This window comes from Oreochromis niloticus, linkage group LG15 (genome assembly GCF_001858045.2).
Source record: "Oreochromis niloticus isolate F11D_XX linkage group LG15, O_niloticus_UMD_NMBU, whole genome shotgun sequence".
NCBI classification, from domain to species: Eukaryota; Metazoa; Chordata; class Actinopteri; order Cichliformes; family Cichlidae; genus Oreochromis; species Oreochromis niloticus.
In genome coordinates, this window is record NC_031980.2 from 12,832,682 (window position 1) to 13,107,529 (window position 274,848).

Consider the following 274,848-nt stretch of genomic DNA (forward strand, 5'->3'; position numbering starts at 1 on the left):
AACAAACCAACAGTAGACTAACATATTTTGAACATGTATGCTTTTCTTTGAATTTACTTAATTTTTAGGAGTCAAAATACTTAAAGTAAAAAAAAAAAAAAGCCACACAGGACACACTGCTGTACTTCCACGTGATGATGGGAAGATCTATGAAAACAAGCCTGCAAATCTGTAGGTTAATCAGCTACACCCATTAGGGGTCTAACTTCATCATTTGCTTTTGATTGTAATTGGTTGATTCATTATTTCCTTGTTTTTTTGTGTGTGTTTTTGCTGTTGTCATGGCCACCCTATTATTCCACAGAGTTCATTAAAATGTAATTTAATCCCATCCAATCATCTAATCTAATCTCAGTGCGTAATAGCCTTATGTAGCTACACCAACCCCTTTTGATACAGGACCTCAACAAAACACATTGCAAGCAGTGCACTGTAGCGCATAGCATATCATATAGCACACGTTACAGCTTGCAGCTTCCCACAGTGGACGTGGGTTGTTTTATGATCTACACAACTACTGGGCGCGTGCTGTTGATGGTTCCGAGTCCAGTTTCTTTCCCCCACTCACACCCATTTTCCTCTTTGAATCTTGGGACAGAAATGAGAAGCAAGAAAGCATGTAATTGACAAAGTCACGTGTTCTCACTACGGGAACGGGCACAGCCAGCTCGAGAGCGAATGAGAGCGAAGACGAGAGCGAGAGAGGGAGTAAGAGAGGCAGCGACCGAGAGAGAGAGAGAGAGAGAGAGGGGTAGAGCAGTAGGCTACAGAGGTGGTGTGAGTGAGAAAGGGATTGAAGGGAAGAGAGAAAGACATGACAAAAATATCAAAAGGCAGAAAGCACGCCGTACCATGCGAGCTAAACTGGTGACCGATGGGATCGAGGATGTCGGATTAATGGTGACTACCGCAGCCCGTTTTCGCAGAGGAAGCTTCTCTATTGCAACTTGGGCGCAGAGGGTCCGCGGGGAAACATGGCCGAAGGTTATTCTGCAATTATTTTTCTATTTTCTGCTCTTAGTTTTTTTGTTGTTGTTATATATATATTTTTGCTCCACGTGAGCTCGCGCGAGAAGGGAGAAGGAGGCAAGGTGCAGCGTGATTATTGTTCCAAACCTCAAAAAAAAAAAAAAAAAAAAAAAAAAAAAAGCCTGAACCGCCACACTGCCGAGCACCACATCTAACCACGTCTGGCAGCATTAAGATAGATCCACTGTTAGAGCGTATATGCTTTTCAAGCCACTAGTAAAGCTCGAGGAACCATGTGTACACCTGCCCTTTTTTTTCCTCCCCTTATAGCATGCAACTCCACATCAGGAGCGGGCTGTAGATGCACGAGAAAAACCCTCCACAAGTTACACCACTGAGCATGCCTGTGCACGAATCAGAGGCATTCATCTGTCATGGAGTAACAACTTTTTTTCCCTTTTTTTTGGTTGAGGGAATGTCTAGTTGATGCACATCGGCTCACAGCACCACGCGTCCCTCTTCGCTTATGTGACATGTGAAAAATAGTATAGGAAATTTCTACCGGCCCTGAACTTCGCATAGCCTGTACTTGAAGTGGAGGGGATTCCCCTCACGCTTCTTGGAGAAGTTTTCTTTATTTCTTTTCTTTTTACGCAACAGAGCTCATTAAACTTATATAAACGTGTATGCACGCAGGGCGGTGAGTGTTGAGCGGCGTGTCTGCGAGCACAAACAAAATGTTCTAACTCGCCTCTTGTACTGCCCGCTCGTTTTACAGGAGGGTCGGGTAAAGGTGGCGGAGAAGACCCCGCCAAGTCCGCCGAGCAGGAGGAGGACCGCACTCGACCTCAGGTCCTGTCGGGATCGGGCTTCTGCAAATGGTTCAACGTCCGGATGGGATTTGGATTTATCTCAATGACCAACAGCGAAGGCAGCCCCGTTGACCCCCCTCTGGATGTTTTCGTCCACCAAGTAAGTTGATGAAAACGTACACACAAGCACCGAGGAATACGCGTCTGCGTCGTGGTGATGTGGTGGGCATTGTCCTCATCCGGATTTTCCTTTCTTTGAAAAAAAGAAGCGTGGAATAGCGACGAATGATTGAGTACTTTTTATTTCCTCTGCCAGAAAATGCTACTGTTACCTCAGATCCCATCTTGCTGTCGGGCCCCTTTTTAATTCTTCTTCACAGCGATAGTTACACTGTATCATCCGGATGTTTTGCCTTGCCCGACACGTTACTGTGTAACAACACGTTGTCCACATGCTTAAGGGACAGGAAAAACCAAACCAAAACAAACAAACGACACACACACACGCAAACATACACACAAAGTTTTCCTCTGAGGCACATGCGTTTAGCTCTCCCTTTGCTTCCCTCTGTGAAGGGAAAGGGAAGAAATGTCGTGTGGATATGACACGGTTAGTTTCACACTTGGCCCTGTAATGGACAGCAGAGCTTGCTTGATATCCAGCCAGCTAACATGTCGGAGAGCGTGTTTTTTTTTTTTGTTTTTTTTTTTAAACTCACTGCTGGGTTCTGTTCTGGGAAGGTGGGTTTTGCCCAGTGCTGTTGTTTGCTTGATGTACTTGAACCGTATGTGCAGTTTATAGAAACATCCTTTTACTTTCATACCGAATGGTGACGTGAAGCCCGGCCTGTGTGTCCCCCTCCCACTCCCTCTGCGTGTACTGCTGATTTATTGTGCATGGAGTTCATTTCAGAGGCCTTGTTTTTGACTGCTACAGCAAACAAAGAGCAGTGAAGTCCTCCCTTGTTTTAGCTCCCCTTTCCCTCCGTTAAATCGCCCTTTTTTACGGTCCTATAAAGTGCCTTTAAAATTCTCGAGGAACGACAGATGACGAAGGGAGGCATTTTTTTTTTTGCCATTTCATTTGACACACTCTCTCACTTCATTGTAGAATAGTGGGATGTTGTGCTGAACTAGGGGTCAAATGTTAGCAGTGAAAAAAAAAGAGGACACCACTGATTACTAAAAAGCAAATTAGTAGCACTGGGAAATATGGATTATAGTTGCATAAAGGCATTAGTTTATTTAGGTAAAAAAAAATATATATATATATAATGGAACTCAAACACTTACAGTATGTTTTTTTTTCAAGCTGCATGCCAGTCTAAAAATAGAAAGTGGGACCACAGTTTCACATGGTTTGCTATCCAATGTCTTTTTGAATGGCATTTGAGTGTGTTCTGCACCAGCAGGGTAGTTTCCATCTCTCTGAGCTATGCTGCATTCAGCTCAGTTTATATGAAATAATGAATAAATAAATAAATAAATACAAATAAAAAAATATATATACATATGTACATTTCAAATTGTCTGCAGTATTTGATTGACCAAATGTGCTCACTGCCACTGAATTCTGACAGTGGTAAAGCTGGTTGTTTAGTGCATTTAGAGAGTTATAAAAATATCTGGATTAAAATCCTGGAGTAAAGTGCAAAAAATATTCAGTGAATAATAACAATATGTTGAGTTTTGCTTCATGCGCATCTTCATATGCACGTAATAATATAGCCTGACGTATATTTTTAAATTTTTTTGTTAACATTTATATGTATGTGGATGTTTTCATGCGCTCTTACTGTGCCTGCATGAAACAAGCCGAGGCTTGGGAAAGTGGATGACTACAGCACTATGTTATCAGATTTTGATTGATACGTTCACATTGTGGCTTCATCGACTGAAAGCACTGCATCTGTCCATACACTCCAGACTCCTGTCTTCCCTGCTGCTCAGAGATGTTTTAGGAGTGGATCAGGCCAACGAGGGTGAATAAAGGTGTGCTTTGGGAAACAGTCTTAAGAGCTGAGCAGGAGTCTAACAAAACACTGTGTGTCTCAGTAGTTTGTAGCCTATAAGGCAGAAAAGGCTTGTGCGGTATATTGTTGCTTTACATAGGAAAAATATTTTGATCCACAATGCAAGAAAGGCTCACTAGGTACTGTGATGATGGCGGTGTATAGATGAAAATGTTTGCAGAGCTCCTGTGTAACAATTCATTTGTCTTTTTCATATTTTGGGAGGGTGGTGGGGAGCAAATTGTTCCTAATATAGCTTTTTGTTAAATTATAGCATTCTGTGAATCATATGTTTACACTCGATCATTTGTGTCCCAGTGTTTCTGGCAGCTGTACGCGCTCACAGTGACACGACTGTCATTTAGCACAAAGGGGAAGACATCGTGCATTCATAAACACGCTGTCATAATAAATGCAAACAACCCCGTGATTTCTTTGGAAGGATTCACACTCGTACATTCGTATTAAATTGGTCACTCATTCTCTCTGATTGTTCCACCCTCTCTGTCTCTCTGCTAGCAGCCTGGAGCCATTTGAATATACTGATGTTATTTCCAGGTTTAAAAGAAATGTTTAGATTTGGAAATATTGAATACAGATCTGGCTTGTTATGTCTGAAGTATAAAATTATTTAAAAGTCTTGAAGCCATAATAATTCTTTTAGGATGCATTTTGTCATTTTTAATCAGTGGCAAGCTCACAATCAAACCAACTTAAAACAAAGGTTATGCATTATTTTACACATTTGTGGTAAAAGGGTCGATGTTGAAATAAAACTATCAGAAAGAATGCAGATTTATTCTTGCACAACACTGACCCTATCCGCATGAGAAAAGCTGAGGTAAGAAAGATAGGGAGGGGAAGAGGGAGCATGAGGACAGGAGGAAGGGGGGAAGAGAGGAGGAGTTTCCTTAAGAGAGGGAAAGAGGAGGGATGTGGGAAAAAAAAAAGTGTGGGTGAGGGGTGGGGGTGCTGGGCTGGGGACGGCGGTAGTCCAAGAGGAAAACATGAGTGAGAGGTTGGAAAAAGACGAGCGAGTGGTGGAGCGGGAGGTAAAGGAGGGAGGGTGTGATTGCGCTTGTGTGTGTGTGTGTGAGAGAGTTAGTGTGAGCCCCCCAACCCCCAGAGCACGAGGCCTCTTCCTGGGAGGCCTCTTCATCACGGCTCCTATCTGATCGCTTCCTTTCGGAAGGTGTGAGAGAGTAATTAAGCATCTTCACTCTCTCCTTAGTGATTCCACTATTACATTATCTCTGTGTGTCAACCACTTCTCTACCTGGGCTGAGTGTTTTTTAATATGTGTGTGTGTGTCTGTGTGTGTGTTGGGGGGGGTCTCTCCTTGGGCATTCTTTAAAAAGAGGAATTTCTTAAAGACAAAAAGGCAAGAGGGTAGGCGAGGGGTTTAGTGGGTTGGGGGTGCTGCCTGCCCTTTGTCGGTAATCAGTTTGTAATGTTGAACAGTTTGCTGTTGCTATTCTCCTGAAACCCGAAGAGTGTGTGTGCAGTTTATGAATCCCTTACGAATGTGTGTGTGTGAGCACTTCTTACTTTCTGCCTTCAGCCACCAGGTTGTCGATGCCTACGTGTGAACCGTTGTAAGATGTTCTAGGTTTTTGATTGTGCATGTGTGCACACTCGAGAGAGAGAGAGAGAGAGTGTGTGTGTTTTGTGTAGTGAGGTTAAAGTGGGCCCCTAGTGAGATTAACCTCTGGTCCGTGTCACCGTTTGGCATGCAGGCCCCACCCATCTCTGCCTGCAGATAGCCAGTATCAGGCTTTGTGTCTCCTGCAGCCACACTACTCCACTCACCCGCACCACCACCACCACCCTTCCCGTCTTTACATCAAATAAAGCAAAAGAAGAAGAAAGACAAGTCATGTGACTTCCTTTTGAGGAGCTGGCCGCATATAGCGGATGTTTGATTGGTAATTGGAAGGGTGATGGAGTAGACACAGAAGGGCTACAATAAAAAAAAGAGCAGCAGTTCCGCTGGTCATGTCAGTATGAGCTGATTAAGGATTTAAGCATTTAATTAATCTATTTTTTTTAATTACCAGGAATGAAAAATTCCAGGAGGCTCTTTCTAGTTCTTTCTTTAATATTTAATGTTCTTGGCTGCTCAGTTCTTCTATGCAATGTTTGATAGATTTTAAGAAAAAAAAAAAAACAACAACACTGCAGGACTACAATCTGCAATTTGTTTGAATTTATTAGGACTTTGTTTCTCCATTGATCGTTTTGTCCTAAAAATGTCAGAAATGAGTTAAACGTGTCCAAACTTATGACTGTTTTTATTAAATCTCTAAAGCAAATTTAGATATCAAATCTAATGTCCATGACAATGAAAAGCATCAAAAATGAAAAAAATAATCATCATCAAAGACCTAATTAATTAATAAAACAACCGTTTCATTTCCAAAGGATAGAGAAAAGTTAGATTTAGACACAACATGTGTAGACAGAAGTTTAAAAGCTTTTCTTTTGGAGAGATTTGTCTCAAACAGTGTGTGGCATGAGTTTTAATTTGCGATAATCTATAATCAAATTTCTATTAAAAATTGCTAGAGAGACAGATGAAAGCAATTTATATCTAAAAACGCAGTTGTTGCAAAGGCTCAAATAAAAAATAAAGATAATGATTAGATAAAGACTAGAGTTATTATAGTAAATAAAATGTATAAAATCCCTCAATTAAACATCTGACCACATTTATCTCATGTTCATCTCTTTGTATTCATGTTATAATTCATCAGATCCGAGCTAATATTCAGCGCTCGTTTTTGTGTCATGTTTGTCACGCATTACATCATAATCTGTCTACTTTGTTAGATTGGGTGAGTTCAGTGCCAAAGCATACAAAGAAAAAAAAGACAGCTGCTGTTTTTTTGCCTCTGTAAATAGATTCAACTGTAAAATCGATTAAATAATGATTGTAACTCAAGTTGTATGCACTACCAATGTACACGTGTAAGGTTTGAAAGGTTTGCATTGATCCATCATTTTTCCTAAAAGAAAACGTGAAAACTTAAAACCTTTTAAAAATGATTTCTGTCATATGAAATTTATGATATATTCCATCATTTGTTCTTTTGTGAAAGTGACACCTCTTTAAATGGCTGGCAGTGAATCTTTGGAGTGACACTGGACTGTTTCTGTTTTGAATGGGTGCAGTTATTAGCAGGCTGTGTGTTTTATCACCAGTCACCTCAGTGAGGTTCATTTCCCCCTCTCATGCTGATAAATGTACCAGGATGATCTAGTGCTTCCTTCCCCAGATCAAATATTTGGCCCAGTCATAATCGGGGGTGTTGGATGTTGTTAATTTGAAGCAGGGGAAACATGAAGGTTTTTAACTGTTTGATGGGGGCTGGGCGAGGTTCAAAGGTCAGAGCCACTAATGACAACGTGTTGAGGAGGGCTGCGGTGTCACCGACATAAGAGCGGCTCTGTTGGTGGTTTTCACTGGCATGCTTGTGTATGTGTGTGTGTGTGTGTGTGTTTCCTCTCCCTTTCTTCTTTGGTTTATATATATCCTGTTGGGTTATGTCCATCTGAGCTGATCTAGCCCAGCTTTGTCCACTTAGCATTTCCTGTGTATTAAAAGCTACTCAGTGACACCAAGCCACATGTTGACCACCATCTCCCTCTACACACTCACCTCTGCACACTCCCGTTCCTCTTAGAAACGAGCACAATACCCTTCTCCACCTCTGATTTAAGGCATCCCATAATTAGCCATTCCATAGCTGGTGGTCGCCTCGGAGAGAGGCTGGTGGAGGATGGTGGCTCTCCTCTCTCTTGCTTCCCCATCCCCTCACATTACAGCTTCCTGTATTGATTGCTGGGTCTGGTGATGACGAGGGCCGGCTGATGAAAAGGAGGGCTATTTCTATCTAGGATGTCAGTGTCGATATTGATCTCTGGCTCTTTCCTACACACAGACACACAGACACATACACATACACATATATATATATACGGTCACATGCATGAAGAGCTAAAGATATTTATTACACATAAGGAACCTTGTAAGCATAATCAAGCCCTTTTAGAGTATCTTTCGATCCTTTTGTTGGATAGGTTTCTTCCGTTTAAGGCATGGTGCTGGCTGCTGGTGACTCTTAAGTTTAAGCACAGAGTGCTGGTGTGGTCTTCCCAGCAGGCTGGGGGTGGTGCTACGACAGTTATACCACTGACCTCAGGATTTCTCCTGCTGACCTGTGGGGTTCCTGATCAAATGGTGGTTTTGTTCCTGGCCTCCCCCAATTCCAGCCACTGATCAGGAGTTGCTCCTCCATTGGAGCTGAACAGAATGCGGTGGAGGTAGTTCCATGAACCCCACCCCCCACCCTTGTCCTCCTCTTCCTCCAGATTCCCACCCATATCCACCTCCCTGTGCTAAGCCACTCCCCCATTTTGTGTTAGAGTCTCTCTTGCTCTCCTTCTTTCTTTTTCATTCTGCTTGGCATTCTTTCATTCCCTCACCTTAGCCGTGCCCTTTCCTGACCTCTTTGCGTAAACTGAAACGGGTCAGGACACCCGCCAGGTCACTTGAGAGGAGGGGACTCAGGTTGCAGGTTCTGATTTGCGAAGTTTTCTCACACACACACGCTTACACATGCATGGAGCAGCTCGGTGGCACACATGTATATACAGATCCATATGCTGCAGTTTATTACGTAATTGCAGAGACTGAGCTGTTGCAAGTGAACGCGTCAGAACTTATCTGACACAAACATGAAGCCATAACCTATATGGAGGAGATTTTAGTGTGTGTGTGTCTATGTGTGTTTTCCTGCATTTCTACAGAACAAAAGGGGATGTGTGGTTTCCTCACTGGTGCATTGTGGGAACTGAGTGAGTTGGAGCGGGGGGGTAGAGTGCTGAGACAAACCACTCAACTTTGACCTGGAGAGACAAGCTGCTTCTGGACTGAAGACAGGAGAGGAAGAGGAAGGGCTCGTGTGCCATAGTCTAGAGACCAGCTGATGTTTATTTATCATTATTCTGAATATATTGTGTTTCATGGGGGATGGGCACAACCCTTTGTTGCCTTTTTACTGATATCTGCTGAACAAATGCCTTTTAGCCATTCAGATGGTCTAATGATGGTAATTATAAAATCAATTGGTGTTTTCATTTGAATGACCAGGACGTAGCTCGGTCGTAGCTTTGCGTTTGGTTGATTATTTTGCTGGTATGAGCAGTTTACTTTGATAAAAGAATAGGTTAATGAATATGGAATCTTAACATTATTACTATTATTATTTTGTAACATAATGTTTTGAGATTGATCATGAAGCTGCTTGCTCAGTTTGTGACTCTCCTCACCGTCCCTTCTGCGTTATTCCCTTTTTTGCATCTGTGGGGCATATTCTTTCCTCTTGTTCATTTCCATTCCCCGATTCTCATCTATTCCTCAAAGCCAAATCCAATAGCTGAATACCCAAAATGGATGAGTCTTCCATCAGCAATCGACTAGAAGCAAAGTGGCCTTGGCTGTAAGTCTCACTTACTGCAGTGGGGGAATCGAGAAGGACATCAGAGGGAGAATGAATGAGTGAATTTTGGACATTTTGCTTTTACATTTGCTTTTTGCTAACAAAGGCAATTTTCTCTTTTGAATAAATTGATACAAATGTTAGAATGTGGGAAAAAAAGAAGGAATTGTTTAAAAGAGGTTAAATATGAAGTCACAACTCTTCCGTGTATATATCTATATTTTCTGAGGACTAAACTGAAAACCTACTTATTGTTTTATTATATAAAAAAAGTAAAGCAAAAAACTGTGTATTAATACTCATTGTGAGAGAGGCCTTTGGATCTGGATTAATAGCTATTTGGTAAAAGTTTATGTTTTATATGTACTAATTTGTGTTTAAAATATATGAAAAAAATCAAAATCCAAAAATCTCTAATGGAAAGAAATTTAAAACGCAGGGAAATAACATAATTATATATCAACATTGTTCAAGTTTAAGAAATTTGATGGCTTTCTAAAACTTTTCTTGTACTGAACTATAAGTTGTAAAAACACCAATTCTAAAAAAACCCAAAACAACAACTAATAACCTTTTTTATTTGAAATTGAAGTTAGAGTTTTTTTCATGATATCAAAGTTTGTCTTTGATATAATTCTTTTAAGGAATAAAGTTCAAGTAAAGAGAAGTAAAGAGAAGAAAAGGGAAAATGTTTAAAAAAAACCCATCAATGCAACTTACTTAAATTGTCTAAATTATATATATATAAAAAAGTTTTAAAAATGCATAAAAATTACTTTAAAAACATAAAACAGAACATAAACTGATTTATTTAATGTAGGGTGGATATTTTATTTTTTCTTATTTATTTGAAAGTTTTTCTTTAATCTTAAGAAAGTCTTGGCCTGACCCTCATTCATCGAGTGCTGTGATATGTTGAATGTCTTTAGAATAAATTTTAAGAAGATTTTTTTTTTTAAAGATTTTTGAATAACTGGGTGTTGTAATAACGACAGTTTGTGTCGACCTAACAGATCCCAAGAAAATGTATTTGATTGCATATTCTTACATTTAGATATTCTTTGTGTTTGCAGTAGGTTTTGAAGTTTGTCCGCTGTGTGAAACAAGGTTAAATGTTTTTGTTTTTTTCATACTTGTTTTCCTGAAGGAAGCAGAAACATATTAAATGTATTTCATTTCACTTCCATTTAATCCACGTGGTATCCCAGTGGTCATTTATTGTACAGTGGTTTTCACATGGACAATTATCCGAGTGCAGTGAGTTCAAACACTATTCTTAGTTTGTAATTAATTCCCACATCCTCTGTACGTCTTTCCTCTCTCATAGGTTTTCATCTCTATCTACAAACCACCTATAGAGCGCCTTTAGCTTCCTGTAACCTCAGTCGTTGCAGAAAAATGCAGCTGTGCACAATTTCTCTCCTTCTTCTATAGTTTCACATCTATATCATCCGATCATTTGTGCCTTTCTCTTCCTTTGTCTCCTACATATCTGGCTCTACAGCATGCACTGCTTTTACAGATAGCCTGTGTGTTATTTATAGGTCTTGATGTATAGTAGGTAGTAGGTTTGCTCTGCACACTGCATGCCCATGTGGGCGTGTGTTTACCTATAAGAGCCGCAGGGCTTGCTGCGATTCATGAAGGTCACGGATTCTGTGCCTATCAGCCGTCCGCTCTGTGCGATCACCAAGACATAAATCATTGTCCAGTGGTTATGTAGTAACGAAATCAATATTTCCGATCATGTAGATAAGATGGATGGTGGATGCTTTAAAAAAAAAAAGATTGTATAGGTGTAACATTCTTGTCTTTTAAGCCTGCAGAAAGGAAGTGGTGTCTCTGCGAAAAAGTAGATGAAGACAGTAAACCAAGGACATATGTGAGATAAGTCGCTCTGTGCAGCAACCTTCATGGCAGTTGGTACAAACCACATATAGTCAATCCACCATGTTTGAAGTAATGTATTTGCCTCTCGATGTTCATTGTCTGCTAATACTTGTTGTGTTCGCTGCATGTGGCAGTGTATAAAAGCCCACCTCACGAACTTGCCCGTGTTAATAAAGTAAATGTTGATTCTTGAGCTATGTGGAAATAAAAGGAGTTGATTGGAGAGCTTTTTGTGTGCAGACATAATAATATATCTGGCAACTGCTCAATGTGTAGATTTAACCTAATGGGTGTGGGCTTGCGTAACATTAACGCTTTATCTTATGCAGACAGAAAGAGGAACTAATCCATTTTCACTGAAAGACTGCATTTTCTGCCTAAGAAGGGGGCTGTCTTTATGTCTAGCTGCATACTGAAGGCTATTAAAGTGTAATAGCCTTTGTCAGTTTCCATGAATCATATGGGGTTAAAAAAAATATTCAATATAACCAACAAAGGTAAAACGCACCCTGATACTGCTGTATAAAAAGCCTTTAGAGCTAACATAATAGAGATCTTTCAGTTGCCTTTAATGAGCTACCTTATTCAGTGACGTGGCTTACTATTATAAAAGAATCAGATTTACATTTTCCTTGAACAGTTTTGCTCTTACAAAATCTAACGCCCAATAAATGAACCTTTAAAGATTTATTTTTGTATATGCTTGAAATTATAATATTTTAACCTAAGGGAAACAAATGCTTTGACATTAAAATTAAAGAAATTTGAACAAACATGAGCCCTAACGTGTCGGATACTCTAGCTTATAACACACTGCGTGTTATCCTACTTAGATACACACTCTTGTGTCTTGCATTCAGCAATAAGCATCTGCCTCTTTCAAAGGGATAATTGCCCTTTTTTATTCTTCCAACAGAGCAAACTAGTGATGGAGGGCTTCCGCAGCTTAAAGGAGGGTGAGCAGGTGGAGTTCACCTATAAGAAGTCCTCTAAGGGCCTGGAGTCCCTGCGGGTGACCGGACCTGGTGGGGGACCCTGTGCAGGCAGCGAGAGGAGACCCAAAGGGAAGGTCCCATTGCAGAAACGCAAACCAAAGGGAGACCGGTAGGTTTTATTCATTTTTGAAACAAAAAAAAATGTATGTGTATGTTTTGTGTCTGCATGAATGTAATCACACGTATGCATGGTTTTCCTGAAAATGTGAAATACGTGAATGCGTATAGATGCCTGTGGCTAGCTCTGAGAAAGCAGGACTACGCTGTAGCGATAGGAAACATATTCTATATGTACGTCTACCCGCAGTGAGCGGCTTCTGAGTGGGCTGAGATTATAGATTAAATCTATTCAATCTGCCTCGGTACATGCCTGTTGCTATGGTTATTGTGCACCATAATAAGGAATTGAATAGGGCACTTCGCCTGCCATTGCCGCTATTTTAAATCAATTTGCCAGCTTTTACATTAGAGACTGTATTAGCATGGGGGTAGATTGGACCTATATGCATCTCAATGCAGCAGTAGCCAAATCAATTGTTTTGTCCTCAGTTGAATCCTGAAGGGAGCTTTGCTAAAATCTGCAGAGGGAGCCATAGGGAGCGCCTTGAAAACGCTAAGCAGAGTCCTCCTGTCCTCCTACTGAAAGAAAGTGCCCTCATTTGATGTGCGGCAAATCCTGCCAGGTAGAGTCTAAGTACTGTATCTGTTGTGGGAAGGTATCACATGATTTCAAGGCTACATTTACATGAGAAAGTGTAGCGCTGGTGCCCTTTATGTTGCTGCATCACTGTTGCTTCAGTGCTCCAATGCAGCACTATCGAGTTTTTTTTTTTTTTTTTTTTAATAGTGGTAAAGAAAAGCATTTGTTAGAAAGGAAGAAACTGTATCTGACAGAGAAGGCTCCCTGATTGGTTTACACAGCTGAATAATTCAGCTTATTTCAGATAATTGATCCAGTGTTAGGTCAAGTGTCTGTCTTCTGCTAAGGTGGTAGCAAGGTGGTTTTGGATTCAGTGATGGCAGGTAGATGTGTGTTTCTGTCTTTGTTAGTGCTGGTCAGTGGGAACAGCTAATCGTGGGTTATGCTGCAGGTTATTCTGCTATGCAATAGATCAGTTCTTTCTTTGCTCCAGAGCTGCTCAGGTCACGTTCTTTTAAACTGTTCAGTTTAAAAATTGTGTAAAGAATTCATTGGTTGTGGAAATAGTGGCTGAAAACTTTAGTGATGACAGCATTGATTTTAGCAAACAGAAATGAGCCAAGAAGTCGATGTTTAACAGTAATTGTTGAAAAATGTTCATCAGCTGTTGCAGGATTTTCTTTAAACTAATTAAGCACTCATCTGTAACCACTTTCCTGAAAAAAAAGAAGATTAGCATTTAAAGCTCATTAGTCTTAATCTGTGATAAAAAACATTCTTCAATATTAAACTTAAAGGACATCCAAATATTTTGAGCTGTTTTGTCTTCATCCAGGTTTTTCCCAGTTTGACATGAAATTTAGTCTATCAATAAAACATGAAATTTGTATATTTGTAAAGAAAGGTTTGAGCAAAAAATGTATTAAAAAGCTACAGTTAGAGAAGCTTTTATTGCATAAAGCTGAAAAGCAAAAATGTACGTGTATGTGTCGATGATTCTTCACTGCACAAGTTTTGTTCCCAAGAAAATTGAAATTGCACTTCTGACCTGGTATTGTTTTCTCCTTGTGTTGCACGCATTTGAATCAAATTAGCTCAGATTAAACTGTGCTTTTATTACACTAAATGAATGCATGACCGGAGACATACAAGAAATCTGAATTACATGAGTGATTATTTTAAACTTTAAAACCTACATTCTCCAATAAATTGATGGATTTTCATGCTACCTTGGGATTTGAACTATAATTAGTATATAAATATAATTATTTAATTGCACGAATTAATTTATCAGATCACTGTACTTGTATGAATCCAGGTTTTGAGGACACTTACTAATTACCTTTTAAAACCTACCTTTAAGTCTTTCTTAATTAATGTCACAGCTTTTAGTGAGGTAGCACTCTTATCTGTAGTCTCTATTATATTCTTTATGGTTTATTTATTGTAGAAAAATAATACTTTTTCTTTACAAAGAACAATTAAACATTGCATTAAATTTTTCTCATTTAATTCAAACAGCCAGTTGTTATTTTATTGGATGCAAAGCACACAGGTTAAGTAAAGATAATTTATCTGTTCAGAAGCACAGAAGGCAGAAACATGGTTCCATAGAAAAGGCTGTCATGGTTCAATTTCTTATTTAGTAGCAGCAATTTGCAGTCGGGTCTACTTGTCGATTCTTATTTTGTTAATTAGTAATCAAATCAGATGCACCTTAAAATGTGTGCAGTAAGCAGTTATTTCATGATGATAAGCGGTTGAGTTTTGCACTGCTGCAGTAGAAATTTAACACAAACTGATGAATCCATCTAGACTTCATTGCCCAAGAGATATTAAGCTTTTTACAGCAGGACATTATTAAAAACCTGAACGGTGACTTGTATGTGACATAAAGCCTTAAAAAAACAAAAAGAGAGAATATGACAAAAAATAATTATTTAATGCAGTGCAAAGAGAACTGATGGCATCATGACGGGCTAACATTTTGGTCCAATTTCTCTTGATGCTTTTATTGTTGCTATTTCATTGCTGGTATTCTTTTCAGAGCTAATAATATAATGCAGTTTGACATGCCACAGCGGCCACACCAGACCAAAATCATATACAACACTCCCATCTAGTGGGGAATTTTAGTTGGAGCTGACATTTCTACTCCGTAGTGCCGATGATGAACAAGAATGAAATAAAATCTTTATTCTTCTTTTTTAAAAATTCTTCTTCTTCTTCTTCTTCTTGTTATTAATATTATAATTACCACGTTAGAAATGATAGTTATAGCTAGGGCCATAATTTGTTGTAGTTTTGCCTTTTTAAATCAATCAAGGTGTGCCGATTTTCAGCTTTAATTCAAGGGGTTCAAAAAAAGTTTGCATTAACTGCTTAGGAATTTCAGTATTTTAAAAATACTCCCATTTGTTATTTAAATTATTATATATAACACTGTATTAATTGTTTAGAAATAAAGCATTTTAATAGCCAGGTCCAATCTGTTGCTTCATTATTTCATGACCAATAAAGCAGACATATCTTAAGTTGGTTCCATGTGTTGATTTTGTATTTTTCACTGGGATTTTAAATGTGAGGCACAGAGAAATGTCAGTGCAAGTGAGGGACGACATATTAGGTTTAAAAACCAAAATAAATCATAAGTCCCAAATATTCTAAAAACAAGTGAATGCACCGGGCAATTCAGCAACATCAAAAGATCCGAAAAACCAAAGGAGACAACTAATGTGCACAACGACAGAATTACTTTCATAGTGAAGGAAAACAACCTCACAACATTTAACACCCTGTCAAAGTCTACAATCAAGAGACGCCTTCATGAGGGTAATTACAGAGGCCAGATTAGACATTACAAGAAAACACCTTAACGAGCCTGCACAGTTCTAAAAGAAAAAAAAAAAAGATTCTTGAAAACAAGATTAGCTTGTGTCATAATGATGGAAAGAGAAACATATGGAGAAAGGAGAGAACAGCTCATGATATGAAGCATACCATGATCCTTGCCAGACATCAGGAAGGAAATATTATGGCATGAGCATGTATGGCTACCAACCACTATTGTTTACTGATGATGTGACCTCTGATAGAAGTAGCAAGATGAATTATGACATGAACAGAGCTATAATCTTTGTTTAAAATTAGCCAGATGTTGCTAAACTGATTGGAGAGCGCTTCAAAGTGCAAAGCAAGACTTTCCCAAAGCTAAGAAATGGCATATTCTTCAGTGGCCAAGTTAGTCACCTAATCTCAACCTAACTGAACATGCTTTTCAGTTACTGAAAACAAAAATGAATGCAGAAAGAGCCACGAACAAACCTAGCAGAGCATCTCAAGGGAAGCCACACAGCCTTCGGTGATGTCATTGAGTTCTAGGCTTCAGCACTGCCATCTGCAAAGGATTGTCAAAAACAGTCCTTCAATTTAAAATTATTATAGTTTCTCTTATTATCTTTGGGCCTTTGCAAATGGAAGGCTGTAACAACTGCTATAACTCCTATACAGTTGTGTCTTTGTCCAACAAATTATGGATCTAACTGTATTTTAGCCACAAAGTGCTTGCAGATTCCAAACTACAGAGTCTGTTTTCCGTTTTATGAAAAGGAAGAGGTAAAAACAAAGATCCTGTTCATGCTTTCTGTTCTTTTCTCCTCTGTCCCCTGCAGCTGTTATAACTGTGGAGGTCTGGATCACCATGCCAAGGAGTGTGGCCTGCCCCCCCAGCCAAAGAAATGCCACTACTGCCAGAGCATCACGCACATGGTGGCTCAGTGTCCCCACAAGGCGCTGGCGCCCGCCACAGGCTCTCAGGACCAACATGCGTCTACCTCGGCCTCTAGCCCAGGGACCGGGCCTTACCTCTCTCTCCCAGAGGAAGAGGAGCGCTCTGCCTCGTCTCCTCTGGAGGGCTCCTCCTCTTCCCCTGAGGAGCCCCATACACAACGTGGCTCTCGGACCCAGAGGTGGAGGAAATCCTGAAAATAGTCCATAGAGGTGAATCTTTCACCGCTAGCCTCTGACACCTCATGTCTCCTCTCAATCAAGGTTACCTGAAGCTCCCCTCATCTACCTCACACCTGTGAAAAATGGGAGGTCTTTATTTCTTTACTTTTATTGTTTTTCTTTTGTTTCTTTTGGTTTTTTTTACAATTTCTAACCAGCGCAGCTATGGCAACGATCAATGGGGTACGTGATGGGCAAGAATGTGTGTGACTGACTTGCAGTCATTTGGTGCAGCTATGGCAACCACAGCTGGAATGGTGACTGCAGGGGATTACTCTTGTTTCAGTCTCTGCAGCACGAGAGTGAGAAAAAAAACAAAAAACACTGTATAAGTCTAGTCTTGATGATTGTTTTTGCCTTTGTACCCTTGGACCTCAGTGTTGGCCGTTATGAATGCTTTTTCTCTACACGACTATGTTGCAGATTTAAAGCCACAAAATATCCTGTAGGCCTAATCATTCTGAAAAATCATGATGCATCCTTTTAGCACACACGGTAGCTCATCTTAAGAAGGATTAGAAGAAGACTTCAAGACCTCAAGACCCTCTAAGCGATAATCCAGACCCGCAGGACCGTTAGCTTGGCTTCTAAAGATCTGTAGGGAAACTTTATGGATCCCAGAGGGAATTTTTTTAAAAAGACAGCCAGCTGCTAGATCACACTCTATACTTCTTAAACACTCACATACATACATACCTCTTACATGATATAGACCGGACCAACTGATTGTCAGACGTCAAACATGTGCAAGACTGAGAGAAAGCGTGTGTCCTGTGCGTGTTACGCATGCTCGAACAGAAAACTGTCAGACTGAAGCACCTCTTCCTCAGGTGTGAGTCAACACTATTAACCCTTATGTTTCCTATTATCATAGATAGACACAGTCTATATAAGACATCATATAATCCATCTAGATCATAGTTTAGATTCAAAATAATGAACTGATCATTAGATTTCCATTTTGGTTGTGGCATAATTAGTTGAAAATAACATTACACTTTATAAATTATAGTATAAGTCATTAATATATACATATATGTAAAGTCACAAGATATAATTAAAATTCTATTAACTTTAAGTAATGCATTTATAAGGAATTAGCTCTGATCTATAGGTGTATATTGCATGGGATGCTTTGTTGGTGTGTGAAAACTCTCTCTCTATTTAACCATTTTCATTCATGACAAATCAAACTGACTTAAAAAAACCCAAACTCCATATTTTCCCTTATTTGCTAAATCAGATACTCAGAAATCGCCTTTGATACAGCACAAAAGCTCACCGTTTTGTTACAGGTGTAGTACCAGACCATTATACTATCTTTGTATCTTATTTATTTAATACCTCACAAACTATCCTTCTTGAAAAATGAATGTCAAGCTGTTTGCTCTCCCAGCCGTGTTACAGTAAGATCGAACCACCTGTTCCTCTTCCATCTGTGCCTACCATTTGTTAGCCAGCACCAGCCAGGTTAATGCGCAGTCCTCTTTGGGATGAGGTGACATCACTGCTGCTGCTTCAAACTCACTGAACAAAAAAAAGGAGAGAGAGAGAGAGAATAAGAGTGCTGCTTTTGGTATAACTTGAATCCCAAGCATGGCTTTAGTGGCACTTATTTGTGACCCAACAACTCTTCTCTGACCATACTGAATGTGAAAAGAGCTTATCTGAAGTCGACTCCTCACACAATTCAAGTCGAGTCGCTTTGGAGTTGTATCTTAATGTTCTGACAAATCAAATAACTTTGTATGATTATATCAAACTAGCGTGTGTGTTTTTAAAAGCTCTAAGTAGACAAGCAACTTTTTTTGGTATATTTCCATACCAAAGAGTGTGGCTTTATTTTGTTTTTGAAGGCATTTAATGTTAAGACTTGCTGAAGTGCTTGTTACCCTCGCTCTTTCAAATAAGAGGAACTTATTGCTGAAAGCGCATTAGAGCAGTTGTTGTTGTTGTTGTTGTTATTTTTTTTTAATTTAATGTACAGTTTATTTGAATGTGTGCGTGCGTTAAAGATCAAATCTCAACAATGCAGCATGACAGAGATTAAAAAAAGAAGAAGAAGAAGTGAATGACCAAACCACAGAAGGAGCACAGCCCATGCTCGAAACTCTATGGAAACATCTTTTTATATGATGTATTTTTACATTTTTACACACAATTTCTCTCAGGATGATGAACTGTTCTCAGGGAATTAACCAAAAAAGTGTATTTTATTCTTTTGGGAATCATCCACTGACTTTCTCAACAAACTCTGTTAAGCAATGACGAAGAAACATATGTAACCGATTGATGTACTATTAGCAACTACCTCTTGAGTTATACATAGCTGTGCATTTCTTTTTGTTTGTATATACATAATTTTATTTTATTTCTTTTTTTTTTAATTTTTTTGATGACCTCAACTTTAGATCTCTGTTATACTGAGGTGTTGTGCAAGACGTTCCCTAATGTTGCCACAGACTTCCTGGTCTTCCTTCCCAGTTTTAATGAGTTTTTCTATTACTGCAAAACTTTTTTTTTTGTTTACAGCAAAAGGCTACCTCATAAACGCTGTTCCTCCACAAACTCCTTACCTCCTCCCAAGCCCTCTACCTCCTCCATGCAGTTCTTTTTCTTAGTTAAAATGCCACTTGTCGCACTAGAGTCACACAGCATTTTCAGCAAATCAGCCCTAGCGGCACATCACTTGTGACTCCAAATATATTATCCTACAATCAAAGCCCTTTTCTTGACGCCTTTACACATATCGTCAGATTGGGCATTTTGTCTCACGCATCCAGGGTGAAGTTTTTCTGCCAGATCTGTGTTATAGATTCATGATCAATTAGCTGCAGTCAGCCAGAGAGTTTACCTCAGTTTGTTGGACTGGCTATAGAGGTGTTTAATAGCAAAATATATTTCATTGTCTCTGTAAAAACCCCATCAACTGTTGTTTTTTTTGTTTCTTTGTATTTCATCATAACCATTTTGGAAACCACTTGATGATTGGTTTAAGAAGGAAAAGGATTGTACTCAAACAAGGAGTGCCTAGTTTTCTTTTTGTGTACGCTTGACCTAAAACCAAATAGATAACATGTTATTTTGGGGCTTCATGGCAATGAGGTCATGGCTTTGGTTAGCCATTTTTACAGCCCAGTCAGAAGTTGTGTGTTATCATGTCCTTTTTGCAAATTGCTTTTGTGGTATAGAGCGGCGGCTAACAGTTAAGATAAAAATTTGTAGATTTTTTTTTGGTAATGGTGAAATTTCATTAATGACAAGGAAAAAAAATGTTTGTTTTCTGTACCTAACCCTTGAGGTTTAAGACTGATGTTTCAAATAACTGCAGTATTATAGTTCATACTCATCTGAGGGAATCACGATGTTGCAGTGGGCCTACATAGTTATGATCAAAATACATAACCCTGGGATAATATAGTGATATTATTGTTGTTATTAGCTTTGTGTTTTCTTCCAATCAATGTAACTACTGATTATTCTCTTGTGTACTGTTCAGTATTTGACACAGCCAACAAACCCTTTTATATGAGAGGCAAATCTTGCTGCGGTAGTAATAATCAAATGGCTGTTTGAAGGTTTGTCAAGGCTGCATCGAGAAAAACAATTTGTTAAGTGGTATAATAAACCCTCTTCCATTTTAAATCATGTGAACATTTAAACAAAAGCAAGAAAGGCTTCCATGCAATCATCAAAAACACTAGACAGTTAGTACCTGGAAGGTGCTTAGTTTGAGTAACATGGTTTTATCAGATGCAGTTTTATACCACAGAGGAAAGTGAAAGCCAAAATAAAGAAAATTTGTAATAAATCTGACAGATCCCATTATGATTTGAATGTAATCCCATCTTGAAGTTGCCCAAGTGTGCCCCACAGTGGCGGAAGTAAATAACACAAATGTCACATGAGCAGCATGTGGCCTCAATGGCTTGTAGAGAAGGCTAATATGATGATAACAAAGATTGACATGTTAAATAAGGATTCTGGGAGCTAAAGGAAAAATTGTTGCCTTAAATCTTTCTGGCTACATTTTTTTTTTTGCCTTAAGTCAAAACAGCTCTGTGGAGACTTCAGTTCAAGTAGCCTATAGTAAAAATTGGACTGCTTTACTGTGAAAACTATGTATCTCAAAGTTTTGTTTAGCATTCTTGAAAATCCCTAATTTGCTGAGAGCTGTCTAGCTTGCTCAATGAAAGAATAACAAGATCATGTTTGTCCCTTCAATATCTAGCTGTAGCTAGCAAAAAACCCCCAATCCTCCTAGCCCAGGGTTAGAGCCAAAGGCTAACTGGGGGTGGCCATGCACAGACTAAAATGTGCCTACCCCTCTGTCCACTTTGCAAAATGAATAGTGAAACCAGTTAGGTTAACACTATTTTGTGTGTGGAGCTGGCCTAGAAAAGCCTATTTCTTAAAATGCCTAACATCTGCTTTCAGCTTTAAGGTACTATACTTTCGAACTAACCCAAATGACTTTTACGGGGGTTTATTAGCTTTTTCCCTTCTTTATTGGAATGTGAAGTTAAGAATTACACAGTTTGGAGATTTAATGGCACCTTGCTGCTAATTCAGAACAGAATAGGCCAAGCTAATTCAGTATAAGTGAAGAAAAAGTAAAGAGTGATGATATGATAAAATGACTTAAAAGAGACCTCCTTTTACTCACGTGGCTCTAAAATCGATCTGAAAACCAAGAACTTTATAGCCTAAACTGCTCCATTAAATCCATACAGCCTAGGCTGCGAGGTGAATTATTCTTAATAATGCATCAGAAGTCACTGAAGAAATATTGGATGTATGCCATGATCCTAGGCAGGGAAACCTCAGCAGATAACCTCGGTTCTCATATGGTTGTTCTCGTATGGAGGTTACTGATGACAGAATGAAGTTCACATACCTCATGCTGCCTTTGAAGGCTGCTCTGTGCTTTGCCTTGACAGGAGAAACAATGTGCTGTAGGGGAAGATATCATTAATAATGATTTTTTTTTTTTTTACTGAACTGTATCATGTCATACTGACAGATTGAACCACTCAAGGACCTATGAATTCAACCAAGACAGTTTAATGTAGTTGTACTGATAGTTAATGTAACATTACACATATCTGTTTGTGTTTTTTCATTTTACATCGTGGCCAGGGGAGTCTTCTGTGCTCTTTTCTCTGGAGTACCTAGAGAGCCAAGCACTGATAGCTTTTGAATGGGGAAAAAAAAAGTTTTATGCGCATATCACTCATTATTGTAGCCCCAATATACTGTAAGTGTACTGCCTTTTTTTTTATTTCTGTGAATCTTGGATTGGATTTTTAAATATGTCTTAAATGTTTCACTTGATTGGAAAATAAACTTATTATATTGGCATTAAAATATGTATAATTTTTAATTGATACTGTGGTGATTTAATGTTTGAATATTCTTATATGTAAAATCCAAACTTACACACACAGTGAATGAGCTGTGGCTTAGCAAAAAGTCAGCTGTACATCTCCGTGTCTCCTGATGACACCAGACCAATGGATGCCCTTTTTAACTGTATTTTAGATATAAGATCTTGGATGGCAGAAAACTTTTTACAGCTTAACCAGGACAAAACTGAAGTTTTAATCATCGGCCCTGAGGCTCAGAGAGAGAAACTCTTGTCTAAATTACAGGCATTTTCACTATGTCCCTCACTACAAGCAAAAAACCTGGGTGTTATTTTTGACTCTGAGCTTGGTTTTATCCCACATATTAAACATGTAACCAAAATTGGATTTTATCATCTAAAAAATATAGCCAGAGTCCGCCCTATTCTCTCTCGGGCCAACACAGAGATGTTGATGCATGCTTTTATTACCAGTCGCATTGATTACTGTAATGCCCTGCTCTCTGGTCTCCCCAAAAAGAATATTTTACCCTTACAACTTTTACAAAACTCTGCAGCTCGTGTGCTGACGTGTGTATTCATGATCGTTTATGTTAATGTGAGTGTGGGGGAGTGAGTTGGAGGGTGGGCTGCTTTTAACCATGTAAAGCACTTTGTGCTACATTTTTTGTATGAAAAGTGCTTTATAAATAAAGATTGATTGATTGAAATAGAGATTGAAAAAGGTAAGTTTAACAAAATAATTGACAAAAACTTCCATTACAAACTAGATAAAATTATAATATAACCCATTAAATTTCATACAGAACACTTGTGTTTGTCATAAACATACTTTAAAAATATATAAAATATTTTAAATATTCTAATGTAATTCTGTTTTCAATTATTTTATGCAAAAAGCAGGCTTTGCCTCACAGCTCCACCACATCTTTACAAAATCCAGCTGTTTTTCACCCACAGAGAGCTCAGCACCAGGGATATACTAATTGGGTAACTGAGCTACAAACATGGAAAACACAGCCATTTCATTATGTACACCTGTTTAACTGCTCAGTAATGCAAACATCCAATCAGCCAGTCACATGGCAGCGCTTCAGTGCTTTTAGGCTTGTAGACATGGTCAAGATGACCTGCTGAAGTTCAAACTTTTGAATGGCATCACATCAGAATGGAGATGAATGTTGATTTAAGTATTTCAGAAAGTGTTGATTCTACTGAAGGTTTTCCACACAACCATCCCCAGGGCTTACAGAGAATGGTCTGACAAAGAGAAAATATCCAGTGAATGTCAGTTCTCTGGGTGAAAATGTCATGTTGATGCCCGATTATGACACAGTAGCTCAAAAATCACTCATTACAACATGTTGAACCTTGAAGCAGATGGGCTACAGCAGTAGAGGAGCACACCAGGTGCCTCTCCTGTCAGTTAGAAACAGGAAACTGACGCTCACCAAAATTAGACAATAGAAGATTAGAAAAACATTTCCTGCACTGATGGGCCTCAATTTCCACTGCGATAATTAGATGATAGGCCAAAATTTAGGTGTAGACAACATGAAAGTAGTGATACATCCTATCTTGTAAACCAACCAGTGGTGTAATGGTGTGAGGGATACTTTTTGGGGCCCTTAGTACAACCTGAATATTGTTTAAACACCATAACCTACATACATACATACGTAAACCTGACATCTTCTGATGGCTACTACCAGTTGGATAACGTGCCATTTCAGAAAGCTCAAACGACCGCAGACTAGTTTCTGGAACATGATATTAAGAACTTAAATGTCCTCCACAGTCACCAGTTAGTCCAGTAGAGCTGCTGATGTGGGGGATTCACAACATGAATATTCAGCCAACAAATCTGTAGCAACTGTGTGATGCTGTCATGTCAATATGGATAAAAGAAATTTAAGGAGTGTTTTCAGCACGTTGTTGGACCTATGGTATGAAGATTTAAGATTTAATACCTAATGGTGTACCTAATGAAGTGGTTGATGATAGTATATTTGGCTAGGGTGATAAGTAAACCCACGTGAAGGTAACAGCTGTAAGTGTTCATCAGAAAAAACAAGAACAGAACAGAATCAGTACTTTTTAAATTAAGTATCGCACATCAGGATACCTCTGATTGTACTTTCCTTATTTTTGATCTTTGTATGTTAAAGGAAAAGTTTCAACCGGATATTTATTAAACAGCAAATGTAATATTATTACGATCTAGTCAACCGTCAGCTAGCTTACTGAGTGAACTGGTAACTTCTCAATCCCAACTAGTAGTTAATGCTTCGGGAAAATCTCTGTAGACTTTAAACATTGGTTCTAAAATAATTACAAGAAAAATTTATTTAATTTTGAAAGCTTTATGACATTTCCACTGCTTGCCTTTGCCACGGTCCCTCAGACCTCTCCACGCTGTCTCACTTTTTTCTTTCTCTCTCTCCTCCTTATTGTTCTATCTTTCTTCTTCGCTGTCTGCGTGCGGTTGGATTTTACCTGTGTTCAGGGGCGGGACTCATTCAGGCTTCACGCGCCCGGAAGTGATCCGCGCACTTGTTCCTAATAAGCTCGTTACCACCTCTTCTTAAGGTAGTGCGTCAGTCTTTTTTGAAATGTTGAATTAACTTGGTTAGTAAAGTCTGGCTGCTTGATTTCATGTAAATTACTTACCCAGTGTTTCCATCTGCACAGTATTCCCAAGTGTACTGTTCGTTTGGTGTGTGGTGAGCTGAAACTTGAGTTTTTTCAAGAATATTTTGTTTCTGTGGAGTTCCCTGCCTTCTGGAACTTCCTTAACAGCGGCTCTGTGTTTGGATTCTGACTGTCTGCAAATACACCTGTTGAACTTTGTAAGCCAGAGTCCTGCATTGTTTTCTACAGTCATGCAGGATTTGATGGCTGTTGTCTACATCGGCCCACTCTCATACCCGATACCCCCCACGTTGCAAGTCACGTGTTTTTATCTTGTATGGTGTGACGATTCATGTGCTTTTGTGTTGAGGTGTTTTTTTTTCTTCTCTGTTCAAACTGCTCTTCTCTCAGGAGCTCAGTCTGGGTAGAGTTTTTTCTTCTTCTCCTCTCCCCTCATGTATTGTGTATTTCATTGTTTTTCTTACCATCCTACCTCTCTCTGACCTGTCTTCCCAATCTGATCTTTGTGTAATTTATGTATGGTCGGAAGGGGTCCCATTTCACTGCAGGTGACATGTACGTGTAACATTGCAAGTGAAAATTAAAGGCATAATCAATCAATCATTGGTTTGTGTCCATCCTGCCTGAGGGGCCCTGACAATTTTAAACCAGACCAAATACATTAGTTTAACTTTAGATGACATGGGTGAATGCTAGAGAAAATGAGTGACAACATAAAAGATACAAGCAGCCACACTGCTGAATACTATGTAGCTAAACATAATCCAGGGTAAGCTGGTCTCCAGTAAGGTTATAGAGAAATAAAAATGGTTATGAGGTCAAAGCATTTTAAAAGTAAATGATCTTTCTATATCTCCATAAGTAAATTAATGAAATACAGTGTAGTGTGTAATAATCTGTGTGTCTCCAACAATTCTGAAAACCACTTAGGTCTTTTTTAATGTAGGATGATGAAATGAATAAATGCCCACAATCTACAAATCAAAGGTTGGCTGCTTTTGGATTGTTTTGTAAATTGAAAATCTTAGGTTTTGAATTAAAAAACTGGATGGATGACAGTATGTCATGGCTATTTTGTCTTAGGTTTTCACAATAGAATAGAATAGAGACAGCAGTAATGTGTTGTTGTGTTTAAAGGGGCCTCAAATGTATGCCACAAGAATAACAAGAAGCTAGCCTTTATTGGCTGCTGGCAAAAATATCATAGGATGAACTGAGTCCAAAAATAAAACACAAAACCAAATTCTAATTAACACAATTGACACAGAGCACACAATGGAAGCATAATACATTTCTTGACAATGGACAATGGGAAGATGAGACCATATAAACGCTGAGAGCTGACTGAGGAATAGAAACAGAAAGGGTGCGGTATACAAAGCCACAAAACAGACAGAGACAATTACAAAGGCAGGAAGTAAAAACTGAAACAAGACACACCATCAAAGTAAAACGTGAAACAGCCAACAGAAACGTGTCAAGCACAGAGACAAGAAGATACGATAACTGATGGAGGGGAACCGGCATTAAGAGAAAAATGGCAAAGGAGAAGAAAAATACAAGAAGATATGATCATAGCTCAGGAACCAAAACCTCAAATAAAAGCCAAGAATCAAAAACCTAAACACAGGGATAGTAAAGCAGTCCAAACAGGCAACAAAGTTTCAATAAAAACCGTACAGTAACCAAATAATACCACAAGAACTAAAGTTTAACATTACTGGAGTGAGCATAAAATCAAAATAGGGATCTAAACCTGAGATGCAAACCAAAGATTTCAAGTGTTAGATCCAATAGAAACCAAAGGGAACCCTGGGGACTGTGACCATTAATGTACAATAGATAGACTGGCTATCCATTTAGAGGAGGGGAATAGAAAATAAGATGACATGCTCAATAACTAGCTCGATATTCTGCATTTATAGCACATGATACAGTAAAGAGGAGAAATTTACTGATGCACAACAAGGTTTGGGGTGGACCAGAGGTTAACACTGTTATCTCACAGCAAGAAGATCCTGGGGTTGAATCCACAGGGCTGCAACCAAGCATTTGCAGCAATGAGTCTTTCACATCACTGTAGAGGAATTTTGGTACACTCTTCTTTGCAGAATTGTTTTAAGTCAGCCACATTACAGGGTTTCTCAACATGAATGGCCTGTTCAAGGTCATGTGAAAGCAACAGGATTCAGAGGTCGCCTTTCGTGTTTTGGATCATTGTCCTGCTGCATAACCTGAGTCTGCTTGAGCTTCAGGATACAAACATTTTCTCTCAGGATTTTCTGGTAGAGGACAGAATTCATGGTTCCATCAATTACTGCAAGTCGTCCAGGGTCCCGATGCAGCAAAGCAGCTCCAGACCATCACATTACATAGTGTGATACTTTTACATAAATGTAATGAGACTCAAACCTTCCAAAAAGTTAAACTTTTGTCTCCTCAGTCCTCAGAATATTTTCCCCCAAATCTTGTGGATCATCAAGATGCTTTTTGGCAGTTGTGAAATGAGCCTTTGTGTTGGTTTTGGTCAGCATGGTTTTCTCCTTAGAGATCTCCCTTCGATGCTATTTTTGCCTAGTCTTCCTTATTGTTGACTCACGAACATGGTCCTTCGCTAAGGCATGGGAGGTCTGCAGTTCTTTAGATGTTGTTCTGAGTTCTTTTGTGACCATCTGGCTGAGTCGTTGATGTGCTCTTGGAGCGATTTTAGGTGTGGCTAATGAAATTGAAATAAGCTTTTCTAAAGAATTTGCTTGATCAGTTTACTCATGATATAACAAATAAACAAAATTTTAATTTCAAAACTGCATTATATATTTAATTTGGTTATAATGATTTTAAACGTTTAACTGTGTCAAATATTCAAACAACTAAGAAATCAGGAAAAGGGGAAATGCCTTTTCACAGCACTCTAGGTTAGTCTAACTGATGGGTTTGAATGATTGTCTATGTGTTAGCCTGGTGACCTGTCCAGAGTATACTGTGCATCTCACCTTATAATCGCTGGGATAGGCTCCAGCCCTAGCGTGATCCTGAACTGTATATATGGACAATGGATGGTCTGGAAAAAATTAATAATAATAATAATAATATTAAATATAATAATGATAATAAAAGTCAACAGGAGTTGAGAATAATTAATTGGTAGTGAAAGAACTTATTATATGCACCTCTTAAAAGTGAGTTCCTGGACTGCTTGTGTGCTCTTACAAGCTTTTTTTCCCCATCCACTTTCTTACTTCCTAAAATTTTTGACCTTGAATAAAGTCACTCGTTTATAGTTCTTCCGTTATCTGACAGGAGAAACATTTAAGAGCCATAAATCACAGATTGCACAAGGCACTGAAAGTGAGGGTCAGTGATGACAAAGTTTTATGTGAAAGAAAATGAGTTTCTTTATTCTACCAGTTCACCTAGGTCTCCACAAGGGGGCAACCTAGCGCTGCTGTATCCTTGTTCCCCCTCAGGCCTGAAGGACAGCCAAAGCAGATTAATCACCTCAACACATCTGACTCACCAAAGAGACTGGTGTTTCTTCACAGCCCTCTCTCTATTCTGCTGCTCTTCTTTAATGGTCTCGCGCCTTGCTTTTTTATAACCATCCGTCTCATTCGCTTTCTCTCTACTAAGCACATCCAGGCTTGAGGGGGTCCATTAAATGAATTGTCTTTGTTTACAGTTTCTCTTTGTTACCACCATCATTTTCCTACACAGCTCCCCTTTTTCAAACACTATCTCTAGAGATGGCTTTGTCAAGGTCAGCTATTTTTATGGCGTGCGATACTGGAGGTATCACGGCAAGGCGATGATAAGACGAAGAAGAAGCCAGGGGAGCAAGGATAGAGCGAACCAAAGGATAAATACTGCTGGGCCTTTGCTGCAGACACTATAGCGAATGTTTTCAGGATGTCAGATGCAGTATGCAGGTCGAAGAGAGGAGAAGAGTACATATCTTGTCTGTCTTTCTCTCTATTCCTCATTCTTAAACTGCATGTTGACCTTTGTAGTACTGCCTCCAGGCTGTATGCTTTAACCTTTCCAGTTAGATAGAGGGGGCTACTACACTGGGAATACAAGATAAATCACAACTGCTGTCTGTTAATGCAACAGACAACAATACACACTTGCATGCAGGCACTGTTGAAACCTTTGTCCCTTCTCACAAAGTCCTCCTTGTCCCTACACACACACACACACACACACACACCCACACACACACACGCACCACACACACAGCTGGTAATTCCTCCATGAAGATGTTCACAGCATCAGTGCTCTGGACTATTACATCTACAAGCACACCCTAAATTATTCATCCTTTATTAAAATGCACTATGAGTAATGATAGCTATGAGTGTGTTTTTTGGGTATTCTTTTTACTGAGTAAAACACAGGGGTCATTAGAAGTCATTTCTGGTCAATTTTGTATGATCAACCATGCTCCAGAGAAAGACAAAAAAAAGAAGAAAAAAAAATCCCATTTACTTTCTGTGCATTGGGAATTCATGTTGAAAGAGATCAAAGGGGACAGACAAAGAGATGAGAGAATCGACATCTTCTCGTCTCCATTTGGCTCCCTATGAGAGGAGGAAAATTACTTTAAAGCCGCTGCCTTGATGAAAGAAAAAGACGTTATGCCTGATGTATTCCTCCAGAGGTGGAATCAACAGTATGAATTACTCAAAGGCAGAGAAAAAGAGGGGGGAGTTGGGGGGACATTTGTCTGAGAGAACCTAATGGGGGATTTTGGAGAGGAATGAAAGTACTATTTGACAGCAGCGAACAAAACATGATTCCCCCGTCAGGAGATGTGACTGGTTCAACACTCGACACTGTTATTTCCGGGTGCGTGCATAAAAATGCAGCAGATGTCATCAGATAGAGAGCTCATTTGCAGTATCAATCTAGGGATTTTATCAGACCGAGCGCCATCAACGCATCCGTCTCAAAATGTGATTTGGTGGTACATTCAGCCACAGCTCCCCTCTGCCCCCACACCACATCCCCCAACCCCACTTTTTCCCCCTTTTTTTCTGTAGAAGAGGTCACGAAGAGGAAGTAACCTCCAAACGTCCCATTAGTTTCTCTCACCCTTTCTCGAGCAGGCAACCAGCGCTGTCATTTTTCTGACAGAGCTGTCAAAGCATCTAGCCCACCATCCCAGTTACAGATAAAGCAAATAGAAATGAAAACATTGTCAGGGAAAAGACTCATGGGGTAACAGAGATGCCAGGAGCAGGGTGAATCACTTAGCAAGCTGTGCTCCTCCATTCTGCAGCTGCCACCCACCGCAACACATCTGCCACTGGGAAAAAAACACTCAGATAGAAAACCGCATCCAAACGAATTGCTACATGACACAAAAGATCACTTCTTTAAATTGAAATTCATTTGGAGTCAAAACGGGGTTCATCCCCCCAGGGCGCACGTGTGTGACTGCAGAAACCCACACACAGGTGGCAAAAGTGGAGGCTACATACAAACACACACTTTTTCTCACAAAGAAAATACACTTTTTTTTTTTTTTAAGGCAAGAGCATTCTTTGTGTGAGGCTAGTGGGTCTTCCAGCTCGCTGCCCAGGTGCTGTCTCTGGGCAGACACATGCCACTGGCTGGTCTTAATGCACATCAGATATCACTTTTCTACCAACAACGCCTGCCCAACTCTAGCTGCTGCAATTCCCCTTTTATTGCGTTCCCCAGGATTTCATATTGTACATGCTGAACTCCACAGAAAGGAGTCAAAGCTCATTTCTAGACCTGAAATGGAATCATTCACTGCAGACCAAATATTGCACCAAAAATTGCCACTAGCTTTGTTGATATGAGTCACATGGTAACAAATCATTAAATTACTTACACAGATGGAGAATGAGGGATGATTTGACATCGGAGGAAAGGGAAATAAAACGATGTGAAATGATTGAGTTTTTTTTTTGGTATTTTTTCACATGAGAGCAGCATTAGAGCACGTTGATTCATTTTTACTTTAAACATTCGCACAAAGACCCTATTGTTGGAGCTTTGTGAGGCAGACGCAGCGGCACTTGGAGCTCAGTGCAAACATGTTTAGCACTTTCACCAACATTTTATCTTCACTCATAAGCACTCAACACAAAGTACAGCCAAGACCCATGAGGATGCTTTCAGTTTTGCAGGTATTTGGTCTTTTAAGTAGGTCAGAGATTTACCCAATAGTGTGGAGAAATGAAAAGTAAAGTATATACAAAAGTCTGGAGTGAAGCATAAATGTGGTGTAAAATATTATGGAAATCCATGGAACATACACTCACCAGACACTTGATTAGTTAACCCAACTAGTACCAAGTTGATTCGCCTTTTGTTTTCAGAACTGCCTTAATGCTTTGTGCAGATTCTACAAGGTGCTGGAAATATTCCTCAGAGATTTTGGGCAGTATTGATGTGTTAGCATCACACAGTTGCAGCAGATTTGTCGGCTGCACATCAATGATGCAAATCTCCTGTTCCACCGCATCCCAAAGGTGCTTTGCTGGCTTGAGATCTGGTGACTGTCGATGGCATTTGAGTACAGCGAACTGATTGTCAAACCAGTTTAAGATTATTTGAGCTCTGGGACATGGTGCATTATATTCCTGGAAGCAATCATGAGAAAATGGGCACACTGTGGTCATAAAGGGATGGACATGGTCAGCAACAATGCTCAAGTAGACTGTGGTGTTTAAACAATGTTCGGGATATACTAAAGGGACCAAAGTCTGTCAAGAAAATATCTCCCATTAGACCAACAGCAGCCTGAACAATTGATACAAGGCAGGATGGATCGATGCTTTAAGGTCGTTTACTCATCAGACGAGGCAACATTTTTCCAGTCTTCTATTGTCCAATTCTGGTGAATTGTAGCCTCAGTTTCCTGTTCTTAGCTGACAGGATTGGCCCCCAGTGTGGTCTTCGACATTCAGAGATGCATACCTTGATTATAATGAGTGGTTGCCTTCCTATGAGGTCGAAGCAGTCTGGCCATTCCTCTCTGACCAACAAAGCATTTTACACCCACAGAAGTGCCACTCGCTATTTTCTCTTTTTCAGACTATTCTCCGTAAAACCTAGAGGTGGTTTTGTGGGAAAATCCCAGTAGATCAGCAGTTTCGGAAATACTCAGCTCATCTGGTACCAACAGCCATGTCACAGTCAGAGTTACTAAAATCTCATTTCTTCCCTATTCTAATGGTTGATTTGAACTTTAGCAGGTCATCATGAGTATGTGTACATGCCTAAATGTATTAAATTGCTGCCATATGATGGGCTGGTTAGCAAGCAGTGACTGGTGAGTGTATATCAGAACCACAAATGTTAAACCTGTGTTGGGACTCGAGGAAAAAAAATCATCTGGGAACCATGATGAGAAGTCCATATTTACAGACGAACCACGTAACAGTTGATGAGATATTTAAATCTGGACCGACTGGGCTGACTGACAACACTACCACCCCTGGAGCCGCTCTCTAATTAGCTAATAAAACTGTGAATGCATTACTACTGCATTACCCTAGTGAAAACTTCTTTATAAAAATCTCATTTTAACATGATGCAATGCTATTTTTGGCTCATACCATTGCTCACAGTTGCCTAATGCACCCATGCTCAGTGTAAACAATCTATTTAATTATCTCTCTGACAGAGGGCATATACCGAACTTCTTGTTGCCCCACGCCCACCATATGTAATAACTTTACAGGTACATGTGCTGCTAGTTTAAAAAAAAAAAATCAATGTAGATTTTTAATGATTCCTAATCTGGGATCCTGAATTGTTAAAAATCACTTGGAAATGAGGTGAAGAATATTCCCTACCTTAAAAAACCTTCCTTGGCAGGCTCTATTAGCTCATAATATCTGCACGACAAACCAAAGTCACATTCAGAAAGCAATTTTCTGTTCACAATGCAATCTTGGCCATTAATTGGCTAATGAACAAGATGTTATTCAAGGATACCTTTCCAATGAGCACTTAGGAAAAGGAGGAAGAGGACTTAATATGATGGAATAAGTGTGACAGACTAAATGGTTCGTGCTGAACGCATTGATGCATGCTCTGACCTTCCCTGTCAATCTGGAGGGCAGACAGGGTGGCCATTTATGTTGTTATGGTAGAGCTCAGGCTGCAGAAACAGTTTTCATCATTACCCCCCCGCCCCCCCAAAAAACCCTTGTCTGAAATCCAGAGCGGCCTCACTGTCCACTGCTGCCTGTGGGAAGGAAATAACAATAAACAATGAAAAACCAGAGTGTGTGCAGTGGAACATTCCTGGGCTATTTTGTTAGACTGCGCAGCCTCCTCATAAGCTGGAGATATTTTAGAAACTAGTAGTCAGAGAAAATCGTAAACAGACAGGCGGATGCAGTAATAGCTGGTGAGCAAGCTGGAAAAATAATTGGTTAAACCTTCCTACAGTCCTCGCTTTGATTTGATTTGATTACATAAATCAACCCTTTTCGCATTTTAGATTCAGATGTTTTATAACAATACAAGACATGGCTAGATACACACTGTGCTAGATGGCATCTGGTTCAATTAGCATATCCTGTTGCTTCCTCATTTGTGTGGAAAAGAACCCCAAAGTCTGGAGTAAAGCTAAGAGGCAAATCTACAATTATGACCATTTTTAATGACATTATTTGTAAAACCTTGCATGGATGTCAAATTCCACGAGCACACATCAGTTTCCCACAGTAATGTTCCCAAACTATTCAACCACTTGAGCTCACACTGCTAGATTTAGCCGTGTGTAGAAAAAAAAAAGAAAAAAAAATGACAAGCCACACTGGTAGATAGCTGACAAGTTAAAGGAGCATGTCTTCCCTGTCATTTTTCATAAAAGCGTAGATGCGGTTGTTTTAAAGAAGTCATTAAATATAGGGGAGCCACTCGTGTACAACACAGGTGTGGGCGTATTTGATTTTTTAAAATTTTTTTGTCTTTGAAATCATCCCTGGAATATCAGATCAGATGATTAACCGAATAGTGTAGGAAGACAGGGGCACTGGTGGAGTAACCTATCAGATATGCTTGTCATTTCACAACACGGAACAGAGTTAACAGACACAGAAGTGTTGTGGGGCCAAATGTGATGTGTCGCTTGGCGAAGAGAACACGCATCTGGAGACAATTAGTGGATAAATGATTCGCTCGGCCCACGAGTTATCCTCGAAAATTGCGCCCCAAGGTTGATCAAGTCCCTTTTAGGCACCGTGAGTGAAGCAACACCTGGCATTTGAGCAGAGGTGAGAGATTTACTATGTAGCACACGAGTGTCTCAAAGCTCCTAATTACGCCAACATCAGAATTACTGCAAATGCACAGTTTTATACATTCAAAAGCTGCCCATCAGTGAGGTTCCCCTTTGACTGAGGTCATTTTTGTCTGTTAGTGAGTCCTAAAAGTAATATTTTCTGAAAGCACTGAAAAATATCCAACAGTGCCGTGAGATTATTTCAACCAGTTTCAAAATGCAAATTGACTCATTTCAATATTTTTTTCACCTTCTGGTGCAGGAATGTGCATTAATAAATCAAACTTACTGATACCAACACGAAATATTAACAAACCCTTGGAACGAATCGGAAACATGGCCATACTGAGACTGAGCGTGATGTCATTCACGCAGTGTCAGATTATTTATAGAGCAATCAATCAATCAACCAATCAGGCCAACCCAATCAGGCTTGTAGCAGATTTACCAGTATGGATCCATACTGATAAGCTGCAAGGATATGCAGGGAGGGGAAAAAAGCTATAGTCAGTGTGAGGTAATTTAGAAGCAGTCATTCCACATTATATTGCTTGTCTACCAGACAGCAAAGAAAAGTGGAATTTTCAACTGTAAAATGCCTCGGTTAGTGTACACATCCAAGAGATCAATATCAAGCTTGTTTGTTTATGTTAAAGAAATTACTGCAGGGTATTTTTTCCTTTGGCTCTTCAAGATCAATATCTGTGTTACTTTTGGCTGTAAATATTTCCCCTAGTTTTGAAATAATACTTTTAGGACTTGATTCTGGTAAAAAACAAACAAACCCCAAAACAAACAAAAATAAAACAACTCATAATAAAAATAACAATTTTGCTGTATATTGGTGCTACATAACCACAGTTATGAACACCTTCTAGACGTAGAGCATTTGCATGTTTTACTACGTCTTTCATGGTGACTCATCATGGTGACTACCCAACTCTCACTGACAGCAGAACGGTTGCATTTTCTGGTTTTATTGTTTCTTACCTGCCAAAATCCACTACATCGTCTCCAGATAGTATATACAGCTGGCCCCGTGAGACTGGCAAGACAAAAGACTGAATCTCTGAAAGATGAGAATGATGAACCCTACACAGCAGAGTTTGAAGCCCCATAACCGCCAGTTGTCAGAGTTTGAGGGCTGAGTTGGTATCTGCTACATATTTTGTCCACAGAAGGGGCTACCATGATACAAAGTACTACAAAACTTTTTGTTCTTGTACAAAAACAAACATTTTTGTAGAAATCCTGCATTTTAAACAACAACTGATACAGAGTGAAAACTGCAGACTGTGCGCAAGGACCGACATGGATAAGGACTCTGACAGTATACATTTCTTGTAGAGGCTTTGAACATAATAATAGGCATGGCAGAAAGTTCTTTACAATGGCAGAACTTTGGCACGAGAAAGGCATTATAGAAGAAAATGATGGATATTTGACAAAGTCGGCATAGATGGTTCTCAAAACTAAATATCACTTTTATACATCAGTTCATAACAAACCATTTGGCACTGACTACTGTTCCCTTTGTTGGTGTAAGATTAGTGTTTGTTCAAATTATCTGAGAGAAACTCAAGCCACCGAGGAGAGGGGACCGATTGGGTCACACACACATGGAGGTAAGACGAAAGGGTATTGACATCAACAGAAAAACTACATCTGGTGTAAGTGTCACAATAGTTTTCCCTTCTGCACAGTTGTCAAGTGTGTCAGATGAGAGAGTGTGTGTGTCAGTGTGTGTGTGTGTGTGCATACATTTTTTTTCATTAGTTTTTTTTCGTGTGTATGTGTATGTTTAAGTCCACTTCTACTGTGGACTAGTCAAATGTTGTGTCACAAAACTGCTCGGCTCTTCTGTCATTTTACATATATTACCAACCAAACCCGTAAGTCCTTCGATTACAGCTCCCTTCAAAAAGTGAATGTCACAGTGAGGTGACACTGCTCAGGTATCTATATTTCCACAGGAAACATCTGTCTACATAAGCAAGTGGGTTCGAAAGGAATCCTGTTTGTTTCTTTGTATTTTTTTTTTATTTTATTTTTGTTTTTTCCCCCCCTGCTAAACTCAGTCTGTAACTAAGCCAGCATTAATTCAACCCTGTCTCCCCACTCGTGGTTTTTACTGAGGGGTGTAGTCCAGGTGTATTCAGTGTTCATGCCATGGTTTCCTTTCCTGGGAGTCTCCTGTCGTTAAACGTGTGCATGTTAATAACCTCCTCTGTCTTAACGATGACAGGTGGCTGAGGCTTTTGTTTGAGACGGCGTTGGCACTTTAGAGACACGCGCAGCTCGTCCATCATGGCACTGCAGAACGATCGCTGCAAGAAGGAAATAGAAAAGAAGAAGGGGGAAAAAAAGTTCAACACATTCTTGAGATATACAGTCATAGTGGACCATTTGTTCTTACTGTCTAAAAGAGAGTGAAAAGTATTTGCATTAGGAGGCGGGCAGAGTGGTTTTGGCACAATGAAACCGCTGGCTTTTAGCCAGGAGACTTGAGCGTAAGCCTGGCGTGGCAAAACGCTGATGACACCAGCGCACGTTTTACATGCATTTATTTACATGGCCGATAGAGGTTAGTTAACTTTAAAGTGCAGCTGCAGGTCATTTTAACAGCTTGCACAAATGACCTACAGGGTTGTTTAATGAGGGAGGGCTGGTGATGGTCTTTGTGCTGCATATTCTCTTTTAACCAGTGTCTTCTTAATGGTGGCATGAGGTCCTTTCTGAGTATCTCCAAGTTGTTTTTTATTTTCCACTCATGTTTTTGTAATGGACCTGTCCATATCATTTCAGTATTCTTGGGTAATTGCCACAGTGTCCTTTTTTCACCACCAGGTGGCACCATCACTGGGATATTCTAAATTTAGTGACTTTAATTCTACCAGAATCAGTCGATTTCTACATAAATTCAATTTCACTGCTTTACCATGCGTATCCTCTCGCCTTAATATGTTGTGTAACATGAAAATGCTTTTTTATATGCTGTACAATATGTTTCCTTTTCTGCCTTTTTCTTACTTGTGGTTCCAAAAGTACAGCAGGAGGTCTGACCTTCAGATGTAAAACCGGCTTTCAGTTTGAGTTCAAAGTCACACAGCCTTTTTACACGATTAAAAAAACAGGTCCTCCTTGATAAAGCTTATAGTTGGGGTTGGGTCAGGTGACCCTGGCTTAGTTATGCTGCTACAGACCCCAGGCTGCTCTTCCATCATCTACTGAACTCCTCCTTTCACTTTAACTCCCCATGCATATAGATGACAACTGCGTGTGATCAACTGTGTGTCTTTTTGCCCTGGTAGTTTCCCCGCTCTCCTCTCTGTCTCTATATCCTTCGCCATCTGTCTCTGGCATTCAGATTTTGGATCTGGGGTTACTAAACCCACCAAGCAGCAATTGTTATTATTGGTTGTTTCTCAGTGTTCATCTTTTCTCTTTTTTTCCTTCCCACTGTCACCACATACATTCAAAGGGGAATTGCTGGGCTTCCCTGCATTATTTTAAGCTTGAAAAAATGAGCCAAACTGAACTGTTTCTCCTCCTTCTTTTGTATTTATTGGCTTTATGTTGCTTTTATGACAAGCATATGTATGTACAGTACGGCGCAAAAGTCTCAAGCTGCCCCTCATTTCTTCAAAGTTCGCTATGAAAATGGGAAATAGGTGCGGTGATTTATTGAAACGTGCAAACACACATGGAAATATAATACGCAAGGCAAAAACGGTGTTTGTACAGTTCTAACAAGGTTGAAAGTCAATATTTGGTATGATCACTGTTATTCTTCACACAGTCTGAACTCTCTTAGGCAAGCTGTTTTGTAATTTCTTTATGCAGTCTTCATGTATAGCCTGTTGAAGGACATTCTTTTTCACCGTGTTTTACAGATGGCTGTAGACAGTTACTGTTCTCTCTGTACCTACTGATGACAGTCTGAACTAAAAATGTCAAATTTGTATTCATCACCCTGTAAGACCTGTTGCCACTGATTTTCAGTCGCATTCCTGTGTAATTCGGCAAACCTCAACCTTTTCTCCTTGTCTTTAAGAACGGCTTCTTGACACCTGCCCATTTACTGCGACCATTTCTGATGAGGGTTCAGTGAACATTAGATGGAACAACTGAAGTGCCACATACATCTCTTAGGTCCTGGTCTGGATTTTGTCCTGTTTCCTTTGGACCTTCCTTTGATATGCCAAGTTTTCAGCTAATAGTTCTTTGGGAAAAATCTTGTTGGTGCAAAAATACTATTTTATGCCAGTCAGACTGTGTTACGTTTTGTATTTTTCATAAATTCAACTATAGAGATGCCAAAGTGCCTAAAGATGCAATTTAAATTTGGTTCTTTGCTAAGTTATCTGTTATATGTAGACACAACACTGGTTAGGTGCCTCTTTTCTGCTTGAATGATTCATAAGTCAGTGTTAAGTGAAAAAGCAACCACTGTTGAAAGAAAAACTTTGAAAGACCTTCAGAAAGCCCAGAGTGCTATTGTTCAAGATTACTTGGAAACCACATGAAAGTCTGGCTTCTTAGAAGCAAAATATAAAAAATAAGGGGTGACTCATGACTTTTGCACAGTACTGTAACATAATTTGTAAGGATATAAATAAATAACAAAAAAGGATCTTGTGGTACTATTCTGGGAAAACAAAGGTCAACATGTTCAGTTTTATTTTATGTGTACATGCAATAAAATAAACCACTGAGTCAGTTTATATCGTGTAAGTGTGCAACAGCTACAGAACATGAAGCATCTATTCATTTGCTTTCGACAGAATATTTTGGGAAAACAAGCCTTCATTTAAAGGGTCTGATATGTCCTAGATTTCCCCTTTAAATCGTCACTGTCACACAAATGTCTAAATAGCGTTTCACAGCCATTTGCACCCTGCCAAGAACGGGATTCTGGGAGAAACATTAAACACTTGTAATTTGGCATGAAAGTGAAAAACCTAAAGAGACAGCATAAAGGACAAAGCATCCACTTCGGCAGATTAAATCCAAATATACTGCTACCCACTTTAAAACATCACAGTCTTATGCAACTTGTGTAATGTGAGCTTCTGTTGTCCCTGCATTATGTATGTGGTGTAAAATCCTATAAAATGTCAATATGCCCGGGCACCAACTTTGCCAAGTCAAATTCCCATACATTCCTTTTCTGATTATGCAAATGTAATTCAAATTCAAAGAGTGTAGGAGGAGAGAAGATAAAAAGAGGAGGGGGAGCATTAAAGTATGAAGCTATTATTTTTCTGTTTGTGTATGTGCGTAGGTGTGCGAGATGGATATCTGTAGGTGGCTTAGGGTGTGTTTTTTTGCAACATTTTTTTACATATATTTGTCTGCCATATGAATGAAATATTTTCTAGAGTCTGAAGGAAGACTGATTACAAAAGCAGACAGGCAAGAAGGATAACAGAAAATAAATTTTGAAAAACAATGAGAAGGAGGGTTTAAAAAAAAGAGAGAAAAAGCTGGTGATGTTAGGGTGGAGGACTCTGGCAGGGAGTAAAAAAGGAGAGGCTTGCTGTCAGCATGCAAATTACTAGCACCTTGTCAGCCTAGAGACTCTGGCATTTGCAAATTATCTGAATATTGTGACCCAGTCTTGCAGCTCTTGATTAATGATAGCTAAGATGTGCTGTGAAACTTTTGCAGCCCTTAAAAAAAGCAAGAAACTAATTACTGTTGCAATAAAGTAACACGCTGCTGCGCTGTGCTAATTCTGTAGAGGTAAATAATTAACAGACGCTATCAAAAGGACTCTCACAATTATCGGGAAACATCACTGCACGAGTTAAAGTGCACTAAAATACATACTCCACACTGTGTGATGAATCATGTGCGCTCAGTACGAAAATAGAGCACAAACAGAACAGCCTGAAAAATATTCAGAAACGTAACCGGGGGGATAAAGAAGCTGTGGATACAGTGCACTCTATGTATACATGGTGAATTAAAATAGATGTCGTCTTGTGCGACTATTTGTATAATACTGTTATGCTGGTGTTTGTGATGAAGGAGTTGCTGTAATTGTTAATTTATTGAAAGGATGATTCAATATGATATATGACTAAAAAACAAACAAAAAAACACCAACAAACATGTAAAACATTTTTTCCCCATTTAAAATCAGAAAGAAAATTATCCATGCATAGAGAGAAGTTAGTTTCAGAAAATGCCTGCTTGGTTTAGCAAATATTGACTGCTAAAAACTCACACAGGTTAAAGCACTGGGGGATTTCTGTCTCCACACCACAGGTCTATACCCATTATGAAGAGTGAGAGCAATTTAAGTAGCCAGTTGTTAAAATAAAAACAAGCTTGGTCTGTAAAAATGCACTTAAGAGCTATAAGACAAATTTTCATTTCACTTTCATTTCATGTCTCTTGGGTTTAGTGTCTTGTTTTTACAGTTTGATTCCTAAAATGGCAGAGTAAGAGAGGTGGACCCCTTTTGAGTTTTGGTTTTGTATTTTTCTTCATTTTTTCTTTATATTTAGATTCTCAGGTTTTAGTTTCCTATCTACTTCTGTTCATGGTTATTGTTTGGGTCGTATTTAATTCTGTGAGTTCTTGGATGGATTGTCTCATGTGCTCTATTTTTCAGTTTTACTTCCTTTTAAGTGTTAGTCATGTTAGTTGTCCTGAGCTCTGTTTCCACCCGTTCCCCATTTCTATTCTTCTGGTGTATGTTGATATTGTCTGAGCCTCCCTCTGTTCGTTTTTGCGTCACCCCTCATGCTTGTGCGTTTCCTTGCCTCTGTGTTCCATGAGATTTGGATCTTCTTCTCTTTCTTTGTGAATTACCAGCATTAAGACTGTGTTTTGAGATCACTTATGACTCCCTGAGTCCTTCATTTAGATCCCCATCCTGCCTGCCACACAGCCATACCTTGACACAAACACGCTACAGCAGAAGCCTAAAATCTCTTCTCTAATAGTGCCTGTACCTTTTCCAGCTGGGCGTTCTGCTTAGACTTGTAAAGGACCTCCCCCACAGCCACAAACACTGACAGCACAAGTCCCGCAGCCAGCACGATGAAGATCCCACCGATGTTCTGTACTCCCAGAGCGCTGGCCTCTTTGCTCTCCTCCTCGGGACACCCGTTGCCTCTCCACCACTTCTCCTTCATCATGTGCAGCTTGCCTTCCTCTTGCAGCTGCAGAATAGCTATCGTGATCTTGTCTCTGTATGGAGATCCTGCGAATACAAAAAGCGCATCGTGAAACTGGGAAACACAGATAATACTCATGTGCCTAGTATCGTCATTGTTGTGTTAGTGGGTGTAAGAAACACATTCAGGCTTGCATGTGATCATATAACCTGTCATGTTATTGTTAGCCGCTTAGAGAGAGTTTTTTTGTAAGTCCTTCTTCAAATCCCACTAATCCCCCATATTCACAGAGCTATTCCAAAATTCTCACTCCTCTCTGCAGTGTGTTTATTATAATGCACAGGGAGTTGGCAACAATAACTTGGCTTGGGGGAGCAGAGCTGCTGTCGATTCTCACAATTTAGCTGCTGTTTGCACAGGCTTTCATATGACAGAAATAGTCCCTATAAACAGAGGAGCCCAGTGAGGGGTACATTATATGGATGCATATATGTTTGGGATTATACATGTGCATTGATGATAGGGTTTCTGCATTGCTGTTTTTTGATGCATGTTGAGCAAACTCAAATCCACAGAAAGTGGGAAGGCGCCAGAATTAGCGACGAGGCATTAACGCGCAGCGGGCGCTGACCTGATCAAAGCGGGAATAATCGTTGCAGAGTAGCCGAGTGGGGTCATGTTCCTCTCCCATCCACAGCGTGTGCGACACAACACACGGCTGGGTTGATCCAGGAGCAGCGCATACACACTTTGCTTCAACCGGGCCAAGAAAGATTAATTCTTACTGTGAGCGTTCATGTTTCATGTTTTCACTGCTTTAAGAGCTTGTTAGTGTATTTATGCGATTATGGGACTCATGCATAATGAAGCCTGGGTGCACATATTCATTTCAGGCATTTGGCTCGTGTGCAAATTCAGAGTGACTTAAAAGAAACAAAGAATGTTAAAATAAATAAATAATAATAATTCAAGGATAATAGAAATGGTTTTAAAAGGGAAGAGAACATTTCGTGCCAGAACTCCAAAGGAAATGAACTGAGTCAGGCTCCAGGTAACAAGTACCATCATGCTGTTTGTTGATCTCATACAGTTTTGCCTGTCAGCCCCGTTAGTTGAGTCTTCCTCTGTCTCATCTATCATTAATCTAATGCCATCCATCATCCTTTCATCTCCAAATCTCTGTGTTTAGACTAACAAAAGAGACATTACTAGAAAACTGAAAATTACACAATGCCACTGACTTTGGAGCAGCATCTGTTTTTCTTCTTCTCTTATTTTGTAACCTTGTGTTTTTCTCCTCGTGCTGAGCTTATGAGTACACTGACATGATAAACCAGAGCAGACTTGCAACACACGGTATATTTCGTGCATTTCATACAGTCGATATGCAAAGCGCGTAAAGCACAGCCCCTTAGATGCAATTGACTATGTATGTGGGAAACATATGCCTGCTTCATTTGAAAAATCAGAGATCTCTCTAGTATCTGGGTCCCCTGATTCTGGCTCCTCTCATATTTCAAATGATTAATGATGGCTTAACAAAACAGGCCTTGGATAAATGCTAATAGGATGGGTCCTTAGAGAGGAGGATATGGAGAGCGGGGCCTGGGCGAATGGGAAAAGCGCCGTGCTTGACACACTGTGCATACACAACTACCTGACAGATGTTCAACACCAGAGATCATCCATCACTCCTACACTGTCTGGCCTCAAGTATTAATGCGATCACAGTTTAAGTCGATAGCAGTGGATGAAGCATTTGCGATTTGGGAAACCATCAAGCACTAAAAGGTTAAAATGTTATTATGTCTTGCTCTGCTTTATTGCTGTAAAAGCCCCATAGGGAATAAGCTGCTAAACATTGTTCAGGAGGCCAAAAGGTATGAGCCGGTGGCTAACGTGATAGCTGAAGTGCTCACATGGTTTTGAAAAAAGACACAAGGAGACCATCAAAAATAATAATAAAAAAACAATACAAATTTTTATATTCTGCCAAAATTACTGCTGAACTAATAAAGTAATCAAGATTCTGATCTCAAGATCTTTTTGCAGGCCATAATCGGCTTTATTTCTTTAATACTGAGCAAATAATATAAGGATTAGACAGAAAGAAGAAAGTGGGAAGTAATATTCTTCAGAGTGAATATTTATCTCTATATAAATGAAGAACCATTTATTGCTGAATTAACGTGTTGTGTTCCTATTTTATATATAGATATATATATATCTATCTGATATATAAATTATAAAGTATACTACTGCGTGAATAAAAAATAAAAAAGAAGTGATCCATGCTCCAGTCTCTATGTGTCCATTTCAAGGACATCAGTCTAAGTACTTCAGCACTTAGGGAGCCACAGTGGGCCTATATTTCACAGCAGCCCCTCAGCTTTGTTATAGCCACGGCAATCACGGCATCCCTGCAGATTCATAACCGCCCCATACTCATCAGCGGCAGCCCGGTCCAGATGCGGATGGCCAAAATTAATCCTCCGTATTTTGATGGCCTTCATATCACTCATGATAGATGTGACCATTACAGCTGGTAGCAGTGTTCTCTGTGGCCTCGTCAGGACCACTCTAACCTCTGTGACACTTGAATGGGAACCATCAACAGCTTTCAGTCAGGGTCCTTGGGAACGCCAGAGCTGTGAGCTGTGCATTGATTAACCCTGACAAACAGTGCTTTTAATGCACCAAACCTCTTATGATTGTACTTGTTTTTATGATACTTTTAGCTCATCTGCCTCATTCCTGGATAATGATGGTTTAAAATGTCAGAATACAACATTTTTGATGGGAGCTGGGTCAAAGCGGCTTCTGAAAACAAGCTCCTAGAGTTTGTTTTATACTCTCTGAAGTGCTTTTTAGTTGTGTTTTAGTGCTGAAATTAATGCCGGTGTCAAGTAAGTCAAAGGGAATTGCACTGAACTGACACTCACAGTGTTGCCTTACGTGAACATAAAATAAAATGAAAACAGACCATTAAAAGTATTTGTGAAGAGAGTTTGATACACGATTCCTGCCTCTGAAACAATCTTGTGAGAAAATCACCATGAATAGAAAGATCTTGCCGAAGCAGTGAGTCATTTTAACCTCATCCATAAACTCAACCTTCTAGGCATTTCACTTTTCATTAAGCTACACCTTTTACACCTCACTGTGTCTAACCATTATACCAGTGACCTCACTGATAAAGATCAACCTTTCCCTTTTCAAAGCTTTCCATCATTCCCACAACACACCTTAATGCGTCTCACAGTATCTGCAGTATCTGCAGACTTAATCCGAGTGGCTTCTAGCACAGAGGCATGCAGAGGTCGTTTACCCATAGGTGTTCCCACGCCGTAGGCTCTGGAATCTATGAGGCCTCCAATCTGCGTGAGGTTGCAGTTGCGCTGGGTGACAAACTCAATGGTGGTGGACTCCATAAGGAAGGCATAATCTGAGGTAAGGACACGCTGGATGCCTTCCTCCACGTTCTTAACCATCACAGATTGCCTCCTGCTGTTCATAAACTCCCACATCTTGTCATAGGTAGAGATTTTTGTCTTCTGCAAGTAACCAGAGAGTAGGATCTGAATGAGACTCCAAGAAGTATTAGGAGAAAATATCATATCATCATTTGCAGCGTGTTTGGGACCTATTATGTTCATTTCCAGCTGCACATTTTTTCTTATTCATAGACTATAATAGCTTTGCATGACTCACAGTTCAAAAATAAACCCTATTTATTTTCTTCTGAGGCTTTGAGGAGCTGCTAAGTTCTTACGGTCCTCCCCCTTTACGGCCACCTTCTGTTTAAGGTTTTTATTGGCTTCCCGTCACAAACAGAAGACTGCAAATTGATGAGGCTGCTGTGCTCGAAGCCGGGTGCCTGAAATGACCATCAAGTGTATCTCTTCTCTGAGACATCACGCATGTCCAAGATAGAAAAACCTGTCTGTAGCAAAGCATGAACCTTGAGCTTTTTAGCTGTTTGTGTACAATTTTGGCCATGTTACAATGATCATCCAACATTGTCACAGAAACTCAGGAAAAGCATCATAGGTCCATTTTAATGTCTGAAAAACGATATGATGAAATGATGATATTAATATTTCTATGATGAAAAGAACTCAAAGTTTTAATCCTGGCGATTTAGATGAGCCATAAATACGACTTTTCTTTTGTTATAAATCAAGCTCTGCTTTTATAGCTTGTATTTTTCATTCTCACATTATATAAGTACCTTTCAGAGTGTTTTTTTTTTTTTTAATGGTGGAGGCTCTTCATGCTAAATTGAAATTGCCTAGCTTTGCACAAATGATTCACTGGAGGCAATTCATATAATCTGGTTTATGTTTAATTTATTGTTACCAGACACTTCCTAATGCTGCTGCATCAGGCGCTTTCAACCAGGGAATTACTGTACGTTTTTCACTGTGAAACAGTCACATGAAATGCACTGTCTTTTTGATGAATATTGCATTTATAATTTAAAACAAATATATATACGATATGGGCACAAGGACCGGGCCAAATACATGTTACCTACTGCAGTGGCTGAGCCTTGGAAACCCATGCCAAGAAGCTCCCGGCACACAGTTTTTGTGCTGATGTTATTGCCACAGGAGGTTTGTATGGCGTTATTTCAGTGCCACTATTCTGAGCGCACGTAAAAAAATATTGCAAGTGCAAGTGTTGCATTTTGAGGAGAAATTTATTTTGAGCGTACAAAAGCTGAATTTGAGTGAACAAAATTCATTGCTGCGTGCAAAAAATGTATTTCAGTGTTTGCGCTTATCCATATACACACACACAATAGCACCCCCTCTCGCTCAGTTTTTTCATTTGCGCTTGCTCGCAATGTGTTGCTTGCGCTCACAACATTCTCTGCTGCAAGCGCTCAACTCTCTGTACACCGTTATAAGTGTGCCACAAAACCAACCAATCACAGACTTGGTTTCAAAAATTCTGATTGGCTCTTACAGTCTCCAATCAGCTCGCTAGCTGCTGCATTCCGGAAACAGTCCGAAATGTAGCTAAATCCAGCTAAACTCAATTTAACCCCAATTTGCGGATAATATCTTTAATTATTTTATTTTAAAATATATTATTTGTTAAGACTATCGTTGGTGTAGTATAATGTAGTTGCATTATACAACCATGCCAACTGACTCTCCAAATTATATTTGAGTAGCTCTCTTTTATGTCGTCGAATACTGAACAGCAGCACGAAAACAACATGTCCCGGCCACATGTAAGTAATATAAAATCATTTTGTACATTATTATTCGCTTGATAACTGACGTTAGCTAATTTGCAAACTATGCAAACTTGAAAAATGATGTACCTCATGTAGTTCGTTTTATGGGTTGTTTATTTTTGTCTGAGATACGTCATTTCATTGTATTTTTCTAACTACTTGTCCATGTTTGCTGCTTTTAACAGGACATACTGAGACAGCAAATGATGCATAGACTCCTCTCTAAACTGGAAGCTGCTTTAAACCAACAACCACTAAATCTGGATTATTTGGAGTTCTTGACTCGTCATGAGCTTGTTCTGTTTGAATCTTTCTCTCAGCAAATAGGTGGTCTGTCAGAGATTACAGAGGCTCTACAAAATGTTCATCATCTGGTTCAGTGTGAAATTAACATCACCTCTGTGGGAATTATTGAACTGGAAACAGAAGTTGGTCTGGGACCTGGCCACCCCAAAATCGTACTAGAGAGAGAAAAACTGAAGAACTTGTTGGACACTCGGCTGCCAGTCAGCTGCATCGCTAAATGTCTTGGTGTTTCAAGAAGAACAATCTTCAGGAGGATGCAAGAATTTGACTTGTCTGTGAGAGGAACATACAGCACAATGAATGACCAAGAGCTGGACAACATCATATCGACTATCAAAAATCAGATGCCAAATGCTGGCTATCGAATGGTTCAAGGACATTTGGTTTCTATGGGTCTCCGTGTTCAGTGGTGGAGAATGATGGCCTCCATGCATCGAGTTGATGCTGTTGGGATCTTCACACGGATTACAGAACTAGGCTGTGTTGTGCGAAGAAGCTACTCGGTGCGAAGCCCTCTCTCCCTTGTCCACATAGACACAAATCACAAGCTAATAAGGTAAAATACCCACTTATATAGCTCTAATAAAAGTTGGGCAGAAAGATGCACGTTATACTTTAAATCTGTTTTAATCAACCTTATCTGATAGGTCTTTCAGTGTGTTTATAATATTTTAAAAAGCACTTCATATTGTAATATTAAGTAAAAGGATTACAGGATGTGTAACAAAAGCAGTAATATTGTTAATTGTAAATTTTCTTGAGCAATTATTTACACTTTGTATATCGATATTTTCCATGATAACAAGCCTATCAACACATAATATGGTAAGTGCTACTGAAAACTTAAAAAAAAATCATGACAAGGGAACTAAAATATTTAGTCTCATTGAACTTATCCACTTTCACATATAAAAATGTTGGTATTATTTTCAGCACACCTGACAAGTGTCCAGTTTAAATCAGTGGCAAGTTTGGTTACTGAAAAATGTATTTTCAATGTCTTACATGTTCTGCAAATCAAGCCTTAGTGAGATTGTTTTCCCTCTGAAACAGGTACAATGTTGTGATCTTTGGTGGAGTGGATGGCTACTCAAGGAAGGTAAATTTAAACTGTTATGTAGAATATTTGGTAGTTTTGAAATGAGAGCTGTATTAGGTTATTTTTTTATGAACATCAATTATTCAGCAAGCCAACATAGTGGACGATTTGCAATTTAAAAAAAAAAATTATAATCAGTTCTTTACAAAAAAAAGGTTCAACTAAAAGGCCATTTTTATTTTTTGATAAGTACTACCAATATTGATATATAGACTACTCAAGCTTTGAATTATGGTTTTGAACATAGAACCGTACAATGTTCCTTGAACACTTATTATGGAACTGCATTATTAACTGAAAAACTATACATGATCTGAAACCAGATCTTTAATTTTCCATTTGTTTTTACTGCAGGTCCTGTACTTGGATGCAGCAACTAACAACAGGGCAAAAACTGCATTCTCATTTTTCCTGAGATCAGCCCAGCTTCACGGCTTGCCATCAAGGTTTAATGCCCTGATCAAATTTATATGCTAGCAACAAGTTTCATTAAAGACAACTTCCTTAAAAATGTATTTTTATCATAGGGTTAGGGCAGATCAAGGAGTAGAAAACCTGGACATTGCACATTTCATGTTTGCCACAAGAGGAACAGGGAGAGCGAGTTTCATATCTGGAAAGAGTGTCCACAATCAGAGGTTAGTCTTTTGATGTTTTTTTTATATTATTATTGACTGCATGGGTAGATTGTTGTAGCAGTTCTGATATTGATTTAAAGCATATAATACCATAAATCCAAATTCAAATGTATTTACAGAGTAGAACGACTTTGGCGTGATGTCTGGATTGCAGTCACTAGCAAGTACCATGATGTTCTTCACTCACTTGAGGAGGATGGCCTGCTTGACATTTCAGATGTCATTCATCTCTTTGGTGTCCACTACATCTTTGTCCCTCGACTCCGAGCAGATCTTGTCACCTTTGTTGGAGGATGGAATAATCATCCCCTCAGGACAGAAGGTGGTCTCACTCCTGAACAGCTCTGGTGTATGGGACATCTACAAGAGCTGGACGACGGCGAGAGACTTGAGGTACCAGATCATAGTTTTTTGCTCTTCTGAAACTCTGCTCTTCTGAAATTAACATATTAAACACTTGTGGCACATCTGCGAGATGCTTCTGGTGATTTTATACATTCTTGCCTATCAATTACCACTAATGTAAATCACAGTAAGAAGAACATGAAACAAAGGCATTCTTTTTAAATTGTTGTATTTATTGGAAAAAACGCTTACACAAAATAACATTACTCCCAAAAGTACCTATTCTGGAATAATGACTATTATATATGTTTGTGGATTTGAAGGAGCTTCAGGATCCAGGTATTGACTGGGAGAGTGCTGTACTGCAAGAAGAATCTAACAGCACAGTTGTGGTTCCTGAAATTGAATGCCCACTGGATGAGGAAACCCTGGAGGGACTTCAGAGAACAATTAATCCCTTGGAACATTCAGAATCTTACGGTCGTGACCTGTATATACAATTCTTGCTACTGGTGTCAAACCAACAGTGACACTTAAGATGGACGTGAAAGTCAACGCTCTTTTGTTCTCAAATACTGGATTTCTTTGTTTCTTTGTTGAAAGATTACAGATTACAATTCAGATTACAAGTAGACAATCAAACAAAGCACTTGCTTATTATCTATCAACGTAGGACCCTACACAAGTTTTGAAGTCTTATCATTTTCATGAAACAGCTACGAACATCTTAACAGCTAATGTTTAGAAACATTTTTACTCATTTAGTTTCCAAATTACAAGACAACAATGTGTTAAACTCTGTGGAATCCACCACCATATCTAACTGCTGCACTCATTATGGTTTTAAACATTGTGTAAGTGTCCAGATGCTGCACTGGAAAAGTCACAGTACAAGTGCATGCACTCACAACTGGGTAACAAATTGAGTGATCTCCCAGCCGCTCCTTACATTCGTGGTCAAACTTGCATGTTATTTTGAAATGTCTCTTTTCATCAGGAAGGATGGGAACATGGGACTGGCCGGTCATCCACTGGAGCACATGCTGGACAGCAAGAGACTCTGATTTTTCACCACCTGCACCGCCTGTGTTTCCATCTGTGATGTTTGAAAATGTTTCTGAAGTCTTTTCTAAATAAAAGCAATCTGGATTACAATGTTTTAAATTAACAACTAAGAATACTTCCTAGTGCCCTGTATGTTAAAGCAAAATATTTAACAGATGCATACGGTATATATACACAATACTATAGGTATATACAGCTAATACTATATAGTACCTGATGCTTCAATCTCCTGCAAGAAATCTTGCAAAAAATTTATGATCTTCCTCTCAGTTCTCTCCCTAGATGTCCCCTTTTCACTGAAATGTGGTTGGCAGCTCATCATAATGAAATCAGCGTCTGGCTGTAAATAAGGAAATAAAGTAGATTATATTATAGATATATTGTTCATTCAAAACTAATAAATAAATACAGGATAACTACAGTACAGATAAGTGGACTGTCTTCGGATCAGACTGAAGCTGCTATGTTAATACTTACTTTGAGGATTTTCCCAGGCACAAACAAACTGTGGCAAGCTTCAGGATTTACAGCCATCAGGTTCACAAGACCATACAGTTCCATGCCCTTTCTGAGCTGCTGTAGCATTGGAATCAGTCTTGTTGTAGAGTGTAAGACAATGGCACTTAAAGAAAACAAAACAAAATGAAAAACTAGTTGGGGATGGGTTAATGATCTCTCTGACTTTTTCTCGCTTACCGTATCATGCTTTCCTTACTATCCATCTTTATCTGGTTTGTGTATCCACAGGTGACAATTTCATCAGCCCACAACATCAGAGACTGTATGTCTGCTGCATCTTCAACCTGGAAATGTATAATGTGAAAGAGGAAATACAGAAGGTTAAAAGTGTTTAAAAACACCATACTCATAATATATCATGTGCCAGAGCTAAACCAGGTGCTCACTTTGCTGATGAGCAGGGAAGATTCCACATCTGCAACATCCTCCTTAGACAGACAGCTGAAATCAACCTCTCCTGAGCAGAGGAAATTGTAGCACCATTCTTTGAAAAAGGCAGGAGATGGGCCTCCTTGGGCGAGGCTGACTGCAATTATTTCACCAACAGTTCTGTGTAGACAAATGATTATAATTCATTTTCAGGTAACATTTACAAAAATATCGGATGCGTATTAAATGTAATACACAAAGCTCGTATGTAACCAACCTGAAGTTTTCATTATCAAGATCGGTCAGAGAATACTTGGGGTTTTTGCCCTTGTTCTCAGGTCCTTCAAAGAATCTGCTTTCAATACCTGAAATCATGTCTTTCATACAAAAAATATCCGCATTTTTAAGTTATCCATTATTTTTTGACACTAGGACAAAACAGGTAATAGGCAACTCACCACTCAAAAACTCTTTCCTAAGTGCTCCTGTATCCACGCCTGCCTCTCCAATGAAAACCACCCTAAGAACACTGGTGGGAGATGCAGATTTTTTTCTCTGCCACTGGAGAATGCCTCTGTCTGGAAGGTCTTCTCTGTCCACACACAACTTAAATTCTGTTGTGGTGTCGACTTGTTGTTCAAGGCAACGCAATACATCTTCCACGCTTAACAAAACAGGGTAGAAAACATCCTAAGTTCTCAAAGAAAAATAATCATCTTTAGATTAAAAGAGGCTACCACATTAAACTTGATTAGAACTTATCGCAGCATGTTCTGTGCAACAATCTTTAACCATAATTTAAAGTAGTGTGATCATAAAATGTTTTATATGAAATTAAAACCCAGCTATTGTTTAAAAGATCTTACACATAATTTTAACAAATGGTTCTGCATAATAGTGTGTATATGAACTATAATAGAGCAAAGATTACCTGTCTGTTGTGCATACTGAAGTTTGAGTTGGTGTGCATGTAGTTTGGTCATTTTCTTCAGGCACCATGCATTGAAAGCTGTTGACGAAACAAAGTAAAAAAAAAAAAAAAATACATATGCTTGCGTGGACTGTTACTGATTAACATTTTTTCATAAACGGCTGAAAAAAGATTACCTATCCCCACACAGACTTGCGTGGACTGTGATCTCATCTTCAGGAAAGTCCTTAGTGCATATTGGACAAATAACCTACAATTTCAAAAAGGGGGTACATGTTATGCATAGTGGGAAAAAGATCATTACCGATACAAAATTTATTGTAGTTACTATGGTTTTTAGTAATTTGCTAGGTTTACCTTGCATTTGCGTTTCACAATGCATAACTCAGATTCCTGCAGAATTAAAAAACAGTAATTGTGATACTATATTATTTAATTAAAATTGCTCATTTTGACTTCATCAAAATTGTCTCACCTCATCATCAGTCTCATCAGGAGAGAATTTTCCTTTGCACGTATTGATGTGTACTGCAAGCATCTGCAGAGGCATAACTTCATTACACTGGTAACATAACTTCTTTGGCATCTTTGAAAAGTGCTGTGAGTCGGGAGGTAGAGGAGATGTGTCTAATGTTTCCTGAAGAGGTACAATGTAAAAAGTGGATTTGCCACCTCCTGACACAGCTTTCAGTGTTTTGACAGAATATCCTTCTGTTTCAGGTGGAATTACAGTGAGCTTTCGTCGACCACTCCCACCTTTATTGACAGAAAGATAGCACAAACAATCAAGCAGCAAAAGTATCAACTACATAATTCTAATGCAGTATGAGCACGCAAGAATGCCCAAAACACACATAAAAACTGAATTAACAACAAACCTGTTGCCTTATGCAAGAGCCATCCTCCACAAAGATATTCCATTTTTGGAAAGGTTTCTTCCAGAAGTCTTGAAATCTTAGTTAAAAACACAGTTAAGCAGAATGAAACACTAAATGGACTGTGGCATATGATTCAGGCTAAATGCGTCTGCCAATGACTTATTTTAATACTGACTATACCTTACCTCTGCATGGTCACCATCTTCTGGAAGAGACACGGTTTGTCTCCCCATGCCAGCTTGTAGGAGTTCAAGCTCCTCAGCTGGCAAAGGAGTGTAGGATGTGTTTTTTGACAGCAAATAAAAACTGAGGCCTGTGGTCTTACTGCCTGCCTTGACAAGCTGTTTAGTAGATGTTAAACATCTCTTTTTACCACGGCTCAAGTTTGATTTGAAATGTCCTGGAAATGATCTGTGGGATGAAAATGCATGAGTTTAAAAAAATGCAGTGTTGCATAACATAAGGGTTATTGTTTAATAAAGTTATTAAATATGACACCAGTCCTTAATAGCACATTTTAATTTAGAAATCAATGTTGATAAATCGATAAACCAAATAACTGTAACAGAAAAGATTGCAAAACGTTTAGAAAAAAAAAACACACACACAAAAAAAGCTAACACCTTGTCATCTCTTGCTGGATAGTCAGAGTTCTAGGCTCCGGCTGCCCACTCTCTGTTGGCCTCCCTGAAGGATTTGTGGATATGTTGTTAAGCAGCAAAGACACCAGATTTCTTACTGCTGACTCAACTGCACCATTACCCTAAAAAGCATGATTGGGATACACTGCCTCAGTAAGACAACTACGCTGGTAATTACCCATTAGGCTAGCTTAAACTCTACAGCTGCATCTGTAACTACAATTTCACGGCATATTAAACAGAAAGGACAGCAAATTACTAAATTCACACAAAAAAAATTAAACTCACCTGATACTGTGGTGTAGTATTATTGGAGCCATTATTTGATTCTGCCATCTCTTCTTTGGCTGCAGAGTAAATCAAAACTCCCTCTATCTGCAAGAAGCGAGGCTGAGTGGACAGTGTTTCCGGTGTCCGGAATGCAGCAGCTAGCGAGCTGATTGGAGACCGTAAGAGCCAATCAGAATTTTTGAAACCAAGTCTGTGATTGGTTGGTTTTGTGGCACACTTATAACGGTGTACAGAGAGTTGAGCGCTCGCAGCAGAGAATGTTGTGAGCGCAAGCAACACATTGCGAGCAAGCGCAAATGAAAAAACTGAGCGAGAGGGGGTGCTATTGTGTGTGTGTATATGGATAAGCGCAAACACTGAAATACATTTTTTGCACGCAGCAATGAATTTTGTTCACTCAAATTCAGCTTTTGTACGCTCAAAATAAATTTCTCTTCAAAATGCAACACTTGCACTTGCAATCTTTTTTTACGTGCGCTCAATATTTTTTTACGTGCGCTCAGAATAGTGGCACTGAAATAACGCCATAGGTTTGGAGCTCTTACTGAGTCAGCAGGGTGTTGGCGACTTTTAAGCACTATGCTTCTTAGCACTCTGCGAGTTGTAACTTTATGTGGTCTAACACTTTGTGGCTGAGTTGCTGTGATTCCAAAGTGCTTCCACTTTGCAATAATGCCACTTACAGTTGAATGCTGAATGTCTTGGAGAAAAGAAATTTCACAAAAGCTTCTAAAGGTGACATCCTGTTACACTACCACAGTCGAATTCAGTGACCTCTTCAGAACGGACCATTCTTTCACAAATGTTTGCAACAGCAAACTGCATGGCTAGGAAAGGAATTTTCCTGCATTTTTACCAGCAAATCAGTTATAAATATGGCACTACTTTAACTTCTTAGGCAGATAATAAACTCTACTGTTCCTTGCAGTTGCAACCCATGCATGATGTTTGCAGGTGCAATATTCATTGGATTACTTTGACTACTTAAAAAAAAAAAAAAATTGGCTGCACTTTCAACACCAGTTGCTCTTCTGCATTTTTCTGACAAATTAACTGCACATGGAGTGTTTGCTATTTGCACAGCAAACACAGGTGTTGGAAAATCAACCAGGAGAGAAATCTTAAAAGGATTATAAATTTGATGTGTGAGAAAATAAGATTATTCACAGAGCCACTGCACAAACATCGTCGTAGATCCAGCTACCTTGAAGAATGTCATTGTGGCACCGTCCTCCACCACCCCATATGGGATTTTAGTTTGTTTGGCCAGGTCATCGGCTGAATCTATGGGCGATTCCATCCTCTCCACTGTGAGAAAAGCAGCCAAATTGGCTGTATAGGAGGAAATGATGATGAGGGTGAAGAACCACCAGATGCCTCCCACTATTCGAGTCGACAGGGCCTTGGGCATGAGCTCTGACCCTGGGGTGAAGGAGGCAGCAAGAATGAAAGTTAAACAGCAAGATGCAATCATTTCAACAAGTCATTATCATTCCAATCTTCTCATTACGTTTATTTTTAACATGCAAAAACCAGAGAGGACTGACGCCTTTAGAAACAGGCTTGTTTCGAGAACTCATCAAGTTCTCAGCGCAGGCAGATGTGCCACTCGCATCAAGATTAAATCACTCGAGAGAGCTCTCAAAACAAGCAGATTGTTGGATCTCAAACAAGTGAAATTATCTCGTCTCAGTCACAGGGGAGTGCTTTAAATAATGCAAGAGTTACCGGAAAGTGCCATTCAAAGAGAACAAGGTGTTTGCATAAATCTCATATATCAAATTAAACACATCAACATCGATGGTGCAGTACTGTGTGGAGAGGTAACAGGCTGGTTAGGCCAGAGAGTCATGTACCCAAGGTAACCTCACATCCTGACTCCACACCCCACTGATCTCTAGGTGCTGATAGGCCAGAAGCAAGAGAAGAGGTCGCTCGTATATTAGTGGCATTGCTACAGTAACAAACAGCATATTTACAGAATGCATAGTTTAAGCGAATGTTATATATAATTCTTTTTCAGCTACTCAAAAAGTAGCTCAACAACACGTCTGTTCGCAAACAGAATCGTTTTATGAATTTTATACAAGAATCACTTGGAAAATTAATTTAACTTAAGTGGACTAAAGGCTGTAAAACTGTTGTTTTTAGAAACATGTTCCTAGTTTACATATTCGGGTTTAGCCCATGCTCCCATGAGCCTAAGTCTGTTACATTTATTTTAAAATATATGCACATTTATTCTAATTTCTGTGTGGTCTTTTAGAGGTCTCTCTCTATTGCCTCTGGCTTAGTTTTAAAAAAAACCCAACCCTTAGGGACAGTGGGGTGTAGAGAGCTCCAGCTCCACAAAGCAACTGTAGCCACAGGCTGAGGCAACTACCTTGCTGCATGAGCGCCCCAACTCCAAACCAGAAACTATTGAGCAGCGTAAAATTGTTTTCCACTACATCTGAGTCAGGGTTGCATGGATGCGGGTTGTACCACTCATAAGGACTAAACCTATAAAGGAAAGAGCAGAAAGACACACATGTCAGCACAAAAGGACAAAACAGTCTTTTCAGTGGTACAGATTAAATGGCTGATAAGACATGAATCTCAAAACATTATCAGCAGGAAGAAAGAGAGTGTGAATGTGTAGAAAACCTGTTTTGTGGATCAGCGCTTCTGCGGAGACGAAAGCAAATCGTTTCAGCTTTTGCTGAGATTTTGCCGAGACTTATTGGCATATTCAAGTGGTATCAGTTTATTGTAAGAATGGATCAATAGACTGGAATAACGCTGTCACTGGTGATAATGTCCCTGTGTGTAATGATCTTTGGAGCTCATTTCAATTCACTTAGTCAGGAGCCTTTAAGTGTTTCCCCCAGCAGCTACAATTATCGTTACTCTGCGGATACCATTTTATTTTAACACCCCAACATGGGACTTGTGCTCTCCTTTTTTTCTTCTAGTTTCCCAACAGCAATCTCTGTTCTTCTCCTTTTCCCTTTTTCTTGCAATCCCCCACATCACATCCCCCTCTCATCCTCCTATACCATTCTCTACCAACCCACGCTTCATTTTTTTTTCCAGATTGTTTTGCTTCCCCCATGAACCTCCTCCTGCTGAACACGCTGCCCGCCTTGGCTGATTGTCAGTGTCTTCGGGTCACTTGTGGACATTTCTCATTTATTATCCTAAGCAAAAGTGGCATGGCATTAGCACAAGGTGATTGGGTTAGTGTTAAGCATCAGGAACTGATTGAGTTTGTGCTGAAGTGGCTGATAGAGGGAACATTGCTTATGCAGAGTTGAGGGGCCTGACAGGTAATGGTGTTGAGAAGCCTTTCGCCGATATACTGCATGCTAATAAGCCTGTAGGCAGAGTCTTAAGGTTTTATACTCTGTGAACATGTGATGCCATTTGTCAGCTGTGCCTCTTAGACACAGAAAGGGAATAAATGTGTTTATATAGCATGTATCGTATATGTGTCAGAACAGATTTGTATAGATTTAAAGTGACCATATGCTCTTAGGGGACCCAAGCTGTGCCAAAAAAATATCCCACTGTAACAGCCAAAGACTTTGGTTTTCCTACAATTTGCTTTCCGTCTGTACATATGAGTGCCATTTGGAGGACGCTAATTACTGTTCTTATTTTACAAGCACTGGGAACATGGCAACATTTTTGTCACAATGCCCTTCCTTTACAGCTATTTTCTGTTCAGTGAAAATCATCTGTGTGGACATGGCTGTGATGGCACACTATAATTCTTCATGTCAACACCATCAGGATGCCTGATTTATTGGAATGTCAACGAGCTCTGTCTCCTTGGTATCACAGGCAAGTGAAACAACACAATGGCCTTGCAGAGCTGTTCAGAATGCAGTGAGCGCGCTCGCATGTTTTTATGTGGTCGCATGCACTTATGCCTGTGTGCACCAAGCGTCTGGCGCATAAATATGCCTTTACATCTGTGTGGGTGAGTTTTTCATGTGGTAGCAACTGGGTATTTGCATTGGCTGCACCGATTGCATCTCAAAGTCAAACATGTTTTCGGATTATTTCGTTATGTTTTTGTACACAGACAATGCACATAATTGCTGTAGCCCGCAGCCGATCGTAGAACACAACAGATGTATGTAGGTTGCTGGTGCAGATTTGATTGGACAGTGTTTGTTTCTCCCAGTGTCTACATGTGTATTCTGTATGTACCAGGTTTGATGGCTCCTCTGTATGACCTTTGTCTGCAGCTGGCCCGTATTCCTGCAGGCCGTGTTCTGCACACCGATCAGCAGGAGGAAGAGGATGTGGAACACGAGGACGTAAGGTCACCTCCTCACATCGAGCACAGGGGACATGTCGAATTGCACACGGAATTCTAAAAAGACTCTCTCCCTCTCTCTCCCTCTCCGTTCCCCTACTCCTGTCCCTCTTCCCCTTCGCTTGTCCCCGGCCACAATAACACAAAACACGCGCCCTCCATTAGCTGTCTGTTCAATTCAATTACTTTGCCCGGCTTTATAGATCTGTTGCCTTTCTTGTCTCAGGCCAAGTGAAGAGGTTGTGTTTGGTGTCTTAAAAAATCACAGACATCTGGAAGTTGGAATGTAAAATTACAAGAGCCTGCAATTCATGTAAACATGTTCTAATACAATTTATATAATCTATTCTTGTTTGCAAGTGGACATTTTCTACCATGGAAAAGGTTTTTGCGAGCTGAAATAATACCATTTGTTTTGTTAATAAAGGGAGAAATCAATTCAACCGCAAACAGAGCTGGGAGGATGCACTGAGTGAAATGTATTTCTCTGGAGCCTGAAATACGATAGCTTATTTAGGGGGGAAAAAAGTGTGTTAACGTGTGGGATGCAGTTCAAAGATGTACTGTTTAGTGTTTTATTGTGCAAACTTGGACTTCATAAGCTCACAACTCCTGCTATATTTGAGAAAGAAAATAATATACTCTGCATTTGGAGGATCGGCCAATCATCCGGTGGCCGCGCAATCAATACTGTAATTATGAGGGAACCAGATCAGCAAGCTGTAGAGAACACCGTGCTTAAGATTTAAACTTTGCTGGATATTTTTGTCACATAGAGTGATGCAAAGGACACTGTATTGCTATTGTGTGCAAAAATGGCATGATGCAGATATACGCATTATAATTTAATAGAAGCAAAATTAGAAGTATCAGATCTCAAGGTCATTTTTATCGCAACCAGAAGAATATCAATAGGATTGCATGCTTTTTACTTACCATGGATAAACGTGGGAGCAAATAACTATGGGTTTAATTTGCATATTCTGAACTAACTTAGGTGACAGTTGCTGCTTTCCTCTCATGTGATCATTTTGCCAGTAACATTTGATGAAATGTGTGTTAAACCAAAACCTCTCAGGATCAAAGAAGAAGAAGAAAAGCCCATGGGTTAACACACACACATCATAATGCGTTGGTCATGCATCTGGGTTTTTTTTTCGGGGGATAGGTCGATTAAAATATTGTAAGAAATGTACTTGTACAGTATCAGCAGTGTACCTTAGATTACTGCACATTTCTTACAATAAATATCAGTTTGCCGGTTTTACAGTTGCTGATGCTTGTGCAAATATGCCTGAAATATTGCTCTATACTTATCAGGACCATAGTAGGATGTGGACCATGTTTAAATCCATTATTGCAATTATATTTTGGTAAAATATGAACTTTTCCAAAACATTCTATTGTCGGCAAAAATGCTGCCATGGTCCTTCCTTATATGTTTACTGCAGATTTCATATCCGTTTGTTTCAGCACACATCTTCATATCACAGAAGTCATCAACTGCTGCATGTTAGTCAAAGGAGGCAAGCAGGAGGGGGAGAGTGAAGTCAAGCAAAGGAAGCAAACAGGGGGGTTGACATGTTACCTGGCTATGACAAACAGCACACAACTGACACCCAAGCAAGCCAGCAGAATATACATCCAGATATCAGGCGAGAGGGGGTTGAGGAAGGAGAAGACCCCAGGATTGGTGCCGTTGGGCTTGCGGTACAGGATACTTATCCCCAGCGTCATGAAGGGCTTGGAGAAGTCGATGACCTTCTCTCTGACGTAAGTGATGGCCAGAGGAGCAACTGCAAGGTCTGCTTTCTGCAATGAGAAAACAGCGGCGACATCAAGTAGGGGGATGGGTGTTTGTTCACCAATAGAAAAAAAAAAAATCCCAGCCAATTCAATTAACATCTGATTCCTGTCAGCAGCTGCTCTGCTCAATATGTACAGGAGGAAGAGACATGACATGAGGGAAAAAAATAGCTAGGATCATTACTTCGACTAGATTATTAGGTGGGAGGCTGAGTTGGTCTGGAAATTACAGGTTATATGTCTGATCCTTTTTTATAAGGGGCAACGATCTTAGGATTAGATTAATTTTCAACAAATCAACCTCAAGTTGCCTCAGAATAGAAAATTAGCCTTCTGCACAGTTCAGCACTCGCTCTGTAGTATTTTTGCATAATTGCTAGAAGCTGTAACTTGATGTAAAAATGTTTTTTTTTTTTACACTTTCTAGATTTTTTGAAGATTCTGTTTCAAGCAGCCACAGTCGCTTTTGCAAACTAGCAAGCGACCAATCTTAGCAGGGGGAAAGATTTGAGGGCTTTTTGCTACAAATTTTCATCTTAAGAAGTCATCTATACATCTGAGGCTTAGAAAAGCTTCCTATACAGCACCAAATGTCATAATTGTCAAATAGCTTTCTATGCTAATACACAGTATGGAAGCAGAACTGTAATAAATAATACAAACTGTCACAATAAATAAATAAACCGTAATAAACAATGAAAAATCAAGCAAGTCAATTAAACTCCAGCAACTGCTAAATTGCTTCTCTGTAAATACAGATATATTTGCATATGAATATAAAGAATCTATAAGTGAGAGACACAATTTTTGGCGCTAAAAGGCTTCTGGTTTCCATTTGTAGTTCATTTGTAGTTCAATTAGCGCTGACCAATCACAGCTTTGGCTGCAGCCAGCATGCTTTGGCTGCATGAAGGCAAACAAAAGGACTTGCCTGATAAAATGTTAAACTCACTGGTGATAATGACATAGTCTATTGCTGGATTTTAAAAATACATTAAAATGCACATTCCCTTGGTATCGGTTATCCCTTTTCCTAATTCTTGCTGGCTGCAGTGGAAGCCGGGAAACATTGATCACTGGACCCAGAAGTTTATTCATCAAACAGTAGCTGTTAACTTGTGAATATGACCTAAGGGTAGCCACTGTAGGCTACTGGTCATATCAGGCCAAGTAAAACTTTATCTTTTTATACTCCCACTGTCTAGCCTACACAAAGAGCAGACAGCATTGGAAGCATACTTATGTGCTGGTGCGTCTACGCTTCTCTGACATTTCTTTTTACTGTGCTGAGTTACTTTGTGTGCTTAAACAGAGCTAAGTATGTTTAAGTTAGAGCTAATAAATATTGATAGTTACTGAAAGGCAGGAAGGAAAGAAGATATACGAACTGAGTCTATAAAAGGATTGGCAGCACTCCGAAAACGAGAAAACGGCACATAGCTACATTGGCAGGTTACTTGCTTTTACAGCCTATTACATTTTGTTTCACAGAGGCTTTATCTGATCAATATCCTGTCTTTCCACTAAGCAGACCAAGCACGGTTGTCGAGGTCTGTGTCGACGCAACACGTAGTTGCATTTCTGGGGAGAAGCATTTTAAGCTGTGCTGTAGATTTGATGCAAAAGTATAAATCAATCTTAAGGCTGCAGCACCAGCAGAACCCAGGAGTTAACCTTTTTTTTACCCTTATATTTGAAACTGAAAGACTACAAAATTTGGTCTCTCAAAGTTTCAGATGCCACAAAGAAATTCAACACAGTAAGAGGTCCTTTTTTGTTAACACTGTAATCTCATATTAAAGACATATGCTTGTTCAGTAGCAATATTTCAGCCTGTTTCCATTTCAAATCAGTATTGAAGAATTTCAAAGATTTATTCATTCAGACAAAGAAGGACAAGAAGGAATATGGCAGACTGCTGTGCCTAAGTGGAAAATAAATTTTGGCTTTTAGAAATAAAATATTCCCACTGTACCAGCAGATGAAGACACAAATGACTTAATAATGAGAAGATTTTTTTTTAAAAAGGTCCCATTTGAGCATTTAGAGATTCAATTCTTGTTGAATCTCTGAATGATTGTTTTGAATCAGCTTGCAATGTGGAGTAGCTTTATTAAAATACATGAAGAAAAATTAGTGGACCATTATAAAATATGATTAATAGAAAGCAGAAAGTCTTTCGCTTTAATTATTATAATAGTTTTTATTCTAATGACTGAATGTTGTCTTCTCCCTGGTGAGTGCCGACTCACGTGGTCCATGAGCTCCCGCACCATGCCGTTCCACTGGCCTGTGCTCTCATCCAGCGCACCGTACTTCCCATCTTCTACTAATCGAAGCTCATAGCGGAAGCCTAGGATGGAGGAGAGTTCCCTCAGCAGGTCGATACAGTAGCCCTCAAAGCGATCGTTCCCATATAGAGGCTTGTCTGACTTCTTAAACATCACATATGGCTCCTCCTGTACAGGGAAAACAAACTGCTGTAGGAGTGCAGAAGTCTGTGAGATTTGTATTATATATTTTACGGGTGCAGTTGAGACTGTGAGTGTCTGCTGTTTGTGTTTTCATTCGGCCGTGTCTACCAGTATGGTGGATACACGCAGGGATTTGTTAGCCAGAGAATCAGTGATGTTGGACGTCTTGCTTTTGTGAGTCTCTGTCATATTTAAACCGCTGGGAGGATCCCATGTTCCAATCTGTTGAAACAATTCAGAGTCAAGTTTATATCCTCTTGTCTACAGATGGGAAATGAAACACTTCACATCACCCCCACTTACATTTGGTACTTATGGTCATACTGAAAAGAAAGTACACCCTCTTTCAGTTCTAACTTTTTATATATATATATATATATACACATATAAAAAAAGGACTGAGCTATTGCAAAACCTCGATTCTTCTCTTTTTCAGCCATTCTGGTGTAGATCTGCAGCTGTGCTTGGGATCACTGGCCTGTTGGATGACCCAATTTCAACCAAGCTTTAGCTGTTGGACAGATGGCCTCACATTTGACTCTAGAATAATTTGATACACAAGGGAACTCATGGTAGACTAAGTGACTGCAAAGTGCCCAGGTCCCGTGGCTGCAAAACAAGCCCAAATCATCACCCCTCCACTACTGGACTCGGCAGCTGGTGTGAGGTGTTTGTGCTGATATGCTGTGTTTGGTTTTCAACAAACGTGGAGATCTACATTATGGCCAGACAGCTCCACTTTTAGCTTATCCATAAATCTTGCAGTTTGTTCAGATGAAACTTAAACCTAAACCTAAGCTGTGCTGCCATGTTAATTTTAGAAAGAGGAGACTTTCCCCTGAAATCCCTTTAAACCAAGCCATTTAGTCTGTTTAGTCTTTCTCTAATTGTAACGTCATGAACTTTAGGATTTAACATGGTAACTGTGGTGTGTAGAGTCTGAGATGTAGCTCTTGGGTTTTTCTATTTTCTCTGAGCATTGCATGGCGCGATGTCTCTGTGTGAATTTGTTGGAACGTTCACTCCTGGGAAGATTGGCAACTGTTTTGAATGTTTTCCACTTGCGAATAATCTCTCTCATTCAAGAATGATGGACTCCAAATCGTTTGGAAATGGCCCAGATTGATGGGCAGCACCAACTGCTTCGTTAGGATTATTCCTAATGTCTTTTCTTCACGGCGAAAGCTCCAGAACAGCAAACAGCCAAAACTTCTTCTTTTATAGAGGTGCTCACACTTACTGATGATCAATTAATCAAGTCCATTTGATTATCAGCACTTGGCTGCTCCTTACCCTCTTAATCCCTGTGGAAGCAGTAACAGTGTACTTAGTTTTTCACACACTACTTCTGCATTTTCTCTTCATTTTAAAAATAAATAATAACACTGTGTAATATTTAATGTTTTGTAGATCATCTGATGTTGTATCATGTTAAGACTATTTTTTAACTTTGTTAATTTTTTATAATGCGATTCCTTAGAATCGAAAGAGGGTTTACTTTATTTTTGCCATGACTGTAAGCATGAGCTACACCAACGAGTGACACACCTTTTCCAGCCCCTCCTCCTTCAGACTGATGACATCTAGGTCAAAATCGGTTCTCAGTCCATTGGTCTTGTTAAAAAGGACACGTCCTGTCAAACCATCCCAGTGTGCCTAAAGATAGAAATACACAGCACGATGAACTGAAATCCTCAGCTCTGAGCACAGTCATTCCATTAACCTTAAGACATTGCCTTTCTCAGCAATATCAATCCAACCCCTAACCATAAAAGTTTTTCTTTCCCAATTATGAATTCCATCTGGCTCTCCCCTTACTGTCTATCTCAACAACATAACAAGAAACAATAAAGCAGCGAGAACAGAAGCAGGTTTGACAGGTAAGAGTTCATTATGCATGTGGTTCATTGTGCTTGAAGTTTCACTTCAAAGCCATTGGAGGAACAGACGGGCATGGGGAGTGATAGCAGACACAGGAGGGGGAGGAAGCACCAGCTACTACAATGGCTCATTCTGAAAATTACCTGCAATGATACCATCCAGAGAATGAAAGAGCTTTGTAGAACAAAGCAAATGGCTGACCCTGACTAGAGTTAAGGAGGCATGCAGAGCCTTTGATATAAACACGGGTGGAGATATGCACTGAGAAAGTGTGGTTGAAAGACAATGGCACAAACAACAAAAAATGTAGTTACTGTGGATAATGCTGCGGATTCATTTTTTTAATAAAGATTATTCAGACTTAATGATTAGATAATAAACTTATTTAAGATGCTTATATGGTTTCTGTGATAAATGACCACAGCTTTCTGGACCAATAAAGGCTGATTGGAAAGCTGCACTGAAACTGTATCACATGTATTAACTAAATAATTATAGAGATGCACACATAAAATGCTTGCAAACATGACTGCACTAATCCATATAACACAATAAAAAAGGTACAATGTTCAGTAGATTCCACAGGTCAAAGGTCAAGCTGGAGTGCACACTGAAAACAGTGACCTTATACCTCTTTGATAAGGTTGATGAAACGCCCTCCAAAGCGCCACGGCTTGTGGCGATTACACTGCAGAGAGCTCACAGTGATCTGCTGCGACTGCTGCACTGCCACCGCCACCACATGCACGGCATCATACATCAGGGCTGCATCGGTCTGCAAACAGGAGGGTAATACTATTAGACATTTTATAAGACCACTTGATACTTCTGTCCACACAACCTTTCATCTCCCCATTAATTCACCTGTGCAGGGACATAAGAAACTGTGTGAAGTCTCAGATGACTTGCTTTAGTCATAAGTCACTACAACATGAATTAGGAGTAGAGCCAGCAGTAAATGCCCCACACAAATGGCACAGTGTCTCAGCTTGTTAGTAAAAATATCCAACCACTGTCTGAGGCAATCAGAAAGCTCTGCCAGGGAAAGTCTCTCAGTGGAAGGGCGCCACGTCAGTGTGAAGACTAATGGTTCCTGATGGGTGTGCCTGTTCCCCCAGAGAGAGGGAGCGCAAAACGGGCACCAGTGCAGACAGGACGACTCTCTCTCTGGCACACTCAGTGTAACATGCTAAGTACAAAGGACAAAGGGTTGCACTGAAAAACACCTAAGACAGCTATGCATATAACCCCTATAATAAGTCATCAAAGGGAGTAAACGCTAGAGCTGAAATTTCTCACACACTGACAAGCTGTGATTTATCTCCACCGCTCCAGTTGGCACACATGAATTCTTTTCATGCCGTCAGTCCACACAGTTTGACACACTCCACGCTCAGCTCATCGCAGATCCACTTTCCACGGTCCCACACAGGCTGAAATACACTATGGTGATCTTATTTGACAAGTCGTGGCTGACCAAACTGCGAGGAAGTGAGAGGAGTTACTCTGAGACCGCAAAGTATTTGCAGCTATAGAATCTTTGTGAATGTGCTTGCTGCCAGAGAAAATGAGCTGGTCTTCGGTGCAGCTCGACACGTAGCAGGAGGCTGCCGAGCTGCTGGTTCCCTATATTTGCTCTATAGGCGCTGTGAAGCATCCACTTCATACATGAGGGCAAGAAGAAGGGGAAAAGCGTGTGCTCTCTGTGCACTTTATACCAAGCCTTATAAATGGTGAGAGGTCAGGTAAAGGAATGCATCTTACTTCTAACAGCAAAAAAAAAAAGAAGATTTTCCTGGTAGCAGAAACGGAATGAAAAATAGACAGAGTTGATGGAGTTCATGTGTGGTTGCAGTGAAGGGAAGATTGATGATTTTTTTCTTTCCCCCCTTTTCTCCTCTTCTTTTGGAGTTGATGACTGCTGATGTCAAAGGCAGCAGTAGATCAGAGAATGGGAGACCCATCTCTGCGCTCTTTCATCCCCAATGCTTTCCTGGGAAAGGGAACAGCTAGGGCCATATCTGCTCTCCCAGTGACAGCAGTGTGCGAGTGTGTGTGTGTGTGTGGTGTTCGTGACAAATACTCACTAGGAAAAGACTCTGTCACTGCACTACTCTATTTCTTGAATAGCGAGGAGGAGTTTTAAACACAGTCAGTATGCGGCACTATTTTCTTTCCTTTGAACGGAAAGTTTGTCACGTCCAATCATTCGTTTGCTGGCCGACTAAGACTTGCTGTTGGACTGAATCAAGTTATTTTAGCAATTTATTTAAAAAAAAAAAAAGTTATATAAGTGTTATTCACATTCAATCCTCGTCCACTGCACTGAATTTCAAAAGTATGTAACACATTCTGAATGCATTTATTCCATGGATAATATTCTTTGATTGATTTTAGTTTGGCTGTGGCATTGCAGAATTTATGAAATTCAAATTAAATCTCCGAGCCTGCTATTTCTTTTTTAAATACCTTTTCATTTAAATTTTGCCACTGACCTTTTAACTTTCCTCTAAACTACTTGATTTTTTTCCCCGACTCCAAAATCAGTCAATATCACATTCCAACTCCTCCATTGACAAACTCTTTATTCTTTTGGGTCAAACTACAGTCTTTTCAGTTAATCGTCTTGGCTACAAAGATGTTCTGTGAAAAACACTTCTGGGAATAACAGCCTTACATCTTGTTTTCTAAAATCTATCAAAATTCTCTACTTGGAAGTCTATTTTTAGTTTACTTTTCATAGCTTTGCATGTGAAGTGAAACTGGAGTGCTTAAGCACAACCTTGATGTGTGACAGGAGAGTGATGATTCATTTTTAGAAAAGCTTAACAGATGAACTTGTGCCTTTACCTTCAAGAAATGCCAGATTTTGAGCTGTTTGTTTATTCCTAAGCTATTTGCAGCATAAAGAGGAAGACTTTTCTATTACAGCTTGGAAATAATGTGGTAATATTGAGTTAAGGACACAAGAAGGTAATATAAGGAAACAAGACTATAACACTAAATTTTGAAGTAATATCTAAATAATTACCAAATGACATCTTGTATCAACAATGGTTATATCTAAGTAACATTGGATTTAACTATATTTAACTGTTAAATATATAAGGGCCAGAAAGTAGGCTTAATAATGATCAATACAATTCAGTTTAATTAAATTTTATTTAAATAGCACCAAATCACAACAGCAATTACCTTATAGTGCTTTATATTGTAAGGTAAGGATCCTACAATTATACAAAGAACACTTCAACAATTTAACTTTGCGGAAGCACTTGGGCAGCACGGTGGCACGGTGGTTAGCACTGTTGCCGCACAGCAAGAAGGTCCTGAGTTCAATTCCACCATCAGGACGGGGTCTTTCTGTGTGGAGTTTGCATGTTCTCCCTGTGTTTGCGTGGGTTCTCTCCGGGTACTCCGGCTTCCTCCCACTGTCCAAAGACATGCAGCTTGTGGGGATAGGTTAATTGGATAATCCAAATTGCCACTAGGTGTAAATGTGCGAGTGAATGTGAGTGCGAATGGTTGTCTGTCCCTGTGTGTTAGCCCTGCGACAGACTGGCGACCTGTCCAGGGCGTATCCCGCCTCTCGCCCTATGACAGCTGGGATAGGTTCCGGCGCCCCCCCCCGCGCCCCTGAAAAGGATAAGCGGAAGTGAATGGATGGATGGTAAGGATCCTACAATCATACAAAGAACACTTCAACAATTTAACTCGGCGGAAGCACTTGGTGACAATAGGAAGAAAAAAAAGGCTCATTTAACAGGAGGAAAACCTCTGGCAGACGCAGCCATCTGCCGTGACTGGTTGGGGGTGACGGAAAGAAGGCAAACAGGCCAAAAAACAACAACAAAAAAACCCCCCACTCTGGAAGAGAGCCAGAGATTAATAGTAACTAATGATTAAATGCAGACTGGTGTGTAAGCACACAGTGATTACAAAAGGTGAGTGAAGAAGAAACACTCAGTGCATCATGGGAAGGCCCTCAGCAGCCTAGACCTATCGCAGCATATCAGGTTACGACCACTTGAAAGTCAGTATATTGAAAAACAAGCCAACAAAAAAACCCAGCTAGACATATATAACCACAATAGCCACTGTCAATACAAGCTATTACAGTACTTAGTTATTAGTACTTTGTAACTAAGTGGTAATAACACATTATTTCATTATTATTACCTTCTGTCCATCTGATTACCAAGCTGTCTTAGAAAGTGCTACCCATAAAGATTTTATTCTCATCAAAATTATTTATTTCCTTTTTTTAAAAAAAAAGAGGATAGTTTCTTAAACACAAATACATAAATATGCACTGGAGACAAGCAGGGTATCTTCCTCAGTGGCAAATATTTTCTAAGCTTTGAAATATGAAAGGTTTTAAACCTGCATAAACAGTAAAAGACTCTTTGCTGACTTACGGGGCAGCTGAAATGAGCTGTGAAATTGTGCCCCATTTCCAGTTGATATCATAAACCTTTAGTAAACAGTTGCATTTTATACCTCCAGCTGATACAGAGCAGCAGTGTCAGTCAATGCTGCGACGAGGGTGGTGAGACTGAATCAAAAGAGTACAGTTGCTCTGTTTTGCTGTTTTACTGAGCTGAAACTCTCTATAAAGCTCCACACAGCCACGCGGAGTCGCACATTAACATGATAATTACTATGACTGACCTCTGAATTTACACCAGGTTTTTGATTGTTATTTGTGATGTTATTATGTCTGTTTTACAAGTAAATGTGATAATAGAGTGGCAAGGAGGACATGTTACGGTGAAATCCATGTAGTATGAGTACAATTGACAAACAGCAGCTAAGATAGTAGTATAAATGCCAGACTACTTTAGGATGAGCTGTCTGTACACATCCATGGCAAAATTAGATTAAAAAAAACATTATCGGCAACAGGTATTTATTTGTGGTCACAAAAGACAGGTTTGTCTACATGAGGTATTAAGTAACAATGGGATATTTCATGTATTATAGTATAAACACAGTTCTGCATGCTGCTGTGTTTGCACTTTTGACTTCTCCATCCACCCCTTTATTTGAGCCACTTTATTAGGTAGATTTTTTCTAGTACCAGTTGGATCCCCTTTGCTTTCAGAACTCCCTTAATTCTTTGTGGCAACAGAATGCTTGAAACAGTCAGTGCCATGATAGCATCACACAGTTGCTGCAGATTTGTCCCCTGCACACCCGTGATGTGAATCTCTTGTTCCACTTCCCTGTTGGATTTAGGTCTGGTGACTGTGGAGGCTATTTGAGTACAGTGAAGTCATTGTCATGTTCAAGAAACCAGTTTGAGATGATTAGAGTTTTGTGCCATGGTACATTATCCTGCTGCAAGCAGCCATCAGAAGATAGATACACTGTGGTTATAAAGGGGTGGACACAGTAAGCAACAACACTCATGTAGGCTGTGGTGTTTAAACAATGCTCAGTTGGCCTGAGCCAAGGAAATATTCAACACACCATTACACCACCTCCAGCAGCCTGAAGTGTTGATTCAAGATGAATTGATGATTTCATGTTGCTTATACCAAATTCTGACCCTACTCTCCGAATACTGCAGCAGAAACTGAGACCAGGCAACATTTCTTTTCCCATGTTATCTAGTTTTGGTCTGTGTGAAGCCTCAGTTTAAAGCTCCTAAACGACCATAGTGGCACCTAGTGCGATCTTCTGCTGCTGTAGCCCATTAATGCTTCAGTGCTTCAATTCTTCTGCATACCTTGGTTGTAATGAGTGGTTATCTGAGTTGCTGTTGCCTTCAAGCAGTGAGAACTGCTGCTTCCAGGATATTTTCTATTTTTTAGACCATTCTCTGTTAACCCTGGAGATAGTTGTGTGGGAAAAAATCCACTAGATCAGTAGTTCCGCAGATACTCAGATAAGCCCATCTGGCACCATCAACTATGCCATGTTCAAAGTCACTTTAATCGCCTCCTCTTCTTTTTTATTTTAGCTTGGACTTTAACAGGTCATTTTGACCATGTCTACATTCCTCAATGTATTTAGTTGCTGCCAGGTGATTGGCTAATTAGGTATTTGCATTAATGAGCAGTTGAATAGGTGTACCTAATGAAGTGGCCCCTGAATGTATGTTTAGCATTCTTGGAATCATTCATGGAGATATTTCCCACATCTCTTAACTTTTGATCTCTGTGATATATCAGATATTTCCTGGCTCAAATGATTTATAAGTCAAAGATCTTTTTCTGACTCTGGAACAGAACTATTCCTGAAAATCCCTTTATGATGGAAGCAAAACGAGGCTGGCATCAAGTGGAAGCAAAGATCAAGGAGGAAAAAATATGAAATGATGGCTCATAGTTCTGGCAGATTGCATTCAATTTAAAAACAATCCAAGAGCGATCTTGATATTTATTACAGAGCCAAGCACAGGTCCTGTGGGGTGTTTTAAGTGCTTTAAGTGGAACCAATCTCAAACCCCTGGGACACTCAGATACAGCAGAGAAAGGGTTTCAAAGAAGATGCCCAAAACCTTTGTTTCCTTGTCCTTCTCTTTTCTCTCCCCACTCCTCTCTCTCTCGCTCTCTTTCACTCAAACACCCACATAACCATCTGAAATCAAACACTGCTCATTACCATCACTAAATGTACCAGTCCAGAAACGATTGCCTTTCAATTTACAACTTGCATTTTAGCCCTGCACAGTACATCTTCCTTTCCAGTCCTTTATATCTTAGTTCATCTCTGCATATCCCTCCTCTCATAAACTTGATACGTGAGTAACATGCAAATATATTAAGATGCATGCGAGAACCAATTAGTGAGACGTGCGGACACCAAATACACACACATGAAGGAGATCGCTCTCAGACAGTGACCGACCTCGATGTGCAAGCTTCCTACAGGCAAGCCTGGTTTGCCGTAGTTTCATGCAGTTTCCTCATTTCAATCAGGTGGACTGCAAACTCCACTGAGCAAGCTGCTGAGTGCATGTCTGTCTCTGTGTGTGTGTTTATACAAATATATTCATTTTCGCTGCATCAGTATTCACACCGGCTCTCCACCTGTGCATAATGCCATAATTCCTCTGATAATGTAGCGCCATGAAAAACGACATCTCTCTTTCTCTTCTCACCTCAGCTATCAGCTATCCTCTTTACAGCATTCCTATAAACAAAACACACATAAACACACACACTCACAACCACCACGGCTGCTTATGGACGGTGAAACTCCACTATTTATATATATATCATATACATCTGATTAGGCTTAATGAGATTTGCAATGACCTGTTATTTATCATGCATCACTGCACTGCAGATGCCAGGTACAGATCAACAGCACACACGCACACAACATGTAAAAATATGCACCCCAACAAACACACATCCCCACAGCATTGCCGTCAGCATCAGAGTCACAATGTCAGCAGGAGAGAGGGAAGCTCTTTGTTTTCTTGGAGCTGAAGTCACTCTGCCCTCGGATCACACGCGGACCCATGGGGTTTGATGATTTGATAGAAGAAGGAGGTAATTATTCATTTCTTTCATTTTTTTTATATGTATTTGTGCTGCTTGACTGCACCGTCTGTGGAAGCATTAGAGTCTCAGATTCTGCTGTCAGATAAATGGCGGCATTTCTAAACTTTTTAACAATTACGTCTCCACATCTTCTCTTGATTTTTCTTTTGTTATTAAAAAATCCCCAGAATGGTTTATAATTTAAACTTCAATCAAGGCATGCAATCTCACTCACAGGCCCGCTCACTGAGATATTGCATTTATTTTTAATCTGCCGAGATTTAAATTCTCGTGTGAAGTATGGACACTGATGGGAAATGTCTGTACATAATTGTTCGTTGAATTCCAACCAGTGTGGAAAACAAAAGTGAGCTGCCTGCTCAGACAAATATGAGCTCACTGACAATGGCTGAGCATCTCTGTCACTTCCAACTCCATTACTTAGAATAACAATTTAGAAAAATATACTTAATTGCTCGATGCTTAATTACTTGATGAGACTCAGAAGATCAATACCACTTTCCACCGTTTGTTGATTGAAACACTGGAGCAAGCGCTTTTCCTTTTCGAAAACAAGACACAAAAGGAGACTCCTCTAAGCATGTTAACTCAGAACCACACAGTTAAACCCAGTAGCCACAATCTTTCAACATGTTCACACTTAGTGGCTTAAACATACAAGACGCTTTTTTAAGGTACACTTTGTACAGGATTGATCCCTCTTATGCCTTCAGAGCAGATTAATTCTTCATGGCATAAATTCAGCAAGGTGCTGGAAATACTACTAAGAAATCTTGTCCATATTGATATGACAGCATCACAGAGTTGTTGCAGATTTGTCAGCTGCACATCCATGAATTGAATTGTGGTTCCACCACATCCTAAAGGTGCCCTACTGGATTGAAATCTGGTGACTGTGGAGGCCATTTGAGTACAGTGAACTCACTGCCACAGTTTGAGATGATCTGAGCTTTGTCACATGCCGTTTTATCCTTCTGGTAGCGGTCATCTGAAGATGGGTACACTGTGGTTGTAAAGGGATGCACGTGGTCAGCAACAATACCCAGGTAGGCTGTGGCATTTAACCACTGTGCAGTTGGTATTAAAGGGCCCAAACTCTGCCAAGAAAATACCCCCCACCATCAGCAGCAGCAGACTGAAGCACTGATGCAAGGCAGAATGGATCCATGTTTCATGAGAGAACTGGCACTTACTGGATTTTTTCTTTTTCAGACTACTCTCTATCATTCCTAGAAATAGTTGTATGAGAAAATCCCAGTAGATCATCAGTTTCTAAAATAGTCAGACCAGCCCGTCTGGCACCAGCACCTATGATGCATTCAGCTAGCAGATAGAAGAGGTAATAAAAACTGTGGTTTTGCACAAAAATAACCAACTGGTCATATTTTGACGTGCTGGTATGAAGATAATGCTACCTTGGGTTGGAGACGGGCTAACTAGATCCCCCTGTTAAAGCCAAAGTGGTTCCAGTTTCATATTATAAACTTTTTGTTTTTAAAAAGTCTTTTTCTGGGTTCTTGCACAAAAGCAGAGACGCATTAGCCAGATTTTGGAGTTAAAATAATGCAAATGTATTCCAACAAGTGACAAATAACAGACAATTCCAACATTTCCAAGAAGAAAACAGTTTACAGATGTTTCTGATGCCTAAGAAAATCTGTCTACATTGTCATGTTTTTGCTAGTTTTAGTACACTGACAAATAAATTGCAATATAGCATGTGCTACAGTTCTGCTCTCATTCATCATGCGCTACCATTAGGTAGACGCCTGATATTAATTTAATATGATAACACTAAACATGCAGCCAGACTTGATGGGAGTATTTTCAGCAATAAGAATAACAAGGAATCCCAGAGCAGATGGTATGAGTCCCACAGAGCCCAGATTTCAGCATCTTTGAGTCAGCGTGAGACTGCATGAAGTGAGGAAAAAAGACACTAATGCTGCCTAAATCCACAAGAAACTGTGGTAAGTTGCTATTAACAACCTAAATGCCAAGTTCAGTGAGAAATTCTCAGCAAGTGTACTCGAGAAAGGTGATCCTGTGAAACAGTGGCCACTAAAATACTGAGTAAGTGTTTAGTATTTTTGAATATGAAAAAATCCCAGTAGCATTTGAAACCATCTTTTCTAAAGTTGGTGCCAAAAACTTTTGCACTGTGCTGTATTTCTTGCAGTGGCGTCTTACATGAGACCCTGGGTGATGAAAGTCACTGCACTGAGAATTGTGCAAATGTTCGGCTCTTGAAAGAAAAAGACTAGAGTGGAAAAAACACAGAAATGTGACATATGTGATTTATGGGGCATATTATGGCTTTTCTGGGTTTCCTAGCAGAGAGGGAAGAGCAGGCATTCACATCATTTTGGGGAGGAAAAAAAAACCCTTGGGTGACTGCGACTCAGTGTACTGCCGTCTCTCTCTCTGTCCGTAACTTTTCCACTCCGTGTCTCTTCCTCGCCTTCTGACTGCCTGTGCTCTGCCCCGATCCCTCCCCCCTTCAGCCTGGCTCTTCCTCCCTTTCATCCCCTTTGTCGTCCCTCTGCCTTCGCCAGTTGCTCTCTTAAGTATTTCACAGAGCCGTGTGTGAGTATTGCTCAGAGTGTGAATGTATGAGGGCTTTGCCAGTGCCGTCACTGCTATTTTTTTCCCTTTTTCTTTTGTGCATTAGAGGTTTAATCCCTTTCTCACATTGCATTTCCACATGCTGAAGCAACAGAGCAGCAGCCGTGTGGAATTTTTTTTTTTTTAAATGAGATTTTTGTCACAGGGAAGTAAAACTCGCTTCTTCCAACAAGGACCCCTGGGTAACTGATTCATTGATGGTGGCTGGATTTATGTGAAAGCACATTCATGGTTTTATTGTAGATTTAAGCACACTTTAAAGGGGAATAAAGGACTACACTGCAGAGGTTTTTGGTTTGAAAGAGAGGGTCCACTGGGAATCATGAGAATGTGAGCAGAACTCTGTTTGATGTCTATATATATTGATTTAGTACTGATGTAGAATTATTAAGGTGCCCTTATCATACATTGACAGATGCTTTAATGTTGACAAAACCTCCATTTTGACCTAACATAGTGCTTTTATTAATGTCTAAGTGATCTTTTTGCTTCAAAGACTTCTTTTATTGCTAACCTCCACTCATACTATTTTCTTGTTTAACCCTTTAATGCTGATGAATTGTAAACTCAAGGCAGAAGGAGAGAGAGCAAGAGGTTTATATCCCAGTCAGATTTTGTAAACAGTTGGTTTACACAGCTAAATTGGTGAAGCAGTTCAAATATGCCCAGGCAGCGCGTGCCAACTATCTAGTCCATCTTCTGTTTGCTCCAAACAAACTACTGGTGTTGCTGCCAGAATGCTAGGTTTTACCTACAAAGATTTGTTTTACTTCCCTCCCCATTTTTAAAAATTCAGCACATAACAAGACCAAGAACCTAAATTGGAAATGACTGTAGCAAAAAATGTCTGACGGTCCCATCCAAAAAAATGTTCACTCAAAACCACAACGCGACGAACCAGCCAAGTGACACACTGCCCGCCATCTCTGGAGCCAAGATACGAGCATGGTTAAAAATATCACAGCTTGCGACTGCACGAAATATCAAATATGATGCCGTGCCTGACTACTTTATCAAGTCTGACAAAAAGAGACCGTGATTGCTCAGAGCAGTGGTGTCCCACCAGACCCTTCAGGCAACAGCATGCTTCTGGCAGCACGGTCCATTTCAGAGTCCGCCTTAATTAACACCATGCAGCCTAACCCTCACCTGATTAAGTGCCTGTTTAATATGATGGCCTTTTCTCGTATTTAATCAGCATCCAGCCAGGTTTTGCTAAAGAGGCTAGTAGATGCCTGCTCTGAAGATTTTTATCTCCCCTCAGTTCATGTCAAATGCCTTGCAAAATTTCCAGAGTGACAAAGCTTTTATTATTCAACCTCTCGGAAAAAAGAAAAAACATGGTTTCTGATTAAATGAGGGGGTCATTTAAAGCCACACTTCAGCTATGACAGAATGCTAGATCTAAACGGCAGTGTGGTGAAGGAGGAGAGGAGGGTTGTTAAAGGACTGAACAGTCCTTCTTAATTCCCTACCATCTGTTGGACTCGCATGCCCAGAGAGGAGAGAAGAGTGAAAATGGAGGATGTAGGAGTCCACACTTGATCCACTGTCTAAACAACACAGGCAATGTTAATTACATCTGGGTTAATGCTAACAGTGGCCATTTTACTGTTAGGGGGTCTCTCCCCAGATTACCAGAGTAGCAAGATGGTATCAATAACAAAAAACAACAACAACAACAACAAGAAACTCTGTTGTTTATTCTGTGATGATACTGAATAATGTGATGCAGGTTTTTTGTGTATGAACTGAAATAACTGGTTTGCAGAATGACATGAAATACTCCTTGCTTTTCATGTGTGCATATGAGAGACATTCTTTTATCAAAAGTTGTGTTCGGTGTGTTTTTGTGGGCAAAACTTTTCACACGCATCATATTTACGCAAGAATTTTAATCATCTGGACAAACATTAAAAGTTGGCCAATTATGCACATTAGAAATTAGAAACTAAATTAGTAACTGGTATTTGGAAATGTAGTAAAGTAGAAGTAAACAGCACAAGATCCAAGATATGTTCATACTTAATGAAAGAAAAAACCTGAGCCCTTTTACAGGTTCTTACCCTGCACTCGGGGTTGCCAGAATGCTGTGGGCTATTTTTCTCGCGATGGTTTGCGTCACTGCAAATCAATACAAAATCTGAGTGATCAACTTTATCCTGAGGGGGTCTTTGAATGTTCTGATTAGAATGAAAATGATTTGAATCATATTCTTTGTTAGTAGTCAACCAAATAAACAGCTATGTGTCAGAATTTGGACTGACTCGGAACATCATTGCTGACGCTACAAGGACCTGTGGTCGATGTTTTTTCTTTAGTTTTTTTCTTTAATATCTCATTTGTATACGTCTGTGTATGTTTGTGTGTTTATGTGTCTCAAAGTTCTTGCTTATAGAAGATTACTGGATTTCTCTCTTATTTTTTAGGATATTCATTTTAGCTTAATATAGTTATTGGTAAGAATTGGCAGTTTATACATTTTTGTAAAAGAATTATGAATATTGAGCATCCATGTGATTGTGAGTGTAGGTGGGAGGGATGGCTTCTTGAAAGATGATAGCTTACCAAGTGATCCCAAGGCCACCTAATATTCCTGAGCCTAAGTGCAACCATAATACACAGCTTCTTCTGCTTGCACTGGCCTCCAGGGGCTATTTGGATGATAGGGATCTGATGATGGTTGCAGTCTCTGATTGCAAATTCCCTTATTGTCCTATACATAACACCAGCGGGGGTGTGCTTACATTACTGCAGAGGAATCTGTGCCTTGCATGTGTAGTGTGGTCTGCGTTTAATCTTTACGCGTTTATATAAAGGTAAAAAACGTGTCCGTACTGTGCTTAATTTTGATTTGCTTTATTAACACAAAGGTAAACACAACAAGCAAACTAGACAGTGAAGTAAAATGTGTTTGAGAAAGTAAAACCAAAGGAAAGCAGGATAATAAATCTGCCTTTTAATTCCCCCTCTCTCCCTGGCTGTTCTCACTCACAAAAGGCTTCTATGGACCAAGGGAGCACTGGTGCTAATAATGTTGATACTGTGCCAAGCCCAGCTGGTGGTGCCCGGCACAGGGCATCGAGTGTCTGCTCTCCACAGTTGCTGTCTTTAAAAGGCTCTCTCCTCTGCCAACCGGGATCAGAGGAGGGGGAGGGATCACATTGCTCTAATGGACGCAACCAACCTGTGAACCTATGTGGCGTTTGTTCTGCTAGCTCTGTCTGTACTATATCAAATACAATAACTAAGCGCCTTGTGAGTCCGCGCAAAGAAAAGCGGTTTGTCGATATAAAGCAGACCAGGTTGTAATGACGACTGATTAGAAAATGACTGATACTGGAGGAGGTTTGAGAAAATCCATAAATGCTGTTATCAGAGACGGTAAGAAGGAGATATTTTACATTTCAAAATAATATGTATCAGCTGAACTCTGTACAAAAAAGAATTATTAAAAAAATCCCACTAAATAATAAATGATGAAAGAAATATGTGAATATTTATGATACTGTTGAACTTCTTTCAGCTGTGGGGTAGAAGTCAGTTTGAACAAATAAAAGGATTCCCTCAACTGCTCAGTTTAATTTCTAGCAAGATTTTTTTTGTGACTCATATGAAGCAAAATTACAGTATGCATTCAATAGTATTCTGACTGGGGAGCACCACATTTGGCTCAACACCCACACCGAGGACCTTCATTTGGCTGGAATATTGTATGAATGAAGCTCACTGGGAGAGGGATTCGTGTGTCAATATTGTCTTCCTATTGTCAGTTTCCAGGCAGTCATGTTCTGTATCAAACTCAGTAGTGATGCCAAATCTGAGCCAAGTCCTCCCCTCTTGGAACAGGCAACTGAATCCTCCTGTAGGTGTTTCGAACATACATGCTGTGCGCCACAAACACACATTTAAATGTAAACATCCATGGCAAACCCATTGTTAATGGCATGTAGCAGCCACCTAGCAAGCTCCTTCATTCTGCTCTCGCTGTGTGGGTGTCTCCCACTTTACTCCCAGCAGTGCTCGTTAATGCAGCTAGGTATCTGTTCTCATCTCTCTCCCTGCTGCTCTTTACCCCCTGTGCACCATTTCTGGGCAAAACTGCTTCCTCCTCTTTCTCGTCCTAATTCATTTTCCGCTCCCATTATCCCTAATTTGAACCCAAGCAGAAATGAAGTATACTTATCACAAATTATTTTAAAAGGCACAATCTGTGACACACACAAACACTGCATTTAAATCCGCTGATAGAATTTGAGTCGTTGTTGATCTGGTAGTTACTGGTGGTAATGACGAGATCATTCCAATAATATGCATGCAATTATTTCGTTTAAACGCGTTAACCACCGGAGAAAGCAAACACGTCTCGACTGGAACTGGGGCACAGAGGATTCATCGTGTCATGCGGCATTAAGAGAGAAGTCTAATGAAGAAAACGATTAAATGTTGCATTTCGCATTGTTTAAATGCATGCGTGCTCCAGATTTGGTTTTCAGAATAGCATCCAGAGGCACGTGTTACAAAAACAACTGGTGTGTGCACTTGGCAGCGCCGCGTTTCACAAGTCAATTTTACTCACTTGTACATGTGCGAGTGCTAAAGGGCTCTCGCATGCTCAGGCACGACGTGCGAGCCGTTTGTTTAGCCTAATGAAATGTGTTAAAATTAGGATGCAGGAGATCATCTCATATTGCAAATCACAGCTTGCAAGTTGCAAATCTGGCAAATGGGACCCGGTATATGCATGTAACGTTTTCTGTTAGGCGTGTAATTTTTATCCCATGGGGGAACACCAGGCTGCCACTAACAATTACACATCAAAGCAGTAATGCAATGCAATTACACCGAATAGCTAAAAAATGATCACCATATACACTGTTAAGTATTAACAGCTTCAGGATTTCCAAAGATTTAGCATTTTCTTGTGTACTGTATGAAAAAGACCTAAAAGGGAGCTATCCAAACACTCTGTGCATATTAATTACAAATCTAACTATTTTATCCTTATTATTATCATAATGATTACAGTGGCCTTTGTTGAAGAGGCATATCTGTGTAGTGTTTGTTGTTTTCAATTAATTTCACCCATGTGTCTTATTTTTGTCCCATGTGATCGAAAGGAGCAGCAACACCCATGTCATAGCCAACATATTATCCAAACAACTGCTCTCTACTAATAAGAGAGTGATAATTATGAGCTATTACACCAGAATTTTCAATTGTTTTGATGACACTGGAGAACATCCAGCTCTCTGTGGTGGTAATTATAGCTCAATGAAATGCAGACATAAATGAAATGGTGGAGATGCAGAAAATATCTAGGCCTAAAACCTCAGCGAGGCGTACAACTGGGAAGCTCTTTTTTTTTCCCTCTCTTCCTTCTCCTTAGTTAAATCCTGGTATATACTTAGCTCAGCGAACGGGGATTTAAAATAATTCAAATTAAAACAAAGCATTAAAAGCAAATATCTCATTAGCTGAAGGCAATAATTAGAAACAGATGGGACAAAATAATAATCAGATTAGACACGAGATATCTAATAAATCTGCTGGGTGCATTTCTCAGTACACGGGCTGCGGGTCTTTAGTTGCTGTAAATTCACCTCACGATGCAGGGTTAAAACAACTTGAGCTTCACATTACTCGGGGGATATTGTCAAAGAGTCGACACAAACAAGCAAGATCAACAGCGCACGCACACACACACGCAAAATAACTGGACTAATTAGCCCTGCTACTTTGATTATGTGTCCTTCCATGTCAGAGATACCTCTGCCAAACAGGGTTAGGAGGCAGGGGCTCAGTGTGTTTGCGGCTTCGAGCTTGCCTAGTCTGAGGAAGGATTTCTCATTATGCGTCCTTTCCTCAGACACTTGGCCTCACCCAAAGCACCAAGTGTCTGTGTGATTATTCACTACCCTGCAACACCAGGCTAGTGGCGTAAGCAAACATCAGATGCACCTCTCAATATTTGTAACACCCTCTCCCCCATCTTTCCTGTCCAATCTTCTCTCGCCCCTCCTCTTCATCAAACACCCCTCCACCACCCCTTTTTGCCGCAACCCATTTCACCTCACCCCTCCCCTTCCCTACCTCCTCTCATCTCAGTCAATCACAAGGTGACACAGATGGCGTTGTCCTGGTAACCATCTCTACACAACTGTTGCCTGGTCACCGAGCACAAACAAGCCCAGAGCCCAGCAAGGCTTCTGTACTGCACAGAAAAGGAACACGGCACCAGAGAGGAGAAATAAAAGGCTAGAGGCAAGGTCGGGGGTGGAAGGTCACACGCTGGCCGCTGCAGCACTCCCCCGCTTTATTTAATGACACCCTTATAGGTGTCACCTTTAACCCGAGGCGGTATAGCTGAAGTATCAGGAAAATCTATGGAATGACTAAAGAAAAGAATTGTATTTGCATTATGGAAAAGCAGATTGTTATTTAAAACGCGTTCATATTCCATCTAAGTACAGAATCATTTTTTATGAGCAGTAAAACCGTTTCTCCATTATGTATTTAATATAACATCAAAACGGCAGTGTTTGTACATTCAGGCTGCACTCTCTGCATTCGCTCATTACAAAGACCTGTCTTAAGGTGAAACGAAAATACCCAAGACTTATAAAACAGAGCACTCCGTCAAGCATGCTATTGGATGCATTATTTATTATTCAGCCCAGTGATTCTAATCCAATGAGATATGTCAATACATAGGATAGAATCTGACAAAATGATTCATGCAGTGCTAATTAATCACTTCAGCCATCTCCACTGAAATCAATTAATTTCCAGTGATGTAAAAAAACAAAAAAATCAAGTGCATCACATAGATGTCTCTGCATACATAACTACGTTGCTTGGTTTTCTGCATTTGACTGAAAATTCACATGCCGATGCTTGAGGGAAATAGAATATTACATTTCTGTTTTAAAGCCGTGCGTGCTGAATATTTCTGACATAACTTAGGCTGTAATATATGTAGATACATTTAAAAAACACACATTTAAATTCATCACAAACTGTGTGTGTTCATTTTTGATCATGTGTAAGCTTGAATTAAGGCTGTGATTGATATGAATAGACACCATGCACTGTGGCTAATTCAAAGGCTTGACTTTAAGTCTGTAATGAAAAGATTCTTCTTTCATTGCACAGATTTTGGAAACCAGATCTTAAATCTGCCAAGAACAAAGAGAGGCAGGCTAAAAGAAGAAAAAAAAGGTGTTTGTCTCAAAGGAAGGTGTTGTGAGGGAGGTGGAGTAAATTGACTGTTTACAACAACAGACCCAGAAAGGGACCTTGAATGTCCATGACGAGCTCCATTCCCTTTTTCACTTTCAAATCACCTTATCCCATGCTTTTTTGGATGCCATCCTAAAAAACCAGGGCCATAATTTCCATCCAATTTGCTCCCTCTCTCTGCATGAACACTGACAGATTGTCATATTTTGGCCACGCTCCCAGAGGAGAGTTGTGAGAGGCAGGAGGGCAGATAAACGGCTATTACCATTCACACCAGCTCATTACGGAGCATTTAGACCCAGGAGCACCAACTCAAAAGCTCCACGCAGTACCCACCCCAGGAGCCCCTCACAATTGAGTTTGTGATTGACAACTGGCACTCAGTTACAGTTCTTTTCCTCCACAGCTACGCTCTATTTCAAAACACTCATTTTGTTTCATCAATCAAAAAAAACAAAAAAAAAAACAACCCCAAAACTTTATGCATGGCATCCAAATTATTTGAGCAGTTTTTATTTTTATTTATTTATTTTTATGTGGAGAGTAATGACACATCTTAGATAAAAAGGTTTGGGCCTACCGTCATGAATCCATCCAGCAGGCCCGAGTCTGGCTTGGGTGGGGCTTGTAATCGCTCCATTGACCACTTCTCGATGATCGACGACACCTGAGAGTTTTCTGTGTTGAGTATGCGGAAACCAGTCATGTTGACTCCACTGTAGCGATATGGTTCCATGTCAAGGGCGAAAAGGTCCTAGAGGTGCAAAGATCAAAATGTAACCGCGTTTGATCTAAAAAAAAATCATGATTTTCTCATCTTCCCTCCTCCACTGCTATACATCGCTCATTTTCATAATTACAAGTCGACGTTTGAGCGGCAGTCACTGCCAAATGAGGGAGCGCAAAAGGGTGCAGTGGAAGGGATTTCAGGAGCTATTTCATCTTATGCTGAGACAGTAGCCTTGATAAAGGCAAGACTTTCAAGGTTACCGGCATGCTTTTGGTGGACTGCCATCTATCATGTGGACGGAAAAGGACGACCCAATTGTCCCGCATGCAGCATGTCTGGCATCTCACCAGGCAGATGTCTCTGGGATGCAACAACACAGTTGACAGAGAAACAGCGGGTGATGGACGCAGAATGGGGCTGCCGTGGTCAATGTTTGCTGTCCTATTCCGAGAGCAGCATGAATGGCTTGGTACCAGTGTGCAGCAGCTCGGGCCAGCACACTGGCTTCCAATTCTGCCAAACACTGACTGATGTTAAAGTAGGCATGCTTCCATCCCGGCAAGAAACAGCATGCCACCGAAAGAGGCCTATAATCACTATTCTCTTCCCTTTCCCAATGACATACCTGCTGTCACTCACTCCCCTTTCATCTAGGCAGGTTCTTACTGTATGTGGATGCACTAGGGATAGTTACATGTCCTCTGCACTGGTAAATGTCTTTTCAGGTCAGTTTTCTCTAACCTTTTCCTCACCCTTTCCAACTGTGTTCCAAACAACACAGCGGGCTATTTGTTTGTTAGAGCTATAATGGACCAAATGGGTGACAGTCTCATCTGCTCAGGGCTATTATCTAAGCTCTCAGTCTTCTGTTCTCTGGGCTCAGTGAAGATGTGCTGCTTTTCATCTGGAGTGTGAGAAGCAATCTTTGTAGCGGCTAGATCAAAGAAATTTAGCGAACTTCAATCGCTGCTGGAGTGAGAATAAAATACCTCCAACTGCTTTTGTTTCCTAAACTCTGGGTAGTGGTCAGCCAGGTGAGGTGAGAAGGTTGTTCAGAATTTAGAAAATAAATTAAAGTTAAACTTTCACAACAGACGCAGTGGAATGCAAAGGGTATATTTATAATAGACTGCATAACAATGACTCAGCTTTTCAAGGGCATCGGTTTCTGTGATCACAAAGTCAACTTGCACTTCAGGTTCAAAACGCCTCACACAAAATGAAAATAATGGGATGTTTTTCTTTGACTAGTTCCCGGTTAGCGGTATTAAACTGTATTCTCAGAAATGAAAAACTGACAGGTAATTTTTCATTGCAACAAGGAAAAAAAAGCAGATTAATGTTTGCACTACAATAGGCTCAGAAGAAGAAATATCTCCAAACAGCACATTATCAAGTGGACGGGGCTGTGCAAAAAGAAAAAAAAAAGTAACAAAACACAGTCTATCATCACATCTTGTCAACAACAAAAAAGTCCCAGGGTACTCACCAAGGTTGTAAATATATAATGATAGTACTCCGTCATCATACCCATTGCCAGGGCCTACAGGGAGAAATAAAAAGCAGGCAGTAACTAAAAGTCAATTACAAATAGCTTAATGAATTGCGGTATTAGAATTACTAATTGACCTGTTATTTAATATGTATTGCCACCCTGACACCTGTCAGAAAGGCACCTGAGACTGGAAAAAATTTGAAAGCGGGGGCCTGCCAAGGCATTTTTAATTGTCCTGATGACTGATGAACAGACTTATTCGGTTATTATTGCACTCAGAGCCGAGATGGTATCATGACACTGACGGTAATTTGACTTGAAAAAAATCAGCCAGTCCAAAGTCTATGCGTCCACGCTGCTCATGTTTCTCCCAATACGCTGTACATTATATCGTAAGTCCATGTGGGCTCGGCACTGCATTGTGCATGCAACGATAAATAACAAACAAAATATGCGCCACAATAAAGAATCATTAGTTTTGACACACAGCTATAGAGAGAACTCCAACTGTGCAATATGCTTGTGAGAAGACTTGAGCTCAACAACAACCCCCACGGTTCTCATTAATAATGCGCCTCTGCTAAATGAATTGAACATGCCTGTGAGCAGAATTAGACTTTATAATTTAAAAGAAAAAAAATATGTACAATGGAAAGCATCCATTATGACGGGCCACGAGTAGATATCTAACACACAAAGATTAAAGATGTACAGATCTGCATCCGTTCTTAAAAAGAGAAAGAATAAGATAGGGATCACACATGGACTTATGTTTATTATTTTAGCACATATATATGTGTATATATGAGTCTAGGTACTCAGTAGCGTGTGGAAATTTCTGTAAGGGGAAATTATGTAAATTTTATACAGTAGTTAACTTACTTTTAACTAAATTCAGGAAACAGTGTGATAAAATTACTTATGCTGTTCACAAATGCTGCAGACATCTGTGAGTCTAAGAGAGTATCAGGGCTCATTAAGGTGAGTTGATACCTGTTTCAGGATCCAGGCAGCCATCTCATGTCCACAATCAAATATGACATGGAACTCCTTTGCCTTCTTCATCTCCTTCAGAAGTGGCTTGGCGTCCTTGGTCTCTGTGGGCAGCTGTCGGATCTTCAAACGAATGTTGTATCGTGAAGGTGCCTTGATCAGCTCCTGCAGTCGAATGAGACCTGCAGACAAAGAGGATACATATATAGTGTGAAAGGACCATTTTAAAGATGCAGCAATATGGTGTGTTTGATGTGCCACCATTTTGAAGTATCTCTGATTCTAAGGAGGCCACGAAGACCAATTGGAGTCATGTATTCTCAGCAGAAAAATATGCTCATATGCATGTCTTCCTAATCCGCAGTCTATTGATCCTCCTACTCATGCTTGGCAAGCAAACAGACAGCTACAGACTTATCAAGAGAATGTTACACCAAGCCAGCACATAGCACTCTTTCATAACGAAAACCACAATACAGAGAGCGCCTCATTTTGCAACCTCCTACAGAAAGTCCCATCCTGAAAGAAGCTTCCCAAATGGTGATTTGCTCTTGTCTTCCATGATACCATAGAATAGCGCGGAATAGGTTCAATTTTTATCCAGATGGAAAGCCGTGGTCAATCCTGCCTCTTCTGCCTCTCTCACATACACTTCAGACGTGTTCTGATGAGAGAGGCTCTGTTTGCCCAGCTTGTACTTGCCCCCAGGGAGCCCGGCGCCTTCGTCACACATTGAGCTACAATCTTCACCTTTCATTTCTCGACCACACGCTCAGGTAGAAAGCTCTCCGGGAGATACTGTGATGAGATTACAATGAGTTTCTCCCTCAGTAAAGAACTTCAGAGTCCAGGGATGAAAGAGGCTGGATTGATGGGAGAGATGATTACTTGTCATGGGTATAAAAAATGGATGGAGCAGCAAGGATAGTTTGAGAGGGAACTGGAGAGAGATAGGATTTTTTTTTTCAACCACTTTAAGATAGCTCAGCCTATTTTTTATTTTGAAATGAAGTGCTGTGTGAGCAGTTTAATGGTCTTACTGTGAGTGGGGCTGGGTCTCCCTGAGGCCTATAGAAAGATTGGTGTGAAATAGGAACATGCAGGTCTCGCCTTGAAAAGTACCATTGTAGGGAGGAATACTGAACCTATACAGCTTTCCTCAGGTAATCCCAATAGATCCCTACTCTAGGGCATGTCTGCGTCTCCCTGTTTTTGTTCGAACTGACACTTTGGGAGGTGTTAAGCTAGAAAAAAAAATCTGTCAAGGGAGCTCAACGTTTGGGAAACACTGTCATTGTAGATGTTTGTGGGCTCTGGCTAATTCCTTCAGACTTTCCCCCTGGATCTTCTAACGGCTGTGTGTGAATATTTTATCCCCTCTGATAGTTTTTCCTGTCAGCCGTCAGATAGGCTCCAATCAGCAGCGCGGGGCTCTGGAGCATGAAGCTGTGTGATTACAGCCTGAGACCGGGTGGAAACGGAGGGGGTAAACAACATGGCTATGCAGCTGTCACACTTTTCAGGGCGTCAGGTGCGTTACAGCCTATACGTTCCACAGAGGAGGCCCAAGCAGCTCCTATCTGATGCAGAGAGAGGTGAGAGATCACCCCGTTTGGCATCTCTCCGGGACAGTTTGCAGGAGAGTGAGGGTGTTAACATACTGAGCTCCAAGGTAGGAAGAGAGGGGAGGTCAAGGAGATGAGTCAAAATAATGTGGCAAGCGGGGAGAGCCATCGGGATATCAGCTGAGTTTAATGTATGAGTGCTAGAACGCTGCAGGATTGGCTATTTACAATATATCACAGATGTGAAAGAAGAGACACTTGAAGAAGTCAAATGGCTGTAAAAGTGATGCTTTCAAAAGGAACAAAAGGGCTCTCGTATCTATTTAGAGGCGCTGCATAGGATGTCAACTACAAGACAATATAGACTGGTGGAGAGAAGAAATTGAATTCATTAGGCAACCTGAAAATTTAATCCTCCTCTCTGCTCTGTAATTTACTTGCATTTACTTGTCAACCACGTCATGCCAAAAAGCGCATAACTTGTGAATACGCATTTGAATATTGTTATCTTCTCTAGAGTGATTATACTTTACCTTGTAAAACTCTCACTGTACTCCAGCTAAAATACGACTCGCCTTTTAAAAAGCACGTTACGAGGCACTCCGCAAAGTCACAGGATAGACAAAATGGCTCAGAGACTCATTTGATTGCCACCCTCAGAGATCAAGTGTCTCTGTGTGTTATTAATGGCTGTTGTCAGCGCCCACATACTACAATTCTGCATTGCATTAATCTGAAGAGACACAGGGTCATTCTGGGTAATGTGGTTCTCTTTTTTTTTCTGTGCTGCTGCTCACTCTCCTGGAAGACTGACATGGGCAGCACCTGGAGGACTAAGGCAGAACAGTAAGCTATTGATTTCTGAATTAACTTGACAGGTTACAAAGCACTCTCTGAACTCTGAGCAGCACTGCTGCTTTTTGTAGATCACCTGGTACTTCTTTCTTACTGGACATTGTTTTTTGGTTGGTTTTAAGAATTGTCACATCCATCATCACACAAAACACGCACCAGTGGAAAATGAAGACAGACACCGACTGTACCTGTACCTGTGCTGTCGTCATAGACCACGGTGACTGTTCTCCACTTGAAGAAGTGCACCAGGTCGAGAATGGCTCTGCTGAGGGAGGAGAAGTCAGGGTATAGGCTGACATAGTACGAGTCCCTGTTGTCTGACACCTGATGCTTCCACTTGGTCTGGATGTGGGGCACTCCCAAAGCATTGCAGATGGACTGGACCGCGTTAGCTGACGAGCTGTGTGAGGGGCCAAAAATGGCCGCCACACCTAAGGAAAGCTGGTCACATGCTGGTGGGGTAGCAAGGAAAAATAAAACAAAAGAAAACAAAAAGACAGTTAGTTTCATGTTTCGGTTATGCTTTTAAGTTTCACTATATCTCATATTCTCTGCTCAATTTTTTTTCTTTTTTTATTTGTCCACATGTCACCTGAAGCAACCAAAAAATAAAGAGAACCAGTGCTTAGTAATTTCCTCTGCCCAGCAGATAATCTTAATTCCGACTGTGGAATTTTCTTTTATAGCCGCTAGCGGTTTGGAGCGTTGTTTATACAAGCTGGACCCCTGTTTGGGTAGGAAGGAGAACATCTTTCACACTGTTCCACTGTGGTTGTGATTGATGTGGGCAAACAAAGAGAGGGGAAAAAAAAGATGGGAACCCACGTGGAAAAAAATAGCAAATTAATAAGCCTTGCAACTGTGAGGACTTCACAAGGTATCTTTGGTCATTTTTCTCCCCTTCATTAGCTCAACTCTCTTTAAACTCTGTCAATTAGTAGCCCATTTTAACAAATAAATGTCAAATCGTTTGTGGATGTAGTCTGCATTAGTGGTTAGATGGGGCGAATAACAGAAAATATTGTACAATTTACTCTGTGGTTTTATCTGGAATCACTGCCCGGTTTACACGTTCATAATAATAATAATGATGCAATAATCTTCTTTACTGTGAGCAGTAAATTGAGATTTCAGACACCATGAATACAAATGCTTGTCCATCATCAGTGACCAACAGTGCAGGTTTTAGGTTTCCTCTACAAAACGTTAATGCATTACACATGGGATTTACAGCTTAAAAATAAAAGCTATACATGAGCATTACTTTTATCCTTTTTACTGATAAAACATGAATCGATTTGACACTCAAATAGGAAAGTAGAGTGTGCAGTGATTGTCTGAATGGCTACCTGAAAAATACTAATTCATGTAAGAAGAAAAAAATAAAAGCACTCACAGTGAGATTCAGCTAAACGTCCTTTCCATTCCTCTTGACTCACCTTTCCGGGAAGCCTCAAAGCTGTCAAAGATGTTTATTCTCTGGATGTCATAGGTCAGCGTGGTGTTGGGGAGCAATGTGCGGTTCCTGTTGATTGTGTTCAAGGCAAATTTAAAGGCTAGTTCCTCTGCTCCAGAGGGGCCACTCTCAATGGATTCAAATATTCCTCCTGAGGGATAAAAAGCAGGAGAGAACAAGACCTTTGAATGGCGAGTCCAGCCTCCTATAATTGCCATAGATTCCTTAACACAAGCAACCTTCAAGTAAATGATGGATATGATGCAGGCAATTACAGCTCAAGCAGTGCATCATTTTTTAAGTATTTGTACTCATATTATTGATGCTGCTGTGTTCAATGCTTTTCACAGCTCAGTCTCATGCTGACATGAAACAGATTTACAATGCGGAGTAGGCATTTGGATCCCTGCTGATTTGCATTCTGTGGCAGTCGTCGGCGTAATTATAGGCAATTAGTTGCATTGGGAGGTGAGTTCAGGGGTGGTTGCCCTTCTTTAACTCCCTCGCTCAGCCTTGACAGAAAGGTTCACTCTACCAGTTGTCCCATTGATTTAAATGATTCTCAAATGAGATGCGAGCAAAGAAAGCCGGGCAAGAGCAGAGGGAAATTAAAGTGAAAAGGTAGATGAGAGAATAAGAGCCACGGGGGAAATCAGAAACATATTTAAAGTGGGTATAAATAGAGGCAAGTCAGAAAGACAGATAACGAGAAGGTCAATCAAATCAGAAATTAAGATGCCATTGGGGCATTTTTAACAATACTAATTAAAAACATATGAACCTAACTGTATATCTCACTGTTTATTTGGTTGGTTTTGAACAGCAAGTAAAATGCTGCTGTTGCTGCCCGCCAAATCTTGTTACGTTTTTGGTTTCTGTAACTGATGAAATAAAAACCTTTACGTAACCAAACTATTTGTGCAGATACTATAATTACCGCTGCAAAGAAAGGTGTTGTCAGTTTAAAATAGCATCCTTCAGAACTGTCAGTTATTCTGAGCACAACAGAGACAATTAATGCTCCAGCTGGTCTATTTATGCACTTCAGGATCCGAGACAAAGGATATCAATGTTTAAAGTGAGCCACTACAAATGTGTCTTGTTTTCTGATTATGTCAAGCATAATTTATCTGCATGTATTTAAGCTGGACTTGGTATGCTTTCTCCTATTTTCTGTCCTGTTGAAACAGTAGATGGTCCCATTAAACACAGGTAAGTAATGCAAGTCATTCTTAGACTGCTATAAACACCCATCTCACACAAGTCTTGGATCTTTAGGATGTCAATTAGAGCAGCTATCCCTACAGTAGTTGCTCTGGCTTTGACCCAACCTTCTGTTTGCAAGCCATTTCGAGGAACGCTGGCTTAAAGGAAGAGGAGCTTGATTCACAAAGTGGATAAATTAAGGGAATGCACCAAAGAGGAGAATAAAAAAGGATCATTTTGAGCTTTGAATCATAGGAAGTATTAAAATGTTTTCCTGGAATTGGGTATAACGGGCCTCTTCACAAACACAAAAATTGCACCGAATTTACACGTTCTGTTTTGTTTTGTTTTGTTTTTAATGGGTTTTAGGAACATTTATGAAAATATATCAGTGTTCACATCATCTAATCCACAAGCCAGCCACTCAGCACATATGCAATTTCAGGTGTAACTGGGGTCAGAGAGAATTTTCACACATCCATCAACAGGATGAGGTAAAACTGTGTGAAAGGGGGTCTGATATGCAGCATTATGTAGCACATTACTCTGTGTTTGCATGTATAAATATGGACACTTGCTTTTAATGTGTTTTTATCCCAACTGCGAAGCATTTTGTCACTGTGTGTTGTTTTTTTAAGTGCTATACATATACAGTTATTATTCTTCTTAATATATTAAATCACACCAACAATATTTGAATGTGGTTAAACAGCTTTGGAGTCAATCAACCACTTTCGGCTATGAAAATAAAAACATAGGAAGACAACACATTTCAACAGCTGATACACCTTTGAAAGTGGACTAAATCCCATGAAGGCTATACAAAAATCAAACTTAAAAGAGAATGCATGAGGGGGGAAAGATGAAAGGGTGTTGTGAGAGGAGCTCTGAGAAACACTCCAGAAGACGAGAGCAGAGTTCACGAGTCCTTCTATGGATCCCATCCTCTTGGAGGACAGAGAGTCAGTTTGACTGAATCCAAAATGAAAAACTTTAAAGCCTGTTTATTGATTCAATTATACGGAGCAAAGGGGGAAGTAAAACTGGAAGAGTGGCACATTTTTTGAAAGAGTACAGAAAGAAAGAGAGCTTTACAGTAATAGATAGCAGCTATAAATAGCATCTGGCCATGGCAGGGAGTGATAGAAAATGAGAGCAGGAGGGCAAAGAAGATGTCATTAACCCGGGGAAGGGAGCTTTGTCACTGTCACCACAGTACAGCCATATATTGGGGGTTCTTACTTTATTTTATGGAATTTTCATTTATATATAGCCCAGTAGAGTCCAGCGTTGCAGTTTGTGATAAGAGATATGTACAAAGTTAAGAAGGCAATGAAGCACACATTCTGAGCGTCACTGTGTCACTCAGTGAGCTGAGTTAATGATTGTTTCATGTGTAAATCCGCCTCCTATACAGCGATGTGATGCGAACATGTTGCTATTCATGGCTTTTCATTTTACTGAAATGACACATTAATCTTCAAAGGAGCGAATACCCGAAAATCACCATTAAAGATGATAGAAATCATGTCAGTCTGACCTAATAGATAATTATTACAGTATAGCCCTGAGGGAGCAGGCTGAGCTCCACTGGGCTGTTGAAAATGAGCATAAGGGCTTTAAGTTATGCACATCTGATTTCCCTGGCAAGCTGTATGTCTTGGGCATGCTGGTTTGATAGAAATCATGTACCTTAAGAACACAGAGAAGAAACATTAAATAAAGTCTGCAGAGGATAACATAAAATATTTACAGGGATAAGTCAAGTATGTTAAATTGCAAAATGCTAGCAAATGGAATAGCAATGGTTATTGTTTGCGTTAGTGCTCCTTTGAATCTAATGTGCTACATGAATCCTTAGTTTTCATTTGCACTATTGATTATAGCGACTAATCCATCTCGTGCTCCTTCCCAAAGTAGATGTTATGCATCTTTCAAGAGACACAAGAGACATTAAAACCCATACGGGTTAATGTATATTTACCTTGCTTAAAGTCTAATAACACTCTGCCTATTATATTTGCATTTATCTTCTCCTTTCTCTTGTTTTTGTGGTCCGTGTGACTGCAGGTGTGTGAGTTGCAGCTGAGATAATCAGCCTGTGTGTGTGTGTGCGTGTGTGTGTGTGTGTGTGTGTGTGTGTGTGTGTGTGCATGTAAGAATTATAGAGCTTCCATCACTGGGATTGGTTTGAATTATAGTGCAAATGAAAGCTCTGAGTGAGTTATGAGCTGGATAATCACTCTGACGAGAAAACAGGGCCCGCTGATCGGAGTGTTTCAGTGTGCCTGGATATGTGTGTGCCTGTGTGTCACTGAAAGAAAGAGAGAAAGACTGAGCAGAAAGTCAAAGCCAAAGCGTAATGTGGGAGGGTGTCTGTATACTTTCCTCCCTTTTAATGTTTTATCACTGTTAATGAAGTGTATTTTGGATTAAAATTCATGCAATAACTTGCTCACTGGCTTAATATCTCTCAGAAGTTAAGTTTGTTCTAAATTAACTTCTGTACACAGAAAAAGTATATCTCTGAAGGGCATACTTGAAAAACACTAGTAACAGACAACCTTGAAAATCAAATTCAGTAAAATATATCTGCCGATCACATGCTGTTCGGAACAAAGATTAAAGCTAAGACTTTTTTTTATTACTTTGTTGAATTGTGAGCACTTGCAAAGCATTTCAAACTGTGAATGAAAATACATTTAGCACAATTAGCTCTCTCTACTGAAGGATGCTCTTGTACAATGGGAGATGGGAGTTAGATATGTTGCCATGGCGACTCATGCAGCTATGCTATGGCTGAGAGGCACCGGCAGTTTTGGCATGTGAGGAGCTGATTGGTGGAGGAAGGGCGTTGTGATAGTGTGTACGACCTGTCTCTGTGACTAATGACCAGCAGTGCAGCTGCAGGATGGCAGTGGGCAGTCGGGTGGCTGCCATGGCAACATGCGAGCAACCGCGTTGCTAAGGCAAATGGCCCAGGTATGCGCATGAAAGCCTTCAGTCTGGCTCCAAGACCTCCACCCACCACACCCCAACATCTACCACACCCTAACCCGCTGGCCTGTTTCTGTCTTCCTCCATCTTTCAGCCAGAGAGGATCAGTGCAACAGGCAGGACGCAAAAGTGATGGAAACGCTCCATAAATATCCCTGAAATTCCCGGTGGGAGCGCTCCCTGACATGTTTGGCGGTGAATGGGACATGATGCATGAAGGCCTGCAGAGAGTCGCCGCCCCTGGTCATTAATCTGAAGCTCCCCTTCTTAGAGCTGATGACTGACCTTCCTATGCCACACAAGAGCCAATTCTATCTCGACCTGAAGATCCCTGAAAATCTGGCCAGCGCACAGGACACTCAAACTCTGCAGGAAGCGCTCTCATGTGATGACAGCCTATCATACAAAAAAATCTTCTGCAGTCTGTACAAAAATTATAACTATTTGGATCACTGCAGGATGTCGGCTTATTTGTCAAATACTTCTTGTAAATATTCATTGCTTTTGGAGGTGTGACATTCACTATGTGTGTGTGTATGATAAGAGATGCATGCTGTGTTTAAACATTTTGTAGCCAAGACTATACATGCCAATGCATTGTTTGGCAACTACATCCTATATGGTCTTATTATCTTGATGAGCATTAATACTGAAAGAGCAAGACAGAGGAAAACTGTAAAACTAGCTAATAAAGCAATATTATGTTTAGAAAGATGCTCAATACATTTTTGGTTGTGTCTAGTGAGCCCGAGAGTAGCACTTTAGAGTGTGATGCAGGCAACATGTGAAATGTAGCTGAGGAACAAATGAGGAAGGAATCAGCAGCGACCTGATAATGAACGAGCTGTTAATGAGCAGCTCCTAAATATAACTCCGAATCAAGGACTAGATGATGAGGGGTTGCCAGAGATTGATAAGTCAATACGTTTAGGTGAATCAAAATAACAGTGACGTTCTTCACTGGTGGCACAAAATCAGGAATGCACATTCACTGCAAAAGCAATGAAGTAAAGTACCAAGCATAGTTAAAACAGAATATGATATACAACATAAAAATAAGGAAAAAAACAAGTACTACCAATCGATAAAAAACAAATCTATAATCAGCTAACCTGTTCGAAGCTGAAGATGAAACCCTTAGGAGGCATTGTGTGTGAACAACAGTTTTTATCTAGCTTGTCTGGCTTGTTGCTGTTTTCTCCAGAATAGAATCACTCCTGTCACCTTAAAGCCTCTTGACACTGGGCTGGACTGTCACCTGCCACTGCTGGATGCTAAGACTCAGAGTGAGTCACACACTTGAACATACAAGTGCAAACAGACACAATCACGCACTTCGGAGATTAAAACTAAACAAAGCTGTCATGCAAGAAACCACTGAGTACAAGGAAAATGTTGCTGATGAGAGAATTTATAGCTCCCGCCTGCAGCATTTAAAGATGCCTAACTTGAGCTGAACTCAGAGTAATAATTAGCTTATCCATTGCAAAAAGATCAATTTCATCAATCTCTTATAATGAGCACATACTGTCTTCAATTAGAATGTGTGCCATGGCCCCCATCCCTGACCCGGCTCCAAGTGGGAAACCAGTGATCATATAACATGTATTAATTCCAGGCGCTGGCAACAGATGTGCTAATTTGCTAGGCTCTCTCTATTCATAATAATGTGCCAGCTCCCTCCTCAAAGTATGTGCTAATTTGCAAGGGCTTATTGTGGATGTGCTAAACTACCGGCTGACATTTTGTGTGCTAATTTGTCAAGCAGGGACCCCTTTTGGTACTAATTGTGCCAAACTGTGAGTACACTTCCACAGGCCTTGAATTGCTGAATTCCTAAATGACTTCTGTCTGCTAGCAGTTTCCAGCCTCTTCACTGCTCTCGAATTGCGAAAGCAACTGAAAAGAAATACCAACTACTGTGAAAATAAGATGTATAAGCACTAAGTGCTCACACTCGCCTGCACACATAGGCGAATAAGGGTGCACACACACATTCTGACTATTCACAGAAAATATGTGCCTGCTCTTGAGATTGCACAACCTCCCTAAAGAAACACGTTCTGTGGTTGTTTAGCTGTATGACCAAACATGCTCACATAGATACATGCTACAAAGCTTGTTAAAAAGCTCCTTATAAAACCATAAAAAGGTCACAAAGGAGTTTAATACTAATAATGGTTACTTTGTTTTTTAAAAATTGCTTTAAAATTTCTGTTAGTATCACAAATCTGTTTCCCATATTGCACACTCACACCCCCAGTGAGAATCTCTTCCCAAACAGGCATACAGAGAAATCATTTTTTACCCCAAAATGATTTATTAACATACAGAACAAGAGGAGATAATTGCATTTCGGGCTACATTAATATTTTATATATAATCAGAAATGTATGTATATTAGAACGTATTGAAAATGGTTAAAAGATCTAATGAAAATTCCCTATTTTCCATGGGGATGGTTAGATGAGAGGTATTTCAAAAAATATCTGATGATACTTCTGCTACACACATATCATCAGAGGTACACAACAAAAGACATTATGGTTGTTGTAATATGAGATGTACACAGGTGGTAACACCTTTGAGCTCTTGCTGAGGCATCATTCAGTGGTGCCTCGGGAAGAGGAGTCATTTTCACTCTTCGCAGGCAAATAGCTTTCAGTTGTCTTTATGTTGTTTCTCTGTGGGGAACATTGAAAGGCTTTTTTTTTTCTCGCCTCTGTGACAGATACAGAGACTGGGAGTTTATTGGGTGACAGGCAACAGTGCTTTGGATTAAATTGGGCTTCTACGTTTTCTTATGTACATGATCACATCTTCCTCTTTTGCTGCCATTGGAGTCAGTTCTGTCATTGCAAAAAGTTGTGAAATTCACCATCCTGACTGGGAACTGTCTACTATCTTAATGTCTGTGCTTTGAGGGCCGTGAACAAGCCAAAGTTGGAGGTGCACTTATGCACATAGCTTTGGTTGCCTATGCTAAATTTACAAAATATGGTCACTTGTCTCCTTGGATCAAGTAGAGGATTTTTTTCAAATCCTTTTTTTTCAAGATTGCAGTATCTGGATTTAAACATTACATTACCAAAGCATTACAGCCAATCAAAATCAGTAAAAATATGTAGGGATGCACCAATGGGAAGCTTTAATTACACTGGTAATTTTCTTTTGTCATTTTTCATTGGCTGGTGTAATTTAGCATTTCACTAATGAATACCAATTCAGTAAATTTACATTCTTTAATGTACTTATTGTCATATTTTATTTTATTATATTTTATAAAGTTTGCAAAGCAATCTTTGTGTTGACCCTGATGCTGCCATACATATAAAAGATTCCCGGCCTCACAGTGAGGAGTAAAGCTTACTAATTTAACACTGGTTCTGGAGAGGTACTTGGTATCAGCAGCTACCTGAAGCCAAGGTTTCTGTATCGTATCAGAAATGGAAAAAATTGGAGCAGTGCATCCCAAGAAAGAAGATCATATCTCAGCAAGTGTGTTAACACCAAACTTGGTGTACAGACTCGGCAACCCTTACCAAGGTTGTGAAAACTATGTCTCGCTGAGGTGCTTGGCCCCCTCATTGCTGCAGCATGATTTTTTAATGCATTCTTCCCACCTGCCCAACTGTTCCAGGGTATACCATGAAATATTCAGGATACTATGGAAATAAGATTTATTTATTTATTTGTGGAAAAAAAAAGTCTATGTGCATTGTTTCCACATTTTGTGGTGAGGTATGTAAATGTTTTGGGTTCATCATCATCAGAACAAATATACACTTTGCAGTTGTGATGTACTTTATATTACAGCTGCAGCTTTGTATTTTTATTCTGTATTTTAGAGGGGGGTAAAAAAAAGTCTTATTTGACTAATGCACATGCATTTGGGGAAAAATACAGTGGCTTTCACACACTGTGGGTTTTATGAGCCTTAGAGCTCTCAGACTTCCCATCTGAATTCCATGTATAAACATGAGCATTCCTAAAACTGCAGTCACAAGGTTATGCAGTTCACGTAAATAATACAAATCTCAAAAGTGCAGTCAGACACTTTTTCTGCCCACACAGAAAATATGTGATTTGTGTCTAATATACAGGCCATAGGGACTGAGCAGCGCTACTTATTTAATAGAATGTTTCCTGCTGCTTCATGCCTCACCTGTCTCTGCCATTTCTCTTCGTATGCCTCATCTTTTTCTCTACTTTATGAAACAAACCCACACATACACACACACACACACACGCAGGGTCTTTCTCACTCCCTCAGACTAGAGTACATCTCATGGTGGCCTCGGCAGGTGACAGATGGCGACCTCACAGCACTGCTCACTGTAAACTGAGTTTTAATCAAGCCTAAGCACGTGTGAGAGATGCTAATTATCCACTGCAGGCTAAAGGAGTCCAGCCTGGAGAACATTGTGGCCATGCATGTGCATCCTTGGTTTATATTAATTTTCCCCACTGTGATAATATCGCCATTTACGGCATCGCAACTGGGAAGCGTAATGCAGGATGGATTGGGTGTGTTGAGCGTCCCTGGATACTTCAGCCCTCAAGCTGTATCGCTCAACAAAATAAATATAGATAAGAACTTGACTAACAGTAATCTCACAGTCTTAAAAGTTAAGCATAGGGATTTCTAACTGTCTCCAGCATACTTGCCAAAAAGCAGGGTGTTAAGACACTCGTCTCACTATCGCACCATTTCTTAACATTTCATTTCAAGCGCTAAAAACACTCCTATATAGGGAGAATATTTTAACAGGATAGCCTTAAATTACAACACATATAACATTTATCATATGTATTCAGCCCTGGTGCAGAGCCAAAAAGAAGTTCAATTTATAATGCTGCAATTAAGTCTCGGCAAATTATATGAGTCTATTGTCCTCCTTGCTCCTTTTGCTGCACTCATTCTAATTCGCACTGTTCTCTTGTTCATCAAAATGGCCCTGTATTACACCCTTACCAATGTAATTTTGAACAAAATGGCTAGTAAATTAGACTTTCTTTCTTGTAGAAGGGCAGATGTTATCTCCCGTTAGAGGCAAAGGTCAAGAATTAATTCAGGAGGCAGCTCTTTAATTCTAACAGTTGGGCTTTCACAGGGCGATGGAGAAGGGTAGAAAGATGAGCCCGTTCGCTGGATTTACTGAATCTAATTATAATAATTTTTAATCTTCATAAATTTAGAGATCTTTGCAAAGAAGGGCATTATTGTTTTCAGGGAGATAATGACATGGATGCCTGGAAACTTTAACAAGCCAAAAAGATATTGAGGGGAAAAAAAGAAAAACATATGTGCAGTGGATAAGTGGATGTTCGGGCAAAGATTGCATTAACAGCACTAACAGCTAGTGGGTTGCAATGCGTTAAAACAAGAGTGTTTTTCCTCTGCAGTAAATCTATATTAGTTAACCAGAGCTATTTCTGCTGTGAAAATGAAATGGAGAGTGTTGAGGTAATAATGATAGCATATGCTCTATATGTTGGGCACAATTTAAATGGTGATGAAAGCTCAAATATAATGTTCTTTTTCAAGACTGGGTGTACGAAAATGAAAATATTCGACTGAAAAGGTATTCCTTGCTTTGAAATTGAGGTTTCGACTTTGTATGCCAAAGTACGGGGATTTTCATCATTGTGTGCAAGGACACTGAGATCAGGAGACAGGGAGAAGTAAGGTTTGATCGCAGTGAGACAGAACAAAGTAGAGGAATGACAAGCAGACAAGCTGAAAGCCAAAGGGGAAACAAAGACGACATGGAGAGGAAGGGCAGTGAAGGACAAAGGGAAAGAAATGGAGAAAATAACAGGAAAATGGACAGAAAAGTCTATTTTCTGGATATTAATTCGATGCTGAAAGTGCACCTCAGCATGATACTGTCTCCTCACAGCCCATCAGATTGGTTTAGAAAACAGCAGGCCATTATGTCTAAAGTCAGAGCTAGATGCAGGTAGATGGGTGTGCTGTCAAACAAGCAAAAAGAGGAATTTTGACTTGGGAAGAAAAGAGAGAGACAGAAGAAGAGAGAGCTGGGTGGGGCACCAAAAAAATAGATGAGGGAAGGAAACGAAGAGGGAGAAATTGAGAATAAAAGAGGTCACCAGAGGCAGATAAAAGACACTCAATTAAACGACTGAATGGATGGCGCATTAGACCCGAACGGACACCTGCACCCCTCCTCTCTCCCTCAGCCACAGGGCAGGAAAATGTCAGCTCCTAGTTTGGGTTCATCAGCCTCCCATCAGCCACTGTTGTACACAAGCTAGCTGATAATCAGAGCTACAGGTACACTTTGCTGCAAAGGTGTGTCAATTTGTCTTGCTTGTTCTGCAAACACAGGCAGCTGCACAGTAGCAAAGAGAGAAAGAAATGAAAGAGACTCGCACACTGACTTTAGCAGGAAAATAGCCAGAGGGCAAGTGATAAAAAAAAAGCAGATTAAAAAGTAAAGCTCCTCAAATATGTGCAGTTGTGTAGTTTTTCAAACTAAATAAGAAAACATCTTTTCAGGATAAAAGCAAAAAGGCTAAAGAGGTGAAATGGGTGAAAAATGAAGGCTCCTGCTTTAATCTTCCTCCTGATCTGCTGCTTCTTTTTTTTAAGTTGATTTCACCATTTCCCGCATTCAATCGAACCCTGTTGGGTAGCAAATTCAGGGTTCTTTGTCATTTTTAAAAAGCTGTGGGTATATCTCATGGGAAGCTGTGTAAGAGAAATGGAAGCAATTGGCTTCATTATGTCTCTTCAGGCTCTTAAAATAAATTGTGCAAGATGGGAATATCAAACCAAGCCTATTCCAGTCCACTGTAATGTTTGGAGAAGGGCCAGATTTAGTAGGTCATTTCAATTGGATTGTCTCTGAGCGTGGATGACAAACAGCAGAACACAATCAAAACCTACTGCAGCAGGGCCAGGTAGCATTAAAGCCTTATCTTATCTTATTAAAGCCTCATCAAATGCTTTTGCAAACTCTGTGGTTTCTTTCGCTTTATTTAATAATTCTTAGGCTCTCCTATACTGTTGTGTTTTTTTTCCCCTCACATATGTCTAATCTCATCTTTTCATTCAAAACTGTCATCAAAACAACATCAGAAAGCTACCCAAACACTTACAAACCCTCTGAGTGAAAGCAGAGAAAAAATAAATTCAACATTGCAGGGGGAGGCATTTTGCATAGCCCTTGTGCAGCCTTGACAATGGAGCGTCATGCTGGTTCAAAGAACATGATTTTAAGTAAGCCTGCCTCAATATGTCCTCCCACAGAGCCCATTTCCCCCTGTGTCCTTGGTTCACACAGAGAAATGTTCATACATCTGACATTCTATGCTGTCAATGGGAGCCTGAATTTTGCTTTCTCTCCTTCAACCCATAGCTCCGCTCCTTCTTTTATTCCTTTATTCAGCTGGCTGGAAATGAAGGTGAATCACCACATCCTGACCTGTTCGGTGCCTCGCATCATAGCCAACGCAGCCGGAGGGCTTTCTGCAATCGATTGACTTCAGAATCCCATGTAGTTTGGACGTCAATGCTATCGTTTATGGCATATATGCCTTCAGAAATGTTTACCTGATCTGTGTGTTTGAAATTCACATCTGACTGGCTCAAGTTAAGGCACAGCTTTAAAACACTAAAACTATGAGTACATATTGGTAAACAAGCCCTTCAGCAAAAAAACCACGGCCAACAAAAGGCAATCAGAGACTGTCTTAATGCATCAATCATACAACAAATACACTGTAAACATTTACTCTCAATTAGCCCCGTTGCCATCTTACCGTAATAAACAGGTGACAAGCCAGGTTTTATTTTCTTTCTATTAAGCAATCACTTAAAAGGCAATTAGTGCACTTGAGCTAGTATAAAGTTAAAGATCTTGCACCTTTTACCTCCTGTTACAGTAAAACACAAAGCATGACATGTTGTTCCAGCTCCTGAGTGGTCTCCTGTGACAACACTGGAAGCACAGCCAGTTCAGAAGTGTGGAACACTTCAAAACCATGTGGTCCTGCTCAAGCTGCTGCTGCTTGTGGCTGTTTAAGTCATTAATTCACAGCACAATGCAATATTAGCACAATCCCTCATATTCTGCTTTGAGCACACATTTGCTTTTTATTTTGTAATATTCATGTTTGTATTCTCACAGATGGTAACCTGTGATACACGGAGAGGGGACATCCGGGATTTGGCACTCCTTATTTGCTATGCTGCCAGTTTTCTTTCCTTTATCAATATTCAACGAAGCAACCCAACATGCTGATTTTTATTGATTCGCACTATTTTATAGTCTATTTGAAGTGGAGACAAACCCAACATGTCCACACGACTGGCTAATGAAAACACATTTTGGGTTTTAGTTCTTCTAAGGAACTACAAGGACATATGTGTTACCAACCTATTTTCAGTTTTTCACTCCTATAAAAGCTGTTTCATGCATATCTGCAGTCCCAGGCAAATTTTCAACTTGCTAATATGATACTGCTGACATTTATTCAGAGACGCAGCGCATGACTCCTGGCCTCCCACTACATTTCCACAGCATACTCTACTGTCCTTTCCGTCTCTCTTCATAGAAGCCATCAAAAAACGGTAATAAAAGACCACAACTGAGAGTGGGCTGAGAGTGGACCGCTCTGAGGCAAACTAATCTATCTTTACTCTGTATACGCCTCAACACTCACTGTTTTTTCATCTCACTCACACTTTACACAGACTCTCTCTTTCTCTCTCTTTTCCTCTCTAACAAACACTCTTGTTTTTCTTACACCTCTCAGTGACTTCAAATTTACTTCCAGCTCCCTTGGTGAGATCGCGAGAAGGACAGTCCCACATGTATTAAAAGATGCAAAAAAAAAAAAGAAAAAAGGAAAAAAAAAAATTATTCCCTGTGAGTGCTTTCAGCTCCGACCTTCAGTCAGCTCTGAGCCACAGCAGCAACGCAGCAAGACGTGCTGTAGGCTCTCCTCAAGGGACAGTTTCACAGAGCAATTGCACATATAACCTCTAACCCTTCTGATACCCGGGAAAATCCCTGAGTGACAACGACAAAGAGTGACAGACTGTGAATAATGAAAGCCGATACATAAGGCAAGCCTTGCGCTAGGAAGTAAAGGAGCACAGGTCTCAGATTTATTCTGTTTGATTTTCAACGAAAAAAAATAAAAGCAGACTGTGTTAAAAGAGGCTGTTATGCAAGAAAGGATTACATTGCAAACAAGGTCAATCAGCTAAAGCCTCCTTCAATGTAAATAATCTTTTCAAAAGTTGCCGGTAAACCTAAAAAAAAAAAGAAAAAAAAAGGACTTAATGCTAAGAAAAAAAAAACTAATTTCATACCTCAAAGATATTTGCCATTTCAAAATGGCAAGAAATATGTACCCTGAATTAATCACCATTGAGCCTTTTGTAACTGAGGCATGACAGCAAGACCTTCAAAGACTTCGGACTGTAAACATGTTTTAGAAATCCATCTAGATAGTTCTCTGCTTCAAGCCCATGTGTGGTGCTGCATGCTAATGTAAGACAGATCTCCTCTTTGTTCTTGAAACCCACGGTGGGTATTTTTATACCATGGAAATCATTTGCGAGCAGAGATAGTTTCATATTTCTATAAGCTATGATGGGGCCAAGTGACACATGAATATTTTAAGCAGCTTTGTGCCCATTTTAAATGTGTTTGCTGTGAACATGCTGGCAGTGGGCCAGGGCACAGGGTGTTAGCCATAATTCCTGCAATCCTAAACTAAACTCCAGCATGCTGATAATTCAGGCTGGCAGAAAGCAAAAGCAAATAAAGTCAATTAACCACAAACTCCCATTGAATGTGTTCCCTCTATCCTTGCTCGTTTTCAACAACCTTCTAATTTTACCACCACGAGGGGATAAAGCGGTTTAAATATTAGACACCCAAAAGAGAGCCTATATTCTGGCACAGCATTGTGGAAGGAGTTAGATAAACTTCTCTTCTACCCGAGGGGATTGTGTCTTTTGCCAGTGGACTGGAAAAAAAAATAGCTTGATTTCCTTTCCAAAATGAAAAAGAATGTTGTGTTTTAGTCATAAATATTCCCACACGTCTGTACTGGGGAAATATAAGTATAAGCAGGAAATAAACAAATGAAATGAGTATCTCTGAGTCAACAATGCTTTCAGCAGGAGTTGACAGCCCAGGGACACACTGCATCTGCCAGCGCTGCTTCCAAATGGCAGTGATAAGGTTATCACTCAACCTCACAGTCACAGACCGACTACGGACATCAGAATTAAAAGGCGGTCTCAGTTTCACTGTTGATATTTCTCCAATTGAATTTCTTTATTTTTAGAATAACATGCGGGTCTGTAAGTCAAAGTCATCTGGGTTGGAATAGCAGATGTGATGACTCACTGCTTGTGTGACAGAACATTTGGGGGCAGCTAAATAGGATCATGCACAAAATGTTATTTGCATGGAAAAAATAAATAAATAAAATGAGATCCTTCAGGTTATGGGACAGATTTGAAGGAAAACACTGAATTTCCACTTCACTGAATTTTAACAGGCCATCTGTGAGTGAGAAAAACTGAGCTTTAGAAGCGTCTGACACTAAGCTATTTAATTATTTCAGGAAGCTGGTTCAGATGTTTCTACACAATTGGAATTTTATGTATTTTAAGCAGTTGTGTTTCAGATTATATTCAAAACGGGCATTTTGCATATTTATGTGTGCAGCCTTCATTGTAAGGGTGGAAAAGGAAAATTAAACGACAGAAACATTTTGTTCTCCATCCCAAAGACCCTTAGCAACATCAGTAGCTAAAAAAAAGTGTAATTCAGTGCTCCCAGAAGGCAAATGTGAAGTAGTAATGAAGAGAGAATCTTTTCTCAAGAGGTTTTTTATTACAACTTGTATGGGCTGGCTCTATTTTCTGCATCTAACTAAATAAATTACCTGTAAGATTTATAAATGAGGAACACTGAACATAATAACTCAACTCAGTATGGGAATGGGCTCAGCATATTTGCCTGCAGCTGGTGGCCTGAACACTGTTTTTTTTTTCTATCTCTCCTCCGACACTTGTCGCTCTACATGGTGAGACTGGCGCTATGAATGCAAAAGGTTGACTATGCCGTAGTGTTACAGTGTGTCTTTGTGTAGAGGTCTCAGCCTGACAGGAGAACAGTGGTTTTTACAATGTGAGCCGCCTGTCTGGGCAAAAGGGATCTTGGGGCAGGAAAGGAACAGACGGACCCAGGGGAGCTGACCTCCTCATTTAGCCAGCCTTCTGCAGGAGCAGCTGGGATTATCTGCTGAGTAAGCACATCCTCCAGGACAAGAAATGCACTGGATGGACTCTAATGTCTTTAAAGGGATTTGTAATTCTCCCGTGTGCATGCATGACTGACATGTTGTGTTATTTTTATATAAACTAATACATAAATCTCTATTTTTAACTACATTTCTCTTTTGGAAACTCGGCTCTTTCATAAGCAAATACAGTCACGTAAACTTATTTTTCTACGGAGAATGAATTACAGTGCAGAAAATGGAGCCATTTTACAATAGAGCGTGTGTGGCGCTTGAATGACAGATATTATAGTGCATGAAAAAAACAAAAAAAAAAAACAAAGACTAAGTTGTTTATAGAAGGTGTGTCAGTGTGTTGTGAAAAGGAAGAGTTGTTCAGCAACAGGCGGCCGTGCTGCCAAGTCCGTGCGACTGAACGAGCGCTTGTTCAGGACCACGGACAGAGCCCCGGCTCCTAGACGCGTGCCAGCCGCTCTGACTGTCACTTCCACCAGAAGTAGGAGAAAATATCAAGCATGGGTTCACCCAGGGCAAAAGATCTCAGTGACACGAAACACCTCTTATCTTACATGGTTCTGTCTGTCTTGCTGATGCCGGATGCCTTACAGATCCAGCTTGTCAGCACAGGCGACATCTTTGGTATGGGGAGGTACACGTCTAACCTTTGCACTGATAAAACACGCACACACGAACTATAAATATGCATTAAGCGGTAACCATGGCCAGAATGATATCTGAATTTTGTCTCTTGGGAATGTTCGATATTATTTGCCGCCTTGAAAACTTTGCTATTAGCCAGTGCAAGTACTTTACCGTCCTCTGAGGATTACTGAATAGACGCCCGGCGTCTGTCAGGGAACACGCGAGACGGGAAATCGCGCGTCTTGGTGAGGAAGGAGCAGGAAGACAAGCACATCCCGTTGCCATAGCGGCGGCTCTTGCGGACGCGGCCTGACTCTTAAACAGGACCCTCAGGAGAACTGGGGATTGTAAGGATGTGTTGTCAACACTTGATGACATCCGCTGTCGTGGCGGCTCCCCTGTCACTCCAAGATGTTCTCTGTAAATGCAACAGAGAGCGGCAGAAAGAGCCACCCTGAGACGGATCTAATTAAGCATCAGAGGAAGCCACGGGAGGCTGCGATTTAGTGACTTTCAGACAGGAACACGGGCGTTAATGGCACTGTTTTGAAGTTATGTACCGGGGAAAATTCGCCGTAGTGGCAAGTGTTGAAGAATTACTTCTTTAATCCTTTTAAAGTGTCTAATTAACTCACCAGGAGATTTTTTTAAAGGAGTGCCTCAACTTTTGGGCTACCGAATTACACAGCCAATCTGAGACACAGTGTTGGGTAAGGGCACATCCAGTGAGCACTGGAAACAAGCAAGTATCTGTTTAAACGGCAATAACCGTGTGAATTAAGCAAAACCGTGGGAATTCCCAGATGGGAAGCTCTTCACTCTGATTTCGGATATAAAGTAGCCCGTTGCCCGGCGCATTGATCGCCACTTTTCACCGATCAATAATTGATCTACTCTCGGAAAGCAAGCTAATGGTTACATGTAAACATTCACTGCAGAGGATGTGCTGGGGAGTCAGCAGTTTAAAAGACCTACGGGATGATTCAGGATGCAGGGTTAGGAGATTTAAGCGGCGGCTCTGGTGGTGAGCTTCATAGCCGTGAACTGTTGCATAGTCTACTCCTGCCTTTAAGCGTCCAGAGTTACTGTAACGGTGATTTCAAGTTCACTGGAAAGCGTCATTCGTCGCTGATCGTATGAAGCACTAAGTAAAACCCCACGAAGACACTGTTACGAAAAACAGTGACATTATAAAGGCACACTGTAAAATATTCGCCGGCTAAACGCGATTTTCAAAGTGCAGACGATATTATTTGCAAACTCTTAACGGAAAACATGACAAGAGTGGGACAAAAAATATCTCTACAGCCTGCATCCCGCCAATGTGTCGTGCCGCTGTGGCCAGTCTTATGAATAGTTGTTGTGATTAGACATCGTAACGTCGATGATACGTTGTTATAAACAGATTACTTACCAAATCTTAAAACGTGTGGCATCCCGCGAGAGTAACCAAGAAACAGCAGCAGAAGCGGGATCAGCCTGAGGTTGGACCTGAAAGCAAGACTGGTTATCATCAGATGATGGGAGGTAATCTTCATGTTGTTTTAAAAAAATGCACAGTGGTTATTCCCCTCGGTGCGCGGGTTCGATTCCCTCGTAATTCTTCTACGGTTGTTGGGCAAGGCAGGGTAACGGCGGCCCTGGATGCGCAAGATCACGGCATGGTCACTTGCGCTTTCCCTAAATCCATTAGCAGTCCCGGCATGATTCCTTCCCCTTCCCGTTCTCCTCTTCCTTCTTCACTGCGCCAAGAAACAGCAATCCTCGGGGTCGCGGGACGGCGGGACATCCATGTCGAAGGGTACGGATCCAGTGGGGAGGAGGGAGCCCAAGCATGGGCTATAGGTGAGGAGCTGGAGTGGGTTGGAAAGGAGCTAGACAGCGCCAAGCAGAGGATACAGCAGCGATATGCACCCCCCTATGAGGCGCTCTGGGTTCCTTGCGCTCCCATTATACTGCACTGCTGCACAGGCTCTGACGTCGAGCCAAGGTTAGTATTGTGAACGCGCAACAGAGAGCGAGAGAGAGTGAGAGCGACTGAGAGAGAAGGGGAGAAAGGGGAGATGGAGATAGACTACAGATAGAAAGACGGAGAGACATGCCGAGCAGGGAGGAGGGAAATAGAGCGAGGGATGGAATGGCGGAATAAGGGAGAAAAATAATTGAAAGCTAGCAGTGTAAAACTTTAATTCTCTCTTCGTAGCATGTTTCTAGGCAGCTGTTTCCCAGTTTCCTCTCATAACTTGCCCACCAAGTTCGCAGGCATTTATAGGTGTGTCTATAAATGTGCAATCGTTAAAGTGCACACTGTAATAGTAGCTAACTTTTGCAACCAGTTCAAATCACTATCAGGTTTGAATGCACTCATAAAGGCAAAGTAAATCTGAGACAGGAGGCTCTGGACTATATAATTATAAAACAAAGTTATGCCACTGATCAAATTAAATTATCTTGTAACCGAAGTGGCATGTGATAAAGGGCAAATGTTAACTCTATTTAACACTCGATTAGTACGTTTCCGCTTGATCTCTCTTCAGCACCACGGCCAGAGACAGTCTAGTCAAAGAAATAAGCAGCAATCTCACTCAGGCTTCAAACGACCAGCAGTGATTTAGCACTTCAGGTATTTTTGCTGAATTCGGCAGATAAAGAAAACACTGTAAAGCTTATACACTGCTCTAAATGGCCATGCTCCGTGGACAAGCGATGTGATGTCAGCAGGATAGCTTTGCACTGATCTCCCCCCCCCCCCCCCTTCCTCCTTTGCACCCCAGTGAGATATGTGGGCCCACTTTGTGTTTTGTCATTCGTGACTTCCCTTTCAGAAGCTCTTTTACGGGATTTCAAGCATCAACCTTCCGACAATTTTCACCATCATTCCAGAAATGTGGGAGGAGTGGAATGAAAGGAATTAAAATTGGCAGAACAGCAAATCCGTAATATCGACAGAAGCTGCTGAAAGGCAAGAATATTTAACCTATGCAAATAACTCCACTTTAGACTTGAAAGCCTTCCAGCAACAGACTGTTCTCAAGTGCGAGCCATCCTCCGAAGTGAAGGTGTGTGCGTCATACACACAAAGACTCCACCGCTGGTTAAATTTCACGGGGAAAGACATCCAATATCTGCTGAGCATATCGCGTTTCTATCTGATTAACGGGTTCAAAACAGCCTCTATCCTATGCTATGCATTGCACCGAGAAGATGGATATCTACAGCTCATGTGTATAGGCCTATGCTATTGATTTAACACTACATGCACCTTATCAGCATCCGCCCCAAATGGGCAGTTCTTCATGGGCCAGTGCATCAGCTGGAGGTATAGGTAGAACGGCGCACAGCCACCCAGAAAGGGTGGAGGTCCCATTTAATCCCCACGGAGATGTGAAAGGAGCTCTTTGATGGGCGCCACCAGAGTCCAAGCCTGGATGAACACAGTTATTGTGTGGCTCGAGTGAGTGAATGACTGGCCTGTGCGCGCGTATGTGTATGTTTGTGCACGAGTGTGTGGTTAAAGGGGGGACTCTCAAATAAAAATCGCTAGAATATTTATGCATGGCCTTACAGTGTATGACCTTGGGATGCTTTTTTTTCAACCTTCACAAATGTCACTGAAATGTTCTTGAAGTGCACTCACATCGCCGTTTATTGTTCTATTTATTAGACAGTAAAAATCATAGTAAATCATGAGAAAATGTGTAGATAAATAAAGGATACTGACACCTACACCCGCCTTTTTTTTGAAGTGCGACTCTATTGTACTTCACAAGAATTGCCAAATTCCCCAAACAAATACAAGCACATGCATTTAATAGTGACGAGTGGGCTTTTTTCAGCTAAAGGATCCGCGAATTAATTTACATGGGCTCAAGTAGGTGGTGTGAACACTGACTTTGAACGTGTGTTGGTTTGCGTGGGTCTGCACACCAGCCCTCTGCAGTGTGAGAATATCAAAGAGAATGGCACTCGTGATGCTACCATCTGGACCATTAGCATAATTATGGAGAAATTCAGGGTTTCCATATAAGTCAGCAGAGCTTCACACAGCATGAAAGGAATGCTTATTGAGCTCCGAGAGAAGACATCAACTGACAGGCACGCTGTTTTCCTTTTAAAATGAAAGCGCCCTCTGGCCTAATACTAAGGCGTTGCAAATGCGTTAAGTCCTCAGGTACCTCCTCAGTCAATGCATGCAAATTAATGCAGCAAGAAATGATTGCGACTTAATTTTCTAATCAAGAATCTAAATAATATTTTAAGCCCGAACACAGGGAATGCATGGGCAAACATACAATTTTCACTGCACTAGATTAATGCTTTCTGTGTTGATCTTGATCTTCGTTTTCAATTAGAAGTCTCAGGTTAACACCCTTTTTCACTTCCCTGAAAGCCGCTCAGGTGGAGATAACTGTGTGTGAACCAGTTAAAAAGGGGAAAGGAGATGGGAATATCAAATAATTGCCACATTATGATGTTAAATGACTCTTGCTCCTTTAGCTTGTTGTGACTAATAGGAAAATACCCTTGTGCCATTTGGGAAATGTACTTTCTTCCATCTATGATCAAACCTTGTCATTTTTGAAGAAGACCACAAATTAGATGAGTTTATACACACCCACTCGCTTGTAACCCGTGGAGGGTTCCATATGAGCTGGCTGGTGTGTTTATTCAAACGCCATTCATGCACTGAGTAATGCAAAGGGGACTTTATGCAAAGGAGAGATAACCACTGCTGAAAGCCCTCTGTCATTCTCTCTCTCGCTCTCTCTCTCTCTCGCTCTCTCTCGCTTTCTCTCTCCCCCTCTCGCTCTCTCCCGCGCAGGCATAGTGGTGGAAAGATAGCATTGGCGCAGAGAGGGGAAACCATGGAAACGAGAAGCTGATGCACTTTGAATGGTAAGACCTTGAAAGAGAAGACATTCATTCAGTTTAGTAGCCCAGCACTAAAGACTCATCTCTACTGCATTATTTTGAATACCGCAAGTTATTTTAACATGGTTGGCTCCAGAAAGGCAACAATGGTCTCAATTCATCAGCACATTGTTCCGTGATGACTGTAACTAACACTCTGGCGAGCCACACAAGGGCCCCTACAAGGAACACATACTCTTTCTTCATTGGAACTCACAAAGATGGTTTGAACCTGTTCTTTTTTTGTCAGCGACAGAAGCACTGAGTTCACAGTGTACTGTGTTTACATTTCCCATTTGTGGCCACTTCCTTTGAGCGCGGGGAAAACAGCCCTGGTCTATATGTCTTGAGCAGTATTGTCAATGAGGTGGGATCTCAGTGGGGAATACATTCTTCAGAGGCGACAATTAGTCAAGTGAGACAGTAATTAGGACCTCTCTGCACACTGTCACTTCCAGTTAGTGCTGATGGATGCCCACAAATCCCCCCCCACGGCAACTAGACTCAGGCAGACTTACTTCTGGTACTGCGCTCTGACTTTGTAATGCGACAGCCATCTGTAACTTCTATCTGCCATATTACTTTCAATAATGGCATGGTAATTTACTCAGCGCAACTATAGTTGAGAACTATGGTCAATTTGTGCCTGTTGTGGTAATGTGCCATGATAGATCATCACAAATAACTAAATACTCTGTACCCTGTAGAATAAATAATGGTACAGCAGCTCAGAATAATTTGAAAATCAAATTTGTACTCATCCGCCACTCTATTCAATACCTTTATAGAAACTAAAATTAATGCAGCCTAATGAAGTTAGACTGCATGAATTTTCATGCAGTTAGACTGTGTGAGTAGTGCCTTCATGAATTATATATTGTATGCTCAATTTTTGCTCAAAATATTTTAAATAGGCAGCGTTAATTAAATTTTGATTCCATTAAACTGAACTGCACACAGAGCAGTGATCCTGACATTAGCTCGCCTGCCCTGTTGGGTGCACTTCATGAAGGTGATGCGCACCCTAAGGTGTTCAGTTTCAGTAGCAGTTTCGTTAAGAATAAGAGACAAAACTGCTACATGACTAGTTTTACTTTAGAGCATGATCATTTAAAAATGTTATCGTTCAAACTGTCTGACAGAAACCTGGGAGGCAAGCTTCTCCTATTTGCAGGTAATTGATTGCAAAGGTAGGCAGTTTCATAAGTAGCATATGCCATGCATAACATATAATAAACTATTTAATTTAATAAACTGATAATCATGTAAGGATTATATGAAGTGCAAAATCAGTTGGTAAAGGTATCATGTAACAACATAAACAACTGCCAAAGCTATTTGTATGAAGCTAGAGAACATCTGTAAACAAAAGCACACAGCACTTGGGTTATAACCCAAAGGCGTGATGATATATTTGAGCCTATTTAAGACACAATTTTATTGTGCAAGTACTGAAGCTAAAACCAAGTAACATTTAATGTCCAATTCTGAGTCATATTACATATTATCTGTGAGTCAACATTAAAGTTATTTCATTATTGGTTAATGAAAATAAAGTATGCATGAGGAAGTCTTCTTAGTTAGTCATAGCAGGTGCTACAGTGTAGCAGACAGTGCCACTGGCCAGTCAGGTTATAATACGCAGGCCATTTAATGTCTTATTTTGTAACCATTGGACCCCAAAACTGTCTTGGTATAGAATGGATACTTGACTGTCTTAGGTGAGAATAGTGGTTCTGTTGGTTAATTGATAAAAGAAGCTAACAGCCTAGCAATATTTGTAGACGTGGCAAATTGAAGGAAAAATCAAGGGTGTAATCAATGTGTTGGGTCACCACATGCCACCACCACAGTTTAGGTAGAGCTTCACAGGAGGAATAGAATACCATTTTTCCAAATCACTGGTGTTTCTATGAAGGTGGTGGAGAGGGGCTGTCTAACATGTCTGTCCGAAATCACCCTTACAGCTTCTCACTGAGCTGAGACCTGATGAGGGTGAAGACCACAGCATACGATTCGCATCATTTTCCAACTCATCAAACCCTTCTGTTACTCCCCCTCTTATCCTATGAATGAGCACTGTGTCATCCTAGTAGAGACGCCTCTTATCAGAATGGAAATGTTTCATTTCAGGATGAAGGTGATCACTCAGAACAACTTTGTACTGAGTGACTAGTGGACCCAAAACATGTCAGCACAGTGCTCCCTCCAGCATAACAGAATAAGTGAATCACCTCACTGTGAGGTTTAAGCGCTCAGGCTTTTCCTTGAATTTGTTACCCCTCCATAAATGCTGAATTACCAGGCACAAATGGTAGTCTGTGTTAGAAGTTACCCTAATGATGGTGTGATCAATAATAATTATTTGGTGCTGTTCAACCTTAAAAGTAGTTTGAAGAAATGTCAAATACCCAATAAGCACTGAGTGCACCACTCTTAAAGAGTCCTGGTAGAGGTTAAGAAACACATTATCTGGGTCCTTTCGGCTGCTCCCTTATTTCCCAAGGGGTCGCCGCAGTGGATGGATATGCATATTTGATTTGGCACAGATGCCTTTCCTGACACAGCTCTCCCATTTATCCAAACTTGGGATTGGCACAAGGAGTATAATAGCTTAAACCCTCTGAATCTTGGTTTGTGTGTCATTCTGGTCTGAAACCAGGGAGGAGAGAAACTGTAAGGTGAATCTGTTAACCACTACCTCAAGAAACCCATTAGAATGAAAGTCACGATATAGAGCTGCTGTTGCTGAAATTTAAACAATAAAGAGACATTTTTAAATCAAAGCTCCATTTCTCCATTTATTTTTTCTCAGCTCTTGTGTATGATGCTATATTTTGAATCATGCATGATTTCATTTTTTTTTTTTACACTGGTTCGAATGCAATGACTTAAACAGTGCTTTTATAGTAATGCAGTTCTGCCATATTAGTGCATTTATACTGTAATGTAAAATGACAGTCGTAATCAATAGAGGTTATTGCCACAATAATTTCAGCCTCTACACCTCCATTGTAATTGTAACCTTGATTTTCACATTATGGGTCTTTTTTAGAGAAGATGATTTAAGATAAGGAAAAGCGCAGGTGTAATCAGAAACATTAACAGAAACATTTTTGTTTAGCTCAGCAGCTCCGGCGCTGTGCTCTTGTGCACACTGGTTCACAGTCACGGCCTACTGAGTCACTTAATTGTGACTGAGGCACTGTAAATGTTCTTACTTTCTTTTAAAGCAACTCAAAATATAATGTACACATTCACCAGCATACATTCACTGTGGTATATACATTTAACAGTCACTTTATTAGGTACACCTTGGTAGTACTAGGTTGGACCTCTTTTTTGCCTTCAGATGGTTTTTTTTGATTTAGGGCTTTGATTTTTTTGTAGTTTATACAAAGATGCTGGAAACATTCCTCAGAGATTTTGCTCCATATTGATATTATAACATCACAAAGTTACTGCAGATGTGTCGACTACACATCCACAATGTCAATCTTCCCATTCTACCACATCCCAAATGTGCTCTAGTGGATTGAGATCTGATGACTGTGGAGACAATCTGAGTACCAGTGTCATTTTGAGATGATTCACACTGTGGTTATAAAGGGAAAGACATCTTCAGCAGCAATAGTCAGGTAGGCTGTGGTGTATAAACAATGCTCATTTTGTACTAAGTGTGCCAGGAAAACATCTCCATTACATCAACACTAGCACCTTGAACCATTGAGAAAAGGCAGGATGGAGCCATCCTTTCACATAGTTTACATCAAATTCTGACCCTACCATCCAAATGTTGCAGTAGAAATCGAGACTCATCAGACCAAGCAATGGTTTTCCAATCTTCTGTTGCCCAATTTTGGTGAGTCCGTGTGAATTGTAGTCTCAGTTTCCTGTTCTTAGCTGACAGGAGCAGCACCCAGTGTTCACTTTCTGCTCCAAGGTTTGATGTTTTTAGCTCTTCTGAATGCCTTGGTTGTAATGAATGGTTATTTGAGTTACTGTTGCCTTCTTATTAGTTCCAAGCAGTCTGGCCATTCTCCACTGACCTTTGACATCATCAGGACATTTGCTCACAGAAAACTGCTATTGGCTGGATATGTTCTCTTTTTCACACCACTCTCTGGCTGTGTGGAGCAATCCCAGTAGATCAGCAGTTTTTATAATACTTAGACCAGCCTGTCTAGCACTATCAACCATGTCCCATTCATAGTTAATTAAATCCCAGTTCATTCTAATGCTCAGCTCCTTCCTTCAGAAGATCCTCTTGACCATGTCTACATGCCTGAATGCACTGAGTTGGTACCAAGTGACTGATTGATTAGATGTTTGCATAATGAGCACCTGACTGTAGTCTTCCAGTGCACATCCAGTTTTGAATCACATGTGCCTGATTAGACCTTTAAAGAGGCTTAAAACTTAATATATTAAATATAACTCTGGATCTATATGCTTCACATGTTTATTTTAATAAAAGCATAATAAGTGCAGAAAAGGATATTCAAGGCTATACTAATGAAACATTGTAGTTCATATTGCCATAGAGATTTAATATCCATTGAAACATTACAAATTATGATTCATTGTGCCACTTAAAAGGAATACTTTGTTAATAACTCAAATACAGTTTATTTAACACATTTTTGGTTTGAAATATTGGTCTGAAAGGTTTGTAGCAGTTGTAGTCAGCTTGGATTCATCCCATAATTAGTGGAAAAGATGCCCCACTTTTTCCAGAGCAAGAAAGTCCAAATGTCCATAGAAAATTCTCAGACTTCTCCTGCTGCATAATCCACCTCTATCCATCCTTGTGCTCACCATGGCCTGTTTTTTTAATGTATCATTGTGGTAATATTTATGGTTCTCAGCTGAAATTCCTCACATAGTAGCCTCTATCCGACCAAAACAATTGTAAATGAATAAATATTTTCCTTTTTAAAATTGATTTTGTATGAGTTGTTTATGTCTTGTCAGGAAAAATAAATCCTTTCTATGCGCTGTGGTTTCAGATCTTAGGGAGAGAAAAAAATCATGCATATTCACAGACACACGCGCGCACCCACAGCAGTGAGCCTGGCTGATTGGATGGTGGATGGCTGGAGTTGTTATTATATAGCATCCAGCAGAGTCTGGTTTGCAGGATAAGGACATCCTTACAGGGCATTTCTCAGTGTGAACGATGAGGAAACAGCCCCCTGTGTGAGCGAGTGGATGTGTGTGCATATGCATGTGTGTGAGAGAGAGAGAGATAGTGAGAGCCAGTGAGGAAAGTTTGAAAGAGAGGAATAGACAGAATGTGGACAGATGCATCTGTCTGCCTACACATTTTGGCTTTCAAATAGAAATCTTGGCAATGCTTGCAAAAAGTGACTTTCCCTATTGGGCTAGCCAGTGCCAAGGGTTTGCCTGCAGAGAAGGAGACTGGAGAATATGAGAGGAACTCATAAGGCTTTGCATTCTGTTACAGGAAAGCCTCCAATAAACTTCCCTTTCTCCAAAGACATCTCCATCTCTGATGCCCATGAATGGGTGTAAGTGGAGGGCCTTTCAAAGCCAAATGTGATAGTGTAAACAAAGATTGGACACACATTGGTGATTCGTGTGCATCTGGGCCTTTGTTAATGGGCTCTCTTGGTGCCTAGTCGTAACTCATTGGGGAGCGGTGTAATTCTTGCCATTTTATAAGCCATTGACAAAAGAGACACGGAAACCACCCATGAACATGAATGCCACCAACCTAACATTATGTCACCACATAATATAAATCTGTTTCAGGCCATAGGGTGTGATGCAGGAAAAAAAAACTTTTACAGAGACCGTTTGCAGTCTTAAAGATACTGAAGTGAAAGTCTGGTAACAATGCATCTATTTCCTCATTAGAAATCAGCTTACACACCAGAATTTTTTTCTTTTTTTTCAGTGAAGGGTTATGACAGGCAAACACTTCTGGCATGTTTTGACTTCCACCTCAGTAATGCAATCCACTCTGCTTCCTCAAAGTTCCTGGGATCAGCTGTTGCCGCTGGGGATGAGAAAGCCCAGCAGTCGCCTGAGACACCCAGGATCAGAAACTCCAAACAGGGATAACACGCTCTCAGCATTCAATGTTTTTAATCAAGGGATCAGCTACTGTGACTGGAAACAAAATGTCCCAGACAGCTATCACGTCGGAGTTGCCAGCAGGCAAAAGCTGGCACGACTAATATGGCTTGTCAGAGTGAAAATAGCCTGGTATTGTTCGCACCTTACGTGGAGGTACAGGCATAACGCTTTTGTCTTGTTCATCTCTCAGGAGTCATGCTCTAATAGCTTTTCAGGCTCATATTGCTTTGGTGAGAGGGATTTAAAGTTGGGGTCTGACATCCCAAGGAGTCTAGGGTTGGAGGCAGAGCTATTCATTTATACATAATTCAGGACTAATCAAATTTACACCGCCATGAATGTGATAAATTTGTGTCTTTAAATTAAATGCTATTTGACGGATGGATTTGGGAATTATCAAATTGCCTGGTTAAGGATTTATTAAAAATAACTCAACGTACATGGACTGCCTTGTACAGCTAAAGTGTTTTCATGGGTTGCCAAGACTGCAGCTATACCAAAATATATTAGACAAATAAACAGAAATTCTAAATAGTGTAACAAATTGGTCTTTAAATACAAGCTCCGGCTGTTAGGTGATTGCAAAGAGCTGTTCTAGATTTAAGGATGCTGAGATGCTTTCAGATGCATTAAATGTTGCTATTTTCAGTCCCAAACTCTTGCAGTTAGTGACAAAAAGACATTTCTGATGAGGACAAATATGATGTCTTGTTTCTGTCACATAAGCTTTGATATTCAATATGTATGATATAAATGACTGCACTTTTTATGGTTAATTTCTAACACAGAATCCATTTTTTATTACATTAAAAATAAATCTACTTCTGGCATAATAAGTATCATTTCAGCATATTCAAATAGTCCATTTTCACCTCCTTCTACAAATATTTTGAGTGGTTTTAATAGGCAAATGGGTGTTATTGAGGTCATCAGTATTTACAGCTCTGCACTAAGCCCACTCTTCACAAAAATGCTGTTATCCAAGCCTCTGTAAATGCAGGGAAAAATCTGGATATGGACCAGTAGCTGGAGTGTGTGGAAGCATGGAGGAGGGTTTGAGCTCATTTATGTCCTTGCTAGTCTGGAAACAATGAAACAAGGCTGGTCCTAAACTGGATGAGGTCATTCCCTTTCCTTTCCTTTCCTTTCCTTTCCTTTCCTTTCCTTTCCTGTCCTGTCCTTTCCTTTCCTTTCCTTTCCTTTCCTTTCCTTTCCTTTCCTTTCCTTTCCTTCCCTGTCCTCTCCTCCATTAATCATGTCTGCACACATGAAAATGAGCTTAACCCTTTACCCTGTGCAGTGCTCTACTTCCACTCAAGGACACCTTGCAAGCAGCTCTCTGCAAAATGTTCTTCCTCTACTTTTAACTAAAAACACTTCATTCTTGTGCCAGCTTGACTTAGCAATGGAAACATACAGAACTGAGCTTCATTCTCTCTTGTTAAGCCTGTCAGTCTTTGCTGTGAAGCCTCATAACAATTAACACTGCTGTAAATCCTTTTGTCAAATGCCTAATGAAAAAAAAATAGAAATTAAAGGACTTATCCTTACCCCTTGAGTCTAACATAATTTTAATGACAGCTAAACTAAAGTATATGAATGAAAGTTGGGTATATAATATATAAGCTCATGGAAAAGAGGAGCGCAGAGAGAAAGAGTGAGACGATAGGAAAGAAGACTAGGGCACAGAGGGATAGAAAGAGAGAGGGAGAAGTAGGAAGAGAATACACAAAGAAGAGAGAGGAAGGAAAAAGAAAATGAGCTTGGTTCCCTTTGTGGCACAGAGCTTCACCACTTAATCATCCCCTGGTCTATAAATAGGCCTTCACAGCCATGGAATATTGGTAGATTAATGGAAGAGAATGGAACGCCATAGTGCTGCAAAGCTTCAACACTTATGTTGCACTTCAATAATGCAAATTTCATTTTATTTTGCCACCAGTGTCAGAATTTTTCCTCTTTAGTTTTATCATGAGAAGTTGAGAGGAAAAATTTAACAGATTGCATCCGTCCTTCTCGGTTGTTTTTTTTTTTTTTTTTTTTCGTCTTTTGATATGTTGCCTATTTCAACACAGTCTTCAGCCTTCTGGAAGACAGGCGTTCATGCTCAAAGCCAAATGGCACCAAGTACAGAACTGTTGATGCAATGCAAACATGCAAGCATTAGCAAAACCCTCCAAAGAACAGATTCGTTTCCAAGAGCAGACTGTGGAAAAGTTCCTTATTTTATATTCCGTACAGTGCACTGCAGTTTCTTTTCAGCACCTATCACAAGTGCTCATCTCCCGAGGAATTGTTGGCGGTATTATGGAATCACCTTGTATCTCCCTGCTCTCCTTAGTGCCTGTGTGTGTATGTGTGTGCATGTATATACGTATCTGTGTGCCTATATGTGTACATTCTGGGTTTGCAGGTGGTTATGTGCACGTATAGGCTCGCATCAAGAATACTCGATTTTAAAGGAAATGTGGCGAAGGTCTTATGTAGGTCAGCGAGAAAGGGAAGTTGTAAATACACTAATCCTGCACTAAAAAAACAAACTGTCTTTTTTTCTATAAATAGACATTAGTTCTACCTGTTATGCGTTTGCTTGTTAGTGTTGCCAATTATTTTGATATAAAATTCAGATTTACTGAGTTGCGCTTTTCCACACTTTCACTTTCCTGTCAAACAACACAGCATGCGTATCACATTAGTCCCCACCATCTGCTGAAAACATATACTGTACATCTGCATAACTCACATCAAGTCATAGCTTCATGTAAGCTCAAGAGAAGAAACTGACTTGCTGTTCATTAGTGGTTTTATTCGTTTTAGTCGTTTGGTTCATTAGTCAAACAATGTCATGCTTTCATAATCACTGAAAAGAAAAGAAAGTTAAAGCAGAAAAACTTCCTCCTGTACCACTGAAAACATTTGCGTACATATTTAATACTAAATCTTCATTTTTAGCTGCTTTTGTGTCGTTCACATCACCATGGTCGCTTCAGTGAAACAAGATCATCTTTAATTTAGCAACACCTGTGCTTCTGCAATGCCGATAAGTGAAGATGTCTGCAAAGGGGGCCCATTACAAATTCTTCCCGATATTACGCCCAGTAAAAAATGAATTATTAAACAAAAGAAATAGCACAAGAAAATTAAAGTGATATGAAGAGGAACTTCTTCTCTCCCCATAATTCTAAGCGTGGTGGACTCAATCAGGGCTCAGTTGTTACATGGGCATCTAAAGCGAACTTTGTAGTCACTGCACTTGCCAGTAGTCTGGTCCTTATTGCGGCAAACAAATCCGTCAGTTGGATTGTACCTGTAAAAATGAGCACAAAGTAAGTTACAAATGTGCTTAATGTTTTTATTTTATTTCATTATCATGATGATAATAATCTAAAACAAGAACTTGTGTTTATTGTCCAAAGACATGCATATTTAGTTAGTCGGTTATTCTAAATTGCCCACCATAAAATCATTAAAGTGCACAGAGTGAAGCACTATTTAGATGTATGGTTAAATGTACCAGCACTTTACTCCACAGTCAGTAAGAGTTGTAAAGTAATATGCAAATGTCAGTTCATTTCCAGTGTTTAATAAGGCATGCTGCTTAAACCATACTTACTTTTGTTGTTGCAGTTGTCTTTTTTGTTTAAATGATAAAAATAGATGACCTGGTTTTGCAATAGTACTGTTGGCAGGTCCAATAAAAATGAATTTTACTCATCAAAATGTCTTGTGTAATTTGGTTTTCATAAGTGTAAATGTGAAATGTCTCAAACATCCAGTGTAAATAAGATCAAATAATCACAAGTAAATGATTTCCTGTCGTGTATTGCTTTTTCTTTCTTTTCATAACACACATATTGTTCTAGTCAAACCTGGTTATACAAGAATGAATTTTGACATTATGCAGTTCCCTCAGGAAAAATGATCCCTCTTACAAATATAACTGAATTCCCATTTGTTGTTTAAGAAGTATCTTCAGGCAGAACATATCTAAAGTTTGGAAACTTGAGGCAAGAGGCGTTTATGGTGAACATTGCGTTTGATCTTTGGGTTGTTTGTACAACATGTGAAGATTTTATTGTTTTCTTAGGAGGCAGCTTACATGTAAAAGGTCTCCCCTGTGTAGATGGCTGGGGTCATCGTGTCAGTGGTAACAGCGTCCACATACAGAGGGTTGTCACAAATTTTGTTTGGTTTTTTCAATTCACTTAAAATCTCCCAGTCTCCTGTCTCACCAGGATTGTCGCGATTAAACCAGCTGGTCCAACACACTGCAGCGAGTAAATACAGACAATGCATGCCTGTTAGAAAACTACAGAACCAAAGCAACATTTTAAATGACTGTCTATACTTTATGCAATAAAAAAGGCAAGAAGTGGGTTTGCATTAGGAGGTTAATATTCCACATGCAGAATGTAATGATACCTCCTCCGCCACAAAATGGGGGATAGCAGCTGAAGCGAACACAATAATCGTTGCACTTCTTATTGTTGATCTGGTCTTTGTTTCTGCAGATGAATCCTGAAGTTATGTCATTTCTAAAAAAGAAAAACGAAAAGAAGGAGACCAGCATGACACTGACTAAGAGCAGCCTAATGGCTGTAACCACTTAAGCGTATTTGCATTTTTTAGGCATGTTAATGCATGGGTAAAGGCATGGCAATCAAACTCTGTCAGCCCATCTGTCTGTCTGTTGATTTGTCACCACTGTGGTACAGGCTGAAATATCTCCAAAATACTGGATGGATTGCTATGGCATATGGTTCATGTCACACTTTGGTGAATCCTCAAACTGTGTCCAACTTAAACAGTGAAAATGCAAATGCTGCCAATTCCATAGAATATATCTCTCACACACACTTTTTCACAAATTTTTTCTTGTACTGTTCTTACTTGTAAATCACGTCCCCCACTGCAGCCACAGTGAGCCCAGATAGAGTCTTGGCTTCGATAGCTGCTGGTGTAGGGCAGATCTTTCCAGGGTTCTCTTTGCAGAGCTTGCAAAGAGTTTCCCAGTCTCTAGTTGCAGAAGGGTCGTCTCTGTCGAACCATTCTGTCCAGCATCCTGGAAAAGGGTCAAATTGAGATAATTTAGCAACAGGACTTCTGAAAGCTTTTCTGTAAATGTTTTCATTTGACTAAGATAAATTTTGAATGTTAAAAAAGATGGCTGTGATGCAGTGGTGTGAAAAAGTATTTGGTTTCAGATCATCAAAGAAACATGTAATATAATATTAGACAAAGATAACATAAGTAAACACAAAATGCAGTTTCTGAATGAAGGTGTTTATGATTTAAGGGAAATAAATCCAAACCTACATGGCTCTGTGTGAAGAAGTGATTGCCCTCTAAACCTAATAACTGGTTGGGCCACCCTAGCAGCAAAAACTGCAATCAATAGTAGAGGAATTTTGGACCACTCATCTTTGCATAATTGTTGAAACTTTGCCACATTTGCCACAAGCATGAAACGGCTTTTTAAGGTTATGCCACAGCATCTCCTTCGGATTCAGGTCAGGACTTTGATTAGGCCACTCCAAAGTCTTCATTTTGTTTTTCTTAAGCCGTCATCAATGTGCTCTTGGAGTAATTTTGGTCACTCTAGGGAAGCTTTACCGTTGTTCCAAGTTTTCTCATTTTGTGTATAATGGCTATTACTTTGGTTCACTGGAGTGCCAAAGCCTTACTTTCTCCCTTAATCACTGAAATCATCATTTAAAAACGGAATTTCATATTAACTTGGGTTATCTTTGTCTAATATTAAAATTTGTTTGATGATCTGAAATATGTAAGTGTGAAAAACATGCAAAACACTAGGAAATCAGGGGGGCAAACACGTTTTCACACTGTAACTGCAAATGAGAAAACAAAATGTGATCTCCTTACGAATGTTGGTGGGATAGTAGCAGGGCTTTCCTGAAATGCAGAAAATGAAGAAACAACAGAAAGTGAGACTTTAAAAATTGCACAAACTGATCAATTAAAATGCATCGATTGTTTTTCAAATACAATGAATTACATACTTTAGATGGCGAGAAAATGAGAGTTAATACTGTGTGATTACCAAAAAACAAGAGGAAAGTCCCATTTTACCAGTCTTTTACAGGAAACTGATAAAAAGGATAAAATAACTACTCCTGTGTGACAAATGAAACATTAAATTTTCCACCTTAGGAACTTAGAAATTTCACTTCACTTTGGGTTATATTAAAGTGAAGGGTCTTCTTTTGTTCCTTAAAATCAGACACACACTCGAGGCGTAGTGGTTGCTTTCTGGTAAATATAAATGTTATTATGTTATTTTATTTGTGATGGTGTACAGTGCTGATGGCTTTGTATACCTGTCAAAGTTAATTAAATTAAATACACCTTAAAACCATGAAGAATATCAGTGTGGTGGTGGTGTGGTCCCTGGCTCAGCTGCAAGGGAGGAGTGGTGCAGTGAGCTCAAGGGGGCGGCACCAGGAGGCAGGTGAGCCACAGGCGATTGTCTGATGATGGTGTCTCTTTTCCGTGTCTCTATATAGTGAAGGCAGAGTCGAGTGGGGAGGAGGAGAGAGCTGGACTGAAACGGACCGCCTTCTTTGTGTGCATAACTCTCAATAAAAAATAATAAAAATGTGCAGAACCATTGTGTGTGGCGTGTACTTCTCCAATCAGATAATTTTAAATCTCTCACATCTGGAAAAGCACCATCAGTGCTGAAAGCTGTAAACAGGTTTTAGAGGAACATATGCTCCCATCCATATTATGTTTATTTTGGTGAAGGCCTTACATATTTCACCAAGACAATATTAAAGTTGAAGTGTATAGACGCTGAACTTGTTTCCCTGCAGTCCAGAACTTTTACTATTTGATGGCAAATCTAATACTGTCATCAAATTTTAAATCAGCCACTAATACGTTTAAACTTATTTCACATATTTTCTATTGTGAATAAAATGTTAGTTTGCAAAATTTGCAAATCAGATCATTCTGTTTTTATTTAGATTTTATGCAGAATCCCAACATTTTTGGAATTGAGCTTGTAATGTGAAAACATATGTATCACAGAACAAAAGGAAATTCAATTTTAATTTAACTTAAAATGTATTTAAAGTTATACATTACCAGTTGCATCATGTTTGTAGAGGAACCTTAAAACAAAATGACAATGAAAATTGAACTTTCAAGAGGTGCATCACATGAGATTAATATTTTTACTTTCGACTATCTTTTTAATACAGTGATGTGAAAAAGTGTTTGCCCCCTTCCTGATTTCCCAGTGTTTTGCATATTTTTCACACTTACATGTTTCAGATCATCAAACAAATTTTAATATTAGACAAAGATATCCCAAGATAATACAAAATTCCATTTTTAAATGATGATTTCAGTGATTAAGGGGAGAAACGTTATCCAAACCTACCTTTTCCTGTATGAAAAAGTAATTGCCCCTCTTGTTAAATGATGAATTAACCACATTTTTTGAAAAGCTGAGTTCAGTTTCAGTAAACACACTCTTGACCTGATTAACAGGCCGACCTGTTGAATCAACAAATCACTTAAATAGAAGCTGTCTGACAAAGGGAAGCAGGCTAAAAGATCTCAGAAAGCAACACATCTTGCCAGGATCTAAAGAAACACCTGAGAAACAAAGTCACTGACATCTATCAGTCTGGAAAGGTTTACAAAGCTATTTGTAAGGCTTTGGGACTCCAGTGAACCAAAGTGAGAGCCATTATACACCAATGGAGAAAATCTGGAACAGTGGTGAAGCTTTCCAGGCTTGACTGGCTTACCAAGGTTACTCCAAGAGCAACTCATCCAAGAGGTCACAAAAAAACCCAGAAAAACATTAAAGAACCACAGGATTCACATGTCTCAGTTAAGATCAGACTTCATGATTCAACAATAAGAAAAGGAATGAGCAAAAATGGGAGATTTCAAGGAGAAAACCACTGCTGACCAAAAAGAACTCAAAGGCTCATCTCACAATTGCCAAAAATATCTCCCGAAGACATCTGGTAAAATATTCTTTTATGCGGACGAGACAGAAGTTGAACTTTTTGGAAGGTTTGAGTCCTGTTACATCTGGAATAAAAACTAACATAGCGTTGCAGACAAGGAACATCATACCAACAGTAAAATATGGTCGTGGTAGTGTGATGGCCTGGGGCTCCTCTGGACCTAGAAGACTTGGTGTGGTAAATGGAATCAAGAATTCTGCTGTCTACCAAAACATCCCGAAGGAGAATGTCCAGTCATCTGTTTTTGACCTCAAGCTGAAGCGCACTTGGTTTTTCCAGCAGGGCAATGTTCCAAAACACACCAGCAAGTCCACCTCTGAATGACTTAAGAAAAACCAAATGAAGACTTACTCAGTGACCTAGTCAAGGTCCTGACCTGAATCCCATGGAGATGCTGTGGCATGACCATAAAAAGGTGTTTCATGCTTGTAAACCCTCCAATGTGGCTGAATTACAACAATTATGCAAAGATGAATGGGCAGGGGGCAAACAATCTTTCACACCACTGTATATCGATTGAAGTTAGCTGTATTAAAAACATAATTCCACATCAAAATGCTACTAAATTATAGTACTACGTATACTGAATGCCTTTTTTGCAAGGTTTCTTAAGTATTGTTTTAAATATAAGTACCAAGAAGCATCAGGCTCAAAACCAAACAAATTTAAAAGAGAAAATCCTTTACCCTGCCAAACCAGAAGAGACCCAGGACAGGAGTTCTCAGTCGTCAATTTGTTTGTATGAAGTACTGTTTGGCTAAATGAGCAACCTTTCTGACAGCTTCTCCTCTTATATACACCCCACAATCAGGAACATATCTATTTACCTGTAGGGGGTAAATAAAAGCACTTGCTGCAATTATGTCATCCAGAACACACCCAAGGAAACTAATCCTCAAATGTAATTTGAGAATATTTGCCAATAGTCATTTCACTTATTTCCTCATTCCATAAATCCCAATAGAAGGAAATTAGAATATATTGGTTAGAGGTCGACAGCTTCACCATTCTTCTCATAGTCACGTTAAAACTAATTTTGCTGCTGTTTCATGTAGACAAATTCAAGGGGGTGTAAGCATCGTATATTGTAAAAAACAAAGTAACGGAGGGTCACATTCACATAAGCTAAGTGCCATTGATTAAAAATGAACTGTTTGATATTTTTAAAATGTAATAACTATCCTCCTTTATAGATAGAACGTTTTATTTACCTTCTTGTCCTTTGGAGAAGGTTGTGTGGCATCTGAAACTGCACAGCTGCACTGAATCCCATAATCCAGACAGAAATTTGGCTCACTCTTACAGTTAAAGGCAGCTGTCATGCTATCTTTGCAAATATAAAAGGATGATTCAGGTGCAAGTGGCTGATAGGAATTTGTGCATAGCACCTGTACCCTAAGTCAGAAGCAGTAATAGTGTTATTTTGGATACAGTTTCACTGTTGTGGGTATTTAAGGTTGATAATCTTTCTCCGGAACCATGTGTGGGAACATTAAGTTTTATTCTAAATGAGGTTAGACTAAACTGTTTTGGAAAGCTCTCCCATGTACTCTATGTGCATTCCCCAGATTTACGTCAAACTAGCCTAGCTGTTTATGAAATTATACTGAACAAGCTAACAAAGTTGAACAATTTGAGAGATATAGAATAGAATAGAATAGAATTCAACTTTATTGTCATTGCACATGTCACAGGTACAGGGCAACGAAATGCAGTATATATGCATATCTATATATGCAAATGCATATAAAGGAAAATGTGACTTTCATTTTTTCTTACAAAACTAGCAGTGGCTAAAGTTGCAGATCTAAAAACAGTTCAACAAGTTAAAAGATTTGATGCTAAAAGAATCCACATAGGCTGAAGGAAATGCGTAGGAAATTATTTTATTTGGGTTTGTGGCAAGTGACACATTATGTGCTATTAATATGAAATATTGTTAATGCAGAACTCTCTTGCTTAAAAAAATGAAAATAAAAGTTGCAGAAAAAGGAACACACGTGATTTTTTCATCATGTTACAAATCATTAAGTTCTTCTACAAGACAATTATTAAGATGGATGTTCTTCACATTTATGTGATAATCTCTAAGTTGATGAACAGAATTTAAAAGATGGTTTTTGTGTAAATGGCATTCTCTGAAATAGCAGAAAGGCAGTGCATGAAGATATAAAACAGCAAAGAATAATATGAGTCACTTTTAAGGAAATGGGAACAATTTCTGAAAAAAAAAAACCCCAACAACAACAACAAATGAAAGATTTTAAATCTATTAATATGTGACGCATCTATGAACAGAGCAACAAACTCGTTTACCTTACCTGTTTTATTTTCTAATCATGTTTGTTTGTTGCACTTAAGGAGCAGAGTATGACTGGCCTTTTTTCAGTATTCACCCTCTGCAGTGGCTGTGTGTATGCTAATTAAATGCCCTTTGAGAAGAATATCTACCTCCCACTGTTCAATAGCAGCTGGGGATGGTTTCTGTCTATTCATACATCAGCATTACACTTTGTCATCTGAAGGGGCTGGTGCAATATTTTACACTAAATTGTGCTTTGGACTGGATGCCAAAGTACAAATGACAGCATGGTGTACACTCATTCATCATCCCACCACCCCCCCCCCATCAAACATACACATACCACCCTCTCTATCTCTCTACCCCCCAAACTCCTTGTCTCCATGGTGTCTCCATGCTCCTCTAATGAAGGAGGGTTTGTGTTGACCGTCAGCCCCATTTGGCCATTTACATATTTGACTTTCACCACCATGTGGGAAGTAATGTGGTGATGATATGATGCACTGAGCATCACATCTCCAGGATAAATGATTGATGAGGGTATACTTCAGTAGTCTGCGTTTATTTGCTTAATAAAAACATTTCATTTTGACAACTCGAGCCAGACGACGGGATGAGATAGTTGTAGGTAAATTGGGGGGAAACCCCAATTTTGGTTTCATCTCACGTTGCCTCTCAGCGTGTGTTATGTTGTAATCTACTTTCACTGGGTCATCTGACCCCTCGCAGAAAAGTTCCAGGAAACTGTGTAAAATCTCAGTTTGCAAACAACACAGATTTGATTCTTAAGCCATCACTTGATCGCAGAGAGTCAGCTGAACACCTGTCATGTAAATGTAAAAGAGAAAATAAGGTATTTATATGTATTCATTATTTAAGAACCACTTAAACCGCCACTTACTCCTTAGAAGCATATAGACCCTGACCACATTTGACAAATTTATTCATTGCATCCCATCTGAATGAAGCTAAAGCACAAAGACCTCACACCTTTGTATCTATATAAATATTACTGAGAATCTCAGCTCCTTCTGTGCAAAATGCATTAGTACAGTCATCTGTGGTGGCTCGATGCTGCGATGCGATGTTCACACTCACACAGTGCATAAAGTGTACCTGCTGTATGCCTGTTTTTTAATGAAACAGATGGTCAAAGGAGGCATGAAGTGACATATAAATGTAACTATAACAAAGCAAATTAGTCCTGCTATTGGCTGGAGCTTTTGCTGCTCCCAGCTCCTCCCTAATGCTCACATCTTTGGTTGATATAGGAATATCTGTTAATTTAAAATCTTGCAATTCTGAGATACAAGCAGAAAGTGAGAGAGAGAGAGAGAGAGAGAGAGAGAGAGAATGTTTTCCTGTATACACATTATATCCTTTGGGATTATCTTTGCCTTCTATATCTAACAGTTAATATCTCTTGCAAGAGAAAGTGGCCTGAGGATAATTATGTAAAGTAGAGGTAAGAAGATGAAAATGTGCTAAGGGTTTAATTATCACTGGGAGTGAACTTCACATCGCATGAAGGCAGGGAAGACACAGCACTTATGAAATGCAGATTTTGGTAATATTCCTTTCGAATGCAGCTCCCAGTGACTGCGACACTTTCAGGTCACACGAAATGTTGGGCTACTGATATCTTGCTGGTTATTTGTTGGTGCTGCTTATTAGTGAGTGCAAGGAAGAAGCAGGAAAGAAACCGGATAATGGTGCAGACTATTACCACAAATTGCATCAATCCTTTTCCAATCTGTAGAATGTTGTTTTTGAAACCTATTGGTAAAATATGCTACTGTGTCTCCTGCAAGTGTCAGTTAGACCTGCAGTAAATATCTATTACACGTACTGCACGTGCTCTGCTGGGTTATTTTACGGTTGAAGTCATTAATTCTAACAGAATTTAAGAGATAAGAAAAGACGTTGTTTTCAAGGATGAGCAGTGAGTGAAAAGTTTAGGGGCTCATTGATATTTTTCTCAGGCCTTCAAAAATCCTTTCAGACCTTCCAGTGACCCGCTATTTAATACATGCTGTAAAAACACTTACGCCCTTACACTGGCCGAACACACGCACAGACACACACGTGTGCGCACACACAAACCTTGTATTGCTCTTAAGTGTGCCTCTGTGTGAAGTGTGTCTGTCAGCGGGGCTCTTACACGTCATCATTCATCTTGCTTCCTGACAACCATTCAATCAAACACTGGCCTCCAGGATTGAGCCAAAACCCTTTTCCACAGGGACGGCTGTTACTATGGTAACTGTGGAGGTGTGCGACCCACCAGCAAGCCAGAGAATGCAGTGTTGTTTTGTTTGGGTTTGTTTTTCGCTGAGAAAACACCAACTTTGTGTTTGTGTATCTGTCTCCTCCTGTTTCCTTCTCTCTTGCTTTTTCCCATGTGGGAGAAGCACATACCTCCCCGCTCTTAGTTACAGCCCTGAAGCTTGTGGGTAATTGTGATATGCCATAGGTGTCAGGATACTTGGATTTCCCCATCAGTTGTCAGCCTGGAAAATCTGAAACTAGTTTTCCTTCACAACACTGGTGCAGCATCATGTCAAGATGGAGCTAGGCAGCACGGTAATGACATTTTAGAGATAATAAATTCATGCTACATTTGGTATTAAGTTTGCAACTGGCTTAATATGAGAGTGCCTGCGCTTCTCAAAAAGGTTATTAGAAGGTAGTTTAAGGTTGAATTAGTCACTATGTTTATGACTAATTTAAACAGAAAAGGCGGTACCGCTTTCTATATCAGTTTTTGCTACCTGGCTTAAATTTTTAGTTTAATTAGGTTAGTTTATGTTGTGTTTTTCACAGGATACAGATTTATCCTTGGAGTACCATTAATGTCTATACTAAATCAATCAGCCACAATATTAAAAACACTCACAGGTGAAGTGAGAAACATCAGTCATCTAATTATAAAACAGTGTCCTGGAAACACTGAGTCCAGGCAAATTTGCAGAGGTTTTGACAAGCACAGTTTTACCCATTTGCAAACCACGTGGTCCTCCATCCCAATGGTGTTCCCCCACTGGCAGCATCCATGTGCCCCACCAGACTGCCAAAACTGCTCAAGAATGGCTTGAAAAACATGAAAAAAGAGCTCAAAGCTATGACTTGGCCTCCAAACACCTTACATCCAAATCCAGCTGAGCATCTTGGTGATGTGTCACTACAAACCCCATGCACAGAGGCCCCACCCAAGTACCCTTAGGACCAAAAGGAACCAGACTCCACAGAGTATGTGCATGTCCTGTTTCCAGGCTGCAACAGATCAGAGTTATTTTTGCAACATGCCCACACATAATGAGGCAGGTGGTTTCAACAATGTGGCTAATTTCCTTGTAGGCACGCCATAGGCTGAAATATCTTGCGACATGTCAACCTATGTGTTACCTAACTAAGATTGGCATCCAAGAATCTCTTAAAATAAAATAAATAACATTAAAATAATTCATCCTTAAAGTTGCAAGCTGTTGTTTAATAGACTTCTTGGTTTTTAAAGCCATTTCAACATATATATCGTTTCAGTCTGCATTTTGTGCTTTGTGATTGATTGAGTGTCTAAAGAATTTATGCCTACCCTGAATCTCTGCTACCCCACAGCAGAAATCATACAGAATGTCTTACATGGAGCCGATTTTGCTATTTTCACTTGACATCCTCTTTTGTCTCTGTGTAATTAAAGAGATGGTTAGAGCACAAGCAGTGACAGTAAGTCTGCAGAGATGGCCACTGTTCTAATTGGAACCACATGTCTCCATTCTTTTCTTTAAAAAACCCACTAGTCCCCTATTCTTTTAAACCAGCTGGGATTTAACTAACCTGCTGCAAAATGGGTGTTTGTTGAAAGCTTTTGGTTGCATAAGTTTCACAGGTGCTGAACAGCAAATAACACTCCTGAGAATTAGGAGTTATTCACTTTAGGGATATGTCTGAAATTATGATTAATCACCTCGGAAGAAGAGACTTGTACTACACAGGTTGCGCCTCACACCGAACTCACAAACGGTGAACAACAAATGTGGAACAGCATATGGTCATGGCTCGGATGGATGCTGGTTCATCACAATGTGGTGTTTCATGTAAAAGCTGGGCGGGTGTAGCTGATAAAATATTAACTAGGGAGAATATTTATGCATGTGTTTTCGTTTAAACCCGACAGGCTCCTGTTGTCAAGGAAGTGCTATGAGCTGATTCATTACACTGGAGTATCATGTTTACTCAGCTTGGCTCTGTATTATTTCTCATTCACAGCCCCTATGGTGCCTATGCTTGTTCATGTTGAACGCTGTTACAGTCAACTGCCAATCTGTACTCTGTTGTGCAAAGCCTGCCTGCTGACAAATGACCTGGAGTAGAGGTCCAAGGAGAGTCCTGTCAGAGCCAGTCAGCACTGTGCTGCTGCATCAATCTGAGTAAAGGCGGGCTGGGCTACTGGAGGGTAGTGTCACAAAGAAACATAACTATGGTTTGTAGTGAACTGCTTGCACAAACAACCTGTGGGATTTGTTTGTTTCTGACAGTCTCCCAACCCTCCAGGTGTCTCTGAAGGATTTGCAAAAAAACAGTCTAAAACATAAGCTGATAAACTGGGAAGAAGGGATGCGGCATCACCATGCAGCAAAATGCCATATGTGCAATGACTGTGACAGCTCGCGAAACTCTGGCTTCATTATAAGCTATGTGTAAGGTATCTGCTTTAGGGAAAAGCAGTGTGCAATTGAAAATCCATCCACAATGCCTTGATATAGAGTTTTACTGGCTAATTATTCACTTTAAAACTGCTGAGTCTGGTTATGATTCACAGGGAGAGAAGGCGAAGAGGGAGAGCAAGCAAATGGAGACCTGATGCTAGACATAAGGGATCTGAAGAATAATACCATAACATGAATGTGAGCTGAATTCTTCAGTGGTTGATTTCAGTCTGGGGAGTAATAGAAACAGAACATAACATTATGAGGTTGGGTACAGAAACAGGAGGTTCTGCAGCCATGACAAAGCACAGCTTTCAGTGGCAGTTGTTGTTGTTTACCAAAATAGCAATAAATGAATCAGTATATTTTCCAGACCTATTCGTAGTCTGGTGCCAAATTATAGTATTCATTCATACAAAAAATGCAACAGTGGTGGATATGAAAAAAGGTGAGTAGAGGCCAAAAGCAATACTAAAAAAGAATGAATGTTGTGCATGTACCAGGTGAATAAACATAGAACTAACAAATTTGCTCCATAACTATGAATAAGCAAGTAAACTGCTCCAAATATAAAATTTGTGATTTTTGTTTTTTAATCCATAGCTCCATATCTGATTTAAGTTCCTACTCCATATGTGTCCTTAAGCAAGACACTGCATCCAGGTAAGGTGGAGTCTAAATCTGAAAGTCACACAGAAATGACTATCTCATCTGATAATCAAGAGCCTGTCAGTGACTGGGAAGTTACAAGAAAACTTTGGGGACATGTCTGAGCTCTGTGGGGGGGAAAAAATAGGACAGGAGGCTGGGACATCCTGCAGCAAAGATTCACATTTATATCTATGATGTTCTGGGTTCATTTTTTTTTACCCTAACGTTACTTCTCCACACACAAATCATTGCAAACATCCCAGAGTAGTGGTTCAAATTTCAGTTTTGGTGCAACAATCTTAGGTAGTCTGTGTGCTGAAAGTGCCTCCTTTGTGCAGAACTGTTGGTATACTGGTAGGGAAAAGCACATACACCTTTAGCGATATCACCATTGGTGTTTTATAATAGGAACAAGACAGAATTGCCAAATTCATAACCCCATCCCAGCTCTCCTTCAAACAAAATTACACAGGGACACATGCATATAAACACTAACGTGCACACTTGAGTGCCCCTCTTGGCTTGCGTTGCAACTCTGATAGAAAGATGTCTCACTCCAGGGGTGCAGTATTGCATTGTCAGAGGTGTGTGACAGATATTAATGTCATGGAAGAACATGATGGATGGAATTCCTTTATGATGTTGCTTTCTATCTCCGGCTCTGTCTCCCAGAGCCTGGTATGCTGCAGACAGCTATTTAATGAGCTCTGGAAGCATCCATATCCGCTGACAGTCCTTCCTTAGCAGCCTCGTTGCCTAAAAACGGTCAGACGGGTCCTGAGTCCTAGGGGATCGAGGGAAGTCTATGACAGAACACCCGGACGCTTTTTAGTCGATAGCTGGAAACATGGCTTAAATGAGGGAAGCTCTTTGAGATATGAATGAAAATATAATTGTGGCAGTTCAATATGTTAATGCAGTAGACGATGCAGAAGAAAAGCATTCAGAATATGTTATTTTAAGGCTAGCTTATCCCAGCTGTTATGGGATGAGAAGAGGGTGTACCCCAGACAGGTCGCTGGGGAGGATCGTCATGCTCGTCTTAATTCCTGTCATTCTATCTTACCTTCTTTTTTATTAACAGTAATATTAGTCATGCAGTATTGGTTATGTATAGTTTCTTGTAAGTTTTTCTCTGAAGGCCAAAGTTAATACACACAATTTGTTCTTTTTTGTCGCATGCCAAAAGCAGTCAATTAAATTAACTGTGAATGGGAGAGTATAAATTCAAATTAAGTCACGTAGCAATCAGTAGCTGAGCATTTCCTGTTTTTTCTAATGAGTTACCATTTATCTTTCAAATGCTAAAGACTGAATAAAGACTACATGACACAACATGGAATATTATACACAGATTAACTGAGGACACAGAGAAGCAAAGAGAGAAAGATGAAAGGAGGACGTGAGGGAAAGAAGCAAATGAAAGTGAGAACTCATAATAAGTGAAAATGTTATTTGAGCTGTATAAACAAACAACTAATGTCTGTGCGTTATTGCACTGGGTGCAACTCTTTATTCACTCTGTATCTCAGAGAGCAACAATTTTATGACTCATGTTTACGCCTCTGCAGTTTTATGGTAAAACTAAACTGACACCTAGTGGAGGAAATGGCTTTCACCTACTGATAGTACTGCTTTTACCTTAAGGTTTTTTTTATTGATCCCAGTAGAGTAGTTCTGCTATTGTTTGCCATCCTCAAGGGTGATCAGTGGTCAGGATTAATCACAGAGCAGCCTCTTTGCAGCTAACAAGCATCTAGTGGAAAGATAAATGAGCACAGCTCAGTGATATAAACACTGAGACAATAAAACACAGGCCCAGGAATCCAGATTAAATTCAAAAATCCCTTTACACATACTATACAAATTGATACTGGAACCTCTTTTTTTTTAATTTAAAAGGTCTAAATATGTGTTTAGAAATGATTGAAATGTGTCTTGTGAAGAATCCAAGCAGCATACAATAACTAGTTATCTTTAGTTTTAAAAGTTCCAAAAGACTAGATGCCCCTTCTGATGACACCAAAGGGACTTCTGACGCCTCCCACGATCAAACCAAGGGTCTTTCGCTTGTTAGGTGATTATGTTAACCACAACATTATGGAGCCACTCCAGAATTCTGTGACCTTCCCAAATTTATGTGGGTGTCCCAAACGGATATGGGAGAGAAACAATAAAAACAAACTGACAAAAAGATAAAACAGATTATATTTATTCATTTAGGCCAGATCCTTTTGGTGTGGAGTTTGCATGCTCTCCCCATGCTCTATGGGTTTTTTCAGGCTACTCTGGCTTCCTCCCTCAGCCCCAAAACATGCATGGGGTTAGGGTAATAATTGATTCTAAATTGGCCATAGGTGTGAATGTCAGTGTGGTTGACTGTCTTCTGTTAGCCCTGCGATGGACTGGTAGTCTGTCCAAGGTGTACACCACCTTGTACCCCATGACAGCTGGGGTAGGCTCCAGACGCCTGGATCCTGTCTATTTAATGAGCCATTTATTGATCCACTGATTCATTTCACTTACCTTTATATAACCAATAGATAGTGAGATCTGAGTGAGATTTTAAATGTATTTTGCAGAAGTGTCCTGGCCAAGAGCAGCATCTCAAGCACCAGTGGTAACAGAACTACACACATAATGATTTACACACAATAAGCACACATATAAATAATGACATGGTTAGCTCTGTTGCCTTGCTGGAAGAAGGCCCTGGGTTCTGGGTCTCCACTGGCCTGTGTGGGTGGAAGTACTCCAGCTTACCTCCCACAGTCCAAAATTATGCATATCAGGTTAACTGATGATTCTAAATTATCTGTAGGTGTGTGAATGTGAGTCTGAATTGCTTTCAGTGTCACTGTGTTAGCCCTGTCATATACTGGAGACATATCCATGGCATAACCTGTTTCACTACCTATGACAGCTGGGATAGGCTCCAGCAGCCCCCATGACCCTGAATTGGTTTGGAGAAAATTGATAGATATACATAAAATAAAGAAGCAAAACAAGCTGTGACAACTTCAGAAGTAAAGAAATTAAATGCCTAAAACAAAACAGGGACATTTATATTTTCACATCTTTCAAAACTTGCCTATATTGTCAAAGCAACTCCTTGAGATTTAATTTGGGTTTTTTGTTTGTTTGTTTTGTTTGGTTTTTGCTCTGGACTGAAAGTGGAGGGATGAGTTCATTAAAATGTCCCTTTTCCAATTCAGCAAGGCTTATATAGTTTCCCACCCTGCAAAATATACTTCTTATTTTATCAGTTTTTGATAAATATTGTTTAAGCTTTGTAACCCTGCTAAGGTCGGTCCTACATACAGATTTTCTTCAGTCAGCAGGCGATTCTTTGCATTTCTGTCTAAATACGTTTCTTAAATCCTTCTGTCTGCCTGCATGTTTTCAATGTGCTCAATCTGCCGGCAGCTAGTAAAAAAATGATGAATAATATGTAACACAAGGGGGCACTACAGCCCTATGGATAATCTTGTTAATAGTCCACACTGTCCATGCTGCTGAACATAAACAAAGGAGTATATCTGTAAAGGTATTGCAAGGGAAGTTCTGTAAATGTGCTAACTGTAATATGTATCTTGATTTTTTTTTTTTTTCAAAATTAAAGCATATGGACTGATTTCTCTAAATCTGCCTACATCTAAGAATGTAGTCAGCTCTTTCAATGGAGCTGGACTGCATGAAAACCAGACATTATGAATTCTGTACCCAGCCTGAGGACAGTCCCATGCTCACTGAAGGTTAGTGAAGCTTACAACTATTTCCTTTCTACAGAATATTAACACCTGCATATCTGTCCAACACAGGCCTCTCTCTCTCTCTTCAGCAGGTTGAATGAGCCACTTCCTGTGGACGCCCTCTTTCTCACCTTCTGTTTTATTGTTCATCTTAGATGTGTGACAGCATGCTGACACATGATTGGGAGAGCAGTGCCTGCTGTGCTGTCTCCTCCAGGAAGTAGGTATTTCTGCTCAGTTCCTGTCTCCTTCACTGACCCCACAGTCAAACATGTACATATTTACTGGCAGAAGAGTGACAGGAGAGACATTTTAAATTCAGATAGAGGCTGGACTTAATGGGTGCATTGGAGGGACAGTGATGTCTGCTGATTTGAGTTTGATGGTACCAGGAAAGCACAAAGAGAGTGGAGATTATAAGGGGAGAGTAGGAGCAATGCACAACTGGCAAAGAGGCATCACTGAAGGAGAAGGGTTAGGCTGTGATAAACTACAGCCTGAACCTAGTGATGGGCACCAGATTTCGGATCCACGTGTGTAACAGTGGAAAAGTTTGGTTTGTATGGTCGTACAATTATTACACGCTGAGTTTAGCATCAACTGTCAATTATTAATCTGAGCGACCAATGACAGCCCATAAATCAAGAGTCAAATCTTTATTTATCACTGAACCATATCTCTTTTTCTCTTCAGAACCAAAAGTGGGTCCATCCTCTTGTTTGTCATCCAAGGAGGAGAGGAAAGGGCCCAGGCGCTGGAGGCAGGAGGGTAAATATTTGTTTTGTGGTCTCTCCGTTCAGCTCCAGACCTCTGTGTGCCTCTTAAGAAAACTTTCGCCCGCACGGGAGCAACCAAAGCAAACAATCCCTCATCACGCCGTCTGGCTCGCCATGGACCCTTGTGTGTTTGTTTGTTCAGACAGCCGCCATGACAGACGGAGGAACACTGCGAAGGAAGAAAACTAAGGAATGAGAGAGAGAGAAACCAGAATCTAAGAGGAGGGGAAAGAGGAGGTCATGCTTTTTCATGAGCTGCAGGACTGATGGAGGTTTACATCACAGATGGTGTGCTTGTCCTGTTCCCAAAAGCTTTACTCTCCACAGAGATGGGTCAAACAGTATTTAAAAATAATTCTAAGCATATGTTGTAACCTGCCTACAATAAAAAAAAGACTACACAAAATACATACATCACTAAGAAGTTTATAACATTATTATAAGGGTCCTTATGTGGAACATTTACCTTCTAATTGCTCAGGTTTAAAAATATATGTTTTGGAAATAGTAACATCTATTAGATTTCAGCGTTTAATTTAATAGGTGCTGAGTTTTAACTTAATTGACACATTTCATTCTGAAGTGTTTCAAGAGAATATTTTGGTAAAAGTGAACTTAAGACAGCTATCCATCTGTTTCTGTGTGTTTGCATCTTAAACCATTTGTGTGTGTATGTGTGTATGTGTGTGTATGTGTGAGAGACACTCCCCTCCTTTCCCCTCAGCTCAAGCCCATTCTGTTGTGTGTGTGTGGGGAGCAAGGGGTTTGAAGGAGCAGATCAGAGGATGCTGTAGAGGCTCACTGAGCACTGGGGTGAGATTAGCTCTCTCACAGAGGAATCAAACTGACCTGGGAGGCATGCCATCAGAAGGACAGATGGATAAGAACTATTGACCTGCTGACCTGCATCAGATTCTCACTAACTCATCCTAATTTGGATGCAAATGGGTACAAATGCCTGCTCTGACTTTCTTTTTTTCTGTTTTTGTTTCGCTTGTTCCGTTGATTTCTTTCCCTTTCTCTCGCTCTCTTTTCATTTTTTATATTTTTAGTACTTTCACTCAAACTCCACAGTACACACTGTGCATGAACGCAGACTTATATACGTGCAAAGACTCAAACACACACACACAAAACACATTCTCCCTTGTGGCGTGCCCTCATGGTGGTCGGTTGCACTTCTAAAGGCTTAATCTGTTGGTCCCACCTCCCTGGTTAAGAGAACAAAGGCCCCTCTCCCCTGACACAAAGGGAGCTCACACACCCCTACACATACGTCCGACTTGAGTCCCAGACGGACCACCCATCCTTGAAGACCATTGCCTCACACAGCGAAGGGACACAGCAGCAGCGGGTGTGTATCAATGACAAGAGTGTCGAGCGACTCACGTTGTTTCAGACATTAAAGTCTCTTTTTCACTTTTCCCAGAGTGGGTAGTTCACACACTCTTTGTTGGAATTTAGTTTTTGTAGTAGAAAAGGCGATCAAGGGATACCATGTTGAGGAGTCCCTGGCATGCTTTGATCTAAAGGTTTACTGGGATACATGGTCTCAGTGGAGAAGAGATTAGATGATCTCACGACTAAACAGAATTATTGCCTTTCTTACAAAGAAAAAGATCAGATAACCAGTTCTTTAAAGAGCAGCTACTTACGACAGCCACTTTAAAGGTTAATAGATGCTGCGCTGGAGGATGTCAGTCATACTTAAAATGACAAAGTTTGTATAAGCAGCACATCACAGACTGTTGAATTTTCCCTGTGGTATTTTTTCGTTTTTTATGCCATTGCATTTTTAAAGCACCTTTTTCGGCAGGCTGATGTCACTGGAAAGTTAAAATCCCTGTTCCCATTTCTGCTAAACTCTTGGCCATGACCCGTTCATAATAAATCCCATGGCGCGTTACAAGGCCCCAGCACTTAGATGACATGTCTGGGAAAACGTTATTAGGGGACAATTCTTCCAGTGTGTTGCAGAGCATATTCACCACAAAACTGCTTTGCCCACATTCTGTAGCTAAAATAGAAATGCACGAGTGCTGGTTGGGTGACGTTGCAACTTCCCTTCCAGCTGGCAAACTTTGCATGTGGTATTTTTTATGCTTTGGTTCTTACACTACCCTTGACAGCAGACACAAAAGAGACAGAATGACAAATATTCAAAATAAACTTCAGTGAGATGCAAGAAATCCAATTTAGTCAAAAGAGCAACAAATAGACCAGAACACACTGGTAGCAGGTCCAACTCTGTTTTATCCTTCATCATAATCCAAATCACTCCAGGGAACATATCTGAAGTCCTCATGTTGGTATTATTCCTACAACATCATGATTAATATTCTCTTGCAAACCTCATTACCAAATCATATTGTTGTGATGTCATAACTTTGCAACTTGATGGGAAAATGTCCAGTGCTGGGCGTCACGCATTACAAAGCACTGCAATCACAGTAATCTAACTGATTACTGTACTAAATTCAGTAATTACATTACAGTTACGATTATATGGTTACTTACATTACAAAGGTTCATCACTTCTCTGGACGCTGGGTGTATAGAAAGAAAAAAAACAGCATTTGCTGAGAAGGATGATTGAGAAATGGTGGAGTGGTACAGCAATACAGCTGAGGAGTGATGATATGGACATTACATTTACTTTTAATGCACAAAAGGACAAGTGTGTGTGTGTAAAATGTTAACTGCATCCAGCACAGAAACAACCAGATTATACTGCTAACACACCTTCAACTCTTTGCAAGTGTCTGCACAAACAGCAAGCTAATGCAAATGCAATTTGACTCCCATGTTATGGGACTTGCTTAGAGGAGGACTTTGACACAGAGCAGGGGAATATAAAGAACCATTTTTTCTTTCCCATTGTGACCTATCCATCCATTGCAGCTAATGAACAAAAAAAAGCAAGCTGCTCTTTATAAAACTTATTTACATGTTTTAGGAAATATTGTACTTTTTTCCTGACATTGAGATTGATATGATTGTCTGTATACTTGTTGAATAAGTTCTAAGTCTACCTAGTAGCTTAGCTTAGCTTGAAACACTTTTAATTAAGGGAAAGAAACTAGCATATCTTTATTGATGATCAAGCTATAGCTTGATTTAACCAACTTTTTTTCTTTTCTTTGTTTCGTTCATTACAAAAAACCACCACATAGCTTATGACAGCACATCATTTTAAGGCATTTTTGCCTGGTAACATTTTGACATCATTATAGCAATGACAGTGGCAGCTTTTGGATCAATATAATGTTTATCAGGGTATAAAGGTGTATTAGGTTCACATTTAGAAATTAATATTTGAAGATTGTTTTTATTATTATTTTGAATTTCAAGGGCAATATTTTGTTAACAAGGTCACCTTTCTTAGTCCATGAAGTGAAGCTAGGAAAGTGATTGCTTGCTGCTACAACAGGGACATCCTTGGAGCATAGCTGAGTTTCTGAAATGGTCAAGCCAAATTCTTACGTTACGGCTGTGCCATATAAATGGAAGCTACCGAGTAGCTTGAGTAGTAGCTTTAAAGTCCTTAAACTGATTCGCATGGTGTGTTTATAAAGACAGAAAAATACAGAAATACATTCACCAGCCACTTTATTAGGTACACCTATTAGACTGGTCGCAATTCAGATATCTATTCATCCGATCACATGGTAGTCACTCAGTGCATTTAGGCCTGATCAAGACAACCTGCTAAAGTTCAAACTGAGAATCCATAAACGGTCAATTTAAGATACTCTAAATGTGGTATAGTTACTGGGGTGAGGCAGGCTGCTCTAGCATGACCATCTCTAGGGTTTACAGAGAACAGTGCGAAAAGCAGGAAACATCCAGTGAGCAGCAGTTCTCAGGGTGAAAATGCTTTGTCGATGCCTGAGGTCAGAGGGCAATAGATAGAGTGCTTTGAGCCGATAGGAAAGCAACAGTAACTCAAATAAGCAGTCGTTGCAACCAAGGTATGCAGAAGAGCATCTCTGAATAGAGAACACACTGAACCTAGAAACAAATGGACTACAGTGCACTGGGCGCCACTGCTGTCAGCTAAAAACAGGAAACTGAGGCTACATCTCTCACAGGGTCAGCAAAATTCAACAGCTGAAGGTGGAAAAGGTTGCCTGATCTGATGAGCGTTGATTTCTGATATAATGTTCTGATGGTAGGCTCAGAATTTACATAAAGAACATGAAAGCATGGATCTACCCTGCCTCCTATCACAGGTTCGGGCTGCTGGCAGTGGCATAACCGTGTGGGGGATATTTTCTTGACAAACATTTGGCACCTTAATGCAAACTATAAAACATTTAAACATCACGGCATATCTGAGTATTGGTGTTGTCTATGTCCATCCATTTATGACCTCAGTGTACACATTATCTGATGGCTGCTTCCAGCAGAGTAACACACAGTGTCCCAATGCTCAAATCATCTCAGACTAGTTTCTTAAACATTACAATGAGTTCACTGTACTCATATCGTCTCCACAGTCACCCGGTCTGCAGCTGCAACTTATGCTATCATATCAATATGGACCAAAATCTCTGAGGAATGGTTTTGTGGGCTACGGGAGCAGAAGACCACACCAGGTGCTGCCCCCGTTAGCTAACAACAGGAAACTGAGGTTGCAATTCACATGAGTCATCAAAATTGGACAACAGAAGATTAGAAAAATGTTTTCTGTCTCATGAGTTTTGATTTATGTTGCAACATTCAGATGATGGGGTCGGAATGAAGAATTAAAGCAATTCTGAAGGTAAAAATGGGTTCATCACAGTACAAAATGACTACTTGTGTAATTTCCTTGTTAGTAAAGCCTAAATGCAAATATATATTGCATTGTTTTTCTTTCTTTCTTTTCTTAATGTAGCATTAATACTCCTTTGTATAACTGAGACTTAAAGGTACATTTTAAGGTAGCTTTTAAGCCACTCAAATACATATTTGTTTTTCTCCCCCCCCCAAAACAACAGCAATTGTTGAATATCTCCTTCATTTCATCATCAGCACTGCTAGTGTCTAATAGAAACATATCTTAATATGGAACGTGGAAGAGTTTTTGCTATGCTTTAAAGTTGTAACATATGTTGAAGGGACCAAACAGAATCCAGTTATTTCTAGATGTTCATGTGTGTTTTACTGATTGAACCAATCTTCCAAGCAGAAACCCTCCTGGGTCCACAGGCTGGATATTCCCATGTGGATCATGCCGGACTGACTGAGTAAGTGCATTTGTTTGAGCTGAGCTTTCTTCTCGTTTACTCACAGCCTCTGCCGAGTTGCCAGCCAGATCTCCATAATCCACAAACAATTATCATATTTGCCTCAGCAGACGACTCAGGTTTTTTGTTTACTGATTCAAAATTAACAATTTACACAGCTGGGTTTGTAGCGAACACCTTTCTTGTCTGGCAGTGGTCCATTTGGAAGGTTGGGATTGTGATAGTAAAAAAATAAATAAATACAAAGAAATGAAGCAGCCATACACACAAATGTTTGACAAATTAAAATAAAAAAAGTGGACTTATTTATTTTAATCAAAAACAAAATGAAAATCCAAATTAATTTAGTGGCCAGTTTATGTTTAAAAAATCTATCAGCAGCATCAAAATTATAGCGCAATTAAAAAATGGATGGTGTTAATTATTCTAAAAACTGGGAGTGATTAAATTGCTCGCAGTCATTTCAAAACGTTTAAATGACATTCTCCTACGTTTTAGTAAGTAGTCGGAAAACTTTTGCAAATGGGTTTGATTTTGCTTTATTTATATTCATGAGCTGGCCTTTTCTGTGTCAGCTAGTGAGCAATAATGACTTCCTTGTGTAAACGATGTTAAATGAGGCATAGTCCCTAAGGTCATAAAACTGCCAAAGCACAGAGGGGAAGTACAAAATTACTTTTTAAGTTCAAGCAAGAAAAAAAAGAACCTTTTGTTTACTCGCAATGTAAACACACAAATTGAAGAGGAAGATGTAGATTTAAGTCGTCAGTTGCATATTACCCTGCAGCATGTCTGCCCATTTATTTTTCAGAACATAAAAGTCAAGGTTTACAAAGATGTCTAAATTAGATCAGTTGATTTGAACTGAAATGAGCCTGTTGATACCATTGCCACTGCTGAGCGAGCGAGAGCACCGAACTGTCAACACCAACCGTAAACAAGATAAAGAATAAACGTGAATCTGATTTTAAAGTAAACAGTCGTGATTGACAGTGTCACAGTCAGATACTTTACCTTAAAAATGTAGCATTTAAATTTTTTTTTTTTCTATTAAAAAGTGTCAAATGTAGTTATATGTATTTTTTTTTTCAAGCAAACCACTGTTTGAAATGGTCAAGAAAACAACAAAAGAAAGAATAAACAAGAAGGATTATTTCATCTAAAGCCAACATTTAGTACTTGTATTTTTATACATTGTCGTTGGAAAGTTCAATACTCAGTTAATTAGAGAATCTTTGAGATTTCTAGAAGATGTATAATCTTTACTGCTTTATTAATGCCTTTTCTGTAAACATGAGTTTAATGTTACTAAGATTTCCTATAATTTCCCTTTACATATTCTTCAATATCATCTGTACTTCTTGAAAAATTTCCGTATATGTTTTTGTTATTCCGTGGAGGTAAAACTACCAAAACAAATCACTGTCATATTTGCCAATACTATTTGGCCAACTGTGAAAGGAAAGGGAAGGATTTGGATGCTGGATGCATTGGGCAACAGGTACTAGATTGCCAGCTCTGTTAATTGTGCCAAGTCATAAATCTGGGTAGAACTGTTTGGCTTGCAGCTCCTTGTATCAACCAGGAGATCTGTTGCTTAGGCTTTGAGATTATGTAAAAACATGCACTCACTCTGGTCGACTGAGCTGCCACTATCTAAAGTTTAGGAAAGAAGGAAGGAATCATGGAAAGAGTAAAAGAAAGAGAAGACAAAAAGAGGGATTACAGAAAACGGAGCTGGAGAGAATATTAGATAACATCCCCTGTCTAATCTATTTCTTTTGTGAAACCAAATAGCACTCAGTTTTTACACATTAACACTCCTGATTCTCTCATGTTGCCCATTACTGCACCAGCAAGCTAATCTCTAGTAAGTAGCACTGAGATCTGCTTGATTGCACCATAGAACCCATTCACCCTAAAGTGCTCATGACTGGTCATTTTAAATGACCACTAGCTTCTCCGACTCTCATATTTTCCCCCATTCTTTAGTTTCTTTTTTCTTTTGGGTCTTTCCAATTGAGTGTGCTGTTAAAGCTCTGTCTTGAAAAATATTGAAAATTACACTCTAGTATCTGACAGTGTGACACCGCAGACATTTGTGAACTCAAATGTTGTTCATGGTGCAGGAATGCCTTCAGAAAGCACTTGGATTACTTAAAAATATTACTGAATTTGTAGAACATCTTCAGGAGAGGGCTAATAACTTCACATGGGCAATTAATAGATCTTTACTGAAATTACAGTATATGTCAATATCTTGTCCAGGAGGACTGAAAGAAGGACTAGAAAAGAAGCTTTATTTCTTGTAGGTTGTAGGTTTATCGCTCTTACACTACATTCAGTTGATACTGGAAAAATGTTTATGTTAATTTTCCTGCATGAAAAAAATTGGCGACTTGTAATAAAAGGTTGTAACCTTTTGTTATTTGCAAAATAAATTGACATAAATAGTAAGTCCTGATTGAAATTTCGGTAAAGCAGTATTTACTTAATTACTTATTACCTGTTTGGGTGACCCAGAGTGTCTACTAAAGCCTCTTGAGGATTGTTGTCATCAGTAGATAATGGTTTTGTAACCCAATTCCCCCAAAATTCCCAACTTTTTTGGAATTGAGGTTGAACAGTTTTATGTTTTTGGGAGGCTGATAATTGTAATTGGGCGAGTGACAGATAAGCAATTCTATGGCCAGCTAATGGTTGTTTCTTTGTTATTTCATTACAAATTAAGCAGATAGAAGATCTGGAATTGATTCCACGTCTTAAACTTTACTGGAGCTATAAATATGAGGTTCAAGAAGATGTTGATTGAAGTGAGGGAGGCCATAATGTGACTGAAAAACAAAATAAACCTATCAGAGAAATAAAGCTCTATGAGTGTCAAAATCAGCAATCTGCTACATTCCTAAAAAGAATGAATGCATTGGTCAGCTCAGCAACAGCCAAAAGGCCAGAAGGACCACATGAGGATGATAGCATGGTTAAGAAAAACCTCTTTACATCTCGCCAAATGTAGAAAACTCTCAAGGAAGTAGACATACCAGTATGAAAGTCTGCAATGAAGAAAAACCTTCATGAATTGAAATGAAGAGGCTTTACAACAAGGTAAAAACCACTGTTTACTGTCAAAAACAGCAAGGCCAGATAAGATTTTCACCGGAAAACATCAAAAAGAGCCCGCAGAGTTCTGGACAAATAAAACCAAGATACCAAATTTTCTGCCAAACCTACTGGAAGCTGTGATATAGAATGGGCATGTATGACTGAGTGGAACAGTGGAACTGAGTCACTAGTGTTGTTTCACAGTGCAAACAGATAAGGACCCAAAGCAAAAGCAACCCAAGAGTTTTCCAAGGCAAAGAAATGAGATATTCTTCAATGGCCAACTCAGTAACCTCACCTCAGTCCAACAGAGCATGCTTCTCAGTTACTGAAGACAAAAGTGAACACAGAAACACCCACAAGCAAGCAGCAACTGGAGGTTTCTCCAGAAAAAGCCTGACGCATCATATCAAGAGGGGTTTGATGATGTGTATGGGTTCTAGATTTCAGACTGCAAGGGATTTTCATCCATGTGTTAAAAACAAATCTTATAATTAAAACAGTTTTAGTTTATCCAGTTATTTCCGAGCCTCTGTAAATGGGTTACTCTAAAGCGACATCTTGAATTAAAGCTGAAGTGACCTTGCCAAATGTTTATAGTCCCAACTGTATTTGGCCTAAAGCCTTGCCCTGTTCCTTCCAACAACTCCACCTGCATTATTTTACATTACGCATTTTCTTTTTGCATTTATGTGTGTAAATGGTTGTGTGTTGTGTTTTTTGTTTTTTTTAAAGGAAATTTTCATATTGGAACTATCTCCTGAACCATAACAGCTGGACCCAGTGATTGCTTTAGTCCTCTGCAGAGTAATGTTGGTGGTAAATCAAAAAAAGAAATAGAACCTTCATAGATCTAACACCGAAAGAAGACAAAGCCTATAAATACAACAAATTTAACATTCTTCATAGTTGTTGCAAGTTGTCAAATTTTGGGATGGAATCTGTATTCCCATTCCAATTCTGTTGACCTCTGTGGATGCTGAGATGAGATGGAAATCTTGCCATATGACTGTGGGAAAGATGGCAAACATATCTCCCATAATACCAGCATGGGCATATTTTAATGTTTAGTATGACACTGCAGGAAAAGATTCACAGTTCTGTGGATAAACAAGGACTTTAAATAGACAGCTGGCAAAGATTCATGCTGTTTACCATGACTTCCATCCCACACGCTGATTCTTTGGCTGAGTCTGCACCCTGAGAGATTGCAAGATTGATTATGGAGGCCTGTGTGGGTGTCTCATGTAAATACATGCTTGTCTTCTTCCTCATCACAGCCATTCCTAAATCCAAACCAATGAGCAACTCTTTCCAGGAGCATAGTCTATTATTTTCTGGCCCAATTGCAGGGTTTCATGCCTTTTCTTTTTGCATTCTGGGAAGAAACGAGGTGACGATGACATCCCGATGTCTTCTATAAGTCCGTCTTTGAAATGAAGCGTGTGAACTTGGGACCACACAACTCTGGTTCTCACTTAAAAGGACTTGTCAAAGTATTTTTTTAATGTGGTTTTTAGCATTTACATTTGGCATGTTCTAAACATTACGGAATGGTGACAAAACAATTGAAAGAATGAATGCAGTCATATGCACAAATACTTTCCCTAAAATTATACTTGTTTAAAATAATTTCACCCAGTTAAAAGCAAATGTTTGGGAACAATCTTTGCAAGACAAGCATTACTGTTAAGTAAAACTCCGACTCTTTGTAATTCTATATTTGCACTATAGTGTGTTTATTAAGATGTATACTAGTCAAGCACAAACCAAACGTCTTCATATTCTTATGCTGATCAACCCATTATGAAATGAAAATAGAATGAGATGCAGGAGGGCCAGTAAGTAGCATGAAATGTGGTAGTAAGTATCATCAGTAGTTAGTTTGTGTGTTTGTGGAGTAAACCATGTCCTTTTGGGTGTGTTGAATAACACAGAGACAGACATTTAGCATTTCAGCTGATTGGTTTAGGTGAAGAAACACCCGGTCTAACACCACCTACCCTAATGCACTGATCCCACTCTTACTGGAGTGACAGGAAGGCAGACCATAAAAACTTATTGGGTATTTTAAGCATTAATATAGGAAGTGACAAGTTAAGTTAAAGAAGCAGCTCATTCAATAGTACTGTAGTTCCTACCCTTATAGTAGTGTTGATATTAACCTCAAATGGACATATACAATACACGATTGGTACTACAATTCATTCATTTATCTCCTGCAAACAATACAAGTTTCACAGGCTTGATTTGAAGCACTGGTCCTTTCACAAAGACAAAAAAGCAGGAATTTTTAATATCATCCCAAATATTTTTACAAAGTATGCGAGACAGAACTGGCTACTAAAAGTGGATGTAATGTAATTAGATGTGGTGGGGTGAAATGCAGCGGTTAGATTACCATCATGGTGTTGCAGAAAATACAAGTAGCAAACATCCATCCATCCATCCAAACAAGCAAAATGTATTTCTTTTATATTACATAAGATTATTAACAATTTTTTACACATTTTCTATGCGATTTGTTTTACTCAGAAATCTTTCTTTGGCTAAAATCAGTTGAATACTTTGGCTGTCTGAATAATGCTGACTCTTCTGCAGGACAAACAAAATTAAGGTGTGACTAGAGGCCAATGTTAGCTTTTCCAGGCAAACTGTAAGCTGGACTGTGTGTGTTCCAGTGATTTATTCCGTTCCCCCGCTGAACGCCATGTAGTGGCTGAACACCCTGCTGCTCGCAATGACAGGCTCCATAGCAATCTGCCAGACACACAGCAGGACAAGACAAGCTCCCAGCTTCTGTTCTGCCTCTGGAGCTGCATATCCATCCTATTGCTTTTCTTTCCAACATCATCATCATTTCTCTCTCTCTCTCTCTCTCTCTCTCTCTCTCTTGCTCTCTCCCCATGAGACAGCATTTGCATTTTTAGTTACAATGTTTGACTTTTTGATCAGAGAAACACTTTATCACCCTTGGCATGAGTTGCTCTGAGAAAGAAAAAAACAACAACTTTTGAATGATTATAAGGTCATATAGGTGCTGACTATAATCTGAAAAAATACACAAACACAACCATCACATTCTTGGTAATATCCAAGTAACACAGCTGTTTTTGATGAAGTAGAAACCATAAACATATCCATCTCCGGTATTGAAGTATTCAGGCACTTTTTCTTCACTTGCCTTGTAAATGCATGCTGGTTAGTACCTTTCCTTCATAAATAAAACCTATTTAGTATCTTTTGCAAAGTAAAAACCCAGAATGTTATGAGAAATGCAGACACAATGCACCATTTCAAGGGAGAAAAAAAACAAATGAACTCCAAACAGGCAAAGATGAAACCAAAAAAACCCAAAAAACAAGTATGAAATGAAGACCATCCATGTCGGTTTCTTTCTCTCACACACGCAATCAATTTAAAAACAGCCTGACCATTGACACATTCATCCTCTTGACTGTATGAGATTTGCCATGGAAAACATTACACCGGCACTTTGCTGTTGCTCTGTGCATATCCCTTCCCCATTCCCTCCTCTAAGCCAGCCATCGCTCTCTAACGACAGATCAATCACAGCAACCATATGTGGGGATGTCATCTTCTTTGAGAGTGAAAGGGAGGGGTTTTGTCATGTCCATCTGCTCTGGTTTGTGGAACATTCCAGCGCTTTAACATTTGCATGGCTGTCAGACCGACAAGAAAAGCTAATTTCGTTCCACTGAATAGGGAAAAAAAAGAAGCTGTTGTGAAACAAATCTATTTTCTTAACAAATCTATTCTCTTTAATTTGCAATATGTCATGATAATGTGTCTTAATCTGGTGTTTACACACTTCAATAAGCGTCAACCTTTTTTTCCCTATAAATGAGCTCAGAGATTTGAGGGTCATTTTGGATTATGATAAAATGGTCAAACTTTTAAAAACTATATAAAAAGAGTTACTTTTACAGTGAGTATTTTTAACAATCAAACAACAAGTATTTATTAATCTGTTCTCAATAAAAACTAAACCTTTCTGTCCACAGATTTCAAGCAGTATAAATGTCATTACTGAAGAATATTAAGACACATAAGTGCTGACAGTGAACCATATTATTGCACACATGCACAGATATATCATGGGGTGCGTGATCACAGGAAAAGGACAGCCCAAAGCGACATAATTCTTTACACCTCCTCTTCCTTTACGCATGCAATGAGTAATCACCGCAATTAAGCTGCTCGCCACCTGTTAACAGCCTTGTAAATATAAATTTTCAGTGAGGAGAGCAATTCAGCAAGCAACCTTCTTGGAAATGACTGGTGCAGAGCATCAGTCAATGCTCAGGGACGAACAAAAGGTGAGCGAGTTTATGAAATGTAAATGCTTTGTTACCACATAAAAACAAAGCATGGAGGGGAGCAACTCCCCAGATTTGCATCGGATATGGAATAGGCTGTGTGAATTGTTGTCATTGTTATTGTTTGCCACTTGCCTATAAATACAGATTTGAAAATAGCATGTTTACATGTGTGTGTGTATGCTGCGCTGGGCTCCACACTAATACAGCTAATAATGAGAAGCATTACTTTCCTCTGAGAGTAAAGTCTCATGTGGAAGCATTTACCAAACGGTGAATTAAAATGTAAATGGGAGCCATATTTGCTTTAGCACAAGCTGCATGTTTAGAGTGCCTGGTTACTGCTACATACTGGGGGAAGGTTAGTTGGTTTTTTTTCCGTGTTTTTTTGTTTTGTTTTGTTCTTTTTAGGATGAAAGAAAAGAAGAACTTAAGCTCTAACGTTAAGTATGTTAAATCTCATGTGCGTGTTGCACATGAGATTTAGCATAGTGAGTATGTAACATTTCCATGCTATATTTATATTTTTATATTTCTACAGAATTGTAGGAATTTTGTCAATAACCATTTAAGTAACTTTTTAGATCATGCAAAATAATGGAAATTATATTCTATTTATTAGTCCTCAGTGGCTTTAACGACACTTAAAACTACTGGAATCAGCCAGCTACATGAGACAGAAATAACTACTTAGACAATTATAAAAATGAAACCACTTTAAATAAGTTGCAAAACTTTTTGATTATTTTTGTGCTTATTGAGGTGATTAAATGTTGCCTAATTACTTCACTTGAGTTTTTGTCCATTTGCTGAATTAAAGTAATTATTAAGCAACAAGTAATTTTTCCTCCTGGCACTGATTAATGGACTTTGGTGTATAAAAATATAATGAATGTAAATTAAACACAAGTATAATCTGTGTTTTTATGGAAAAGGTTGTAACTGTTGACTAATATTCATTAATAAATATCCTGAGACGCCTATGGTGGCATTACATTTTTTGCTTTTCTGCACTTATACTTCATTCTGCTCAAAAAAAAGTGTTGCACTGTTTGATAAACAACAGGGACTTTATAATATAATGCTGCAAAATAAACGCATATGAGGAGATATTTTATTGAAAAAGAAGTTTTCTGTAAGATGCTGTATAGTTTTTATACTTATCACACTCAGCTTTACAATAACATTATATAAATAATGTATTATATTCTAATGTAAAGGAGATAATTACTATTATTTAATTCAAAGTAAGCAATTTTAAAAAAAATATTTTCACAAATATATAATTTAAAGTCTCATTTGGTGACTTTTTGCATGGTTTTCTTTCTGAAACACTTTTCAGTTTTTTGTGCTTGTTTGCTACTATTGTTTGGCAGCAAATGCCAGTGTTGGCAAGATATTCATCTATTCCAGACAAAAAGCTGATATTTTAATGAATAAAGAACATTTGCAAGATTGTCTATGAACAAAATCAAAGTAAAAAGAAAGATTCCCAGTTGGCATATACAAGTAGTGCTCTTTAAAAAAAACAACATTTTAACTTTGACATTGACTCCAGCAACACATTAACTGTCTGAAACCAGTTAATTATTATAATTTCTCCCTGCTGTATGCCCGATTATCACAGCTTTGTGGTGTGAGGTCAAAGCACACAAAATAATTTTGCATAATTGTTGTTTAATAGTGCTAATTAACACAAGCTTGAAAAATACCTGGATGTCACCAGTGAATAGACACATTAGGGGCTAAGAGATCCTTACAGTTCTCCCAATGCTCTGTGCAGGCTGCAACTGTATAAAAATATATATATTAATATAGAAATATCATAATAATAGTAATGTTGAAATGAAATAAAACAAAATAGCACTCCAACTCTTTTAATACCTGAACTGCATGGTTAACAGCACGTCTTCACAAATTGTTGCTTTACTTCACTGCTTTAAATGTCTGTGTAATGTTTTTCCCTACTCCACCGTCCATGCTTTCATGGTGTAACCGTCTAGACGCGAGGACACTTAAAACTTGTGCATGTGGCTCTGAAAACTTTCACTGCCTCATGTGCAATGGCTCTAATTCAGCACCCAGCTTGATTCGCTTGGGGTTGCAAGTAATGACCCGTGACCAGGAGGTGTTTTAACTTGTGGTTTGTAAATCAATATTACATTAAAAGGACCTGCTTTTATGTCTCTCACAACTCTCCAGCTCATGTTTTATAGTCTTTGTGGTGTTTAGTGCTAAAGCTAACCTCTTAGGTAAAGCTGTAAGTTTCATAGATGAAAAAGATTGGGGTGGATGTTTCGCAGATTTGATTTCACTTTGTGCAACTGGATATTATCAGCCAGCAATGCCATAAAACAGAGAAAGACGATTTGTTATATTTGAGTATGCGCGCCATTTACATGCTTTGCTTCCTTTTCGCTCATAACATCCTGGAAGTACGTTACTTTGAGAAATGTCCTGCCCTGCTATGATCCTGAGGTCTTGCCCTAATAATTTTTTATCCTCCGTCTTTCAGGGATGAGCCCACATCTGTCTCCGGTCACTATTTACACGCTCTTTCACCATAAAGTACTCCAAGTCACACATGTACCCAAAGACAAACACACACGCACACACACACATCCTCCTTCTATCTCATGCCTAATTCAAACCTCCCTTATGAGTCCCTTGACAGATCCACACAGAGTCAGCTCAACACATGCACACAGACATTCAATCACTGGGAAGCAGCGCAGGCCACATATAAATCCATCTAGTAAAGCATCTTCCAGACCGTTCCCAATGCGAATGAGATGTCCCAAAGCCTTATGGTGTTATCTGGCCTCTGCAAAGGCAATAATGTGATCTATACCCTCTAATTGTTGCAGGGGGAGGTTTTAAAAGCACATTCTGGATAGGCTAAAAGGACAAATAAATCCTACAGCTTGCGGTTTGCTTATAAATCCTCACATTCTATCCTATTTCCTGGATTGCAATCTTGCTGCAGGATAAGGACAACTTTGAAGATAACTCTTTGTGGCTTCTTTATAGGACAAAAACACCTATATTTACATTTCACGAAGGAATGCACAATGAACATCAAAAAGCATAATTTTGCAGAATACAAAGCGTAAGAATTCACAAGTGCTGTTTGACCTCTGTCTGAACGGCTGGCAATTATTTATTAGGTTTCCCTCTCTCTTTCTCGCTTTCTTAATAATGTCAGTATAGAATATGTAGCTCCCTATCAAGTCTGACCAGTCTGGGCAGGTCTAGCGTTCGTGTCTGCTCTCTACAATAGCTGGTTAGCCATGTCTGACATCTGTGGCACCCCACGGTCAGGTTGAATGCAAGGTTGAATAATGTACCAGGGCTACTCTGCTGCAGGAGCCACTCTGCTCTGCCTCTTCTGGTGTCTGAATCTGTGACGTATTAAAATCACCAAAACACAAATTTTCTCAAAGCTCACTTATGAAACAACTATTTGGTAATCAAAGCAGACATAACTAATATGTAACATTAACACTGAAACAGTCACATGTGTGGTGAGAAGCTACTACTCAGATCTAGATCTTCTTTGCTATATGAGGTGCATCTTTTGAATACTTTGCTAGAATTTTAGTGTTTCGGTTCACTCTTACGGTAAACATTAGCATTGCTTTTGATAACAGGAAACAGCTGTTAAAAGAAAAAAAACCCCTCTAAAAACAGACAGCAAAAGTTAGTGTACATATGTAAACAAAGTAGTGCATCTGTCACTCTCAGAGCTTTGTGAAGTTGGGCTTAAATTCATCAGGTGGCAAGAAACAACATGCTAATTTTGAGCCTTACTTACTGAAGATAGCCAGCTTTTAGTTGTGGAAGTTTATGGTGTCAGAAGATCATATGCAAAAGGTGGGACTGTCTTACAATGTAAAGCATATGACACCATGGTGCTTCGCTGTCAGTCTGGAAGAATCATTTCCATCCTTCCCTCCACCACAGGGTGCTGCCCTCAAGCTGACCTCCGAGCCAGCGGCTGGGGTGTTAATGTTCACCCTTGCTGGGGTCACACCCAGCATGTTTATTTTATGACATGGTAGAGGGGACCTCAGAAGGGAGTGTGGCCTCAGCACATTGACCTCCAAGCGCATTACAAAGGAGGCTACTGAGCTGTAAAGGCCCTGTTCTTATGCCCAATCATGTAGTTTAACTGGTCTGGGCCAGAGCAGCAGAGACTACTGTCTAGTGCAGTAGCATGATAATAAAAAGCCCTTAAGAATGCTCAGGTGAATCAAATAAAATCAGTGTTATGATGTAAAATGAATAAAAGTGCCCACTAGGTTGTACTGAACATGACTCACCTCTTGTAAAAGAAAAAAAAAACTTACAGACTTTCTATTTTTATTTCATTTTATTTAATAGAGGGGTTGCTTAAAAACAAAATCCCTATTTTTTTCCCATAATTTTTGCTATGGCTATAATACAGAATGAAGAATTCAGTGTGTAATTTCTGTTGAAGATTCGGTTCAGCACATTTAAATGCAATTCAAATATTTATTGTCCGGTATAAAAATTTGGTTTGCAAGCAAGGTTAAAAAAAACAGAACAAACCACCATATTTTATACTATGCAAACATGCATCAAAGACAGCAGAGACTGCTGAGGTATGCACCAGTGCTGCTTTGCATTTGTTGTCATGCTGTGAGAAGAAATCAAAAGAAAAGAAATACGAGAAATGTCATCGCTGATTGTAGAAAGTTGACTGTACGCTTTCCTTTCACGCAAGCTTCAACGTCAGAATCCCACCTGTAGCAAAATGTTTCCCCGAATGTACATTTGCATTTGTTTGAACATGAATGTAAGGCTGTGTGCCTGCACGAGTGCCAGCTACGTGCACGCATCACTCAGGAGAGAATCCTTTGGCCATATTTCCAATTCTGCTCAATTTCAGCAAGAATCTCAGTAATCCCACTGAAGAGCTGCAGTTCTCCCACAGTGACATCCCATAATGGCACTAACACCAGAGTGGTGGGCACCCAGTTACGACTCCCAGGCTCCATTCGGTGCACGTTCCCAATCTCCCAACCTGTCTGTATGCAAACAGAGCCCCCTCAGAGGAGAAAACTGATCTGGCAGCCTTTCACTGAGCCCTGTGTAGACATATTTAATGCCTCAATAACCACTGCTTAAGACAGAGTGATGAACGCCAGGGGCTTTCATTACCCCGAGAGGCTTTTTTTCCCTGTGTCTGTGTATGTGCGTGTGTGTGTGAGAGAGAAAGAGAGACTACAGTGTGTAGCTAAATAAATGTTTTGCCTTCATTTACTGATTGAGAAATTCAAGCTGCTTTTGTTTAAGGAAAAAAATACAAATGGCACTGCCTTTGATGTACCAGAACCATATGTCTTGCTGATGAATTAGCACAACTAACCCGATAAAGCTGCTACTAATCTGTCTTTCTGCATTACAAATTTACTCTGCGCTTAACATTTTACAGGTTGCAGACAGCAGATACATGAGTGAAGGCTCAGGCCTTGTGCAAGATAATCAAGAAACAAAACCGAAGCAGATTCAAAATTTGAGATCATGTGAATTTTGATTGGGATAAAAATAGAATGTGCTTGTTAAGTGAAGTTATTCAACCACCTAAGGGCTTGTTTCCATGTGGCGTCCGTGTCACGGAGGTGTAGAGGCAGCCGGTTAAATTCGGTGAGCTGTGTCACAGCATCAGAGCTGCAGCTTATTCATTCCTCGCATGCAGCATGTGCACACTGTGAGGCAAAGCAGACACGTTCCCTTAGGTACAGTTCCTGCACAAAAATAAATATAGATTCATATGAATGCAAACTACCGAAAGCCAATTCAATTCAGGTTTATTTATATAGTGTCAAACCACAACAACAGTTGCCTCGAGGCACTTTATACTGTAAGGTAAAGACCCTACAGTATTTGGGAGATAACTCCAACAATCAAACGACGTCACTTTGCGACGGTGGGAAGGAAAAACTCCCTTTTAACAGGAAGAAACCTGCAGCAGAAACAGGCTCAGGGAGGGGCGGCCATCTGCTGCAACTGGTTGGGAGATGAGGACCAGGGGGAAAAGAAGAAAGAGAAGTAAAAACAAGAGGGAGAACGCATAGAGAAACAGGACAAAAAACACAGACTAAGGGACAGAGAAGAAAAATGTAATGGCATGCTGCAGTGGTATACTGTAGAAACACATGGGGAGTGACAAGAGGTGAGTGGAGAAGAAGAAGTGGTGCTTACCTGAGCCTTTGGTCTTAATGTGCTCCATGGAGCTGAAGCATGCGATTAGGCAGCCCAGTCCCAGAGAGTCCAGGAGATGTTTGTCCTTCTTTAATCTGATGGAAGGTGGAGGTCCTTTGTTGTAATTCAACATAGCCCAGCCATCGAGTTAAGTTGTTTCACAGACCGTCTCATAGTCAAGTTAATAATTTCCCAGTTTTAACAGTTTAATAAAAAAAAAAAAACACAATAGTTTAATACAAATGCTTAAAGAAGTGTTCAGAACTGGTTAAAAAAGGTAGTAAAATTAACTTTTACCAAAACTTAGTAAAACGATAAATCCGGAACCTGCTGCCAAGAGGACACCAAAAGAAAGCTAGCATACGCACAGATAAGATGGAGATAGGGCAAAATGATGGGAAAGCATAGCTCCCATAAGACAGAATGGAATAATTTGTTTATTTATTTTATAAAGAAAGCTGTTTTCATTTAGATCAAATCCTAGTCACACTCCATTAGCTCCATCTGTGGGTTGTTTCTGTTTTTCTTCCACTTTGGCAATGATGACAAGAACGCCCAAGAGGAAAGTCTTTCTTTCCCCAGACACTCATCACCTAGAGAAAGAGAGTGAGAGCTCATGGAAGGATCAATGTGTCTGCACAGGAAACTGTGTAATGTTAATCACAACTTTAATTTGGGCTGAATTAGCATTTTGATGAACTTGTGGGGCTGACTCGTGTACTCTAAGCACCTTCAAATGCAACACGCACGGAGGAAATGGCAGTGTGGTTAATTAACGCTCGCACACAGCAGATGGGCTCAGTGAAGGGCCTGGCAGAAAGAGACACAGAGAGCGAGAATTGATCAGAAAAAGTCACTGTTAATGGGAGAAAAAGAATCAAATATAAAATTTGCCACCATCTACCTCCAAATAAAATGGCTGCTTCAGAACCAACAGCTAAAGATGGTGGGGAGTACTAAATAACATTTCAGTCTTTTAAGGAAAACAGAACACAAAGAGTCAGTAATAGCTTACAGAAAACACAACTGGCAAATCTTGGTCAAACATGCAGCCTGTTTACATATGCCCAGCCGTTTCAATCTCTGAGCACAGAGTGTAACTCAACATGGTGCCCAAGTCTCATTGCCTTGCACTCATTCTGTGAAGTCTTTTACTAACACATTTAGAATCGACTATTTTGAGCTCTCCTTTTTCCTTTTAACGTCTCGTTGCCATGCTTCCTATTTCTTATCGGTTTCATATCATTTCCTGAATTTTCTTTGCATTTTTTTATGTCTCCCACAAATAGACGTGAGCTCTTCTATCATTTTCATTCCCTATAAATAATCCAAACTGTGGCTCTACGGTGTTAATTATATATCAGTCAAACTGTTGTGCATGGGAGAAATGTGTAAGTTACAGTTGTAGTCAGCATAAAGCTGTTATTAGATTACTAGGTTCTGATAATAATTTGTTGGAGTTTTGAATGTTTAAATGAGCATTTTTTAAAAATATTATTGTAGATTATTTTTTGAGGCAAACATTTCAGATATTTTTGACTGGTGTAAACTTTTAGGTTCATATTGTTTTGAAAATATTGTCTATCTACATAATTACCATTCATTTAAAGAGAAATGACAACATTTAAAACTCAAGACTAAGCAACGTTTTGACCAAATTAAAATTAATGAATTCATTTTGTCCCGGTGGTTACTCACTGTTTGTCTTCCAGGTTTGATTTAGGTTATTTTCTTGCTTGATTTGAAAATCAATTTTCAGAAAGCTGTTAAAAGGAAAAAAAAGATGTCCCCAGTGAAATCCATCTATTATCCAGAGCAGTTAGTTTTTCCTCAGAAGATATGTTGATGTAAATCTGAAGACTTTAAAGGAGCATGCAAAAGTGCATTTTCAGGGGGGGGGCAGATAATCACACCTACAGCCAATTTGGAATAACCTAACCCCACAAACTGCATGTCTTTGCACTGTGGGAAGAAGTATCTGGAGATAATCCATGCAGACAGCACACAATGCCCCTGGCCAGATGGTGGATTTGAACCCAGGACCTACTTTCTATGAGGCAACAGTGCTAACCACCATTTATGTATATAAACTGTATCACATCATACATATGAAACCTTACTTACCTAAGAAGCTCTGTAACACATAATACAAAGTCTTTCCTTCTTCATCATAAATATTTGTGTATAAATATTGGGACTTTTTCTCAAAGTAATGAGTTATGTTTTCATAATTTTGACTTGTAATCCAATAAAAAGCTATAATATTGTAAATAATAATAAATAAATATCATGTCAGTAATTACTATGTGAATTCATTTTTTCTCAGTTGACAAAAACAGGCTTCTATACCAAAAGCATCTGTGCAAACTTGAATAAACTGTGTCAATAGATGTCACTTAAGTCAGGATTGGTTGTGATAAAGTAAATTATATTGAACAGATAGTGGAGAATCGCATGGTAAATCTACCTGCATGGCTACAGGTATCTCAAGAGCTGAGTGAGAGAGTGCTTTGCATTGACGATAGTTTATGATGCCCTACTCAAAAACAGATCCAGATCGTGAAAGTGAAACTGTTCTCAGTGTCATTAGATTTGACTACATGAAATGAAGCACTAAAGTCCTCACTGATAACAAGTGACAGGTAGCACTTGTCTATTCACCTTCTTCCCACCTTTTCCTGGAATCCTTTTTCCAAAACAACCTTCACTAACCTGCCCTCCCTCTCTCAGTTTTTTTTTTTTTTCCTGCAGTGGAGAACTTCAGGCCTGGCTTCCCACAGAGAAGAATGATTTGTAAAATCACAATAAAAATGGAAAGGCGAGTGAGACTTGGGTGGCAGTGAGGAGGGGTTGGAAGGACAGCAAAGCGAGATCCCCTGTTGTGACGGCCTGTGGTGGGGCATTAACAGGATGTCCAGGCAGGGTAAATCTTCTACCCGCCGCTCAGAACTCATACCCTCGGAGAAATTCCCAATCCCTGACAGGTTGTCACTGCAGAGGAGCAGACAGAGAGGTGCCTTGTGTTGGATTTATAGAATATTTTTTGAATGTTTTCAGTTAGTAACAATGTGTTTATCACATTTAAACACCAAATTAGACAACTGTGGAATTCACATCATTTCCATGGAAGTGTGAAGAGATTACACCATGGTGATCTCTGTCCTTTGGATGATATCCAAATAATGGGAAAAAAAATGAAAAGCCAATGATGGGGGTGCTCGTCTTCAAAGATTTTGAAGGAACGCCTCATTTTTCTTATTATTATAAGATGGACAGGATGCAGTGAAATGGTGTTTAGTTTAAAGAGATGCGCCATAATGAGAGGGAAATAGAAAAGGTATGGCCTTGTAGGGATGATAATGAGATCGGGAGAAGCCAGGTAGATAGAAACACCATCCTCTGTTGTCACCCTCCAAGCACCCACTCACCCATCCCCACGCACAAAAGCAAGGACACAGATATATCTGTTCCCAGGCAGCAGGAGAGTCTCCAATTACGGCAGGATGCAGCATCAATTTGAGGGCTAATTATGTGCGTAATGAGCTCACCGTCATGCGTCCGCGCCCCCGACACCGAGCCCGCTGCTCTAACCAACCTCCCCCCATCCACACGCTCCTTCCTTTCACACCCCCATCTCTCCCTCCTCCATGTGAGCGCCCGGTAACTAATTAAAAAACTACATGCGCCGCGGCGTCTTCATCTGATTCACACCATGGAAATTAATCCTCAGATAAACGTGTTTGACGGACACCCAACCACTGCACGAGCCCCGGACGCGTCGCACCGCTCTCTCAGTCGGGTGTAAACTGTTTTGTATCTATCTTTTTGTCTCTTTTTTTTTAAATAATAATAATCCTGTCTCCGAAATAACTCACGAAAGAACTGGTTAACAGATCATAAATAACATCCAGTCCACTGGTTTATGTGCAAAAACTTGTACTCATGCAAAATACTTAAAATTTAGAATCTAGAGTACACGACGACTACACCGAGGGACATGTGGACTTTGTTTATTTATTTATTCATTTTTGTAGCCGATGTCTGTGTTAATATTGTAAGTAGCTATACCTCTTAAAGCAGAGAACCAAAAAAAAAAAAAAAAATGTGCATCCGCAGGGAAACAATCCAGCAGACAGCTAGGGGGAAATTAGTCAAAAACAAAAACTGGAGAGACAGGGCATAATTTAGCCTGTTGATTTAAATGTAACTAAGGATATATTATATATTAAGAGCATTCCTGTGATGCTAAAAAAAAAAAAAAAAAAAAGGTCGATGGTAAGAGTTTGGGGTCTATTTATTAGACAGCGGGATGAGCAAAAGCAGAACATCAAGTGATTCTGTCAAACAGCAATACCGTGATATTTGTTTATTGTTTTCTGCCGTGGCTCCCTGTATCGCTGAAACATAAAAGCTGTATTTATCTGCCCCCCCAATCGAAATCCATATTGTGAAAAAATCTGACCACTGAATGAAAACAAATGCAGCCGGATTGAAAAAAAATAACAATATCTCCATTATTTTCTAAAAGAAATAATTGCAGTTCCTCTAAGTAAACTAACACCCGTATTGATTTTCATTGTCCCCCAAATTGCCCCATACATTCTGTTCTGTACCATCTAATGAAAGGTGTTTCGTGATTTGTGCAGCATAATTGTGGAAATAATGCATGTTCTTCCTGGAGGATTATTTTATTTTCTGTTGTTTTCCATCACCAAGTGAGAGTCTTTAAAGCTTTTAATTACCCTCTCACCTGTTAACATTCCCCTGCTATTTATGCAGGTTTATTTATTTATTTCAGCTTGATCCATGATCTCCAGGCTAATGACAAAAACACAACAGGATCACATTTAAGCTCACTTCGGGCACGGCCAAGTGCTACGCATACCTAAATCGTCGCCCACTGTAAGTGTCCAATCGCGTAATGACTTGTAACGCTTCCACCCAATCACGAGGAAGCAAGAAAACAATGGGCGGGTCTTGAGCTGCTCCAGAGAGGGACATTGAGATAGTTGAGGAGAGGAGGTTTGCTGGGCATGAATGCCACTCGTTGCGTGTCCCTATAATTTGGAGAGGTGTATGCAGCGCACGGCCCGTTCGCCTTTCCAGGTGGAAATCCAGGAGGAGCTGAGAGCAATTTTAACTGGGAGGACTGGTGAACCCGGTTCAGGACAGGTGAAATTCCCAGCAGGCTGCTTTGAGACTCAGGATCGATTCAGATGTAGGGAAATACCCAACAGCGTATCTCTGCTCGGGTAGGAACACTACAAATACATGCATCTAAACAAATCTGAAAACTAATGATCCTTTTAATATGTTTTTAAACTTTCTTTAAAGAAGTAAACAAGGGGAAAAAATCGAGCACCGAGTTGTCTCTGCCAACGCAGTTGCACACGTTTCAGGAATTGTGTTGGGTCAAATGTCATTTCCTCGATACTCCTTCAGGGATCAGCAGCATAACGGCTTGTTTTATCACTCCCAAAGTAATAACAGAAAATGCAACGTGCAGAATTAGTTTACTGCATCTTACCGTTAGATTTCTTTTTAATTGTTATGGTCTAGTTGCGGTTAGTACAGACATCTCTGTTGAGCAGCTGTTTACCAAAATCTTGTCATCTTTTCAGAAAATTAAACCACATAAACGTAATGTATTAGCGTCGCTTTCATATTGCATTACGTTTTTTCTGCATTGTTTATATCATTTTTTCAGAGGTTGTTGCTTTTGTTTGTGATACTGTGGCAAAAGCATCGTATCCTGGCTCTAGATCTGTTAAAAAACATAAATCTGACTTTGACTGATGATTGACGTATACGATTTTTTTTCCGCTGTTATTCCAGAGTCACCTCTATGTGCAATGCAAGCCTCCTTTAGACAAACAACACAGTTATTCACACTCATTCTTTGTTTTGCAGGTCATGGATGAAGGCCAGTGGCTACACCGAGGAGGTTTAACTACAACCAGTTGAATTATCACTGACTCAGATCACTCATTTGGGAGATCACAGGGATATTCCCAACCTTTGGATTCATCTTGTCATACAAAAAAAACCCCAAAAAACCAACAACAACAACAAAAAAACATTTTTTTTTTGCAGTTGAAAAAAATATACAATGAAAAACGAAGCAAAGCGGGAGGAGTCGGTCATACTGCTGATTTGAACGAGCGAACCATCCGACAAGTTAAGGATATAAAGAAAAGGCGCCGACATGAAGGAGAAATCCAAAACGGCCGCAAGGACTAGACGGGAAAAGGAAAACAGTGAATTCTATGAACTGGCTAAAATGTTGCCTTTACCGTCGGCCATCACATCCCAGTTAGACAAAGCCTCCATAATAAGACTGACAACAAGTTACCTGAAGATGAGAATTGTTTTCCCCCAGGGTGAGCACCTAGCCAACGTGCACTCTCCACTGCTTATTTATTTATTTATTTATTGGTGTTGTTTTTTTGTTCATCTACACGTTTTTGCGATCCTTTCATTAACTTTATTTCATTAACTAAAAATAATTATATCTCTTCTTTGATCAACTTATCTGCAGAATTTTACGAATGAAGGGAAACGCATGGGGAGTGGGGGGGGGGGGGGGGGGGGGAGCTTTTTACTAATATAGTAATATAATAGTAATAATAGTAAACTGGAATTACTTCTACACAACCTAATATTATTATATTTTAGGAAAAAAAATAAACATGACTACTTCTGCATATTTAAATCTGCATATTTTTAGGATTGTCACTCAGTCGGTTAGTGCAAAAAGAGAGAGAACGGAATAAGAATACTTCTGTTAGCCTGTTAATAATTAACAGATTAAACCCATAAAACTTAGTGTTCAGTACAAGTTAGAAAGTAGGGTGTAATTAGAACACACAGGTTCTCTTCAAGTCATACAGAAACGTTACAGGAATATTCCCACAATTCCTCGTGGGTCGTCAGGGAGTCTGTTCAGACGCATTATGATGCTTTTTAATTCCGTATAACCAAATGAGACGATCTGCCAACGTCTCTGCAGGTCCACTAGTCTGCGTGACTGAGAGGAAGAGTCGCCAATTAGAAAAAGCACCTGCAAGGCTTATAATCACCTAAAGCATATATAATCTTACCCAGCTTCTGCGGTGTGATAACAAAATGCTGGATGCAAAATGTCTCCCAAATACCCAGCTCGCGTTTTTTTTCATTCTTTGATGGAAGCAGCTTACAAAAATAAAATGAAAAGAAAGATATACACACACATATGTAAAAAAAATTTTAACACAACCCCTCATCTGGTAGACTGATGTTAGTCTGCATGTCCCACCGACACCGAAGACCTATTTTCATTTTCATTTACACATTTACAGCAGGGGAGACGGACACCTAATTTACTTATGATACCCGAGCTCCACGACATTTCTGATGGAACTGAATAAATTTTGATGAGCAGCACAAGATAGCATACAGGCTATCGTGGGATATACCAGGCAAAAATCCACAAATGGACATTTTTTGTTACATTTTAGGAAGGAAAAAAACATCAACAATAACAACAACAACCATAATAATAATAATAATAATAATAATAATGATAATAATAATAATAATAATAATAATGATAATAATGACACCTCTGCACGTGTGGGATTATGCCTCCAGGGAGACTGTACAGCATCCAGGAAGGGACAAATTTTCAGGACTGTGGAGAGGAATAAATGCTTTAACTATAAATTGGCCCTTTAAATAGGAGCTCCTAGCGTCTGGATTTCTATGTGTGTGTGTGTGTGTGTCCTACTTTTTCCCTTATGCTAAAAGAATAATAATAATAATAACAATAATAATAATAATAATAATAATAATAATAATAATTTAAGCTTAAATTAAAAAAATCGTTTATATATATTTCTATTTAATTTCAAAGTCATGCAGCAGCCAAACACCGTTATTTCGCTCTCTCTCCAGGTCTGGGTGAAGCTTGGGGTCACTCAAGTCGAACGAGATCCTTGGACAACATTGGACGAGAGCTGGGATCTCATTTACTGCAGGTATTTAGGCTTTTATTAATATTATTAAAGGTACTGATCTGCAGCCAAAGAATATGGTCGACCCGGGCTTGTGAATTAACACGGAGAAGTGACGGCAACCCGGCCTTTTATTATTTGCAGACGTTGGACGGATTCATCTTCGTCGTGGCCCCAGATGGGAAGATAATGTACATTTCAGAGACAGCGTCGGTCCATTTAGGACTGTCTCAGGTTCGTTTCTCTGATCATTATATATATATTTCATTTCAGACGTTTTTTTTTCTCCCTATTTGTTATTCATAAAGCATCGTCTGAAATTTAACGCGATACCCATGCGCAGATAAAATACATCATCCACCAGGAAGCTTTTACCCGTTAATTACCTGAGTTATTCTCAACAGGTAGAGTTGACTGGGAACAGTATTTATGAATATGTCCATCCTGCCGACCATGATGAGATGACAGCTGTCCTCACCCCACATCAGCCTTATCACACACATTTCGTGCAAGGTACAGAACAATGCCTTCAGGCTCCACATATGCACATGTTATGTCATTTAGCATTTTATTTAATCATAGTGTTACACTGTGTAGTGTCAGCATAATTAGCATATGATAAAAAAAAATGCAATGAACGCGCGTAATATGCGCGGATGGAATTTACGCAATAGCTTGCGCCTGTGCCTGTGTTTTTTCCTTGCAGGATAAATTTTAACGCCGTAAATCCCTATTATTTCATTTTTTCAATTATTATTGTTATTATTATTATTCGAGAATTTAACAGCAAAGTGTTTGACCTCTTTCAGAATATGAAATGGAACGCTCCTTCTTTTTGCGGATGAAATGTGTGCTGGCAAAAAGAAACGCGGGGCTTACCAGTGGTGGATACAAGGTAGGCAGTGCTAGTAAACAAAGAGTGTCTTGTTCTTTTTATTTATTAACAATAACGATAATGGTATTATAAAAATTATTTCCCATTAATAAACATAACAAGTGAATAAGAAAAAATGGTCACCAATATTAAAATTACGTTATACGTTTTTTTCTAACCAGGAAAAGTTTTAACCTACAACAGTTTTATTATCATTTAATTATATTGTTATAATATAGTATTTTGATATAAATTACATTATGCTGCCTGCTTCTGAAATCACATAAATCATAGAGCTGACTACTGTTCTAATGAAATGGAATTTTAAGAAATTTCATTATTAAATGTAATTTCTGATTTAGCTATTATTGTGTATCTGCTTTACCATAGGTGATCCACTGCAGTGGCTACCTGAAGATCCGTCAGTACAGTTTGGACATGTCACCTTTTGAAGGATGCTACCAGAATGTGGGCTTGGTGGCTGTGGGTCACTCTCTGCCTCCCAGCGCCGTGACTGAGATCAAACTGCACAGTAACATGTTCATGTTCAGAGCCAGCTTGGACATGAAACTCATCTTCCTGGACTCCAGGTACTAATCAAGACTTTGCTCTATGTGTTGTATTCTTTTCTCTTTAGGCGTTTTTGAGTTTGTTTCTATTTTAATTGTACTGTGTGGTTGGCAAACCTTGTGTGAAGTCTATGCATTTTTCATTAGGAAGGGGAAGCAAGTTATAAAAGAAGCTGCTGGAGCTAAAATTGCCTGTAAAAACCGAAGCACAGAAAAATGAAATATCCCTGAATTAGCTGCTTATTTTAACTCCTGAATTTCTCCCCAGGGTAGCTGAGCTGACAGGTTATGAGCCCCAGGACCTCATCGAGAAAACGCTGTACCATCATGTCCACAGCTGTGACATCTTCCACCTCCGCTGTGCACACCACCTCTGTGAGTTACAAGTGTGTTCATTTATGCTTTTACAACAGGCTGCTTGACCTTCTCTTGTTATGCAGCAACTGCTCAGGCAACCTGCTGCAGCCACCATGTGCAGGCAATCACACGTCTCCCACACGCACGCACACACACAACAAAGAAAACGTGCAACTTGTTAAATATGTTAATCTCTGCTGTCTGTGTGTTTCTTTTATCTCCTGCAGTGCTGGTAAAAGGCCAAGTCACAACTAAGTACTATCGGTTCCTTGCCAAACACGGCGGCTGGGTCTGGGTCCAAAGTTATGCCACTATCGTCCACAATAGCCGATCCTCAAGGCCTCACTGTATCGTCAGCGTCAACTATGTCCTCACGTAAGTGTAAATAACGATTTCCATAATAAAATCAGAGGGAAACTTTTGTTATAACAGATACTTAATAATTGATTTCAAAATCATTTAAAAAGTATGCTCTTTTGAGACAGTTAAATCTATAATTCGTGCTGATGGCTGCAATTATACTGTAGCTGCACAGTCATTGTAAAACAAGGTTGCAGCACTACTCCGGTCTAAATAAGAATGCCCTTTTAATAGAGATGGCACTGTGGGAATAACACTGAATATTTTACTTGTATAATCATATTATGCACTCTTATGATCTGTACTTGAAGCTCACTCTGTGATACGATGGGTCTTTTTCTCCTGGAGAAATCCTTCTCTTTATCCCTCCATAGTCTCTCTGTACAAATCCACCAAATACAGAGGTTGCAGGACTCAGGCAGCTGTGTGTTATGAGAGAACAAAGCACACTAAGGCCCTTTGAGACAGCAAGACAAACATCAGGGTTCAACCCCATCAAAAACCTCTACTGCCACCATCGATCTGCAGTCTAAGGAAAGCAAAATCGATCAAACGGTGAACTAGGAATCAATAGCTATCTCATAGCTGTAACACATGTTGGATTTTCCTTGTTTGGTTGATCCACATGTCGTTTTTTCCTGTGTGTGTGTAAGTGCATGTGATGGAGAGTTTGTGCAAGTCTGTACGTGCATGTATGCATATGGCTGCACTCCACCTATTGATTTCTTCAATGCAGTAAGGCGAAAACAAAGTAACTACATTAAAATGACAGAGAATTTCCAAGTGAATAATCAAGTCCAAGACAGAAGTATCTGAAAGTCCAAGAGGCAAAAGTGGGAAAAAAAACAAACAACTACTTAAAAAAAAAACAGCAATTCAATCACCTTGGCATGACAGCATTTCAGCCCAACAAGAATCCATTAATAAATTATGTTTGGAAGTTGGCTGGTGGCATATTTCAGACGTGAGGTGCTCTGACATTGACCCCTGAGGTGGAATTCGGCTAACACAGCTGAGTTTGCACAAAGGCCCAACATTATTGGCTCAGACATAAGTCAGCCAGGGCACAGATAGGATGCACAACTGGCTACCACAACTATACCTGCAAGAGCAAATAACACTCAGACTGTGCACTGGCTATCCAAACATAGCCTTTCGCCTGCAGTGTTGTACATAAGGAATGGGTCATATTTAGAGTCATACTGAAGAGGCTGGCTGTACAGGGTCAGGGATGGGCCACAAGGTTTAAAATGCCAGACAGCTGCTATTACATACTGTTGATGTGATAAGTTAAGAATAGGCTCATGTTTGCTGAACACTTGACACAGGAGCCTTTTTCACTCCCTCGACGGTGACAATTGCATTGAGTTCAGCCGCAGTACAGTGGGTTAAAATGTCAAAGATGGCACATAAGTTACATGTTTGAAATCTGCAACATTCAGAAGTAAATTAAAAAAAATTGGGAACATTTAGAGGAAATAGATTGCATAGATAATGTGTATAAATATGTTTCTGGTGTGTGTTTACTCTCGGTACATTCTTTCCACATTCTCGTAATGTTTGTGGTTAAAAAAAAAAAGAAAGAATGATTAACTTTTTTCTGGGTGTTTGTTAATAATCTCAGAAGCTGAGAGCTTATAATCTTAAAGTTCCCTTAAATGCTGTATTCACTTAAAGTTGTATTTAAATCCTTTTTATAAAGCCTGACCCAATCTAAGTCTGACCATCTATCTATATTCAACATTAGCCAAGGAGTGTGCTTTAGACTAATTAGTAATTATGCTGCTTGTGCAACGCTAAAACCAAGATGGTCAGAAAGAGAACATGCTCCAAGTATGTATGATGAAAATAGCCTAAAGGTTTGGGGAAATCTGGATTAACTACAGAAACACGAGCTAGGAAAATGTTTGATTAGGATTCAGTTCATTTTAATCCTTTAACTTAAACACTAGCTTGCAGCAAAGTTCAAAGATGCATGCATGTTAAAACAAAGCGAGGGATCCAAGGTGATCTCTGAGGTTGTACATGCTAACATCAGCATTACAAGGTACTCGCAGTAATAGTACTAACATGATGTCAGCACTAAAAAGAAAACCTCATGGTGAGTGGTGATGAATTTGGTTTTGGTGGCACTTGGTGGTGGTAAATAAATAAAGGGATCACTTGGCAGAGTCCTGTGGAGCCCATGAATTTCATAGCAAGTCACTGTTAGAGATATGTTATTCTGAGCATGATCTTGCAAGACTATAAAAAACATAACAAAATGGAAGTTTAAGTTAAACTATTTTGTTTATCTCTAACATGCATTTTATGTCTTTTAAAAGGGACACTGAGTATAAAGGAATGCAGCTGTCTTTGGATCAAATGAGCCCCAGCAAGCCAGCCTTTCCCTACGCTGACAGTCACAGTGAAGACAGAAAGAGCACCAAGTCACGTCTGACCCAGTCGAAGGCCAAAGCCAGAGTGTCACCCTACCCACAGGTAATTGTTTTTTAGAGCTAAGTCAATTAGGGAAGCTTGCTTTGGATTTAAATCAAAAACTCCCAGAACTGTGATTTTCTTGTTTCTGTCCAGCAATTTTCAGCTTTTAATCCAGAGCGTTCAGAGTCTGACCAAGACAGTCAGTGGGGAGGGAGCCCACTGACAGACTCTGCCTCTCCTCAGCTGTTGGATCCCAGTGAAGCTACGGAGGCTTCTTGTGCCTACAGATTGTATCCAGAATCGGGCTCCCTGTGCTACGGCCTGGGTCTATCGGAAGAGGATCTTGCCCATGCCCAAACGCATCCTCACACCACCACCTGTGATCGTGTTCGATGCCAGAGTGGCCGCTACTTCCTGGGAGCCCCCAGTCGGGAAGAGAGATGTGGTGGGACACCACACGCTCTGTTCTCTCATTGCCAAAATTCTCAGTGGACAACAGCGAGGGCTACGAAATAACATCCTACCATGGCGCCATTCACGGTGAGGTGTTAGGGTTGAGACCACAACCATCTGTCTCTGAAAATAGTTCTGGCCTAGCTTCTCCTGGTAGCTGTTTTCCAAATGTTATTATGGGACATGCTAAGTTGTTTACACCGTCTCTTGCCAGTGTGCCGATTGCTACCATCTGTTCAAAAATTGCCCGCAATTGAAAGCCAAGTTATTTCACATTTCACGTCCTCAAACAGCAAAAAACCCCACTGTGCTTCAGCCAAGACACCCAGTCAGACCATGATGCTATAATGATATATGCATTTAAGGCAGAATTTTGCCCATTAACCACATGAGCCTTTTAACAATGTGATATTCATTTATTCCATTGTTATCAAATCTGACCACTGATTTGCATTTATAGGACGGGGCCACTGGGACGAAGACAGCGTAGTGAGTTCACCTGACGGAGGTGGGTCCACCAGTGATTCGGGCGAGCGTTACCACGGTGACCAATTCCAAGCGAGCCCTCGAGAGCCCAGCAAGATGGAGACCCTGATCCGTGCCACACAGCAAATGATCAAAGAGGAGGAGAGCCGTCTACAGCAACACAAGATGCCACTGGATGTCTCGGGCCTCACCAAAACTCACAGTCCCTGTTTCACCTCCTCCCTACCCCATCACTCTCAGCTTACTATGCCCAGCGTGGTATGCCGTGGCCCCGGAGCCCCCAGCATCGACCTCCCTACCGAACGCCTCCATCACCGAGACAGCATCAAAGTTCTTGGCCCCAATGAAAATGATGAAAACACGACGAGTCCTGCTTCTTTGTCTCGTCTCAGCAGCCCCAGCTCTGACGGAATCCCCAGATCAGGCCTCTCCCTCACCAAAGACTACATGCAGACAGATATGTCCCCACACCCTCAACAACCCCAGGGAAGTCCGCTGATCTATCCAGCACAGGAGAGGCAGCCACTGGACAGGCAGGCGGCGTATGCCTTGACTGGGTACTCCCTTGAGCATCTGTATGATCCGGAGAGCTTGCGGAGTTACTCCAGCTTGGCCTGTGGAGGAGTGCAGTATGATGTGGCATCTCATGTGAGAATGCAGGCTGAACAAATACAGGGACATAAAACCACCTCAGTTATCATAACCAATGGAAGCTGACGATATCTGGTGAAGATTGAGCCAGCTGTCTAAAAGAGGATGTTACCATGGGTAGTGAGGTTGTAGGCATTTGCAACCAGGTGCTCCACACAAAAGCTGAGACACTGACAAAAGGATACAAGGAACCTGTGTGGCGCTGACTTGCCCTTGGTGATCCATTCAGCACAACTTGTGTTTGTCAGGCCTTTCTCTTTTCTTTGTCATTAGAGAAGTTTCTTTTTTCCCCCAAGACTCTAAGAAGCTAGTGTTCAGGAACTGACTTTTTGCATACTGCCTGACAAATGGAGAAAGTTTGCTCCATTACATAACAGAGTTGTCTTAAAGGCAGTAAACTAACTTTCCCTCCCTGCAAAAGCTGGTTAAACATCAATCCAGTGTTTCTATTCCAAACCTCTCATGCACCATTGGCCATGTTTCTTAACCTGACCTGTACATGATTTCCAAAGGCAGTAAGAAAATGTGTTGTTCCATAGCCGTTTCACCTGAAAACTCCAGAGCACAGACCATACTGTCTGACACGTGAAGTGCAACATGGAAAAGGCTATTGACTCACTATTGTAAGATGTCAGTGTTTCCTGGTATTTATTTGTCAGTGAGCTGTTTTTTGTATGTGTCATTATTTTCTGTCCAAGTAGAATATTTCACTGGTGGCATTAAATTAGTTTTGGTGTTTGGATCACACCATTATTACAATATTTAAAAAAAAATAAAGTGAAAAAACAGAAAGAGAAACATGCCTCTGATATGGAAAAGTGCAAAATATCCAGGTCAACTTGAAACTGGTTTATGGAATATGTGAAATGCCCTCATTTAGTGTGCGAAAAGATGTTTCCAAACTCACTCATTTTTACACTCATCTCCCCATGCCCTCTAAATATAGGCATTGTATATTTACTTGCAGTTTTAGCTATTAATGCTTACATATCAGAGTATGATTTCTTCTGTTTTTACATCACTTAACTTTTACCTGACCTATTAGCATATGTAAAATATGCAGTAAAAGTCTATAAATTCTGTTCCATGCGTTGTAAAAATAACCGTGGATTAAGGCCACAGGTTGTGGCTGTTTTTTTTTTTGTTTGTTTGTTTTGTAGAATTCTATGAAAACTTTTTCTTCAGACTTTTTTCTTAGAATTCCATTTTTTTTCTCAGAACTCTAGAAAAAAAAAATCTAATATTCTGACAGAATTCCGAGGAAAAAAATGAAATCCTGGAGAAAAAAAGTCATATTGTCATTGTTTTTCCCAGTGGCCCTAATCCTCTTCCTTAATTTTTAATTGTTTTGATTTGTTATGAGTTGTATTGAATGCTTCAAACATATCTTAAATAAGTTGAAAGTCTTTAGTTTCTTATTTAATTTATGATGTAAATATCAAACAAGGAACTTTTTGAACAGGAAACGACAAAATTATTTATTAATTGGTTTAAAAAGTCCTTAAATCTGAATACAGTTGTAAACATATATCTTTTGTCGGTGTTTTGTTGTATCTGTCAAATCTGTTTTGAATGAACTCACACACACAAACTCAAACACGCAGACACAAACACAATGCTGCTGCCTCAAAAAAAAATAGATACAGAAATGTACTGATACATAGTAGATCATAATAGATTAATTGCTGTGTATTTTTTATGTGGCTTTCATCTTTGTTTTCTTCTAATATTTTAGAAAAAGAAAATAAGGAAAAAAATATAAAAGAACAAGTGCTGCTATTCTGTCTCCCTTTTCTTGCAATCACTGGAAGAGACCAAAAGTAGTAATGTGAAAATATAAACTTATAAATCCTGAATCTTAGTTTTTAAGCTAAATTTACTATAATAATCATAATACAAGGGTAGTATATTTTAAAGCAAATTACAACATCTGTATACCCGTTAAGAATCAATGTATATACATGTAGTGCAAAGACTCGGTTCACTGATGTGTTCAGACAACAATGAAGCTCTAGTGCACACTTTGAATACCCGGTATCAGTCTTTGGCTACACTGACAATGTCGTTTTTCCATAAGATTCAATGACTGTAATGAAAAAAAGATTTGACTGATAATTATTCCAAACAGCTAGCATAAAAAAATCCTGAACACATCATTACAATGGCGAAGGAACTGCAGTTTGGAGCAGTTAAATTTGCACATTTAGCCTCTAACCTCTTCTCAGAGGTAATTCCTCTGTGGTGTATTTTAATGAATGTATGTTGTTTGAATGTAGTTGGAGAGGTTGCCTGCCTGTCTTTCTGTCTGTCTGAGCTGACAAAGGACCTGGACACAGCCTGGGCCTGAATGGAGAACTTCCATCAGTTACTGCTGACGTGACTAACTGATGGTCTGCCAGATATCAGTGCTGCTGTCATTCCAAGAGGCAAAACCTTTATACCGCTTAGCTGCTGACATCATCAAGGTTTATGAACAGTGTGTGTGTGTATTTGTGTGAGTGAGCGTGTGTTTAGTGCTGAGATACGGCAATAATCAGAGGCCTTTTTTTCTCCTCCTGAATACTGGGAATTTTGCCTGATGTGCCCCGAAGGCTTTCACATGTAGAGTCGGTTACAAATGTGGCCAAACACTGGGCCTTTTGCCCAGACTTCGCACTCTTGCATACACCTCCCCAACTACCTCATACTTCCTCATCCAAGATCCTCTCAGTCTATAGAAAGTTCGAGTCCTGTAGACAGACTAAAAGTTGAGATGAAAACTGTAAGGTTGTGTGCAAGTGGAAGAAGAGTTTAAGAAAAAGAAACCAAAAAGGTAACAAGAAGAAACAGTGGAGAGAAGAAAGGTCATTTTGTCGAGGTAAAAAATCAATGCCAAAATAAAACGAGGATTTCAGAGCTCTGCAAAAGTTTTAGACTCAGTCTTTAAGTAAAAGTTCTGTAGAAAGGCTCCAAAACGGCTACATTATTAATTGCATTGCATTATTTAATTATTGTTGATGAAATTATGCATGAATCGAACCTACCTGGATTTAACTTTTTTATACTGCATTCGCCTGTACAGCTGCAGTTAAGGGAAGCACCACTTTACCACAATAAATTTACATAAGCAGTGAATTTACAGTGAATTTAACTTCTTGTAATGTTTAATGGATACTTCACTAATGCTCTAGGACTTTTAGTTTGCCCAGTCAAGGTTGTCTCTAAAATATCAGAGTAGAGCTAGGAAGTGTTTGGTTAAAAGGGAACTAGTCAAAAATGTACTCAAGTATTTTGTCACTTTGCACCATTGTAGAATGGGAAAGACAAGAAGTGTGGAATTATGACAATTACAGAAGAGCTCATCCTTAAACTCTAACAGAGGAGACATTTTTTAGAAGTGACTCAAGGAGATCCTGGAGAATAGCAGATGTTACTCCTAGAATCAAATCAATCACAAATATAACAAAGGATTGTATGACATCACTACGAAAACAGATGTCTTGCGTTAATCGCTTAGTCACTCTTAGGAACTCATCATAATGAACCGCGGTGCTGCAAAATTAAAGTGTTTGCAGTTAATTTAACTATATGCTACTGCTAATAAAACGCACAAGTGAATTAGCTTCATTTGCACCATAAGGCATTAGCGGTTTGAGGAGATAAAGATGCCGCCTATGTCATGTGGTTGCCTCTGTGTGGAGGTAAACTATAGAACCACAGGAGAAAGACCCCAAGGTTTCACAACTGCAGTGAAGGAGAAATGGATCCTAACTTCTCAAACGAACACAGAATACAAGAGTGCAGGTGGCAAGGTTCAGAATAGCCACTGACTGTCTACTTGATTGATTTCAGGCCTGGGATTGAGGCACAATTGCATATTCATACATCAATTAAATTGTTCCTTCACCAGTGCCACCATAATTCATTGTGGCACTCCGTGAAAAGTCATCCTTATGAAACAGCTTCAGAACAGCACAAAGGAAACTGTTTCAACATGTTTTCTGTTCGTGTGTACTTTACGACCTTTCCAGTTTGAACTGACATCCTCTAATTGTTTAATTCCTGTCCTTCTCTGAAATCAGCTTGGAATTTATAACTTTTACATATCTTGGCTCAAAACACAGCTGCACAGTGTAAGAAATGCAAATGTTGTCCTGTGCATAAAAACATTTCCCACGGAGCCAAACAAAAAAAAAGAAAAACGCCCAATTCAGAGATTCCAAATGAGTCAATGAAGGACAAAGTAGCACAGGACCTGGGAAAATCACTCAACCAGGACTTTTAGTGACACCTCTACAGCAGACCGCGGTGCACCAACAAGACATTTAGATGTTCTGATTGGGTGGACCGGGATATTGAGGTCATCTGGTCGATCTGATTGGCTGAGCTAGAAAAGTGCAGAGGTCATTCTGTAAAGAGCAGAGGAAATAAGTTTTCCACTGTGGAGGCACCTGGATTTGGAATGCTGCTTGGAAATCGTGCCCAATTAGAGTGTACACAATTGACTTTACATCACAACAGTGCGAGCATTACATTCATTTAGATGTAAATGTCATCAAGCTGCATAGTTTAAAAGTTAGACATAAAATGATGAGAGAAAAAAGTCAACAAGTAGTTTAAAAGAATGTCCATTCCTAGCTAAAATCTGAAGTTTTGCTTTTAATCGCTTCCTGAAACTGCCGGACATAGTTTTCAGCAAATCAAACAACAAAGTGTATTTGTTTGTGATTATTGTAATCTGTTCTTTTAGTGTGTGAGCACCTGGATGCTGGATGCACTACAGTGCGTTTTAGACAACAATATAGCGCTCTGTCATAAATGAGTCTAAAAATTCATGAATTCGTTTTTCCCTCTATAATTGCTTTATAAAGTATTTTACATTTTTCCTTAATAATGTAGCTAAAAACTAAGTGACAAATTAAACTGGAGACAAGTACAATAGTTAACCGTGTACTGTCAATTAGTTACAGTGTTATGTAAAAGAACTGGACCATGTGACACTGCAATATGAACAATTCCTTTGTGCCTATATTGTTAGAAAACTATAAGAACATTTAAACACAAAAAGAGGAATGTGAGAGTCATAAAATCCGCCTTCATTTACACAAAACCAAAACAAAAAAATTCACTCTTAATTTAAAACCCACTAATCTCTCGGCAATGAGGCTATTAAAAAGACTACAAGTACAATATCTTGAGCCTCTACACACACACACACACACAGCACCGAGGCTCAGACAGTGTGAATCTAATGCCCTTCAATCCTGTGAATCCCTTTGTTCCCGATTTCATGCTTGATTTGCCCACAGCTTGAGTCTGGCTGGTATCAGCGCTCTTCTCACTGCTTTCACTCCTGCCAAATCCACAGAGCCACACCGGATCCATGTCTCCTCTCTCCCTCTCTGCTCTCGTCTGCCATTGTTCGTTCCAGCATCTCTGCAAAATGCTCAGCACATGCCAAGATGTTGTGTTTGTTTATTTGCATCCCGGTCCCTCTTGTAAACACCTTACCAATCTGCCAAGATCGAATCAGAGCTATTTCTGATGGTAACAAATCATTTCACGTGATTTAAACCGTTGTTTATCCACTAGACATATATCTTTATTAAATGATTTCCTGTAGAGCTGCAAGGACAATCCCCCCCGGTGCATCGCACTGCATGCACGATACAAATCGTTCACAGATCTTAAGATTGATTCAACACCTCTCACAAGAGGCCTTTCAGCCATTCTGTTTTGAAATCTTCTGCTTCTAAAGCAGCACATCAGCTCGGCTCTTCTCCTACGATTCCACCAGCACTCGTATTGAGCAGATATTGTGACAGCTGCGCGAGGGGGACAAGAGGGAGAGAGCAGAAGACGGACAAGGAGAAAGAAGGGGAAAGGAAAGAGCGAGGAGAGAGTCTCTAGAGAGAGGGTGCCAGTGCTCCACAGCTCCAAGTCACTGCTTGCATGCCAATGAGGAGATTCCCCTGCAGCAGCAGCAGCAGTGGCGGCAGTAGTAGTAGTGCAAAGCAGCAGGAAGGGCCGATGCTGACACCGTACCACTATAGTCCTTGATAGTCACATTACACACTCCACACAAAGGAACTGAACACCAGATGGACTTCTTGGAGCAAAATACCAAAATGAATGTATACCAAATCAAAGTTAGAGTAACGATGAGGATATTGTGGTATTATTATTGCAACCTTTGGTCCATTTTTAGTTTGAAAAACATACATTTATGTCAAACCTTTAAAATGTTTCCATTTTGGTGATATTCCTATGTTTTGTAATGCATATCGTAGAAAAGCAAAAGGACTTTTTTTGTTTGTTTTTTTCATTTTTTGTGAAAAAGGTCAGAGTCGCGTGCTCTTAATAAAAATGCAGCAGACCTCAGCTACATTGTGCTCTGCTCTACTTTATCGGATTCTGCTGGTAAAGAAATTGGTTACTCCTGCCTCCTCCCAGTTGGGTTTATCTTTTTATCTTAAACTATAAGCAACAGAGACCAAAACCTGCTGTTCTGTGGCGACTGGTGGATTAGTGGACAGGTTCACAATTTGTCTCTCTTGAATTCACAGCCATCCTTTTGTCAGAAAAGATTACGCATTTGCGTCTGGACTGGAAATAGCACACTGTGATATAACATTGCTTAGGTTTGGCCATTTAACTGCAAGAATGAGAGTAATAAAAACTGCAAGATCCCCCATCGAGCCGGTTGACTAAAGGTATATTTTTTTTGTTTGAAGCAAATTTAAGAGGGTTTTTATTCAGATCTGTTTGTCACTCTTTATCATTTTTCGCCAACAGATGAGAACACGAGGTACATCCGTAATCCTGGTGCTAACAGCAGCAGAGTGAGTAAGAGCATTAGCGCCCCCCCCTCCTCCTCCCAAAGAAGAATTAATAACTAATTATGTCAGGTCACTCGTCCAGATGGTCCTATCAGATGGGCCCACTGTCTGAACCTCACCTCCAACAAGCACCTCTGACCCTGAGGACTGCATCACCCCTAGCAACATGGAGTCTGAGGCCTAAGCGGATGGAAAGATGGAATCAGGGGGTACATGAGCGTTTGGGGTACGCATAAAGAGGCGGTGGGGTGGGGGGGCACAAGTTGGGCGTGTCTGATCAGTGTTGGATGGCTGCCTTTAAAGCTCAATGAATACAAGGCTCCCTGCCGGGGCCCTGATCTCCACGGTCATGATTCTGTTATTACACGCCATGTTCCTGTGATGGGCAGATGGCTCAGAGCACTGGCACATGCATTCACACGCATTCAACACACGCCGAGCCTGTCGCATCAATGGACACAACCTGATACTCCCCTTTCTTGTCTCATTAGGAGGCTATAGAAACATAAGAACATAATAGGGGGGAATTAAGTGCCTGTGCGGATGTCAAAGGGGGATGTGGCAGAAGATTGGGACGATGGCTAACAAGCGCATGGTGCGCTCGTTCAGCTTTGTGGGGTGATTAGTGCCTTCGACAGGCCTGACAGGTAAAAGACAAGCCCACTGAAGAGAGGGCAGCTTTTAAACAGACACTTAAACAGCTAGGAAAAATGACAGCAGTGAGGAACATGCATCAAAGTTTCCAGTCTGACACAATAAATTTGGGTGTGCATGTCATGTTGAATAAAGATAAAGCTAATTTACATATGTGGGATGTGGAACACGGCATGTTATTTTGTGACAGTGTTACAACTGTCCTTCATATGGTGATCAGAAATATTTCAAATTAAAATCTGTGTGTAAGGTTTACAGTAATGAAAGAAAGATGACGACAGCTACTTTTAAAAAGGCAGTGACACAACGGTTTTGCATTTTTTCTTAGTTCTTTCTCTTCATTGTCTTTGCACGCACTTTTTCATTTAAAAGATTTTGCGTCCCATTATGTCCTCTAAAAGCTCCTTTGCAATTTGTCACATAAAAGCCTCCTAAACTCTTAAGCAAACAGGAACTTTACCAAAGCTCCCCTCAGTGCAAGACTCTGACCAGATCTCCGTCTCGTATTTGAGCAAGAGACACGCGACAAAAGCAGCTAAGAAGAAATCAAACAAAGACACCTTAAATAGGATTTAAGGTGTTTAACCACATCTCTTTCACTCTGCCACTTTCTTTTCTGTCCTTTGGTACAAAATTGGTGGATAAAGAAGCGTGACAAAAGCAGCGCGCCTCACACAGCATCAGTGTGCAGCAGAGCACCCTGTTGATATCGTCGTGGCTCAAGCTTTTAACAAGCACTCTGCAAATCAAAGAAATTATAAATGGGAGTGACAAGATTGGTGGCTATCATTCACTCAATTATATCAAATGGCCTGACACATGTTGATAAACACAGATAATTACTTGTGAAAAGGTTCGTCATTAACATTACATCATTACTTTCTGGCATTCTGGTGTTAAGTGTCTAACAAGATTAGCCTGCCAGGCACGTTTCTCCTCTCAGCTGAGTAGACAATGAACAACTTTACCAGCTGGCTGCTTTTTTAATGTCTGTTATTTATGAACTCTCAAATTTGGCTTCATATTTAGGAATAGGAGGAGAAATTAAATGATTGCTGTCCAAACAAAATCATGTATATTTTAAGGTTTTTTTCCCCCTTTTTCTTCTTGTTCACAAGAAAAAGATGAAAGTAATTTTGCTTTATGGGTTGTAAAAATGTATGTACTTTGCTTGCCTTTTTATTAGGTATAAATACCTAAAACCAGTTAAAACTACTGCAACACATACATAATAAATCAGACCTGAATGATGGTTATGACGCTTATTTTTTTTGTTCAACCTGTTTTATGGAGGTCGCAGTTTGTGATGTTGCTGAACTGTTTCCATTGTTTTGTTCATCAGACTTTTGTCAGCGAGCTAAATAACAGAAATGCTTCTTTGTCTGATGCTATGTATATAGAATTTTAACAGCCCCACAAAACCACATCCTCCAAAGTAATCACAGCTGAATCCTCACCTCTGTAACACTGCAATCTTTATAAAGGTACAATTAATTACAGCCAGGATTGTAGCTGCATTACTTTAAACTGGGTGCACTTAATTAACTTGCAACTATTTTGGAAGCTTTTTGAGTTGGTGGAAAAATTTAAAGTCACAAAGCTTTGTTTCTTTGATGAAAAAATTATATACTGTGAAAATAAGACGAGTCATGACACATATGGAAAAAAACAGCCTTGAATATAGTTTTGTTTTTTTAGATTGCCCTCTCTTAGAAGCAAATGGTCATGAATGCCATGAGGTGAAATTGTGTGAACTATTGTGCAACATTTGCTGACAGCTTTCCTCCACTATATTCAGAAGAAATACTTTCTCCAGTTTTCTCACGCAAAACCGTTCCCATAAAATCTGTACTTTTTTTTTTTATTAAAGTGGCAAAGAGAAAAGAAAAAACAAAACACAAAAACAATTAAGCGATAAGATTGCAGAGGTTGTGTAGTGCCTATTTTTCACAGCTATTATTATTCTCCCATTTTCCACATATGTTGCTGCAATGAACCCAGAAGCCCTGTCACTATGTTACAGCAGGAATCTGATGATGGCCTCTTCTAAGCAGCTATCACACACCATCTGGTAGTACTATTCTTCAGCTGTTTGAAGAATCAAGAAAATCAACCCATCATCTACCCCCACGCTACCCCCTGCACTCATCCACACAAATACACACCCGTGTGTACACTTGCGACATGCACCTGCACATATACACACGCATGCATAATTTCATCCACACACACTTCACTTTGAACGCACACTTTTCTCCTGACCGCCAGCGGGAGTGTGATGTCATTACAGCTCTCTAAGGCCTCTTATTAGCCAGTGCTCTATAATCACTCTGGTTATATATTAGTACAATGCATTGATTACCCCATAATCCAATCACTCGCCTGTTATTGATCTTTTATAGAGCACCCCCCAGACAATAAAGCTGCAGCCACAGACTGTGGGTCAATAGGCACACAGGGAGAAGAGTCTCCTTGCAGCTAATTGGCTTATGAAATAATACAAACATTTTGCTTTCCCTACACCAGCAGAAATCAATGCAGAGCAGAGCTGGTGCATTCAGATTCTTTTTTTTTCTTTTTTTTCTTTTTTACCAGGAATTGATATCTCTGTTACACATTTCAGGCTTCGTGCACTTTAATCTTTTTTTTTTAACTTTCATTTTTTTTCTTTTGCCACTATTTTTCTATTTTACTACCCTCCACTTTCTCTAAACTAAAGCTTCCGTTTTTTCCTGTAATTTGTCCTGCCAGTCCATCGTTCTTCCACTTGGTCTTCTCTTCTCTTTACCCTTACTCCCTCTATGTCCAGCCTTCAACTGATGTTGGATTGCCAGATAAGTTTCTTCTTACAGCGAGACCACATCTGACACCCAGCTGTGTGGTTCATGGGCTGCAGGAGCAGCTGCTGGTCATAAATCACCCGAGCTGGAGGAGCTTTGGCACTCCTTCTGTCAGCCGTGAAACAAAGACATAGAGGTAGCGGGGGGTCAGAGGTATCCAACCTGGGCAACAGCAAGAGACCCAACGCCACCTCTGTAGTGTTGTACTGAACAGTTCTAAATTATCAAACTACACTGTAAGACTGGGTGAAGTCATTTAGGAATATATGCAGTCAGGGTGCAAGAGGATATAAATGCAAAGTCAAGAAGTATGCTGTAATATGGTATGCAAGCAATTATGGTTAAAGAGGCAGTGCAGCCTGCGAGCTGTGAGGTCAGACAACAGACGACCCCTTGCTGAGTTACTGTAGCAGAAGAAATGCAAATAAATTCGATCAGAAAGTGAAGTTCTTTAAGGAAAGACCTGCCAATCATAAACAAAGTAAAAAGCAACAATATGATATTTTACTCTAAATTAGGAATAAAGCACTGATTGTGTGCAAAAAATGAGTTTAGTGAGTAATTTCATAAAAAATATCAAACATGGATATATTGCTTTTTTAAGTAATGGAAACAAAAAACAAACAGAGCTTTTATTCACTAATTTGCACCATTTCTGTAAAATATTCAATAAAATGTATTTATCTATAATAATGAAAAACACCAAAACCAGGCAACAGGTAATATGCAATATAATGCATCACGATGCTCGGGCATTCTGTCATGATTTCAAATTCTCAACTTTAATCAATTAATACCATCCCTGCTGAGAGCCATTATTTGGTTTTCTGCGATGTTTTTGGTTTGACTGGATCTACACAGGGGTCTCGAACCTGCAGCTTGCTCCCCATCTTCAGTGGCTTCCCGTGGCTTTGACATAAAAACTACATGAATATCATTACAAAAGTGAATAATGTTTATATGTTTAAAAATTACATTTTTGTTTATAACGTCTATGATTCATTCCATCCAACCAATTCAAAAACACACCAAAAGTTTTATAAAAGTTGAGAGTTTCAGCACCAGAATTACTCAGTTGGTAGGGCCTTTGCGATGACCATGCATGCACATGTAAGCAGAATTGGTCTGCATGTAGTTCAGACAATGAGTTTGTGCTACCTGACTTTACAGAGGTCTATTTTTTTTAGTTTTCCTGTTATTTTTGGTTATTTGATGAAAAAAAAAGTATTTTAAGGCTGTATTAAAATGTAAATTAAGCCTTTATTATTAAAAAAAAACTGTCTAAAAAAATCTCAGCACTGGCAATTTTGTTGTCGTGTGAAGCCAAAACGTTGTTGGGTGCCAAAAATCTTTATATGCAGGAAAAACCCTGCACACGGGAATAGATATTTAATTCCTTGTTTTATCACTAAAAATAGCAAAAACAATTATTTTGGTTCTATAAACTTGTAAACACAACAGAAACCTGGTATTATTGTAATAAAGATGTAAAGTTAAATTGCCAAATGATCATAAGCAGCCCACAGTGAAGGAAACTAGGTTAAAAGATTTCAATATTTTGGCCTGTGTTGGCAGGCTCATTTATATTTAACAGGCTGTGTCACCTTCACTGTTAGACTTAAATATGTTGTGCAGCTCCAGTACATAGAGACTTTTTTAAAACCTCAAAAATGGCTCTTTTGATGGAGCACGGTCCCCAGCCCTGCTCGGTAAGAGTCAGAGTGTAACGACTAACAGTTCTGTCTGCTCTTGTTTGGTGAATTAACATCCTTAGACGTGCATGTCTGTTCACATGTATGATAAAATATTTTAATTATTAAACCCCTAGTTGGGAGACGAATGCATGAGCTTATTATCATGGGTGAATAACTTATCCAGATATTAAGGGAAATTGCTAAATTAACAGAAGAAGTTTTGAGTTGGGGTGGGGAGGAGGGACTGCATTTACTTTGTTTTTTTAAGCAGACATGCACACTGCAGCGGGGAGCGCATGCCCTAGCTTAACCTTTTAGCCACGGTCCCTTAATAATGTTGTTCAAAACTGAGAATGAAAAATATTTGGAAACAGAATGAAGACTTATTTTGTCTGTATGTATTCTGTAGTCAGCAGAATTATGTTAGGGTTTTTTTTTAACCTCTTACAGTTGCTTCTCAGAATATGAAAATGTCTTGTGACTTGTTTGAACCCATTGAGCAATAACCTCTAAAAAAAAATGCAAATAACAAATGCAACACATGCATCTGTTTGAGCAAATAAATCTGTTTTCAGATGCAATCCCTGCACACTACACTAAACTGTTGAAGTGTGGAGATTGTGCAGATTGCACAGAACTGTAATTCAAGACCCCCTTCAAAGTCACCTCTCAGTGTTTATACTTCAGCCCACACAAGGCTGCATACTTTTGCAGATTTCTGTATAATAAATTGGGTGTTATTTTACAAGACACCAAATCTCCTACAAGATAAAGAAAGAAAAAAAAAACGAGAACAACAAGCATGACGGCTTGGAGAGAGGATTGGCCATAGACACTAGAGACTAGGGAGAAGAATGGGAGGAGAGTTGTGTTTTCTTTTTAGATCTATATGTCTAAAATCATGTTCTTTACGTTGCTGCTCACAAACATGACATACGACACAAACACCACAAAGACAAGCCTCTAAGAAAGACACAGACAGTGTCAGTTTCCAGCTTTTTCATCTCCTTGAGCAGAAACATAATTGCCAGTGAGGAAATAGCAGTACGTAGGATGTCAGCGGAGAGGAAAGGGCACAGGGAAAAGAGAGCAGATTATAAAAAGGTATAGAGGGAAAAGGATGACAAAAGGGAGAAGGAAAGGAGAGGACTTCTTTGCCCTTTGGTGTGCAGCAAAGGCAGATCGATAACACCGTAATGAGCGTGGTATTAGCTGGGGTGCAGAGGGACTGAAGCAGAATGGAGGGAAGGTGGAGGGGGAAGGGGTAAGCCAGGATCTGATTCCCAACAGCAAACAACACCAGTGCTGTAGACACCAGAACCAACACCTGAGAACACCTATTAAAGCCAGATGACCCTCTGCTCGGCTAATGATGAATCCACCCTCGTACAAAGTCCTCACACACACATACCCACGCTCACATGTACACACTCACATGGGTTTAGTACCCGTCGCAGAGTTGTTCCGACTCTGCCAAGCTGCTACTAAAGCCAAACACATCACCCAAAGAGGGCTAACAGAGAAAAACCAAGCCTAATCCTTACTAAGAAAAAGACTACACTCAACATCACCTCTCCTTTTTGGTACAGATTACCCAACAATGGCTTCTGCCACTCTCTTAAATCCACTACACATTGGCAATTTGTATTAGAAAGCAGGGAGACACAGGGATTGTCTTTGGTTGGTTGAAAGAGAGAGAGGAGGACCAGCAGAGAGAAGTGGGGGATAACCATCAGGTATACTCAAAGCCAATCTGTTGCCTCATCAATAGGCTCCTTATGCTACGAGTGCCATGTGCAGGGCACACAGCTCTGCTAGCCCCCAGATTCGGCCGTCCGACTAGCCATCGAGGCAGGCAGAAGCCGTGGGATGCAGATAGATGGCCACGGCTGGGTCCTCTCAATGGAAGGATCAAAGCGGGAATCGAAGAATGGGCCCCCTTCTTTGTGCTCGTGTGGATCCCAAAACAAACGCATCCTCCTTTCTGTTGGAAGCTGCATAGAACAGGCTGTCTGCAGGAACAGATGGTAACAGAGGACTACTACTGGGAGACACCTCTGCGAGTGTTTAATTCAACACATCTCTATGTCTCACTTATAGACAACAATCATGTGACATCACTTCTAATCCAGCATATACAAGACCATAATAATACACTATATGGTATCTAGTTATCCAGCAATTAATTCATCAACAAATTGTTTTTAAAAAAAATGCCTAATATAACTTCTTTTGCCACAAATTTGTTTTTTGTCCAAAACTATGGAATATGATGCAGTGAGCGATTTTGCATACACAGTATCTGCAGATTCATGATTGAAAACAGCCTTCAGCAAAGCCTATATACACATACACACCTCCTGCTATAAATGTTACTTTGACTCAAATAATAATAATATCACATTTTATTTATAGGCACCTTTTAAGGCACTGAAAAAATCAAAAATCCAAATCAATCTGGTGACTCTCCTGACTAGAGAACTAAATTTGTATTGATCACCAAGTGAAAACTGTCTAACAAATCTACTTATCTCGTTTGAGGAAATAAAACTAATTTTTAAACTAAACTAAATCGTTAGTAGGGAGGAAACTGAGATAGTGTCACACACAGAGTGACACTGTGTGCTACAGTGAGAAAGTCCTGACTGTAACAGAAAGTAAAAACATACTGCCAGACTCAAAATTTCAAAAGTCAGTTAACTTATAAAACAGAACTTTCTTTATATTCAAAAGAAGTTTGGGTTTTAAATAGCCTAGGTTACTAAACAGCCTTCACTGGAACTTCTGCCAGCACCATAAAAGATTCCAGTGGCTGACATTGTGCTGGTGTGAAGGAAGAACTCAGATAGGTATATCATCAGATATATAACCCTTTTTTAATATAATCCAACTGTCTGAACCATCTGTCACTGAAAGCACTTGGGCTGTTACACTCATTCTAAAAAAGAAAATTGCCTTGCTAGAATTTAGATGTTTTTGTTTAGCGTAAAACAATCAAAATTGTCAATTTTGTATTATTATTATTATTTCCTCATGTCGTGAAGAGTCACAGTCTCATTCACAGCCAGTGAGTAGAGAGATTTTCTCAAGCCCATCAGAAGCAGGGCTTCCAGTAGATATAACCCATGCTATGGTAATCACATGCTAATCACAGTTAACACCAGCACAGGGTCCTATACTCTAGATTAATGCATCCGTGGCATATTCACGTTTCCATTAGCATAAATCAGGTTCACCCTGCCTTTGTAATTAGTGTTTTCGTGTGAATGATAATAGGATATGGTGATTAGGTCAGGGTACTAGAATGGAAATGACTTGTCAGCTAAGTCGGCCTCAAACAGTTCCGCACATGATGGACTATCAATATGTGCTTCCTCAAGAAGCAATTAATGATCTAGAAAGATAATTGAAGTTTGACAGTAAGATGTGGAAAGCAAAAGGAGACCATTAATCAAATTTCTGCAATAGTTGTCATCGCAGAGTTTTGATTGACACTTTTTTCTGACACCTTGTATTAAAGGACAACTTCAGTCCTACAAACCGGATCCCTTCAGAAAATGTTTTCCAGGCTGCAGGACACCTTTTAGGATCAAAACATGGGAATGGTTTGTGGACCCCCATTCTTCTCCCCAATTAAGTGCATGAAAATTCAAAAGGCCTGACCTACTAAAGCATAAGTACAAACTACAACCAGTTTCACCTCTGTTCCTCTGCAATCAACATGCAGTAAAAACCTTCTTTTTCATAGGAGGCAGTGTGGAGGGGAAAAAAGGGTGTATGTATGAATATATACATGCGTTTGGGAACATGCGGACTCAAGATAAGATCAGTGTGCTACCCATGTGTGTAAATTTAAGAGACAGACATGAGGACAGATATATGTGCGTGTGTGTCAGTGCAATGCACACCTGTGCGCTTTGATGAAATTCACAATACAAGCAGGACAAGCGCCAATGATTGGCCAGAGGTGCGATACACTTTGTTGAGTATTGTATCCCTTGGGAAACCCCTTCCTCTCCTGACATCCCTGACATGGAGCATTCCTCTCAGGCTGGTGACCCCACATGACGGACGAGAACCTCCATGCCTATAACCAACTGATGAGATCTGCTGCAGCCCTAAGAGAGTGAAAGGTAGAGGTTGTGATCAGGAATGTGGAAAAAAAAATCAATCTGTTAGGTTTACAGTGGATCACGGCAGCAAGGAGAAAGGAACACATGGCATGTAATCAAAAAATGAAAATCGCTCTGATTTTAAATCTTGATTTAACAGGACTGGTCACTCTTTGTGTAGCTACCTGACACCCCTGTTTTCATAGTAATTTATGAGCCTTGACCTGTGAATCTGAACACCCAGCTCTGGCCTCCAAAAACCCATCTTCTTTATGGGTATCATAACCCCTCTTTGAACTGTTTGCTTGGAATCACAGCTTTCACAAAGTCTTAAATGTGAAAACCGATAGTCATGACGAAACTTTTGGTTTCCCTCTCTTTTTTTTTCTGGTGAGGGTTACGGCTAGGATAAAGGTAAAGGTGGGGTTACTTTTCAGCCTTTTCTGGGAACATTACAGCTTGCCCATACAGTTTTAGCCACAGTGCAAACACCACTAACACAAGGGTATACAGAACGTCTGGGCAGCATAGCCTTTTATACATCCAGTTAGCCCACATTTACCTGGAGGACTCTGTATCACAGTGTAGCTCTTGTCATGGTAGAGGAATAGCTGAATGAGAGATTCTCAAACAGGGGCAGTAATTTGCAGAGTGTGTTTCTAAGTTATTCTAGCTCCCTGCAGCTCAGCAGTGGCTGACCCCTCTCCCCTTCTGTCTGCTAAGAGGCCTACAGGGAGGAATCAGCCCAAATTACCTTTATTGATCCAGAGAGACAGGTGAATACCAAGCAGGTCTCTTTTCCCTTCACTTGTCTTATCTCTCATCCAGCATTTTCATCTCCCCATCCCCCCTCTCTGCCTGCAAGAAGAGAAAATTTTAAAAAAAAGAGAAAGAAACAGGGAGCGTTTATGTGAGAGGGAGTGTTCTAACCAGCACATGTTACTGTATCAGCCACAGCAGTGATTTACTGGTCGCATTCGTGTTGCTGTGATTAAACCTGCCTTCTCCTCGTTCATCTTTCACAAGCTACCGAGTGAACGGGAATGGCGAGCGCCTGTTTTTCTGCCTCCAATCTGCCGTTGTCCTTTCGCCCCAGCATACAAATCACTGTAGCGGTGGAAAAGATACTCCATTAGGTCCAACTCTGAGTTAAATCAATGCGTGACTTATCAAATGAAATAGGGGATTATGAGGTAATCACCTGACAAACGTTACTGAAATTGTAATTATCTCCACTGCACACATCTCAGAGACAGAAGACCAAACTAACTATTTAAGTGGAGGGTGGGATAACAGGGTACAGAAAAGCACAACTGCCTTTTCTCTTAGATAGCAGTGTGAGCCAGCATGTTCATGGGGCGAGAAGAACCAGAGCAACTCTGTGGTTTATTTCACTCAGCAGAGATATATGTAGCTACTAAGGGGTTCACTTCATTGACAGATTTATGCTTTAGCTTGTCTGTATCATTACTGGAAAACTGCTGCCCGGTCTGTGTGTTTCTCCTGCTTCATTACACGTGTGCCCTCTTTACATCACTTTTTTAAGGAAAACTGCTGTTCTTAGTTTATTATTACTTTACTTTGAAAATTGGAGTTAAAGAAATGTATTTTTTTAGTCCACTGTGAGTAGAAATCAGTTATTTACCTTTGCCGGCTAAAGCAGAACCCCCTGACAATTTATCCATTTATTTTATCTCAGCAGCAGAAAATAGAAGATATTCAGTATTTCCAGAAATTAAACTTCCAGAATCAAACCCTAATGATATAATGATCTATTCCACTGTATAAAAAATTTATATCATTACATTTCTTAAGATGCAGATTCTGCATCATAAATGACATGTTAAGTATTTTCCTATGCATTCATCTGTACAGTGATGTACAAAGAAACATCACAGGAGGGACGTTCTGTAAAACTCTGTTTTTTATATACATATAGGGTTTGAATTTTACTCCATCATATAACTGAAATTCACTGGTTACTTCTCAAGTACAACACAGCCCCCAACTGGATGTACTGAACTATTACACTGCAGTGCTGCAAACCAGTGGAAGAATCACTTTTGGCTCTCTTGCCCCATCTGTTGGTCAAAAACCCACATTGAGCTTTGTAGCTTTCTAAACGCGTCACTAGATTGAAAACTCCATAAGGATATATGCGGCCTATCTACATTATTAAGGGTTGCATTGCATTCAGTCCCCTAAAAATGAAGCGAAATGTTCATTAGAGTTTTTATCAATTTTATGCACACAAATAATGGAACAGTGTGTAGTGGTTTACAATTTGCCTAACACATGACAGATCCCTGGTTTGATCCCAGGAGGTGACACAAACCATTAGAGGGTTGCATCAGGGTGGCATCTGCCCTCAAATCAAACATTCAGATTTACCTGCTAAGGTGACACATTAAGAATCAGCAAGCAGCTAAAAGTAGCTTCTTCATGTATCATCTGAGTGATGATGTTGAAAATCCCATCAAATAAACACGACTTTAAGCACAATTCCATTGGTCTCACTGAGATATCATTCAAAGTCAGTTTTCCAAATCTCTGAACACAAATTGCATCATTTCACACACTTTGTTCACCTCGAAACACTGGCCTTCAAAATGCAATACCATGACTACCAATTAGTCTCATTCATGTTGCACCTGTTCAAACATATTTGGTAGAACAATTTAATCATGTGTCAGAGTATAAAAGAGGCCTCAAGTGACTTATACAGGTGTTAGACAAGAAGATGGAGCAGCAAGAACACAGAAGAAAAGAAAGAGGAAGGGTAAGGCAGTGAAATGCAATTAGCATTTGTGTGTGTGTGTGTGTGGGGGGGGGGGGGGGGGGGGGTTGATTAAGCGTACTACTACACACCATATGACAGTATTAAATATTTATTTTGTTGTAGTTCTGTATATATGCACTTACTGTACTGTTTCCTAATGTGTTTATATTACCAGATATAATTATTGACTTTTGCTACATTTTTTACTATGTAAAACAAGTAGGATGGATGGATGGATGGATGGATAGATAGATAGATAGATAGATAGATAGATCAGTAATCTGGCATTTTAATCAAAACATAATGTTAAGCTTTACTATTTTCTACTTTTTTGTAAAACAGTAAAGCTGAAATTTAAGCATAACAATAATAATTATATTTTAGCATTGAAAATATCATTTTCATTAAAGAGCATGTCCATACTTGTGGATTAACCATTACAGAAACATAAAAAATTATAAACATAAAAAAGAAACATAAAAAATGACAGAGATGTGTGAAGGTTTGAGCATTCAACATTTTCAGATTGTGCTTTAAAAATTTTAAGAAACTGAGCCAGAGTTTTTGGAAATGTGTTTGAACATTTTCTTCATCTAAAACATAAACATATACATCATCCCTACCTAACATTCTCCAACTTAAACAGTGAGAAGAAAAACTGTGCTGGAATCTACCATGTGAAATTCATATCTTAATTCATACACATTACATTTTCTATTCAAAACCAGTGGTGCTTCCTGTCTACAAATCTGCCAAAGACAATCTTTTGCATATTCAGGAGCACACAGCTCCCTTTTTGTATAACTGGCTTAATTGTCTTCGAGCAACAGAACAAACAAGAGAGCCATCGAAACAACAGATACGAACCAAAGTGACCAAAATGCATCTCTAGCTGCAAACCCTCTGTTCACACAGCCGAACAAAGGTGTGCCTGTGGGAAGCTGGTTGATTAAGTTCAGACCCAACTAGGCTGAGTCACACTTCATCACCTCATTAGGTGTCTACAATCGCACCACCAGTGCAGTCAGAGTTCACAGGGGCATGCCTCCACATGCTCACCAGATGAACTAATACAAACAACAATATACCATTAGAAATTCCCAAAATTATTATCCATTGATTGTCTGCATTGATATTTATACATTGATATTTGAACAGTAATGAATACTGAAGATTGATTAGCACCAACTTGTGACTTCATATAAGACAAACATGAACTGATTTGTGAACATAACTATAATCTCCACTGCACTAGGGGAAAAAGTGATATCCACGGCTCCATATTTATGTGTTTCATTGTTACTGGTTGCATCTGTTTGTAACCAAGGTGCATGACAGTTGTGACATGTGGCTACTTGAGGCTGACTACTACTGTCTTAGATTTGTATTCTTTACACTCAAGTTCACACCAGCACATGCAAAAGCAGCATGTGTCTGATAAAACAAGCTTTACAAAGCTGCGTTAGGTTTGGGGCAATGTTCAGCGTTCAAAATCTCAACGGTAAATAACTGTTTACTTTTTCTTATCATATTTGCAGCTGCATTATCCAAAAATTCAGCTGGCTATAATTTCATGAGGACACACATCTTTCCCTTGTTTTATGTTTATTCCTGGAGGTGAGCAGATTTCACACCAAAGTAAGTGACACTCCAGTAGCTTTAACACCCAAGCATGCCTGGGAAAGTCCCAAACCTCCCACAGTTGCAGACAATTACTTCAGTAATTCATCAAAAACTATGATCTCAGTTGAATATTTAGACATTAAAATGAATTTTGATGATCAGGACTCAGACTGCGATCACTTGCTCTAGAAAGTCATTGTGTTACTTTTGTGATGGTTTGTTGAACCAACAACTCCTTTCTTTGTCACCTTTACTAATCAGAGGCCCATATTACTATTTAAGTATCAGTGAACAAGTATTTTGTGAATTATTAAACAGTCCTACGTTGAAGTCTGTCTATGATATGCCACATGTGCTGGGGTGATGCATCGCCCCCACTGAGCCCAAAATTTGTCTCACCACAAAGGTGTGCAAACTTTGCACTCTTCAGAACACCTACAGATGATCTAAAAAGTTCCCATGGCACAGTTTAAAAGGTCAACACTGGTGTGACTTGAAAAGTTCAACAGTTCAAATGTGCAGATAGATATGTTGTTGAGGTTTTAGCAATCCATACTAGACTACTCATAGTACTTCCATCATATCCAAAGTAGAGCAAGCTCATGAGACAGAACTTTAACATGACAAGTGTCACTTTAATTGCTACATCGCATGATTGCTGGCTGATGTAACTATTTGGACATGTCATATGTTTTGTGGTCTAAAACCCAAGACTCTATTAGGATTTACTACAATTACAAGCAGCAGTCACAACCTGATATCATAACTTTAAAATAATAAACTCATTCACTTCTGCATTCCAGTAATGACATATCGTTATTATAAACATCATCAGAGGACTTTTAGAAGAAAGGCTGAGATGTCACTCTCTAAACAGGCAACTGATATGGCTCTAAGTTCACAGGTTTTTATCCTTAGCTCATGGATTCATGTTGGTTTACTGGGTAATATATGTTATATAACCAGAAAAAAAAACACAAGTTACTACTGCCATATGTATAGAATCTTGATGGGCACCAATAATGCACCAATAGCAGGCGGAATAATGGACCAGTAAAGGTTTGCAATGAGTTAATCTAGCTCTTGTTCACACACTGTACATCAGTGTTGTTTCTGTGCCTACACTTGCTATGATTTTAAAGCAAGTGTAGGCGAAAGCATAAGAACTGGAACATACATTCAGTCAAACAAATTCAGTCACTAGTTGGTTTTGAACAATTTAAACAATCGAGATCATAGGGGTTAGCTTTAGCTAAGAAAATACAACTAGTCCATGAATGCTTTTGTTGTAAAGTAGGGGTCCATAAGGATAGAGGTTGGGAAACATTGAGCAAATGAAACACAGTGGTTCTCTATTGCAAGGTTTGTTATCACATGAGCCTGTTAGCACCTTGCCCTTTCACCCCAAATCCTGCTTGACTGAGTCAAACTAAGAGCCTAATTAAAAAAAAAATGCAAACCTAATGTTAACACTTGTTTGTTTCCTCGCCTCATGCCTGCCAGATTCGACCTCCTGCTTGATGCTTGCTCCCCAAATATGCGGTGTCATCCCAAGGAGGACGTGTGACTTTATGGGTTAGGTCTGATGCACTTCAGCGCACAAGTTGGTAGAAGTCCTTTGATGGCCCACATAAAATACAGATTCTCTGATAATGTTATCAGTACTTTTTCTTCTTCTAAAATGTTTCACCTCCGTTTGTCTCAGCCAAACTTTATGGTCTCTGGTGACAGGGTTTTGCGCCCTCCACCTGTCCCACGGTTTCCGCGCTTCAAGCGACGCTGCACAGGAAATGGTGCGTTTAACACCCTGCACTTATCCGTGGGAAAAGGGATGTTCAGCGGAAAGAAAGCGGTTATAGCCAGTAAAGTGAATGCAAATATGGAAAGAAAAAGCTCTGCTACAACTTCTAATTAAGGGATCTGCATACATTTGGAGTGACTTACAGGCTATATTTTAGGTGTTTCAGTGCCAGAAATAAATACAGTAAGTAAGAAAGGCCCAAACACGTTCTGCACTTGCATAAAATCAACCTGATATCTTTCGAATGGAAAATTTCACAGTCTACTGGAGAAGTTCTCCTTTTCCCTTGAACACTTCAGTCAATCAATGCAGCGCTGAATGCTTAATTTGTGTGTGAGTGTGCAGTGAATATTTTAAAAGCAAATAAACCCCAGATAACGAAATTTATTTCCTGCATTTTATTATAAAATACAAAGGAGGTAGAAATGTGAAAGGAATAACTTAAGCTTGGTAACTGGTATTTGAACTATTTACATATAATTACAGGAATAAATTAAAAGATATATATATATATAAATATTGTCACATTATGACAGCATGCAACATTCTTCAAAGTTCACGAAGACATTTAGTTCCGCTCCTTTTCAACATCCTCCTCTTCATCATCATTGTCTTCGTCGCTGCTGGAGTCTTCGTAGGTGCAGATTGCTGCTTGGACCGGATAGTTGCGAAGGAGTATTTCTGCGTCTCGGTACAGATAATCGAAGCATCTCGATTTTGGCCAGTACAACCTTAGAACAAAAAGCAATTCATGTTTTTATATATGTATACTTTACTCTCTTTTTTTCAACGATGCCATAATTAATAAAGCTCCACGTACTTGACTGGGTGGATGACTTGAGGTGTTTTCGGATCTTTTGCACCACTGAGGTCTCCATGGTTTGAAAGATTCTAAAACAAAGAGATTTCTTTAGTCTTTCTGTCAAGTAAGCAGTGCGTGTTTGGATTTCAAAAATACAAACTTTAAAGTGCAAAACTTACCTTGTGTCGGACATTGTTATCCTCATTTCGAAACCATGGTCTCCACAACTCGGACTGCTGGCTCGAATTGCCTCCGTTAGAAACAGACGATAGCCCACTCTTGTTAGCGCAGGTCTCCATGGCTCCTTGTGGTTGTCAGCTCTTCGTAAAGTGTTGTGAGGATGTGGGGAAGCGGACAGGAACCGTCTTTTTATCAGGCCCTGGAAACCCGTGCCAAATTGCGTTTTGACGCGTCCCCAAGTGTTTCCATGCGCCACGGTGTTAAGGTGCGAAGTCACACTTCAACAAACTATGGTCATTTGGTCACCTTCTGGTTTAATTTTGCATGAAGATTTTTCAACTGCCTGATAATAATCTATTTAAAACGGTATCAGTAATGGTCCATTTCTAGCTATTTATTTATGCTTGCATAGTTGTATTATGTATGCAGATTGCAAAGTCTGCATGTGTTTTTTACTGTCAATATTGTGACAGGTTTCTTGTTTGTTTGTGTGTGTGTGTGTGTGTGTGTGTGTGTGTGTGTGTGTGTGTTTTGTTTTGTTTTTTGTTTTTTTGCTTATCTGGCAACGTAATTTAAAATTCAAACACCTATTTTAATCAGCTTAACTTTTGTGAGAGAAAAAAGACTGAACTCTTGATCCCTTTCTTTATCTCTGTCTGTCTGTGTAGCCATTTGGGTGTAAGGTGTGAAGAAACACGTGCCCTACTGTCTTTGTGTGCTCAGTGAGAAATGGAAGGAGGCTCGTGTGCGTCTGTGCGAGGGGCGGTGAGGCAGTTACACGCGCCAGCCTTTGTTGAAAACAACATTGCAGCAGATGCACAGCTGGAAGGCATTCACTCTCAAATGGAAAGCCTTATAATAAAGTGTTGTGTAACTTTTGGAGAAGCCTTTATTTTTCCACTATTTTTAATCATCTTGTTGAATAATTATAGATTTTCAAAGTTGCTAAGGCACATTCTTATACATAATCTCCATCCTTTTGTCAGCCCTCTAAACAGAAATCCCAGTTTTACTACTGTAAAACCTCTGACTTTATTGGCAAAACCTCACAAACCAAAACAGTTTGACCTGCACTTAATTTTTTCTGGACAAAATCCAAAATAATAACACTCTATACACTACTTTAAAAAAAAAAAAAAAAAAAAAAAAAAAAAAAAAAGCACACAAAAAAAGCCACCAGTGTTCAGACATCATAACACAACAGCAGTAAACATAAGAAGTTTCAAGATTCACATTCAAGAATATGATGGTCTAGTCTGCTGAGACAAGGTTGTCAGCTGTGTCCAGCTCCCCTCTTTCACATAACAACAAGAAATAGAAGAAGGCATACAGTAGAGATGCTTTATATCCAGACATATAATTACACATACATAATGGCTGGTTTCAGTCATTATGCAGATGTACTGTTTATAAGGTTTGGGGAAACCTGCAGTCAGCTGAGACTGAAGAAGTCACTTGGATGAGTGACGAAACGTTTCTCCCACAAAACGCTACGTCCAGATGAACAGATTCAACTTTTGGAGATACACATACAGTAATTAACAGTCCTTATAGAAGTGGTCAGATTCACATGTAAAATGAGAAAGGCAGGCGCCTTAATGAGTAAATCACAGTATGACATATACAGATAGGCTCTGTATGTTGCAGAAAGACAGTTTTTGGAGTTTTGGCTCATACACCACCATAGAGGATTTTTTAATGAGACAAGCAGCATATGGTTAAAGTGCAAACTTTCAGCGTTGATTTAACTGAGGAGAGAGTATAGCCCTGTGCACATCATATTTCATCCTGTAACTTCTATTAGCGCACACATCATAAATAAACACTAGTGCCCCTGTTCTACTGGCAGCCATACATGTCATAACATTACTACCACCATGTTTTAAAAATAGTGTGGTATGTTTCAGATCATGAGCTATTTTTTATGAATGTTTTTAGATGAGGACTAATCTTGTTTTCGAGTGTGACCAGTGGCTTGCACCTTGTTCTAAACTGACTGTATTAGGAAATGTATTTCCATTCATTTCATATTTATAAACCTTAACACCTAGACACCTACCTCTATCACAGAAAATATGTACGTATTTCAGGTCCTTCGGTGTTCCTGAACTATAGCCACTACAGTCATTTTTTTAAAAGAATGTACCAGACTGTTGATGTGGCCACACCTGAAGTTTTTGCTATCTATCTAATAGATTTGCTTGCTTTTAATAGATTTGCAGCTTAATGATGCTCTGCACTCGTACTAAAACCAGTGCGGTGCACTACCACTGGCATCTCCTTAGGCCTCATATGTCAAATTACAGTGAAAAGCTCTAAAATACAAATTCAGCTCTGCGAATCATTGTCAGCTGCTGTTGTTGTTCCTCATCTTTCTTGTCTTCCTCCACTGTTGGTCTTAACCTTCAGCTAACCCTTGTTGGCTGTGCACTCTGAACTGGCATGCAGTGTGTTTGTTAAATTAGATCATTAGTAACAACTGCAAACAATTCTGAATTGCTGTCCTTAAGGAATGACATCTGTGCTGTAGCTGATTAACTTCTGCTTAGCATTATGTATCACAAGTAAATTGCTGTGAAAAATGTGTTTTAGTAAGAGAGAATATAATTAGAGCCTTGCAAATGAGATCTGCTAATTGTGTCTAACCGTGTAAGCTGTTTGAGTTTTTGTGGGGGGAAAAAAGAGATGAAATTGCCTTAGGATGGTGAGAATTTGGTTCAGAGATAGGGAGTTAGTGCTTTAGAAAAGACTGCATCATCTGGATAGAGTGCCTCCCCGCAGTGCACCAGCAGGGGGAAGTGTGGGGCTAGATGCTAAAATCATAATGAGAACACTCTAAGAGATGATGAATATGAAAAAACTTACAATGCTCTGTTGTATGAATGAGAACAGACTGGACTCCACGTAGGTGCTAAGTGTGCTTATTGATTTCAATCAATCATGCCTGCCAAAGGGTGCTGCTCTTTTTCTAAGCATCACTTGGTAAGACATCTACTGTGAGGCTGTCTATGCTTACAGGTGAGCCATGCATGACCAGCATAACATTTCTTTGCCCACTAGCCCCATACACATCACAACACAACGCTCCAGGGAACCTGCAGTCAGAGCTTGGTGCTAATAAGGTCCGCACAGACCCCCCTCTCTCTCTCTCCTTCTCTCTTCCCCTCTCTCTCTCTCTCTCTCTCAGTCTGTTTTTCAGCTCTGAAGCTAATTGGACACTATGCTCTGCGCTGTTAGGCCCTTTTGTGTTTTGACGTCATTCACTCTTTTGCTGTGCTTTCAGGATAACAGAAAACTACCCTAGATGGATACATTTCATGTTCTTGCTATACAAACAGATTAATGCAATATGTAAAATAAAAAATCAGCAAACAACTCAGCAAAACTGGGTTATATGTGTGTGCATGCATTCTTTTCCTTATTTGTCATCATAAAGATACTCCTTGCATTTTGTGCAAGTTTTATACCAGCAGGACTTCAAAACACAGATGGTAGTTTCTGACAAACAGTGTGAATAACATCAAAAGAGTGACTCAAGAAAGAATACAGAAGAGCAGTAACAGAAATGTGAGATCTTAGTAAAAATTCCATCCAAAAGATGACAGAGAATTTCTTTCAGACCTGTTACTTTTTTATACCTTTCTCTTTCAACATACTTTGTTCTCAGTCTCTTATCACACTAGCACCCCCTAAAATACATTTTTCACACTCATTCACCCACCCTGCATAATGGTAACCACTGGAAGCAGGCATTAAAACACAACTACAGTATGGATGCCATTTCTTAAACACAGCTGCTCAAAACTGCTCATACATATTACTGCTAATGTCATTAAAATGTTACATGCCAGGGGAGAATGAGCTGAATGACAATACCAGCAAGTGATCAGGTTTTGTGGCTGTGATTTGAAAACTGGACATTGTGTTTTGATTTTTGAGAAAAGGATGGAATGTTTCGAGAAATGGTTCATTTATGTGCTGCTCCAAGTTAAAGCTAAGACAGCAGGTAACCCTGCAGGAACTGATTCTGTGTTATATGATGCATTTAGTAGTCATTACTCACTAAAAGGCTGATTACTGCCACGATGGGCTCCTAGCTGTCACTCTTCCAGCTGTGAACAACGAAGAGGTGGCTGGATTTGTGGTGACAGTTCAGATTCTGCAGCTGTGGTCCACTCTGTGCTGATACAGATAAGTTGTTATTGGCGTACAGTAGCTTCAATAAATGGCCTTGCCATAATCACAACTGAACACACAGTAGCTGCATGTAATACATTTACACCAATTAAAAACCAGCATGTCGCAGTCATAATCGTAAAGCGCCAACCATGAGCACAGCTGCAGTCATAGATGGCTCCATGAGCCCATATCTACAGTCATAGCCACAAAGAGGGTGTCAGAGCTGCAGTCAGCGAGAGTGCTCAGTCTTTGCCTGAGCATGCAGCCACAGCTAAGGGTGCACTTAAACGCACTATCACAACCAGCAGACATCTAGTGTACAACATAATACCTTATAAGAAAGAGAGATCTGCCTTTCTTCATGGGTCAGATTAAATGCAAATGCCTTGTTGTCAGTTCTGAATGAAGCAAAATTTAAATTCCCTTTCCCAGAGGACAGAAAAAAGAATCACACCATGCACACAAACACACGCAACAACGCACAGAATATTAAGCACACTCATACACTCATTGATAGTCCAGCATAAAGCCATTATCCTTTACTGCTCCGAGCCATTAGGTGTTACTTAGTATTAAAGGATGAGCTGAAGATAAATTGAGGCAGATGAAATGCTGACACAGCTTTTGAGAGTGATTTTACAGAAAATATGGTAGTGCTCAGCTCAGCAGCAGCAGGGAGATCTGCAGTATTTTAAAAATATTTGGTTTTTGTCAGAAATTGATCAGTGCCTGAATGTCACCATATGCCATTTGAGATTTTTTTTTATTTATCATTTTTACCTAAATAAATAAACAAATAAATGGAATAAAAATATTTGAAAAAATAATACAATAATGATTTCTTCTTTTTTTACTTTCTTTCTCTGCTCCCACAATCAGTAGTGAAAGGGTCAGATGATCTCTTTTTTCTCCAAGTCATTTATCCCTCTTTTCTACAAAGACTTCTCTCCAAAATATTCTTCTCCATGGCAACGACGAACCACCAACAACACTTTTGAAAGAAGTCATCATTCGGTAGATCTTTATATTATTCGCACTGTAAATTATATATAAATGTATTCACAAATTATGTGTGAATACTTCAGTAAGGTGTGCAGCGTATTGCTGTCATTCATGCAATTAGGTTATGTATTTATAGTTCCCATGGTTACACTTCCTGTGTGTCTGTGTTTTAATCAGTTTCTTGCATTTTGGGTGAAAATCAGTGTCGCATTCTGTAACACTGAGTTAAAAGCATGATCTAATGTCACACTCCACTGGTGACTGTACTTTCAAGGAATGCCTGGTTTCTTCTTTTCACTTTCATGGAACTGAGAAAATATCAGTGTGTATCAGATGACTGCCAAAACCTTCCTTTAAGCCTTCAAAGCGGTGGGAAGCAATGTGCTGGTGTAACATGGTAGCGCTGTCACCTCACAGCAAGAGAACAGGTTTGGGTTCAAATCTGCATGTCGGCTGTGGTCTGCTGTGCCTCATCGGTTTTTTCAGGGTGCTCTCACGATCCAAAGACATTTTTTGAAAACTATTTGGTGATTGTAAAGTGGCAGCAGTGGATCAGAGCGTGAACTGTAATCTCTTATGAATCCAAGGTTGAGAGAGGCTGCTGCTCTACTATGACGCTGGTCGAATAAATGATTAAAAAAATACTTTTCTTAGCCTTTATTATCTGAAAGAATTAAGAGAAATAAAAAAAAAAGTATATAAAATACATTCAGCTCATACATCTTCACATAAACAAAGCTTCAAATCTACTTTTGCACTATGTGGTTCTCCAAAATGAGGCCTGTTAGGCTGAGTAGAGATGCTGGATCAAATCAGAGCATCCCCCATGGTTTCAGAATACATTCCTTGTTTGTTTTTGCACTGTTTGAATAATATACATACACTTAAAATAAAATAGAATGGTAAAAAAGAAATGTGTGTAGTCGGAACATCAATTCTAGAAACCACAGAGTACTGGCATGTCGTGACTTTCAAGTCAATATTCCAGCTGTTAATACACATTTCTTCAAACCTTGCAATCTTTAATCTCTAAACTCAAAATCCAGCTTTCAAACTAAATTCGAAATATTTCTCACTCTGCTGGCAAAACCTCAGCAACAGACCAACAGTTTAATCTGTACCTGGAACCACAATTATCATCTGATCATTCACACAACCTGTCAGAATAATGTAGCTACTGAGAATTTGTTACATGGTGAATTCAGAATTTTTCTGAATTGCTGAAACACTAAAACGCATTGTCTGAACCAAGTGCTCAGTGGCCTGAACTCATTCAGTGACTGAATCATTACCATAAACACAATTTACAGAGCTCAATGACTCATTTTTGCAAAACTCTAAAAACATTATCATTACAAATATTTAACACTGTGATGTACAAATGGCAAAAGGTACATAAAGCAGAGATGTCCTAAATTAAAATTGATCACATTTGTTCCCAATGATGTGGCACAACGAATACAAGCCAGTTCAGAGAGTACACAGGTTGTTGAAGTTATTGGTTTCATATCTACAATAGACTGAAATTATCAGAGAGGCAGAATACATGTCATAGGCAGGGTACAACAGGAAATTCAAGGAGCTTAGGAGGATGAAGAGCAAGACAAAGAGTAATGATTTCTGATGTAATTCAAGCTACTATAACAGACAGTGCTGTTGTTCATGGAATGACTATAAGGAACAGGACAAAGAGTACAACCCAACATGAGCAGATTCTCTGTGTCCACCAAAATTCAGAGATCAAGACAAAAGAACAGGTACAGCATCACTGTTTTTAGTCACTGTTTATATCAGCACTGTATAATCTATGCAGTTTTAGTTTTAGTAAGCAAGGTCATCAGAGTTGATACCATACTGCATGAATATTTTTATAACTCCACATCTATTTTTATAGACTTGCAAGATTGCCACACAATGGTGGAAGTTCACTCAGCAGCAAAAGGCCATTATACCTGACAAGCTGTTTCAAAACAGCTCCATAAAACTGCAGGAAAAATAGCAACAAGTTACTGAAGGCAGCACAGACTTTGTAGGATTCAACATCGTCAGCCTTTCCACCAGCGACTCTGTCTCCAGCACAACAGGGTGCGCATGAAGAAAATGCACAGAGTACACTTTGAGTGCAACTCAGGAAGGGTCAAAGAGCTGCAGTTTTAGTATGTGCAAGTAAGTGCACATTCAGACAAAGTATAGATATGGCAGTCAAGCTCAGTGAAATCACATCATGTCCAATGTATGTAAGTCAAGATTGCACATATTATACTCTACAGCACAGTGCCGTCTTTCTGTAGCACTTAGAAAATTATATCTATTTCAACATATAGAACATGTTTGATGTAGGATACCTGTTCAGTCATGGTAATTTGACACTATGCTGCCATAAGCAATCATAGAGTTCCCCACCATCATGTGACTCTGAGGCCAAATAACACAGAGCATCTTCTTGGGTCTTGCATTGCTGTTCAGAATGGTTACAATTATGGGCAATTTATAGCCGAGCACCATCCATCTCCCTTTCCCCAACCTAATATAGGAGTTTTTCTTGTATGGTAGTGGAATAGATATGACAAGGTTACACCAGAGTAAATCTCCTACAGGTGACTTAGGTTTGGAGCTGTGTCAAGGCTGGATACTCCAGACGGTTCTGTCCCCATTGGCTGGTGTGGGGGAGTATGCAGCGTTGATGAAGTGCTGTGGCCTGACCCAGCCCGAAGACATGATAAAGCCAAATGACAGTCCAATTTACGGTGCATTGTAGGCTTTTCACTGCAAGGAACTTGTCATTTCTATTTTCCACTATGTTTTTAATGTATATACAGTAAATTTAAAACCCACTAACTAATGTTTTTTTTCTAGAATGCAATGCAAAATGCACTTGCTGGACTGTAAACAGCAAACATTTCTCCTGCAGCTATATACCTTGAACATTCTTCTTTTCATCTACTCATCTTTTTTATATAGTTTGAAATGACGGCTCAGTTGTGCTTTTATTGTGACTGTCCTGTTTATGATCTGTTGCCATTGTTGCTTTTGAACAAGGTTTTAAGGCGAGTGTTTGATTTTGCGAGAAATGCCAGAGCTTTTTTTATAACGCCGTTTGAGAACGTTGTTTTGTATTAGTAGTGGAAGGTTTCAAGAAAAGTGTTTTAGCAGTTCAGAAAAATTGTAACAGTAACAGAATAAAACATATAGCAAATGTTTATGTTTTATATGTATTGTATATTTTGTAGGATTTATATATCTCACACTATAATTTACTCATGAAAGAGACCAATTTCACATTTTTTTCATATAACATAATTTTTAAAAGTAAACATAATACCGTGTGGGAAAATATGAGATACTTTCAGCAATAATGAGCCATTTCTTTTCGTATAGGTTATCATTTGTACAAAAAAAATCTCTACAAAAAACACCTTTCTTTATCTTACTCTTCCTCCGCTGCCTCTTCATTTTTTTTCCCATCCATCACTGGTAACAAGCTTCAACTCGCCTTTGCGTGCAACTCTGAACTTACCTTAAATTGCATCTGTAGCAACCAGTCTGACCAATTTTGAGTTGTGCTCTAGAAATGAGTCTGCAAGTGCTCTGTAGTTCAGTTTAACTACTGTCTCCTGCGGTTAGCATTTATCAACACAAGTATATCACTGTGAAAAAGTATTTAAGAGATAAGAATGTGTTCAGACCTCTGACCAAAAAAATGTTGTTGTACTGGGTAAAACTGGTTATTTATTTATTTATTTTGTCAAAAGTGTGATCAAGAATCGAAGCATATGAGAATAGCTGTAATTTATTATTCTAGAGTCAATAAAAAGGGGCAATGCAAGCTTATATGGTTTGTTGACTGTCTGAAGTTCTTTGAACCTTTAAGCCAAATAGAGGAATTGTCCCCCACATAGAGTATACATTGTGTAATACATGCTACGTAGGGCTGGTTCCAGCCACATACCTGTCCTTAAGAAAATACACCATTCAGAGAAAACTAATAAAGAATTTACAAGGAGTTTTATATGCTAAGCTGTGCTGCACACAACTCTGATGTTGTTTTCAACATCAGAGTTCAGTTCAGGGTGTTATAGCTACATTTACATTTCTTCTGCTTCTTCTTCTTAAGATGCAGTGTGCCCCAACTTGCATACAATACACCAAATACAGTAGTATGGCCACACTAGATTTGCTAAAAGGATTTCAGGACATACTCCCTTTGACCTTTGCTCTCTATTCTGTGTTGAGAATGTCATCTGTGTGAATCCTGTTTTAAGGTAGATAACATGCCTTTCTGTAACAGCAGAATGGGAGCAGATGTGACTCCTGATTCAATTTCTAAAGAGGATATGCTAACATTGATACCATCTTTAGGCTTTCAGCTCAACTGTTTGTTGAGGAACAAAGTGTTATGGGTTCATATTATATTAGCAAGGTAATCTATGAAGAGGTGGATGAGTGGCTGAGAGCAAAATGTACTTTTTATTTGATTCATAAATTCAGAACACTATGCACTCTTTAAGTTAAAGTAACTTTTACTTTCCCTCTTGCAAAATCCTGCATAGTACATTGTTTTGTGCTTGTATAGTGAGACCATTTCTGTGTGCAGTGTCATCTAAGAATACCGAATGATCAGTAATCATCAAGCTGTGGAAAAAAAGAAATCATGCATCCTTTATTCATCAGGTGCTCAGTGTCAGTTTAATCAAAGCTATCTGGTAGCTTAACTCACAGCTTCCTGCACCTGCAAACCAATAATCTAATGCTAGAAAATCATTTAAGATTTTCATGCTAATGTTATGTAATGTCATGATGTGTATGTTTATATGTCTGTATTCTGTGAGCTCTAGGCAATGTTCTGAGAATGGCTATGTAGAAGGTTGAACTGATCCACATTCCCACTTAATTGAAGTCCAGAGTGTTCCCCTGGAAACCATCTGATGGGGTAAAATGTACTGTAAACAGACATGATTCAGAGAAAAATATGAGGGAAAACATAAAAATAAAATCAATCACAAGCAATAAATTTGTGCATCAGAACCTCACATGTTATAGGAAAAAAAGTGAGATTGTTCCTGTATGGCTGTACTTATGTGGCTTTGTACTAGGGATAATAGGGGATAACATAGGGGTAATAAGTGTTTGCAAATGAAATTGTGTGTTTATCTACAGTTTGCGGTGTTTTAAATGCGCTAAAAGATTTAGAATCATCTTAACCTTTTTTGTGGTCTATCTGTTTTGCTAGTGTTACCCTTTTTTCTCTTTTCTGTCATCATTATTTCAGTTACTGACCCTCAATCATGGATGGAAAATTAAAAAACAAGGATAAATCGCTGGGCAAGTGTGAAGATGAAGGTGCTCTGTTTGTCTTCTGCTCTTCGCTGTGGTAAAGTCTTGCAACTGCTTAGTATGCAGCACGGCTTGAAGTTTCTGCTGACAATAACGATTTAGAAACACTCAAAAATACCCCTCATCAGAGACAATTTGGATGACAAAGGAGAAACTGAGAATTTTTGAGGATGATTTTGGAGTCCCTAAACAACCTCAATGAGAAGTGTGAGTTTGAATGTCTGTGCTTGTGTACTGTGTACTGTGTTTGTGCAACAAGCATGCCCCTATATCTCCAGTTGGTATCCCAACCTCAGTCAATCCCAGAAGTCTTGCAGAGCTTGAAACTGAGAATCAACCCAGACAGTGTGATGCAATAAAAAAAAGTTAAAAAAGATGTGACTAAAGATAAGAGAGAGAGAGGTGAACTGCCAGTCCTGATCTCGAAGAGCCTGGATAAGAACTCACTGTTGGTGAGTGAAAGGCATGAATTCATCTCAGCAACATCAGCAGAGTTATGCATTGCACGTAGCGGCAATGCTGATACAAATCCATGAATATTTTACAGTATCTGTTTAGGAGTCTTCAGTGTTCCTATTTCTGTGGATGGACAGCTGCAGAGCAGTCAAAGCAGTCAGAGCAGTGGGTGGTAGTGGCTTTAAAGCTTCAGCAGAGTGTGACTAGAATGTTATTAGGCATAACAAGGAAATTGAAGTGATTGGAAGTGATAAATGCAGCAGTAATTTTGTTCTGCCTGCTGATGCTGTCTGCTGTGTAATTTTACATTATGCATTGTTGGCTGTCAATTTCACGTAATGATGTGTAAATGCAATGTAGCTGTGAAAAAGTCCAGAGGAACAGTAGCATCAAACTAAATATATCCACATACAACAGCACTGGACACACACGAATGCATTTCATTTCAGTGTTTACACTGTATTTCTTTAAATAAATTTTATTTTTAATCATGGATAAGAATATTTTAGGTTTACTATTATATTTTATGTTTAAAATGCTGAACCTTAAACCATACAGCACTCCTACCTACAGCATCTTCAGTCATGAGTCACATACCTAGTGACCGGGGTTATTTACATGTCTCAGAGGACTGCAGGCGTTTTAGGAGAGATCAAGTGTAACGCTCAAAGCAAGACCTTTTACCTTTAAACACTATCTTTAACTACAGGTTAATTGTAGTCATTACTGAATAGCTCATCATTAAATCAATCAATATACAAATCTGACCTCAGGATACCAATCTGATTGGTTTCTGAATACCAGCTGTTATTATATTAATAAGCTATAGTTTTGGTAAAAATCCATCCACATCAGTAAAACTGTCACTGCAATTATAGCGAGGACTATTGCTCCGGCTTTCTCCCACAGTCCAAAGACCTACATTTAGTGGGGTTAGGTTAACTGGTGATTCTAAATTGCCCTTATGTTGAATGTGAAGGTGAATAGTTGTCTGTCTCTCTGTGTTATTAATCCTGGCAACCTATAATGGTGTACCCTCCATCTCACTCTAATGGCAGCTGGTATAGGCTCCATACACTCCTCAGTCAGTCAGTTAGACAGACAGACAGACAGACAGACAGACAGAAAGACAGACAGACAGACAGTGGTACAATGAGTGTTCACACTATCAAACTAACTGACAGGTCCTTAAACGATTGCACTGCAAGCAACCACTGCACACACTTCCTTTGATCAAAGCCCTTCAAATGTTCCATGTGAAAACACCACAGCATAATATCTTCCACTGTTGCTGAAGGAGAACAAAGAAAGCTTTGAGAAAGTGTCTGAAATATGCATTATTGATCCACAGATGAATACGAGACGAAAAAAAAAAAAACGGTGGACATTAAGCTTTGATGTGGCTTTTTCACTGAACACGGCTTTTAAAAACCTTGGTACTGATTTATGTTATGGTTTAAGGTTCATCACAAATGACGACCCAATTGCAAACACAATAGAGGCAGACAAACAGCTAGCAAAAACAAAGGTGAGTTTTAATAGAGAGCTGTTTAAAACTGTCCAGTTACCATGAAAACATTAAACTCTGCGGTTATGAAGAGTAAAGTCTAAAAAAATAACACAGTAGTGAGGAGCTCGGGCAGCCGAACAGGCAGATGAAGGACTGAGGAAAGAGGTAAAAAAAAAAATTAGACTGAAGCAGACAATCAGACGGGCGGGAGAAATAATTGAAACAACACAACCAAAAACAGACATCAACATTTTTTTTCTTTTTTTGTAGTTTTTCAGTTCAGAGCATTTCCCTCATTCAGTATAAAACAAATCTATAAAAATGCAAATTACTCCTTAACACCTCCACCATTTGCCTGCAGCCTCAGGGCCCACCCTCTGTAACTGGAAGCATCAGTCACTCTGTAGGATCTCTTGGTATATGCTGGGGGGAAACACATGGCACGTCAACACTCGTGAAGTGTGTGTCTTTGTTAACCAGGACACTAAAACCCAGTGTATAGTCTGTAAATGAGCAAACTATGCACTCAGTTTTGAACCAAACAAAACTGAATGTTTCTTCTTTACTTACTTGTTTTGCACTCTGCACATGTTTATATGTCCCTACTACATTAAACCATTAGTAAATGAATTAAACTCTGGTCCTCTCCCATGTGTGTGTCTTGTCTTATCTCCCTCTGCTCCCTTAAGTTTCCCCTCACTGTCTTTCACGGCAGATGGCTGCCCCTCCCTGAGCCTGGTTCTGCAAGATGTTTCTTCCCAGTAAAAGGGATTTTCTTCCCTGTCCACTGTAGTAGTAAATGCTCATAGTGGGTCCTCTGATTGTTGGGGTTTCTCTCTAATATTATAGGGTCTTAACCCTACAATATAAAGTGGTTTGAGGTGACTGTTGTTGTTATTTAGTGCTATATAAATAGAACTGAATTTAACTTTGAACTGAATTAAAAGTGCTGGGTTTTTGTGATATTGTTTGACTACATTTTCAAGCTGCCAATTTTAATAAACTTTGTTCCCAATAGCCAGTTCTGGCTACTGGTGAGTTTCCCCCCTATTTTGATGGGTTTGTCCCCTTAAGAAACCTAGCTGACTTAATTCATGGCTGCCAGCCTGAAATGAGAAAATACTTCAAACCCTTGGCCTGCACTGGCATAAAATTTTCAACACAGTAAAGCAGACTGAGAACACTAATGGCACCAAGATTTTAATATATATGCATTTGTGATCATTGTGGTGATTGTAATTTTCATAATGTGAACAATTCATTTTGGTGGACCATGAGGGCACGAAAGCTTACATAAACTGGCTGAAGTGCATCTGCTTAAGAGGCACTTCATAAATTACAGTAATGTGGGACTAATGAAGAAGGTTGCCTGATTCATTTAGAGATGAAAAGAAGGATTTACATGAGGTTGCATTTCAGGGTTTTAATAAACATTTCTTAACTCACTAAGTAACATCCCAACATTTTGAAATTTTCTTTGGTACAATCAGGTTCTGAACCATTAATCACCACCTTTCAACGGTTCAACAACCTTTCATTAAAATAAAATGGATGCATGTCGAAGTGTGTATCCCATCAGGAGACACGGTGGGTGGGAGATTAATAAACTTGGCCAACATTTTTCATAAAATTTATCTTAGACTATCAGTAATGGGTCAAAACAGATGAGAGCCATTTCTGAGTACTAAGACATGATGTTGAAGTTCAGGAAAGATACTATATATACATATAGATAGATAGATAGATAGATAGATAGATAGATAGATAGATAGATAGATAGATGCAGCATATTTTATCTGTCTGTTTTAAAGTTTGAAATTGGCATCACAGTTTGAATTGGACTATCTCCAATCAATGTCTTTAATGAATTTCTTTTAAGAAAAATAATTAAATTGAATTCTTGAATAACTTTTAAAATACTGTACTGCAATGTGGGCATGCCAAAGTACATAATTGTGAAGCATATTGAAAATTGGGTGTAATTACTGGGAGAAAAGACAAGAACAAATCAGGGAACTGAATAAAATTAATATCTAGCCAGCATAATTAAATTCTACATTGTAATAATAGCTTATTTTAGTTTCTCATGTTTGTGAGCCCACACACTGACCCCTAATGAATCATTCCAGATGAACATTAACATGTAATTACCTGTGGCTTTTGTCTCGTTAGACTAATTTTGTCCTATTCCAAAATGTTATGATGGATCATTACAGTATTACCAGGCTATTTAGCTGCGTTGGGCTTACATTGTAAATCTACTTCGTGCTTTATTCAATTCATATCACCGTAAATTATCATTCTCATAAAAACCATCAATTATACTTTATATAATCACTCTGGTTTGTCACGTTCAGGCTAAAGGAAAAGTGCACCAGTTTTGCAGTATCTATCTAAATACACAACTTTGGCTTAAAATGAATACATAAATTAATTCATTTAAACGATCCTATTGGATCGACGCACACAGAAGAATTTCAGTCGGCAGTTTTGTACGTGTCTTCAGTACATTTAGTCTACCTACCGCAAATGCCTTGGCATGGGTTCGAGGACACGAGCATCTTGCAGTGTAATCTCTTTATCTCCGGGAGTAAGTGAGCCACCAGTACAGAGGCTGTTGGGTAAGGGTGATGCGCACTGAGAAGCCCCCCAAAAGGCTGTTGCTTCGCTTACAGGACTCACACGAGGATGGAGAGAGTTTTTGCGTAACGGTAACGCGGTGGATTTTTCTACTCTTTACCCAATTTTGGTCGCTTTGTAATTACGTTATTAACGGAAATAACGTTCAAGGAGTTGTTCGGGGAATTCCCCAAATGTCCAGCCTTTGAATTTATTTTCAACAACAGTAGAAAGATCTAACATTCCTGGAGATTGCCTGTTTGCAAACGTTTTGGATACTATAGCGTCTCACTCATATGGCGTTCTGACTGGATTGATTTGATTTGTCTTCTGCTGTTAAATCACGAAAAAAAAATTAGGTTGAAATGTCCGACTTCCACAACCGGAGCCAAACCAGCGCACGTCGCAGTGACTATGTGTGGCAGTATGAATATTATGACGACGAAGAGCCCGTGTCGTTCGAGGGACTCAAAGCGCACAGATGTAAGCCAAGCACATTACAAAGACGTTTCCCATTGTTTCTGATGTCCTTCTAAATTGTGCAATGTTTATGTCTGTGGCTGTGTTATGTGTAGCCTATGTGCATGCCTTCCAGCGCACTTTTAATTAAGTGATTCATCACCCTTTGCTCCCCCTTACTCCTTGCATTATCTTCAGCTAAAGCAATAAAGATTGCTTTAGCTGAACGCCGTCTGTTTCTCAGCAACATTGTGTAGCAGATGTAGTTCGTGCAGCACCTGTAGTGCCGTTTTATACTCCAGTGGAAACCTAGTCAAGCCAATTAATGAGACCAAATTGTAATGCCAAACAATTCGGTTACTTTAATCAAATGTTAAATGAACGAAATTTCACTCTTTACAACATAATTGAGAATTTTGGCCTCAGAGTGAGGCTTCCAGTTGAGAATAAAAGTCACACACAGAAAATGAGAAGAGCAGAGATGAATGTAGTCTTTAATTGTACTAATAAGATTCTTCCTTCTCTGACCTTTCAGACTCCATCGTCATCGGCTTTTGGGTTGGACTCGCTGTGTTCGTGATTTTCATGTTCTTTGTTCTCACTCTGCTCACAAAGACAGGAGCACCACATCAAGAGTGGGTATAATAGCAGGCTGGAGCCCATGTTTCTTTCCACTTTCACATTTCCCCCTACAAGGACATTTTAAGCACCGGAGAGCTCAAGGAAATAAGCACTTAGCACTTCTCATCTAGGTGGCTGTCTAAGAGTGAACTGATGAGTTTCAGGGATGCTATTCTGACAGTAGACTGTGCAAAGGTCTTGAGCCACCCCCACATTATTTCTTATTTTGCTAGAAAAACTGGAAATAGTGTAAACATTTTTGAAACGTGCAAAATAAATACAGTTTGTAATGCAGAAACAGAGTCTGTACAATTCTAATGAGCTTGAAAGTCAATTTTTTAGTATGTCCACCTTAATTCTTCACCACAGCCTGAACTCTCTTAAGCAACTTTGTGGTAATTTATTTAAGCAGTCTGCAGGAATAGCTGTCTGGGCTCCTTGAAGGGCATCCCAAAGCCTTTCTTTGGATGCTGGGTGCCTTTTGCTCCATTCTTTCTCAAGATGATCCTACACTGTTTTAATAACATTGAAGTCCGGCAGTCCATAAGACTTGTTGCCAAGTATTTTCAGTCCAGTTCATGTGTAATTTGGAATACTTTAGCATTTCCTCCTAGTTTCCCAATGAAAGGGTGGCTTCTTGACAGCCACCCTTCCACAGAGATCATTTCAAATGAGGCTTCATTTAATAGTAAATGGATCAGGCTAGATGTATCACTCGGCACCTGTGTCAGTTCTTTGTCAGATTTCTTTCCTATTTTTTAAGACTATGACCATCAGATAGTGTTCATCTGCTGTAAATTGTTTTTTAGGCTTCCCACTTCTTCTTTTGTCCTCCATTTGTCCAGTTTCTTCTCCATGTTTTAAGGTCACACTGCAAACCATAACAAGACCTGCCTAGTTTTCAGCTAACAGCTCATTTGGATTTACCTTATTGGTGAAAAACCCTTTATCTTTGGCATTTTTGAAAATGTAACTAAAGAAATGGGAACAAATTTTGTGTGCTTGTGACAGGCTGCTAATAACAATTTGCCTAAAGGTACAATTTAAAATAGGTTCTTTGCTAACCTGTCTGTAACATGTCAACATAACACTGGCACATTTCTTGATTTAGGTCCTTTTAATGCTTGAATGAATCATAGGTCAGTGTTAAGTAGCTGAACAAAACAAACAGAAATCCTCGTTAAATCATCAGGTACAAGGACTGGCCTGAAAATGATTGGAAAAACAGCTAATATCCAAAGAAATTAAAAAGTGCTCTTGAGCTATAGCGCTCCAGGCTTTCTGAATCAAAGACCTTCAGAAAGCCCAGAGAGCTATAGCTCAAGAGCACTTTAGAAAAATTACAAGAAGGTCTGTCTCCTTCAAAGCAAAATATAAAGAAATGAGAGATGGCTGGGCATTTTGCACAGTACTGTGTGTTGTAAGATATTGTAATATAATTAAATCATGCTGAATACATATATAGATGAGTGACCAATAAAAAAAGCCCAACATAAATTAACTTAAAGTGATGGGCCGCCATCAATTCATCACTCATTGACAATGATTCCTCTAGTTTTGAGAATGCTGCTGCAGGGATGGCCCACAACGGATCATCCATCAGTGGTGGTGGTGGAGTGTTTTGTTATACACCTTGGTCCAAAATCTCCAAAACGTGTTTAACTACTTTACAATGTGATGACTGCACAAACCATAGCATATTATTCACATCACTTTCATACTCATCCGTGACCTCTTGTGTCGTTTGGATGGGAACAGTTAGCCTTTGTTGAGAAATCAGTTTTACCCCAGTTCTTTTTTATTCCTCGGGCCTTCAGAGATGGCACCGGACCCAGTAGTCATTCTTACAAAATCTTTATTCATCTTCATCTATACTCATCTTCATTCATCTTTACTTATTCTTTATTCTTTACTCATTCTTTATTCTCTAAGCATGCCTAGAAGGGAAGACGAGGCCGGTGTCCCTCTGAAACAATCTCCACCTCTTTGTTAGTTACACCCAGCTTTATAGCAGCGACCCCATCATAAATCCCCCACAATGTGCTGCAAACTCTGTGTCTGTGTCTATGTGCACGAGCACATGAGTGCCTGTGTGTGCGCGTACCCGCGTGTCTATGTGAGTGCACGTGAGTGACTGTGCATGTGGATGTGTGAGTATATCAGTTAAAACACTGTGGGTATGTGTCTCTCCCTAGGGGCCATAAATACCATCTCCCCTCCAGACCACAGTTATCAAGTTACAAATATTGAGACCCCCACACAGGTATCCTCTGGGGAATTTCCACTCAGCATTAACTCCTCTTTGTCTTACTTTCACAGTTCAACTGGGGAGGGTCTCCTAAGATCTACTCCTAAGTTCATGACACAGTCAGGCCTTTATTTATATCCAGGGCAGTGTCAGTGTCTCTACCATAATTCTACATTCTATCTTAACACATTTCTAAACTCTAAAGGAAACTAAACATTCCTACATGTCTAAACTCTAAAATAAGCTAAACATTTCTACACCTTACAAAAGATATTTGAACTGGCGTTGAGCTTCGTATTGTCAGAGGCACATTTTCCATTTCAAAATAATAACCAGAACTGGAAATTGGTGAGAAGTCACTTATATAATGTCAGACTGAATACAGCTCTGTGGTTAAACCAAGGCAGAGTAAGTGGTTACCCCTGCTCAACCCTGTTCCTTTTTCAGCTTGGGTGATTTTAAGAATCCATTTCCAGACACAGAAGCAAAAAATCAAGGGAGAACAAAAAAATCCTCCTTTATTATTTGTATTGAACTAAGGTTACATTCAGGACAAAAATGACAATAAAAGCCTCTCATATTTTTAAAGCCTTCTCCTGCTGTAATCTCACTCCGGATCTTTCTTTGTTTCTTAACAGTAACCCAGACTCGGCTGAAAAGCGTCATCGACCGGGAAGCTGTCTGGTAGACATTGATGGTCACCAGGATGAAAACGACAAAGCCTTCTCACGTCCGTTGCTAGCAGGATCCCGTTCATATTTTAATTTCTACATCAATGAGGAAGACAAGGGTCACGGGAAGCAAAAAGCAGAAGAAAAGAGAGCTGGAAAGCACACCGGGGCCCGAGTCGAGCAGGGAACCTTCAACCGGAACAGAGGTGTCAGCTCCTCTGGGATGGACGAGATGGAAGAAGATATTGAGGAGGCTGGGGTCCACCAACAGCTTACTGGACTAATAGAACACAGCAAGACAGACAGAGAGTGCACCTTTCTTTCTCACTTCAACATCCCCAACTTTGTCAACTTGGATCACAGTTCAACTCTTGGAGAGGATGATCTGCTATATGAGCCCTCAGTCATACTAGAGCGTCAGTCTAAATCTCACGATGCTCACTTTGACATCCACTAAGGCTCGTCTTGCAGATAAGCATGGTTATAGTGATATCGTAACACCATCTGCTTTTTTAGAGGGTCATTTATGAACTAACAATGGGAAATATACTCATCACTAAGCTGCTGTGTATGAAGTTTTGTTTTTTTGTTTTTTTACAGCCAACAACCAAGAGGGCACAAAACCTATAGCTGACAGCTCAATATTCAGTGCAACTCAAAGTTATAACATGATAACTCTTCCTGAAGTTGAAATTGCCTCAGAAGAGATACCTGTTATTTTGAGTATAGGCTCTGGAAATGGACGCAGCTGTGCTGTACCTGGATGAGATGACATTTTCACACAGGAACAGAAAAAACCGAAAGAGTGCCAGGTTCACAAGGGAGATTTTTTTGTAGTTCTGTAGAATTCATTATGTTGTTACTGCTGTCTCGTTTTCCTTGTAGAATTTTGAACGCTGGGCATTATCTTTTAAAAACAAAATAAATGCCAGCTTGTCTACCAACAAATTTAAAAACTGTGAATTAATCAATTTTTGTCCTAAGATTAAGTGTTTAGAAAAGGTGAAGTGTAATTGTGTGTAGCAAACGGTGTAATTAGTAGTACGAAATCAAATATATCAGAACAGGGACTCGCAGGAGAAAATACGCAGCGCTTTTGTAGTCGGAAAATCTATTAAACTTACTGAAGGTGAATGTTAACTGTTCTAATAAAACTTACATGTTTTTGAAATTAACTTGTGTTTGGAGTGGTGTAGTATTTTTCTAAATGTGGTGTTTGGACTAACTCTTGCCTTCATATCTTTTAGTGACTCAAATGTCTATGAGTACAAGAGATGTGACTGCTTTCACCTGCGGCAACAAAGCAAACGAGGATTATATACGGCTCTGCAGTTCATCGCATTAACATTTACGTAACGAATACAGAGGATAACTACAGAGCAGTTGGCAGAAACCAGAATCGCACTAAAAAGTAAAGTTTGATCCGGATCACAGCTGTGGAAAGAAAAACTATACCGTCATTATCCTTGTGTAAATTCTGTGTTTTAACAGAAGAGCTCATGCATAAAAGCATAAACGCTGCACCCCTCCTTGTCTTTATTCATGTAGAAATATCTCCCCCAGCTAAATCAAATTAAAATTGTTTTGAGCAATATCAGGTGATAATTATGCAAAGGAACATTGCTAGTTATCATTATTACTTAACGGGGATTGCATGAGTTACATACATTTGTCTGATGGAAGGATGTGCTGGGAATGCTAGAGAGTTCATCAGCATTAATGCGACACTGACTCCACTGAAGCAGCCTCTTAGGTTTTGACAAACAGCCCATTAATTCTTACCAGTGAAAATTAATGTAAAAATAAAGACCTCTGACCTCGACTGACATTTCTCATATTTCCTGAAAGGCAGGCGGTCGAGACCAGGCTCACAAAATGTGGTTTGTTTGCCTGGAGCTTGTTGCAAGTAAGGCTTGTAACATTTATCCAATATTCTTTTTCTCTGGGCTAAGATCACCAGAGGGAACACTCTATTATTTATTTAATTTAAGTGCATTATCACTCTATTTCATAAGAAATTATTAATTATTTTTCCAAATAATAAAACATCAGGGTAGCTTTTATGGGCAATGAATAGTACTAGTAAGTTAGAAACGTCACATGGCATCCAACAAGCTTTGACAGATTTTCTTTTCATATTCCTCTTTTTTAAAAATTACTAAGTGCAAAATATCACATGTACCAAAAATATTCCTGCATTTTTTCCCCTTTCATTGCACTGACAGCAGTGCATGCCAGGTTTGTTAAGCATTAAAATCAGTAAGCCAAAGTGCTGTTCAGTAGATATTAAGAACTCTTTTAGGGAGTTTGTAGCTCAATCATGAGGCAGTAAACTCTATAATTAGGAGCAGCTGAGGTCAGACAGTCAAGAACTGTGTAGGTAGAAAGCATGTTCATATTGGTTATGTAATGCAAACTTCAAACTAAGTTAACCTTAACAGGACCTTTTCCTTGCTTTTCCTTAATTTATTTCATCCCCATACAATTGTGGACATTCTTATCCAGCAGAGTTGCACGTATTCTCTGTGAACCAGAAGCTCAGGCTTCACACTGGTTTTGCAACACCCTTTTTTATTTCTAGTGGCTTTTCCTACTCATGAATCCTCATCACAGAAAGCAAATATCCCTGACATTGCGATCTCAGGCACACAGTTCCTTTGGAGTGCAAGGGACAGCAAATCAGAAGAAACTTGGCTCCAAGGATGTGGGAACGAGGGGGTTAATATTTCAGAGAGTGAAGAATGAACTCAATTTATGCTTTATAAAAACACTATACTGTATTGTGAAAACATCTGTGGCACTTCAGAAATTATATATTCGTTGTTTTCATCTCAGTAAACATTTTTGAATGGCAAGACTTCAAGCTTAAAATCACATAGATATCATTGCTGATATGAGAAAATGGCTTGGCAGTAACAGACAGAGCAGCAATGAATCAGTGTGTTTTTTATCTTATAACTGAGGGGGTGTTCAGTCAGCTTATCTGCCTGCAAAATAAATCATATAGAAAAGCAGTATGCACATTTTAACCTAACTAATTGCATATATACTTAAAGAGTATGCATGTGAAACCCCTCTAGCTCGCAATAATTTCATATGATCTGATACAACCTTATTCTCCCCAAAATTATCAAACTTATGTGACTTTAGAATAATGTGTGCAAGATCCACAAGCCTCAGCAGTTAGCCTAGGGCGTGTATGCAAACTGTATAGACTGTATATCTTTCCTGCAGTCTCTGGGGCTCACCCTGCACGGGTGCAGCTCGCATCAACAACCAGCGGATGGAGCAATGGAGTTACATCGAGTCTGAAATCTGTTATTTTTCCTAAGTACCCCCAAGGCGGTCTCTGTAGGCATGCTGGTTGAAAGTTGGCGGTTTGCAATGTCTGCTCAGCAATGAGTAGCAACGGAGGAATGGCAGGGAGGGACAGGCATGGCTGAAGAAAAGCAAACATTGCTGCGTTTTATTGACACAGAAATTTCTCTGGATTTGGTGGGTGTTGTAAAGAAGTGCCAGTCAAATGCTAATTATACATCTGCATGCACAAAAACAAGACGTGCGACATATCTTATGTTACAATGAGCCAATGAGTAAGGGCAAAGTTTTACAGTCTCTCTTTCACTCTCTGCAATGCAAGGAATGGTTGAGCAGCATTTAGAAAATTCTGGTTAAACCCCATAATTACTATTCCTAAGAAAACCCATCAGAATTAATGGTGTTTCTTTAGCCTAACGTGCGCTTTTAAATAAGCCTCTTATTGTTTGCCAAACATACATTAGAGGTGAGGTGTTCGTATATGTGTCATCTTGATCCCTGAAGTCACTCTTAACAGTTATTCTACATTTAGAGGTCACAAAAAGAAACCAACAAATTGAGACATGAGACATGGGAATAAGTGTAAGAACTGAGTCTTTCATGGTTACATTGAATCTAATACTGTCTTTTTCCTAAACGAAGACTGTCAGTTTGGCTCCAGAAGCCTGACAATTCAAATTCTTTTCCAAAGGAAATGTGGGTGGATACAAAGAATGAGTAACTCTTTCTTTTCCCTCAACAAAGCAGCTCTATGCACGTGCCTGCAGTGGAGCTGCTCACTGCAACAAAAGGAGGCTGTTTGTAGCAAGCGGGTGCTAGGTAAACATGTCTGCAACTGTATGACACACAGGGCAGGACTGAAACAATTCTTGACGCGCACTGTAAATCTGTTCATTGCTGTTCCTGTCTGAAAATGCACAGAATGTCTTGTTAGACCACATAATACTTCCAGCCAAATTGCCAAGTAAAACAGAACGTGTGACTCATCAGGAAAATTCAATCATCCCGCCAAGCATTTGCATTGTCACTTTATAACAAGCTCTTAAGCTAATCCTTGCAATCCGGGTCAGTTAGAGGAGTCAGCACTACTAAAGAGACATTGAACGGTGGTTTTCTTTTTCTCTTTTTTTGTCATAGCTTCTAAAAGGTTTTTTATTTTTTCCATGTGTTATTTGTTTAATCAGCTCCAAACTGGAAAAACTGGACCTCCACTCCCTTTAGCGTGAATTTTGCTGAGTGGACTTTTTTTCATATTTTGATGCTGAATTGCACAGACAAATGTAGTTTAGTTACCCATCTTCATCCCAATCCCAGTTTGATAAGAAGAGATCACTTGGAAGAAATTGAACACAATTTATTGAGACAGAGAAATTGATGTATTTGTTGATTAGACCCAACATGGCAGAAAGAAATCCCAGCGGTGATAGGAATTAGGATAGGACCCCCTGGAGTCTAGATACTGGTGTTGGTAAAGGTGAAGACTAAGGCTCGAGTGAAGGTCTGACTAAGGTGTCTGTGAGGTGGAGATGGGGAGGAGGTGGGTTGCACATATGAGAGTCTGAAAGGGAGAATGACAGAGAGCACAGATTTAAACTACACAAGGATGGAGGATGATTGGCCCAAAGAAGGTGAGCAAGAAAATGATTGGATGAGAATAATAATGACAGTATTGAGATTGACACCGTGGGAAAGCAGTAGTGATGTAGAGAACAGAAAGGCAGACTAGCACCCAGGAAAGCAGGCAGATGACTGATTACAGATCTTCCTCATTGAATTTATGCATAAGCTTCATATAAAGTAAAATTTATATTTAAAGAGTTTACACATGAAAATTCTGTGTAAATGATAATCAGAATATATTTATTGAAATTATTTTTAGAACATATAGACTGTTAAAACTTAAGCTAATTTTTAATTAGATACAAGTTCAAACTTGCAAAAACATTTGAACAGAGGCAGCAAATGACTGGAAAGGATCCATAATTTTAAAAACACACATACACACACAAACACACACACACACACACGGAGAAACTGCAAATTTCTTCATCTGCCGTAATTTCAAAAATATTCAATAGGCCACAGAATTCCTGGGACTCTGCCAAAAACCTTATTTGGATGGTCATCTTCAAGTCCTCAAGCAGCACTCCCAGCACTGTTAATCATCGCATGGATTCAGGAGCTGCATTCAGAAATGTGACTTTAAACATTTAAAATGGAAAGAAAAAAAACAAACATAAGCAAGATTCAGAAATGCTGCCACATTTATTGGTTCCAAGCTTATTTGAGGGGGACTGAGGCAAAGTGGGAAACAGTTCTCTAGTCTAACAAATCAAAATTTTAAATTCTCCATAGAACAGATGGATGTCTTCTAGGCTAAAAAGGAGAGAGACTATCCAGCTTGTTATCAGAGGAGTGAGTACAAAAAAAGAGCATCTGTAGAGAGTACGGGGGTTCATTAGTACACTGCACACTGTTCACTGACTTGCGCATCTGTGAAGGAGTAGCATAAGGCTGCCAGCCACACAGCATTTTCTCAGGGTAGGCCTTCATTATTTGTGCAAGGCAATGCCAAACCACATTCTGCATGTATTACAACATGCAGAATGTCGCTCCATAGTAAAAGGGTACAGAGACTAAGGTGATGTGCCCAGACCTGCTACACATCGAGAGCTTTTTTGAATATTAACAAATTGGAATTTGCAAATTCCAAAACTGTTAAGCAGGTTTCAGCTAAGCATGTGAAAGACCACAGTTTGTCTCACTGCATTCTATTACATTTGAAGTTTCAACTTTTTATTCTTTCTTTTTTCTCTAGATATTGAATTATAATGCATTGGTAAATCATTTACATTGTGTAAGCTCCCCTATTTGTTTTGTTATTGGTAAAAGGAACAAGTAACAAGGTGAGGCTAGGTGTAAATTTTTTATAGACTGTAGAATGAGGCAGGTTTCAGTTTCTGTGGCCCATGAATAAGTCATGGGAAACAGACAACCCAAGAGGAGGAATGCATTTGCATGTATTTGTTAATGCCATGCATGCCTTTTGATGTGTTGTGTGTACACAGAGCTTGTTATGTGTAGATAAAAGGGTCCGGCATGCAAGGACTAGCACTGGTTTTAAAGCTAGGGTCTACAGTAACACAGAGGTTCTGCAAAAGAAAGGGAAAGAATAAGGTAGTGCAAACCACCTAGTGGATGTGAACATGCTGGTATTTCCTAAAGCAGACAAAAACGCACAGACTGGGTCTTTTAGGGGAGTCTATCTCACAGCATGCACCCTAATACACAGCCGTTACACAACGCAGTGACATAGCTGTTGTGGCATGGTGCTCAAAGCCTCGGGGTGTTACCTAGCTGGGGCAGATTCCAGCTGCGTCCTTCCCCTTCTTACCATGGGAAAAAAATAACACTTCAAAAGTTGCAGACTCAATTGCATCTAACTGGCGTACTGCAAAAGTTAGCCTTGAAATTCTTTTCTGTAAAGCTTGCACTAAATATTTATTAGTTAGTCCGCTGCAGAGTGGCATCCGAGGAGGTTAGAGTTACCTGAGAGAAGCGGCACAGCACGCTGAAAGACTTCATTTATGAGGGCTATTCCAGTGGGCTACCTTTGACCGGTTTGTTCCCCATAGAGCTACGAGAAACACTGTAATCATGGTAAGATCTCGCTCTGTCTGTGGCGGCGTGCTTGTAAAGAAATTAAGTTGCGGTTTGTGGGCTTTTCAGTAGAGACGGTTTGAAAGTAACACTCTAAAGCCTATAGGCCACATGTGCTTTATTCTTATGAATAATAGTTCTGGTAGACTTCGTTATGGTAATTAAAAGTAGTGAAAACGACGTTTAAGACGGGTTAATGATTGCGTGGTGATGGTTGATGCTTTACTTTTCGTGTTTATGCGTTTGTCTGACCACCATTGTAAGGGGTATACCCGTTATGATAATACTATAATAAAAACAAAATGGGACATTAAATGTGAACGCACAAATGAAACCTATGTGCAGTGTTTAAACCAGTGATTCGCGGCCAGTCCCACCCCTTCGGGCAGGGTGGATTATGTATGAGCATGAGAAGTGGAGAAAATCGAGCTTTCTTTAAAATTCATCATGCTACAACGTGGCTTCTAGTTGCTCTGCTTTATTATTATTATTTTTAAAAAATCAACACAATCCTGAGTTACTCAGACAGGAGTGGTTTAATGGTTAAGTTCCTCGACTGAGCAGCATGGAAAGACTGACTTAAACTTCTGGCCAAATAAAAGAAGAGAAATTTGGAAAAAAAATAAATAAATAAATAAAAAACGCCTTTCAGCAGACTCTGAAACCCACATGAGCGGTGCGTCATTTCCGCTGAAAAACTTTGTTTGGGCATGGCCTCGTGCTGCATTCAGTTGTTAAGCAAAATGTCAGAATTTTGAACTGCACACACATCAGCTAATTAATGATTACAGAACAGCTGTCACTTCCCCAAAAGAGAATCTAATTTCAGTCTGAAATGCTCATATCTGTCAAATATAACCTATTTGAAATATAATAGATCTATTTTTGGTCTAGGTGTAGTTTGGAAAGGGAAAATTTCATCCAGACTGCTTTTACTCTTTGAAACATGACTTTTTATCCTCACTAAAATTTTGTAAAATTTGTAAAATCACAAAGCAATCTACACTAATTTATCAACAAGCCTCTCTAATATTACTTAATGAGATTTGTTCTTTCTTGTGCAATGTCAGAATTTAGGTATCCTATACATAGTTGCTTATGGTGTTTTGTAATTTTATTTCAGTGTTCTTCATGTTGAGTTCTTTCAGTGGAAATAAGCTGATTCATTGAATGAAATGAGTGCGTATACTTGTTCTTCATTGTCCTGCGGCAGTGCAGCAAACTTGTGGATGTACTGCATTGTTTCTTTAGAACAGCAACAAATAGCCTGCAGTAATACTGCATCAATAGATGAGACAACTGCTCCTTTTTTTCTTCTGCTTCTTTAGATCAGCACATGTTAAACAATGAGACTCGTGGCTACTGCACTGTATTTCCTATCCTATCCTGAACTTGGACAGCAAGGGTGTGCCTGAATAAACAAATTAATGAATGCTTTTTTTATTGTCAGCTGATGAAGTGTAACAACTGTTCCTGAAAGCACAAAAAGTGAAGAAGAAATTAGAAACATATAAACTTATTACCATCACAGGACAAAAAAAGCATAAAAAACAGAGAGTAGCCAACTAGGAAATGATTTTAAAAATGTATTTTCAAAAAATCCAAGTATTCTAAGTAATGTTATTTTATTCCTGTGCAGCAATATACATAATGGAATTAAAAGCAACATTCATTGAATAACTACTTAAAATATTGCTATTTAAGTTTCACCATTAGAAATATTCAGCACATTTATGCCAGAAGTTCCAAATTTGTTTTGCTTAATGTTTGGGTGAAAGTATGTCGAGTTCAAGGATGAGATAAGTCAAGTTGAGAGATGGCTCTTGGATAAAAACTGTTCACTATGCTGCGAGCTTTTCCTAAGCATTTACGGTGATATTACAAATATGTGAAATATGAGTCATAACATGGTAGATAACAGGCAAACAGTCAAACTTATGCGAAGGCCGTCAACAGAAGACATGACTGCCTTGTATATACACTGGGGATATCATGTAAATAATACATCATTTTTTGTTCCAGTGATCATTATGAAATAAAAAAGATAGGCTAATTAAATCTGGCAGCACAGTGGTTAGCACTATTACCTCACAGCAAGAAGGTCCTGAGTTCAATTTCGCCATCAAGCCAGGGTCTTTCTGTGTGGAGTTTGCATTCCTCCCGCAGTCCAAAGACTAGTGGGCATAGGTTAATTGGAAACTCTAAATTGCCCATAGGTGTGAATGTGAGTGCGAATGGTTGTCTGTATCTATGTATTAGCCCTGCGACAGACTGGCGACCTGTCCAGGGTGTACCCTGCCTCTCGCCCTAAGACAGCTGGGATAGGCTCCAGCCCCCCTGAAAAAGGATAAGGGGAAGTGAATGGATGGATGGCTAATTATATCTATCTTAAGCATATCTTGCCCCTACAAACCGCTTCTCTTAACTTAACAAGTTGAAAAAACAACACGTTTAATTTAAAACAAACAAACTGATTTTGTTTGACTTGGAGGGAGTTACTAAGCTTATTATACCTAAAGGTATTGCTGTAAGTGTTAGTTAAAGCTTTAAACTGCTAATAGCAGCCAGTCATATAGCCAATCATTTCAACGTATATCTGATGCTAGAAGTTGGCCTTCAGCCAAACTAAATACCAGCAAAATGAAACTGCGGTTGAGCTGCTGACGTGGGAAAAAAAACACCTGTTGACAAACCGGCTTCATCGGGCCACTCATGGGAGATGTGTACGAGCAGCACTTGAAAGCATCGCTTTTAGCGCTTGGCTGCGCGCGTTCTGATGGAGGGGCTGGAACTTCAAAATATCACGCACATCTCCAAAGCCACACTCTGCCGCGCTCTTATTACAGTTGTGGATGCTTTACTGGAAGCAACGGGGACTAAACGCAGCTTCTCCATCAGCTAGACAAACATCTTAGAGAAGATTTTTAAGCAGCGGTTTACATTTTGAAGTCGAGATCAAAGTTTTGTCTTCTATGTGAAGTTCAGGGTAAGTCGATTTTGAAATGACTGCCAAGAGTGTCTGGTCCAAATTAGAGAGTTATGTATGGATCTGTCAAAGTGATTGATCCATGTGATGTTTTTTCTGCTCTTTCACACTGCTATTGTTTGTCCTGGTGGAATGATTTTGTTTGTGTTTTATGCTCTGTAGGAGTTTTTGTTCTAAACCAAAATCATGTTCACAGCCTACATAAAGGGTCTGAATGATATGGTATTTTCTACGGTAAGCTTACAGGTTATAAGCACCCTTGCATGTCTTTGCTATGCTGAGAGATGCATGGCTGTACTAAAAGATAAATATATCTCAATGAACAGGAAACCCTCACTTATATTTTCTTCGGATCTCCAGCTTGCACTCCTTTGCTTCGTCCATTTAGACAGTTTGTATTACTGTCATGTTATGTAAATTCTGCGCATATTCACCGGAAATATGCATGCTTGCAAATTGCAGCTACGTTTTGAAGCTGACATTTACTTGAGTTATTTCTGTGCTTTGCTTTAGTCTGAGAGCCCCGAAGACCAGCCAAGTACTGGAGTCTTGGGTCGTATTGGCAGTTGGCTCTCTCCGTGGAGGGGAAAGGCTCCGAAGACTCCAACTGAAAATGCCCCCTCGACTGGCGATCACACTCTTAAGTCAGAGGGAGAAGTGGAAAGTGAGGAGACTGTGAGACCCTGGGTTGGAGAACAGCAGCGAGAGGAGGAGAATCCCCATCTTCAGGGTTTCTTTGGAGGCATTTTCCCTTGTGAAGAGGAGGACGCCACGCAGTCTGCCCACAGAGACGGCCCTGTTGTGTGCAGCGCTGAGACGGGAGTAGGAGGTCCAAAAAAGGAGGAGCTTTGGGAGTGCAGTAGGCAGACAACAGGACAGGACAGGGAGGAGAGCAACAAACGTACTTCAGCAAGTGGGAATCCTGAAAGGAATGACAGCCATCTGACACATCTCTATTCATCTACTAAACAGGGAGTGGCATGGTACTCTGACCAGGCCCACACCCAGCCTCAGGGCCAGAGAAAAGCACAGGCCCAGACAGGCAAGAAGCTACATGTGTACCTGGAGGAAACGAGTGTGATTCAGTGTGGCGAGAACAGTTGTGCTGGGCAGGAAGTTGTCCGCACCAGACTCACAAAAAGCCTTCAAGTCCTCCCTAAGGCAAAGTCATCGCCAAGTTTTAATTTAGCAAATAGCTCAAGTGCAGAGAACAAAGAGACACATGCGAGGCCTGCTCCTGGGGCACAGGATTATTACAGCGCACTAGTAGGAGTGCCACTAAAATCCCACAAAGACTCACAGTTAGAGCCTGAACCAGATCAAGAACAAATAGAAGAAGACATCATGGGGCGTAAAAACTCAGCCAGAAGAAGAAGGAAAAACTCTCAGGGCGATGGAGGGAAAGCTCCTGCGGAAACAATCCCTCCAAATGCACAACCTGCCTCAGAGGGATTCCCTAAGTCAGATAACTTAGAGAGTAGTCTAAAGAGCAAAAGTGAGGCACCTGAAGACTCCTCCTCCTCCAAGCAAAACCCCACCTCACAGGCCTCACCTGAAGGAGGGGAAAGAAAGACTTCCTGTCCCGCCACGGTCAAGCAGTTGGACAACCTCCAAGATTTGAACTGTGTGGTGGATGAAGGTGCAGACATGGAGGGCGATGACGATTTTTATAGAGTAGAAAGGAAGACAGAGACACCAGAGTCCAAACGCAGGAGCATTAAGGTTTCTCAGAGTGAGGTGAAGCTTTTTACAAAACACGTTCGTCTGAATCCAAAGAAAAGTCCAGCTGAAGATAACAAGGATTGGAATGCAGCATTAAAGAATACCAAAGGTGACGAAAAGGATACACCCGAAACAGAGAATGATGGCAGGTAAGTTGAATTTAGAAGGAGAGAAAGTGTTTGATATACATAGATAGAACACTGGCTAATCACCACATGTGTATATACATGCATATATCAGTCTTTCAGTAATGCTCACTAAAATAAGTAAAGTAAGTGTAACTAAATAAGTAAAGCTCACTTAAAATGCCATCTTTTGTTTGTTTTTTTTGAGGGTCAAGACTAAATATGTAACTTATTGATATCCCCTTATTAGCAGATACTTATGCTAGCTCTAGCTTTGTTTAACACAGTATTACTGGTAAAAGAGCAGGCTACAGCTTTAGATGAAAAGCAGCATTGCTTCACTGTATCCACAGTGAAACAACGCCATGATTCATAATGCAAAGATCAGTGCTGTGCTCTAAGGACTGATTTCATAACATATAGAGGACGTGAAAAATGGATCAGGTTATTCTTATCTCTTAAGTGATTAACAAATAGAAATCTCTATGGCAGGTGTGGTGGGTCATAAATGGATTATGACTTTAAATTCAGAAGTTCTTTGATATATTTACCTCTTGTTTGCACAGAGTACACACCCCAAAGAAGGCTGATGAAGAGCGTAAGCCAACGACTGGCAGGATTGCGGATAAAATCAGCCTTTTTGAGAAGCAGCAGCAACAACCTACGGGTGGCCACAATCAGACCTTCCGAATCCCGAGGAGTGCTGATGTGTCGCCAAATAGAAAACCCACCGAGCGGTTGAAAGTGGATTTTCTTGCATCTGATCAGAGGTCAAGATCAGCTGAACGTTACAGCGCGGAACAGCCACCTGTCATGGAAAAGCCGATGACCATCAAGGAGCGGGTGCGGAAATTTACAGAGGCGTCTGCGTCGGAGGATAAATCTGCGCAGCCTCAAACACCGGCCGTGAAAGGAATGTCTCACAAATCCACCTCGTCTGTGGCAGACGTTACGTCAAAGTCTCCAGAACTGGACAGTCAAGGTAAACTGGATACAAAAGAGCTGATACAGACAAAAGCAGTGTCAAAGATAGCACTAAAACCAGAAGGACGAGATACGACTCCTTTAGGGGAGCAGACGTCCATCCCCGCAGTACAACAAACAGACCAGAAAACAAAGGAAACGGTGGTCTCAGAAGCAACAGTTCAAGGTACGAAACCCAACAGCAATGAAACAGATCCTCCAGCTGAAGAACTAGGCAATTCCACAGAAGTGACCAATAACATTAGCCCACCTCCCAAAGGCCCTAGCAGAACAGGCTCCCGCTCTAAAAGACGGAAAAATAAAGAACCAACCAGTCCCATCAGTCCAAGCATTCAAAACAAACCAGAGTGCTCTGCGAGTAAGTCAAAGGTCACCACTACAAAACCTGATAAGAGTGATGAAACAAATGAGACTGCCTCTGCTCCCAAACAGCTTTCAGAAAAAGAGCCATCTCGAGTTCAAAGAAGAAAATCTGACGAACAGCCACTGAGCGATAGCCAACAGAAGGAATTTAAAAAGGAAGTGGAGGTATCCGATAAACAGGAGAAACAGTTAGATGCTTCATTTAAAAAGGCGAATATTCACCAGTCAGTAAACACACCAGCAGGATTACCTCAACCATCTGTCAGCAAAGATGAACCTGATACTGCTGCTTGTAGCAGCACAACAAAGGTGCCCGCTAACAAGGACTCCATTGATTTACCCCAAAAAGAGGAAGAAGCAGAGAGACAAAGTCTGACATTTAAAATGGAAAGAAAAAAGGCCTCTGTGGAAGTCACAGAACCTTTAGTTTCCCCCCAATCACCTTTGGTTGAACCAACTATTGAGAAGCCTTCTGCAGTGGAGCAGGAGTCACCTGTTAAACTTCCCAAATTAGATAAAGAATTTTCAGTGCAACTTGAGTCAAAAGATAAAGAAAAAGGGAAGAAACCTAGTAAAAAAGAAACACAGCAACCTCAGAACAAGGACACAGAACTAATAACTCACACTGAACCTGCAGATGTGGTGAGATTAGAGAAGGTGGTGAGTGAAAAAACAAATCAGACTGAGGAGAAAGTTGAAGAAAAACCACAGCAGCGCCTGCCTCTAGATGAAAGTACCGCAAAGGCCAAGGTTTCACACAGTGTGCAGGCGATCACAGGGAAAGAGGAAAGTGTTGCAAGGGATGATGAAAGAAAAAATCCCGAAAGAAAGGAGGAGACACAACTGGTTAAAGACATGATAAGACCAGAAACTAAAGAACCAGAACCAGCTTCTCAGTCAGAAAAGAGCAGCGGCTCATCAGATCTCCCTGCTCAAACACAACATCTCAATCAGTCGGTGACTACACCTTCAGAAAAAGCTGCTGTTTGTACCATCACCCAGGCTAATGAGGCTGTGAGTGGCGCCAAGAGTGATAAAGAGCTTGGGAAGGTAGAGACGCTTATAAATGGGCCTTCTGAGTTGCAGACTCATTCTGCAGAAAGCCCCAGAACAGAAGGAGAGCCAGTGGTGATTGCACAGCCTAATTCTGCATCTGTGGAAAAAGCAGAGAATTCACAGGATGACTCATGTACACATGGAGCTAATGATTCAGAGTTCTCCAGCACAAATCCTATTACCAAAGCAGCTACGGCCAGTGAGGAAGTGAAGGCAAAAGTCTCTAATGACACTCCATTGTCACTCACTGACATGACACATAGGCAAAACAAAGAATCATATGTGGAAGAGCCTTCTCCTATTTCTGTCTGCAAATCTGCAAACAAAGAGAGAGGTGGGCAGGAAGATGGGGAAAAAAGCTCAACTGTCAAATCAGTGGCCTCAGAAGTCAGTACCTCTGGAGATATAACGAACCTAGCCTCCAGCCACACACTGTCTGATGAATCAAAAAATATAGAGAATGGCAGCGATATTACTTCACTCAGGGATGCTGAAAACATAACACAGAGCCGCCCTGATAGCACTGCTGCTAGCTCCACAGTGAATGTGACCGAGAATTCAGCTGTGGTGGCATTGCATTTGCCAGTGAATGAACTTTCATCTCATATCAATCGTGACATTTCCACACATTCAGAAGTCAAGCCAGTTAAAAAGGAGCCTGTTGATAACAATCTGAGACAGTCTTCAAAAGCACCCACTTCCCCAGAGTCTAACAGGCTGATCCCAGGCTCAATACAGCATTCATCCATGAAGAAGCTCCAATTGCCACGGGGTCTAGGCAAAGATGACTCCTCGAAACAGCAAGATGCCCCCTCTAGCTGGCTGGATGTGGACTTCCCCAAATGGAAACTTAAAGTCCAGGAGCAAAAGCTGACTTCTTCTGGAAGTGAGAGCAATCTTCTGGACACTCCTGGCGAGCTAGATGATGATGATTTCGTTGAGAGAATCAAGAAACTTTGTGCCCCATTTTCCCTCCCACCACGGAAGCACAACCACCTCCGACCACCTCAGCCCCCATTTGCAATGCCAGCCATTAAGGAGGACCGCTTTGAGAAGACTTTTGACCCAGAGGAGTTTACATTTGGCTTGAGAAAAAAGCCCGAGTTTAACATAAACACATCACTGAGCCTTTTATCCAAGAACCCAAACACAGATACAAAATCTGTCCTGAAGCCTGCCAGGGTTAGCTTTGCAGACAAGAGCATGCTGCTTAATAGCCTAGACACACACTCTCGCCTCAGGGACAAAACCCCTGTCAAGGAAGAGGAGGACGTGAAGGAACAGAAAGATGATCAAATCAAGGTGAAGTCTCGCTTGGAGGGGAGCTGCGTTCTGAGTAGTCTCACCTCCCTTTACAGAGGAAAGCGAAATGGATTTCAAGCCGAGACAGAGGGCACTGGCTCAGGAAATGCATCGCCTACTGAAGCCTCCGAGCTGAGCCCTCCACCTTCGTCCCAGCCACCCCCACCAAGCCCGTCAGCCACAGCTTCAATCAAAGACACTCTAGCCAAGCAGAGTGAAGAGGAAACCCGTGCTGCAGAGGCTGTGGTTAGTGACTCAGGTCCTCCACTTCCTTCTTTTAACGACATCAAACTGCCTGACTATTTAGAGAAGTACCTCCCAAGAGATCAAGTAAAGCCAATGCAGAGCATACAAGGACAGGATCAAGTCAAACCAGAGGTTAGTTTTTCTGCATGTAACTAAAAGTTGTGAGTGTCAGTGTAGTTGTCCTTTTAGCACAGAGACACAATGCGTCTTGCAAGCTCAGCAGAGTTGAAGCAGAGCAAAGCTATTTAGCTAAAGCATAGAACTCTGCTTTCCTGTCGACTGACAGGAGAGACATGGAAATGGCACTTTAGTAAATAAACCACAGTAGACGCTGCCACAGCATATTTCATAAGCAAACACGTTAAAAACGTTTATCCTTACTCCATTGTTTTCTTTTTACACACCAGTTAATTAAGAAAATGGCCACTCCTGTTGCTGGAGATGAAGCAGACAGCGTTGCAAAACCAGGTCCGGTGCTTCCTGACACTGCTGCTCCATGCTTTCCTGTTGTTCCTCCAACAAAACAACCAACCCTCCCCGAACTAAAGCAGCCTCCGGCTCAGCCGCAGGGAGTACTTAGAAGTAATGTAAGTGTTCTGCATTCATTACAAACGTTTAATTGAAGGATGAATAAAAAGTTTATTGTCATAAATTAAAGCTGTGGATTGCTTTGAAGTGCATAAGTATCAGCTCTTACTTTCTGACAAGCCAGATACAAGCCAGCTTGCTGTGCTGGTAAGAGAGTTGGATGCTATTTATATTCTCAGAGCTACACCACATATGGTTTTCATGGAAAAAATTACATTTTCTTTTCATTTTTTTCTTTTTGGTCATCGCAAGTAGGGAAGCTTTCTTATTCTCAGTAACACTGTGTCTGGAATTTGCTCCACTGGAATCCATGTAAAAGTTAATTTGCTCAGAGTTGACCGGCCACTTTATTAGGTACACATTGCTAATACCTGGTTAGACACCCTGTTGCCTTCAGAACCAATGTAAATCTCATATTCAGGAAGGTGCTAGAAACATTCCTCTGAGATTTTCGTCCACATTGACATGATAACATCACACAGTTGCTGCAGATTTGTCAACTGTACATGTACTGTACTGGATGTAGCCATCAGAAGGTGGGCACACTTTGGTCATAAAGGGATAGACATAGTCAGCAGCAATACTTTGGCATTTAAATGAAGCTTGGTTGGTACTGATGGGGCCAAAGTGTGCCAAGAAAATATCTCCCTCACCATCACAGCACCAGCAGCCTGAAGTGTTGATATAAGGCAGGATGGATCAGTGCTTTCATTTTGTTTACACTGAATTCAGACCCTTCCATCTGAATGTTGCAGCAGAAATTGAGACTCATCAGACCTGGTGATGTCTTTCCAGTTTTCTGTTGTCTAATTTTGGTGAGCCAGTGTGAACGCTAGCCTCAAAAATCCCGGTAGATCAGAAGTTTCTTAAATACTCAAACCAACCTGTCTTGCACCGATAACCATGGCACATTTATAGTCACTTAAATCATCTTTCTTCTCCATTCTAATGCTCGGTTTGAACTTTAGTGGTTTGTCTTCACCATGTCTACATGTATAAATGCAATTAGTTGCTGTCATGTGACTGATTGATTATATATTTGCAGTTGAATTGGTGTATCTAAAAAAGTGGCCAATGACTGCATACATAAAGCTGAAGATGCTGAGATGAATGGAATTTGTATGATGATATATATAGATATATATCAGATATATAATGATACATAAATATAACAAGTTTCTGAGCATGAATCTCGAGAGAGAGAGGGAGCGACAAAACAGCAAAAAATATGTAAATTATAAATCAGTTATAATCAAAAGTCTGGACTTGATGTTTCTAGTTGCTGTTGATTTTATGTTTTTTAGTTTAATTTTACTGCCGTTTTGTGCAATCAACATTACGAGCTAACGCTGATTGCACTCTGGTTTTGGCCGGTTTCTGGTTTTGGATGCTTAAATATGAAATGAGAGGAATGTCCTCTCCACATGCCCACTATGTCCCTGGGAGTAAAACTGAAAGGTCATAGGCACAGCTTCTTCACAAACAAATTCATATCAGTTTCTTTTGTATTGTTGAGATGTTTACTTTGATCTTAATTATGTATTTCTGCATTCCAGATAAGAACTGTGAAGGGATTTCACAAACGCCCTGGAAAGGTACAGTAGGCACAACTTTACCATCATGAAATAGAAACAAGATGGGAGAGAGGAATCTGAACAGACAAGTCTCTGTTCTGTGAAAACATCTGCTTTTCATATGGTGTTCTCGTGGGTAAACAAAGTAAAAAAAAGTCTTGTGCAATTGCTCAGCTGGGTGCAATCACAGAATTCAGTTCTGCCAACGTAGTGCAGATCCTGTGGTTTTTCATTACTGCAGAACTTCATTAGTAGTTGTTACAACCAACGAGTAATTCCCGGGGCACTCAGCATTTGTAGTTGCTTTCCTACATATTAGGTTTTCATTAATTCAGTTTACCTCCTGTGTTACCTTTGGAGGGGCCTGAACTATGACGACTGGGATTAACCAAAACAAACAGAAGAGAATAGATGTAAAGATTTAGAATTTTAAGCAGGCTTATTAACAAACAAAACATAACAAAGAGGTTTCTAGAGAAGCTGCTTTTTCCACAACTGTGGTTTACTGCTTCATTATTCATAACTATCAATTTTCTGTTTGGCTTTAAAAGTAAAAACTTTCAAATTTATGCTTTTTATTAAAAATTATGGTGTCCTGGTAGTTGAAGTAATTATATACCTTTAAGTTTTTTTTTGCTTCTACTGTAGCATTAAAAGGAGCGAGTAAAATGGGATGTCCTTGCACTCACTGAATCCTGCTTAATGTAATAGATTTAGCAAGTAATGCATTATAATAATAAGCCATTATTTCTCTTCATGGTTGATGTGTTGATTTTTTTTTACTTTTTTATTTTTTTGACACTGCCCTTCTTTTCTCTATGCAGATGGTGCTGTTTGAAAAACCTCAGTTCAGTGGCCAGGCATATGAGATTTACAGGGATATACCAGATGCTACATCTCTGCAGCTCTCGCCTTTCATATCTGTGAAGGTTGTTAGAGGATGGTAAGTAGCAAATATTCAGCCAGAATGTCAGATGATGGAAAGAAAATGCCCCGTATAGCTTTAATTAGTGTCATGTGGTTTTGAGATGTCAAAATCTCCTGTTGAGGCTCTACACCAAGCTAATTTAATGAAGTATGAGCACTGAGAGAGTCTTACTTGATAACTGAACTTATTTATTATTTATTTAGAACCCTGCATGCTTTACATTCATATTTTCTTTGCTATCAGTCTCCTTTTTACCCTTACCATTCCTGCTTTTCTTAACGTGGTCCAGGCACTTGTGGATCACTGAAAGTTTGTAATACCAATTGCAGGAATGTGCCAAACACCAGCCATGTGCTTGTGTGTGTGCAGGTGCATCCTCTGGCTTGCACTTCTATACAAAAAAATAAGCTTTGTAGTTCTTTATACTTCTTTGTAGTGGTCAGATGCTACTTTTGATATTCAAGGTAGATGTTTCGAATGATGCTGTCTGAAAAAAAAGAATGAAAAATGGACATTTAAATGCACTTTCTGAAAATGCTGACGCTTAAATGCGTTGAAAATAAAATCAAATCTTTTTTCAATTAAGGAAAAAAATATTTTTTTGTGCTGGGTGAGAAAAGCACAGCTTGATTCTGGTGCTAAAATGATAAAAAAAAAATTCAAATTAGAAATGAGTTCAGATCTGACCTTCAGCGGCCACATCAAGATACACTAAATTAGCATTTCATCATATTCAGCAAATAGCAAGACTGAAAAAGTACAGCGCCCTCAGTTCCAGCAGCAAGGACTACTGTAACAAGCTCTTGTCCTGTCCTTTTAAAAACACAGATTTCATCTCATTCACAACATGGCTGCCAGACTTTCTGCAAAGATGTGTTGTTTTTCCACTTTGTAATGAAATAGTCGGGGAAGAAGCAATGTGTTAATTAGTGAGCTAAAGAGGAGCTGGTAGAGCCAGCTATGCTAACCAGCTGCCAGCTGTATCCTTAAAATAGCAGTAGAACGATATTGATTCACTCATCTAGCTTTCAACAAGCAACCAAATAAGCAAACCAAATTAGTGATGTAATCCACAGTTTTTAACCTTGATCATTAGCTATCTGATTGTGATTATGATGATTATGTTTTCATAACTAGCTGGATGCTGTATGAGAAGCCTGACTTTCAGGGCCGCACCATCGCCTTGGAGGAGGGGAGCACAGAATTGGCAAACGATTGGGCAGAGCCTCAAGTGGGGACAGAACCGCACAACAGCCCGCCAATGGTGATCGGCTCTATTCGACTTGCTGTCAGGGTGAGTACACTAACTCCACCTTGCATGGTCTTCAGTATTGACATCATCTTCACCTCACATTGGATCTGAAATGTAGCTAACAGACTGCATTGTTTTATTGATATTCAATCCAGACTCCAGAGCAGAAAAGAATACAAGTCAGCTAGTTAAGATCTTCCTTGGATTTATTGGGAGGAATTATTGAAGATCTTGTGTGGACGACTGCTGATAATGGCTTTTCTTGCTCCCCCCCCTCTGTAGGATTACAGCATCCCCCGTATTGATCTGTTTACTGAACCCGAAGGCCACGGCAGAGTAACACCATACCACGACGACACAATAGAAACTGGCTCATTCGGCATCCCACTGAGTACTGCTTCCATTCAAGTGCACTCTGGGGTGTAAGTATTGTTGTTTTATGCATGTAGTCCATGAAGATACAAGAAATACACCTTTTAGAAAATGAGACAATCTCAGTCCTTCTCAATAATGTTTTTTTTTTTTCCATTTGACGAGCTCTTACCTGCTGCGCTCAAATCAGAGCTGTCTCTTTAATAAGATCTTCTCTGTGTTTTTCTCTGACAAATAACTGTGATAATAATCATTACTACATTCCGCTGTGCCTATATTGGTCTTCGGTTTAACTCTCATTCATTTGCCTGCCGAGGAATGTCTGTCCTGCTGTTGCATGTTAGAAATGAGGGAGAGCGGGAGTTGGGACACATGGGAAGCAGAGTAGCAGAGGAGGAGAATTGACAGAAAGTGAGAAACAGGCAAAGGTGTGGAGAGAATTTGGCAAATGGCACAAGAATGTTTTTCTTGGTTATAGGTGTAGCTGTTCGGTACATTTTGTGCCCTACAGCAGAAGGAAATGAATGCTGTTAGTTAAAACTTTTCCTCTAAAGCGAGTATTGTTTGGCTTACCTACAATACTTAACGCATAGGATTTTTTTCAGCATTTGTCAGCAGCAAAAACAAAACTAATTGCTGTCAGATGCCAGCTCATCTCAACACATAATTGCAAATTCTGCCACTGTAGCTTCTCCTGTCTGTCTGTGACAAGTGAAGGCAGCTGCTCAGCAGATGTAGCTTTGTGTTTTACACATTTATCCTAACGTGCAGTTATCCCAGTTGACTTCACTGAACAGATAGACTCTGTGGATTTAGCAAGTTAAGGTTGACATAAATTCTTGGTAATCACTTTTTTTTTTAGTCCTGACTGAACGAGCTGGATGTATTTTTCCTGACAGAGGCTCGCATCTGGTTGTTGGTATGAGACATTGTGCTGGGCCACACCATGGTTTAAAATACCAAAGTTGGGGGCATTGTTCCCACAAAGGCTGCCTGGGCTATAAATATGAGTAGTGAAGAAAAGTGATTTGAACCGAAGCATGCCATTCCCCAGATATTTTGCTCTTAAACAAATAGCCTTTGTTCCTAGCTCTAGTTCTTTGGCTCATAGCAGAGGTAGATATAGAATTAAACCTAAATAAAGCACCGCCTTGAACTGACAATACCTAATGTACTGAGGAAAAAGTATCAGTCACTTCTGCTGATACCACGACTGAAAAAGCTGCTGCTTATTTATGTGTTGAGGAAAAAAAGGGAACAGAAAGTTTGTTATTTTTATGACAATGATTTTTTTTACAGCTCTTTTATGGAAGTATTTAAGGTCCTGACTTACACTAGTTTTAAAACAACCAACCGTTTTGTTGTTATGCATAATATAAATAAAGGTTTTTGATAATTAAATAACATGAATTCCTCCTTTCTTCAGGTGGCTGCTTTTCAGTGATCCAGGGTTTGAGGGCATGGTGTCTGTCCTGGAAACAGGAACATACCCTTTTCCTGAGACCTGGGGCTTCCCGTCACCCTTCGTGGGATCTCTTAGGCCACTTAAAATGGTTCGTATTACTGTAATGTATAACATCTAATGCATTTTAAAATGAGAAATGATCTCTGTTGATCATTCCCTCAATGTGGCCCAGGCATAAAATAACTACTGGATACACAACCAAAAGCTTTGGAACAGTCATTTGTGATCCCTAAAGGATGAAGCATGCAGATTTTGTTTTTTAGTACAATCTCTGCATCCATGAGGCCAATTGCTATAAAATTTGTTATATGTATTTAAGGTTTCTAGAGGCTATAATGTTAGCGATGCTGCTGATCTCCAGGGTTTGTTATGGTGTCCTTCCTGCAGATAACAATTTACATCAGAGCTTTTGTAAATGGACTAAAAATGTGATATAGACTGGCTCTGTGGTGCAGTCATTAACACATTTGACCCTTGATTTGATTCTGGGGGGAGACACAAAGGCAATCTTAAGGAGGTCACAAGCTAGTCTACTCCTCGTGCTGGTCTCAGTGCAGATAAATGGGATTGTGTCAGGAAGGGCAGCTCACCTGCCCTGTCTCAAATCAAAATGCATATCCTTCTACTGTGGAAAGTACCTGCTGAAAACATGGCATTGACATTTATAGTTCCCAGAGGATGAGTCATGAGTGTAGCATGTTTTTGCAGATACGCTACAGTCATGAAGTTTTGTAAAAATGATCCATCATACATTTATTTAAAAATGAAAAATGATGTTCAGTTTTGCCCATGTAAGAATAGTGGAGCTAATTAATTATCTAGAGAATTGACAGCGAGCTACTGTGTGTGTCGTGTCCTGGCTCCTGCAAGCTCTATTACGCAGCACCCTCACCTGCACAAAACCAAACAGCATTTCCAATAGTGACAAAGCTTCTAAAGAAGACTATCTCTGTCTATTTCTGTTCTGTTCCCTTTTTTTTCCTAAGACTATGTGAGACAGGGTGACTGCCAGCAATGTTCTGACTTGATTCTCCTGACACTGTTCCTCTGGTAATTCACTTAGGTTGAGATTTATCCTTTATGGGAGATGCAGACACATATTGGACTGACGTGCCATTTGTTACAAACATCCCACCCCCTTCATATAAATTAATGAGCCAGATTTTTCACCAAGTGCAATCATAAGGTCAAATTCTTAAGTAGTTCAGAAGTTTTACTTTAAATTAAATGTAACTGGAATTATGCAAAATTGCTGACATCCCCTTAAGCCACAGCTTCATGTTGTGTTCAGTAATAATTACCAAAAAGCTGGCATTCCTGTTTCTGCCTTTTCCGCATTGTGAAGGGTCACTCTATGTCCAAAGGCAGTGTTTATTGTTATTACCCACAGAGACAATAGCTCAGCTCAACCTTCCATCTACCAGGCCAAGGGAATTATGAACATGTTTGAGAAAATTAGTTGAACTATGAATGTGTGTAATTGCTGGCAGGTGTTCTATTGTGTGCATATAATTAGAGAAGAGCATTGTTAATGATGATGACTTCTCTGTTCCAGGGTGGTTTCAAAGTGGAGAATCCCAGTGAAGTCAAGGTATGCGCAGTTCTGTTTTGTTTGATCTCACAAAGAAGAAAAAGTGGGGGAAAAGCAATTTAATGTTAAATTCTGGAAATTATAAAATAATCTAACCACAAATTGTAATATCCGTGTTGAGTATTTAGGAAAAACATGTTTATGAAAGGCCTTCAGGCATTGCACAAGTGCCCAAATGTTTTTGACTTGTAGGCTTATTTCATTTAAGACCACAAAGAGTAACGGAAGTTCCAGTACACTAACCACAGTTTATTTTGAGAGCAAGAATTTCCACAGCTAACAATGTGAGAATCAGATAAACAGATTATTTTTAGGGTGAACACGTCATTCTGTCATTCAGCAATTCAAAAACCACTGAGATGCACACAGTCTTAATACTGTGCCATTCAAATAGGACTTTTAATATATATTTTCTAGTTCCTTGGAAATATAATAAAATGAAATAAAATATAACTTGTGTGTTAACATAAGCTGTCTGTTCTTTGATGCAGGCTGTTCTATATGAGAAGCCCGGCTTTGAAGGCTCCTGTATGGAAGTTGACGGTGAAATTTTCAGCTTTTGCGAGAGTGAAGGAGATGTTCCTGCAGACCTTGACACAATGAAACTGAAGTCCGTGGGCTCTTTGAAGATCATTGGAGGATTGTGAGTCTTCTTGTGCATGTCCCTTTGCTTGTACAGGATGGAGTTAAATGGCACTCTTACTCTGGAGCAAAGTTTATTCTAGACTAAGATAGTGATTTTGATGTAATATGATTATAATATAATAATTTGGTCAGGAGCTACCAGTTTAGCTCTAATCAGTGACTTTGCTGCATTTTGTTTCTTGCATCAGCTGGGTGGGCTACAGCGAGTCTGGGTTCGAGGGTCAGCAGCACATCCTGGAGGAAGGCGAGTACCTGGAGTGCAGTGACTGGGGTGGCTCAGAACTTCTGTCATTGCGACCGATACTGTCTGTGAGTACTGCAGACACTAAAAAACTACCAAGGAGCTTAGCGTATACCAGTGTGTGATTAATAGCAACTGCTAACTGATGCTTGAATTTTGCATAACCACTCTGAGTTGATGAAGATTACAATTCAGATTGCAGCTGATTGTCGAAAATAAAAATAGCACGCTTTTGTAGGCTTTAAGACCATTCAAGGTGCTCCACACTATAATCTGCATTCACCCATTCTGACAAAGCTTAGTTCTGCCATACACACATCAGTGGATTCATCGGGGTCGATTCAGGGCTCAGTACCTTGTTCTTCTTCTTTAGACTGCAAGCTAATGTAAAAATATAATATAATATAATAAAAACTATTGAGACCAAAACCTTCCACATAAACACTGACTATGAAGAGTGTGCAGCATTAGCAAGCAGGGAGACATATTTATTAAATGGTAGAGAAAATGCTAATTTTCCAAGTCTTTGTTGGGGAATTGGTTTAAACAGAAAGAAAGCAAAAACAAGTTTTTGTTTTGAGAAGCTGTTATAAAGAAATACATTCCACTGTATCCCCAGTGGGCATGGCTGACTTTTGGATGTACAAAAAAACCGTATAAATTCTGCAGAAAATTGTTATATACAAATTGTTAATAGCAACTCGAAGGCATAAACAGTTTTTGGAAGCCCCAGATTCTATAAACAAGTCAACATCTTGCATATAATATATTAATCTTACCCCAAAGCAGTTTTTGCTCAAGGGCGCTTTCATTATGGTGCTTTTTGTCTAGAAACAACTTTTCAGTCAGGACCACTTTAATCGAAGGATAATTGTGTTTTCTGTCTTCAGTAATGTATTTTTTTGGCCTTTCTCTGTTCTGAGACCTCACCTCCCTTCCCTGTATATAAGTGGAAAGATAGAGGCAGTGAGACCTCCCATAAAGAACAGAGCCGACATCAGTCATAACAGATAAGATACTATTTAAGTCAGATAGAAGCATGAAAAAGGAGTGGTAGAGGCGGGTTGCAAAGCAGCTGTGCAGTTGTGCATGCAAGTTAAATAGAGAACCCTATATGAGATTTACTATTTGGATGTATATCAGGATATCACCTGAGACGTCAGCTGATGTAAGATGGTATGCTGATATGCCAGGATTGCAGCTGAGCTACATTTCGTGTCATGCCTAAGCTAATACTGTCTTCATTTTTTGGACAGGGTGTGCAAGAACAACAGAAACCTATAAGCTGTTGTGTAATTATATTCTTTGTAATTGGTGTGACTGGAAAAATGTATAACAGTTTAAAAATAACTCCCTAGAGTAAATTGACTTTATTCCTAACCCTCATATTTGTTGTTTTGATCTTCAAGGCAAGATTTTGTGTGTTTGTCTGCAGCTTTTCTTAAGATGATTTTATTCTTGTCACAGGATTTCATGTCTCCACACCTCAAAATGTTCAGCGACAGAGATTTTGGCAAGCTGGGGATGAACATTGACCTCACAGTGCCTGTTATTAACGTGGATGAGACGGGCTATGGCATGAAGACGCAGTCTATTGATGTTGTCGGTGGTGTGTAAGTAGCATACTTGTTATGGTTTATTGTTTTGTGATCGTTAAGGGTAAATAAAAGTTTGGGGTATTTTATAAAAAAAACAGATTTTCGGCTGTTAAAAATAGGTTAAACACTTTCCTTTGCAAGTCATCTTCAACTTCAGCAAGACTTGTGGTGTAATGCTTAGGTATGTTTTCTAACAAATATTGCTTGATTACCTACCTTGATGGAGAACGACTCTACATGTTTTTAGATGCTTTCCTTCCCGCCAGCTTGATGATTAGTTGAGGCTACAGTTCCTGTGAAGTCTTGTTTGGTTTATTACCCTTCGTTGCTTCTCAGGAGCGTGGCGGCATGACTGCCGCACCTTTGCTGACAGGTCGAGACAGATTACCTCGTTCACTAATGGTTAGTCTGCCTCACATATGTTCCTGACCTTAGGACTATCTCAGACTCTTTGCAGTGAGAAACAACTCTGTAACTTCTTGGAGAGTGTGGAGGAGGCAGACTCAGATCCTTAAACTTAGTTAACAAGGAATTCTGTTTATATTTGGAAATTCTTTATTCTCTTGAGGTATTTTTATCACCATCTTCTTTGTTTTTTTTAACCACATGCTGTAGGAATGAGCAGTGGCAGTGTTCCATCACTGCTTGCCTTTCAACCTCTGTTTATGGTATGATCAGCTAGAAAAAAAAATGCAGAAGTAAACAAACAGGAAGCAAACGAGAATAATGAAGTGCAGGGCATGCTTTCCTGATTGCTTCTACCCAAGGGAGAGGAAGAAAATGGTTAATAATGTGGAGTGGAACATAACGTCCTTCTTTATGAGAAAAGACTCTCATGACATTGAAAGGTTATTCTTGCTGCGCTGCTAGTCTGTTATTAGACTGCGCGGCCTCGCCCATGTTCTTCTGCTCTTTGATTGGCTCATTTGCGTTCCGTTTGTTTTGCTGGGAGAGAACTGTCAGTTTTTCAGTCTTGCACGTTAGGACACACAGTTCTGCAAATGCAACACCCACTCCCACAGCCACTCGTGACATGCCACATTTTTTAACAGAGTAGCTGCTGAGATGCTATCATGTGGGAAGGTATTGGATTTTGACCACAAGTTGTTGCTGAATGAGCACAACTGTGCCTGAATTCTTGTGGGTTTCAGCCAGGGCACATCAAACACTCTGTTTCTTTACCAATTAAAATGAAATGAAAATGAAAAAAGAATGTCATGTCAAAAGTAAAGGGTGCTCCTCTTTTTTTTTTGTTCTCAGCTGGGTTGTGTTTGAAGAGCCAGGCTTTTGTGGCGAGCCTTATGTCCTGGAAAAAGGCCTGTATGGAAGCCCAGAGGACTGGGGGGCACTGCAGCACAGAGTTGGCTCAACAATGCCTGTCATGCTGGTAAGAGTGGTGACTCACAGGGTGGAAACATTGTCTGGTTATTAGACAGATGGTCTGGCGACAGTGATATTTTACATTTGATCAATGCAGCAGCCAGTGTGTTTGCTTGATCTGCACGATTAGCTCGATCAGCTTTGCACGATGAATAATTGCGCAACTGCCGGTGAATTTTCACTTCCTCTTGAGGTAGTAGGGTGACTCACCATGTGGTTTCTCTGCTTGTAACCAGCAACTTTTACACTTGCAGAATAAATCAAAATTTAAGATGGAATCCTTAAAAAAGGAAAATGAACGTCAGGGATAACACGTGACAGATACCAGGCTTTACAGTGGATTAACTCTAGGAGCATGAAGCAGAGCAGAAATGTGAATAAAATTACTTACCCAGCGTGAGAGAGGAAAATTCTTGTCATTAGACTGAAAGCAAAAATATCTTAGATCACAAAAGTGACTCATCGTGAAGTTGCTTTGGTTACAAACTGGATGATGACAAAGAGGCATACACAAGACAAGACTCGGTAAAATGCTGTAATGATCGGTCCCAATTAGAGTAGGCCAGTCATTAAAAATTAATCATTTGGCTTCAGCTTTAAAGTGAAGATGGTCTGTCTCAGATATTTGTGTAAACCATTCCTGTGGAGTTTAAATGTAAAACGGACTCAGAAGCTAGACTTACAGGGAAGTTAGTATAGCAGTAAAACACAGTTTACTGAAACTTGCTGCCAAGTAACCAGGGTATTGATATTATGCAAGTACAACAAAACTAGTTATAGCAACCTCACAAGAAATAGCAAAATATTGGATTATCATTGTTATAAAAGGGCAGTTAACAAGGGTGCAAGTGTGTCTGCAACAGGACAGCACTACACAGAAAATATTTGATATACACAAGGCAAAAATTGAGTATAAAATATTTCATGTTAACACTTTACATAACTTACTGTCAGACTGAGGTCAACAGTGTCAGAGCTCAGTGTGTTTGCGCATGCATGGATAGCTTTAATGCGCCTGCCGCAGGTAGGAGATTGAATGAATTGTGTCCATGGTGTGCAGTGTCTGTGATGATTTGCTTGGGTTTCTTCACACAGGGAGTGATCTAGAGATGCTCTAAAGATGGCACCTTTTCGCCCACAATGTTTTGTACCCTTTTTGCAACACCGTGGAAGGACATTATGTCGGCTTAGTCACAGCTGCCTTACCAAGCTGTCACCCAGTTTGTGAGGGTACTCTCTATATTCATCTGTCCAAGTATACAAGCAGCCTTTTGGGAAGGTGACTTACATCCTTACATTTAGGAAATAAAGATGCATTTATGGTTTACTCACAACTGCCAGCCTTGGAAAAGTCCTCTGTGATGGTGACTGCCATTACATTGAAGCTGGGAGCTCTCTCCATAACCTTTGTTTTGATGTATACAAGTGTATGTCTGGCTGTCTCGTCCTGAAACATAATCTCCATGGTGTTTGTGGTGTTTAAGGCCAGATTTGGCACATAGCTTCTGAACCTCATATGCAGTCTCATTGTCATCATTATCATCTACAAGCTTAACAATGGAATTAGAGTTGTGGATGGGTTTGCATGAGTGAAAAGTGCATAAAAGGGCTCAGTACGCACCCTTTAACAGTTTGAGGGAGGGAAAAAAAACAGTATCCACTTACATATGCAGTCGGATTACTGCATTGAGTTTGTCCACCAGCTTGTCAAGGATGTGATAAATGTAGAGCTGGAGTCAACAGAGAAGTGCCGTATTTGTCAAGGTGATAAAAGGCTGTATTGAGAGCCACAGAGATGGCATCATCATTGCCCGGTAGGCAATAGTGGTTTAGATCAGCAACGATGGAGTCTTTGATGTGAGTATCAGTCCTTCAAAGGCTTTTGAGATGACAGAGGTTAGATCAATTGACTAGTGGTTGTTCAAACGAGTTACAGTAAAATTTTCTGGGAATAGGCCCAATGGTGGTTTTAAGGGAGGTTCGAAATGTGTGTCAATACCTCTGACAGTTTGTCAGCACAGCCCTGCACATCATTGGACCCAGCTTCTTCTTTTTTTAATGCAGAAGTACTGAAGAGTGTCTGCTGCACCTTGTGAATGCCTTCCAGTCTGCTATCGGTTTGTGACCGGCTGGAGTTTGATTTGATTATTATTTGTCAAACTGTGCAAAGAATCGGTCGAGTTTCTCTGTTAGATGGATTTGTTGGCTGCTGTGTGCTGCCTGTTATGAGAGCAGGACAAGCAAGCCAGGCTGCTGGAGGCAGAGTGAGCGAGAGCCAGGCTGGCTGATGAGGATGCACACGGAAACAAAGAGTTGCTTCAAAGGGTCAGATAACATGAGTAACAAACTAAATCAGAAGTGGGAGTAGTGTTAGGCTCACATAAGGGAATGAACGATTCAAAGCGAGCCAAAGAATGCTACAGGAGCTTGATTAGTGGATGAAGTGAGTTGATTAAAGGGGCAGGAATGGAGTGCAATGCCCAGGCAGACACACACACAGACTACACAGAGATTAAAAAAAAAACAAAAAAAAAACACAGGCAATGAGACATGAGGAAAGGTAAAACCAGGAAAACGGAGTGGAGGGAGGGCATATCACACACACACAACACACCCACACACACAAGTTAAAGCAATACCACCCACAATGTTGCATCTCTCCTTTCCTATCAGCGCCACTCTCTTTTGTGGTTCAATGCATGTGAATCAGTCTCAATAATCTTTTTTTTTTCATTTTCATTTCAGGATGATTTTGAGAACACATCCAAATTTAAGGTAGGCATTTAAAAAGGAAGAAAAATAAAGCACATCTAATCTTGCAGCGTTATTGCAATTATTATGTGACGAGGAGGTGAGGAGCTCAGAGTGGATGACTCAGTCTTGTTTTCTTGCTGTGTGTGCCTCAGGTGCAGCTTTTCTCTGATCCAGGTTTTAAGGGCTCTGTCCTCACTCTGGAGGACAGTGTGGCCTCCCTGCAGGATGGTTTCTCTGTGGCCTCCTGCAAGGTTCTAGCTGGCAGGTGAGTAATACTGTACAATGTGAAGAAACTGTCACAGTGCGGGGCTGTAAGGTGAATCTTTGGCACTAAAGACACTTTGCAACAGCCTTTCAATAGCAGATTTTAGAGATAGATGTCCCAAGGTGATCTGCTACAATTGTAACTGCGTATCGGTCACATTAAAAAGCAATTTCTGTGATTTACAGTCCGCTTCAGGCTGTCACTGTTACACTTTCTAAACAGAAAAAAATGCCATATGGCAGTAGCTAGTGATACACTGCCTGCATTACATATTATAAAATGCATCATTAATATTAATATACTATTTTGCTTTGGCCCATTAATAAGTAAGAATTCAGTAGCTCAGTAAAACTCTTGTTCACCTTCAAGCTTGAATAGTATTAAAATTGAAAATCTTTTTAGTGCAGGTAGGTTTACACAGTGATCATCTATCTTATTCAGTGCAGAATATGGGCACATTTTTTTGTGCCTTTGTTCTTCATGTGTGTGTGTCAGTATATTTGTGTAATTGTATTTATGTATTCTTGCAGCTGGATAGCTTTTGAGGGCCAAGACTTCACTTGCAGGATGTATGTGTTAGAAGTGGGAAACTACCCAGATCTGAGATCAATGGGCTGTGTCAGTGCAAGCTCCTCCATCCTGTCACTACAGACTGTTGGCTTTGTAAGTCTATAATTTAATTCTTCTAACAAATTAACACTCACTCCCCTTTTACAGATTGCCAGCCTAAAACTGAAACATGTTATTTTTGGTCATTAAACCCTGGGATGCAGACATTAAGTTTTCTAGAATTAAATACATTTTTTGAACTGCAACACTCTTTAAGAAGGAGATTAAGCATTAAATTAGCTCTCAACAGTATTTAGGTCTTGCAAAGCTAGAAAAACTAATTTGTAATTGACAGCTGAAGGCATCACAGACAAATATCCATTGCTATTGTAGTTTTTCAAGCTTGTTGAGAGTCTGTCTGAAGGGTGCATGAATAGTGCCTGTAATCTGCACAGTTGCACTAAAGTTGGACACCACTTGGACATCCTTTTGGAGTTTTGGGTTCACCCTTTAATGATAAATGACTCGTACCTGAGCAGATGTGCAAAGTACACATCTGTCATGTGGCATATGTTTGTTTTTTTTCAATTATCCCAAATTCTTTTCAATTTTGGTATTCTTTTGATTTTTTTATTAAACTGCATCTCCATCTTTTTCTTTGATTTTTTCCAAAAACTAACACTTTTTTGACGTCTTGTCAAAAAACAATGGATGAATCATCCCAAAACTGAAGCTGCTAAGTGTTAAAATAAAAAAAATATAACTGTTAATAATGGTGATTTTGTATCAGAAGGCAAAAATTCACACATTTCTGCTTATTTCTTTCCCTATCATCAACATCCTCACCATCCAGTATTAAATGCGTTGACCCATGACATTAGTGTCCATTTAGAAGGCAGCCTGTCTTTTACAGTAAACAGGGAGTGAAAATGCCAGGGAGCACAAAGGTGTGAGTGTGGCCTGTTTCCAGGGTAACTTCAAAATAACCTTAATGTCAACCTGTATGACCTGGAGCTTTCAGCGCTTGTTAATGCACTTGTCCTTTCTCTCACTCTTGGCAGGAGTTCTCACTTCCATCCATCACTCTTTTTGAGCGATGTGGTCTGCGTGGGAAGAGGGTGGTCCTAACGGACGGATCAGTCAACCTCCAGCTGGCCGGAGGATGTGGCAGAGTCCAGTCTGTGCTGGTGGAAGGAGGCCTGTGAGTGTTTTTCAAACCTGTGTGGTTATCCAGCCGTTACTAAGCCGTTACTAAGGATACCCTGTGGTTTGTGTTTAACAGGTTCATTCTCCTCTGCTCCCAAATATTTCTTTAACGCTAAGCGTGACACTAAATAAAATTCTTTACTTTTCACTCACACAACAGTGGCCTGTTGTTACTCAGCAGTGCCACCTCTTAATCCCATTTGGTTTTATTTCAAATTCAGACGCTATTATCTCTTTAGTCAACAGAACTTTCTTGTGCTATTTCCATAGTTATCTGTGCAACCTGTACTTATTTGATGTCTGTTGGTATAACTAAGATGATTTTTTTTTAAAGATTCCTCTGTAGTTAAAGAATTAGTTTGGGCCTACCATATAGACTCCAAGATGGCATTTTGTAGATTCAGAAATATTGAATGCAGTGCAGGGTCAGCACATCTAATATTGCAGAATGGCAGTACTGACAGATGGATCGATGGTGGAAACCTGCTGCTGATGTGCAAGATTTAGACTGTAGGTGTGAGCCAACACTGAGGAAATAAAGGGCTCGCAGTGAGGCAGAGCTGCCTCTGGACTGGCACATTCTTGCTGCAGAAGAGATGAGCCATTAAGCAACGAGTGAAAAGCAACATCTAACCTCAAAGCAAAATTGGACTGTTATAAAGCTCAGCAGTGTTATTATCTTTTGCTAGGCATTGAATGGAAGCCAGGATTCAGAATTCAGCTATTTTTTTAAGATAAAACAATGATCTACCAGCATCAAAGGCTTGGTTTCTAGTTTGTGCTATTAAAATAAAATAAAAAAAACAGGTAGAGAAAAATGATGTTTGTTTATGTCTGCCTGTCTCTGTGCTCTCTTGAGCATCCTGTAATATCCTATCACACGAGGAAGGAGGATATTGAAATATATTAAAACAAGGACTGGCATTTTCAAGCCAAATTTCACTCGTGGTGACTGACTGTCAGTCCCCAGACAGCGATAAAAGCTGATAAGGAAGTGTTGTTTTCATTTCTGCTGTTGAATATCTGAGACTTGATTATGTTTTTGTCTCGTCTTAAAAAATCAGGTGGGTGCTATACGAGGGAATCAACTATCGGGGTGCTCAGATTTTGCTAAATCCTGGAGAGGTGCTCGACTGGCGGAAACACAGCAACTGGCAGAAAATTGGATCGCTCCGCCCTCTTATACAGGTATACAATGAAGCTATGCAATTAGTGTTAGATTACTACACCACAATGGTGGTAATGCTCACAGCTGCACTTTTAGATACCACACATGTGCATTTCAACTAGTGCCATCTTGATTGACTGTTAGTTGTGATAGTTACGAGCTACGTCGAGTTGATTTGAAATTCCCTTGCTGTGAATCCTGTTTTGAGAAGAAGCACCAACTATTTGTATGTGTTTTCCGAGCAGAAGCAAGTGCACTTCCGTTTAAGGAACAGACAGACGGGGCTAATGATGTCGGTGACCGGGGATTTAGATGATGTCAAACTGCTACGGATACAAGAAACAGAAGAAACGGATGGTTTGGAGCAGATTTGGTTCTACCAGAATGGACACCTACACTGCAAGGTAACAGTACCTTCATTACGCAACTAATCGGGAAAGCTTGATGAATAGCAGCCCTTAGACCAAGATCAAGATCTTAGATCCTAAGGTCAAATCTCAGACGAGAATCAAAACAAGGTTAAAGAAAAGTGACGACAGGTCAAACAGAGGTGTTTTCTGCACTATATCTGATCATATATTATATTATCGATTAATTTTTTCACCATTCTGCCTTTTTTCAGTGATAGCAGCTGGTAATTTGAATATCTCTAAGTGACTCCTCTCTATGTTTCCAGCTCTTGGAGGAGTGCTGCCTAAGTCCCAGTGGTAGCGTGACAATTGCAGGAAGCCGTGTGGGTCTCACTCCAGACCCAGATGACCAAATCCACCTCTGGAGCATCACTCCGGAGGGCTTTATTCGCTATGTCCTCAACTCTGATCTAGTCCTGGAAGTCAAAGGTAAGCCTCACCAGTGTTACAACACCAACAGTAAAATTGTTCCGATAGATGATTTGTATATAAAGCCTTGTTAGTTTGTACTACCAGCACCATCTGGGACAAGCTTCCCACAGAGGATTCAAATGTCAGAGTTACATAACAAGTTTCAGTTTGATTTCCATACATTAAACATTCAGATTTCATGGTTAGTCTTATGAAATTTGTCAAATTCAACAAGCTGCCTGTATATGGACTACGGAGCAAATGCTACAATTATTATTAAATGGCAAATGAACTTACATTGTGCCTTCCTACTTAATTCGAGCACTTAAAGCTCTCAAACTGAGTATTCTTTGTTCCCATGCACATTTAAGAGATAGTAAAGAATGCAACTTCTGTGCATAAGGCAATAAAAGGATCTTGAAACCTGTGGTTAAATATTCCTAGTATAAAACTGGGGATTTATGTCTAGTCACTTTGTTTGCATCATTGTCAATTAGTGACCCCTTGTGGACTGAATTATTCCCTGCAAAAGGAGTACTGAACACTATTGTAGGCGTTATCATTATTGTATTTGAAATTAAATATATGCAAAACATTTTTAATTCTATTTTTAATCCATCTTAAATAAACAATATTATGCAACACAATCTCTTTCCAGGTGCCAGAATAATGCTAAAATATGTATACAAAATCCACTTAATAAAAAACATCTGTTTCTTTCAGGTGGTCATCTTTATGACAAAAACCAAGTGATTCTGAACACACCTGATGCAAGTAAACTACATCAGAGGTGGGATGTGGAGATTATATGAAAACAAAGTCTGCTGAACTGGATCCCTGACACACTAATGCAGTGACACACAGTGCTCACAAACGAGGTACGCCGCTGGAGGTTCTCAACATTTTGCTGCAGGGGAACCATGAGAAGGCAGATGAAGAGGTCAAGCTGGAGAGACATTAAGGATTTTGGTAGAATGTACTGCCACGTAACAAACGTACAAACAGTTCGTTCAGGACTTGAAATATTTAACATGTTATTCTTACACCTTTGTCAGTTTGGGGTCAATTTGAAAAGTCCTGCTTTTGAAAGAAAAAATATTTAAATGATTGCGAATGTTTTAAGATGCAATTAAGGATTCATTTCTGCTGAAAGAAAAGGAAAGTTTGACTCATTTAGTGTAAAGTTATTTTTGGCTATTTTGAGACAAAAACTGGCCTTGTAGCCTGACTGTACATTAGCCTACACATATGCAAATATTCCATAAAAAATCCTCTGTGTGATTTATGATTCCACTTTCCATTGTTACTTACAAGGTATCTGATCAAGTAAATGTTTTACCAGAACAAATTAATATTGTTGTACATTCAAAAACAAGACATTTTCTAGGTGACCCCAAACTTTTTGAACTGTATCTCCATTGAACAAATCTGTTTCTGCCTTATTTTTATTAACTTAAAACAGTGTTAAAACTTTTTTTTGGATTTTTTTTAAATAATTTGTGTTGTTATTTAGTACATATTGCTTTTTTTCCAGCTGCATGCAACACAAGGAAACAAATATCATGTTTTTTATTTTTGTTTAATCAAAACTATTCAACACAGAACTTTTTTCTTTTCAATATAATAAAACTATTTTTGTCAATGAACTTCTGAACACAGTGCACAGTTGAGTGGAATGCACATGCAACAGTGTAAAAACAAAACATTTCAGATCTGTGTTTGTTGTTCCCTGAAAGTTACACTGATATATTCCTTTCAGATTATGTAGCTTTACAGGATGTCCACATAATTTTACATACAAGGTAGTGATGGGTAACTAAACCAAAAAAGAAAAACAAATAGTTTCTTTCACATTTGTAACAGAAAAGCTTTTTTATACAACTGCGTGTTGTACCGGCCAGCTAATTACCAAAAGTCTGGTAACCATAACCAGCTGCATGGTTGACATGAGGAGCATTTAGCTGGTAATATTAGTAATTTCACCATGATGAACACAGCACACCTCGAGTACTTTGTGAAAACTTCAAGTACAGTACAGAAGGCGCGTTAACAAGAGATACAACTTCTGGTATCTTCTAATTACAAGCGCAGGTCACGACTGCAGTCTGCTACAAAACAGACTCTGCTGATGGTGAAGGGGAGGTGAGAAGGATCATAACAGAAACTCTCTAGGCACCTGCTTTCCTCTACTTAGCTTTGCTTGGCTGTTTCTTGCACTGACTCTGCAGTCTCCGTGCTGCTGTCCTGCACCAGCTCTTCAGTCTGTCTGTCGTCCTCTTCAGCCACCCTGACTACAGTCTTCCCTCTGGCGTGGCCCTTCTCGAGCTTCTGAAAAGCCTGAGGCACCTGAGTAAATGAGAACTGGGCCTCCACAACAGGCAGGATCTGTGACAGAGCAGCAGAAATGGGAAAAAATAAAAAAAATCAGATTTACACATGTAGGCAGGAGTTCAATTGATTATGAAAATTAGTTTCGGCTTTTGTTTTAATGGCGCTAACAAAAAAAAGCAAAACACCAGAATAAGTATTGACAGTCTGTCATGAATGTGGCAGCTTATGCAAATCCCACTCGTGAGGTAAGCACCATGCTTTAAGAGCAGCAAACCAGACAAAATGAGAAACTGTCCAAACTTAACAGCACTGGAACCATTTCCACTTTCACGTCTTAGTGAAGAGGCTTTTTTGCAAGTCACAAAGCACTGCAAATTACAGTGATCCCATAATCAAACCCATTATCAAAAAAGTTTAGTCTAGCAAATAACCACAAACTCCTAATGCTACAACATCGCTGCTTTCATAGTTGCAAGAGTGAAAACGTGAGGGAGGGGTTTAGAATGTGATGAGGCTGGACAATCCTGTGCTAGTCCCAGAACACAAGCAGCCAGGCTTGTTATTGTGGTCAGCATCTCTTGTCTTTAACAATGAATGGGGAGGGCAGTCGCGTCACTGGAAACCATCCACACTTCTAACTGCGAATAGGACAGAGAGAGCAGAGAGATCGTGCGTGTATGTTTTGTGAGGAGGGGTGGGGGGGCACCGGAGGCCATAGATTCCCGCCACTTGCCTGAGTTTGCTGCTTGCTGTAAGCCCCAGCACAAAAGGACAGAGGTCCCACACGCTTTTGCGAATGGCTGCTCAGCACTGTTTAAAAATCCATTCACCGTCTGATGGCGCCTGACTCAATCGCCCAGCAGCCAACCGTGCACACCACCAACCAGCCAACCAGAATAGCAGGAATGTGATTCTGACTCCCTCACAAAGCCGCATGGGAGCCTCGGATACAGACTCATAGGGAATCCATGGTATGTTCAATATTCAGTGAGTTGCATGATCATCTCTGCATAAATTCAACTCTCTGCCTGTGACGGATTTGCAAATTAGACATCGCCCTAATTCTGTCAGTACAAATGGTCCTAAAAGGCAGGTGTGCATGTTATGAATAATAAAGCCATATAGTACCTTCCCTGCATCTACCAGCTTGCTGACTTCATCCAGGGCAGGTCCATCTGGTGCATAAAATCCCCACCTATAGAAGACTCCACTGGATAATAAATTCTAAGAAGAAAGCAAACGGGAGGCAGTAATTAGAAGTCAGGCTTGTCTGCATCTCATACACATGAATAAACACACAGAGTTATCTGTTAGGAAAAAAAAGACAAGGAAAATGTAAAAAGTATTTAAAAAAATTAAGATCTGGATCAGAACACCAAAAAAGACAACTAAGCTGACTAAAACACACATGGCAGTTACCCTGACTTACAGTAATTAGCACCATAAGGATTTAGGAGGAAGAAACCACATTTTGTATGAAAGGACTAATTAGCACTAATTTCCTGATAAGTTTTCAATAAACTACTGAAGGTTACTAAAAATTTTAAAGCACATAATTTAAACATTTATGTTTAGATTACCATCTAATGATTTGGTTTTGTGAATTTTTAGACGCACTGTCATTACTAACTGATGATGAGATGAGCACAAACAGGAATATTGGATTATATTAGTGGTGTTATTGTTCACATCTAGTAATATAATTATCATTTATTAAAGATAATACATAACCTGAAAGCTAGCATTTAGTTTTACACACACGGACACAAACTGGACCTCTGACCTTCACGTATCGCATGAATTTGAGCTATGTTTCTTTGAGAGATACAGGATTCTGAGCCCAAATACGTTGGTTGATGGCATACTAGTTTATTAGGGCATCTAAATTAAACAGAGAAACCACTAATGGTTTGTTTCACTAATATTTTTCCTGCTATATGTGAAAAAGACCAGGATTGCCAGCTATGAAAAAAGGTCAGTAAAAGGTGCTCCAGATGCAAATGTCTAAATAAAAATAAAAATATAGAAAAAACAAATTGTAAATAAGACAGAAGCTCTGGTGTAATAATTCATTTAAAACAACAAAACAAAAACATAACACTGCTTTATACTTGATAATATTGTGTTATTATGTTACACTGCTCTGGTAAAACCACCCTGACTTGCTTGGAAAAAAAACCAGACAGTTCATGATTGTTCAGTGCAGCTCTAGTTTGACACTAGAGGGCTCAGTTGCACAGATAAAAACGGCAAGCTGTCCAGCGTTGGGCACCGAGGGTGTGACTGATGCAGCAGAGCCTCGCCAAAGTGACCAGCTGGCTGCTCCCATGGACAAAGGGCCTCGGAGGCTTGGCAAGAAACACACAAACAGTGGTATTTGCCGGGAGGGGGGGAAATGGTTGGCCACAATCTGAACAAACACCAAATACTGCTGGTTCAGCAGCAAACACATGCACGCACACACACACTGTCTCATCCATTCTAACACTGCCAGCTGTGCTGTCACCAGTGCCTACCCTGCCCAGGACAAGTTCACTCAGTCCCTAGAGCACCCTGTCCACCCTGTCCTCGTCTGTTCGGCCATGATCTTCATGACATGAACACCAGCTATTAGGGAAACACAACAACACAAACCTAACACGCATGCAGGGACTCAAACTGTTAATGCTATTCCCTCTTCACCTGCACACAGGACATAAAAACATGAGAAAAAATACAGGCAGCGCAGGAATTTACTGTGACGCTCAGTCAAGTCATCACTTGATTTTTCCCCTCCCTGTGTCACCTCAGCTCCAATCCATATAATCAACTGAATGGAAAAAAATATCCATGTCTTCTTTCCATGAAACTGAGGATCAAGTATGACATCTCAATTAACTGAATGGAAAAAAATATCCATGTCTTCTTTCCATGAAACTGAGGATCAAGTATGACATTTCAATTTGGAAGCACTGGCAGGCCACACCCAGAATAATGCCTTAATGAGAAAAACAAACCTCAGTCCGTGTTATAAAAATAAACAACTGCAATGGAAGTTTTTTTTTTGTGTACATCCACTTTTCTTTGAATCAAAAGTCAGTTTTACTGGTGTTTACCTGAATGGCCTTGCTCTGCAGAGAGCAACCAGCATTCAATGTACCATCCAAAAGGCCCATAGAGTCGGTGTTGAGAAGCAAAGGTGTTACCAGTGTGACGTATTTTGCACCAGACCAGGGCTTTAGCAGGCCCATCGCCCACTCCTCTGTGTCCCCACCCACGCCGTCAAAAACAACGTCAAATCTTGAGGTGGAAAAAGAGACAGACAATCTTGTAAACATCTTGCTGGAAATGTGGTTAAAAAAACCAAAATTAACTTTTTCAAAACAAATTATCCTATGTCAGTACACTATGCACTGTGCTGGTTTAGCCCCTCGCTGGAATTCTAAGAAACCAACCCAAGGACTACCAATTTTGTTTTAGGGACAGGAAAATAACTGAACCATCATCCACTCAGACCTTAAGCTGTGGTTTCCATGGAAACTAGAAAGAGAGTCAGCAAACAGGTGTGCCAAGCTGATAGGAATATGTTTACCACATTTGGGTTTTAAAGGGTGAAACACACCAAATTTAGCAAATCTAGATGAGTCCTTTTTAATTAACACGTTCACTGGATTGGCACAGACTCTAATGATACTTCTGTAAACACCAGCGTTGGGACCAGTGAGCAATATTTTGCTCCAGTGTTTCTTTAAACAAAGTACAATGTAACCACACAGGTTTCAATGTATACAGTCTTACTTCTCCATCATTTCTAGTTGTTCAACCACATCTCCTGCTGTGTAGTCCAGCACCTCATCAGCTCCCAGCCCTCTAACAAGACCCACGGCGTTCTGAGAGCAGGTGACCGTTACGTGGGCGCCCCAAGCCTTCAACAGCTGGTGAAACATACAGGATAAAAAACAGGGAGTATGCACACAGCAAGGGATCTTACTTTGTCAGGGTTTAAAAGGCATAAATATACATACAGGCATAGCCAAACGAAGACACTCTGTCTTACCTGAATAGCAAATGTTCCAACACCTCCTGATCCTCCAGTGATTAAAACTCTAGAAGGAGAAACCCCAGCAACAAGAGGGTCATTCAATTACTGTGTGACTCATTTATGCAAAGCTACGAGAAGAAGTGGAAGCCTCAGGGGGTACAAAGGGATTTGCAGGATTGGAAGCTATTACGTTAGAGGAAAAGTGGAAGTTCTATTAAAATTCGGGTTAGGTTAAATGTTTTGACGTTTGCAGGTTAAATGCATTATTTTAAAACTCTTGTTGCCAATTAAAATGAAATGAAAGTGTCGAAACGGGTATCGTTACATTCTGAGTCAACATGACCGGACTGATTTCTCAACAAGGAAAGAGCATATTCAATTCTCCAAGTCGCAAACTAAAGACATTATTAAATCTTTTATAGCATTCGGGAGCTTAACACTTTTTTAATGTTTTTTTAATAAGCGTACATGGCAACAGGGTGAAAGGAGCTCAACATAAAATTATTCTGGATCAGGCTGATTCTTGCCTTTTATTTGAAGAACTGTCTCTGCAAAGACCACCTCCATTGACAAGTGCAGACAGAGAAGTGTTGGCTACATAGGGAATGGATGCTGCCTCTATGTGGCTCAGTACTTTTGGCTTATGGGAAACCTGCAAAAATCAGCCACACAGAGGGTGTTAACAATGTTAGAATTGCATTCACTTGTAAACATTATTTTACATTTACAAATTTTGAAGCTGTGTCTAATCAGCACAGCTACTGTGAGGGCAGACAGCCAGAGCCGGAGAATAAATGAAGTTCAATGCAGCAAGAAAACACAGGGCAATTTGTATGTCCCTTTAATTGCTGCCACGGCAGCTACAGCTAACAAACAAACTTAATCCTAATTACATTTTACAGTGAAGGATTACTAAACAGGGTTCGCTTCTTCCGAACTTTTGTTTAATGTATTTTACAGTTTAAATAAGGGTTCTCAATGAACTTTTTCCATTAGTTTAAAAACAAACTGACAATACAATTACTTTAATGTCAGTCTTTGTGTAGACACTAGTTAAATTATTCACAATTAATTCTGAAAATGCACCGCCATCCAACTGCTGCACAGACTCTGCTCACCTCATACTCTGTTAGAGTCACATATTCGGCCAGGCTGCCTTGTTTCCATGGGGGAACAGCAGCCCACACCTGAAGACAAATATGACATTTAACATGCGGAACACAACTTAAATTAACCACCTACTCTCAGTCTCTGAATCTGGTTAATCAGCTATTAGGGTCTCACACAACTGCTCCTGTCCTTTCTCATCATTAGACGCTTCCAAAGATATTTTTATACTGGTGAAACACAATTACTAGAATAGTGCATGTGGAAAATTTTACTGGTGTATTGTTCTGTGATTTAATTACATTCACTTTAGGCCAGATTTGCATAATTGCATTTCTCTCTGCAGGAAGACAGTAATGTAGATATGTGGGAGACAGCAGGGTTGAAGGTCTCAAATTATTATGAGTCACACTGACTGGGAGACCAAGTGGAAAGCACTTGATCTTTCCAACAAGAAAATGTCTCTGAATGACTTAACTATGGAGGTGCATGTAAGTGGGCTAAGCAATATAACCATATTTAACTTTAGAAAAATTGTGTAACATCAGCAAATTTGCCTCCGCATTTTTAACATGGTATTTATCACTTTAAGAATTTTGAGTGTGCTAAAACCAGGGTGCCCAGTCTTTATGACTTATGACTCCTACCCCTCAGTACTTTTTCCATTTGTCTATGAATATTGTGACTATATTATTATGTGAATAATATATTATAAATGTGTTACAAGAACAAACAAAGCATTTTGCTTGCTTCATGCATTTTCTTTTACAATCATCTACTCAATCACAAATTGCATTTGAACCTGAGAAAATATTAAAAAGATCATCCTGTCTAGTTATTTTTCAGTTTGTCAACTGATCACTAATAGACACTCACTGGCTACTTTGCGAGGTACACCAGATCATTTGCTTGTTAAAGCAAATATCTAATCAGGCAGCCACATGGCAGCAGCTCAGTGCATTTATGCATATAGACATGGTCAAGACAACTTGCTGAAGTTCCCCATCAGAACGGGGAGGAAAAGGATAATTCAATGGACTTAATGGATGTGACGTGGTTGTTGATGCCAGATGAACTGGTCTAAGCATTTCAGACACAAATTATCTATTGGGATTTTCCCCACTCAACCATCTCTTGGGTATACAGAGAATTGACTGAAAAGGAGAAATTTTTCAGTGAGCATCAGTTCTCTGGTCAAAAAGTCCCTATTGATGTCAAAGAATGGCCAGACTGGTTAAAACTGATAGGAAGGCAAAAGTAACTCAAGTCACCAATTGTTACAACCAAGGAATTCAGAGGAGCATCTCTGAATGTGCAATATAATGAACCTTGATGCAAGTCAGGTAAAGCAGCAGTGGAAGACCACACCAGTTGCCAGCTAACAAAATTAAATTGAGGCTACAATTTCTTCAGGCTCCTCAAGATTAGACATTAGATCAGAAAAACGTTGCCTGGTCAGACGAGTCTAGATTTCTACTGTGGCAATCAGGTTGTAGGGTCAGAATTTGGTGAAAAGAAGATAAATGCATGTATGCATCATGCCTTGTATCAAATGTTCAGGCTGGTGGTGGTGGTATAATGGTGTGGGGGATATTTTCTTGGCACACTTGGACCCCTTAGTACCAACTGAGCATCATTTCAATGTCACAGCCAGTCTGAGTACTGTTGCTGACCATGCTGATCCCTCCCAGCAGGATAACACCATGTCAGAAAGCTCACATCATCACAAACTGGTTTCTTGAAAAGGACAAGTGTTCTCAAATGCCCTACAACCCAATAGTGGGCTTTTGGGACGTGGTGGAACGGGAGATTCACATCATGGATGTGCAGTTGACAAATCTGCAACAACTGTCCAAGTCAATATGGACCAAAATCTTCAAGAAATGTTTCCATCACCTTGTTGAATTTATGCCACAAAGAATGAAGGCAGTTCTGAAGGCAAAATAGGTTCCAACCAGGCATTAACAACAAAATAGCAAACTAATAAAGTATCTGGTGAATTGATATTACAAAGTCGCTTTTTAAGGGCACATGTACAACTCAGTGCATTCCAAATGAATAGAAGAGGCACTAGAGTACAATATGAGAATATGGTAAAATTTTCACTAACAATGTGAGAAAGCTTGTAGCTGTTGTAATAGAATGCATTTAGATGTGTTTCTAATATTCCTTAAGAGGATGTCAATAAAGTGCACTAAACACCAACTTTAACATCGATGCAAAGTATAACCTCAGCAATGAATACAGCTATAATAACAGCTGAGGCATTTCTGCTAAAGTAGTCCCCACAGGACATTGTACTGTCACTAACTTCCAGTACATCTTTTAAAAGATGATTGTGCAGTGCAGAACCTACCTCATCTCCCGGGGCAAAATGGGTAACCCCAGATCCACAGTCCACTACTACACCAGACAAATCACGACCAAGAATGAGAGGAAACTCACTGTCATTGTCCATCACAGATAATGGATCTCTTCTTAACTTCAGCAGTTTAGCCCCATAGCCACCTGAAATTGAGAATTGACTTGGCTTATTGATGTAAGTTATTAGTTTTTTTTGTTAATTATTAATTTCGGTTAGCAGCACTTACCCCTCATAGCTACATCAAGGGGGTTGAGACTCACTGCATGGACTTTAATCATCACCTCAGTGGCAGAACTAATCGTGGGAACGGTGATTTCTTCTGTGTACTTCAGAACACCATTACTGCCATACTGATCAATGGTCCATGCTGACATGCAGCCTTGCAGCCTTGGAGGTGAACTGCTCATATTTCTTGTAAGACACACTCTGCACCCTGTCCTGGCTAATGTTTTGATGGAGCCTGCTGCTGTAGTATTGAATAAACACAGAAGCCTGGTTGATGTCATAGCTCTGGCAGAAGCCATTCTAGTCGCCTTCCAGCTCACTGCTACTACAAGGTCAGGTTTCGATACAACATGACATTTAGGAGACTTCTCACCAAGCTACGTAGCTATACAGCTAGCATTAGCATGTCGAAGTTATCACCGATCAAAACAAATGTGTAAAAGTGCAAAACGAATCAAATGATCAAGCGATAGCACATTCGTGCACTACTTTTATGTAACAGAAGTCTCAAAGAGCAACAGCTGTTACAATAATGAACAGATAACACACATCTCAGCAGCTGGGTACATAACAACATTACCAAATAAGCTAACCTCTGAACTCACAACGGCAGCCAATCAGTTTCCAGAACATATACATCATGGCCAATAGAAGCACTGAATAGGCTCTGACGTAATTTGTTTAGCTCTTCGTCGTAGTTCCTAGAAAAAACAGCAGAAAACTAAAGCAAAGGCTACTGGGCTTTTCAGTGTTTTGGGTAGATTGAGAGATTACCAGTTATCTATGTACGAAAAACACCCTTGTGCACAATAATTATGTAATACTTACTTTGCTAATTTGAACAGATAAAGGGGGAAACTAATAAAATACTCAAGACAAAAAAAATCCACAAAGATCAGAGCCACCAATAGATAAGTGGGTTACACTTTTGTCTAAAAAGGAAAAGGAAGAGACACAAATCCCTCTTAGTTTGCACCTGTGAGTTTGGCGTAAACATTCCACCATGTGGAGCTACCTACTGTGGTCACCTCTTGTAAATCAGGGAACAACTGAATGTGGCTTTATTAGTGAAAAGATCAGACTTGAACTAAAAACGTTCCAGCACCTGTGACAGAACTAAACACTGAACCAGAGGATAGTCACTTTGCAAGAAATTATTTAAATATCAAATTAACTGCTACAGCACTGTTGCTGTTGTTGTTTAGAAAAGTAGGCTGTGGGGAGACTCTAAGGTCCTTACAAGTTATATCCCTTTCACTAAAATAAGAGTTGTGAACAAAGAATGAAGTCACGGTTTTGTGCTTTGCTTAATTGTGTGCGACAGTTGATGCTATACTGTGCATTATGATAAAACTGGCATTTAATAAACTCAGAAAAAAAAAAGACTACAAACACCCTTACTTGTTTTCTCAAGTTTGGATTACATTTCTTTCTGATGAGACTCATTAATAACTCATTAATAACAGGCAGGAGGTTCGTGCAAACCACAGTGAGATGGGAGAGGGGGAATTACCTATTATTTTGAGCAGTTATGGATGTACTGACTACAATAGTCTAATGATGACATGGCCTGGTTATTAAATCATATTAAAAATAAATCAATTATAATTATATTATTAAGTATTATCAACCAGTTTTGATGGCACCTACAGCATTTATTGTCCTATACACATTAGCAATGGCAGCAAAAAGGGGAGAAAGAGCTAAAATGCATTAGCTACAAAACCAAAAACCCATCAAATAGCAATAATAGCCTCTTATCATAAAAATGCAAGTGTACATGAAAAAATTATAACCTAATATACTTAAGAGGCCCACTCGACACTGAAGTGATTGTTGAGTGCTCCATCAGCTGGAGCCAAATGGGTGGAATACATGCCAGTGTAGAGGCCTAATGGAGAGCACACGTATCGATGTTGGAAACATAAAGCAAATGGATAGAAGAGATTATCTGTTTATTCTTCAACGGCACACATGGGGGTATACTCTGGTTTGTTATGATGTTCAACAAATAGTTTTTGATGAGTGTCAGTTAGATTGATTACTTTCTTGTTCTGTAATTGCCTCTTTGGAGAACGACTATTATTTTTTCCGTTACATATTCTGATAGCACACTGGTTAGGTTTAGGGTTAGGGTCTAACAGGGTTACAGCAAACAGGCTGCCTTGCTGTTTACCATCAAGCTTCACTGTCTCTGCATCTACAAGAGCTGCTACCAGAGTTTCGAACTAAGTCCCCTCGTAAGGCACTGAAAAATAAAACAACAAAATAGCTTCGTCAACTCATGCTGTCTTCGTAACAGGCTGATGAAATGAATAGATAAAACAGATCACACTGCTCATGCAAGTGACACAAGCTGCAAAAATAATCAATGTTCCAGAAAGCGATGGGAGAGAGGTGAGAAAAGAAAGAACGAGGGCCTGTGGCTGTGCGATCATGATTCAGCATGAAACCAGGCAACAAACAGCACTGTCATTATGATCACAGCTCCCAGGGGAAAGAGGACACAGTGGAAATTGGGTGCTTTGTCTATGTTGGCTCATTATAGAGGGTCTGTCTAATGAATTATACTTTTGGCTGCTGCTCAAAAAAACCTTCAAATCTGTGTTAGCGCAAGTAGAGGGTGTCATCTTTCATCTTCACAGAAACAATCACTGCTTAATTTTTATTTTTTATGGGATCAACTACCTAAGACAAGTGTTTGCTCAGGCTTTGAGAAGGATCTGCTTTAAATTTGCATTTTCAGGAGGGTCATTCTTTCACAGAACCTCTGAGTGTAGCTTTTCTAGGCCTCCTTTCTATATTGGGACATGTGGCCTAAATCACATGGTTGCTCTAAAAATTATTGCTTTGCTCTAATTTAATATAGTGATCGTGTAATTTTTAAACTAACGACACATGAACCCTGTCTTTAGGTCATCTGTCTAAGCAAGAAGTAGCTGTATAAGGTATGTATCCGTTTTTCTCTTTTTAAACTACATCCCAGAGTCAGATAAATTAGCTTGCAGACAGACTTCCCGATGCTTGGCAAAACACAGCTAAACAGTGAGCCCGTGGTTAGGTTGGGCATGAACGGCCACTCGTTACTTGGATAGCGATCACACAAGGCTTATTCATTACCTGACAAACCAGCTCCTTCTGAGACACAACAGAGAAGGAAAAAAGGCCTGTGCACTTGCTGAGGTCTGAGATTATTTATAGAATGAACGACTGGATTCTCTCCTTGGTAACTGCTGCTTTTTTTTTTTCCTGAATAGGCCAGACATTAACGGTGTTGTAGAGGAAGCTAAATGTTATGCATACATTATATTAAGCTTCTTTATCATCCGTCCTAGATCTAGATCTAAGATCATCTTAACTGTACCAAATTAACTGGATTCTTATTTTCTGCAGGTATAAAGTAACTTTTGTTGCAATGTTTACAAAAGTATCTGTGCTGTGTTTAATGAGCTTGACCACATGTTCACTCAAGGGATCTCCCTTTTTTTTATGACCACTCTAGAGGCCAAATTATGTGCAAGTTGACTGGGTTTTCCAGTTCATGTATCCATCTCAGGCACATCAGTGATGTGATGTATTCACCAAGGGGCCTGGACAACACACAGGGCAAACACACCTAAAGCCTGCAAGCTTGTTGTCCTGTTTTAGGAATCCTGTACTCACATGAGTCTCACTGAAAGAAATGGAGTTAAGTGTAATCAGGAGACATGTTTTGGAAAAAAAAAAGAAAAGAATGAAAATCTCATGCAAGGCTCCAAAATCAACCCTCTAATGCTAAGTGTATCAAATTCATTACATGAGGATTTGAGACCATTTTAACCTAACCCATGCAAATGTTTTTGTTTAAGATGAACAGGCTGTGAGCAATAAATTGCACAAAAATGCAAAATGTTGCAAGAATTATACAAATTGTTGATTATGTATGCAAATTTTTATTTGCCTCCTTTATTTTAATTGGTTAGAAGGTTCAGTAAACACACATAAATTCTAAGATTTGCACACTGTATTTTCACACATACAAATTAAGCATATACACATATACATATTGCATCCAGTAATCCAAGGGTTTATGTTTTCACTACTATTAATTAACGAAAAATGACAATGAGGGCTCTAATGTCCATCTCACAGTAATCATGACACAGAGGCTATGAGATGCATATCAACATATGCATATTCAAGTGCTGTTCACTGATATAGAACCCCCAAAGTACTTTTATTCTGACCTCGGATGATAACTCAGTATCAAAGTGAAGAGATGGTATTAACAAGCTCCTGTTAGCTGTAACAACCAAAGATGAAGGCTGTCTCCCTCTTCACAGAGTTATGTGTCGGGGGCTAATCATATCTGTATATAACTACATAACTACATCTGCCAACTTGACAGGTTTTTGTTTCCTTTTTTGTCTTTCTCTGTGCCTGCAAAGTAACAGTGTAACTGTTAAAGGCACAAAGGCTTTAGAGGTTTGTATCAACTGCAGTATTTGGTGTCAGTTTGACGGTTTGCTTGTAGACATATTTTGTTTATGAATAATTTACAGAGGAGAGTGGACGCTCTAAAATCATAGCTCGCAGCCTATTTTTCCCCAGATAGCATGTGGAGTGTTATTGATTTAGAATTACTGCTATTGTTGTTTCCTATATAACTAACAGTATTTAAATGCAATAGTTTATCCTTGAGCAATTAACATTTAGAGATTGATTCCAGCGAAACAAAGAAGATTGGCTGATATGCATCAGAGCATAAAAATTTACTAATATATTTTTTTGCTATTGCTTTTTAGACACTTACACATGAACCATAGTCGGTTCAAAGCAGTGGCAAAGGAAAGATAATGTGCCCTGTTGTCCATCTTATAGATAACATCTTATCTTCAGCCTTCCTCTATGCTCCAAGGACAGCATTGAGAAAGTAATACAATGTTTATTCTGTTTATCCGGTGCATTAGGATGAACTATACCATATGTTGATGTCAGAGTAAATTGCTGTTAATTTAAATCACCAGTGGATACAGCAAAACAACAAAGCAAATACACTTTTAGATACCTGCATGTGGACACGCACACACAGTGTTAGACATCCAGCTTAAACCCACATGATGTCCTGCCCATTTCACTAAACCTAAACCCAAATTTCATTCTGATTATTAGATCTAAAACCACATTTAACCATTTTACTTCATTTCAGAACTAATGGCCATCCAACTAACTTAATTCAGACTGTGCACAGTCTGAAATGGAGAGGTCATAAAAAATGAGCAGAGCACATACAGTCTTTTTTTGTACTTTTATTTATATTTGCATAATTAATAACCACTAGAACATAAACAACCACTTATACAAAATTCTACTGTAAGCTGTGTGATCTATTATATTTCTGCTTTTCTTCTCTCTAAGGATACAAAAAGAAGCCCATCCAATAAATTTAGTAAATGCCAATGGCGTCTTCTTGGCAGAGACTTTCTTATTACATCCATGCCATCTCTACACCCCCCAGCCTCTATTTAAGGACATTACCCAGACTCTAAAGGTAAACACAAGTCTTTCTCCATTCACAAGCACGAACAGCATTTCTTTGGTTTATACCTTAGTGGAAGGCTCCCTTCTCAGAATACTCAATAGCACAACCAAGTTTACTTATGTGATTGGAAAAATCATTCACACACAATATAAAAATATGAAGCCACACTTAATGAGTTCATGTAGTTTAACACATGAATTGGGGTGGAGGGGGTAAAAGATGCTAACTAAGAGTACCCTTAAGAAATTATATCTTGGTTATTTATAACTTAGAAAAATGAAAATGTAAAAACAACATTTTGCTAATTTACATGTTATTGTGAAAAAACTAGCATCACCGTTACCAGTTAATGGTGCTAAGCGGCTAACATAAAAGTGGCTTCATTTGTATATTTATATTTATTTATATCCTGTCATTGCTCTCTCCAAGAAATTAAAAGTAGGAGTAAGATATTTCTAAAAAGAATTTTTCGAAAGAGATCCTATGTTTTTTTTGTTTGTTTGTTTATTCTTTATTTTTTGTTCTAATTTGCAGTAAATATGTAAGTAAGTCAATGAAAAAAAATACACAATGTTATATTTTGGTATGGTTTTGTAGATAGAATGCCTATAATGTCTATGCATTACAAATATGTCTATTGTCTAATAATATATGCTAATAAACACATCATCTCCAGTATTAATAAAAGTCAAAACTCCAGTAATATAAAATGTAACAATTTAATTTCAATAACATGTACTCGCTAATAAAGTAAGATTTTCAAAAACTTGTTATTTAGACAAAAAAGACTGAAATATACATGTCACACCTGGCCATAAGTAAAAAGCACACTGTTAATATAATTACATCATTTAGTTATCTTTGATTTACGCTCATTTTGCATGTTTTTTTCACACCACATATCACACGAAATCATGAGTCTGTTCATTTTTGTCATTACTGTATGTAATTGTTGTTCTCCACTGTACATGTCACACTTAATGTTCCAGGTTTCAAAATAGCTCTGAGATTACTGAGATTATTATATTATATTATATTATATTATATAAATTTGCATTTTGCATGTTTTTAATGCTGCTTCCCAGGACCCTGAATTCTGTAACAGACTTGTTAGATCCATACATCACTGGTGACCAATCAGTTCAGTGTATTATAGCTGGCTATTTTTATGTTAGTATCAACAACTATTCTTCACATGATGGTATTTGTAAATTTCAATCCAAGCATCAATCAGGCAGGTCTCACTAAACTTCCCACTAAACCAGGGGTCGGCAACCCGCGGCTCCGGAGCCGCATGCGGCTCTTTAGTCCTTATACTGCGGCTCCGCCTGGTTTGGGCAAATAAATTAGAAGTATTTAGCTGAAGTGTATTTTATTTATGTTAGTTCTTTTTAACTCGTAGTTCTAAATTGGAAGATTATTGTGATATTGAAATATAAAAATAAAATTATATTCTATTATTTTTTCATCGCTCAAAATAAGAGTCACACTCGCGGAAGCCGGTATTCCCGCCGAAACGCCGTGCATTTATCGAGACTTTCAACCCCAGGTAGGCTAATTATGGATCTTCGGATCCACATTATGTCAGCAGCTGTTCTCCACCGTGAACTATGTTAAAGACAAACACCGTGAGTAAACGGACTTCGTATAGCCCCGATTTGCGGACTCTGTGCGCAGAGGTTCAGGAGCAGAAGTCCCATTGTAAACAAATCACGGCAGACCCGACGATGTTTCCATGAGCATGCTTTTCAGCATCTCTTTATTGAGCACTTTTCACACACGGTTGCTGTATGCATACAGCCGGCTGTAGCTTTTCAGCTCACAGCCCGACATACACCACCAACAACACAACAGCACAGATAGCGCAGACGTAAAGGCAGCGAGGCGTGATTGCGGGTGTCGCTCAGGTGCGTCCGCCTACCCTGCAGCGTCGCTGCAAACCACGCCCCGCCGCACGCATTAACCAGGTAAAATACATATTTAGGCAGAATTTTGCAAATATCTATTTTTCATTTTTCAGCAGCATAGTGCTTTTTTCCAATTATTTTTTAAGAGTCAGGTCAAGGCTCCAACAGCCCAAAGGCGATATAAGGGTGGCGGCTGACAACAGTTTTTGTTTGCTACATGGATCATTTTAGTTCAGCTGGGTGTCTTTGCTTTTGTTGTATTTCCTGAGTTCAAAATGTGTTGATTACGTAAATATAATTTAATTTTCTCTGTAGCACTTCATGGATTTCATAAGCAACACACCTTAGTTGTTCACACAAAGATAAAAAACAATATATACAGTGTTATCTTCATTTTAGATGTCAAAAAGTATTTGCGGCTCCCAGTGTTTTCTTTTGCGTGGAAACCGGGTCCAAGTGGCTCTTTGGGTGTAAAAGGCTGCAGATCCCTGCACTAAACTAAAAACTAAAGTGCTTCCATAATCCCAGTTCTCTACAGATTAATCTTTAGAATAGATGGACGTTATTTTTGGTGTCCTACGTTAATTTCAGCCCTATTAGGTGTTTGTTATTTTGCTTGCACATAGTGTGAGCTGTTAGGACCTCAGTTTACAAATTGTTTACGTTTTTATGTTTTCTTGTAGGGATTAAGCGTAATCTGGACAGTTCTATTAGTATGGAACACTGCACTTACACAAATAAAACGAAACTTTCGGCTCAGCCCACAGTGTCTCGCACCTAATTGGGAAGCCATCTGAAAATGAACCACATTCATTATACAAATGTCAGTGCCTGCTGGTGGAGTGTAGGAAGAAGAGAGAGCTGGGAGGAGGTGTGGAGGGGCTGCGAATCAAGCCGACAGTCTGCTAATGAGATATCATCAAGAAAAAAGGTTCCTCGGTCCACTTAAGAGGCACAGTTTTACATAGCAGTTGGGTGTATAATACAGCACACAAGAAATTAGTGTGTTATCGTGCAGATTTTTGGAACTATGAAACATTTCCATCCCCACATGTTCCCTCACCATGCTTTCTGTAAAAGATGTTCAGCTTCCTTCCTTTGTTTAAAAGAAGTCCACACGAGCACTTGAACAAAATGCTCTTTTGCCACTAAAATCACAAATGTTAATGTTTACATGCAGTGGATGAGATATCCCAGATAGCAAGGAAACATTGAAACAATGTTGAGTCAATATCAGGCGACGTCATTGAAGCAACGTTGAAGTGTGACGTTGACCCAACATCACTCTTGCACCCATTTTTAACGTTGAAACAACGTCAGGTTTTGATGTTGAATCAATGTTGAAACCTGACATTGATTCAACGTTATATTTTCTAACACTGTTGACATTGAAACAATGTCAGATTCTGATATTGAAACACTGTTGAGCTATGGTATTGATTTTCCACCTCTTTCGCGCAGTTGCTTTTTATTGAAAAAAAAACAAAAAAGGTCAATAGACATGTATCATTTGCAAAATACTTTATTAAAAGACAAAGTTTCCTATTTACATTTCTATGTTTCACGTCACTTTTTATTATTTACTCCGGGATGGGGATGGATGATGTGCGTCCTGCGCGCCACCCGTACGATCTGGAGCATATCTGAGCCATTTCTGGACTGCTTGAGCAAAGACCAACTCAGACATAGAGTTCGCCCCTACCTGCTGCACCAGGCCATCTAGGACAAAAATAGACACACACACAAAAAAACAAAGACAAAAAAAGGGAATTAGAGTACATGAATAAGCTCTTGTTAATTGTCTTCAGCAGGGAGAAAGTATGTAAACTCCTAGGCTGATAAACATGAAAGTCACCAGGCGGAAATCAGCAAACTGCCGCATTTGATTCCCAAAGAGCTATAAGCTGAAAATGTGATATGTCTTAGCATGGTGTGCCGTGTATCCTTTAAAAAAAAGAAAAAGAGAAAGAAAACATGGGGTCCTCGGCTGTACAAAGTGTACAACCCGAGGACAAAACAAGCCGAAGACCAAAGACTCAATCTCCAGATTAACCGGACATGAAAGTCTTATTAAGAAAGACAAAGTAATATAGCAAAAACCAGACATAGGAAATGTGAAACGCACCCAGCACATCAATTGATCCCTTTATTGTTCACTTTAGGCTCATAAAACTACAATAAATGTTAAAACTTACCAAATACGCATCTGCACAGCGCTGTCTCTTTAAATGCCCTTTTTTGCTTTGTCTGGTCCTTGGTTTTTTTCCCTGCCCAGTTGAGTACAGAGGCCAGCTCCTTTGTAATGGCATAAACCATTACACGGCGGACTCGCACCTCCAGTGTGGTCCAGCAGCACCAATCAACGCAAAGCGTCTCACCTATAGACACATTTTAAGAGATGGAATTAGCATGTCTCATGTCTTAAATGTGTATGCAAGTGCTTGTGTGTTTACTTCATGTAATTGATGATAGAAACATGTCATTTAGTTTTCCCTAAAGCCTGATTTTCAAGTCATACAAAGAATAAACCAAAGTATTGGCAGTACAATGTATTTCTATTCCCTTTTGTTGGATATTCATTTGTTAGTTCTTGTAACTGCTAAAAGTGTTTACTAGTTTTTGCCTGTCACATATATTTGTTATACCATGTAAACTGTGAAATTCCAAGATTTTCAAACTTGCCTTGTAATAGTGGCCTCACAGAGTCTCTGGAATCTACAGAAAAAAAAAAAATCACAACAAGATGACATTCAGGAGTATAAATTGGGGTTTTTTTTAGATAAGAGTACAATGACATTGTGATGCAGCTTTAAAGCTTTTTTGAAAGCATACCATCTATAGGGAAGACATCAGACTCTGCATGCTGGCGAGATCGCAAAGCTGTGTCGGTTTGTGCCGGAGTGGCGAAAGGTGCCGGAAGCTGGGTGGGGCATTATGATGGTTGCTATCAGTGGGCTGGGGGGCAGACTGCGGAGTGATGAGGGCTGTTTAGAAAAAGATAATTTTTTAAGTATTTAAGAATACAGACAACTTGTCAAAAAAGTTTCCTCGTGTCAGACACAGATATGTACACAGACACTAGACAGTATTTTATTACCTGGTATTTTCACTCGAGGGGCCTGGGGAAACCGTTTTTTTGTAGGCTGCTCATCCTCTGAGTCCATATATGTGTACAGGGGATTTGGTCTAAAGAAAAGAAATTAAAAACGGTCTTAAGTAATTGTAAATATGCTTTTGGCATATTGTTTCCTAAAGTTAGTTTGATTTCTAACAACACACAGAGGAAACAGAGACGTGCAAGAAGGTACAGTATACAATGAATTTTTGAAGTGCACAAGTGTACACGGCTTTGCATTTTTAAAAAGTTTACAAACTTCCACCTTTTGGACTATATTATGTGGTGATATTGCAGTATGCAAGCATCACAGATATGTATAAAAGACAAGATCATAAATTCTTAACAATCAAAGATATGTTTGGGAATAAAAAGGTTTTACTTGTGCTTTCTTTTAAGACTGGTCTGTGTTTCTTCTTCGGACTGAAGGTCAGACGTATCACAGCGTTCACGTGGATATCTCTGAGACTGCGTTCTGCTTCGTGAAATGTGCCTGGAAATACAAACACAATGTACGGCCAGACATACATTACGTGTGGACAAAAGGTGCAAACGCATAGAAAAATCAGCGGTTTCAAAAATACGCTGGTACGTGTGGATGTAGCCTTATTCATTATTCAAGGCACAAACGGAAAGTCATGTACGCGTGCAACGTACAGTCACGTGGGCATTCAAACTGAGTCTAAAGTTTTCGTGTGCGAATTGAAGCGAGTGCTCTCCAATCATCAAAAGTAACAAAGTCATTGAACACGTTTATACAGTTAACTTTACGTTTATCAATCATATATCACAGATTTAGAATGTTAAGCAACTACAGAGCGAAAGTCTGGGTCAAGCCCCGAGGCGACGGCAAGAACAAAGGAAAACTCGAAGCGTTAAAGCTAGCTTTGTAAGGGAATATAACGAAGAAATTATGAAACGAAAATGTTTTCTTTGTTGATATACTTTGTTCGCAGTGCAATTTATTTGTTGCCGGATTGTAAGAAGTAGACACAATTTCGGGCTCCCACATTTTTTGGGAGTAACGTAAATAACAGTAAAAAAAAAAACTCGTACAACATTAACGAGTTTTTTACTGTTATTCAAATGCAAACATGGAAATAACGAGTAGGAAAAAAAAAATCATTCATTCTTACCTTATACTAATCGTGGTGCAGGCCAGTGCAGTGCATGAACTGATGCCTTCTCCGGTCAATTCCGCTGAGAGCAAATCAAATGTCCCGCTCTACTGTAGAAGACAATGAATACCTGGGGGGATGTACCAATGTGAGAGGGGTGCTGCGGAATAGTCCAAGTGATCGCTGCTTTAATTTCCCGGTCAACTATACATAAATTGCACGTAGACACGATTTTTTAAAGCTGGTGAACTAGACCAAGTCATTGATAACAAATGAACAATAAATCTACTTTCTCTGGTACTTTATACCCGATCAGTTGCAATGCAATTTAATGCTCAACTACAAATCGATGGTTTTTGATGGTGACCGGAGCCGAATGATCGTCAACTATAAATAGATGTTTTCTCGACGTTGTTGTTGTCACCTGGTCGACTATAAATAGATCAAATATCAATGACAAAAAAACAACGGTGAATCAACATCGTTACAACGTCTCTATAGTAAGACCGTCGGTTTACCACAGTATTTCAATGTTGTTACAACATTGGCATTTCAACCCCGACCATATACGACGGTTCGGATGAAAAATCAACATAGATTCAATGTCGTCTTGCTATCTGGGATATTTGTGTTAGCAGAAGGTGAGGGCATTTCTGATGTTCATTTGAGTTTTTAAAAAAGAATACATCTATCAGGAAAAACATTTTCCTCATTACAGAAACAACAATTTGTGGTTTTGCAGGATTAGTTCTTGGCAGATGACTTTCTTAGTCCTGCAAGTCACAGTTAATTAAGCTTTGGAGTGCTGTGGGTAGATTTTGTGATATTTGGTTAGCTTTCTCCACTTATTTTTTTGTATTTTTTTCCTTTCTAGACTATGCTAAGCTAACCAACGTGATATTTAATATACAAGCCCGTGATGTCATATGAAATGAACAAGGCAAAACAACACAATGGAAAAAACACTATTAGAAGCCTTAAAACCTTCCCCCCTTTTTTTTAGTTTTGCAGCTAAATGTAGGAAATTAAAAGAAAAAAATACCCAGGACCTTATTTATCTAAGAAATAAGATCCTGGGAAGTTAGCGCCATCTCTTTCGCCAGCAGCAGCATGGTCAGCAGATCTACTGTCAAAATTTCCAGTTGGCCTCACAAATTGTGGCTGTGGAATTGATTTCCTTTACTTCCTGTGCCAGGGATGTGACTCACTCCAAATATGACAGAGTGTAGACACACAACAATGAAGTTAAACAGAGATCAATAAAAAAGATGGACAGTATTTGGAACTATTTCTGTCTGTGTGACACACACTAATCTAAATTTGTGACTGGATCTAAGGATTATAACAAATAGCATGATATTTGTCATGGGATCCTGTAAGCTATTTTGGCAAAAATAATAACTGATTGTTTTGGTGGCGTTGAAAATTAAATTAAATTTAATGACACAAATGCCAATACCACTGGCCTTCAAAATATCCTGTTTGTCAAAGTCTTCTTCAAATCACCAACATCATAATTCTCACTGCCTGAAAAAAATGAGTGCAGACATAACATATGTAGTTTGTGAACTATGCGCAGCTGAAAACAAATAGCCAAATAAAAAAAAAAACATGCTTTGATTTTCAGTTTCTATGAAAGAGATTCCTTTAGGGTACTCTTGCCAAAATTATCATGGTGCATTATATTTGTGATCTGCTTTCAGTTTGTCAGATGTCTCAGACAAGTGAGTGCAGTCTGAATAAAAAGCCTCGAAGAGCAGATGGTACTGAGACACAGTCTCTCTTTCATTCTCCCTGTGAGCCATCAGTGTATTTAGCAGTCTTTGTATACATGATTAGTTCATGTACATCACAGCTTTCTGGCTGGGGCTTCTCGTGTAGCTTTCTTCGACACACGCAGTGGGTGGAAGCTATTCTCAGCAAACAGGTGCCATCATGTGGCATCAGGTGTCCTTCCGAGAGGTTACACAGGGAGGAGAGGGTGGTTTGTCCTAGATATGCAGTTAGTTAGATCAGAGGCGCTCTCAGAGGGCACTCTGAGTTTGGTAGCCAGCAGGGACAGCACCACTGTCCCTGACAGCCGGGACAGTGGTGGTGTAAATCTGGGATAACCTGATTTGCTCATGGAATCAGGTTAGTTATGTGGGCTCTCACTCCTATGTTATGTTAAACAGGTCATTCAAGGCTCACACATGAAGAGGATTTTTGTTACCTCTGCATTCAGGGTTAGTAAATAAAAGCCATGTCTGTCTAATCACTCGGTGTGACCAGCATTAATAAAGCAAGGAGAAATCAACTACAAATTAACAGGGGCACATTTATCGTACTGGACTGGTGTCAAAAATCTTTCCATTGTTTGGTTTCTATAGCAACCAAAGCCACTGGACATGAATCACTGAAACTGGAGTCAGGAACGGGGGATCACTTTATCTACCTAATTGATGAGCTACATGTGATTACTGAAAATAAGAGAAACCAAGCAGCTTGAAAAGATCTGCTTCCCATCTATGCTAACTGATTCATTTCTGCTGTGCTTCAGTACAGCAAGGCAACGCTTCATTGTGTCTAAGAAGAAAAAGCTTCCTTGTAAAAGAAAAATGAGTACAGCTGACTATCTGGCAGGAAGGACCTTTCAGCTGATGCACAGCTTTTTGTCTGCTTTTTCCTTTTACCTTCCTCTATTTCAACCTAATAGGGACATAATGTTACTAAATTGTTCCTGTGGCTCTTTGAAATTAGTTTACAATTGATTATATTTAGATAGATCAACAATATTTTGTACATTTTAGATGCTATTTTTAATTGAGGTGCTGAATAAGGAAAATTATATTTGTGCTCTCCCTACTAGGAACAACATGATGCATAAGTGAAATATATATATATTTTATTTTATTGTTTTTATTGTGGCTTATTGTGTCATGTTCGATAGAAAATTAGCCAAGACGCAGAACCAGTGTGTAAAAAACTTAGTAAATCCTTGCTGCTTCCATTAGAATTGAGAGGGTAAGTAGCAGCCAGGTGCTGCTAATCAAATGCATTTGATTAACTGATCATCAGCAAGTGTGAGCTCCTCTAGACGTTTTGGCAGTTTGCTTGTCTGGAGCGTTCAGGTGCATGTTAGCTCAATGCCAAGCAGGAAAGATGTCAGCACTGATCTGAGAAATACAGTCAATCTGAGGTGGGTTATAAGATTATATCCACCAAATTTGAAGTAGTGAGTAAAATTATTCACAAGTGGAAAACATTCAAGAGCAAATTCACCAAAGTTAGTTTGTGTACTGCTCATAGAAACTGTAAAGCATCCAAGACCGCAAAACCTCTGGAGTTTGTGGAGATGTTTGGCCATAATCCACATCACCACATTTGGAGAAAAGAAAGAGGCGTATGTTTTCACTATTTGAACAAGCAATGACAACATGTGCAAAGTTTTGCATAGTTTTGTTGCTCTTTACCAAATTTTTAGACCTGGTAAGAACTGGATATTTTTTTTGGTACATCCTGAAATGCAAAACCTTAGAACTGACTGAGGGTGTACTTTCTTTTGGCCCTGACTGTTGTATTCTTAGTCTTACTTGAAATTGGAATACATTTGAATGCTCAAACAAATAGATCACAGTGCAGCAAGAAAATGTCACAGGGTACATTTCATCAAATTAATAGCCGTTTGTAGCCCAATCTAATGATATGAAATGATTGATTCAATTGACAAATGATAACCAGGAAAAATTAGAAATTTTTGTCCTTTTCTTTAATTGTCAGGGACAGGAAATGAGGGTGTATAAATGTCTGTGGTATCATGGGTGTAAATGGTGTTTGTTGGTCTAGTCACACAAGAAAGATGTACCCAGAGACAGGAATGACAACAGCTTGTTCTGGTCATGAATGTCAAATGCTCACAGGAACAGATAAATTTGCATAAACAGGGTACAATTGAGAAAGGATGAAAATAATCTGATCACTGCATACTATAAAATCCAAAGAGCATTTAGATTACAAGCATTTAACTTTGATGTAACAGGTGGGCGTGAAGTTATATGTCTAGCAAATATAAGCTTTTTTTAAAAATGCACATATCAGTGTGTTGTTTTGCTTCCATTATCACTGATATCACTAGCGCTGATAATCATCCTATTTTAAATATACTATTAATCTCTAAGTGAGAATGAGATGTCACGATTTAGTTTCACTTCCCCTGTGGCATCACTATCAGCTGTTTCCCCATGTGTTTCCACTTCCCCCGATCACCTCCTGTATGCATTTAGGCTGTGTGTTTTCATTAATTCCTTGTCAGGTCATCTGATGAGTTCTCGTCATGTTTCCATGCCTCTGTGTTTCAAGGTTTTTCCATGTTAAAGGATTTGTTCTTTGTCTATTGTGTTTAGCATTTAGTTTTTCCCTGTTTAGTTCTAGTTAGTTTTGCCTCAGTGTGCATCTGCCCTGTGTCTTGTACCTTTTCCCAGCCATAAATAAACATCTCACCTTTTGTTCAGTTATACTTTTCTTCTAAGTGTCTGCGTTTGGGTCCTCTTCCTCCCTCCACACAGTCTGCCAGTGCAAACTGATACAATGATGACAGACCTTGATCTCAAAGTTCATGGCAAATGGATAAGAAATGGAAAATATACAAATCAGAAAGAGTAGGTTTGCAAAAATGTAAATTTGTGTAAATCATCTTGTCCCAGAAATAAGCATCTGAAACGTCAGAGGTCCTTGTTGTGATTAATTGATTGGACTCTTTCTTCATGATAAATTTGGTTCTCTGGCATTGGGATTTAATCTGATTTGTATAAATAGGTGTGGTTATAAGGTTATTTCCTCAGAATATGAAGTCCATCATTCTGTATTGACTAAAATTATTCACAAGTGGAAAACATTTAAGAGCAAATTAACCCCAAAGTCAGATTGTGTAATGCTAATAGAAACTGTAAAGCACCCAAGAACTACATTGCAGAGTCTACGGGCCTCAGTTGGCATAATAAATGTTCAGGACAGTAAAATTAGAAAAGGACTAAACAAGCATAACTTGTTTACGATAGTTGCCAGGAGAAAGCTTTTTCTCTCTAAAAGAGAAAATGGCAGCACAGCGGAGGTTTGTAAGATTACACCTGAACAAACCAAAAACTTCTGAAAAAAGTCCTCTGGACAAGTGAGACTAAGTGGAGATGTTTGGCCAAAATGCATATCGCCACATTTGGCGAAAACAAAATGCATCGTATCAGGACAAACACCTCATAAGAACTGTGAAGGATGGTGATTGTTCTGGAGCCACAGCCAAGGCTACATACAGCCTTGCAGTCATTCAGTTGACCATCAGCTCCTCAGTATACCAAAGTATTCTAAAGTCAAATGTCAGGTCGTCTGTCCCACAGATAAAGTTTAGCCCAAATTGGGTCATACAAGAGGATAATGATATCAAACTACAAGGGTAAAACTACAACACAATGGCTGGGGAAAAAAATCAAGGCATCGACATTCATGTCCAGCTTGTTCTGGTCATGAATATCAAATGCTGACAGGAACAGATGATTTGCATAAACAGGGTACAAGTGAGAAAGGATGAAAATAATATAAAAAAAAGTAGTAAAATAATCACTGCATAACATATTACTGTTACAGTAAAAGAAGTGTTTTGCAAGCATTTAAATAAGATGTAACAGGTGGGCATGAAGTTATATATCTATATCTATCTAATAACAATAATAATAATAATATATCTAATATGCCTAGCAAATATAAGTTTTCCTAAAATACACAAGCTTTGCTTTCATTCATCATCACTGACATCACTAGCACTCATAATCATCCTATTTTAAATACACTGTTAATGTGAGATTGAGAATGAGAGGTAATATTAACAATGATAACAGACCTTGACTTCACAGCTTAAGAAATGGAACATTTACAAATCAGAAATTTACATTTGCAAAAAATTTAAATTTGTGTAAATCATCTTGTCCCAGAAATAAGCAACTGAAACCTCAGAGGTGCTCGTTGTGTGTTTGGACTCTTTGTTCTTAATAAATTTGGTTCTCTGGCTTTGGGATTTAATCTGATTTGTATAAGTGGGTGCGGGATGTCGAGTGTGTTCCACATCTTTTGTTTCTTTGTACTGGGTGTAGGATTTAAGATGGAACCATTCTTCAACAGAAGTTATTCTACATTCCTAAACCATCTGCACACATGAAATAAGACGAGCATTATTACAATATATTTATTATTATTATTATCATTATTATTTTATTTTATTTTTTGCTTCATTTTCAACCAGGTTTTCATTTCAATGACATTTGGAAATCATGCTGTGAGATGCCTTGTGGGGGGAAAAAATGTGCTAATTAAGAGAGAGACAGACAAAGTCAGTGCACAAAGGCAATAAATTTTATCTCAATGAAACTGTGATGCTCATATTAGCTGTATTAAAAAAAACAAAACAAGAAATAGATACACACTGCCAAAAAACATTTGTTTAAGATACATGTTTTCGACACATTTATTTGTATACCTCTTTTAGAATAGTGTCATATGCTGTAATTGGTTAAATAATGTTTAAATAATTAAAGGACTTTTCAATGGTAAATCATTCACCAGTGATTTATCAGTCCCAGAGAGTGGAACTGAGTGTCTTGCAGGTAGCACATTATATGCATAAAAAAGTGTTAGTACTATGTACATCAACATGTATTATTGGGAGTATGAAAGTGTTTGAAACTATACTGAAAGTATTTTATTTATTATATTTTTATCTATAATGGATTATTAACATTATTATCCCCCCAAAAACACCAGCTAATAGTATTTTTAACCTGGAAGGTCAAAATTAAATGGCTAATACACTGGTAAGTGTTTATTAACTGTTACATTTATACACCATAATGTACTATTATGCAGTTTCTTTATGTGTGTTGCCCACATCCTGTATTTGTAACCAGGCTTCACTTCAACACTATCCTCACTTTTGCCCAAAAGCTTGTTTTGAAGCTTCCTGAATCTGCTACCTGATGGTTTTCTTCTTCATGTTTAAGCCAACTAAAGGCCGGTTCTATGGAAACTGAGGCACTGCACTGTGAAAACGGTGTGTGTTGACTTAAACCTTTCAAAAACATTCATAAACCCAATATCTCAATCGGTGTATTTTGTGGATCAGGAAGAAAACCTGGGCTGTACAGGTGTAACACCTATCTGCATATTAGTCTCAGGTTAAAAACATCATGGGTTCAAAACAGTCTCCTGATAAGAGCCGAGCCAAATTTTTCACTTAGAAAAAAATAGTAAAGTCATATGAATGTTTAATAACTTAAGTTTTATCTGGCATAAATACCAAACCTCTGAAAAGCTGCTCTTTTGCTCCCTTTGTTATGAGATCCGTTTGAAACCTGACACAAGGCAGCCAGGCTGAGACCATAATAAAAGAAAGGGGATCTAATATCAGTCATTACCTCATGAAAACACAAAAATGCACACCTTTATCTGTGTTCAGAAGCAGTCGTGACTATTCATTTATAAACTCTTGGATCCGGTGTGGCAGCATAGTGAAAAATGTTCCATGTGATATCAACAGTTGCTTTTACACAACAAAGACGCACATGAAAGAGAAGAGCGTGCGTGTGGGTAAGGAGTGGGGCAGAGTGTGGGACGTTGTCCCTGCAAC

General features: G+C 39.6%; 10 protein-coding genes and 1 long non-coding RNA gene across 18 annotated transcripts; 5 read left to right on the forward strand and 6 right to left on the reverse strand.

Annotated features, from left to right (window-relative positions):
• Nucleotides 1-685: 685 nt before the first annotated feature.
• Nucleotides 686-22,214, forward strand: lin28b (lin-28 homolog B (C. elegans)). Its single transcript, XM_003458248.5, has 4 exons — nucleotides 686-984; nucleotides 1,748-1,941; nucleotides 12,101-12,288; nucleotides 16,491-22,214. The coding sequence occupies exons 1-4, from the start codon at nucleotides 975-977 to the stop codon at nucleotides 16,801-16,803; spliced, it is 705 nt and encodes a 234-aa protein (XP_003458296.1). The 5' UTR covers nucleotides 686-974; the 3' UTR covers nucleotides 16,804-22,214.
• An 11,257-nt stretch (nucleotides 22,215-33,471) lies between these two features.
• On the reverse strand, nucleotides 33,472-106,686 carry LOC100702227 (glutamate receptor ionotropic, kainate 2). Of its 2 annotated transcripts, none has more exons than XM_013266128.3 (16): nucleotides 106,075-106,686; nucleotides 88,504-88,671; nucleotides 87,253-87,516; nucleotides 84,645-84,826; nucleotides 83,646-83,699; nucleotides 82,007-82,180; nucleotides 64,674-64,817; nucleotides 63,710-63,817; nucleotides 62,270-62,383; nucleotides 61,940-62,146; nucleotides 59,470-59,693; nucleotides 55,959-56,077; nucleotides 54,780-54,997; nucleotides 44,574-44,799; nucleotides 41,081-41,331; nucleotides 33,472-36,442 (listed from the first exon to the last, which is right to left on the reverse strand). In XM_013266128.3, the coding sequence occupies exons 1-16, from the start codon at nucleotides 106,196-106,198 to the stop codon at nucleotides 36,278-36,280; spliced, it is 2,742 nt and encodes a 913-aa protein (XP_013121582.1). In that variant the 5' UTR covers nucleotides 106,199-106,686; the 3' UTR covers nucleotides 33,472-36,277. The 2 variants fall into 2 exon arrangements, with proteins under 2 accessions (XP_013121582.1, XP_005463282.2); XM_005463225.4 differs by having other exon boundaries at nucleotides 87,259-87,516; nucleotides 106,075-106,684.
• LOC109194880 (uncharacterized) lies at nucleotides 46,068-49,445 on the forward strand. The gene is made up of 7 exons (XM_019346179.2): nucleotides 46,068-46,487; nucleotides 46,679-47,355; nucleotides 47,853-47,898; nucleotides 48,253-48,344; nucleotides 48,426-48,536; nucleotides 48,656-48,929; nucleotides 49,205-49,445. The coding sequence occupies exons 1-7, from the start codon at nucleotides 46,437-46,439 to the stop codon at nucleotides 49,409-49,411; spliced, it is 1,458 nt and encodes a 485-aa protein (XP_019201724.1). The 5' UTR covers nucleotides 46,068-46,436; the 3' UTR covers nucleotides 49,412-49,445.
• On the reverse strand, nucleotides 49,094-53,944 carry LOC109194879 (G2/M phase-specific E3 ubiquitin-protein ligase). 5 transcript variants are annotated; one of them, XM_019346175.2, is made up of 15 exons: nucleotides 53,573-53,939; nucleotides 53,267-53,406; nucleotides 52,829-53,054; nucleotides 52,644-52,719; nucleotides 52,241-52,521; nucleotides 52,123-52,158; nucleotides 51,942-52,015; nucleotides 51,766-51,843; nucleotides 51,293-51,498; nucleotides 51,112-51,211; nucleotides 50,852-51,014; nucleotides 50,643-50,749; nucleotides 50,424-50,568; nucleotides 50,160-50,286; nucleotides 49,094-49,977 (listed from the first exon to the last, which is right to left on the reverse strand). In XM_019346175.2, the coding sequence occupies exons 1-15, from the start codon at nucleotides 53,618-53,620 to the stop codon at nucleotides 49,673-49,675; spliced, it is 2,112 nt and encodes a 703-aa protein (XP_019201720.1). In that variant the 5' UTR covers nucleotides 53,621-53,939; the 3' UTR covers nucleotides 49,094-49,672. The 5 variants fall into 5 exon arrangements, with proteins under 5 accessions (XP_019201720.1, XP_019201719.1, XP_019201722.1 ...); XM_019346174.2 differs by having other exon boundaries at nucleotides 49,094-50,010; XM_019346177.2 differs by having other exon boundaries at nucleotides 49,094-50,010; nucleotides 53,267-53,330; nucleotides 53,573-53,936.
• Nucleotides 106,687-118,612: 11,926 nt separating the features above from the next.
• Nucleotides 118,613-154,900, reverse strand: si:dkey-205h13.2 (uncharacterized). Its single transcript, XM_025899048.1, has 8 exons — nucleotides 154,768-154,900; nucleotides 124,366-124,399; nucleotides 122,781-122,806; nucleotides 121,557-121,586; nucleotides 120,564-120,735; nucleotides 120,096-120,208; nucleotides 119,773-119,941; nucleotides 118,613-118,980 (listed from the first exon to the last, which is right to left on the reverse strand). Exons 1-8 carry the CDS (start codon nucleotides 154,898-154,900, stop codon nucleotides 118,881-118,883), a joined length of 777 nt encoding a protein of 258 aa, XP_025754833.1. The 3' UTR covers nucleotides 118,613-118,880.
• Nucleotides 154,901-155,093: 193 nt separating this feature from the next.
• LOC109194721 (uncharacterized) lies at nucleotides 155,094-191,217 on the reverse strand. Of its 2 annotated transcripts, none has more exons than XR_002056485.2 (6): nucleotides 190,910-191,217; nucleotides 186,045-186,154; nucleotides 185,802-185,901; nucleotides 184,844-185,053; nucleotides 155,498-155,577; nucleotides 155,094-155,360 (listed from the first exon to the last, which is right to left on the reverse strand). It is a non-coding gene; the product is annotated as an uncharacterized LOC109194721 (long non-coding RNA). The 2 variants fall into 2 exon arrangements; XR_002056486.2 differs by having other exon boundaries at nucleotides 191,140-191,215.
• Nucleotides 159,795-170,459, forward strand: LOC100698180 (single-minded homolog 1). Its single transcript, XM_003458232.5, is given in 13 exon segments — nucleotides 159,795-160,019; nucleotides 160,678-161,147; nucleotides 162,700-162,782; nucleotides 162,903-162,992; nucleotides 163,163-163,271; nucleotides 163,568-163,653; nucleotides 164,023-164,222; nucleotides 164,470-164,576; nucleotides 164,786-164,933; nucleotides 167,243-167,399; nucleotides 167,493-167,757; nucleotides 167,760-167,879; nucleotides 168,253-170,459. Coding segments are annotated over 12 exon segments (2,283 nt in total). The 5' UTR covers nucleotides 159,795-160,019; nucleotides 160,678-160,972; the 3' UTR covers nucleotides 168,996-170,459.
• Nucleotides 191,218-191,696: 479 nt separating the features above from the next.
• Nucleotides 191,697-192,380, reverse strand: ripply2 (ripply transcriptional repressor 2). The gene is made up of 3 exons (XM_005463224.4): nucleotides 192,232-192,380; nucleotides 192,071-192,141; nucleotides 191,697-191,981 (listed from the first exon to the last, which is right to left on the reverse strand). The coding sequence occupies exons 1-3, from the start codon at nucleotides 192,349-192,351 to the stop codon at nucleotides 191,819-191,821; spliced, it is 354 nt and encodes a 117-aa protein (XP_005463281.1). The 5' UTR covers nucleotides 192,352-192,380; the 3' UTR covers nucleotides 191,697-191,818.
• Nucleotides 192,381-207,055: 14,675 nt separating this feature from the next.
• On the forward strand, nucleotides 207,056-212,506 carry LOC100701687 (melanocortin-2 receptor accessory protein 2A). The gene is made up of 4 exons (XM_003458245.5): nucleotides 207,056-207,424; nucleotides 207,692-207,815; nucleotides 208,327-208,426; nucleotides 211,299-212,506. Exons 1-4 carry the CDS (start codon nucleotides 207,344-207,346, stop codon nucleotides 211,786-211,788), a joined length of 795 nt encoding a protein of 264 aa, XP_003458293.2. The 5' UTR covers nucleotides 207,056-207,343; the 3' UTR covers nucleotides 211,789-212,506.
• Nucleotides 212,507-218,011: 5,505 nt separating this feature from the next.
• Nucleotides 218,012-247,144, forward strand: LOC102080271 (beta/gamma crystallin domain-containing protein 1). Of its 2 annotated transcripts, none has more exons than XM_005463223.4 (22): nucleotides 218,012-218,309; nucleotides 221,809-223,166; nucleotides 223,709-227,225; nucleotides 227,501-227,680; nucleotides 229,238-229,276; nucleotides 230,080-230,198; nucleotides 231,321-231,477; nucleotides 231,718-231,857; nucleotides 233,234-233,360; nucleotides 234,828-234,863; nucleotides 235,355-235,506; nucleotides 235,697-235,817; nucleotides 237,217-237,362; nucleotides 238,608-238,734; nucleotides 241,473-241,502; nucleotides 241,634-241,746; nucleotides 242,277-242,409; nucleotides 243,357-243,496; nucleotides 244,566-244,689; nucleotides 244,915-245,073; nucleotides 245,346-245,508; nucleotides 246,214-247,144. In XM_005463223.4, the coding sequence occupies exons 1-22, from the start codon at nucleotides 218,307-218,309 to the stop codon at nucleotides 246,300-246,302; spliced, it is 7,173 nt and encodes a 2,390-aa protein (XP_005463280.1). In that variant the 5' UTR covers nucleotides 218,012-218,306; the 3' UTR covers nucleotides 246,303-247,144. The 2 variants fall into 2 exon arrangements, with proteins under 2 accessions (XP_005463280.1, XP_019201485.1); XM_019345940.2 differs by lacking the exon at nucleotides 218,012-218,309 and adding an exon at nucleotides 221,445-221,529.
• Nucleotides 247,145-247,467: 323 nt separating this feature from the next.
• LOC100697912 (reticulon-4-interacting protein 1 homolog, mitochondrial) lies at nucleotides 247,468-256,159 on the reverse strand. The gene is made up of 9 exons (XM_003458231.5): nucleotides 255,541-256,159; nucleotides 255,306-255,457; nucleotides 252,961-253,029; nucleotides 252,370-252,494; nucleotides 251,858-251,906; nucleotides 251,599-251,735; nucleotides 250,917-251,100; nucleotides 248,950-249,045; nucleotides 247,468-247,875 (listed from the first exon to the last, which is right to left on the reverse strand). Exons 1-9 carry the CDS (start codon nucleotides 255,836-255,838, stop codon nucleotides 247,681-247,683), a joined length of 1,305 nt encoding a protein of 434 aa, XP_003458279.1. The 5' UTR covers nucleotides 255,839-256,159; the 3' UTR covers nucleotides 247,468-247,680.
• Nucleotides 256,160-274,848: the final 18,689 nt, after the last annotated feature.

Bases quoted from the DNA above. Each gene is read 5' to 3' on its own strand.
- LOC100697912 (XM_003458231.5), bottom strand. From the start codon at position 255,838: ATGGCTTCTGCCAGAGCTATGACATCAACCAGGCTTCTGTGTTTATTC. The intron at 251,907-252,369 runs GCAAGAATCAGC...TTCTCCTTCTAG, and splicing joins GACAGTTCTTCAAATAAAAG to AGTTTTAATCACTGGAGGAT. The intron at 251,101-251,598 runs GTAAGACTGTAT...TTCCACCTCAAG, and splicing joins CAACTAGAAATGATGGAGAA to ATTTGACGTTGTTTTTGACG.
- LOC100702227 (XM_013266128.3), bottom strand. From the start codon at position 106,198: ATGAAGATTACCTCCCATCATCTGATGATAACCAGTCTTGCTTTCAGG. The intron at 87,517-88,503 runs GTGAGTCAAGAG...CTACCCCACCAG, and splicing joins CTTTGAGGCTTCCCGGAAAG to CATGTGACCAGCTTTCCTTA. The intron at 62,147-62,269 runs GTAGACACGGCC...TTCCCTGTACAG, and splicing joins TGCGTGTATCCACCATACTG to GAGGAGCCATATGTGATGTT.
- LOC102080271 (XM_019345940.2), top strand. From the start codon at position 221,482: ATGTTCACAGCCTACATAAAGGGTCTGAATGATATGGTATTTTCTACG. The intron at 227,226-227,500 runs GTTAGTTTTTCT...TTTACACACCAG, and splicing joins AGGATCAAGTCAAACCAGAG to TTAATTAAGAAAATGGCCAC. The intron at 245,509-246,213 runs GTAAGCCTCACC...TGTTTCTTTCAG, and splicing joins TCTAGTCCTGGAAGTCAAAG to GTGGTCATCTTTATGACAAA.
- lin28b (XM_003458248.5), top strand. The intron at 1,942-12,100 runs GTAAGTTGATGA...TTCTTCCAACAG, and splicing joins TGGATGTTTTCGTCCACCAA to AGCAAACTAGTGATGGAGGG. The intron at 12,289-16,490 runs GTAGGTTTTATT...TGTCCCCTGCAG, and splicing joins CGCAAACCAAAGGGAGACCG to CTGTTATAACTGTGGAGGTC.
- ripply2 (XM_005463224.4), bottom strand. From the start codon at position 192,351: ATGGAGACCTGCGCTAACAAGAGTGGGCTATCGTCTGTTTCTAACGGA. The intron at 192,142-192,231 runs GTAAGTTTTGCA...TCTTTGTTTTAG, and splicing joins ATAACAATGTCCGACACAAG to AATCTTTCAAACCATGGAGA. The intron at 191,982-192,070 runs GTACGTGGAGCT...TTTTGTTCTAAG, and splicing joins CAAGTCATCCACCCAGTCAA to GTTGTACTGGCCAAAATCGA.
- LOC100701687 (XM_003458245.5), top strand. From the start codon at position 207,344: ATGCGCACTGAGAAGCCCCCCAAAAGGCTGTTGCTTCGCTTACAGGAC. The intron at 207,425-207,691 runs GTAACGCGGTGG...AAAAAAAATTAG, and splicing joins GAGAGAGTTTTTGCGTAACG to GTTGAAATGTCCGACTTCCA. The intron at 207,816-208,326 runs GTAAGCCAAGCA...CTGACCTTTCAG, and splicing joins GGGACTCAAAGCGCACAGAT to ACTCCATCGTCATCGGCTTT.
- LOC109194879 (XM_019346174.2), bottom strand. From the start codon at position 53,620: ATGGCAGAATCAAATAATGGCTCCAATAATACTACACCACAGTATCAG. The intron at 52,016-52,122 runs GTAAACCTAGCA...TTGAAATTGTAG, and splicing joins TTGTGAAACGCAAATGCAAG to GTTATTTGTCCAATATGCAC. The intron at 51,499-51,765 runs GTAATCTTTGCT...TGTTTTGTTAAG, and splicing joins TCAGTATGCACAACAGACAG to CGTGGAAGATGTATTGCGTT.
- si:dkey-205h13.2 (XM_025899048.1), bottom strand. From the start codon at position 154,900: ATGTTGAATTACAACAAAGGACCTCCACCTTCCATCAGATTAAAGAAG. The intron at 120,736-121,556 runs GTAAGGAGATCA...ACCCTTTTCCAG, and splicing joins CTACTATCCCACCAACATTC to GATGCTGGACAGAATGGTTC. The intron at 119,942-120,095 runs GTATCATTACAT...TACTCGCTGCAG, and splicing joins CCCATTTTGTGGCGGAGGAG to TGTGTTGGACCAGCTGGTTT.
- LOC109194880 (XM_019346179.2), top strand. From the start codon at position 46,437: ATGTCGTCGAATACTGAACAGCAGCACGAAAACAACATGTCCCGGCCA. The intron at 46,488-46,678 runs GTAAGTAATATA...TGCTTTTAACAG, and splicing joins ACAACATGTCCCGGCCACAT to GACATACTGAGACAGCAAAT. The intron at 47,356-47,852 runs GTAAAATACCCA...CCTCTGAAACAG, and splicing joins ACAAATCACAAGCTAATAAG to GTACAATGTTGTGATCTTTG.